Consider the following 288,358-nt stretch of genomic DNA (forward strand, 5'->3'; position numbering starts at 1 on the left):
CAGCATTATCTACAGTAGTCAAATTATGGAAAGAGTCTAAATGTTCATTGACTGGTGAATGGTTAAAGAAGTATTTCTATCTTTATCTCTATCTCTATCTATCTATCTATCTATCTATCATCTATCTATTTACCTATCATCTATCTATCTAGAATGGAATATTACTCGACCTAAAAAATGAAATCTTGCCATTTGTAATGACATAGATGGAGCTAGAGAGTATAATGTTAAGCAAAATATGTCAGTTAGAGAAAGACAAATACCATACAATTTCACTCATGTATGAAATTTAAGAAACAAAACAAATGAGCAAAAAGGAGAAAAAGAGAGAGGCAAACCAAGAAACAGAGTCCTAACTATAGAGAACAAACTGATGGTTACCAGTAGGGAGGTGGGTGGGTGGATAGGTAAAATAGGTGATGGGGATTAAGGAGTGTACTTGTGATGAGCACTGGGTGATATTTGGAAGTGTTGAATCACTATATTATACACATACAACTAATACTGCATGTCAACTAACTGGAATTTAAATAAAAACTTTAAAACATATCATATGATTTAAACATTTGATTAAATAGGATCACATATCATTATGATACATAATTACTATGTAATCAAAATGAGTTTAAACTTTTTTTTTTTTTAATTTTTTTTTTAATTTATTTTTGGGACAGAGAGAGAGACAGAGCATGAACGGGGGAGGGGCAGAGAGAGAGGGAGACACAGAATCGGAAACAGGCTCCAGGCTCCGAGCCATCAGCCCAGAGCCTGATGCGGGGCTCGAACTCACGGACCGCGAGATCGTGACCTGGCTGAAGTCGGACGCTTAACCGACTGCGCCACCCAGGCGCCCCGAGTTTAAACTTTTTTAAAGACAAATACAGAAAGTTACATATTTGTGAGTAAAACTTAGCTCTTTCAATATTAAGAAGACACAGTTTTTTGAAGTAATTATAGACCTGATGAAGAGAAAACACAGAATCTTTGTTTTTTGGGGCAGATTTTATTAAAGGAAAAAAAAACCCACCTTTGGTTACAATGTCCTATTAGAGCAGGCCAATAATCTAAGAGAGATTTGTTATTTTAACAGAGAGAAAACCAAATTTTAATTTTGCAAAAGTGTACTTTTGATATGAAATCTTATTTACTTAATGAAATTTATCCCAATCACAGACAGGTCTGACCATACATTAAATTCCTTTTTAAAGGTTTCTTTTCAATACCTCCTTTTTTTTTTTACATTAGATTTTGTACTATATTTTACTTCCTTCTAATAAGTAGCCTCACTTTATGTAAAATACTTTCTTTTTTCCCCCTTACAACCAAAAATATTTCATTCCTCATACCTTCTTTTACTGAAATCACATATCCTACTTTTTTGTTATAGGGAGTTTCATTATTATTTTTAGTAGCTTTAACCACATATAGAGTTTTTGAACCCTCAGAAACTTTAAATTCTAGAGAAAACTAAGTAATAAGCAATTGTTAACTGTGTGTTACACCCTCATTCTTTAGTTTGGCAAATCTATCAGTGTATAGTAAAACGTTGGTTTGTCAGCACAGTTCGTCCTGGAAATATGCTTGTAATCCAAAGCACTTGTATATCAAAGTGAATTTCAAGAACCATTGTCTCAGTTGTGATCATGTGACATTTGGTGTCATGTACTACTCATATTGCAACACGTTGCTCGTTTATCAGGTGAAAATTTGTTAGAAATGTTTGTTAATCTTGCAGAAAACATTATTTTCAATCCAAGGCTTTACTGTATTTCATAATTTCTACATATGTGTTTTTTACACTACAATCTTTCAATAAAGCACACAGACCCTGAACTGTCAGCACAGAGCCCGACACTGGGCTCAAAACCATGAACCCCGAGATCATGACCTGAGCTGAAGTCGGACGCTTAACTGACTGAGCCACCCAGGCACGCCTCAATGAATTTAACTTAATGCATCACTTAACAAACTTACTTAACGTTTTAGGTTACCAAAAAGATTTTAGAAACTATTTTCAAGTAGAGGTTTTATTATGTCAAATTATTGGTGGCAAATTTTGTAACAGGGATAACATGAGCTTATTTTAGTAAATTTATGTAGAATAAAACTTTTATATTTAATGTTGATAACTCTAAAGACATGTCAATTTTAATTAATCCAACAGACTTAAATAAGCTTTAATACCAGATCGTGTGAACCTGAAATCCCTTTAGATATGTTTCTTTTAGATTATTTTCTTAGATTATTTTATTTTTGAGAAATTTTATGAGTACTAAATTTATATATAAGCACTTAATTTTCTTTAAGCCAATTAAATAGAACTCTATTACAAAGGTAGAAAATGCCATATATTCACAGTAGACATATACAAACATACAGACAGATGCAGAGAGTTTCTGGTTATTAATTACTGTGGAGAAGATTTCATAGATTTGTATTTTTGCCTGTAAGAAATCTTAAGGAGGATAAAGTCCAGAGTTTGGGCAGGTAAGCCCTTCTAGCAGTTAATATTTGAAAAAGTCTTCTTTCTTTTTTTAAATCCTTAGTCTCAGGAGATTGTAGGCTGTGTTTACATTTCAAAAACATGGTAAGATTTATAACTTTAGGAAACAGAGAAAGAATGCAAGTTTCTTCAAGAAGGATTTGGTTTACAGGGTGCCTGAGTGGCTCAGTCAGTTAAGCATCCGACATCAGCTCAGGTCATGATCTCACGGTTCATGGGTTTGAACCCTATGTTGGGCTCTGTGCTGACAGTTCAGATTCTGTGTCTCCCTCTCTCTCTGCCCCTCCCCTCTTCAAGCTCTGTCTCTCTCTCAGTCTCTCAAAGACAAACATTAAAAAAAAATTGAAAAAAGAGAAGTATTTGGTTTACAAAGGTCAATAATTTACAAGCCATTTGAGATAAACAGAAGTTTTAGGATTGGTAAAGGAGTAGGTGAACTTTGAATTGCCTCTAGATCTGCATTCCTAGTTTAATAAAGATTTGTAAGATAAGGACTGTTACTTTAAATTCCTCAAAGCATTGAGTTGTAGGCTGGATGTTGAAGGATTGACATATCCATCCACCTATGTTGGATTTTTTTTTTTAATTTTAGTTTTTCCTCGGATGTTTAAGAAATAGCAGTTTAGGAGAAATCTCTGAGTCTTTCAAATCTGGGAGGAGCTCATAGGAACCCTTCTGCAAAGGTAGATATGGGGGTATCTCCAAGGTCATTAACTGGCAGCTTATTTATGGTCATGCAAAGGCAGTTCAGATGGAGGATAACTAGAATGAATATTCAAATAATGGAGACTCCACTGGTAGGTTATTTAAATGTATTAAAGCCTTGAACAGTACTTTAGTCCACCTGACAAAGATGGTTTTGCTTTACTATCCCATTTTACTTTGCTACTTTAATAGCCCATTTTTCCTTTCTACCAACCCTACTATGTGTGGATTATACAGGAGATGAAAACATCATTCAGTGTCATGTTCTTTTGCCCAGTCTTTCATGTCATGACTTTTGAAATGTGACCCTAAATGATTATTTGGTGGGGGTATCTATACATGGTATTAGGTTCTCTAATCCCTAATAATGGCAGCCTGGTTTGCACGGCAACAGGGAAAAACATGGATTAGGTTGTGATGCAGTGTTTACACAAACCTAGAAATACTTAGAACCCTCACTCAGAGGGAAAGGATCAATATAATCAATTTGCCAATCCCTCATCAACTAGGAACTCCAATGGATAGCCCCAGATTCTATTATCAGTTGCCTTGGGTATTGTTTAGAACACACAAGAAGTGCTGTTGATGGGGTTTTGGATTGGTGGGTGTCCAGAGCTGATGGCCAAGAAAGAATTCTTAAGATGTCTTTGGTGCAAAAAGGTGATTTTATTAAAGCACAGGGACAGGACCCATGGGTGTAAAGAGCTGCATTATAAGTATGAGGGGTGACTGATTATATACTATGGAGTTGGGGCAGTAAAGGCAAAAGGGAGGCCTACAGAAGGACTTTCATATGCTAAAGAGGGCTCATAAGAAACTGGAGGCCTTACTGTTGTCAAGCTAAAGTTGTTTTCCTCTAGTAAGGCATTACATTAAGATGAGGTGGGAGATGGTTCCTAGACAAATGTTATCCTCTGCATTGTCTCAGGTATTTGTCAGTGGGCTACAGGTTATAGAGAAATTTAGTTTTATCTATCATTTCCTTCTTGTATTTGTTCCCTACATCACTATGGAGGGGAAAGTGATGTTGGGAATCCAGGAAACTGAGTTTTTAGGTTTCTGGAGATTAGACTATTGATAAGATTGCCTTTTTCTTGTAATTTACTAAGAATATGTAAACTTGGTGAGGAAGCATAAGGCAAGCTGAGGGCAAAGTACAAGCTAGCACACACCCCCATGCCCCATGTGGGATATGTGTGATATTCCTCAGGCACTCCTAGATGCTCAAGAACAAAGGAAAGGGGAAAACAAATGGCTAACTGATAGAGATCACAGTCATGTAGGACATGAGTCTCCATCAGTTTACAAATATCTTAGTAAATTATAAGCAAAAGGCAATCTTATCATTAGCTTAATCTCTAGAAATCTATAAACTCAGTTTCCTGGAACCCCTAATATCACCCTCCCCTACATAGTGATGTAGGGAACAAAGGCAAGAAGGAAATGGTAGGTAAAATTAAATTCCCTTATAACCTGCAGCCCATTGATAAATACTTGAGGCAGGCAGAGTATAACAGTTCTCCAGGAACTCCCTACTGTCTTAATGTTAGTGCTTTGCTAGAAGGAAAAACAACATTAGCTTGACAATAGCTAGGCCTCCAGTATCCCTTGAGTCTTCTTTAGCATATGAAAATCTCTTTGGAAACTTCCCCTTGACTTTACCTGTCCCAACTCCATAGTATATAACCAGTCACTCTTCACAATCCCACTACAGCTCTTTCTGCCCACAGGTCCTGTCCCTGTGCTTTAATGAAATCACCATTTTGTACCAAAGATGTCTCCAAGAAGTTTTTCTTGGCCATCAGCTCTGAACTCCCCAACCCACCCCCCCCATCATTCCAAAACCTCATCAAACTGTTGGAGATTCATGTCCTGTATGACTGTGGTTTCTATCAGTTAACCATTCGTTTTCCCCTTTCTTTTGTTCTTTCTCAGCCAGAAATGCCTGAGGAATGTCACACATATCCCACTGGGGAGGAGGGGGTGGTAGTTGCTAGCCGTGCTTTTCCTTCAGCTTGCCTTATACTCCCTCATCACTCTTACTCCATTAAACAAGTCATTGTACTTCAAGGGCAATCCAGCATCCCTGGCAGTATGCCATGCTACTTGGGCACTGTGGTGGCCTCTCTTCCTGTGTACCCAATCTGCTGTATCTACTAAAGATTTAGTAGCTAGGGTTTGTATCTGAGCTAAGATATCAGCTTCCTGATTGCCAGAGGATGTCAGTGTTGCAGGATTTTTTTAACCTCCATACCCAGGGTTCCTTGTCTCTTTGCTTTGAAGAATGACGAGGTGGACACAGAATAAAATGAGCAGTAGGCAAAGTTTATTAGAGTATAAATTAGAAAGTAAAGATAGTATGAAAGCTCTCTTTGCAGAGAGGGGCCATTTGAAAGTGAATGCTTGCGACTGTAGGCAAGTGACTTTGTTTCTTGGGGTTTTGGTTGGCCCCCTTCCTTTCCTCCTTGTTGCTTCTCAGGTTCTTCCTTCAATGGCTAGGTAACTCTAAATGCCTAGTTGTTTCTTCTTCTTCTTCCTCTTCTCCTTCCCCTCCTCCTCCTCCTTTTTTTTTTAATTTACTTATTTAAATTCAAGTTAGTTAACATATGGTGTAGTATTGGTTTCAGGAGTAGAACCCAGTGATTCATCAATCACATATAACACCCAGTGCTCATCCCAACAAGTGCCCTCCCTAATTCCCAACACCCATTTAGCCCATTCCCCCCCACCACTTCCCCTCCAGCAACCCTCAGTTTGTTCTCTGTATTCACAAGTCTTTTATGGTTTGCTTCCCTCTCCATTTTTATCTTATTTTTCCTTCAGTTCCCCTATGTTCATTTGTTATGTTTCTTAAATTACACATATGAGCGAAATCATATATTTGTCTTTCTCTCACTGACTTCACTTTAGCATAATACACTCTAGTTCTATCCATGTTGCTGCAAATGGCAAGATATCATTCTGTTTGACTGCCAAGTAGTATTCATTGTGTATGTGTATATATATGTGTACACACACACACACACACACACACACCACATTTTATTTATCCATTCATCAGTCGATGGACATTTGGGCTTTTTCCATAATTTGGTTATTGTCGATAGTGCTGCTATAGCATTGAGGTACATGTGGCCCTTCAAATCAGCAGTTTTGTATCCTTTGGATAAATACCTAGTAGTGCATTTGCTGGATCATATGATACTTCTATTTTTAATTTTTTGAGGAACCTCCATACTGTTCTTCAGAGTGGCTGGCTGCACCAGTTTGCATTTCTACCAAAAGTGTAAAAGGGATCCCCATTATCCACATCCTTTCTGACAACTGCTGTTTCCTGAGTTGTTTATTTTTAATGTTTATTTAATTTTGAGAGAGACAGAGAGACAGAGTAGAGGAGGGGCAGAGAGAGACGGAGAAACAGAATCTGAAGCAGGATCCAGGCTTTGAGCTGTCAGCACAGAGCCTGATGCAGGGCTCACACTCACAACCCGTGGTATCATGACGTGAGCTGAAGTTGGAGGCTTAACTGGCTGAGCCATCTAGGTGCCCCTCATGATTTGTTCATTTTAGCCATTCTGGCAGGTGTGAGGTGGTTTCTCATTGTGATTTTGATTTGTATTTCCCTGATTATAAGTGATGTTGAGCATCTTTTCATGTGTCTGTTAGCAATCTGGATGTCTTCTTTGGGAAAGTGTCTATTCATGTCTTTAGTCCATTTCTTCACTGGATTATTTGTTTTTTAGGTGTTGAGTTTAATCAGTTCTTTATAGATTTTGGATACTAATCTGATATGTCATTTGCAAATATCTTCTCCCATTCCATTGGTTGCCTTTTAGTTTTGTTGATTGTTTCCTTTACTGTGCAGAAGATTTTATCTTGAGAAGGTCTCAGTAGTTCATTTTGCCTTTTTTTCCTTGACTTTGGATACATGTCAAGTAAGAAGTTGTTGCGGCCAAGGTCAAAGATATTTCTGCCTATTTTCTCCTGTAGGATTTTAGTGGTTTCCTGTCTCACATTTAGGCCTTTCATCCATTTTGCATTTATTCTTGTGTGTGGTGTAAGAAAGTGGTTCAGTTTTATTCTTCTGCATGTCACAGTCCAGTTTTCCAAGTACCATTTGCTGAAGCGACTGTCTTTTTTCCATTGCATACTCTTTCCTGCTTTGTTGAAGATTAGTTGGTCGTACATTCATGGGTCCATCTCTGGGGCTCTATTCTGTTTCATTGATTAATGTGTCTGTTTTTGTGCCAGCACCACACTGTCTTGATGATTATAACTCTGTAATACAGCTTAAAGTCTGGAATTATCATGCCTCTAGCTTTGGTTTTCTTTTTCATTACTTGGGCTGTTTGGGGTCTTTTGTGGTTCCATACACATTGTGGGATTGTTTGTTCTTGCTCTTTGAAGAATGATGGTATTATTTTAATGAGGGTTGCATCGAATGTGTAGATTGCTTTGGGTGACATCAACATTTTAACAATATTTGTTCTTCCAATCCATGAGCATGGATTTTTTTCCCCCATTTCTTTGTGTCTTCTTTAATTTATTTCATAAACTTTCTATAGTTTTCAGAATACAGATCTTTTACCCCTTTGGTTAGGTTTATTGCTAGGAATCTTATGGATTTTGGTGCAATTGTAAATGGGATCAATTCCTTGATTTCTCTTTCTGCTGCTTCATTATTAGTGTATAGAATTGCAGTTGGTTTCTATACATTGATTTCATATCCTGCAACTGTGCTGAATTCATGGATCAGTTTTAGCAGTTGTTTGTGGAGTCTTTCACATTTTCACTGTAGAGTATCATGTCATCTGCAAAGACTGAAAGTTTGAATTCTTCTTTGCCAATTTGGATGCCTTTTATTTCATTTTGTTTTCTGATTGCTGAGGCTAGAACTTCCAGTACTGTGTTGAACAACAGTGGTGAGAGTGGACAACCCTGTTGTTTTTCTGACCTTAAGGGGAAAGTTCTCAGTGTTTCCTCATTGAGGATGATATTAACTGTGGGCCTTTCATATATGGCTTTTATAATGTTGAGGTATGGGCCTTCTGTCCCTACTTTCTTGAGTTTTTTTTTTAATTAAGAAAGGATGCTGCATTTGTCAAATGCTTTTTCTGCATCTATGAACCGTGGCGTATGGTTCCTTTACTTTCTTTTATTAATGGTGTGTTACATTGATTGATTTGTGAATATTGAACCAGACCTGTAGCCCAGGAATAAATCCCACTTGATCATGGTGAATAATGCTTTTAGTGTATTATTGAATTTTATTTGCTAGTATCTCTTTGAGTATTTTTACATCCAAGTTCATCAGGGATATTGTCTGGTAATTCTCCTTTTTAAGGGGGTCTTTGGTTTTGGAATAAAGGTAATGCTGGCTTCATAGAATGAGTGTGGAAGCTTTCCTTCCATTTCTATTTTTTGGAAGAGTTTGAGAAGAATGGGTATTAACTCTTCTTTGAATGTCTGGTAGTCCCCTGCAAAGCCATCTGGCCAAGGACTCTTATCTGTTGGGAAATTTTTGATTATTGATTCAATCTCCTTACTGGTTATGGGTCTGTTCAAATTTTCTATTTCTTCCCGTTTGAGTTTTGGTAGTGTGTGTGTGTCTAGGAATTTGTTCATTTCTTCCAGATTGTCCAGTTTGTTGGCATATAATTTTTCATAGTATTTTATAATCATTACTTGTATTTCTGTAATGTTTGTGATCTCTCCTCTTTCATTCATGATTTTATCTATTTGGGTCCTCTCTCTTTTCTTTTTGAGGAGTCTGGCTAGGGGTTTATCAATTTTGTTTATTCTTAAAAAACAGCTTTTAGTTTCATGGATCCATTCTACTTTTTTTCTTGTTTGTTTCTATATAATTTATTTCTGCTCTAATACTTATTATTTCCCTTGTTCTGCTGGCTTTGGACTTTATTTGCTGATCATTTTCTAGTTCCTTTAGGTGTAACTTAGGTTGTGTATTTGGGACCTTTCTTGCTTCATGAGATGAACTTGAATTGCAATGTACTTTCCTCTTAGAACTGCCTTTGTTGCATAGCAAAGCGTTTATACTCTTGTGTTTTCAATTTCATTTGCTTCCAGTTTTTTAAATTTCTTTTTAAATTTCCTGGTTAACCCATTCATTCTTTAGTAAGATGTTCTTTAACCTTCATGTATTTGAGGGATTTCCACAATTTTTCTTGTAGTTGATTTTAAGCTTCATGGCATTGTGGTCTGAAAATATGCATGGTATGACCTCGATATTTTTGTAGCTGTTGAGGGCTGATTTGTGACCCAGTATGTGACCTATTCTGGAGAATGTTCTGTGTACACTTGAGAAGAATGTGTATTTTGCTGCTTTAGGATGAAATGTTCTGAATATATCTGTTAATTCTATCCAGTCCAGTGTGTCATTCAAAGCCATTGTTTCCTTGTTGATTTTCTGCTTAGGTGATCTGTACCTTGTTGTAAGTGGGGTATTAAAGTCCCCTAATATTATCATATTGTTACCAATGAGTTTTTTTATGTTTCTAATTAATTGGTTTATATATTTGAGTGCTCCCAAATTGGCATATTTACAATTGTTAGGTCTTGATGGCTCAACCCCTTAATTATGATATAATGCCTTTCTTAATCTCTTGTTGCACTCTTTGATTTAAAATCTCAATTGTCTGATATAAGTATGGCCACTCTGGCTTTCTTGTGATGTCTGTTAGCATGATAGATGGTTCTCTGTCTCCTCACTTTCAATATGCAGGTGTCCTTAGGTCTAACATGAATCTTTTGTAGGCAGCTTATAGATGGATCTTGTTTTTTTAGTCCATTCTTATATCTTATGTCTTTTGTTTAGAGCATTTAGTCCATTTACATTCAGAGTGATTATTAAAAGATATGAATTTAGTGCCATTGTGTTACCTATAGAGTTGGTGTTTCTGATGATGTCCTCCAGTCCTGTGTAGTCTTTGATGTTTTGGTCTTTTTTTTTTTTATTATTCCCCCTTCAGGGAGTCCCCTTTAAAATTTCTTGCAGGACTGGTTTAGTGGTCATGAACTCCTTTAGGTTTTGTTTGTTTGGGAAACTATCTCTCCTTCTATTCTGAATGACAGACTTGCTGGATAAAGGATTCTTGTATGCATATTTTCCCTATTTGTCACATTGAATATTTCCTGCCACTCCCTTCTGGTCTGCCAAGTTTCAGTGGACAGGTCTGCTACTAATCTTATGTCTCTACCCTTGTAGATTGGGACATTTTGTCCCTAGCTCCTTTTAGAATTCTCTCATTATCCTTGTATTTTGCAAGTTTCAGTATAATATATCATGGTGTTGACCTATTTTTGTTGATTTTGAAAGGAATTCTCTGTGCCTCTTGGACTTGGATGCCTGTTTCCTTTCCCAGATTAGGGAAGTTCTCAACTATAACTTGTTCAAATAAACCTTATGCCTCCCCCCCCCCCCCCCCCTTTTTCACTCTTCTTCATCTGGGACTCCTATGGTAGGGATATTAATTCATTTCATGGAATCACTTAGTTTTCTAGGTCTCCCCTTGTGATCTAGTAATTTCCTTCTTTTTTTCAGCTTCATTATTTTCTATAATTTTATTTTCTATTATACCTATTCTCTCCTCTTCTTCAATCCTCACTGTCACTGTATCTAGCTTATTTTGCATCTCACCTATAGCATTTTTAAATTCTTTCTGACTAGTTCTTAGGTCTTTGATCTCTGCAGCAAGGGATTCTCTGGTATCTTCTATGCTTTTTTCAAGCCCATCTAGTAGTCTCATGACTGCTGTTCTAAATTCTTGTTCAGATTTATTGCTTATATCTGTTTTGATCAAGTCCTTGGCTGTGATTTCTTCTTGACCTTTCTTCTGGGGAGAATTCCCCAATCTTGTCATTTTGGCTAAGTTTCTGTCTTTTGTGTGTTATAAAATCTTGCTGTATTTCCTGAACCTGAGAGTATTAAAAAGGGGTCATACACTGTTCAGGGCCTGGCACTACAGGAAGTGTTTCTGGTGTATGTTGTGTACACTCTGCTGTTGGTTTTGGCTGCTCTTTCCCACTGGTCAGACCTCTGCAGAGCTCCTCCTTGCTTGTGGTGGTGGAGTGCTTAGACCTTTAACTAGGTGTACTTTGATTTGTTTGTTGAAGTAACCCTGCGATAAAAGGGGTGGGGGTGGGGGAAGCCCGATACCAAAAAAGAGAAAAGGAAAGGGAACAAAAGAAAAACCAATCAGATAATTAAAAAACTATAAGGCTGATTTCAAAGAAAAAGAAAGGAAAAAATGGAGCAAAAAGCAGAAGAAAAGAAAAAAGAAGGGGAAAGAAAAAGAATAAAAAAGACTGATCCCAAAAGAAGAGAGAGAGAGAGAGAGAGAGAGAGAGAGAGAGAGAGAAAGAGAGAGAGAAGGAAATGAAAAAAAAAAATGAAAAAAAAAAACCCAAATAAGGAACTATGATCCTGATTCCAAAAGATAAAAAGGAGGAAGAAAAAAAGAGAGAGCGAGAGAGAGGGTGAGAGAGAGAGAGAGAGAGAGAGAGCTGTCTGTTCGTGCCTGGGTGGTGGTGGCTGTGTGTTGGTCTTCTTGAGGGGAGGCTAACTGCTTTGGCTCAGAGTCACTCTTGCCCCAGTCAATAAGCAGTTTCCAGGCACAGTGGGGCAGGGTTTGGTATAAGCGGTCCCACCTCCACTGGGGGATGCTATGCTGCTCTCTGAAGTTCCACCATGTTGGGAGGAAAAATGTTGCCACCCCAATCTCTCATTCTTGGATCAGGGATTTTAACCCCTGATGTTCAGGTAGCCCTCACAGAATAGAAAGGGAGGTTAGTTTACCCTATGCCAAAATTCTCTTGCATTTTTTTCTTCAGTGCGTGGCTGGGGATTTAAAACCCAAAGTCTTAAAGGACCCAGCATGGCATGGATCCACTCTCTTCCTCCAGAGTAGACCTTCTCTATCCTGCTGTTGAAAGGACTTTGGCTGGCCCCTGTAGGGTCTTTTGCCTTGGGGAGGCAATAAACCCTCTTCCAAAAGTACTCCAGGAAGGAGACTTTTCTCTCCCGGTGCATCCCAGAGATTGCTACACCATGCTATGCTCTCTAGCCCCCTTCTCCCAAGAAGCGTGCACACAGCTCTGCTCCAGAGAAACTCGCACACTCCAAACCTGAGTTTGAACTCCAAAAGCTGTTTGCAAAAAAGAATTGGGACCCTCAGCACTTCTTGCTCCCCAGTCTGTGGTTCAGAGAAGTTTTCCTCTTGTGCTAACTCAATGCTGCACTATCTCAACCCCTCTCTCTTTCTCTCTCTTTTGCCTCTCCACAAGAAAGGGTTCTTGTGGCACAAGGGTTCTTGTGGCACAAAAGTGGCACAGCCATTTTTCTCTCCCCCAATTCACATCCATGCACCTCGCACCTGCCAGGCTGTCTCCCTCTAACTGTGGAGATCCTTGTGCCACTCAGAAGACCGATTTCCTGGGTCCAAGTAATCTGACTTCAATACAGCTGTGTTTGAGGGATGAGGAAAGACCAGGGTCCCCCTACTTCTCCACCATCTTAACTCTTCTCCAAATGCCTAGTCATTTCTTTTTGATTGGCTCATTTCTATTGTATGAAGGGTGGTCTATGGTCATACTTTCCTTGTGGATCATATATTTTACGTTCTACTCATTTATAGTCAGGTCTTTTGTTTGTCAAATTCCTGAGGGAAACCTGAGGGGAAGTAGGTGGTGTCTGTCATATTTTCAAGAGGAACTTTATGCCTGAGTGAGTTTGCTTGAGGTCAGACTTTCCCACAAGAAATGTCTTAAAATAGTATTTTTCCTCACCCAAGGATCTCAGGTCCTAACCTTTCCCTTTCTGCCTATTTTATCCTACCTTTCCCTATCATATCAGTGCCTTATGAGCTGCAAAATGAAAACCAGTGAGGACTGCTTCAGTCTCTTTCAGATGGATCCAAGTGTTTTTCCACATATCCTGACTCCATACAAGCTTATCCATAATCATTCAGTCCTTAAAACAACCTAGCTAATCAGCGCAAAGGGTTAAAGTTTAGGGCTCATGAGTAATCACTAGCCAGACCACTCTGAGCTCAACCCACTGCTGCTCAACTGGCTACTATGTGAGAGGTTCTACCTGGAGGAGTGCTGTGTACACTGCTAGGAGCAGTTGCTCTGTAGAGGTATATCAGGCTTTTGTCCACTTCCAGAAATGGGACCAAAATCCTAGGGGCATTCTCATCTTCATTTTTCTGTGCTATATTGCATACTCCATTCCCTATGCCTTCTATAGTCACAGAAATATATAACTTTAATGGTAGTCCTGCTTGGGACATGCCCAGAACTTTAATCTGCTTTACTACTTTTTGCCTTCTCAAATGCCCCTTGCTGCTCTGATCCCCATTTTCATACATATCCTTTCTTTACCAGGCAGCATAAGAAACAGAGGCACTTTGCAAGTGGGGAATAAAAGTCCTCCCAGAACCCAAAATCCCCACAAGGGCTTGTAGCTCTTTCACATTTTTAGGGGTTGGGTAGGCTTGTACCTTATCAATTACAGCTTTGAGGACAACAAGTCTTACTTGTACAGATGACACCCAAAACCTCACTGTAGTGCTTGGGCCTTGAATTTTCTGTGGTTTTATTGCCCATCCTCTCTCTTATAAATGCTCCAGCAAAGCCTGCCTGGTGTTTTGCAGCAGAGGCAAATTGTTACATGTTAACATCATATAATAAATATAATGGGTCCATTTTACTGTTTGTGAGGAGGGTAAACAGGGACAAGTCCCCAGATACCATTCCATTACATATCATAGGACTATGCAGGTAGACTCAGGGGGAGCACTTGAAAGTTTCATCATGTCCCTTCCACACGAAGGTAAATTGATCTTAGTTGTCTGTACTTGTCAAAGTCTTTTCCATGAATCTCCTTGAAATGAAGACTTTTGCAGGAACATGTTTTTGGCAAAGCATCAGAGTAAAACAATAACATTTCAAATGACAAAAGATATATATGTCATATGATATGTCATATATGTCATATATATGTGACATATATGTCACATCTCTTTACAATGGCCATGGTTAAAGATCTGATGAGAGTTTATTATAATGCAATTGACAAGGGGATACCATTATAACAGAACATATAAGATTTTAGGAATTTCAGGGGTGCCTGGGTGACTCAGCCAGTTAAGTGTCCGACTTTGGCTCAAGTCATGATCTCATGGTTCAAGAGTTCTGGCCTCATGTCAGGCTTTGTGCTGATAGCTCAGAGCCTGGACCTACTTCAGATTCTGTTTCCCTCTCTCTCTGTCCCTCCCCTGCTTGCGCTCTGTCTCTTTCTCTTTCTGAAAAATAAATAAACATTAAAAAAAGATTTTAGGAATTTCATACAAATATATCCTAAAAGAAGTTTAGAATCACTTTTTATTTGACAATGCTTTCCATGAAATTTAACATATATAAAAAGTTACATTGTTGTAAAAAACTTAGCTCTTTAATAGAGGGGGCCCAATTTTCTCATGTAATCAAAAACATGATAAAGACAAAACACAGAATCTTTCTCTAGGCAAATTACATGAAAAGTAAGGAAAAACATTTGTTTACAATTTCTTATTAAGAGCAGACCAATAATGTAGGAAAACATTGCTCTTTTAACAGAGAGAAAACCATATTCTAATTTCACATCAGTGTACTTTTGATTTTAAAATTCTTTTTTTTCCTTTTTAACTTACATGAATCCATTCCAGTTGTAGCTTGATCACACATAAAATTCCTTTTTCAATATGTCTCTTCCACAAAACTTTTGCAACTTTCTATATACATTCAGCTTTCATTTCAAAACCCTAGTAATGAATCTGGTACCCACTCCTATGGCTAAAGATTTCACTGATATCTATGATCTTTGGAGGCTGTGATGTGAATTCTGGGCATGGGAACTCCTGCAGAAGTCTGTATTTTATTTTATTTTTAAAAATATTTTATTTTTTTAAAGTAATCTTTATAACCAACGTGGGGCTCAAACTCACAGCTCTCAGATAAAGAATCAAATGCTTTCTTGACTCAGCCACCCATGCACCCCTACAGCAGTGAAATAAGTCACTGAGAGAAAGACAGATATCATATGTTTTCCTCATATGTGGAACTTGAGAAACTTAACGGAAGACCATGGGGGAAGAAAAGGGGAAAAATAGTTTCAAACAGAGAGGGAGGCAAACCATAAGAGACTCTTAAATACAGAGAACCAACTGAGGGTTGATGGAGGGGTGGGGGAGAGGGGAAAATGGGTGATGGGCATTGAGGAGGTCATTTGTTGGGATGAGCACTGGGTGTTGTATGTAAGTGATGAATCACAGGAATCTACCCCCAAAACCAAGAGCACACTGTATATGCTGTATGTTAGCTAGCTTGACAACAAATTATATTAAAAAAAAAAAAAAAAGCTCTCCTCCTACCTTTTTTTTCCTGTCTCTGTGGGCAATGTTTTGGTTATCTCTTGGGGTGTTTACATTTCAAAGACATGATAAGAACAGAGAAAGAATGCAAAGTTTTTTCTTAGGAGTTTGGGGGTAATTGTTATTTAAAATTTTCCTATGTATTAGGGGTCAGAAGTCATGGAGCATTTTGTCTGTTTTCTCTCCAGTTACCTCTTCATTCTCATCATCTTCCCACAGATTTCACCTCTTAGAGTCCTAATCAGGCTTTGTCATAAGTGCCTGGATCTTAATCAGAGACATTTTTTGTCATTCTAGTTTTGCAAAATGGCATGAAGGTCTCCAGTTTATTACCCTGCTCTCCCACCTTGTCTGCCAACCCAAAGCTAGCATGGTAGTAGACATTCCCACATCCTTGTCTAATCTCAGCTTTTCTTCTAACTTTCTAATTTGAGCTCTAGTTGGGCATCAGTGGCCAGCCAAACCGCTCACGTTAGAGGGCCCACTGCAGCAGCCACTTATTTCCCTCCTATGCTATAGTGTGCTGTGCACAGTTTGTCAAATGTGCGCATCACAGCAGTCAGCAGTTTTGGAGTATCCCTGTATTTACTTGGAGCTCCACAAGCATCTGACATACAGTACACTCTTCCCTACAGATAGGTCAAGAGGTTGATGACCAACGAGGGATTTCCCCCATGAATGTCCCTTTCCCAAGGTTAGGGAACTTACCTAAGAGAATATGTAGGCTACCCCTCCCCACATAAAGGTTTGCTGGCCAACTTGGAATTTCCCCACAGATGCCTCATTTCCAAGGCCCATGTCTTATCTCCTGCCTGGCTCACAAATTGTTGGTTCACAGACCTCTTGAAGCATCCTGGGTATAATCTGAGACTGGCCCCTGTACTCAGAGGGCAGGGAGAGACTAAAGCAGGCGACTCCAGCTTGGGAGGTGGAGGTTTTAACAAGCAAAGGGGACTTGCATACTAGGCTTGTCATGGGCAACTGCAAGATGAATGGATCCCAGCACCCCCCTGCCAAATCTTAAAAGTTTATAAAGAGGACTTAACAGTGTTCAGTCACATAAACTGTGCAGGTGTTCTCAGGACCATATCACTATCTCAAGGCTATGTCTTTGGAGCAGACTCTGGAAGTGGGGAAGGCAAACAGAACCCACATTCCAAAGACAGGGGAGAGCATGCTGAGCTTCCAATTGCCCAGGTCCAGCTCACAGGTCAACCAGTGTTCATGTGTTTTTGATGCCCTTCCCAACAGAATCCCATTCTATTATCTGTTATTTATTTATTTATTTATTTATTTACTTACTTATTTATTATTTTTCTCTTAGCTTTGTATGCACGTTAATAGAAACCAGGTAGTCACTGAGAAATGGCGACTACACCCTGGATCTGGGGAAAGGGACTCCAAGGAACTCGGGAACTAAGGACTGAATTAAGTGCTAAGGACTAAGAACTCTGTTAGAGCCTCTGTCAGTCCAGATTGATCTGTTAACCCTGGATGGGAAAGCCAATTAGATATGGAGCTCAAATGGAAAAATCCCACACTGAGAGAGACTTACAACAGCCCTTAGAAATGTTGAGAAAGTGAACTCAGAGAGACTCAAGGGATGCCATGCTTGTGTCTCTCATTGTTCTTGGATTCTGTCAGAAGTTTTCTTTGAATTCTGGTGCTGCCACTAAATCTGTTAAGAGAAAATGCAACCAAGAAAATTTGAAGATCTAATTGGCTTTATTTTTATGTTTCATGAATTGGGCATCATCCCATCTAGCAAGTAGGGGCTCCACTGAGCCACAGGTTTTTAAAGCCAGAGAGAGAGGGCATTAAAAAAGGATTTTATTAGCAAAGACTTCATAGCAAGACCCTTCTAAGTTGGAAGGATCTCCCAGGGGATTGCCTCCAGGAAATTCCACTTTGGCTAATTAATGGTTACATTCCTGAGAGGGTTGCAACTACAGTTAGGTTAGGTATTAAATTCTTGGTTTAGTGACATGGGGCCTTAAGTGATTTCACTGGACATTTTTTTTTTCAGCACACTCTAAAGCTACTAGTTGGAAACCTCTGCTCTAAGTGGAAGCTAGGTGGAATTATATCTTCAAGACCAAAGCCTAATAAGGAGTCTTTCTAGACTTCTCTCTGAAGCTGACTTTAGCCTAGTTCCCATAGTCATGATGTTACTTCACTTAGCAAAAAGTACTGGTTTGTTTTTTCTGGGTCTAACTCTGCACTAGAGCTTGGTTGGCCTCCTTAAGAGTCTAGAAGTCTAGAAATTTCTAACCGGTATCCTCCTCAGTTCCTGTGGTAAACATGATTTATAGAAATTGTGAAAATGTACTTTAGGAAACAGACCCAAAAATGTGCATTCCAAAGCATTAAGAAGACATATTAATTTCTCTCTGTGGAGAGAGCAGGATATTGCCTTATACATCCCCTTCCTAGCATTTTAAAATAGATTACATGTGACAGTGTCTGTGGAAATTTCCAAGTCTCTATGGAAGAAGTCATTAGTAACACAGGACTCTGTTTCAAAAAATTTATATATGAAATTATAATTATTTATGCTACTTAATTTTAAAGCTAAGTGATAAGACAGAAAGCAAAAACTAAGAACGAGAGTTATAATTTATTGATTTTATGTCTCTCCATGAAAGCACCTGAAGGGCAGGGACTGTGTCTAATTTTTCCTTGATGTTCTGGCATCTACAACATTAAATGGGTAGATTGCTTTGGATAGTATAGACATTTTAACAACATTTGTTTTCCCAATCCAGGAGTATGGAATGCCTTTCCATTTATTTGTATCATCTTCAATTTCTTTCATCAGTTTTCATCTAAAAACTTTATAGTTTTCAGAATACAGATCTTTTACCTCTTTGGTTAGTTGTATTCCTTGGTATCTTATGATTTTTGGTGCAATTGTAAATGGGATTAATTCCTTAATTTTTCTTTCTACTCTTTCATCATTGGTATATAGAAATGCTACAGGTTACTACCTGTCAATTTTGTATCCTATGACCTTACTGATTCATTTATCAGTTCTAGCATATTTTAGTTGGAGTCTTTCAGGTTTTCTATATAGAGTATCATGTCTACAAATAGTGAAAGTTTTACTTCTTCCTTCCTGATTTGGATGGCTTTATATCTTTTGGTAGTCTGCTGTGGCTAGGACTCCCAGTACTATGTTGAATAAAAGTGGTGAGAGCATACATCATTGTCTTGTTCCCGACCTTAGGGGAAAAGCTCAGTTTTTCCCCATGGAGGATGATATTCGCTGTGGGTTTTTCATATATGGTCTTTATTATGTTGAGGTATGTTCTCTAAACCTACCTTGTTGAGTGTTTTTTATCATGAATAAATGTTGTACTGTGTCAAATGCTTTTTCTGCCTTTATTGAAAGGATCATATAGCTTTTATCCTTTTTTTTTTATTGATATAATGTATCACGTTGCTTGACTTGTGAATATTGAACCACACGTGCAACCCAGGAATAAATCTCTGACCGTAGTGAATTATTTTTTTAACGTATTGTTGAATTCGGTTTGCTAGTATTTTATTGAGAATTTTTTTAATTTTTTTTTATTTTTTAATATATGAAATTTACTGTCAAATTGGTTTCCATACAACACCCAGTGCTCATCCCAAAAGGTGCCCTCCTCAATACCCATCACCCACCCTGCCCTCCCTCCCACCCCCCATCAACCCTCAGTTTGTTCTCAGTTTTTAACAGTCTCTTATGCTTTGGCTCTCTCCCACTCTAACCTCTTTTTTTTTTTTCCTTCCCCTCCCCCATGGGTTTCTGTTACGTTTCTCAGGATCCACATAAGAGTGAAACCATATGGTATCTGTCTTTCTCTGTATGGCTTATTTCACTTAGCATCACACTCTCCAGTTCCATCCACGTTGCTACGAAAGGCCATATTTCATTTTTTCTCATTGCCACGTAGTATTCCATTGTGTATATAAACCACAATTTCTTTATCCATTCATCAGTTGATGGACATTTAGGCTCTTTCCATAATTTGGCTATTGTTGAGAGTGCCGCTATAAACATTGGGGTACAAGTGCCCCTATGCATCAGTACTCCTGTATCCCTTGGATAAATTCCTAGCAGTACTATTGCTGGGTCATAGGGTAGGTCTATTTTTAATTTTCTGAGGAACCTCCACACTGCTTTCCAGAGCGGCTGCACCAATTTGCATTCCCACCAACAGTGCAAGAGGGTTCCTGTTTCTCCACATCCTCTCCAGCATCTATAGTCTCCTGATTTGTTCATTTTGGCCACTCTGACTGGCGTGAGGGGATATCTGAGTGTGGTTTTGATTTGTATTTCCCTGATAAGGCGCGACGTTGAACATCTTTTCATGTGCCTGTTGGCCATCCGGATGTCTTCTTTAGAGAAGTGTCTATTCATGTTTTCTGCCCATTTCTTCACTGGGTTATTTGTTTTTCGGGTGTGGAGTTTGGTGAGCTCTTTATAGATTTCGGATACTAGCCCTTTGTCCGATATGTCATTTGCAAATATCTTTTCCCATTCTGTTGGTTGCCTTTTAGTTTTGTTGGTTGTTTCCTTTGCTGTGCAGAAGCTTTTTATCTTCATAAGGTCCCAGTAATTCACTTTTGCTTTTAATTCCCTTGCCTTTGGGGATGTGCCGTGTAAGAGATTGCTACGGCTGAGGTCAGAGAGGTCTTTTCCTGCTTTCTCCTCTAAGGTTTTGATGGTTTCCTGTCTCACATTCAGGTCCTTTATCCATTTTGAGTTTATTTTTGTGAATGGTGTGAGAAAGTGCTCTAGTTTCAACCTTCTGCATGTTGCTGTCCAGTTCTCCCAGCACCATTTGTTAAAGAGACTGTCTTTTTTCCATTGGATGTTCTTTCCTGCTTTGTCAAAGATGAGTTGGCCATACGTTTGTGGGTCTAGTTCTGGGGTTTCTATTCTATTCCATTGGTCTATGTGTCTGTTTTTATGCCAATACCATGCTGTCTTGAGGATGACAGCTTTGTAGTAGAGGCTAAAGTCTGGGATTGTGATGCCTCCTGCTTTGGTCTTCTTCTTCAAAATTACTTTGGCTATTCGGGGCCTTTTGTGGTTCCATATGAATTTTAGGATTGCTTGTTCTAGTTTCGAGAAGAATGCTGGTGCAATTTTGATTGGGATTGCATTGAATGTGTAGATAGCTTTGGGTAGTATTGACATTTTGACAATATTTATTCTTCCAATCCATGAGCAGGGAATGTCTTTCCATTTCTTTATATCTTCTTCAATTACCTGCATAAGCTTTCTATAGTTTTCAGCATACAGATCTTTTACATCTTTGGTTAGATTTATTCCTAGGTATTTTATGCTTCTTGGTGCAATTGTGAATGGGATCAGTTTCTTCATTTGTCTTTCTGTTGCTTCATTGTTAGTGTATTAGAATGCGACTGATTTCTGTACATTGATTTTGTATCCTGCAACTTTGCTGAATTCATGTATCAGTTCTAGCAGACTTTTGGTGGAGTCTATCGGATTTTCCATGTATAATATCATGTCCTCTGCAAAAAGCGAAAGCTTGACTTCATCTTTGCCAATTTTGATGCCTTTGATTTCCTTTTGTTGTCTGATTGCTGATGCTAGAACTTCCAGCACTATGTTAAACAACAGCGGTGAGAGTGGGCATCCCTGTCGTGTTCCTGATCTCAGGAAAAAAGCTCTCAGTTTTTCCCCGTTGAGGATGATGTTAGCTGTGGGCTTTTCATAAATGGCTTTTATGATCTTTAAGTATGTTCCTTCTATCCCGACTTTCTCAAGGGTTTTTATTAAGAAAGTGTGCTGGATTTTGTCAAAGGCCTTTTCTGCATTGATTGACAGGATCATATGGTTCTTCTCTTTTTTTTTTGTTAATGTGATGTATCACGTTGATCGATTTGCGAATGTTGAACCAGCCCTGCATCCCAGGAATGAATCCCACTTGATCATGGTGAATAATTCTTTTTATATGCTGTTGAATTCGATTTGCTAGTATCTTATTGAGAATTTTTGCATCCATATTCATCAGAGAGATTGGCCTGTAGTTCTCTTTTTTTACTGGGTCTCTGTCTGGTTTAGGAATCAAAGTAATACTGGCTTCATAGAATGAGTCTGGAAGTTTTCCTTCCCTTTCTATTTCTTGGAATAGCTTGAGAAGGATAGGTATTATCTCTGCTTTAAACGTCTGGTAGAACTCCCCTGGGAAGCCATCTGGTCCTGGACTCTTATTTGTTGGGAGATTTTTGATAACCGATTCAATTTCTTTGCTGGTTATGGGTCTGTTCAAGCTTTCTATTTCCTCCTGATTGAGTTTTGGAAGAGTGTGGGTGTTTAGGAATTTGTCCATTTCTTCCAGGTTGTCCAATTTGTTGGCATATAATTTTTCATAGTATTCCCTGATAATTGCTTGTATCTCTGAGGGATTGGTTATAATAATTCCATTTTCATTCATGATTTTATCTATTTGGGTCATCTCCCTTTTCTTTTTGAGAAGCCTGGCTAGAGGTTTGTCAATTTTGTTTATTTTTTCAAAAAACCAACTCTTGGTTTCGTTGATCTGCTCTACAGTTTTTTTAGATTCTATATTGTTTATTTCTGCTCTGATCTATATTATTTCTCTTCTTCTGCTGGGTTTAGACTACCTCTGCTGTTCTGCTTCTATTTCCTTTAGGTGTGCTGTTAGATTTTGTATTTGGGATTTTTCTTGTTTCTTGAGATAGGCCTGGATTGCAATGTATTTTCCTCTCAATACTGCCTTCGCTGCGTCCCAAAGCGTTTGGATTGTTGTATTTTCATTTTTGTTTGTTTCCATATATTTTCTAATTTCTTCTCTAATTGCCTGGTCGACCCACTCATTCGTCAGTAGGGTGTTCTTTAACCTCCATGCTTTTGGAGGTTTTCCAGACTTTTTCCTGTGGTTGATTTCAAGCTTCATAGCATTGTAGTCTGAAAGTATGCATGGTATAATTTCAATTCTTGTAAACTTATGATGGGCTGTTTTGTGACCCAGTATATGATCTATCTTGGAGAATGTTCCATGTGCACTCGAGAAGAAAGTATATTCTGTTGCTTTGGGATGCAGAGTTCTAAATATATCTGTCAAGTCCGTCTGATCCAATGTATCATTCAGGGCCCTTGTTTCTTTATTGACTGTGTGTCTAGATGATCTATCCATTTCTGTAAGTGGGGTGTTAAAGTCCCCTGCAATGACCACATTCTTATCAATAAGGTTGCTTATGTTTATGAGTAATTGTTTTATATATCTGGGGGCTCCGGTATTCGGCACATAGACACTTATAATTGTTAGCTCTTCCTGATGGATAGACCCTGTAATTATTATATAATGCCCTTCTTCATCTCTTGTTACAGCCTTTAATTTAAAGTCTAGTTTGTCTGATATAAGTATGGCTACTCCAGCTTTCTTTTGGCTTCCAGTAGCCTGATAAATAGTTCTCCATCCCCTCACTCTCAATCTAAAGGTGTCCTCAGATCTAAAATGAGTCTCTTGTAGACAGCAAATAGATGGGTCTTGTTTTTTTATTCATTCTGATAGCCCATGTCTTTTGGTTGGCACATTTAATCCATTTACATTCAGTGTTATTATAGAAAGATATGGGTTTAGAGTCATTGTGATGTCTGTATGTTTTATGCTTGTAGTGATGTCTCTGGTACTTTGTCTCACAGGATCCCCCTTAGGATCTCTTGTAGGGCTGGTTTCGTGGTGACAAATTCCTTCAGTTTTTGTTTGTTTGGGAAGACCTTTATCTCTCCTTCTATTCTAAATGACAGACTTGCTGGATAAAGGATTCTCGGCTGCATATTTTTTCTGTTTAGTACACTGAAGATATCGTGCCAAGCCTTTCTGGCCTGCCAAGTTTCAAAGGAGAGATCAGTCACGAGTCTTATAGGTCTCCCTTTATATGTGAGGGCACGTTTATCCCTTGCTGCTTTCAGAATTTTCTCTTTATCCTTGTATTTTGCCAGTTTCACTATGATATGTCGTGCAGAAGATCGATTCAAGTTACGTCTGAAGGGAGTTCTCTGTGCCTCTTGGATTTCAATGCCTTTTTCCTTCCCCAGTTCAGGGAAGTTCTCAGCTATAATTTCTTCAAGTACCCCTTCAGCACCTTTCCCTCTCTCTTCCTCCTCTGGGATACCAATTATGCGTATATTATTTCTTTTTAGTGTATCACTTAGTTCTCTAATTTTCCCCTCATACTCCTGGATTTTTTTATCTCTCTTTCTCTCAGCTTCCTCTTTTTCCATAACTTTATCTTCTAGTTCACCTATTCTCTCCTCTGCCTCTTCAATCCGAGCCGTGGTCGTTTCCATTTTGTTTTGCATTTCATTTAAAGCGCTTTTCAGCTCCTCGTGACTGTTCCTTAGTCCCTTGATCTCTGTGGCAAGAGATTCTCTGCTGTCCTGTATACTGTTTTCAAGCCCAGCGATTATTTTTATGACTATTATTCTAAATTCACTTTCTGTTATATTATTTAAATCCTTTTTGATCAGTTCATTAGCTGTTGTTATTTCCTGGAGATTCTTCTGAGGGGAATTCTTCCGTTTGGTCATTTTGGATAGTCCCTGGAGTGGTGAGGACCTGCAGGGCACTTCCCCTGTGCTGTGGTGTATAACTGGAGTTGGTGGGTGGGGCCACAGTCAGACCTGATGTCTGCCCCCAGCCCACCGCTGGGGCCACAGTCAGACTGGTGTGTGCCTTCTCTTCCCCTCTCCTAGGTGTGGGATTCACTGTGGGGTGGCGTGGCCCGTCTGGGCTACTTGCACATGCCAGGCTTGTGGTGCTGGGGATCTGGTGTATTAGCTGGGGTGGGTAGGCAAGGTGCACGGGGGCAGGAGGGGCAGGCTTAGCTCGCTTCTCCTTAGGTGATCCACTTCAGGAGGGGCCCTGTGGCAGCGGGAGGGAGTCAGATCCGCTGCCGGAGGTTTGGCTCTGCAGAAGCACAGAGTTGGGTGTTTGCGCGAGCAAGTTCCCTGGCAGGAACTGGTTGTCTTTGGGATTTTGGCTGGGGGATGGGCGGGGGAGATGGCGCTGGCGAGCGCCTTTGTTCCCCGCCAAGCTGAGCTCTGCCTTCCGGGGGCTCAGCAGCTCTCCCTCCCTTTGTCCTCCAGCCTTCCCGCTTTCTGAGCAGAGCTGTTAACTTATGACCTCCCAGACGCTAAGTCGCGCTTGCTGTCGGAACACAGTCCGTCCGGCCCCTCCGCTTTTGCCAGCCAGACTCGGGGGCTCTGCTTGGCCGGCGAGCCGCCCCTCCGCCCCGGCTCCCTCCCACCAGTCCGTGGAGCGCGCACCGCCTCGCCGCCCTTCCTACCCTCTTCCATGGGCCTCTCGTCTGCGCTTGGCTCTGGAGACTCCGTTCTGCTAGTCCTCTGGCGGTTTTCTGGGTTCTTTAGGCAGGTGTAGGTGGAATCTAAGTGATCAGCAGGACGCGCGGTGAGCCCAGTGTCCTCCTACGCCGCCATCTTCCCTCCCGGTGAGAATTTTTGCATCTATGCTCATCAGGGGTGTTGACCTATAGTTCTCTTTAAAAAAAATTTTTTTTTAAAGTTTATTTATTTTTGACAGAGAGAGAGAGACAGATTGTGAGTGGGGGATGGGCAGAGAGAGCAAGTGAGGGAGACGCAGAATCCAAAGTAGGCTCCAGGCTCTGAGCTGTCAGCACAGAGTCCGATGTGGGGCTACGAGATCATGACCAGAGCTGAAGTCAGATGCTTACCCGACTGAGCCACCCAGGTGCTCCAGACTTATAGTTCTCTTTTTTAGTGGTATGTTTAACTGTTTTTGGTGTCAAAATAATGCTGGCCTCATAGAATGAATTTGGAAGTTTTCTTTCCTTTTCTATTTTTTTTGGAGTTGTTTGAGAAGAATAAGTATCAATTCTTCTTTAAATGTTTGGTAGAATTCACCTGTAAAGCCATCTGGCCCTGGAGTTTTGTTTGTTGGGGAGTTTTTTGATTACTGACTCAATTTCTTTGCTGGTTATTGATATGTTCAAATTTTATATTTCTTCCTGTTTCAGTTTTTGTAGTTTGTATGTTTCTAGGAATTTGTCTATTTCTTCCATGTGGTCTAATTTGTTGGTGTATAGTTTTTCATAATATTCTCTTATGATTATTTGTATTTCTATGGTGTTGTTTGTTATTCTCCTCTCTCATTTGTGATTTTATTTATTTTAGTCTTTTCTATTTTTTCTTGACAAGTCTGGCTAGAGGTTTATCAATTTTCTCGATTTTTTTTAAAAGAACTAGCTCCTGTTTTCATTGACCTATTGATTTTTTTTAGTTTATATATCATTTATTTCTGCTCTAATCTTTATTATTTCCAGCTGTTTTTAGGTTTTGTTTATTTTTATTTTTCTAGCTCCTTTAGATGTAAGGTTAGGTTGTTTGAGATTTTTCTTGCATCTTGAAGTGGACCTGTATTGCTATAAACTTCTCTCTCAGAATTGTTTTGACTGGATCACAAAGGTTTTGGACCACTGTGTTTTTTTCTTTCATTTGTTTCCATGTACTTTTTAATTTCTTCTTTGATTTCCTGGTTGACTCATTCATTGTTTAGTAGCATGTTATTTAACCTCCTTATATTCATGGTCTTTACAGATTTTTCTTGTGGTTGTATTCTAGTAAGACTTCTGGTAAGAAAATATGCATGGCATGATTTTGATATTCATGAATTTGTTGAAGTTTGTTTTCTGGGCTAATATGCGATCTATTCTGGAGAATATTTCATGTGCACTTGAAAAGAATGTGTATTCTGCTATTTTAGGATAGAATGCTCTGAATAAATCTGTTAAATCCATCTGTTCCAGTGTATCATTCAAAGCCTTTATTTCTTTGTTTATTTTTTGTTTAGACGATCTGCCCATTGATGTAAGCAGGGTGTGAAAGTCCCCTACTATTATTGTATTATTATTGACTAGTTCCTTTTTGTTTGTTATTAACTTTTTAATGTATTTGAGTGCTTCTATGTTGGGTAAATAAATATTTACAATTGTTACATCTTTTTGTTGGATTGTCTCCTTTATTACTACGTAGTGTTCTTTATCTCTTGTTACAGGCTTTGTTTTAAAGTCTATTTTGTGTGATATGAGCATTGCTACTCCTGCTGTCTTTTGACATCCATTTGCATGATAAATGTTTCTCTATCCTCTCAATTTCAATCTGCAGGTGTCTTTAGGTCTAAAATGAGTCTATTGTAGGCAGCATACAGATGGGTCTTATTTTTTTAATCCATTATGTCACCCTATATCTTTTGATTTGAGTGTTTATTCCATTTACATTAAGAGTAATTATTAATAGATATGTATTTATTGCCATTTTATTCCTTGGTTTTTGGTTGTTTTTGAAGATTTTATCTCATTCTTTCTTGTCTTTCTCTCATGTTTTGCTGATTTTCTTTACTAATATATTTAAATTTCTTTCTCTTTATTCTTTGCATATTCATTAGTGATTTTTAATATGTGGTTACCATTAGGTTTGTATATAACCTCTTCTGCATATAGCAGTCTACATTAAGTTGATGGTCATTTAAGTATGAACCCATTCTTCTCTCCTCCCCACATTTTAGGTATATGTTATTATATTTTTTTTATCCTTTTTTTGAGAGTTCTTTGACTGATATTTTACAGAAATATTCATTTTTATTACTTTTGTGTTTCATACCTCTATACTGTCATGTTTGGTCTCTCCTTCCAGTCAAAGTGTCCCTTTTAGTATTCCTTGCAGAGCTGGTTTAGTGGTCATGAACTCCTTTAGTTTTTGTTTGTCTGGGAAACTCTTGATCTCTTTTTGTATTCTGAATTATAGCCTTGCTTGATAGAGTATTCTTGCCTGCAGATTTTTCCCATTAACACAGTGAATGTAAGATGCCACTCCCTTCTGGCTTGCAAAGTTTCTGTTGAAAAATCTCCAGTTAGCCTTATGGGTTTTCCCTTATAATTTATAGACTTCTTCTGTCTTGCTGTTTTTAGAATTTTTATCATTATATTTTGGAAATTTAATTACCAAGTGTCTTGGTGTGGGTCTGCTTTTGTTAATTTTATTGGGGGTTCTCTGTGCCTCCTGGATCTGGACATCAGTTTTCTTTCCCAGATTAGGGAAATTTTCAGCTATTATTTCTTCAAATCAATGTTCTTCTCCCTTTTCTCACTCCTTTTCTGGGACTTGTATAATATGAATGTTATTTTGTTTGATGGGGTCACTGGGTTGCCTAAGTCCATTCTCATTCTGTGTAATTCTTTTTTCTCTCTTTTTTTCATCTTGATTACTTTCCATTACTTTGTCCTCTAGGTCACTAATTTGTTCCTGTGTTTCTTCCATCCTGCTGTTCATTCCATCAAACATATTCCTCATTTCATTTATTGAGTCCTTTATCTGTGCTATGTTATTCCTTATCTCACTCATGTCTCACTCATGTCTTCCACACTTTTCTAAAGTCCAGTGAGTATCCTTATGAATATTGCTTTAAATTATCTATGAGACATGTTACTTATGTCTGTTCTGATTAGATCTCTGGCTATGGTCTTGTCCTATTCTTTCATTTGGGATAAATTTCTCTGTCTTCTCATTTTTTTGGTCTCTATGTGTTCTAAATAAGATTATATTGTATAGAACTTATGAAAGAAATGGTTTTTGTTTGTTTTTTAAAAAAATTTAATGTTTATTTATTTTTGAGAGAGAGCGAGAGAACGAGAGAGAGAGAGAGAGAGAGAGAGAAACAGAACATGAGTGGGGGAGGGGCAGAGAGAGGGAGACAGAATCTGAAGCAGGCTTCAGGCTCCTAGCTGTCAGCACACAGCTCAAGACAGAGCTTGAAGTAATGAACTGCAAGATCATGACCTGAGCTGAAATCAGGTGCTGCCTGACTGAGCCACCAAGGCTCCCTGAAAGAAATGGCTTTTGTTAAAGTTTATTTATTTATTTTGAGAGAGAGAGAGAGAGAGAGAGAGAGAGAAAGAAAGTTCATAAGAGCAGGGGAGGGGCAGAGAGAGAGAGGGAGAGAGAGAATCCCAAGCAGGCTCCATACTGTCAGCACAGAGCCTGATGTGGGGCTTGATCCCACGAACTGTGAGATCACGACCTGAGCTTAAATCAAGAGTTGGATGCTCAACCAACTGAGCCACCCAGGTGCCCCTAAAATGAATGTTTTAATTAAAAGAAAATATAATAGAAGATGGAAAGAGGATGTATATAAGAAACAGGAATGATTAAATGTGTAGCATGTTGGCATGTTGAAATTCACCTAAACGCTAAAAATCTACAGATAGAGAGTTAAGAAAAAACTTTAATATTGATACTAGATAGTTGAAGTCACATTGGGGTTAATCCAAAAAGAAAGATCAGAGGTGCTCTTGGGGGACTTACTTTGTTAAGCATTCCACTCTTGGTTTCAGTTCAGGTCATGATCATGGTTCATGGGATCAAACCCCTCATCAGCCTCTGTGCTCACAGTTCAGAGCCTGCTCGTGATTCTCTCTCCTTCTCTCTCTCTCTCTCTCCCACTCACACCCTTGCTCTCTCTCTGAAATAAATAAATAAATAAATACATACATACATAAATAAATGTTTAAAGAGTAAACACAAAAAACAAATCAGAAATTCAAGACTAAAAATGTCAGTAGCGTTATGCTTTGATTCCTTTCTCTTTTGCATATCTACTATAGGTTTTTACTTTTTCATCACCATGAGGCTTATATAAGACATCTTATAGATAGAATAGTCTATTTTAAGCTGATAACAACTTTTACATATAAGACTACCCTTTTACCCCTCCTCATTTTTAGTTTTTGATGTTACAATTTATATTTTTACATTGCATACATTAACAACTTATTGTAGCTATAGTTAATTTAAAATATTTCTTTTTATAACCTTTATGCTAGATTTAAAACTCATTTATATTCCACTATTATAGTTTTAGAATATTCTGAATTTGACTATATACTAAGCTTTATCAATAAATTTTTTTGCTTTCATATGTTTACATGTTACTATTTAATGTCTTCCGGTTTCAGCTTAAAGAACTTCCTTTAGCATTTCTTGTACAGCAGGTCTCTTGGTGATTGATTCCTTCAGCTCCTATTCATTTTCAAAAGTCTGTTCTCTCATTCTGAAAGACAGCTTTACCAAAAAAGTATTCTTGATTGACAGTTTGTTTTTTCCTTTTCTTTGTTTTTTCTTTTAGAACTTTGAGCATATCACCTCACTCTCTCCTTGCCTGCAAGGTGTGTGCTGAAAACTCTAGTGATAGCCTGTGGGGTTTTTTTTTTTTTTTTTTTTTGTATGTGAAAAGTCTCTCTTCTCTTTTTGTTTTCAAATTTCTCTGTCTTTGATTTTTGACAGTGTAATTACAATGTGTCTCATTGAGGACCTCTTTGGGTGAATCTGGGGACGTTTGAGCTTCAGGTCCCTGGATGTGTATAACTGTTTTCAGATTCAGGAATTTTTAGCCATTATCTTTTATTCAGTGTTTTTCTGCATATCCTTTATTTGTATAAATTATTGCAAAATATATACTACTATTTTGTGTGCATGTGTGAGGGCGTATAGCCCTCAATCTGCTTTATTTTTCCCTAAGTCTTTATTTAAATTCCAGATAGTTAACATACAGTATAATATTAGTTTCATCTGTACAATTTAGTGATTCATCACTTACATATAATACCCGGTGCTTATCACAACAAATGGCTTCCTTAATACCCATCACCTGTTTAACCCAGCCCTCCCCACCTCCACTCCTTTTCCACCCACCTCCCCTTCAGTAAACCATTAGTTTGTTCTCTATAGTTAAGAGTCTGTTTCTTGGTTTGCCCCTCTTTTTCCACCCTATGTTCATTTGTTTTCTTTCTTAGATTCCATCAGCCATTATATCTTTAAATAAGCTTTCTGCCTTTCTCTCTCTCTCTCTTTTCTCCTTTTGGTGTTCCCATGATTGTATACTGGTACTCTTGATGGTACCCTACAAATGCCACAGAATTTTTTAAATGTTTATTTTTGAGAGAGAGAGAGACAGAGTGTGAGTGGGGGAGAGACAGAGAGACAGAGGGAGACACAGAATCTGAAGCAGGCTCCAGGTTCCCTGCTGTCAGTACAGAGCCCGATGTAGGGCTTGAACCCACAAACCATGAGATCAACACAATTAAAATCACAAATCATACTAGATGTCTCTTTTTCCACTTCTTCCATAGCCAACCTTTGACCAAGCCCTATAGATTCTGTCAGTTCTGTATATTTGGAATGCATCTCTTAACTGCCTCTGCCTCACTTTGAGTTTTCCTAATGCTTTCCTGGACTGTTGCCATCATCTTCTCATTGACATCCTGCTTTCAGTCTTGCCCCATTCTGTTCACTCCTCCACACCACCATGCCCCAGGGAGCTGTCTAAAATTTAAACAGGTTCCTTTCACTTCCTTCTTCAAATTCTTCAGTGGGACCCAAGTAGCTTGCAGGACAAAGTCTAAACATTCTAACACAGCAATGAGGTTCTTCACCTGAGGCTCCTATCTACCGTCCAGGCCTCATTTCTGACCTTGCATGTATTCTCTTAAGTGCAAAGGTCTCAGCTTCTGCTCTGTTGTAAACAGGAATGCTCTTCCCTTCCTTATCACTTGGAAAATTCCTATTTACTCCTCATGACCCAATTCCTTTGTTACCCTTGTCAAACTTCCTTGTCAAGGAGTTACGTATTCCTACCTTTCTACTCCCAGAACACGGTACTCAGTTCTTCATTATGGTGCTCATCAGATTGCTGTTATAATTATTCTAATTTTACTGTTACCCCCAACCCAGGCCTGGCTCTGACTATACTAATAATATATTGTGTTTGTCTTCAGTCACTTTTTCTTTTCCCTGGACTCCAGATCTACAAAGAAAAACATACTAGGGTCAGCAAGGTAGAGTGATTAAGGGCCTGAATACACTCTGGAGAACCAGGAATGGTTTAAGATGCTGATCTTGACAAGAATGTCAAAGGGCACAAAAAACTGTCCCATGGACAGGGAAGGATAGTGGCTGTTTTGGCTTAGTTCCAAGGGCCCCTCTGCAGCCTTTCTCTGTAGGTGAGCACTTCTTTAGACCAGAAGGCAATAAATGGTCTCTTAAGGCTCTGAAAAAGTTGAAACAAATTCCTTAGTGACCAACTGAATATGTATGTGAAAAAGTGCACATTAGGTTTCAATATGGAAAGTAATTTTGATGTTTATAAAAGTTTGACAAAATAATATGGATTTCACCAAGTTTCAGAATGACCAGAACTTGTGTCATTAGATACTTGAAAGATAGTTTGGCTACAGTGAAATAAAGTAAGAGGATAGTAGAACACATGGTTTCTGAGATTTCTTTAATGCCATCTTCTGATCACTTAAATAAATACTCATGACCTCAAGGCCAGGAGCAGGCCAGCTGTGTGTGAGCTTAAGAAGACTGTTGTGGTTGTAGGAGGCATAGAGTAGGTCATTGCCTACCCCGTTTTGGGGTAGGGAAAGATCATGGACTGTCAGGTCAAGAAGATCTGGATTTGCAGCTCATCTCTTCTACCTTCAGGTGTTTATTATTGGACAAGTTGTGTAACATCTCTGAGCAGTAGTGTTCCCTTCTGTAACTTCCACTCATAACATTATTGAAGTGATGAAAGATGCTTAAAATGGAGCCTAAAAGATGTTGGTCCTCGCCCTCTTCTCAACATAGGTGTGTACTGAGACCATCTGTATCAATGAGAGATGAAGAACATTGAAGATGAACTTAAGTCCAATAATCTATTTATTCCTTTGCGCTCCTGGAAGATACAACATAGGCATAACTGGGCAATGGTTATGACACAAGATTCTTACAGGGAAAACCCATCTCTGAATATTTTCTGCTTCAAATTTACCTTACAGTTTTTCTCCCAGGAAGATAGAGGCAGAAGTTATGTGGGAAGATGAGTTTTCAGGGTCTTTAGGGAAGCCATTGCATTAGCTTGGTCACCTCCCGAAAAATTGTTCTTCTTATTCTTTAATGTTTAAAAAGTTTTATCTCTTATGTAATTGATTTTGTCAGTTTTTTCCCCCTGATTTCTGGCTTCTGGATTTTATGTCATGTTTAGCTCTTCTTCACTTCTAGAAGGTAAAAAAAAAAAAAATTCATTTTTGTTTTCTTTTAGTGCTTGGTATTTTATGTTTCATTTTGTATGTTAAGATCTTTGATATGTTGTTGTCCACTTGGTGTCTTATTCACTATTATGTACTCCTCCCCATTTCTCACCCTGTTAACCTTCGATAATTACACTAGTACCACTCAGTATCAAGGGATTGTTGACACAGATGCAAATGAAGACCCTAGGACCATGTGGCAGAAATTAGTGTATACACTGATCATTAGATGATCCAGAGCATGCCTTCACAGTATTTTTAAATTGCCATTCAAATAAAATAATAACTAAGAAATTGTTGTAGAGGTCGTGAGGACTCCCCAAAATGTGTCCATAGATGGTCTCTAAGATCAAACCCAAATTACTTAGTGTAGCCTAGAATATTCTTTGAGATATGTTCACAGTTATTTTTTACCCTCATTTTTACCACTTATATGTGACACTGACCAAGTGGTTTTGAAACATAGTGCATGTTTGGCTACTTCAGAGAGGGAGAGAGAGAAGAAAATAAAAGACAATAAACATTAGTTAAATTATTTTCCAAATAAGAGTTTATAATTAATTGTTTTTTCAGATTGGGTTAGAATGGATTCCTGTTGAAACAGTTATTAAATATGACCGGTTTCCCATGCTAGTCACCAGTCTCTTTAACTCCATCCTATACCTCAGTTACATATGCCAGGAGTATTCCAACAAGAGGTACACACATACACATGCACACACTATACCTTAGTAGTTCAGAGCATGGACTTTAGAAAAAGAATTCCCAAGTTCAAACCTTGGTTCTGTTACCTATTAGTTGTGAATCTTGAGAAAATCATACCCTCTCTGTTTCAGTATCTTCCTCTGTGACAGGGGTATAAAATAGTTACCTCACAATGTTGTTGTGAAAACTAAATACATTAATACATGGAAAGTGTTTAGAATAATGCCTGCACATGGGTAAATGCTACAAAAATATTAGCTATGACTGTACCATTTATTATTTTTTCATGGAAAGTACATTGTAAAATCTCACTAGACACTAGGGTTCTTGGTGCTAGCCTTCCTTGACGTTGGCACTGGGGTCCCACATGGGAAAGCAAGGACTCTATTGGGGGAGGACTAGGTAGATATTCTTTGGCACTTGTAACCCATTGATACTTCATTTAGTAGAGGGAAATTACCTCTCTATTTTTAAATAGTAGGGTTAAATAAACTTCTAAGTGAAGGGACCTATGTAGATTTGCATAAGAAAAGACAACTTTCATCCAGTATTTAGATAGCATTTTTTTAAATATGAAATTTATTGTCAAATTGGTTTCCATACAGCACCCAGTGGTCATCCTAACAGGTGCCCTCCTCAATACCCATCATCCACCCTCTACTCTCTCCCACCCCCATCAACCCTCAGTTTGTTCTCAGTTTTTAAGAGTCTCTTAAATTTTGGCTCCCTCCCTCTCTAACCTTTTTTTTTTTTTCCTTCCCCTTCCCCATGTTCTTCTGTTAAGTTTCTCAGGATCCACATAGGAATGAAAACATATGGTATCTGTCTTTCTCTGTATGACTTATTTCACTTAGCATAACACTCCCCAGTTCCATCCATGTTGCTACAAAGGCCATATTTCATTCTTTCTCATTGCCACGTAGTATTACATTGTGTATATAAATCAAAACCACGCTCAGATACCACCTCACGCCCGTCAGAGTGGCTAAAAGGAACAAATCAGGAGACTATAGATGCTGGAGAGGATGTGGAGAAACGGGAACCCTCTTGCACTGTTGGTGGGAATGCAAACTGGTGCAGCCACTCTGGAAAACAGTGTGGAGGTTCCTCAAAAATTAAAAATAGATCTACCCTATGACCCAGTAATAGCACTGCTAGGAATTTACCCAAGGGATACAGGAATGCTGATGCATAGGGGCACTTGTACTCCAAAGTTTATGGATAGCATTTTTAAAGTTTATTTTAGTTATTTTAAGAGAGAGAGAGATAGAGGGAGATAGAGGGAGAGAGAGAGAGAGAGAGAGAGAGAGAGAATCCCAAGCAGACTCCACTCTGTCAGTGCAGAGCTTGATGTGGAGCTCAATCCCACGAAGTGTGAGATCATGACCTGAGTTGAAACCAAGAGTAAGATGTTTAATTCACTGAGCCACCCAGGAGTCCCTCATCCAGAATTGAAACTATTAAGATTATTTTTTCCTCACCAGAAAGTTTAAGGGAAGAAATGCTACATTCATTTTTATATTCCAATGATGTAATTTTAAAAATCTGAATGTACACTGATATTTCTAGAAAATGATAATACAGATAATTATTATATGTAACAATGGGGTGAATTTGAAAAATATTACTATTCAAGGAAAATGACAGAAATTTCCACTTTTACCATTAAACCCTGACTGCTAATAAATAATCTTGTTCCTCAACCACGTTACCTTTTTTTGAACCATGAAGTTAATCCAATGCCAGCAATATGAAAAGGAAAGAAAAGTAAGAATTCCAAATAATCACAAACTGAAGAAATCTAGATTGAATGAATTTGTTATTAAAAGGCAAAGAAAGACTCAATGTAACAGTGACTCTTACAAAAAAGTTGAATTTTTTAAATTTTTTAGTTTTTTTAATTTTTGAGAGGGGAGAGGAGCAGAGGGAGAGGGAGAGAGAATGTTAAGTAGGCTCCATGCCCAGTGCAGAGGCTGATGTGGGGCATATCTCATAACCATGAGATCATGACCTGAACTGAAATAAAGAGTTAGATGCTTAACCAGCTGAGTCACCCAGGTGCCCCTTGAATTGATTTTAAACAGAAAAATAACCTTTGCTCTATTTGAGGGTATTATTTGTTTCTTTATAAGGCTTCATTGGCTATCTCCGCATGGATTCTGGGGAGCTCCTCTCAGCCCCGATTCCCCTTGGCCTGCCCAAAAAGTGTCTCCCTGTTTGGCTTCTGGGACACTTGGCAACCTGGTCTTGTATCTCTGGGAGGAAGCATGGTTTGGATGTGTGTAGGGCTGTCGAATTATATGGACTCCAAGCCTATCTCTGGGACATAGGAGTTGAGTGGTTTTGGATAGATTATGTAAAACCACTGGGAATCAAATATTCTTGTGTGTTTTTGAGAATTAGAAGAGAAAATAAGCAGAATCCAGCTTATGGTAGGGACTAAATAAACAATGTGCCCTAATCTTTTGACTGTGTTGATGCTAATATATTGGGAGGGCCAGAGCCAGGACATGTGAGACCATCTTGCTCAGGTAACCCCTGGAGAGAAAGATGTCATTATTGTAATGGTGCCCTCATGCCAGTTTCCCAAGATCCTGGTTCCCCTTTCCTTAGTACCTTGATGGTGATCTCTGGGTGCTGTCTTAAGTCTCCCCTTTTAGACTCTACTCTAGTACCATGTCTGCTCATCTCCTGGTTGGTTCCTATTCTGCAGTAAAACCAATTTCTCCTTCTCCACTTCCAAAATTAGAGTTAGACTCATCTGTGAAACTTTTGTTGCTTTCTTGTCAACATATTGTCCTGACTCCATACTGTTTGGTTCTGCCCAATCCAGGCTGCTTTGAGATCATCACAGAGCTCCTTCTCTACACAGACTGGCTCTGCTTCCTTTTCAGGACACTTGAGGGTGGCCAAGCCTCTCAAAGGAAGTTGTTTTTCCCTATATCTATAGATTCCACCTCTGGGCTTGGCTTTGATGTTGTAGGTGCTGTGAACATCTCAGAACACCTGGGTTCCCTCAGATGTTGGTCCAGGCCATCCAAGGGCTCCTGCAAGACTTCCTTGCCTCACACTCCAGACTTGCCTTGCAACACAGTCTATTGACAAAGACCCTTACACTATGATTTGAAGTCATCAGTAATTACCCCTTCTAGTCTCAGGAGAGCTGAATCCTACTAGCCCGTGCTCCTGGAGTCCTCAGTTTTGCCTTTCAGTGCAGTCTGATATCTTCCTTCCTTCCACGGACCCTAACTGCTAGCTGGAATCTTCCCAGAAATGAATGTTAACCTGAATGGAACCTCAGCAAACTGTGACATGGCTCAGGCAAGCTGTGGCTGGAGTTATGTCCTATACTCATATGTGGAAGGTTGTAAAGGGTGAGGGATAAGCCCCTTAGATTACTCTTCTGAACAAAACTGTTTATTCCAGTTACTAGGGGTGCTGCTGATAGACAGCTCTCAGGTATTCCTTCCTTTTTGGGACCAAGTTCATGCCCCTTTCCTAAGTCAACTTACATCTTGTGATTGGTTGGTACCTGGTCCTCTCACCCAAACTGGGATGGCACCAGCTGTGAAGGGCCATCCCAGCTTCAGAGCATTGGATGAGGCCCTTGCTGGGACTAAGTTGAAGCTTAGTTTCTCCCTTTGTTCAATCCAACCTCCTTCTCTACCTTCCAGAGGAAGTGATCCCAAGAGCACTCCCTTTAAACATAACACACAATTATTTCTGATTCAGAGTCTGCCTTCCATGGAACATGACCTATGACATGGACAGAAAGGGACTCATTTGGGAAAGAATATCATGAACTAGGATTACAGCAGGCTGACTCAGGTAAGTAGCAGATGGGGACCTAGAACCTTGTGTGACCCTATTTGGAGTTAGGGTCTTTACAGAAGTAATAAAGTTAAAATAATGTCATTAGGGTGGGTCCTAATCCAATATGACTAGTGTTCTTAAAAAAAGGGGGGTAAATTTGGAGATAGATGTGAATACAGGGTGAACACTATGTGAACATGAAGACAGTCATCTGTAAACCAAGGAGAGAGGCCTGGAACAGACTCTTCTCTCATAGCCCTCAGAAGGAACCAACCCCAATGACCTGTGATTTCAGAGCTCTAACCCCCAGAACTATGGGAATGACTTTCTGTTATTTCAGTGCCCCAGTGGCACTTGGTTACAGTAGCCCTGAGCAGACTAGTTCAGCTTCTTTTTTATACCTTCCTCTATCTAAATTAGGGCCCACTGATATTCTACCCTTTATTTTTCCTTCTTATCCCTTATTACATGCTGTAATCAAAGATCTGTGTAATGATTTGATTAATGGCTTGATGTCCTACAGACTGCACTGGTAATGCCAGCAGGGCAAAGATAATGAATATTTTATCTATCACTATGTCTGGTGCTGGTCGCTGGTGTTTAAAATATTCTTGATGAGTTGCTGTTGAATGAAAGGAAAACAAATGATTAGCATAGATATTTTGACCTACAGAATCTGTTTTATCTGGTTGTATATTTTCAATAAATCAACTATTCTATTTCTGAAAAAAAAAAAAAAAACCCTTGGGGAAGCAAGGTACACTCTAGCTCCCTTGTCTCCTTCACGTTTATGCTTGGCCATTCCTTCCAACTTGGTCTTAGGCACTAGCGGGGGAAAGTGAAAAGTAAATGGAAGTTAGGATTCACATAGGCTTTATATCCCCAGTGCCTATATCCACAGAGCTCTATTCATTTTTTCCAGGTATGTATGTTCAGGCAAACAAAGAGAGGTAATTTGCATGACTCTGCATCCTGAAAGAAACTGGAACAAAATCCTTAATGTTGTGCCAGAGTAGCCTTCCCTGACTCTTCCTTGTTGCTGTAAGAAGGAAGAGCAGTGGGAAGATAGGTCAGCTAGGGGGCTTGCCCAAATCCTGGAGGTCATTTCCTGGTCCCCACAAAGATGAGGAATTGAGAAATGTCACTGAAGGAATGTCCAGAGCAAGCCTCCAGGAACCACCCTTTCTTCCTCCCTCTCTTCACCCGCACTTAGTAATTCTTTGTTCTAGGCTTGGTCATCCATGAAGATTTGGAGAAAATATCTTCCCTAGACTGAAAAGAACTGAGTTTCTGTTAGCATGTCATATGTTAAAGGCACATGTTGATATTGCCAACTGGGAAAGTTCAGCTTGGAATTCCATCCCAACTTCCAAGGTTGAATTAGAGTTACTTAATTCTCAGGACTCTATTTTTTGTAAGCATGAAGTTAGATTGTAATTGAATTTTTAAAAATCAAGGCATAATATACAGTAAAATGCATAAACCACAAATTACATTCTGATGGATTTATTTATACATACACTCATGTAAATACCACTCAGATCAAGGTAAGGAATGTTTCCATCACCTCAGAAAGTTCCTTCCTGCCTCTCTTCAGTCAATGCCTCACTACCAACCAATGCCCAAGGCAAGCACTATTTTGACTTTGATCACCACAGATAAATATTACTTATTCTTTGTTTATTCAAGTATAATTAATATGCAGTGTTATATTAGGTTCAGGTGTACAATATAGTGATTCAACAATTCTATACATGTCTCAGTGCTCATCAAGATAAGTGTACTCTTAATCCCATTTATCTATGTCATCCCTCCACCTCCCCCTTGTAACATCCAGTCTGTTCTCTATATTTAATAGTCTGTTTTTTGGTTTGTGTCCTTTTTTTCTTTATTTATTCATTTGCTTTATTTCTTTAAAAATTTTTAAAAGTTTATTTATTTATTTTGAGAGAGAGAGAGAGAGAGAGCGCAAGCACGAATGGGAGAAAGGCAGAGAGAGAGAGGGAGAGACAGAATCCCAAGCAGGCTCTGCATTAACAGTGCAGGTTAGGGTTTGAACTCATGAACCATGAGATCATGCCCTGAGCCAAAACCAAAAGTCAGAGGCTTAACTGATTGAGCCACCCAGGTTCCCCTCGTTTGTTTTATTTCTTAAATTCCACATATGAATGAAATATATATATCTCCATTCATCTATCAATAGACACACTTGGGTTGCTTCCATATCTTGGTTATTGTTAAAAAATAATATATATGTATATTGCTAAAAATATATTTATAGTTAAAATATATATATATTGTTATATATATTTATATATATTGTTTATAAATATATATAATATATATATTTAATGGTCAACAGTTTAAAAATTGAAGTCTAGTTGACATAAAATATTATATTACTTTCAAATGTACAATACAGTTATTTGCTTATTCTTTTTTATTTTATTTATATATTTTTTTACACTCATTTTTGAGAGACAGAGTAAGGCAGAGAGCGAGCGGGGGAGTGGCAGAGACAGAAGGAGACACAGAATCCGAAGCAGGTTCCAGGCTCTGAGCAAGCATTCTGCACAGAGTCCAATGCAGGGCTTGAACCCATGAACCGTGAGATCCTGACCTGAGCCAAAGTCTGATGCTCAACCTACTGAGCCATCCAGGTGTCTTGCTTATTCTTTTTTTTTAAAAAGTTTTTATTTTAATTCCCATTAGTTAATGTACAGTGTTACATTAGTTTGAGATATACAATATAGTGATTCAATAATTCTGTATATCACCCAGTGCTCATCATGACAAGTAAGGTAGTGCTTATTCTTTAACTTTACATTAGTGGCATCATATATTGTACACTCTCTCCTGTCTTGCTTTGTTCTCTCAGCAGTTTTTGATTTGATTACAAGTGTCAGTAGTTCGTGTATTTCTATTGCTGTATACTGTACCATACTATTTGTTTATCCACTCTTCTTTTGATGGACATATGTGTTGATTACAACTTTTGGTGGTTATCAATAAAGCTTCTATGAGATTTTTGTATAATTTTATGAGATTTTGTACATTCTATGAGATTGTGTGTGTGTGTGTGTGTGTGGACATATATCTTATTTCTCTTGGGTATATGCCTAAGATCTGAACTGCTGAGTCATAGATATGCTTAGCTCAAGTAGAAACTGCCAGTTTCCCAGTGCACAGATAAGCACACAGATTAATGACTTAATGACGTCAAAGAGCCACATGACTACTTGTCCGAATGACTTCCAAAAGCTTCTAATTCTGAGATTCTTTCTAGTAGAGTAGGAGGAAGGGCAGCTTTTTGTTTATCTCAGTTGCTGGCTCAGGTGGGATCGGCCTGGTAGGATTGTAAGTTTCACTCACTTTGGAGTGAATCCAGCATGTCCCCATGTCACTCAGCGCCACTGTGTTGGACAGTCAGGCTTCTCTGGGAATCACCTCTGCTAGAATTTCTCTCAGCCTCAAGATTGACAACACTGGAAGGGGACTCTTCTCTATGTCACCTTAAAGGAATTTTAGAGCCCATACTTTTCATCTATTTTGTAGTATGTTTCCTTTGGCATGCTGGGCATTGGCTATAATCACAAATTTCAAGCAAGCCATTACATAGGCCATCCAGGAAACGTTCGTTTCTCAACTTCAGCCTCAGCTACTACTGCTGCTTCCTCTGAGAGCCCTCACATGTGCTGCAAGAGTTTTTCCAGAGAAGACCCACCACCTGGAATCCCGGAGTGAAGGTGCAAAGAAAGGAAGAGTGTGCTAACTGTATCAGAGCTGATTGCTTTATTTCCTTTAGATAAGTCTAGATATTTCCCCATTTATTTTACTCTATCATCTATCTATCTATCTATCTATCTATCTATCTATCATCTATCTATCTATCTAATTAGTTTGATCTATCTGAAGTTGCTTTTGAGATTAAAAATGTCAGACATTGGCTGGCCCAGCTTTAAATTATTGCCTCTCATGTCTGAGTCCACCAGTATGTGGTATTTCTTGAGATGCAGGGGCTGGAACAAGGCAGTCCAGGTTTCTGCTTGGCTGGCTGGCCCCTCTGAGTCTCTGCACCAGGGACACTGAGAGACAAGAGGAAGAACTTGGATTTGCTCCCTCTGTGAGCAGAACCCCAAGCCGTTTCTTCCTCCAGTGTGCAATTCCCTCCTGTAGCAGCAGCTGAACCCAGTGTGCAGGTTACCATCACTTACACGACCAGACTTTTATGGCCTCAGGGACATGAACAGGGCCAAGCAGTACTTCCTCCCCAGAGGTTGGGGTTTCCATTCCAGGTGCCCCATCCCCCAGCTTCTCAGTGTTAGTAATTTTAGTCATTCTGAAGTTGCTGCCTTTTTGATACTTGTTTTTTCTATTTTTTTTGTGGCCATTTTCAAATGATTCAACCTCATATTTACTTGCACATTTGAATTTAATAGTACAGGTCACTCTGACAAAAGGAAAATAATGTTCTCTTTTTCAGTGAGACGCAGACACTTGGCACATGAGAGATTTACTGAGGACAATGTGAAGGAAATCAGGAAGGGGGCTGTCAGAGCATGGTGCAGGACAAACCCCTGTGGAGGAGAGGGGGAAAGAAGAAAGACCAGGTGAGAAAACTCTTAGGCCGTGGTCAAGGTCTAAGAGTTTTAGCAAAGACACTGTGGAATTCTTGAGCCAAAGTTGCCTAGTAGAGAAGATACTCTTGCAGGGAAGGTCAGGGACAGGTGAAGGATGAACTTGGCCAGCAGACCTCAACAACTTCATACCTTGCTTTAGAGACATAACCACCATTTTCCTAAGTTCCATAGTTATTGTTACAACTATAAACTCTGTGCTTAAAGACCTGCAAAACCAGCACATTAGTTAACATAATGTTTTTATTTCCCAGGTGCATGCAAAAAGGAAAAAATGTACATAATTTCTAGTTCTTGCCTGAACAATTTGAACAGGTTCAGAAAGTCATTTCTAAATGGAAACTGATAAAGAAAATTAAAAAAAACCCACAAGATAAGGTAATAAAATTTCCCCTGAATATTCTAGATTTTGTCTTCCTCTCTGTAGAGTTCCGTGTGGAAGGTCAGAGAAGTGCCAGGCATCTTCCTCTCACAGTCTTCACTGAACCTCTCATTCTGTGCACTTTGAAGTAACTCTTCCAATCTCCCATTATCCCTGAAAGACAATGAAATCATACTTGAGAGATTGGGTAGGAAGTCTATTCTGAATGCTTTCCCCTTGAAGTGAAATTTTAGACATAAGTGAAAAGCACTAATTTCTGTTACTAATTTTATTGCACGTCACAAGCTATTTTCTTTCAAATAATGGTTTGAGAAAATCTCAGTTATTGGCAGCCTAGTGACAGTTAAAAATTTAATGAGCATATTCTTTCCCAAAATAATAGTTACACAAGAGCATTGTTCTCAATGAGCTTCTTGATGTCTGGAAAGTATCTTTTCTCATAAATGGGGAGATGTAGAGGTTCACAACTTTAGAAGACAAGGTTTTGTAGCTGGTCATTGGGTTTGTCTTCATAACTGTGAGTGAAGTGTGCCGAACAATCCTTTGACAGTTCTCTCCCTCTAGCTTCTTCCCCACAAATACTCCATCTTTTCATGTTCCTGATGGTGTGTGGGGGAAACAAGTGTTCATTAGGGGATTTTGGTAAGAAAATCAAGAAAAGCAAGGAAACAAAATTTGGGAGAGGTTTTTTCAATTCTCTTTATCTTAGTAATCATGCTCTTATTGGTCTTGCTCACCTGAAGAACATGAGGTGATCTTCATCTTGAATTCATTACATTATTTTGATTTATTTCTCTCTGTGTTTCTTCTGCTTTTCTCACCATTCAACAGTCTTCACTGTAGCTTCCCTGTCAGAAGATACATTACCTTTCAGTAAAGGACTGAACATATCTAGAGCTTCTACCCTACTCTGATGGGCCTGTGTCCCTGCTCTATTACCCTATCCCTAATCCCTGCCCCAGACATAGACCCTAATTATTTTCTTTGTAGTTTCACTGAGCAGCTCCTGCTCTGACCTTCCCCATTCCCATTTTTTTCTCTTACCTACAGAATTTTCTTTATTCTTGATTTTGTACTAGAAACCCCTTCATTAGAAAAATATTTGAGGGGTGTCTGTGTGGCTCAGTTGGTTGAGCACCTGACTTCAGTCACGATCTCGTGGTTTGGGGGTTCAAGCACCATGTTGGGCTCTGTGCTGACAACGCGGAGCATGCTTCAGATTCTCTGTCTCCCTTTCTCTCTGCCCCTGTCCTACTCACTCGCGCGGGTGCACGCGCTCTCTCTCTTTCTCTCTCTGTCAAAAATAAATAAATATTAAAAAAATAAAAAAAAATATATTTGACTAATATTCCACCTGGAGTACTCTCTTAGTATGAGAGTATTATGAGTATGTCTTTACATATTTATTTTACTTTCTAAGGAGCACGAATGCCATGAATAATATGAAACATGTAGGAAGATGACTTTCATTTCTGAATTTTTTAAATTAGAGAAATAAAGTAGTGTAATCACCCTGGTAGGTATTTTTCTAATCCAAGTATTAGGCAATATTTGCACCAAAGATTGACAGAACCTTTTCCCAGGGAGTTGAATAAACTAACTAATGGTTTCTGAGTCAAGTAGAACACGAGTTGGAGAAAAAAAAATGTTTTATGTGATTTATGGGTACTTTGAGGTAATAACCTTACATGGATCTGATAAAGAAAGAAGTAAATTATCTCTGAGAATAAAGTGAGAATACAGACAATTTGAGAACTAAGAAGTCTGTAGAAACCAGTTGCATAATTCTTGCCTTCCAAGAACCTCTTAGAGAGAGAAAACTATTTTGGATTTCCAAAGGCTACCATGGTTCGATCTGCTGTCCCAGACATAAAGGTCTAGGAATCTGGTTCCTGCCACATGGCACAAGGCAGTGTATGTGTATATTTTATCCTGGTAGTTTGCTTGCTTTGCTGATATGTGTGCAGTGAATGGAGGGGGTGTATTGCCTCCTCTCTTTCATTTCCTTGTGGAAACAGTGGTTTATTAAATTCCACCTTGTCTTTCTCTTTCCATCATCCTTTTACATGGTCATACCAGGAACCCCTGTGCACTGAAAGAAAGGAAGAAAATGCGGGCGTGGGTTGACTTGCCTAAATGCTAGTATGTGAAGGGTCCTTAGGCTGGGGCTGAGGTGTCAAAGGGAGGTGCTTAGTGAAGTTGGCTTCAGAGCTGGATTGTTTTTGTTTCCTTTCCTCTCACTGTAGAGTAGACATTACTAAGACTTCATAGGACCCCACAAGATCCACTCTCCCCTTTCACAGATGCTTCAGAGTACTGATTCCATGTTCCAGGGCCAGTGAGATGTGGTCATCCTGTGGAAGTAATAGCAGGACACTGTGTTGTCTTTGACATTCCTTGCCAAGTAGGTTATCTGTGATGATGGGTGAACCAGAGGTGAAAGAAAGAAAATTTTATTATTTGTGTTGTCACTTGTTTGTAAATCAAAGAATGTTCCCACAGGGAGTAGTAAATGCATGGGGTCTCTAGCAGAATTCAAGGAGCAATTTAGTTCAGGAAATATTTTAATGTTCTTTTTCTTAGTTTGTGAAAATTTAATGTTTTTCTTCTTTGTTCAGTGAATATAGTAATATTTTGTTTCTTTCAGGCTAATACTGAATCTTCTGAAAAGCTCCTAGGGCTCTTGCTCAGGCCTGGATACCCTTACTTCCTTTTTCTCTTTGTCATAGGATCCAAGGACTCAACGTGTTTGAGTTCTTTTTTAAATCTGACATTGCCCAAATTAACTCTCTGTGTTGGTAGTACTAATATGACTTTCCTAACTACTAATACTAATTACAGCAAAACAAAACAAATAAAACTTACTGAGCCCTTACTAGCAGGAGACTTTCCCAAGGGCTTTATATGCTCCAACTCATTTATCCTTCAAACTTTATAAGATAGATAAGAGTCTGACATGAATTCATGAGTGTTTTCCCAATACCACCAGGCAATTCTTCAGCCCCAACTGGGTGTCTTACAGTTCAACTCAATTCTGACACTATCTACATAGAGATAGTGTCAGATCCCACAGGTTAAGGGCTCAGACTGACAAGACTATCCTCCCTACACTCCTACTTGAGATATTAATTGCAAGTCCAGGTTGTTACCCAGGGTTTGGACCTACTGGCTATAGATCAGAGTTTCCCATGCCCCCCTTCTTGGGTTCAATTAATTTGTTAGAGTGGTTCACAGAACTCAGAAAAATATTTTCTTTGCTAGATTACCAGTTTATTATAAAAGGATACAACTCAGGGTCAGCTAGATAGAAGAGATGGGTAGGCAAGGTATGTAGGAAGAGGCATGGACTTCCACATTTCATGAGTGCATCACTCTTCCCAAATCACCACATGTTTACTAACGTGGAAGCTCTAAAAATCTAGTCCTTTTGAGTTTTTGTGAAGTCTAATTACATAGACAATTGATTAAATCATTGGCCACTAGTGGTTCAACTCAATCTCAAGCCCCTCTCTCATCCCCAGTGTTTGGAGTGGGGCTCAAAGTTCCAATCCAGCTCCCATTACTATGTGACCCAGGGGCTTTCCAGAAGTCACTTCATTAACGTAACAAAAACACTTTTGCTGCTCTCAGGACCTGGGAAATTCCAGGGTTTTAAGAGTTCTGTGCCAGGAATGAGATAAAGACCAAATATATATTTCTTATTATAAATCATAATATCACAGTTGGTATGATCATTGACCCCATTTTCCAGATGAGGAAACTAAAGCCAGAGAAGTGAGGTGACTAGTACAAGGATGCACATCTAATAATTGGCAGAATCAAGGCTCAACCCTTGCAGTGAGTTCCAGAACTTATTAGATTGCTTGTCTAGGTTGACAGAGTCATTAGCATGCCCCTTTCATGTGACCTTGAAAGCAGGACCCTCAAGCTAAGCATGAGGACACTTTTTGAGAGTTTTATGGCTGTTCACTGTGGGGAACTAGTCCTGGGACATCCTTAAAATAATTTTAAAAATTTAAGAATCTTAGCAAGTTCTGACAGTCTCTGTGACTAAAGTCGCAGATTCCCTTTCTTGATGTGGAGCTTGTGCAAGCCTCCCCTGCTTCAGCTCCAGCCCTTCACTAGGCATGATAATTTCATCAGTTTTTCCTGCACTGATCTGAGGGCAAGCATATCAGAAGCTTTAACACAGGAGTGAATTAGACTCCTAGCACCCACTCACTGTGAATTTATGGGGACCTTCAGAATGAGTGATGCCCATCTCCTTGCTAAGGAAACTTTTTTCTTTCTTCTCTCTTGTCCTTTCTATAAGTTGGCTACTATTGATCACTCCTTCCCTGATGTTCTCCCTTGCTCCTAGGTTCCTGCATTCATTTATTCATTCATCAAATACTTATCCAGCACCTGTTATACACCATCTAACAGACATGATCTCTTCTCCCAAAGGCACTTCAATACTAACAAGGAAGTCAAGGGTAAACAATTATTCATGTAATTAATTGAGTACATTGTGTTTTGTAAAAATGGGAGAATTTTTTTGAAAGTTTTTGGAGACACCCCTCCCTCCCAAGCCATCAGAGAAATGAGACAAGGGATCATTGAAATGACACCAAATAGACCAATGGAAGAGAATACAGACTCCAGAATTGGACCCACGAATGTATAGCCAACTAATCTTTGACAAAGCAAAAAAGAATATCCAATGGAAAAAGTCTCTTTAACAAATGGTGCTGGGAGAACTGGACAGCAACACACAGAAGGATGAAACTAGATCACTTTCTTACACCATTCACAAAAATAAACTCAAAATGGATGAAGGACCTGAATGTGAGACAGGAAACCATCAAAACCCTGGAGGAGAAAGCTGAGAAAAGACCTCTCTGACCTCAGCCGTAGCAATCTCTTACTCGACACATCCCCAAAGGCAAGGGAATTAAAAGCAAAAATGAATTACTGGGACCTCATGAAGATAAAAAGCTTCTGCACAGCAAAGGAAACAACCAACAAAACTTAAAGGCAACCAACGGAATGGGAAAAGATATTTGCAAATGACATATCGGACAAAGGGCTAGTATCCAAAATCTATACAGAGCTCACCAAACTCCACCACAAAAAAACAAATAATGCCTTGAAGAAACGGGCAGAAAACATGAATAGATACTTCTCTAAAGAAGACATCCAGATGGCCAACAGGCACATGAAAGGATGATCAACGTCACTCCTCACCAGGGAAATACAAATCAAAACCACATTCAGATATCACCTCATGTCAGTCAGAGTGGCCAAAATGAACAAATCAGGAGACTATAGATGCTGGAGAGGATGTGGAGAAACGGGAACCCTCTTGCACTGTTGGTGGGAATGCAAATTGGTGCAGCCACTCTGGAAAGCAGTGTGGAGGTTCCTCAGAAAATTAAAAATAGACCTACCCTATGACCCAGCAATAGCACTGCTAGGAATTTATCCAAGGGATACAGGAGTGCTGATGCATAGGGGCACTTGTACCCCAATGTTTATAGCAGCACTCTCAACAATAGCCAAATTATGGAAAGAGCCTAAATGTCCATCAACTGATGAGTGGATAAAGAAATTGTGGTTTATATCCACAATGGAATACTAGTTGGCAATGAGAAAGAATGAAATATGGCCTTTTGTAGCAATGTGGATGGAACTGGAGAGTGTTATGCTAAGTGAAATAAGTCATGCAGAGAAAGCAGATGCCATATGTTTTCACTGTTATGTGGATCCTGAGAAATTTAACAGAAGACCATGGGGGAGGGGGAGGAGAAAAAAAGTTGGAGAGGGAGGGAGTCAAACCATAAGAGACTCTTAAAAACTGAGAATAAACTGAGGGTTTTTGGGGAGCGGGGGGGGGGGTGGGTGATGGGCATTGAGCAGGGCACCTGTTGAGATGAGCACTGGGTGTTGTATGGAAATCAATTTGACAATAAATTTCATATTTAAAAAAAAGGTAATGACACCAAAGAAGTGATGGGGTGGATGAGAGCTGAAGCATCGATGGCATGGTCAGCCTTGGGTGGGAAGGGGGTTTTATCTGCCCCAGAGACAAGAGGGGGAGATTTAGATAGTCACTGGGAAACTTGGGGGGGGGCGGTTCAGGCTTTGAGAAGTCAGAGGAAATTTTGGCACAGAGACAGAAGGACATGGGGAGGAGAGACACCAGAATTTGCAGTGATTTCTGCAGCATTCTTACACAAGTTTTGTCAAACAGTTCTGTGGCTTGAAAGAGAGAAAGCTAAAAGGTGAATTGATCCAGACCTGGGCATTGCAAGTTGAAGACAACAATTAAAAAGCAGAATAATTGGAAGTAATGGAACCAGAAAGAAGGATTCCAATTCAGACAGGAGGCAATTGGTATTTAAGATGTCTGAGGCACAGCAGTTGGTTGTTTCTATTTAACCACCCATTAAAGGCAAAATGGGCTAGTTTCTTCATAAGACATGGAAGAATTTTCAAGGGCCATGAAAGCTACTGGGACTCAGATTCCTGAATGTTGTGAATTGACATTTGGGATCTTACAGTGGCCTGTTGTCCTAATGGTCAGGGTTTTTAAATTCTATTGCAAACTATGATTTGCTATGGTGTATAATTAGGCAGGAACATGGTACCCAAGGTAATTCTGGGGCTTCTTTAAAAGACCTGATAACAACTTTGAGTAACTCACAAATTTGAGCTAATGGAGAGGGAAGTTAAAGAACAAGCTTAATTTCAGAATTACTTCAAAGCAACAATAATGTATTACATTAAATTACATTTGATGATTTAGGACAATTGCTAATCAATGTTCCCAAGAAGAGGTCTTACCAATTTTACTTCAGAGAGTCTAAGTGTTCTCTATAATTAGCAGTAGGGTATTACTGTACACATCACAGGTTATCAGTGGAAACATTGATAACCACATAAACATATGGAAACGTTGATTTGTGTAGGAATAATGAACATATAAGAGTAGTTTGGTACCATTTAATCCTGTACTGGGTTATAACATTTCTTCTGAAATCTTGTTTATACAATTAATAGTTTAGCAAGACATTTTTCCTAGGTGTTACAAAAAGCAAACAAGTTCAGCCTAAATTTCCACAAATCCAAAATCTTTTAAATTAAGTGGCTGTTTAATTTTCATAAAATAGCACTTTTTTTTTTTGCTTCTTAACTTGCAATCCCCCCCCCCCCCCCACAATGGATGGTGACATCAATTGCAAAATGAGTTGTTTTAATGATTTGTTGGAAAGCATTACATCAGCCTTTTCTAAGCCTGTAAACTGATTTGATTTTATTTATGTCTGTTTAAGAAACTTAATTTGGGGGTGCCTAGGTGACACCATCAGTTAAGCATCCAACTTCAGCTCAGGTCATGATCTCAAGGTTCATGAGTTTGAGCCCCACATCAGGCTCTGTGCTAACAGTTCAGAACCTGGACCTGTTTCAGATTCTGTCTCCCTCTCTCTCTGCCCCTTCCCTATCAGCACTCTGTCTCTCAAAAATAAATAAAAACATTAGAAAAATTAAAAAAAGAAAATTAATTAGAAGATGTTTCTACATAGGTGATTTTGTTTGCTGGGTGATGAAGGAGAATGCTCTATCACTAAGTACTTTACCTGCTTCCTCCCCCATATCCTGGGAGCTATGGTCACAAAGAGATGTCTTCTCTAACAGCCTACCTTGCATAAGTTAGTGCTGTGGCCACAGTCGATCCCACTTTCCTCTCTTCATCCAAACACATCACTCACAACTCTCCCAATCTGTCCCTCCTTTCTGCCTTCACTGTGTCTATTGTCCTTCACTGCAGCTACTCTTGCCAGTGCTCTCAATGCCCTTGCTTTTTTGTCTTTCCTTTTCATTGGGAGTTTGGATAAATATTGATCAATGTTCTCTGCTTCCACAAGAGGGCCTTTTTCTCAATCTATATGCTCTCCATGGTTAATCCTAGTCCCTTGCTGGGCTTCACTTCCTGGCCATGGTCTGGTGACTCTCCTATTTACCTCTCCAGTCCAGTGGCCTCTCTCTCTCTTCTTAATTTTTTCTATTAAAAATTTTTTTTGAGTTTATTTATTTATTTTTAGAGAGAGAGAGAACAAGCAGGGGAGGGGCAGAGAGAGAGGGAGACACAGAATCTGAAGTAGGTTCCAGGCTCTGAGCTGTCAGTAAAGAGCCCAACACAGGCCTCAGACCCATGAACTGTTAAGTCATGAACTGAGCCGAAGTCAGATGCTTAATTGACTGAGCCATCCAAATGCCCCTCTAGTGGTCTCTTTGGAGTCCTATCTCCACTAACACATTTCATGGGCACCTCCTAATTCCCCAAAGAAAACTAAACCCACCATATTCCCAGGTGCTCAAGTTGGGGACTTGGTAACATGGGAGGCCCAGAGAAGTTAATTAACTTGTCCAAGATCACACAGCTTGTAAGTGGAAGAGTCTGAGGTTGAAGGATTTTCTCTTTCCACTGATCCACATAACAGCTTCTCTTTTATTTAGGGGTTAGGACTATTTTCCTATGCATCTTCAGGTCTCCAGTCATACATAGCACAGTGGCTAGCACACTGCAAAGTTCAGTAAATTTTTATTAAAACAAAGAATGCAAGTATATTCAAACATTTTCTTCTACTTTCTCACTATGCATGTAAGAAAATGAAAGCCAAAGGAGTTAGAGCATTTTCTCATGGGTGTGGTGCAGACTCACTCTTGGCACTTCATACACATCACCAACTGACTAGGAATTGGATTGATTTCTCTTCTGCTTCTTCCATCATCAATAGTTAATGGATCCAGTCAGTTAAGCGTATGACTTTGGCTCAGGTCATGATCTCATGGTTTGAGCCATGTGCTGGGCTCTGTGCTGACAGCTCAGAGCATGGAGCCTGCTTCAGATTCTGTATCTCCCTCTCTCTCTGCTCCTCTTCCCACTCATTCTCTCTCTCTCTCTCTCTCTCAAAGAAACATTATTAAAAAAAGAGCTAATGAAAGGAGAAGTAAGAGGATATGAGGAGAATATCTAAAATAAAATAGAATTATATGGAAACACTGCTGAGGGGATGCTCATGGTCAAGATGAAGCAGGTTTAGGAAAACTTACTTCCACCTGTATATATCTCACTCCTGGGCAGGGGTAGATGACAATGCTGCCTGATTCTGTATGTGTGTGTGTGTGTGTGTATGTGTGTGTGTGTGTGTGTGTGTGTGTATGTGTGTGTGTATGTGTGTGTGCATGTATGTGTATGCGTGCATGCATATGTGCCAGTACTTTGGTGTTTTGATGCATATTGCCTAGCACTATTCACACTGATGCTTGCTCTGCCAAGGGGAATAACCAGGAGATTGGAGGTGATGTGTGGGAGCACTAACCCTACGTTACCCATGAGGGTACACATGTGAGAAGCTTTTGCTCTTAGATGTGCTCTTTGGCTTCCCATAACCTGCCTTCCTATCTTCCTCAGCAATTTTGCACACCTGCTTTAGGATATGTAGCAATGAGATCATTAGGCCAGCCTGGAAGCACTGAATTTCATTCCAAAAGGCATACATGGCTTTGGTCAACAAAATTCCCTGCACATCTTCCATTTTGGGGTGCTGAATTTGGCCTTTCTGCTCTGGGCCATTGGGAAATGGTATTCTAAAATAAAACAAATAAAATAAAAAAGAGAGGGAAAAGTATTTTATTTTAGTTGATGTAGTTTGTCTCAGTAGAGATGTTCAGAAATGTACAAGCTTGTAGCAATGTGTAAGCTTGTCTTATTTGGGGACAGTTCTAGCTGCCAAGTGGTAGGGAAGGAAATGCTCCCCGGAAAGAGAGGATCAGGGTGTGATTTCACTTGCAGTGCTGTTGATTATAGCTGAGGCACTGTAATTTTTATTTTATCACATCATGACTAAGCACAATGGGAGATGTCAGCGTGTTAACTCTTGGCACACTCTGAAATGGTTCACCAGAAGACCTAAGAACACATCTCATTATGACTTGGTTGAGTGGTATTCTGACTGTCTCCACAACTGGATGAAGAGCCTGAAACAATTTAAACTGGTCATGTGGGGTTAGGTAGCTTGTTATCTTCTCTTTTTTCTTTTTGTTCTTTCTTTCCTTTTTCCTTCTCTTCCCACTTCTTCTTTATAAGTTAATATTCATTAGTATCCTGCACAGTTTTACCATGGCTTTATTTTGTTGAAAATTTCTATAAGTGTTCACTCATTGGAGTGGTGGGAGAGGCGGACAAGAAGAGCTTTGCCTAAACATGACCTACATTTCATGTGCCATTTGTTTACTAAATCATACCACTAATGTAATATTTCATTTTCTTGATTCATTCTTCATTCTGCTTGGTTACTACTAATCATTAGAGAGTAAATTTCCATTTTAAAGATATTATTCAAAATCAGTGGGGCACCTGGGTGGCTCAGTAGGTTAAGTGTTTGACTTTGGCTTAGGCCATTATCTCATGTTTCATGAGTTGGAGCCCCACATTGGGCTCTCCATTCTCAGTGCGGAGCTTGCTTCAGATCCTCTGTTGGCCTCTTTCTCTGCTCCTCCCCCATGCTCTCTCTCTCAAAAATAAATAAAAACTTAAAAAATTTAAAAATATCAGTGAGCTATTTCCTGTAACAACAAAACTTTGCACTTACTAAGCAAAAAATTAATACCTTTCTGTTTTCACTTCTTTAAAATTTTTTTAATGTTTATTTGTTTTTGAGAAAGCGTGTGAGTGGGAGAGTGGCAGAGAGAGAGGGAGACACAGAATCTGAAGCAGGCTCCAGGCTCTGAGCTGTAAGCACAGAGCCTGATATGGGGCTCGAGTCCACAAACTGTGAGATCATGTCCTGAGCTGAAGTCTGATGCTTAACCAACTGAACCACTCAGATGCCCTTATTTTCACTTATTTAAATTTCACTGAATTATGACTACAAAACCCCAAGCAGTCACATAGAATGACAGAATTGAAGAAACTAAAAATTTGCATCTTTGTTTTTATAATTACTGTGCTATCATTGTTCTGAATCTACTACTGTTGAAACAGGAATATTCATATACAACAGGGACACAAATTGTACTTGAAGTGAGTTTGAAGGATTCTGAACCGTTATGAACTTACCCTGAAAGGAAGCAGGCATCATTGCATCTGTGTGTCAGTTACAGAGGCTGGCTGTATACTTGGGTGTCCTCTGAATTAACTTCCATACAGAGGTAAGTAGACATGAAACCAAATCGCAAAAAATTAAAATCTAAAATTGCCAAATATGAGGGATATAAACAACTTTTTTTACACAGGAAAAAGATGCTAATTTGAACTTACATACATATGATTAAAATTTAGTAGTAACCAAGCAATTGTTTAGAATTTAGGGCTAATAGAAGATGGCCTTTTGCCCCCCACTGGAATATTTATCACTGATATTGTTTAGAACTGCCAGAGGAGGGTGATTATAAAAAACAGTCAATTTTAGTTGGCTTAAATCAAACTCTTATTGCCTTCTCGCCAGGTAAACTGCTCCTGTTGCCCTCAGCTTTGGAATGCCACTAGTTGGGACTAAAAGTTGGGAATCTGTGATATGAAATGTGCCCACCTTCCTATAGTCATTCATCTATGCATTCATTTGCTTATTCACTATATACTTGGTGGACACTTGTTATGTACCTTGCATTGCATTACGTATTGGGAGTAAAATGTTGAATAAGACGTGGAACCAAGTGCTAAAGAATTTATGATCAAGTACGAGATATAACAAGTAAATTGACAAATAAATGTGGAGCAAGAGGGCTACAGGTGGGGTAAAATATGGGAAACCAGTGAAAAGGTCTTGCATCTTGGTTATGCAAGCCCTCAGTGGCCACAGCATTGCGGTTGAGACTATCTCTAAATCTGACAACCATGCCTGGGCTGACTTTGCTGATGCTATCTCCCGTTTTCTGCTTTTAGCAGGATATGACTCAGGCTCCCAAGTGGACACCCTTCAACTTCCTGTTTCTGTAATTAAGCACGCTATGACTCCTAATTAGGTTTTGGTCATCTGGCATCCCCCTCCATGCCCTTCCCTTTTCTTTCTCACCAGATATATTCGCATTATGGACTACTGCACAGAAGTGAAAAGCAGTGAACTACTGATGCAAGCCAATGGAGGAATCTCAAATGTTACATTGAGTGATAGACACCAGACACAAGCAGGTACATACTGTACGATTTCATTTATATGAAGTCCAAGAATAGGCAAAGTCAATCTGTGCTGACAGAAATTAGAATGGTGGTTTTATCCAAGGGTAGAGATTAACTGACACTCTGGACATGTTTTCTCAGGGCTGGCTGCATCAAGACTACCCTCAAAGTGTCCCTTCCATGCTAATCAGGTGGAACCCCAGAACCTAGCACAGCTGGAGTTTCTTGAATGACTGGGAGAGATATCAGTGATTTCATATTTTCAACATAGATATAACCTAGTATTTGCATATTTACACCCAAGGTATTTTATATTACACACTAGAAAACTAGGATGCACTTTCCAGAATAATGGAGACCTAAAAAAAAATCTTTGCAGTATTCAAGTCTTTATTTTATATTTTATTTTATTTTATTTTATTTTATTTTATTTTATTTTATTTTACTTTATTTTGTTTTGTTTTGTTTTACTTTATTTTATTTTATTTTATTTTATTTTATTTATTAAGCCATTTTATTTCTTACTTTGGAAAGGATGGTTGAGAAAATAAGCATTAGACATAATCCTTTTGAAAAATGAGGTTGGTAATAATCACAGAGACAGTGGTACCACAATTGTATATTTTTACAATATGCTTTCAGAGATTCTTTGGGCTTGACTGAAGGATTGAAGATAGCTTCCCCATTCTTGTCATCTACCTTTCTATGTACATCTTGTTCAGAGTTCCATGCAGAAATTTATTGAGGTTCCTTCCATCTTTTGTCTGTAGATTTCATCAAATCTTTCACTCTGAACCACAGTGAAGTGGTTTTTCCAATCCCCCACAGTTCCTAGAAGAGGAAAACCAAGCTCGACAACACGTTTGCCTTTCTCCCCCTCCCCATCGATGCCTACACTTCCACCTGCAGCCCTCTGATCTAAGAAGGACCCTAGCATGCTCTGCACAGGGGGTGGACTCTTAGCTAGAGTGGATAATTGCCGCAAAGGTGCTGGTGCTTGGCCTCACTTGTGATATATTCACATAATGGACCACTGCACAGAAATGACACAGACCAATGGAGGAATCTCAGACGTTACACTGAGTGATAGACACAACACACAAGAAGGTACATACTGTATGATTTCATTTATATGCAGTCTAAGAACGGGCAAAATCAATCTGTAGTGATAGAAATTAGAACGGTGGTTGTATCTGAGGGTAGAGATTAACTGGGGTGCTGGTTATATGGGTGTATACATTTTTTAATATATTGAACTGCATATTTCAGAGTTTGAATTTTTTGGTAAGTTACTTCTCAATTAAAAAGAAATAACTTTTGGGAAAAATGTCATTGAGACACTGGATATGTATGAGCTTTTTCACCAACTAGTAACTACTAAAATAACGTTAAAAAGGGGAAATACTCTATATCTCCGCAGTGCCTCTTCTGAAAATTTGTGCAACAGAAATAAAAGCATCAGGACATAACGTGCATACAAAGATGTTTACTATAACATTATTCATAAAGATAAAATATTAAAAAAAACAAACTGTGGTATCTTTCACTAGGGGAATAGTTGAATGAGTTATGATGCATCCATGCTTCGGCATAACATGAGACCACTAAAAACAGTGAGCTATATGGACCTACATGCCTTGCTCTGGAGGGATGTCTTATATTCTGGCAAATGAAGGTGTGAAGTATGACCACATTTGGGTTTTAGCCTTCACCATGTTCTATATTTTTGTTTGCATATGTATGAGCCTGAGGGAAGGAAGGTGTATAGAAAGATAAGTTTGTCTGGATCTGAAGAAGGGCTACTTGCCAAATCTTCACCATTGATTATCTGAAGAGAAAAGGAATGGCATTTTTTGGTTTGCTGTACTAGCATGGGATGATGCTGTAAATTCAAAAATGCAACAAAATAAAGTAATAAATTAAAAAAAGAAGAAAAGTTGCAAAGCAGTAGTATACCATGGTTCCTCTGTTGTGCAAAAGAAGTCTGTGTTCTTAAATAGAAAGGGAGCCATACTACTGGTGGCTACTTCTGGGGGGCAGGGTTTTGGTGAAGAAAAAAATTTTTTTCATTAAAAATGCAATTCCATATTGATCTAATTTTTTTTAAAATGATATATATTACTTTTTAAATAAAAAATGATAAGGCTTTTTTTCCTCAAAAAATATTAGCTGGAGCCAATTAGAATTCCTGTTTTGGGAAGTAGAACTAAAAAATTAAGACAATGAAGCAGTGCTCAGTAGCAGTGATAGTTGGAAGTCATGATGGCCCATGTGTGGGCCATCATCAAGACCAAGCTATGAGCAGGGGTGCCTGGGTGGCTCAGTTGGTTAAGTGTCTGACTCTGGCTCAGGTCACAATCTCAAAGTCTGTGAGTTCAAGCCCTGTGTCGGGCTCTGTGCTGATAGCTCAGAGCCTGAAGTCTGCTTCAGATTCTGTGTCTCCCTCTCTCTCTGCCCCTCCGCCACTCTCCCTCTGTCTCTCTTACTCTCAAAAGTAAATCAACATAAAAAATAATTTAATAATAAATAAAGACCAACCTATGAGAAGAAGCCGAGTCAGCAGAAGCTATAAAGTAGAAGTGTAATGGGCAGAGTGACAGGAAGCTGGTCAGTGGAGGAAAGCACTCCTAGCAGATATGTGAAGGGCAGCTGAGTCCTGTAAGGGATGAAGCTTTCTAGCAAAAAGCTGTACCTTCCTGCTGCTGAGGCTCTTACTCTGAGATCCAGGGATCCCCACAAGGTCTAGACCAATGGTGGCTCTTGCTCTTAACTACCTGCAAGACTGCATTTCTCTTATACCTCTGCCTGACTTCTCCTAACAAACCCGTTTCTTACAACCAAATACCCCAGAGAGCTCTCTTCTGTAACAAGATTAAATCCCCACCTTATTAGTGGCATATTATTTTTAATAGGCTAAGTGTATTGTCTTGAAATTAATAAAACCTAACATCTTCTTGGGGCACTTGGGTGGCTCAGTTGGTTGAGCCAATGACTTTGGCTCAGGTCGTGATCTCGCAGTTTGTGAGTTGGAACTCCACATCGGGCTCTGTGCTGACAGCTCAGAGCCTGGAGCCTGCTTCGCATTCTGTGTCTCCCCCTCTCTCTACCCCCCCCCCCCACCACTCACACTCTGTGTCTGTCTCTCAATAAGAAATAAATTTTAAAGAAAAAAATTAAAAAAAAACCCCTAGGAGAGGTTCCGGAAGATGGCGGCGTAGGAGGACGCGGGGCTCACAGCGCGTCCTGCCGATCACTTAGATTCCACCTACACCTGCCTAAAGAACACAGAAAACCGCCAGAGGATTAGCAGAAGGGAGTCTCCGGAGTCAAGCGCAGACCAGAGGCCCACGGAAGAGGGTAGGAAGGGCGGCGAGGCGGTGCGCGCTCCACGGACTGGCGGGAGGGAGCCGGGGCGGAGGGGCGGCTCGCCGGCCAAGCAGAGCCCCCGAGTCTGGCTGGCAAAAGCGGAGGGGCCGGACGGACTGTGTTCCGACAGCAAGCGCGACTTAGCGTCTGGGAGGTCATAAGTTAACAGCTCTGCTCGGAAATCGGGAAGGCTGGAGGACAAAGGGAGGGAGAGCTGCTGAGCCCCCGGACGGCAGAGCTCAGCTTGGCGGGGAACAAAGGCGCCAGCGCCATCTCCCCCGCCCATCCCCCAGCCAAAATCCCAAAGGGAACCAGTTCCTGCCAGGGAACTTGCTCGCTCCGCGCAAACACCCAACTCTGTGCTTCTGCGGAGCCAAACCTCCGGCAGCGGATCTCCCTCCCGCTGCCACAGGGCTCCTCCTGAAGTGGATCACCTAAGGAGAAGCGAGCTAAGCCTGCCCCTCCAGCCCCCGTGCACCTTGCCTACCCACCCCAGCTAATACGCCAGATCCCCAGCAACACAAGCCTGGCAGTGTGCGAGTAGCCCAGACGGGACACGCCACCCCACAGTGAATCCCGCCCCTAGGAGAGGGGAAGAGAAGGCACACACCAGTCTGACTGTGGCCCCAGCAGTGGGCTGGGGGCAGACATCGGGTCGGACTGCGGCCCCGCCCACTAACTCCAGTTATACACCACAGCACAGGGGAAGTGCACTGCAGGTCCTCACCACGCCAGGGACTCTCCAAAATGACCAAACGGAAGAATTCCCCTCAGAAGAATCTCCAGGAAATAACAACAGCTAATGAACTGATCAAAAAGGATTTAAATAATATAACAGAAAGTGAATTTAGAATAATAGTCATAAAATTAATCGCTGGGCTTGAAAACAGTATACAGGACAGCAGAGAATCTCTTGCCACAAAGATCGAGGGACTAAGGAACAGTCACGAGGAGTTGAAAAACGCTTTAAACGAATTGCAAAACAAAATGGAATCCACGATGGCTCGGCTTGAAGAGGCAGAGGAGAGAATAGGTGAACTAGAAGATAAAGTTATGGAGAAAGAGGAAGCTGAAAGAAAGAGAGATAAAAAAATCCAGGAGTATGAGGGGAAAATTAGAGAACTAAGTGATACACTAAAAAAAAATAATATACGCATAATTGGTATCCCAGAGGAGGAAGAGAGAGGGAAGGGTGCTGAAGGGGTACTTGAACAAATTATAGCTGAGAACTTCCCTGAACTGGGGAAGGAAAAAGGCATTGAAATCCAAGAGGCACAGAGAACTCCCTTCAGACGTAACTTGAATCGATCTTCTGCACGACATATCATAGTGAAACTGGCAAAATACAAGGATAAAGAGAAAATTCTGAAAGCAGCAAGGGATAAACGTGCCCTCACATATAAAGGGAGACCTATAAGACTCGTGACTGATCTCTCCTTTGAAACTTGGCAGGCCAGAAAGGCTTGGCACGATATCTACAGTGTGCTAAACAGGAAAAATATGCAGCCGAGAATCCTTTATCCAGCAAGTCTGTCATTTAGAATAGAAGGAGAGATAAAGGTCTTCCCAAACAAACAAAAACTGAAGGAATTTGTCACCACGAAACCAGCCCTACAAGAGATCCTAAGGGGGATCCTGTGAGACAAAGTACCAGAGACATCACTACAAGCATAAAACATACAGACATCACAATGACTCTAAACCCGTATCTTTCTATAATAACACTGAATGTAAATGGATTAAATGCGCCAACTAAAAGACATAGGGTATCAGAATGGATAAAAAAACAAGACCCATCTATTTGCTGTCTACAAGAGACTCATTTTAGATCTGAGGACACCTTTAGATTGAGAGTGAGGGGATGGAGAACTATTTATCATGCTCCTGGAAGCCAAAAGAAAGCTGGAGTAGCCATACTTATATCAGACAAACTAGACTTTAAATTAAAGGCTGTAACAAGAGATGAAGAAGGGCATTATATAATAATCACAGGGTCTATCCACCAGGAAGAGCTAACTATTATAAATGTCTATGCGCCAAATACCCGAGCCCCCAGATATATAAAACAATTACTCATAAACATAAGCAACCTTATTGATAAGAATGTGGTCATTGCAGGGGACTTTAACACCCCACTTACAGAAATGGATAGATCATCTAGACACACAGTCAATAAAGAAACAAGGGCCCTGAATGATACATTGGATCAGATGGACTTGACAGATATATTTAGAACTCTGCATCCCAAAGCAACAGAATATACTTTCTTCTCGAGTGCACATGGAACATTCTCCAAGATAGATCATATACTGGGTCACAAAACAGCCCTTCATAAGTTTACAAGAATTGAAATTATACCATGCATACTTTCAGACCACAATGCTATGAAGCTTGAAATCAACCACAGGAAAAAGTCTGGAAAACCTCCAAAAGCATGGAGGTTAAAGAACACCCTACTAACGAATGAGTGGGTCAACCAGGCAATTAGAGAAGAAATTAAAACATATATGGAAACAAACGAAAATGAAAATACAACAATCCAAACGCTTTGGGATGCAGCGAAGGCAGTCCTGAGAGGAAAATACATTGCAATCCAGGCCTATCTCAAGAAACAAGAAAAATCCCAAATACAAAATCTAACAGCACACCTAAAGGAAATAGAAGCAGAACAGCAAAGGCAGCCTAAACCCAGCAGAAGAAGAGAAATAATAAAGATCAGGGCAGAAATAAACAATATAGAATCTAAAAAAACTGTAGAGCAGATCAACGAAACCAAGAGTTGGTTTTTTGAAAAAATAAACAAAATTGACAAACCTCTAGCCAGGCTTCTCAAAAAGAAAAGGGAGATGACCCAAATAGATAAAATCATGAATGAAAATGGAATGATTACAACCAATCCCTCAGAGATACAAACAATTATCAGGGAATACTATGAAAAATTATATGCCAGCAAATTGGACAACCTGGAAGAAATGGACAAATTTCTAAACACCCACACTCTTCCAAAACTCAATCAGGAGGAAATAGAAAGCTTGAACAGACCCATAACCAGCGAAGAAATTGAATCGGTTATCAAAAATCTCCCAACAAATAAGAGTCCAGGACCAGATGGCTTCCCAGGGGAGTTCTACCAGACATTTAAAGCAGAGATAATACCTATCCTTCTCAAGCTATTCCAAGAAATAGAAAGGGAAGGAAAACTTCCAGACTCATTCTATGAAGCCAGTATTACTTTGATTCCTAAACCAGACAGAGACCCAGTAAAAAAAGAGAACTACAGGCCAATATCCCTGATGAATATGGATGCAAAAATTCTTAATAAGATACTAGCAAATCGAATTCAACAGCATATAAAAAGAATTATTCACCATGATCAAGTGGGATTCATTCCTGGGATGCAGGGCTGGTTCAACATTCGCAAATCGATCAACGTGATACATCACATTAACAAAAAAAAAGAGAAGAACCATATGATCCTGTCAATCGATGCAGAAAAGGCCTTTGACAAAATCCAGCACCCTTTCTTAATAAAAACCCTTGAGAAAGTCGGGATAGAAGGAACATACTTAAAGATCATAAAGGCCATTTATGAAAAGCCCACAGCTAACATCATCCTCAACGGGGAAAAACTGAGAGCTTTTTCCCTGAGATCAGGAACACGACAGGGATGCCCACTGTCACCGCTGCTGTTTAATATAGTGCTGGAAGTTCTAGCATCAGCAATCAGACAACAAAAGGAAATCAAAGGCATCAAAATTGGCAAAGATGAAGTCAAGCTTTCGCTTTTTGCAGATGACATGATATTATACATGGAAAATCCGATAGACTCCACCAAAAGTCTGCTAGAACTGATACATGAATTCAGCAAAGTTGCAGGATACAAAATCAATGTGCAGAAATCAGTTGCATTCTTATACACTAACAATGAAGCAACAGAAAGACAAATGAAGAAACTGATCCCATTCACAATTGCACCAAGAAGCATAAAATACCTAGGAATCAATCTAACCAAAGATGTAAAAGATCTGCATGCTGAAAACTATAGAAAGCTTATGCAGGTAATTGAAGAAGATATAAAGAAATGGAAAGACATTCCCTGCTCATGGATTGGAAGAATAAATATTGTCAAAATGTCAATACTACCCAAAGCTATCTACACATTCAATGCAATCCCAATCAAAATTGCACCAGCATTCTTCTCGAAACTAGAACAAGCAATCCTAAAATTCATATGGAACCACAAAAGGCCCCGAATAGCCAAAGTAATTTTGAAGAAGAAGACCAAAGCAGGAGGCATCACAATCCCAGACTTTAGCCTCTACTACAAAGCTGTCATCATCAAGACAGCATGGTATTGGCATAAAAACAGACACATAGACCAATGGAATAGAATAGAAACCCCAGAACTAGACCCACAAACGTATGGCCAACTCATCTTTGACAAAGCAGGAAAGAACATCCAATGGAAAAAAGACAGTCTCTTTAACAAATGGTGCTGGGAGAACTGGACAGCAACATGCAGAAGGTTGAAACTAGACCACTTTCTCACACCATTCACAAAAATAAACTCAAAATGGATAAAGGACCTGAATGTGAGACAGGAAACCATCAAAACCTTAGAGGAGAAAGCAGGAAAAGACCTCTCTGACCTCAGCCGTAGCAATCTCTTACTCGGCACATCCCCAAAGGCAAGGGAATTAAAAGCAAAAGTGAATTACTGGGACCTTATGAAGATAAAAAGCTTCTGCACAGCAAAGGAAACAACCAACAAAACTAAAAGGCAACCAACGGAATGGGAAAAGATATTTGCAAATGACACATCGGACAAAGGGCTAGTATCCAAAATCTATAAAGAGCTCATCAAACTCCACACCCGAAAAACAAATAACCCAGTGAAGAAATGGGCAGAAAACATGAATAGACACTTCTCTAAAGAAGACATCCGGATGGCCAACAGGCACATGAAAAGATGTTCAACGTCGCTCCTTATCAGGGAAATACAAATCAAAACCACACTCAGATACCACCTCACGCCAGTCAGAGTGGCCAAAATGAAGAAATCAGGAGACTATAGATGCTGGAGAGGATGTGGAGAAACAGGAACCCTCTTGCACTGTTGGTGGGAATGCAAATTGGTGCAGCCGCTCTGGAAAGCAGTGTGGAGGTTCCTCAGAAAATTAAAAATAGACCTACCCTATGACCCAGCAATAGCACTGCTAGGAATTTATCCAAGGGATACAGGAGTACTGATGCATAGGGGCACCTGTACCCCAATGTTTATAGCGGCACTCTCAACAATAGCCAAATTATGGAAAGAGCCTAAATGTCCATCAACTGATGAATGGATAAAGAAATTGTGGTTTATATACACAATGGAATACTACGTGGCAATGAGAAAAAATGAAATATGGCCTTTTGTAGCAACATGGAGGGAACTGGAGAGTGTGATGCTAAGTGAAATAAGCCATACAGAGAAAGACAGATACCATATGGTTTCACTCTTATGTGGATCCTGAGAAACATAACAGAAACCCATGGGGGAGGGAAAGGAAAAAAAAAAAAAAAAAAAAAAAAAAGAGGTTAGAGTGGGAGAGAGCCAAAGCATAAGAGACTGTTAAAAACTGAGAACAAACTGAGGGTTGATGGGGGGTGGGAGGGAGGGCAGGGTGGGTGATGGGTATTGAGGAGGGCACCTTTTGGGATGAGCACTGGGTGTTGTATGGAAACCAATTTGACAGTAAATTTCATATATTAAAAAATAAAAAATAAAAAAATAAAATAAAATAAAAAAAAAAAAAAAAAAAAAAAAAAACCCCTAACATCTTCTTGATAAGAGGCAGACAGATATTACTAGACAAACTGAGTGTTTGGTTTATACTTATATTTATATAGTATTTGAGGCCACACACACCTTTTCTTATGAAGGGGGAAATGGACTGGTCCAGGATGGATTTGGGAACTGTAGATCGATTTGTCATGGGATTTTCTTTCATTTTCTCAAATGATGTCTCTTGGACAATTTTATCGAGCACTGTTTCATGCAAGCTCTTTCCCATGAACTGCATCACTTTCTGAATTTCTTGCTTTGGGTCCTGTGGTGAGGGTAACATTGCATTGGAATGCAAGATGGTATCAGGACACACATAAATTCTTCAGGGTGTCCCTCCCAGAGGTGCAGCCCTGAAAGAGCCTAGAATGATTTTTCTGAAGGACCATTACTCACCCGTTTTATGTCCTCAAAGAAGAGGAAGAGAATCTGGTAACTGTCTTTCATCTCCCACCATCCCTTTACATGGTCATACCAGGAACCCCAGCCCACTGCAACAGACACAAGAAACATAACACTCTACATAAGGATCACCCAAAGTCCCAGATATATGCTGAGTCCTGATCTGTTTGACTTAGAGGGTGATATTGTATGGTATAGCCCTGGGGTAATTTATCCCAACATGCTACCTAAAATGGATTCATATTTATTGTGTATAATCACATATGCCCTGATATTGGAACAAGGATACTCTTTGGAATGGGGATGACTCTATGCGTCAGGTAACCTGGGGTAAAGGCTTTCAAATTGGGTGAGAGATATTTGCTGGGACTATGGGTATTCACTCTGAGCTCAGGCAGCCTGCCCTTCTCAGTCCCAGTCTGAGGTAGGACACATATAAGGAGGAACACAACCTTCCAAGGAATCAAATGATTCCTAGATACCTGGATTGGGAACCCAAAGATGTGAAGGATTATCCTTTACCTTTCCCATTGATGAAGGTTTCAAAATACTCTTCCCAGGTGCCAGGGTCAGGAAGCATTTGATTCATCCTTTGAAAATGGTAGTAGGAAACCATGCAGTCTTTGGCATTTCAAGCTACATAAAGGAATTTTGGGGTGACAATAGAGGAGGGTAAAAGATGGTATGAAAAGTGAATTTTCACAGAATTCACTCAGTTTGAGCCATGCCAATGGTGGCCACACACACCTGCCTCACCTCTCCTGTGCTGACAGTTCAACTTGGCCATGACCTCTTCCTCCTCTGGCTGTCCCCTGCTTCTCTGCTGATTGTCCTCTTTATCCAAACTCAGTCCTGTTAAGTAGCCTGATTCTTGCTTGCCCCTTTAGTGTCAGAGTCCAATCATTCTCTAGCAACTATGACCTCCCGTCACACAGAAACTACCACATGCATGTGCTGATGATCCTCCCAACATCTCATCTCAGTTTCCCGGAGAAGCAGGATGACGTCTCGGTCTTATTTCTTTCCTGTTCTCATCAACTCTATTATTTTCATCTTGAATCACTTCAGGTCTTGCCCTACAAAGCATCCTGTTTAGGTTTCATTTTGACCACAACCTTGTCTCCTACCCTCCCAGCCTTTCACTTTAACCAAATATGACCTTTAATGATTGCTAAGTACTCAACTCACATTCTGACAGCATCAATCCTGAGCTGGTCTCATTGACTGGTCACCTTAGATCCATAACTAGTCATTTCAATGTTGTTTGTTTGTTTGTTTGTTTGTTTGTTTTTACCCTAAAACAGTTCTCAACTAGGAATGATTTTGCCTACTGGGGGACATTTGGCAATGTCTGGAGGTATTTTTTGTTGTCACAACAGGGGGTGGCAGTGCTACTGGCATCTAATGAGTAGAGGTTAGGGATGTTGCTCAACATTTTACAGTGTACAGGGCAGCCCCCTGCCTCTCCACCCAAAAGAATTATCTGGCCCAAAACGTCAGTAGTGCTACTTCCTATATTCTGATGCTTTGACATCCTGGGGCTTTGCTAACCTTGGATGGACTGCCCCTGCCAGGTTTAGCAGGTTACTAGAGATAGTAACAACTCACAAGCACGCTCACTTATCACTCCACCAGTCTGGAGCCTACATCTCAAACACCTCCCTTATTGGGCTCTCACACTCTGTGCCACTATCCATCTGCTCTAATCACCCCAGGGCCAGGACCACAAAAGCAGAAGCATCATCCCTTTTGCCCCAGAGACTGCAGAAATCATCCAAACTACCCAATCCTAAACCTGCTTACCTGCCTCACCCATTCCTTCCTTCGGAAACCAGAATAAAGGCTCTTGACCACATGTTACCCTTGCTCCCTCTGCCTCCTGACTGACCCTGGTGCTTCCTAGGCGTGAGAAGTTTAAAAAAAAAATCCACTTGAATTCTTAGGCTTTTTAATTTCTGGTTGGCTAATCATTTAATTAATCTTCCTATCTTATTTCTCACTTCCAGCCACAAGGCTCTCCCTTCCCTCCTCAAAACTTCATCCCATTTCCCCCACCAAGTTCATTTATTCTCTCTTTTGTGGTGTCCGTTCTGCACTTCACCTGTTGTTGAATTTGTGTGTGTGAGTGTATTATTAGCTTTTTTTAGTTCAGAAATTGAAAGGGCTAGAAAGAAAGGGACTAAGTAACAGTGTGAAATAGCCACAGGTAATTAATAACACATTTTTTGGAAGGTGCATGACAATAAGTGGCGACAAAAGCTATTTCTGTGGCAATCTCACATCCCACAAACACTGACAAGAAATTTGATTGTCAGGGCTTGGGTTCTACTTCCAGTTTTGGGGTCGTGGTTCAGGTCTGAGGAACACCATCTTTCTAACGCTGGTGGTTTTTATCCGAAAGCAGAGACCATGGTGATGGAGCTTAAGGCCACAAACCCGGAGACAGCGAGAGGGAGAGAGGAAGGCTTGGCTTGTGAGGGTCAGTCCTGCAGGCGCAGATTCGCGATGGGGTCCTAATGCACAGCAGGAGCGGATACCCTCCCGCAGGCAGAGGACCCAGAAGCAAGTGGGGAGATGAAGTGGGACGGGGCGCCTCCTCTCTCACCCACGGCGGTCTCTCTGTCCCCGTGGCCACCCTGCTGCAGCTAGCCCAGGCGCCCTGGCCCTTCCGGGGCCTCGGCGGCCCCTCGGAGGCACCACGTGCTGTGCCCTCCCAGGTCCATGTGAGAGAGCCACCGCAGATGTTGGCAAATCAGAGAGCTTTGGTTGGATTTTTATAGCAGATGCTTATATATTGTTTCAGTCACAGAAATCCTGATTATTTGTTTAACTTAATAAAAATTATGCTTTAAAAATAGCATCTTATTCCCTTCTTTGATTTTTGATTCAATCTTTCAATTTTCTTACACAACTTATATTTCTATATCTGGTCATTTTGATATCTGAAGTCCTTGAGGTCCAACCCTGCTGTTTGTTCTTTCTGCAGACTCTTTCTCTTGCTGGCTTGTTCCTTTTGTTGTTGTTGTTGTTGTTGTTCAGTTTATTTGTTTGGTTGGTTTTTAATATATTTTTAGCTTGTTCCTTTGTATATTTTGTAATGTGAGATGGTCGACTCAAGATGGAGCACTGCAAGCAGAAGGTATGCCCCCCTCCCCCCGACCATCCCATGTTTGTGTTTGCTGGTCATCCTGGGGATGCCACCAATGGAACCACCTTATACAGTTTCTCAGCATGGGGCTTCTTGGACAATGCAAGAAGTGCAGCTTGAATTTCCTCCTTTGAAGAGGAGACCTTCAAAATGTGGCCACACATTTTTAGGGAAGCTGAGAGCCCAGGTCAACACAGAGAGACTTCTGTCCATTGACAGTGAAGCCCTTCAGCTGTCCCAGCTTGGGCTCCTTACTTTTCTGGTTCCTTCTGCTCTGGGATTTGCCCCTGTGCAGCCATTGAAACTCACGCTGCTGCATTCTCCAGGTCATCAAATACCCACAGGACAGCTACGGTGTCAGTGACCTCTCTGAGTTCCAGTGCCCTCTTCATTGTGGGACTGAGGGATTTCCTCAACTGTATCTGGATCTCAGTTACACATTTACAAGGAAACCTGTCATTTGTTATGTGTAATTGCTAAGTGTTTTATACAAGAGGTTTCAGGGTGTTTAGTCTTAACATAATCCCAGAAATGGAGGTTCTTGTTCCCTTATATAACTTTACTGAAAGGACCCACATAATCGCTATTGTTCCCTAGAAATACACCCTTCCTAGCCCTTTGTTCCCTTCATTCCCACCTTTGAGAAAACTTCCTTAACATCGCTGGCTGACACCTTAGTTTCTTTCCTTGACCTAATTCATTTGTTATTCATTCAGCAAACACATTTTGAATGTCCTCTATGTGCCAGGAACTGATTAGACGCTGAATACAGAATAAATAAAGTCCCAGAAGCAGTAAAGCTAAGAGCCCAGAGTTTACTAGAGGTTAAGGCCAACTGCTCCCCTCAAGAAACACTGCTCCATCTATTTACCCTTTTAAACAATCATCAGGGTTTTTTTCTCCTCACTTTTTCTTCTGTCCTCTATTATGAGAATTCCATTGCCCACACCCTTGGATCAACTGTGGACACTCACTATCTCTTGTTCTCTCCAAAAATTCATCTGTACCTTCAAACAATCCACATCTTATTTGAAAACATTCAGGTGAATATCCTGCTGAGTATAGAACTTTACATTTTCTCTTATTGCTGATCAACAGCAATACTGCAGAGATAGCGGAGAAGTAAACATGATGGCAGTGTTGTGAGTTAGGGTCTGGCGGATTTGCTCTCAGGAGGGTTAGTCTTCCCGCCTGTCCCCAGGGAAGCTATTGCTGTCTTACCTTGCAGTTATTTTCCCAGAAAGATGGAGGCAAGAGCTGAACTGGAAGGTGAGTCCTTAGTATCCGTGGAGAGGGCATTGCTTTGGCTTTTTCCACCCCTTTGAAGTAAATCAAGAGGAAACATCTGTGTAATACAAGTACTGCATGGGGGAACTTATATTCTTGGCTCTGTCCAGAATGTCCCATCACCCCCCACCCCCATCTTTCTGCTTATCTCTTGACTTCCTTTGGGATTTCATAATAAGATTATTTATTTTACCATCACTTCTGTAGACTCAAACAGCTTGAGAGTTGGAAGGGAGCTTAGATTAATTTACTCTGTCACTTCTAGGATGTGGAGACAGAAGCTGAGAAGGGACAAGTGAGTTCTTATTGTAGCAGAGCCAGGGGGAACCAGAGTGCAGGCCTCTCTTGCCTCCCAGCCAGTGCCCACCCCTGCGTGTCTGCAACAGGCTGCCCATGTACTTGGCCCATGTGCTAGTCACTTGTTTCATCTCTAAAAACATATGTACTTGTCACATGAGTTGTGATTTCCACTCTGTCCTCTAAAACACTGACTAGACACTTGCTCTGTGCAATCATTGTGTTAGACTGACGTAGGGGATGTGAGATAATAGAAAATTTATATTTGTCTCTGCTTCTGCTTCTCGGCACAGAATTCCTGAAACCCCTATAATATCCTGGGTGATAAGGGTGCCCTTCTTTTTGAAAAAAGTTTTTTTAATGATTATTTATTTTTGAGAGAGACAGAGAGAGAGAGAGAGAGAGAGAGAGGAAGTGCATGAGCAAAGAAGGGGCAGAGAGAGAGATGAAGACACAGAATTGGAAGCAGGCCCCAGGCTCTGAGCTGTCAGCACAGAGCCCAATGCAGGGCTTGAACTCATGAGGTGTCAGATCATGACCTGAACTGAAGTTGGATGCTTAACCAACGGAACCACCCAAGCACCCCAGGGTGTCCTGTTCTAATGAGCTGACTCTAAGTGGGCTCCTGGATGGAGGCTGGTCACCAGCAAGACCAGCCATGATTAGAAGCTTGGAATTTTCAGCCCTATCCCCCATTCTCCAGAGAGGGAGGAAGGGCTGAAAATGGAGTAAGTGATAGATCATACCTGCACGATGAAGCCTCCATTAAGTCCCTAAAGTCTGGGGTTTGGAGAGCTTCTGGGTTGGTGAACACACGGAGACTGGGGAGAGTGCTGCTGCTTTTGAGCAGCTCAGACCATGTGCCTCTTCTGTTTGGAAACCTTCTATACTAACGGTGGTTTTTCACACTTGCTCCCCAAGCTATGTGTTTGAGGTAGGGGATTCAAGGTGGAGTTGAAAGGATGTGTTTCATTCTGGTCATCTTTGGTTTTGCTTATTTTATATGTTTTGAACCCCTAATAATTTTTTTTAAAACTTGTGGCAAGATACACGTAAAGTAAAATTTTCCATCTTAACTCTTTTAAAGAGAACAGTTCAGTAGTGCTAATTGCATTCATGTTGTTGTGCAACCAATCTGCTTAAACACTGTACCTTTTAAACACTAACTCCCCATTCCACCCTTCCCCAGCACTGGCAGCCACCATTCTTTCTGATTCTATGAATTTGACTCCTGTGGATACCTAATATAAGTGGAATCATACAGTGTTTGTCTTTTTTTGGTGACTGGCTTATTCCACTTAGCATAATGTCCTTAAGGTTCATCCTTGTTGTAGCAGGTATCAGAATTTCCTTCCTTTTTAAGACTGAATAATCTTTCATTGCATGTATGTATCACATTTTACTCATCCATTCATCTGTCCTGGACACTTGGGTTTCTTCCATCCTCGGCTATTGTGAATGATGCTTCTATGAATGATGCTTCTCTAGTCTCTGTCTTTAATTCTTTAGGGAATATACGCAGAGGTGGAATTATTGATTCATATGGTCCCAATAATTAAAAAAAATTCTGGTACTGAAAAGAAAAATTAGCAAGCTACTGGTCTATAGTTAAAGCCCATATTCCTTAGCAAGACTGTGAAATTGTCCTGCGTCTAGCTCCTTTCCTCAGCTTCCATCGTGTCTCCTGCTCACATGTTACCCTTCAGAGTTATTTACACTTGTTCTGCTTCTCCAGGTCTCTTGTCTTCCTTGCCTATATCTCTGGGCACCTGGTTCATCCCAGTCACTTTTTAGAGTCTCTCCAGACACTTCCACTGCTAGCAATATAGTGTTCCAGACACTATGAAGACCTCTTCTGTTGTAAAGCACCTGTAAAATCTGATTAAAACACCACAAACATCCTTTAAATGCATAACCAATCTCGCAAGAAACTAAGAAGGCTCCCCAGGGGCCCAAGTGTAGAGGGACTTGCAAGACAGGGAGGTGAGAAGGAAGAAGAAGATAAGGTTGTGATGACCTGAGAATGTTTGCCCCTCAGATCCTGGGCTCAATGACCCCTGTGTGGGAAGGGGGCTGGTAGTCTTGGGTTTTCATCCTCTTACATGCAACCTTCCCAGCAGGCTTGACCTAGCTCCAGCTTCAAACTTTGCTCCCAAAGAATCCTTACAATAGACAGAGATTCTGCAGGTTTAGGGCTTTACATGGAGCATTCCACCCATGTTTTATTTCACAGATTCAAGTAAATTATATGTTTTCTCCTTCTCTCTCTCTCTCTCTGTCTCTTATCAGTGCTTCAGGAGAGCTGGTTGGGGTGTTCTCATTTCCTGGGCACTCTGCCATGAGTGCTCAGCCTCAGGGGGTGAGAAGGGCAGGGGAGAGTGTCCATGAACACACACCTCAGGTCATAAAGTCATTCCCGAGCCTGCCCCGTGGAAGAAGAGGGCCAATGGAGTAATTTTTGGCCCTCATCATCTGCATGAGAAGCTTGCAGTCTGGCAGGAAAAACACAGCAACAGCAGCAGTAGCAGCTTGTCATTGCAGGTGTCAGCTTCTCCAGGCATTGGTTTTCAGGCACGTTCTTCACCCTGCTGATGGTGTCCTATGCTAACCTCTACCCAACATACCCACTCCTTGTCATCATATGGTCTGCCTTTGCCTCCTCCATTGGACCATGAACTATTGAAGGCAAGTGGAGGTATGGAGTCATATATGCAGCCCAGGGCCTGTAGTATAAGTTCTTGTTGAGCTGTAGGAGTTATTTCTAGATCTCACCTATATACAGTTCTCTCTCTCTCTCTCTCTCTCTCTCACACACACACACACACACACACACACACACGCACCTTTTCAAATTCTTCCCGGCCTTGCTTTTATTAGGTCATATATGCAATGCTTTAGATGTCAAACAGCTCTGTTGCTAGGAGTTGGTGGGAGAGTAGGAGGGCTCCTGGGAGGGAGACTGACCATGCGGGACACAAACTTCCATTACATCCAGGAGTGTCCGCTCACTCTTGAACCCTCTGAGGGTGGTTGGTATACTTGACCAACACCCATCAGTCTATTTCAGCAACCATATTACCCTCCTAATGGTAGCCCTCACCTCAGGTGGCAGGGACCATCTGCTCTTAAATAAAACTACTGCCTAGCTGAGTCTTCACCCAGCCTCTGTCTGTTTATAGCTGGAAAGACCATAACCCTTTTCAGTGTTTATCACATCTTTGGACATGGGGCACCTTGTTTTTTTTTAAATTATTTATTTATTGTTCAGAGAGACAGAGAGATTGAGAGAGAGAACAGGGGAGGGGCAGAGAGAGAGAGGGAAACACAGAATCCGAAGCAGGCTCCAGGGTCTGAGCTGTCAGCACAGAGCCTGATGTGGCGTTCAAACTCAAGAACTTGAGTCAAAGTCAGACGTTTAACTGACTGAGCCACCCAGGCACCCCAAGGGCACCTTGTTTTGTAAAGATCCATCTTGATTTCTGTATGATGTGCCATGCTGGGCTATTGGTTATTATCCTTTCTTGAATTCTGTAGCTACTGGCATTGCCTTGAGAGAAGCTCTATCCTGCTTTTTATGCTGACTTAACAATAGCATATGCTTATGCTGGATACTCTGCTCCCCCACTGCCAAGAATGCCTCACTAGAAATCATGTTTAGGATTTTTTTCCCTCTCCTTAATCTCCCAGATTGTCAGAGGTAAGATGATAGTGGCTGGGGTTGAATGTAGAAATAAGATAAAAAAATGGGCTTGGATGACCAGGGAACACATGCCGTTGTGGGGCAAGGGATTTAGCCTAAGAGGTGATCGGGAATACCTAACACTTAAATGGTATCTACTCTGTGCCAGGTGTTGTTCTAAGCTTTTGACACATATTAACTCATTTAATCCCTACAATGACTTTTTAAAGTAGGCACCAATTCTATTGACATTTTGCAGTGGAGACAATTGTAACACAGAGAAGGTAACTTGCTAAAGGTCACTGAGCTGAGTGAGTGATGGCATCAGGATCTAAACCCTTGTTGTCTTTATTCCTTATACCATCCTGCTGCTCAAGGGATCAAAGGACCAGACACCAACAAAAATGGAAGGCCCTGGCTACACACAGAGTGGGGTCACAGTTAAGCAGGCAGAGAGTACTCTGCGTGCAGTGTCAGAGACTCACAGGTAGTTCAGAGCAGCGATCAGACCAGGCACTGGATTGCTAAGCTAGTGAATAACCAGACAGACAGGAATTGAGGGTCAAAGGAGTCTGAGTGGCTAGGCAAGTAGAACCAGAAGGACAAGAAAGTACCTAAGGCTATTCTAACTTGGACACAAGTTTAAGGTTTGATGGGCATCAGATAAGGAACTTCTCTATCACAAGGCATTGGTAGCTCCGTCCACAATTGGTTCAACACTAGAGTTGTGCTGCTTATAATATTGCAGCTCTAGCTAGTTGTGTTTCCAGTTTTTCATTGTGCTGTCCTATGCAATACTGAAATAGCAAAGTAGGTCTTCCTCTTATCCTTGTTCTGTAACATGCTTTCAGCAGCTGCCAGTTACCTGGAATGGCTTCTTTTGCCTTCTGGTTGCCCTTTTTTTTTTTTTTTTTTTTTTTTTTTTTTAATTTCAAGAAGTGTATTGAATTCCAAGAAGTTCTGGTTGTCTTTTTGTCTTTTTTTTTTTTTTTGTGTGTGTGTTTTGAATACTCAATTCTAGGTTGAGTATTACCCTAAAAATCTCCCTACAGAACAGAAATAGTTGGCTGCAAACGCATTATTTTTGATGATTATCTGTCACTTTCTTGGCTGCTCTGGGATTTTGTATGGGTGGAGTAAGGAAAGGAGAGAGTGCAAATTGTTTCATAAATAGCTCTCTACCTTCTCTGTGTGTTCTATAGCGTGATGGTCAGAGGGAGCATTTAAGAAGAAAACAAGGCAACTCCTTTTTACTTAGATTCATTTTTGGCAAATAATTTTAGGTAATATGTAGAAAGAATCAGAGAGGGAGAAAGGAGGAAGAGAGAGGAAGAGAAAGGGATAAGGAGAGCCACTGGAATGCCCTTCAGTAGGTGAATGGATAAATTGTGGTACATCTAAGCAATGGAATATTAGCACTGAAAAGAAACGAGCTATCATGCCATGAAAATACATGGAGGAAACTTAAATGCACATTGCTGAGTGAGAGAAGCCTGTCTAAAAAGGCCACATACTGTATGATTCCAACTATATGATATTCTGGAAAAGGAAAAACTGGAAAGAGTAAACAGATTAGTGGTTGTCAGGGTTGGGGAGAGAGGGAGGGATGAACGAGTGGAGCACAGAATTTTTAGGGCAGTGGAGCTACTCTGTGTGGTATTACAGTGCTGGATCCAGGTCATTATACATTGGTCCAAACTCATAGAATGTACAACATCCAGAGCAAACACTGGGCTTTGGGTGATTATGATGTGTCAGTGTAGGTTCATCAATTGAAACAAATGCACCATCTGGGGGAGGGGGTAGATATTGATAATGGAGGAGGCTATGCATGTGCGGAAAATCTCTGTGAGTCTACTTTGTTGTAAATCTAACACTGCTCTAAAAAAAATCTTAAAAGAAGAGAAAGAATGGAATCATAGCAATAATGGGGGAACTCTCACCAGAAGGCTGGGGTGGCCGAGCCCACTCGATGAATGGATGGCGGTGTTGAATTACGGCTCTCTGACATTTCTCCACATCTCCATTCTGCTCAATCATGTCCACAATTTCCTGAATCCACGTGGTCCCTGGGGCCCAAATGGAAAGGGTGAGATATAGAAACTGGTTAGACAATCTGTCTTAAGTGTCCTGGGTGAAAAAGAGGACGTGGATATTGATGGTATTTGGTTCAACCTCCCCTCAGGTCAGGATCCTGTCCTGAACGTCCATGTGGGAAAACCCCACAAGGTCTCTATGGACAGAAGGAGCTGCATGACGTTGTCACCCAAGAGCAATCCATAATAGAGCACAACAGGCTGGGTCCTCTAAAGCCATTATGCTTGACCCTAATAAACCCAGGGACATTAGGCATCCCAAGATTGCCTCATCATGGAATAGCGAGAAGGAGCAGCTTTCCTTGAATGAGTGAGTGCACTGTATCAAGGGGGATTATAACTGACATGAGTAGCCCTTTCTTACTCCACAGGCTGAAGTTTGGTTGTACCCTAACCCCACAGTCACCTGATTTAGGGTAGGTACAGATGAGATCATCTGGCTTGGCCTCAAAGTTCTGGATCTGGCTCCAGTTGTCCACAGTGCTAGCCTGCAGGGGGATCCCTGCCACCTCTCTCAGTTGTAGCTGTGTCCTCAACTCTGTGGTCAGGGCCATACTGTCTTGCAATGGGAGGGGGAGTCCCTGTGGGCACAGGATAGAGGACTTTTAAAACAATTGCGGTAAAATACACATAACATAAAATTTACCATTTTAACCATTTTTAAGTATCCAGTTCAGTGGTATTAAGTACATTCTCATTGTTGTGCAGCCATCACCAACATCCATGTCTAGAACTTTTTAATCTTCCCAAAATGAAACTACACCATTAAACACTAACTCCCCATAGTTCTTTTCCCCTATCCCCTTCTACTTTTTCTATGAATTTGTCTACACTAGGTCCCTCATGTGAATGGAATCATACAATATTTGTCCTTTTGTGACTGGCTTATTTTACTTAGGATAATATCTCCAAAGTTTATCCATGTTGTACAATGTGTCAGAATTTCATTCCTTTTTGAGGCTAAAAAACATCCCACTGTGTGACAAAAACTACATTTTGCTTTTCATTCATCCATGTATGGACATTTAGATTGCTTCTAATGTTTGACTTTTGTGAATAATGCTGTTATGAACATGGGTATTTAAATATTTCTTCAAGATCCTACTTTCAATTCTTTGGGGTATATACCTAGAAATGGAATTGTTAGATCATATGGTAATTTTATGTTTAATTTTTTGAGAAATTGCCATGCTGTTTTCCACAGTACACAGTATACTATTTAACATTCTCACCAGAAAGGAACAAGGGTTCCAATTTCTTCACATCTTCAACAATATTTGTTATTTTCTGTTTATTTTATTTATTAAGTATATGTTTAAAATGTTTTTAATTTCTAGAATAGTCATTCTAATAGGTATGTGGTGATATTTCATGTAGTTTTGATTTTCATTTCCTTAATGATTAATGATGTTGAGCATCTTTTCATGTGCCTATTTGTCATTCATATATCTCTTTTGGAGAAATGTCCATTTAAATCTTTAGCCCATTTTTTGAATCAGGTTTTTTGTGTGTTTGGTTCTATTGAAAGAAATGTATGAAATGCACAAAATGAGAAAGCCAGGAGAATGGGCCACTATTACACTAGAATAATTGGCTACTGCGATCCCAGAAGACATTTATTGCTACTGCTAGTAATTAAATATTACTTAAAAGCTAACATTTATTGAACACTTCAATTTGCATGTGCTGGGATGAGTTCCTTGTGTACATAAATTTAACTATTGTATATAAATTCAGTGCCAGGACTTTAGAGTTGAAAGCATCCTTACAGGAAATGTTCCATACTTACTGGAAATTGAATAAGAGAATCTGGCCCAGCCTTTCCAGGCAGTGGGTGAGAGGGAGTTTGTGCTACCATAGTAAGGCTCATTTTCAAGGCTCTACTCTCAGAGTGAGGTAAATCTCTTAGAATGGAGACTATGTTTTAAGAAAATGAAAGATGAACTATTTCCAAAAAAAAAATTTCAAGTGTAAGAAACAGCTGGTTTGATGATATGTCAAAGAAGGTAGAGTTTGGATAATATCAAAATTACCATGTGATCAACATTAAGAGGGAGGTGGGAAGAGAACTAACATTTCTTTAAAAAAATATTTTAGTGTTTATTCATTTTTTGAGAGACAGTGAGAGACAGAGCATGAGTAGGAGAGGGGCAGAGACAGAGGGAGACACAGAATTGGAAGTAGGTTCCAAGCTCTGAGCTGTCAGCACAGAGTCCAATGAGGGGCTCTAACTCACCAACCATGAAAATCATGACCTGAGCTGAAGTTGGACATTTGACTGAGCCACCCAGGCATCTCAAGAGCTAACATTTCTTACAGGCCTTCTATGTTAGATCTTTTATATACTTTTCTTTTCTCTTTTAATTCATATCATGATTTTATAATTTATATTCATAAATGTGAGGAAGCTGGGAGTCACATGATCAATAAGTTGTCCAAGGTTGTAGCCAGTGTGTGTCTGCAAATTCCAGATTCCTTTAAAAAAGATTAGCTCTCTTGTTTTTTATTGTGAGTGTATATATGTACCAGAAAATTTGGAATAAGCCCAAATGTATGAAGAAAAATTATTATTTTTATGTTTTTATGTTTTTTTCAAATATATATTGATATGTCTATATTGAGGGGTGCACACAATTATAATCTACAATATAAACATATTCCAAAAAAGATTGGATTCAGAGAGCTTCTCAGCTGATGAACACGTGGAGGTGCTGGAAGCATGGTACCCCTGGAGAAAGCATGGAAACTCATGCCCCTTCCCACACACCTTTCCCTATACATCTTTCCCATCTGGCTGTTCCTGAGTTATATCCTTTTCTAGTAATCCAGTAATATATTAAGTGAAGTGTTTTCCCAAGTTCTATGAGCCATTCTAGCAAATGAATTAAATTCATGGAAGGGGTCATGGGGACCTTCAACCTAAAGGTAGTTGGTTAGTGGGGTGACTGGGTGGCTCAGCTGGTTAAGTGACCCACTCTTGATTTCACCTCAGGTTGTGATCTCATGGTCGTGAGATCGAGCCCCATGTGGAGCTCTGCTCTGAGTGTGAGCCTTCTTTAAGATTCTCTTTCTCCCTCTTCCTCTGCCTCTCCCCCTATTGTGTGCACACTTCCCCTTGTCAAAAATAAATAAAAAAAAAAAAAGTGGTTGGTTAGAAACACAGGCTGTAATATGAATTTGTGACTGGCATGTGAAGTCAGGGTTGAGGGGAGCAGTCTTGTGGGAACAAAGCCCTTAACCTGTGGGATCTGATGCTATCTCTAGGTAAAGAGTGTCTAAACTGCCAGTATCCAGAAAATCTGAGGATTGCTTGGTAAACCGCCCCAACCCTGCCCCATATCTGGTCCCAGAAGTATAAAGTATGTATGAAGTATGCTACTTAAGTAGCATAAAGGAGAGGCACAGAAAGAGTTCTTCCTTTACAGGCATAAAGGCATAAAATTTCCACTTGAGAAACCAGCTGGAAACTTTGTCATCCCTGCAGGTCAGGGGCCTCCTTTGTGAAGCTGTCTCTGACTCCATGGACAGAAAGAGTTGTCCCTTCTCATGGGATCTTGTAGCATTTTGTGTGTAGATTTTATAGCTCTTACTCCACTGTCCTACAATTACTTATTTTTATTTCTAGCCATCCCAAAGCTCAGGGACCTACCTGGTCTAGTCCCCTTTGTAGGCTCAGCATGTAGGGGAGAGATCCAGGTGGGAAGGAGAGATGATATTATGGGACAGGCATTTTGGAGATTTTTGACTCAGCTTCCTGAATTTCTAGACTTACATTGTTAAGCTGGTATTTGTTGGTTATAAATAACTTTTATTTTTTTAGGTTCCTTAAAATATTCTCTGGCTTTAGTTAAGCACTTCTATTTATAGCAATATAACAGCACCTACATAAAAATTTGAAAAATAAATCAGTGAGTTGAGGATTTCTTTTAAGCCATATTCTTACCTTCAAGTTCCAGCTGAAAATCGGCAGCCCAAAGTCCTGACCAAGGGTCAGTGGACACACAAAATGCATTCCAAGGAAGCAGGGTAGCATTCCCTGGGTATGGCAATTGCAGGGGCTCAAATTACCACTGTGTCTGAGGCATACGGGGCCTTCAGCAGGTAAAGGCCCTTTGGGGGCTCTTGGCATCCATGTGGTAAGTTGGAGCCATTCGTGGAAGAATTAGTCCTGAACAGGAACTAGCCCTGTGACCTGGCCTGATGTGGAAGAAATGTAAACAAGGTCAAATGTGGCTTTGACCACTCTGCAAATATCAGCTCCCTTGACTTGATGCAAACTTGAGGGTTGTGTGGATGTTCCTTCCTCTGAATTGGCTTCTCAGTATCTGTGCATGCTCGGTGGATAGCTGAGCTTGGCAGCAGAATCCAGATTTCGAGTTGCTGCAGTTTCTCTGCCTGGCAGAGAATCTAAAACACCTGGGCCTGTGGGAAAACAGGAAGTTGGCTTCAGGAGCAGATGCATCCAGCTCCAGGTAGACTCTTGCTCCTTTGGTGTTCTTTCGTTTGACTTCTTAGCCTGACTCACTGTGAGTGACAGTTCCTGTCTCCAACTGATGTTTTAAGATTAAAACCAGCAATATTAATGAAAACACCTTTCCTAGTACATAGTAAGTGCTTAAAATGCTGGTTCTTCCCAACCTGTATTTAGCCAAGCCTAAATGCAGAGAGGACAGAACCACAGTCTAGAGCTTGGTGTATATCTATTTATACCTTGCCTTGTCCTACATAGGGTGTACTTTTATGGAGGCAAATTATATTCCCTAGTATCCTTGGCTACCTGGAAATTTAATCCATTCTTGTGTTAAATAATCTCTGTTACTGCTATAGTTTTTGCCAACTCCCAACCTTGTTTATGACCCAGTGCTTTTCTTTCTTGGGTTCAAGTGTAACCAGGCATCCTAGCCTCCATTTCTGACAATGTCTTCTTGTATTCTTTGACCGCACCCTCGGATGCTTCTTCACTGACATCTCTGCCTCCTGTTTTCCAAAGGTTTTTTCTATAATCTCAACCCATTTTTCTTCATTCTGCTCTCTTCTCTTTGACAACCTCACTGATTTCAGTGCTGTTAACTCATGGAACCTTGGATAACTCATAAGTTCCCAGCACTAGCTCGCTATCTTTCTCTGTGAAGCCCTCATTACCAGCCACCTACTAATGTTCTTCCAATGTCAGAGACACCTGGCGTTGTGTACTTCACTTGCCCCACATTCTCTGCTGTCAAGGTAGCACCATTATCCACACCTGAAGCATCACCTTGGACTAAGGATGGGAAAGCCCCCCTACTTAGCAATGTCAGTTATTAACATATAGTTACTGAACACAAATGTAAGCAGTGAATAAACCCATGGCTCTCAAAGAATTTGCAGTTAAAACTACTGTACATGTCTGCTTCTTCCATATCCACAGCAGATGAAGTGTAACATCACAGAACTTTCTAGCATATCTGCTCACCTCTGGCCTCTTCTTTTCTGGTCTCTGGTGCACTTAGCGTATGAATTAAGTTTTATGAGTCCAGATCAAGTTATCCACTGATTGTTTATGGCCCAAAGCTTGAATGCTTTTAACTTAAAGTATCTGATATCAAGATTTGTTATAAAAGCACATTAATTAAGGAAGTGTGGTATTTGTGTAAGGACAGACAAGTAGTCTGATGAGACAGAAAGGAGAGTCCTCAAATGGAACCACACAGAGACAGCTATCGAGTTTAGAAGATGGAACTGCAATGGAGAAGAAGAAAGTGTGACCTTTCCAATAAATAGTGCTGGAAATTGGATATCCAGCTGAAAGAAGCTGAATCTTCACCTCATTGTATGCCATACATGAAAACCAGGCCTAGGTGGATTGTAGATCTAAATGTGAAAGGTAAAACAATAAAGGTCCTAGAAGGAAACATGAGAGAACATTTCTATGACCTTTGGAAAAGCCAAGCTTTATTAGATGGGCTAAAACAGACATCCACCATAACGGAAAACAATCACAAAATTGGATTAAATTAAAGTGAAGAACTATGTTCATCGAAAACACATTAAAAGAGTAAAAAACAATCTACACAGGAGGAGGAAGCATTTTTCAAAGACTCATATCCAGATTACATATAGAACTCCTTCAGATCTTTGAGAAAAAGATTAACAGCCCAATAGGAAAATGGGCAAAAGACTCGAATGGGTACTTCACAAATGATGACATGGCCAACAAATACATGAAAAAATACTAACGTCAATAATATCTAGAGAGATAGATTTAATCAATAAATTAATAAATTAAAATTAAAATTAATGAAATAAAAACTTACATCACAAATGCAACTACCCAACCACCAGAATGTGTAAAGATGAAGACCAGGTTTCCCAAGTTTGGGGAATGATGAGTAACTAGGCTCCAATTCCACTTGCCTTTTCTTTTATTTTCTTTCTGTTTTTCTGTATTTTCCAAATTTTCTACTGAATTTGTGTTCTTTTGTGATCAGAATATAATGATATTTTTCTCCAGAGCATATTTTATTTTTTTAAATCCTTCTCAGCTATGCATCTGAAAGCAAAGTTACCAGCAGAATGGAGGGATCTATCCAAATAAATCTGGTGGGTTTGCCCTGATTCCTCAGAGTGCATGGGAGGGTAAACTAAGGGGAACAACTTTTGAATTCTGAAGGAAGAACTTCAGGAACATGTTTTGGGTTCATGCCTCTCAACAAGTAGAGTACAGATGACTTTCATGGTAGCGGGTGATTGTCCCCCTGAGTCTAATAGTTTATGGGGTCAGTGACAGGTCACTGTTGCTCTTTCTTTGGCCTCAGTTCTTCCAGGACTTCCTACTCTGCCAGACTTCTCTGCAGAAATCATTACAGTTGTTGGCTGTCCAGGTACACAGCAGACTTACCTAGCCTGGTATTTTATCTCTGTGTACATCTCCATGATGTGGATGTCAGCCAATGTGAGTAGGATTTTCTTTCTTGACATTATAGTCATAATTCTTCAAGGTGTTTGTGTTCTGGTGAATAAACTTGAATAAACCACGTTAGTTCATTGTTTAGCAGCTTCCTTTCTTTAAATTAAAATCTCTCTTATGACATTAAGGATGATATAATAAGACTTACTATATAACTGGCACTGTTCCAAGAACTTCACAGTTTTTGGTATTTAATTTAGACCTCTAAATTATTGTGGGGTGGATGATACTTTTGTGTCATAGCAGAATGACACTGAAGCACTTGGGTAAATTCCCCACTCTGGGTCACAGCAGCAGAGCCACAATTTGAACCCTAGGAAGCTACATCCCTAACACAGGCTTTTAAACAGACTATACCATGTTTAAGTCCATCTACTTCTATAGCATTGTTTCCTGTTGAATGTAGAGTAGCAGCACTAGTACAAAATGAGGAATATTCCAGATTGGGTCATATTTTTTGAGGTCAGAGCTCCAGGCTCAATTTCAGGACACAAAAGTCCTCAGATACTTTCTCATAGCATAGCTTACTTCCGACTCCCTTCCCCATATGTTCCCTGGGCCACATCTCTAAATCACTTATAATTCACCTTCTCCTCCAAAGGAATTGTTTGTTCATCTTTGTGGTCTTGTATGTTAAGTATAAAGGGTGCTTTGATAGTTCAGAGTATGGAGAAATATAACTTTTTAAAAACATTTCTTTCCCAGAGGAACTGAAGAGAGATTTTTCCAAATAAGATGTGCAAATGGCCAACAGACACATGAAAAGATGCTGAAGATCACTCATCATCAGGGAAATACAAATCAAAACCACAATGAGATACCACCTCACACCTTAGAATGGCTATTATCAAATAGACAAGGAATAAAAAGTGTTGGCAAGGATGTGAAGAAAAGGGAACGCTTTTGCACTGTCAGTGGAAATGTAAATTGGTGCAGCTACTGTGGAAAACTGTATGGAGGATCCTGAAAACATTAAAGATAGAACTACCATATGATGCAACAATTCTGTTTCTGGATATATAAAGAAAATGGGGAAAAAAGGATATTGAAGATATATCTACACTCAATGTTTTTTTGAGCATTATTCTCAATAAGCCATGACATGGAATGACTTAAGTATCCATTAACAGATGAATGGATAAAGAAGATGAGGCATACACATACACACACACACACACACACACACACACACACACGAGTATTATTCAGTCATGAGAAAGAAGGAAATTCTGCCATTTGTGACAACATAGATTGAGCTAGAGGGCATTATGCTAAGTGAAATAAGTTAGATAAAGACAAACTACTGTATGATCTCACTTACATGTGGAAACTAAAAAGAAGCTGAACTCCTAGAAACAGATAGTAGAATGGTGGTTACCAGGGGCTAGAGGGTAGAGAAAATGTTGGTGAAAGGGTTATAAGATGAATAAGTTATAAGATGAATAAGTTCTGGGGATCTAATGTAAAGCATTGGGATTATAGTTAACAATATGCGTTATAAACTTGAAAGTTAAGAGAGTACACCTTAAATTTTCTCTCCTCCAAGAAGTAATGGTAGTTATGTCACATAATGGAGGTGTTAGCTAATGCTATGGTGGTAATCATTTCAAAATATTTAAGTGTATCAAATCAACACGCTGAACATTTTAAGCTTATACAATGTAATATGTCAATTATATGTCAATAAAGCTAGAAAAAAATAAAATGATAAAGAAGTAAATAAACCATTTTCAAGTTTCAAGTTCACCTGAAATTTAGTTTTTTCTTTTAAGAGGCTAACAATCCTATCCCCTTTCAAAATTAATAACATTTCATTTTCAATATTTTAATCCATTTCATTTAAAGGAGTAACTAAAGGCAGAGCTACAAATATATCCTCCCTCTGTTTCTTTTTTCTTTTTTTTTTTTTTAATTTTTAACGTTTATTTATTTTTGAGACAGAGAGAGACAGAGCATGAATGGGGGAGGGTCAGAGAGAGGGAGACACAGAATCCAAAACAGGCTCCGGGCTCTGAGCTGTCAGCACAGGGGCCCGATGCGGGGCTCGAACTCACGGACCGCGAGATCGTGACCTGAGCCGAAGTCGGCGCTCAACCGACTGAGCCACCCAGGCACCCCTCCTCCCTCTGTTTCTACTATTACTTACAGTTTGTGTTTAAAGGCAAGCAATGTATCTTCAGACGAGGAAGATCTAGGTTTTGCTTAGAGAGATTTTAACCAGGCTTCACTTTCAGGATGTTTGAACACCTTGACACAGGGAAAACTGGCAGCATGGAGGTCCAATCACCATTGGTCCCACCACTGAGGCATGTGGTCACATTCTTAGTGATGCTGTAGCCTGTACGTTGCTACAGCTTTCTTATCCAAGAATTCATTTTCTGTTATCACTGTATTAGAGCCCTGACCAAAGAGTTTACTTTTGATAGCATTCACCACACCTAGGTACAGAATCAGGGTCGGGTTTCTGTTCAAAGTGTAACACAGGGTGAATTCATTCGCAACCATGGGAGGAAATGATGGAATGAGCACCCTTCCATGAAAATAAGGCCACAGTGAGAGGACAGAGTACTCTCTTGAACTCAAACTACCACATGATCTAGCAATATTACTTCTGGGTATTTATCCAAAGGAAACAAAACACTAACTCAAAAAGATATATGCACCTTCATGTTTATTTTAGTATTATTTAAAATAGCCAAGTTATGGAAACAACCTAAGTGTCCATTAGTGGATAAATAGAGAAAATGTGATACATACATGCTGGATATTATTAAGCCATAAAAATGGACATACTGTCATTTGTGGCAACATGGATGGACCTTGAGGCTATTATGCTAAGTGAAATAAAATGGAGAAATACAAACACTGTATCTCCCTTATGTGTGGGATCTTAAAAAAAAACAAAAACCAACAAACTGAACTCACAGATACAGAGAACAAACTTGTGGTTGCCAGAGGTGGGGGGTTTGGGGTGGGCAAAATGGGTGAAGGTGAAAGTGGTCAAAAGGTACAAACTTCGAGTTATGAAATAAATAAGTCCTAGAATATAATGCACATCATGGTGACTATAGTTAATAATATTGTACTGCATATTTGAAAGTTGCTAAGAGAGTATATCTTAAAAATTCTCAACATAAGAAACAAATTTATAATTGTGGGTAGTGATGGTTGTTAACTAGACTTCTTGTGGTGATTATTTCACCATATATACGTATGGAATCATTATGTTGTACACCAGAAACTAATTTTATGTCAATTAGGTCTCAATTAAAACAACCAACCAAACAAATGAAAGGGCCTGTGTCCTTAGTATCAGGACAAATGGAAGTGGTGTTGGGCCATGCTTTCTATTGTATAGCCCTGAGCACAGAGATGAGCAGAGGTTCAAGCAGAGGGTGACAGCTTGCGGAAGAAGCGGTAGACAGAATTCTGGGGGTCTGTGTCTAGGACAATAAGGATCTACTTGTTCCTCCTCCATCAAATCTACTCTCTGAGCAGCAAGCAGAGTTATCTTCTCAAAAACTCTCACTTCCCCAGGCGCCTGGGTGGCTCAGTTGGTTGAGCGTCCAACTTCCGCTCAGGTCATGATCTCACAGTTCGTTGGTTCAAGCCCAGCGTCAGGCTCTGTGCTGACAGCCTGGAACCTGCTTTGGATTCTGTGTCTCCCTCTCTCTCTGTCCCTCCCCTGCTCATTCTCTGTCTCTCAAAAATAAATAAATGTTAAAAAAACTCTCACTGGCTTCACCCTGTATAATATCTATCAGGGGTTAGCAAACTTTTCCTGTAAAGGAGGAAGTAGTGAATATTTTAGAGTTTGCCAATCATACGGTGTCAGTTGCAACTACTCAGCTCCACCATTGCAGCATGAAAGCAGTTACAGACAATACTCAATGGGCCATAGTTGTGTTCCAATAAGATTTTCTTTACAAAAACAGGTGGTGCGTCATAGTTTGCTCACTCTGGTATATAGAATAAGGAGAAAAGTCTTGAATTTAGAATAAAAGCCACTTTTGGTAAATTCCTCCTACCTATAGCTCTGGGTTCTCTGCTGCCATTCTTCTTCACTACACAGTCGGCCAGCTATCACCTTCAAGGTGATGTCACTGTTCTTTTTGGTTCCTTTATGTAACAGTTTTGTTTAGATATAACTCACGTACCACAAATTTGCCGATTTAAAATGTATAATTTAGTGGCTTTAGTGTCCGCAGATTTGTGCCACCATCAATTTTAGAGCATTTTTTATCACCCCAAAGAGATCTTGTACCATTTAGATACCTCCTCCAGCCTAGGTAACCACTAATTTCCTTTATGTATCTGAAAATTTGCCTATTCTGGATATTTCATACAAATGGAATCATACACTATGTGGCTGTTAGTGGCTGAATTCTTTCATAATATTCTTAAACTTATAATTTCAATTTTGTGGTCTTTTCAAGGTTCAGCCATACTGTAAATAGCATTTCATTTTAGGTATACACCACATCTTTATTCATTTATCAGTTGATGGACATTTATCAGTTGATGGACATTTTGACTCTTATAAATAATGCTCCTATGAACATTCATATGCAAGTTCTTATGTGAACAAATCTTTTTCATTTATTTTGGATATATACCTAAATATATATGAGTAGGGAGGGGATAATACTAAACATTAAAATAAGGTAAGTATTTAAAAACAGTATAATAGTAATTTTTAAAATTCATGTATTTCCTTAAGAGAATTCACCACTACAAGCTGAATGTACTTTCTGAATTGTTCATATAATCAAGGCAGTGTTTCTTCTTTTAAAACATCAGAAAATGTACTAAGGCTTATAAATAGATGTAGCTGCCCTCAAGATTTCAGTATCAGTGGCTTTCTTTAAATTAAAACTCACAAAGTGCATAATTAAGGCATATCAAAAAACTAAATCTTTTACTCTAATGACAGGTTTCCATGCTTAATATTTAGTGGCTTATGTGACAAAATTAGGTCTTTTCAGGGAAAAAATATAAGCCACTGTAAAACATTTAGTTTGAAATGTATTTTAATATCTTCTTAGAAATAAAAATTTATTGGTGCCCAGGTGCCCAGTGCCAAGTGTCTGACTTGATTTCAGTTCAGGTCATGATCTCATGTTTCATGTGATCCAGCCCTGAGTCGGCCTCTGTGCTGATACTTCAGAGCCTGCTTGGGATTCTCCCTATCCCTCTCTTTCTTCCCATCCCCAGATGACACTCTCCTCTCTCAAAATAAATAAACATTAAAAAAAAAAAGATTTTCTCCCTCTTCCTCTGCTCCTCCCCTGCACACATGCTTGCATGGACATGCGTGTTCTTTTTCACTCTCTCTCTCTCTAAGGAAGAAAAAGAAAGAAAGAAAGAAAGAAAAAAAGAAAGAAAGAAAGAAAGAAAGAAAGAAGAAACAAAAGTTTATAGAGGAAAGGGGTCATCAAAAGGGAAAGACAAAACCCCTGTTCAGGACTCTTATCTCCTCCTGGATATTAGCCTTTCTTGTATTCAATTCTGCATCCTCTCTCTTGCTGGACAAGAGAGAACTGCACACTCAAAGTCTGTGACGTGTGTGTGTGTGTGTGTGTGTGTGTGTGTGTGTATTGAGGCAGAGGCCAGCTTACTAGAGTTATTTTTTCACAAATAATAGCAACTGACCATGCTTAAGTTAGACACAAAAATATTTTATTTGAAAGATACAGGGTATCCTACAAAACTGAAAGAAAAGAGGAAGAACCAGGGCAGTAAGTGAAGCAGCCCTAGGAATGTAGGAAGAGTACTCAACGGGCAATCTCTCTTCAAGGCACTTCTCTCAAGTTGAGTGAGCCCCAAATAAATTCAGTGTCTGCTCATAATTAAAATTCCAGGGCTAAGTATCTGACTGACCTAGTTTGGCTCATATTTTCACCCTTTGGCCAGAAAAAGGTGGGGTTCCTTTATGGCTAATTCCATGAAATTATATACATTTGGGGAGGAGAAGTTTGTCAAAGCAAAACTGAGATGGTAATAGTGGAAGGGGAAATTAGTGTTGGAAAGGTGAGAACAATGTATGTGTACAAGAAGAAATAAAATCAATACATAAACAGCAATAATGAAAGGGAAAATTCTATAAGTACCATAGAAGAGACATAAATAAAATACTCTGAAGAGTCTGCAGAAGGAAACTTACACACACACACAGATACGCACACACACAAATGGTGGTGGCCCATCATGAAAAATCTCACAAAGGAGATGACATGTAAGTTCCTCTTTCAAAGGAGAAGAAAAAGCCTTGTTATATAGATTAGAGTTAGTGGGGCAGATAGGACTCAGACTGAGGAAACAGCCTCATTAAAGATGAGGATCTTGGGTGTGTGTGTGAGATCTGTCTGGGGAACAGAGACTAGTCCTGTTTGACTTTAACAGTGAGCAGCAATTTCCCAACATGTGCTTTGGGAATCCATGTTGACCCCTGAGACTCTTTCAGGGGATCTTCAGGTCAAAAGTTTCCATAATAATAAACGATGTTTGCCTTTTACACACTCATTCTCTCAGGATTGTACAGTGGGGTTTTCCAGAGCTATATTATCTGTGAGAATGCCATTGTTTTGATGACAGATGGGATGATGGAATTAATATGAATTATTCTTGTGTTTTAAAAATTTCTGTTTTAATTTGTAATATGGAAAATATTGCTAGATATAAACCACATAAGTAAAATCTATTTGGGATTCTCAAAAATTTTTTAAGAGTGTGTAAGGATCCTGAGAACCACTGGTATAGACCAGATGGGTAGAGAAATGGAGATATACTATGGTGACTTTTTTAGTTTCTCATGACAAAGAGTGTATGATTAGTTTGACAGTCAGTGGATTACTGCTGAAGCAGTAGAATGACGTACTCAGAGCTGCCTTTTAAGAACCATATGAATTAGACTATAAAATGGGTTGAAGAAACAAGAGTAGAAGCTGGGAGCAAACTTACAAGGTTATTACTAGGTTGCTCTAGGAGCCTAGGCAAGGGGTATGTGCTACTGAAGCAGAAGGGAGAGTGGGAAAGAGAAGGTCAGCAGAAGTGGACATTACTGGACCCAGCATATGACTAACATGGGGATTACTAGAGAGTGAGATGTTAAGAATACATGACTTCAATGTTTAAACCTAGATGCTTATTATGATTAATTTTATGTGTCAACTTGACTGAACCATAAAGTGCTCAGATGTTCAGTCAAATATTATTTTCTGTGTTTTTGTGATGAGATTAACATTTAAGTTGGTAGACTGAGTACAGCAGATTGCCATCCACCATGTGAGTGGGCCTCATCCACTCAGTTGAAGGCCTGAATAGAACAAAAGACTGACTTCCCTTGATTAAGAAAGAATTCTCCTGCCTGAGGGGCTTGGAACTGGGACATTGGCTCTGCAAGTCTCCATAATTGTATGAGTCAATTCTTTAATACATATACTGGTTCTGTTTCTCTGGAGAATTCTAACAAGATTTTGGTACAAAGAGTGGTTCTGGAGGAATAGAATCTTAAGGATGAATTTTCCAAATTGGTTCTGGGAGTTCCTGGAATTGGCTCTCTAATATGATAAGATTTAAAGACACTAATGATACTATTTCCGGTAGTAAAGAGAACATCCTTTGGCATGATTTAGCAGTAGAGATATGTGAAATATCACCATTGGATACTCCTAATCAAGCACTTGGGAGAAGCAAAGATCTGGGTTATCATGCATGTGATATGTTCAAACATTTGTCATTATAAACTGGTGAGTGTAATTAGATTGGCTGGTTGCTTGCAACATCACTGGACACAGATATTGCTGGACAAAATGAGGAATGAAAATGACAAGCTCAGGAGCTTGAATTCCCTGCTAAAATGCCACATAAGTGATCTGAAAGCCTCTATGTCTTGCCTGAAAGAGATCCTCATCTCTTACATCTGCAGGGCTGAGATGTCAAAAACCAAACCCAGAAGCTATCCTGCAAGTGGCTGGATTACAATACAATGCAATTATTAGAACACAAATAGAATACCCAGCTCATTGGGTATCTACTGTTAAAGTGAGGTTATTGACTGGGAGGAGTGAGATACTGAAATTTAGAATGGGTGTGTGTATAGAAACCATTGTGGAGCTGGGTATTCAGTGCCCCCTGAATTCTGATGAATCTTCATTGCCAGTAGAATGGTCTTTCCACTTCCATTGGTGGGGATTGACCCTGCATTGCCTGAGGAGACTGTACTGGCTTCTCCTGAGACAACTGCCTTGTAAGAAACTGCTGATTCTTCTCAGGACTCACTCTAGCACCTTCTTTGATTCTAGACCAATACCTAGACTCAAGTCCCAGAAGATCCCTAAAGGTGAGGTACAGTGTGACTCATAAGAAGGTGCATTGCACTCCAAAGAACTACTTGAGTTTTTTAATTTATAAAACCAAATCCTGGGACTATGTGTAGGAACGTATATAAGGGTGAGGAGTAATGGTGGAAGGAATATAAAATTTAATTAAGCCAAATTCATGCATGAGGGCCCACTAAGCAGAGATTCTGCATTTACTGTTGCAACTCTGGGGGTTAGGGAGCATTGCACTGTGTGGGTGGTTGCCTGAAGCATGGCCCAAGAGATGGCCCACTCTAAGCCAATGAGAAATACTGTGCCTGAATTGGTTTAATGTAGAGGAAGACATTCAAAGGCTTAGGGAGACCAGAATATTAGAGTGGATTTGTCATTTAGGACCTATTCAGCCACACTGGGAGGGTCCAGAAGGCATCCTTTCCACCACGGCTGCGAGGAATAAATTTATGAGGGAAGCCTGGCATCCTTGTGGAGTTTGGTGACTGTAAGTCCCCACCTCACTGTGGGGCCTGCAGTCTGTGAACTGGGTAGCCTAATGCAAGGAGAGTAGTTAGATTCTGGGGTGGCAGGGCCAAGGGATGGCACTCAACCACCAGAGACAAAGTGGGTATGGTTGTTACCAATCCATCTATCACAGCCACTAATTCAGGAAACAAACAGGTGAGTCTTGGCATGCTGCCATGGCCAACTGCTTAAATCCCAATGGGGCTGGACAAATGGGAAGCATAGCACCTGACTGAGTTTGCCAACACTGTTGCTGAACAAACATGGATAAACTTGTAGCAAGAGAAGCCAATAACTCAGAAGGCAAGGGTTTGGAAAAGAGGAAGGGAAAAATTTATTTCAAGTGCCAGCAGTTGAGGGAGGTGGCAGGCTCAAGCCTTAACAACTGACCTCTCCACCTGCAAGATGGGCATCTAGAGTTTTATAAGGAGAGGCTGGGGGTAGGTGATGGGTGTGTGCAAGAGAGCAGGCAGAGAGTACGTGGTCACCAGTGGGGGTCAGTGTGTGTTAAGCATGTGATCACGTGCCAGATGTGGTCTTCTAGGCATTCTGTTGCTGTCAGGGCTTTTCTGATCCAGTCATTGTAAAATGTCCTTGTCACTGTCTCAAGAAAGTGAGATAAGGAATAAGCACAACGTGTTTCTGTTAGAGCCTTAGTTAAGCGGTATTGTCTATTTCTGGTTTTAACTGTTGGGGTCTATAGTTGAGCAAGAGGTCGCTGTAAAGGACAGCTGAGTCAAACCAGTGCTCAAGTACTCTGATGTGTACAGACCTACGGCATTGCCTCATTGATTGTGGTGTGCCTAGAAGTGAAATAGGAAGCCTGCTAAATTCTTACTTGATCTGTATAAGCAGAAAAGTTCTAGGTCAAGTGAACAAAGTCTAACCTCACTCATCAAAACAGATCGTTAAGGCTCCTCACTCAATTCTGAGACAGGAGTCAGTTTACAGACGTAGAATCTCATAGGATGAAGGAAGGCCAGGTCCTCTTGAGGAGAGACCCTGGTAAACTATCAAAAACATACTGTTAATCTTTCTCTCTCCCTCCCCAAAGGAACCTACAGCTATTTACCAGGATAACTGTGCACTTGGGAAAGGGAGATAATCAGACCTGTTAAGGACTACTGGACACTGGCTCTGAATGGACACTGGCTCCAGGAGACCCCAAATATCACCATGGTCCCTTAGTCAGAGTAGGGGCTTAGGTGATCAGTAGGTCAGGTGATCAATGGAGTTTTAGCTCAAGTCTGTCTTGTAGTGAGTCCAGTGGGTCCTCAAACCTATCCTGTGGTTATTTACCCAGCTCTGGAGTGCATAATAGAAATACACATATTCAGCAGCTGGCAGAATCCACCCTCATGGTTGTTCCTGACCTGTAGAGTGAGGGCTATTGTGATGGGAAAGGCTGAGTGGAAGCCACTGGAACTGCCTCCACCCAGGAAAATAGTAAACCTAAAACAATGCCACATTCCTGGAGACACTGTAGAGATTAATGTCACCATCAAGGACTGGAGGGATGCAGTCCCACTACATCCCCATTCAACTCTCCTATTTGGGTTGTGCTGAAGACAGATAGAGCTTGGAGAATGATGTGGATTATTGTAAGTTCAACCAGGTATTAACTCTAATTGCAGCCTCTGTACCAGATGTGGTCTCCTTGCTTGAGCAAATTAATGCATTGCTGGTACCTGGTATGCAGCTATTGACCATGCCAATGCTTTTTTTCTCCATATTTGTTCATAGAGACCACCAGCACTTTAGATTTCAGTGGGCAAGGCTGGCAATACACCTTCACTGTCCAACCTCTGAGGTACATCAGCTCTCCAGCTCTATGTCATAATTGATCACCTTTCCGTTCCACAAGATATCACGCTGATCAATTACGTTGTTGATATTATGCTGATTGGAACTATTGAGCACTAGGCTTATTGGACACTAGACATATTGGCATGTCACAGGGTGTGAAATAAATCCAACAAAAATTCAGTGGCCTCCTACCTCACTGAAATTCTTAGGGGCTCAGTGGTGCAGGGCATGTTGAGAAACCATTCTAAGGTGAAGAATAAGTTGTTGCACCTAGCCCTTCCCACAACCAAAAGTCCCAGTGCCTAGGATGCCTCTTTGGATTTGTTGGCAACATATTCCCCATTTGGGTGTGCTACTCTGACCCATTTACTGAGTGACCCGACAAATATGCTAGTTTTGAGTGGGGCCCAGAACAAGAGAAGGCTCTGCAGCAGGTCCAGACTACTGTGCAAGGTGCTCTGTCACTTGGGCCATGTGACCCAGCAGATCCAACAGTGCTTGGAATGGCAGTGGCAGAGAAGGATGCTGTTCAGAGCATCTGATGGACTCCTACAGGTGAAATGCAGCCCTTGGGATTTTGGATTAAAGCCTTGCCAAGCTCTTCAAATAACTACTCATCTTAAGAAACAACTCTTGGCCTATTACTGGGTCTTAGTAGAGACTGAACACTTAACCCTGAGCCGCCAAGTTGTCGTGTGGCCTGAGCTGCCCATCAGGAATTGGGTGTTACCTGACCCACCAAATTATAAAGCTGGGTGTGCACAGCAGCACTCCATAATCAGATGGAGGTGGTATATACATGATCAAACCCAAGCAGGCCCTTGGGCACAAGTAAGTTACATGAAGTGGCTCCAATACCCATGGTCCGGCTCCTGCTACATGGCCTTCTCTCTCCCAGCCTACACCTGTGGCCTCATAGGGAGTTTCTACCATCAGTCAACAGAGGAAGAGAAGACTCAGGCCTGCTTTACAGATGCTTCTGCAGGATGTGCAGGGTCCACGTGAACATAGAAGTTGCATGCTATAGCCCCTTTATGGGGCATCTTTGAAGTATGACTTCAAGCAATGAACCTCATTGTTCACTTTGATGCAGAAATGACCAGATGTGTAATTATATACTGATTTGTAGGCTATGGCCAATTGTTTGGCTGATGGTCAAGGACTTGGAAGGAATATGTTGGAAAATTGGTGACAAAGAAATTTGGGCATGGTATATGTGGATAGGCCTTTCTCAGTGGGCAAATAATGTGAAGATATCTGTATCTTGTGAGAATGCTCAGTGACCTCAGTGATAATCAAGTGAGTAGGATGACTTGTTCTGTGGATGTCAGTCAGCCTCTCTCCCCAGCCACCCTTGTCATTGCCCAGTAGGTTTGTGAACAAAGTGGCCATGGTAGCAGGGTGGAGGTTATATGTGGGATCACCAATATGGGCTTTCATTCCCCAAGTCTGGCTATGGGCACTGCTGAGTGTCCTATCTGCCAGCAGCAGAGACCAGTCCAGAGTCCTAGGTCTGCACCATTCCCCAGGGTGATGAATCAGGTATAGGTTAATTGCATTAGGCCACTTCCACCATGAAAGGGGCAGCATTTTGTTCCCACTGGAACAAACACTTACTCCAGATATTGTTGCAGGACAAAGGACCAGTTCTGAAATCAAGTTTGGCCTGCTTGCTGCTCCAAAGTCAATACTCAAGAGACAGGTGATGATGAAAAAGGAAAAGTTGCTTTATTCAGGAAGCTGGCAACCTGGGAAGATGGTGGACTCATGTCCCAAGACTGTCTTCCCTATCCAGAGGAACCAGTGGAAAAGAGAGAAAATGGGGGAGCGGGCTACATGCAGGAAAAACTGATGCTCAGGGGTTAATCATTTGTCCTTGCAAGGCCTCCAGAATCCTCTGTTCTGCCAGTAATCAAGGCTCCCAGGTGTCTCTCAGTAAAGGATGCCCCTGCAGCCAGCAAGCCATGTCCTGGCAAGGAAGTCCAGATTCCCACTGCCTGTACTAGGAATCAAGACACCCAGATGTCTCTTACTGAGGATACCATGGTCAGTGGTGGCTGTTTTCGAGTGCGGTAAGGCCTTATCTTCCAGAAAGTCTAGTCCTTCCTTCCTCAAGGCCAGGGGTCTGCAGGCTCTGAAGGGAAGTAGGTTGATTCTGCTATAAACTATGGGGTTTAGGTCAGCAAGCAAAGAGTGCCTACCTTGAAGCAAGTTAACATATAAGACCTGTTGGAGTGCTGTTACAATACGATTTGCCTTCCTTGGATGCAATGCTTCTGCCAAAACTATTATCCATGGTCTTACAGAATGCTTTATCCAGCACCAAGTTATAGTAAACAGCCTTGTTTCTGATCAAGGAATCATTTCATGGTAAGTGAAGTGAGCCAAGGGGCTTGTACTCACAGAATCAGTTCACTGGTCTTACCATTCCCACTGTCCTAAAACAGCTGGCTTGATAGAACTGTGGAATGTCCTTTTGAAGACTCAGTTACAGTGCAGGTGGGGTGGTAAGATATGTTAGGAGGCTCTATAGTCTCTGAATCAACATTCAATGTATGGTGTTGTTTCTCCCATAGCCAGGATTCATGAGTCCAGGAATGAGGTGTGGAAATAAGAATAATGGCACCAATTGCTATCAACACCCAGAGACCCACCAGCAAAAGTTTTGCTTCCTGTTCCTGTAAGCTTCTGCTCTACTGATCTAGAGGCCTTAGTTCCAAAGGGAAGGATGACTCCAGCAGGAGACTCATTGAATTGGAAATTAAGATTGCTGCCAGGCCATTTTGGGCTCCTCATGCCTCTGAATCAACAGGTAAAGAAAGTAGTTGTTTGCTACCAAGGGGACTATACTCCACAATGGAGGTGAGGAAGAGTATGTCTGGAATACAGGAAATCCTATAGGGCATCATTTAGTATTACCATGCCCTGTGATTAAGATCATTGAAAAACTACAACAACCCAATCCAGGCAGGATACTAATGGTCCAGATGCTTCAGGAATGAATATTTGGGTACCCCCACCAGGTAAAGAACCACAACCTGATGAGGTGCTTACTGAAGGCAAAGGGAATATGGAATAGAAGAAGCTAATTATGAATACCAGCTATGACCACATTACCAGTTACATTAATGAGAACAGTAACTACTATGAGAATTTCCTCCTTATTTTGTTATGAATACGTTTGTGTTTATGTACTGACTTTACATCATGTTATTTAAGTATTTACTTCATAACATCATAGTATTTAAGCTGTAGGACATCAAGGAGAAAAATTCCCAAGAAAATAGTGCTCCTATAAACAGCAACTGGAAATCAGGAGCAATTGTTTATGAGGGAGAGGGAACAGGGGAAGAGAAGGAGAATGAGTTAGGTTTTAAAAATTTCTGAGACTGAAGTGCCACAGGTACTGTAGGTGGGAATATCTATGAGGCAGTTGAAAATATAACAATCGTGGGGAGGGTTTGAGACTGGATATTTCAATGTGCGAGTGAATCACACAGGAGCACCATTTGGAGTTTTTGAAGGGGGCAGAATATATTCAGATCTGAATTTCAAATTCATAGACGCTAGACTTAAAGGAAACTTAGATGATTCTCTTGTTTCCACCTCCAACCCAGAGGGAAGCATGTAGTCTTCAGTCTCTTTCTTACAATGAACCCCCAATCTCCTAATAAGAAATATATGTACTATGAAATGCCCTTGGATTAGTTGACAGAGGTGCAAGCATGCTCTCCTATTTGAGTGAGAAGATGAGTCAGGTTCCTGAGGAATGGAGGACTTCTACTTCTGTTGATGAACGACTTACATTTTTCACAACATTCCAGAAAGAAGCTGAACTCCAAGGTCTTTTATCACTCACCTTGACAGGCTTGCTGTATGAAGCTTTGTATGCAGATTGCTTTATGATTTCAAAGTATTTTTTTCAGCTTTAGATCTTTTATTTTTTTAGATTTATTTATTTTTGAGAGAGAGAGTACAAGCAGGGAAGGGGCAGAGAGAAGGGGACAGAAGGTCCTAAGTGGGCTCTGTGCTGACAGCAACAAGTCTGATGTGGGGCTCAAACTCATGAACCATGAGATACCATGACCTGAGCTGAAGCTGGATGCTTACCCAACTGAGTCACCCAGGTGCCCCTAGATCTTCTTTGACGTAATATAATACCAGCTTGAATTCCTAAAGACTGTCTGAAAAGACAAATCTTTCATCTTGCTGGGGTTGATGTGCCAGGCAAACATTGTGCCAGGTGTTAAGACATGTGCACAAAATCAAATGCACTTTAAAACAGCTTCAATTTTTTTTCTCTAGGTCTATCATCTATCTATGTATGTATCTCAATAAGAGATTTTGTTGTAAAATTCAATGTCAAGCGGGAAAGTATAAAAGTTTTCAAATTTTCAACTTTCTCTCAGAAATAAAGTATTTAATAAATATTTATATCCAGAAAATAAGGCAGTATTTTGTCCCTTTTAGTGAAGTGGTGCTCACCTGGTTAGGAATTTTGCCATCATCTTACTTCAAGGGTCCAGTATTTACCCCCAAATCCTTTCTGATGCTCACTTTCCCCACCCATCTTGTCCTCTTTCCCATCCCTTTCTCCTTCAGCTTTGTGTCGCAGTCCTGACACACGCTCAGGCCCTCTCCAGGCCATCTTCTCTAGCCACCTTGTCTCTCAGTCCCCCAATTCAGACTTAATTCTTGACTCTGCTCTCTTGATCACAGTAGGACTTGTGTGACAGGGGACATGCTCTCTGGCACCCCTGCTGGCTGGGACCTCCTAATTTCTGCTCCATGGGAGGGGATTAGGGTATGCGCCTAAGGTTCCAGGTGGTTCCCACCTGAGTGGCTACACACCATGTGTCAGGGAACAGGGTGTGGTGGGATAAGAAGGGGGACTTGAGCTGGCAGGCCTATCCCACGTGCGCCCACACTGCCATTCCTCTCCCTTGCCAGTCCCCATCCTCACCCTGTGGTCTGACTACACAGGGCCTGGCCTCAGAATAAAGCATTCTAATTATGCAGAACTCATGGTTCTTGGTGGCACTACCACAGCGGTGTGCTTTTCACATGGGACTCAGGGTTGGGTTCCTCTTTAAAAGCTCTGGAATGGGGCAGCACTACTGGTGCCCTGCCCAGATTCCCGTGGATTGGCACCCCCAGCCTCCATCTCATGCCCCAGGAATGTGCGTCCTTCTTATAGGCCCTGGCCTGCTTCCTTCAGAGAAGGAAGTCTGCCCTTTGGCACTGAATGGCTTTGCCCAGAAGCTCTGACAGCACAGGAATCTGGGAGCTGACATCCCCCTGGGGCAGCCACATGGAGGGACTGAGGGCAGGAAAGGAAAGCCCAGCTCCCTGCCCTGCCTCTAGGAAGGACTCTCCCAGGAATGAGGGACTCCCTAGAGAATGAGACTGAGGCTGGGACTGTGCAGAATCCCTCCCCTTCCTGTTTCCCATTCTCTGATTATTCTCTCATGGGAACACTTTTATTTTTTATTTTATTTTATTTTTATTTTTTCAATATATGAAATTTATTGTCAAATTGGTTTCCATACAACACCCAGTGCTCATCCCAAAAGGTGCCCTCCTCAATACCCATCACCCACCCTCCCCTCCCTCCCACCCCCCATCAACCCTCAGTTTGTTCCCAGTTTTTAAGAGTCTCTTATGCTTTGGCTCTCTCCCACTCTAACCTCTTTTTTTTTTTTCCTTCCCCTCCTCCATGGGTTTCTGTTAAGTTTCTCAGGATCCACATAAGAGTGAAAACATATGGTATCTATCTTTCTCTGTATGGCTTATTTCACTTAGCATCACACTCTCCAGTTCCATCCACGTTGCTACAAAGGGCCATATTTCGTTCTTTCTCATTGCCATGTAGTACTCCATTGTGTATATAAACCACTATTGCTTTATCCATTCATCAGTTGATGGACATTTAGGCTCTTTCCATAATTTGGCTATTGTTGAGAGTGCTGCTATAAACATTGGGGTACAAGTGCCCCTATGCATCAGTACTCCTGTATCCCTTGGGTAAATTCCTGGAAGTGCTATTGCTGGGTCATAGGGTAGGTCTATTTTTAATTTTCTGAGGAAACTCCACACTGCTTTCCAGAGTGGCTGCACCAGTTTGCATTCCTACCAACAGTGCAAGAGGGTTCTCATGGGATCACTTTTAAAATAGGTTACTTGCAGAGGTGTCTGAGTGGCTCAGTAGGTTGAACGTCCAACTTCAGCTCAGGTCATGACTTCACGGCTTGTGAGTTCGAGCCCCTGCATCGGGCTCTGTGCTCACAGCTCAGAGTCTGGAGCCTGCTTTGGATTCTGTGTCTCCCTTTCTTTCTGCCCCTCCCCTACTCACACTGTGTCTCTCTCCCTCCCTTTCTCGAAAATAAATAAACATTAAAAAACAATAAAATAAAATAAGTTACTTGGAATCTTCATTCCAAGGTCTGCTTCTGGAAACCAATCGCAAACAGGGGATGCCATGGGCTTCTGGAGAGCCCTGAGAACTCTCTGCCTTGGGGGCAACCTGTGGCCAATTGCAGCTTCCTGCTGCTTCTAGAAGCAGGGTAGTGACCTGCCATTCCACCAAATCCCATCTCCCTAGGACCTGAGAGGGCAGAGCTGGGACATGCTCTGTGCTAGTGTCTTGTGTTCATAGCACATGGTGCTGGCAAGGATAGCTGAGCTTATATTTGGGTGTCACAGCCAACTCTGTAAAAAGAGCCTCATGTAGGAAGCTTGCCTGGCCTGCTTCTCTGCATACCCCGACAGTTCCCTACTCCACATTGCTAATCCTGGTGGTGGTCGGGGATGTTCTCCAGCTCCCAGGAACTCAGGGAGGCAGTCAGTGGTCTTCTGGTCAAGGCTATGATGGACTGTGGAATTTTAAGCATAGTGTGGACCAAGCCCTAGCCATTCAGTCCTGCTTTTCCTGCCAAACTTTGGACTTGAGCCTGACCCCACCAATGACTGCTCCTGGGGGACTGATTACCCACAGACCTTGGCAATACAGGGGTTCACAGGGGCTTCAGTTTGATCCCATCCAGGACTCCTGCTCTTGCATTCCAAATGTGGGAGTCTGAATCTTCACAAATATGGACCTTCAGGATGCCTCTAGACTCATTCACACCAAGTCCTGGTCCAGATAAAGCAGATCCAGAAACTCAGGTCTGAGACAGGATAGTAGATGATATTTCAGGCTTTAAGGATCCCTTCTTCTTTGTTTCTGGTGTTTTTGCAACAACCTTTTTAAAATAGAAAAATCCTCTTAGCTCCCATGCATACCAAATGAAATGAATTTGGCCCAGGAGCTATAGTTTTCCAGCCTGTGACCCCTAGACCAACAACAAAGTAGGGAGAGAGAAGGGCAGGGCAGTGATGATGAAGGAGGGTGGATGGTTTGCCACTGAAAAGTAAACTCAGAAGAAAGCTGGTCATCAGATTTCACTAGTATAAACTCTAATTTCTTCAAGCCAAAAAAAAAAAAAAAGTGGATACCTAGAAAGATTTAAGAGTTTTTATTCCCATGCCTTGCCTTCCTTTCTCCATCATTTTTTAAAGTTTATTTATTTATTTTGAGAAAGGGAGAGAGAGAGTACAGAGGAAGGGCAGAGAGTGAGAGAAAGAATCCCAAGGAGGCTCCACACTGTCAGTGCAGGGCTTTAACCCATAAACCGTGAGGTCCTGACCTGAGCTGGTATGAAGAGTCAGACACTTAACAGATTGAGCCACCCAGGTGCCCCTCTCCATCATTTGTTATTACCATTTCACATACTTGAATTCAGAATATTCCAGATTATGTGGACTAAGTTTGACGCAGATGGATGTTTTGAAGTTTCATTACCAGCAAACCCCACACAGGTTTATTATGAGTGAGATGGGTAAGGGACAGAAGACTGGTGGATGCAGGGTGGGGAATGAGATCCTCTTCTCCAAGGGTAGGCAATGGGCTTGGGTATGTTAGGATGGGAAACCCATAGAATACCAAAGAGCAAAAGAAGGGCCCAGGAGCCTGGGACAACAGATGGCTTGGAAGGACGGAGGGACCAAGAAGGCTACACTATTTTGGGAAAGGGGAGCTTCTGCTCAGGGCTACCTCACACTTACAGACTTTTCCATGACAAAGACACTCTGATCCCAGCATTCTACTAGGGAAAAACTGCCTTTCTAACCATATTTCCACTAAGCCTTGGTTTTCTTTTTCTAAACATGCCAGTTAGGAAGGTTTTGGTATTTGTTAGATAATCAGAAAGGATCCCCGGAACCCCAGGTTGTGATGGCAGTGTTCTGAGTGCCCAGATGAACCGAATTACAGCCTGGAGGAGGTGCAGGCAATATGCTCCAGCTCCAGGAATGTGCTAAAAAATGGGCCTGGCCAGGAGCAGGGACATGAGTTCACTTAGCTCTGCTGGGTCCCACCTGTTGATTCTTAGTCATCTCATCACCAGTGAAGTCTTTGGGCAGTGTGACCGGATTCCTCAACCTCTTATTCTGGTTTCAGGATTCCAAGCTCAGTTCCATTTCCCATTACTCTGTTTTTCTCTCCTAAGTGCATGGCTCCAAATCCCTTAGGCATGAATATTTACAATATCATCTTACACGACCACAGTATATAGAGGAATGTGTGTGTGTGTGTGTGTGTGTGTGTAAATATGTAATATGTGATTAGAAGGATATTATATTGCCCTGGATACGTGGATAGTCACCTTCTCCATCATCATCATTTTATAGAGCTGGGACTAAAGACTTAAAATTGAATGAAGCCTGGGACACCTGAGTGGCTCAGTCAGTTAAGCCTCAGACTCTTGATTTCAGATGTGATTCATGAGATAGAGCCCCACTTTGGGCTCTGCTGACAGCAGGGAGCCTGCTTGGGATTCTATCTCTCTCTCTCTGCCCTCCCTGCCCCCTTCTCAAAATAACTAACCAGGTAGCTAACTAACTAACTAAAATTGAATGAAGCCATTACTTCTTGTTAGTACTCCAAGTATTGTTTTAAAGCATATATCAGAACGTGAGAGAGAAATCCATGAATACTCTGCAACTGAAACTGATGGAGAATACAAGAATGGAATTTATTTTTATAATGAAAGTAAAAAGAATCTTACAATTCATAAAAGAATAGCTGCACATTTTCCCAATTTGTGAACTCCAGACGCATTACAGATATTCCCTTTATTTGCCCAGGTCATACTGTGTACAGAAAGGGAGTTTTAGCAGTCTGCTGTCTATATTTTTAGGTAGCTCTTAGAATGTGAGCTGGGAATGTGGTGTGGGTGTTCACTGATAAAAAATGTATTTACTATTCAATCATGCTGGTTCACTTCACCATGTATTTCCTCAGAGCAGCTTGGCACTGCACAAATACTGTACTGGATTATTTGCCATGTGGTTAATGATTTTCATGCTTAGAAAGTATGACGATGAAAGAATGCAAATGGGGCTTCTTTTGTTCCTGCACAGAGTTGATAATATTCTCTATATTATGATTTAGTGGCATAGGAATGCAGTACTCCCACAAACTGTACCTTCCTGACACCCTTTTAAAATAATACATTGATATTCACACTACTTGTGTAAATGATGCTAGACACTTTCTTGAGACAGGTTTTAATGAAAAAAAGAGGCAGAACATAATTACATGTGTAGCTGAATAATTTATCAATATTGACCATTTTGCTTAGAGCTTCTTTTTAAGAAGCATGAAAGATGATCCTTCCAGAGATGTGATACTCAAGATTTTCTTAAAATGCATGTGGTGCTGGTATTTTATTTTCTTTGAGGGAGGGGGGCTAATTTGAAGATTTTTCCTCCATTTCTCTCTAAAAAGCCCATCTGAAATATATATTGTTTTCTGCCTGTCTGCCTTGTGTTGGTCTCAAAAGTGAACTGCATCTGTTTCTGTTTCTTGTGCTGCTTATCACCCATTCCTTTCTGGCCTTTCTTCATGTCCAGCTTGAGACCTCCTGAGTCAGGCACAGTTCACTGGCTTCCCTTCTTTTTACCTTCTGCACCTCATAACCTAATACTTCCAAGAGCTGGGCCATCCTCTGTGTCTCGTTGTTGATGGTTAAGGATAAAACCTGGTTCCCTTTTCACATTCTCCATAGTGTTCACCTTCTCCTTCTCTGCTTCTCACTCACTTTATCTTATGTTGAAGTTCTACTCTACTCTATTTCTCTCTTTTAATGAATTTTGCATCCAGGGAGCCAGGCTATTGTGAGATAGTGATTGGGTTATATCACGGGTTTGCAGATAAGCACACCATCATGTGGTGGGTGTCTATGTGAATGATCATGTAATTTAATTTTAAATTTCTACCCAAGATTTGGTTGCATTTGGATGAAGTATATCACAGTGGCATAGAATTTCTGAGAGTGTAGGAAAGCTCAGGATTAAAGTTTAAGTATTCTTGATTATGAGGCTCAAGTGTCTAAAATCTAGGAAGGAGGTCCTTGACTGATGGGCTCCCCTGTTGCCCTCAGATCTCTGTGCGGAAGGTCAGGGTGCTCCCTGCCATCTTCTTCTGGTAGTCCTTGTCAAATTCTTCATTCTGGGTCACAGTGAAATGGCTCTTCCAGTCCCCAGGCATCCCTGAAATGGAGCAAAGTTTCAGTGATTACCACACAAGAGTACAGGGTGGAGTGAGCACACACCCTTGGAACCAGGATAAGAGTGGGAAAAAAAAGGAAGTTTGCCTCTGAAAAATTATGTAGTGTCACTGACAAGAATGCATAATGGGGCAAGAAACATTACTGGAAAATCTAAGCAGAGCATGGGGACCACAGCGTCCAATCTGGCATCTGAGAATATGAGTCTTAACGTACCTTTCCTCATAAAAGGGGAGATAGAGTGGTCCAGGAAGCTGATAGGGAAAGTGGTGTAGTTGGCCATTGGGTTGTGCTTCATTACATCAAAGGAGGTGTGATAGATGATTTTATTCAGAATTTCCTCTGGTATTTCTTTCTCCAAGAACTTCAAAATCTTCTGAATTTCCCGCTTTGGGTCCTGTATGTAGAATAGTTATACAAAGCAAATAATTTGAGTTTTCCATTAAGGATGACATTCTGTGTGGACAAACAGTGTTTGGGGAGAAATGAGTTAAGGGATCAGTTCAAATATATTCAATAAACATCCCTCAGGTGACGACTATGTGCAAAGGTGCTGCCAAGACACAAAAATGAGAGCTGTTCCTGCCCTCAGGAGGCTCATGTTGCAATAGGGAGATGAATGTAGACATAACTAACTGTAAGAACTGGCCCAGAAAACATGCTGTACACACACACACACACACACACACACACATACACAGAGAGAAAGATTGAGAGAGAGAGATCCATGAGATTTGTTGAAAGCAGCAATTATGTTTCCTGGTAGAGATGAGGAAAAGTTGTATAAAGGAGAAAAAATTTTGCAGGTGAGTCATGGTATGACCAAATTTAGTATTTGAGCTATAAAAGATGACAAAAAGTCTGTGAATTTAATAGAAGGTCAGTAAGGGGATGAATACAAAGGAATCTCAATTTGATACAGAAATGTGAGTTCTTGTGCACTGGTTCTTTGATCAAAGAGTTGCAGAAAAGGAGCTATAGCTTTTGATTAGATTTCTCACCATTGGCACAAGAAGTAGTTTAATTCTAGGACACTAACCCTGGGGTCCTGAGAGTGATTTTGTCATGCCTCTCATACACAATGATTTGAAATGGAAAAATCCGTCCTCTGTCCCAATATGTGAAGCCAGTCCTGCCAATGATTAAACTTCAGTTTGTGATGTGGGCCTGGGGTGTGGAAGAGGGAGAAGGAAACTCTCCCTGCATGTTCACTGAACACAACTAGGCACTTTGCATATGTGATCTTATAAATCCTTATAATAATTTCATGAGATACAAAATGAGATGATACCCACTTTGTAGGTGAAGACATGGTTCATGAGTGTCAGAATTAATTCAACTATAAAGACATGTGATATTTCCTGAGGAGGAAGGATCTTCCAGAAACTGTGAACTGAAGCAAAGAAAATTGAGAAGAGCAGAAAAGTAGTTAGAACTTTCAAGGGTAAAACTGAGTCAAGAAGAGTGTCATGGAGAGAAAGGACTTGCACTGAAGGCTCTCCTGTGGGCAAGCCCACAAACAGGATCACGACTGTGGTTTGCTGCCCTGGAGAATATGGTAGACTGCACTGCCCCTCACCTCCTTCATGTCCTCATAGAAGATGTAGAGAATACGGTGTTGGTCTTTTGCATCCCACCATCCCTTCACATGGTCATACCAGGAGCCCCATAGCACTGGAGGGAACAAGAGAGAAGTGGGGGGGCATCAATATCAACTTGAAACTTATAAAATGAGCATGGATGTCTCAAATAAAAGGGAAAAAGGCAAAGAAGACAAAGACCCTGGACAGAATTCTTATTTGCAGAAGACAGTTTTTTTTTAATATTTAAGGAGATGATAAGAAGTATTCTGGATTCCTTGGTTTTATATTTCTTCTCTGGAACTTAATAGCACATTAGATACTGTGTAGTTGCCAGGAGTCATAATCTTTCTTTCTTTTGCATCACTACATGATGCCTAGATTAGTGTTACACAATAAACATTGTATCCTAGTAGGCTGATTTTCATTCTGAAAAATCTATAATTACCAGATATTTGGGCACCTTTACTCTTTGTAATGGTGAATGAGAGGAAGAGAGGTGCACTGGGTGTCTTCTGTTGGCCCTGCCAAATCCACTCTGCACCCTCCTCCACCCTGTGAGGTTGACCTCTAGGGACTGCGTCGATGCCTCCTTTGTGCTCAGACTTCCACCTGGGCTTTGCCAGGAAAAGGTACTCAGAGGCTTTTGGGGGTAAAGGAGAGTAGGGAAGGTATGTTTATTTCCCTGATGCTCTTCCTGTTGGCTCACTGTTGTGGTCTGTTTCCCTTAATGAAGGCTTCAGCTCCTGTTAAGGGGCCCTGTCCTTTTTCCAGGGGGCAATGGCTCCCTGCTCGTACTCACCCAAGAGCACTGTATTATCACCTGTTTGTTTCTTTAAACTCTGCCCGTAGCTTTCTAAATAGTCTCTTGGTTAAATTCTCCCCAAATGATCCAGTTTGAATGTGCCATCACACCCTCCTATGACCTTGATGACTACAATCATTCACTGAAAACCCATCCTTTCTGAAGTCAGTAGTGAACAAGGAAACATGAATGAATAAGGACACATGCACCCACAATTTCCTTTCACTTACCTTTACCAGCTTTGAATGCCTCAACAAACTCCTCCCATGTACCAGGGGTAGGTAGTAATGCAGCCATTCTTGAGAAATGGTAGTAGGACACCACGGTGTCTTTTGCATTTCTAGCCACATAGATAATCTGAAATCAGCCAGCAAGTGATTGAGACAGAGAGAAAACAAAACACAGAAATATTATTGCTTGATGCAGAGGACCTTAGTATTAGAAGAATCTTAGACTATCCCATTTGAGTATCTGAACGTGTGTGCCTTTTCTGTGATCGGGATGACCACATTTTTCGGTTTGTCCAGAGTTCCAACATATATCTGTGGTTTCAGATAATGATTAGGAGCATCCCTCCTTTTCTTAAAGGTACCCTGGTTTGCCTGATAAATACTATGGTCACCCTAACTATGATATTCCTGGAGGCTAAAGAGGCCCCTGTGTTTTTTTCCAGTGTGTAAGGTCGGTCCTCCTTGGCTTGCACTAAGTGAGGACTCTAGGTTATTGTATGGGGGTAGCTAATGCAGTCAGCCATTTGGTCTCATCTGCACATGAACTGCAGCTTTATAGATTAATGTTATCACTCCTACTTTTCATTTGTGATAAGATTGCAGGACCTTTGACGGCAGTGCTAAGTCTCCCTTTGGAGCTGCTTGTGATGATTCTTTTCATTGGAAAAGCAGGGGTGTGGTTTGGCCGGGGAGATCTCACCTCTGCTTTGTGTCCTGTGGTTCCCTTTCTCCCACTCACTGTCCAGGCTTTAATGCCCACCTGTGCTGCTGTGTGCATTCTCAGCAGAGCCAGAGAGGAGGAGCACATTAATGGTGTCACAAGCATTTTCCCATGTCTCACTTACTGAACAGAATTTCTGTGTCCAACACAACCATTCACCCAGTGGTATTTCTCTCTCAGCCAATCTCCCCAGGCTCTTGCTTTCCCAGCTGCCTTTCCCCCACTGCTGTCTTAGAGGAGAACAGACCCAACATGTTTCTCTGCCTCTTTTCCTACTGCTTGATTTTTCTCTGATATTTGTGAAAGCATGTAGGGAACCAAAAAGTGTGACACAGCTGCACCATCTTATAATGTAAATACATTTCTTAATGCTGGTGTTGGTTACTGCCTTTTTGTAAACTTGAGTAATTGTGAAGGGGCAGTCTGTGCTGGATGGGGAACATATCCAGTGTGCTTGTGGCAGGAGTCTGATGACTGGATATGACCTAATGTCCAGGACATTTTCTGAGAGCCTGCTGACTTATCTGTGTGAATCCCTCATGGCTGCTGTAACAAATGTACTGGCTTAAACAATAAGAGATTTATTCTCTTATGGTTCTAGAGGCTAGATTTCACTGGGCTCAGGTCAAGCTGTGGGCAGGGCTGGTCCCTTTGGTGGCAGTAAGGGAGAATCCCTTCACTTGCTGTTGCTAGCCCTCAAAGGCCACTTGCATTCCTTGGCTCTTGACCCAATCCCTGGCTTCACTTTTCACATCTCCTACTTTTTACTTTGATCTTCTTGTCTCCCTCTTCTAAGAATCCTTTTGATGATATTTAGGGCCCACCTATTAATCTAGGATAATCTTCGAATCTCAAGATCCCCAACTTAATCAAATCTGCAAATCTCATTTTACCATATAAGGTAGCATTCACAGGTTCTGTTGATTAGGACATGGATATCTTTAGGGGATGGCTATTTAGCTTACCACTGCATCATAAAATGAAAATCTTGGCCTAAACTCTCTAATGTCACTTCCTGCTCAAGTAATCCACAATTCTAAACAAATAAAAGGAGGTGCCATCATTGAGATTTTTACATTTTTAGAAGGCCTGATTTTTATAAAAAGAAGGTGCTAGTATGATGACTAACAAAATGCTATTGTGTCTTCTCACATTGAATCTATAATACCATTTGGAAATAATATTGCTTGTTGAGCATCAAGAGTCACATGAGTTATCTACCTGTGGGAACAAAGCAGGAAGTTTTCACAAATCAAAATGACCTGGGTGTAATCTCAGAGAAGCAGGTAATGAATGGGATAGCATATTGGAATGTGGAATCTTATTCAATTGTATTGTACCTTGTTTGGAGATGGGAGATGGGCAAGATGAAGAGCTGGTGACTCATGGAAGCCCAGAAAAAAAAAAAAAAAGAGTCAAAAGCAATCACTTGCCCTGTGTATCTGAGCACCACACATAGGGGAAATTGTCTTGACTAAACAGACTTGACCCTTATGGTTTTCTTGGTAAGGGTTCAGTCTGGGTTTCTAAAGTAGCTTGCCTGCAAGGAGATGATGTTCTGGTCTAGTTGATACAAACATTTTGATTCTGCTGGATGGTTACACTTTTCACTGCAAATTTATAAGTCCGTATTTTGCTTATATTCCATATTTCATTGACTTTAAGACTCACTGATGAAGCATATATCAAAAAGCAACACTAGCATTTTGCTGTACATTACACATTGATCCTGAATTTGGAAGGTCAAAATAAATGAAAAATTTTGAAAACGGAGGACATAGTGTTATAATAGTTCCTGGGAGCTTGCTCCACAAGATATTCTGTAAGGGTTGTCAATGTAGTATCATGATCTTATGGTTGTTCATCCTTCTTTGTATTGCTCTACCTTTCCCTTCACAAGTTTTCCCTAAATAAATCACTTTTATGCCTTGGCTTTTGCTTCTTAGATGATTCAAACTAAGATAAAAGCCTTCTTCAGGAAATATGTGCTTTGTTTCACAACTTGTTGTCTTTGGATGTAGCTTCACTGGCAGCTAATCAGAATGATTTTGTATGAAAACTTCCTAGTATATACCCAGAAATAATATTTTGAAAGAAAGTTGGATTCAGGGTGGAGTATGTGGGAATGTGGAGGTAAGGACACCATCTGCTGTATACCTTCATTGGTTATTTATCTTTCAACATCTTTGATTGTTTCCACTTAGATAGAGATAGTGTTTGTCCATATGAACAAAACTGGGCTTGAAGAGTTGGATTTTCCTACCTTTGAATTTTCTTTCCAGAAGGAAGGTGGCAGCAACTGAACAGGAAGGTGAGTCTTCATAGTTCTAGGAGAAGGCATTTTTTCGGCCAGATCTAGACCTGGGAAAGAAGGCCACACCATTTCCTTGAACATTTTTCATCATCAGCCCCCTGAATTCAATATTATTGTTTTGTTAAATATCTAGAATGAGATTTACCAAATAGTTGTCTTTGCCTAAAATTATGGTTTTACATGTCTAAATGCTTCCCTCCTGGTGACACCTCTACCATCCATTCAGGTAGAGGAAATCACTGATGAGATACTGGAAACCACCAAGGGAGGCAACATTACTCTTCTTATTTGATGGATTGGTTGTACTTGTGTGGGAAGATGAAGATGCTTTGGGAGGTCTGAGGATGGTGATAACTATGACCCCAACAAGCACTTGGATATTTTGTCCTTTGGAGTTTTCTATTACTGCAATGGAGAGTAGATTAAAGCAGCTGGAGAAGAGCTGGTGTCCCTCTTGATGTAGGTGAATTACTGGCCAGCTCTACAACACAAGCAGTTCCATTGATCTTTCTTCCAACCTTTACTTTCCAGGCCAAGAACTGCAACAGCCACTATCTAAACACCACACTGGTCTCTGTGCTAGGATGTATTTTCAGATGAAAAATTGAGCCTTACAGTAGTCAAGTAATTTCAGTAATTTCTCCAAGTTAGTAACTATGACAGCCAGGGCTGGAAATCAGTTAGTCTTTGGTGTGGAAAGCCAATGGAGCGGGGGGAGGTGGGGCTCAAGAGACTTTGTGAAAAGCACCAGAGAGGCAAGGAACAATTAGATAAATCACAACCAAATCCTCCTTGGAAACAGAATGTCCAATCCTGAGTGTTAAAATACCAAATATAGGCTGGGATTTGGCCACACAGAGTACCAGTCTCAGGGAGGGGGCTTGTCACTGAGGCAGAGAGGCAGACTTGGTTGGAGAAGCACAGCTTCTAGTGGAGAATCAGAAGGAGGAGGCACCCCCTGGAGACCTGGCAGTGATGGGAAATAAGGAAGTAAAAGAAAGAAAAATAAAGATCCTGCAGAAATGAAAGAAACAGCATGCCAATTCTTCCTCCCCACCAACCACCAATGTTGTCCATGAACAAAACTGCACAGTAGAGGGCAGAATGGACAGAAGAGGGTGCTTTCAAACTAGAAATTATGACAATAAAATGAATACAAACATAAAAAAGCAGATCTCATGAATACAAAACTGCTATGAAAACCAGAAAAGGCAAATCAAAGCCTTTAACCTGATGAAAATTCTCCCCTCAAAACCAACTACAATCCTAAACAAAATTGTGATACAATACTCCAATCTTGATTAAATATCCAAAACAAACGTTTGGGAAAAGGAACAAACAACTCAGAAATATAAAAATTAGGAAATGAAATAGGCAAAATTTATTTATAAAAATAAATAAAATAAAATAAAATAAAATAAAATATATAAAAAAGAAAAGGGGATAAATGAGAAAAGATTTTATGGAACTGAGAAAAGAAAAAGCACAATAACATAAGAAGGGAAGATTAAATCATAAGGTTGACAATGAAGGATAGGTTTGAAAGGAAATTTAAAAAAGGATGTTGAAGAAAAGCAAGAAGGTAACCAAGAGATGGACGATGAGGTAAATAAACAAGTAAAAAGGGTCAGAGAGAAAGTGTCTGATTTGGAAGACAAGCCTGGCAGCTCTAACGTTGGTATAAACTGCAGTTCCTGAAAAGAAAATGAAAATGGTGGAATAGAACTAATATTTAAACTTATAATATGAACAAACTTTCTTGAAAAGAAGACTTGAATTTGTTGAGATTTTAGCTAAACTATTCCATAATGTCTCGTAATCCATTCTGGGTGGCCAAGCAGCCTACAGGGGCCTTGAGCATGCCAGTTCACGCCCCAGCTGCATAACAGTCTGCAGAGACTACCCAATGGCCCTGAGATCAACAGTGTCTGTTACCTCCCAAGGCCTTCCCTGGGAGCACCCCTTTAGATAAGACCCCTGTAGAGCCTACCAAAACCCTGCTCCTTTTGGTTTGGATTGACTGTTCTGGACTTAGCCCAGAATCCCCAAAGCTTTCCACTTATGGACCTTAATAAGGGCATGTGCCCCAGGTCCCATCTCTCTACCAGCATCCTGCCTTGACCTCTCATTTGGTCACTCAAGGCATGCCCTGCACTTCCTCCAGGACCAAGGAGTAGTGGACAGTGCTATTTTGATTACTTATGGTCTTTCCTTGAACTGAGGCTCACCAGACCACCAAATGTTAATTTAACAAAGTCACAATTAGGTTCACAAGTAGGATGGACTAAATCAGCTTGCTTTTGATAATAAGAAATGCATTTTAGTTTCAATGGCTTACTGATGGGCTTTATCATGTGCATAATTCCATGGGGGAGGAATCCACTGCCTACTGGAGTTTGGTTGCACTGCTTTGCCCTACTGCATACTGCCTTTTCAGAGAGCTGCCCCAAGTTTCCATCCCACAAGTGCAAGTTACAAAAAAAGCAATGATAATTCTCCCAAACCTTGAGAGTATTGCTAATCAGAGCTGGTTTGAGGGGCCATGGGTGTATTTCCCACTTATTAATGCCCAAGGGTTACCCTCAGTGGCTGTTAGACTTTGAGCATGTTTCTCAGCTTGTAGTACAGACCCAGATGCTGACTGTTAGGGGCAACTGGCTAAGATTTTAGCAATATCCTGTTGCCCTTAGTTAACAGAAGAGAATATGTGAGTTGCACACCCGGCTCACACATAGGGCCAGATAAATGTGCAGTGCCCCTAAGAGGAGAGGGACACTCCCTGTCTCTGATTGGCGGTGCTTATGGGATGTACTAGGACTCTAAGTTATAACTTGGATGATAGGGATGTCCTCACTGGGGAGGTAATGGCCCCTCAAAAAGGCAAGAGTGGCTGGGTCCCACAGTCCCTCTGTCACTGCATACCTTGTTGCTGTGGCAGTTTGTCCCTTGACCCTATGCGGTATCAGGGGTCCCACTCCTGGTGTATAGGGGCACAAAATCTAATAGCCAAGTACAAATGACTTGAGCACCTGGTGCCTGCATCAGCTAAAACTGTCTGAGGAAATTAGCAAGCTCTGTACTAAATGGAAAACACTCATAGAGGTGCTGTGGGCACTGCTCAGTGTTGTGGTGTACCAACAGACCAAGGGACTGGTTCTATACTCTAGGGACCTGGGGCCAGCCCTAATGAGTCTGCCACTGCTGGTCTGATGGAGACTGACACTAAACCCAGTGAAGTCAATTGGGACACCCTGGAGAGGGAAGCAGCAGGTATTGGCCACTGGGGACGTCTACCACAGATTTTTCCAGTGAGGATTCAGAAAGTCAAATCAGTGGTGGGTAATAGAGAATTAGAAACTGAAATTTGAAGCTTTACACATCTCAAGATTAAAAATATCTGAAAGGACTGTAGAGCAGGAGGAAGGAAAAGGGGCTGACTGGCTGTTGAGAGTGTTTAATACGGACTCTGAGCTATTATTACTCAACTCACAGACATGAGTCAACTAGTCAGTATTTACAAGAAGCCCCAAATGGATAACTTCTTAAAAGTCCAAATTCTGGACAGACACAGATGACCCAACCCCCAACCCATAAGAGACTACCCCAGGACTAATTCAACCAGAATTAAAGCAAAAATTGCAGCCACAGATTGTCTCCATGTCCTAACTGGGATTTCTAATAACAAGGGAGAATCCAAACCCAAAGACACAAGCCCCAAAGATATAGAGGGCAAATCCAACTCTCTGCTTACTTGGATTTTCAAGGTTTGTTGTGAAGTTTACCCTTTTATCATAGTTATTACTGCAAAGATTCAAAGCCAGTGGAAGATAGTCAATGAGGCCCAACTCCTTTCCTGTATGATTGATATGGTCCTGTGGGTATATCACTCCTTTGAATATAGCAACCTATCCAGATGACCTGGATTTCATCTCCAGTCTGAGGAAGTCCCAATTGATTATGAATCCAAAGAATTCTTCTTGCAGGGAGCCTCCACCAAATGACAGGACCAAACATCATTTTAAGAGGACCTCCCATAATATTCTGGAGGCCATGCTGGGAATAGACTTGACAGTTCTTCCTTCATGAGGGAGACACTCTGCCAGCTGGGGGTCCAGATCTCATATCTGGACAGTTATGGTGCAAGCTCCTCTCAGAAACTCATGTTCATTTTGAAAAAGACCCCAATCTCAATGGCCCAGATGACTTTAGGGGGTCTCAAAGCTCCCTCTGCCCCAAAGAACATCACTGACCTGTGGGCCTGACAAACCCCCAGAGCATTACCCTAGAACTGAATGGCTCATGGAACTTGTCACCTCCTGGGGATAATTGCCTATTCATGACTCAGTAGTCCACAGGGACTAAGGCAGTAACCTGACATTCTTTTCTTTGTCAAACACCATAGCCCAAGTCATAGAAATCCCAGGTAATCCTTCTAAATTTCTCAAATAATCTCCTACAGCCTACATGTCAGAGCCAATAAAACCACAAAGGGAGTACAAGGAAAGCTGGCTATGGCTTTCCAAACCAGTTGCCAGTGGTGGTGGCCTCCCTGGCTCTCTTTTTCCCTATTATAGGTTTGCATGCACTTACTTCATGACATGCCTAGTAGAATAAACCCAAATTCCTGGATTTCTCATAAAAGGTGCCAGACAATAACCTGCCCAATTTCCTCCTCCAGGAAAAAAACTAAATACACCACATTATTGACTGAGTACACAGGACTTAAGGTCTGTCATTAGAGATATACTTGAATTGGGGTCAGTAGGCCCCCCATCTCACACTTTAATAGCCTGGCCTGGTCAGTGTGAAAACTGGCTACCAGTTAATGGAGATTAACTATTGACTATTATTGGAGGGGGGGGGGGGTGCCTGGTGGCTCAATCAGTTAAGTGTCTGACTCTTGGTTTCAGCTCATGTCATTATCTCATAGTTTGTAAGACTGATCCCCACGTTGGGCTCTGTGCTGTGTGGAGCCCGCTTGGGAATCTCTTTCTCCCTCTATCTCTGTCCCCCTGACCCCCGTTCACCTCTCCCCTTCTCTCTCAAAATTAATAAACTTAAAAAAAAGAAATACTTAAAAAACCACAATTGACTATCAAAACTTAAATGCACAGGTTTCTGTCATTAAGTTTCCCATTCCCAGTATTATAGACATGGTAGATGACATCCAAAAGCATGCGGTCCTTACTTTGATGTCCTAGATCTAGCCAACGTGTTTCACTTGATCCTGATAATGGAAGACTCACAACTTCAATTTGCTTTCCATTTCAAGGGCATTTTGAACCTTTACTTGGGTGCCCATGGGTTATTTAAACATTTAAGCACCCTGCTTTTGCATATAACCAATGCAGACAAGATTTAAATTCACTCCAATTAACCCACTGTAGCCTTTGATATTATATAAGTGACATTGTCCCTTTGGAACCTTTTGAGGATGCCATCCAGGAGACTTACACTTAGTAATGTATTTATAGCAGAGAGGATGGGCCATTACCTTGTATAAGATCCAAGGACCAGCCACTTCTTTCAAGTTTCTAGACATAATGTGGCAGCTGTGGACTGTGAAGTTTCTCTCACTATAAATAATTAAGCCTCCTGTTACATTATAGCAGGCAAAACACATATCAGGTGTCTTCATTTTTTGGGGGCAACACATTCTACATTTACCATTTTACTAAAACCTATTTGTGTTGTTAGATGCAATCCAGCTTCTTTCCATTTGGGAGAACCTCACCAAACTGTCTTGCATCTGGCCCAGCAAGCCATAGAGCAGGTCCTGTCCTTAGTCTCTCTGGGCTCAGGCTTTTGAGTTGAATCAGTGGAGATATTTGATTAGGCCTTGTGGAGTCTTGGGACTAGGCATGGCTTTATCTGACTGTCCATGGGACCTGGATCAAAGATCTGCCCCAGACAGCAGCTTAGCACATGCCACTTGAGCATGAAATTTTGGAAGCCCACTGGGCCCTTTTGGGAAAAAAGGCATTCATAGCCCACCCTGATTTGCAAAAAGTCCCCATCCTTCATTGGGTTAGCAATTCAACCCAGCAAAGGTTCAGCATGGTCCTGAGACCTCATTGTTAAAGTGAAAATGGTACCTTTAAAAAAGCTCAATCTGATGTCAAGGGCCTTTCCAGATTACAGGAAGGTGTGGCTCCTCAAAGCTCAGCCTCTTGCCTACTATTAATGAAGGCAACTGGTGGCAACCCCAATGTTGGCCCCTATAGCATTTTGAGAAGCTCCCTGGGACCAGTTGTCTGGCATGGAAAGGGAGTGAGTGTTCTTCACATACAGCAGTGCTGCCATCATACACAATGCTGCCCACCAGCAGGCTGCAGTGGTCATCCCTAGTCAAGAAGGCCACTCCTGGCTTGGCCCAGATGGCAGGGTTGGTGGCAGTGTGCTTGGTTCCACAACAGACCACAAAGTGAGACTCCCAAGGGCATATATTTTTACTGACTCCTGAGCTCTTAGCCAGTGGGCTCTCAGTCTGGTCTGGATAATGGCAAAAGGATAATTCAATGTCTCTGGGTGTCTCCATTTGGAGAGGGACAGCCAATTCACATATGCCAATTATAGTCACTCATGTCTGCGTACAAATGCCAACAAACAGCAGAAGCACATTCTAATAACATTGCAGACTCCTTGTTCCAACATTCCAATAACATTCCAGACATAACCACCATATAACTATTCCTCCAGAGATGCCATGCCCACCAGAAGAGCAGACCCCTATTTCAGGCCACAGGGGAGCAACAACACTCACTGATTGGGGAAACAGGCGTGGAATCCTTTTCACCCTTGCTCTATCCAAACTGGTGGTAGATAATTGATTGCTCCTTTGTCCCCAAACAAAACTCTGGAAGATTATCAGGTCAGTGTGACAACTTGTGATGGCAAATTTGTTGTATCAGACTGCTGCTGCCCTCTGCTGGAGCTAGTGGGTATGTGAACACCATCATCAATACCTTCTCAGGATGCCTACAGGCTGTTCTCTCCAGAAACACTGCTTCCTATTGCTCAATATCCTCCTTAACCAGATATGTGCTTGTCCCCTTACACCCACCAGACATTACAGATTCAGATCAAGATAGCCTTCCACCTCCCAAGCAGTTCAATAATGGGCTCTGGAACATGGAATCTTGTGGAATTTCTGCCTAGCTCACTGACCCCAAGCAGGTGGACGTATGGAGAGGAACAATGGCCTTCAGAGACATGCTTCTCAGATTTTAAACAGAAGGGAGGCCCCAAGTGGACAGAAATTTTCCCCGTGGCTCTAATACTGCTTGATTCCTGGCTCTCAGCTCTTCCTACCCCCACACCAAATACATCTTCTCCAAAAACCCCTTTCTGGTACTGACAGGGAACCCTGACTCCTCTGACATCAAGGAGGATGTCATTCACTTCTGTTCACTGGATGAATGCTTCCCTCACCATTGTGATCTTTCCATTGTCTCACTGTCATCCATATGCTGGCAACCTCATCAGGGGTGGACTGTACAATATGACCCTCTTCTAATAGAGAGCTCAATGGAACAAACCCTACCAAATTGCTTAGAGATCATGATTATACCAATTTCTTTGGCATGGATGATGGTCCAGTATTAGCCACAAAGCTAAGAACACTGGCCTTGCTCAATATTCTGGTTTTAAGGCAGGTTAATTAAAGCAAATTCATAGAAAGTTTTGTGGGAGATTGAAATTATGGCTTCAGGGTCAACTAGTGGGATTGTGGATCTCAGAGAGAAGAAAAAGGTATTCTGCCCAGTGGATGCCAGTCACATTAAGAAATGAATCCCCAAAAGAACCATAGAATCCAATGGTGGGTCTCAGTGGATGCAGGCCAGGTCTCTACCCCACCTTAGATGAAGAGGTAAATGACCTCTTGCTCCTAAGCAAACATGCTCCTCCTTTTGTTGCTATCCAGATTGCTTTCCCTGAAGGACACCCCACAAGCTATTCAAATGCAAATGCTCTCTTTTACTGTGGCTACCTTGGATAATAGGGTTGTTGGTAGATCCCTCCAGCCTAACTCTATCTCAGGAGATGAGCTGGAACAAAATTAGCCAGGTATACAACTGTACTGAACGATGGCTGAGCACCAAGTGTTGCAGGCTCTATGTAGCAGGGGTCAATTCAGCAGGCACAAATTCTGACCCAGAGTTCATCTCTTCTATATTAAATGGTGCCAATGGAAGTGATGCTTAAAAGAGTCATTCCATCCTTACACCATGCCTCAAATTATATTTACCCCAGGCCAAATGGCCCTACTGTCATAACCAAATCAGACCCATCTTGGCTGGCAGGTTTGTGCTCTAACCACCCTCTCATAGTTTTCATGAGGTTATCTCTGGATTGTACATCTGCCATCCACAAAATATCCCTACTGTGAGCCTATCAATGTATCCAGAATCTATATGCATTATGGATGTGGTCCCCACAAAGTTCAGTCATGGATATTGCATGCTCCTTTGCAAATTGCACCCTGATGATCTAATGGAGCCCAATGAGGTCTGCCCATCTAGTACTAGAGTCCACACTTGTAGTCCCACCCCGAGCCAGGCCTCTAGGACATGTACTTGGTATTTAACACCAGCAGCCACTTCTACCCTTCATGGATCTTCATCTGGGAAACCACCCTCTCCTGGCCTCACCATCCCCAAGCACAGCAATGCCTCAGATAACACTGCCCCAGCCCAAGAGCTCTTGCTGCCATTAGAGTTGTGACTGCCTTACAGACAGCAATGCCACAACCCAAGGGAAAGATGAGAGACAATGTACTTCAACCTTACTTGACCTTGGGATTCCCACCCTGAGATCACCTCTGCCCCAGGAAGGAAATGACTGTGGTAACTGTCAGCACAGAGGCCTCCATTTGTAAAAATGCCTCCACTTGATGGAACCTGAAGACCTCATAGATTCTACTTTTCTGAAAGAGCTATCTGCTTCTCTGGAGAAACTTGCCTCCATCAAAACAATTGCAAAACCTCTGTTGACTGCCTGGTGGTGGTAGACATCATTTTACCTTTGTGGCAAGCCAAACAATGTATTCTTTTTTTTTTTTTAAACAAATTTTTTTTAAGTTTATTTATTTTTGACAGAGAGAGTGTGAGCATGAGTGGGGGAGGGGCAGAGAGAGAGGGAGACACAGAATCTGAAGCAGGCTCCAGGCTCCAAGCGGTCAGCACAGAGCCCGACGCGGGGCTCGAACTCACAAACTGCGAGATCATGACCTGGGCTGAAGTCAGATGCCTAACCGACTGAGCCACCCAGGCGCCCCCCAAACAATGTATTCTTAACCACGCTAGCCAAAATATAACACTTCTCTGCAACACTTTCTTAACCATGCATATCATAAAAAGTTGATTATTATTGATCAACTCTGAAACATACCAAACTAAAATTATTATATTTTAAGATAAAGAAAACAATTCTTACTCCAGGTAAAAGATGAAATGATTCATAAAGTCAAGAGAATTAAACTGGCATCAGACTATCAAAAACAGCATACAAAGCAAGTAAACAGTAGAACATTTTCAAGAAACTTAAGGAAAGAAAGTGTGAATGAAAGATATATCCAGGCAAGCTGTGCTTCAAGTATCAACACTATAGAAAACAGTTTAAAACATTCAAGAACACACACAGAATACAATATATATGTATTTTCCTGAACAATTCACTAGGGTAAGTTTGATTTAACCAAAAGGAAAACATTAGTACAAGGATTGATAGTGAGAATTTCACATTATTTAATACTAGAACTAAAACTTAAAAGGGATGAAGGGATAGGTGGAAGAACAATATGTAAACCTTATAGGCTCTAATAAAGTAGAAAGAATGCAACTTAAAATTTAGAGTAGGATTACTGGTGGTTGTATAAGTAACAGGGGGAATAAAAAATTCCTTTGAAACTGGCAGATCAGGTAGTAAAAGCTTAAGTAAGAAAAAAGAGGATTAAGTACTTATAAAAGGTGATAATAATACATAAGCAACCAATTGCTAGAAAAAACTTAAGAATTTCCTTAAGAAAAAAAAATGAAAAACTCCCACACAAAGCCATCCAAATTGGTAAGGAAGAAGTAAACCTTTAACTATTTGCAGATGACATGATACTATATATAAAAAAACCCTAAAAACTCCACCAAGAAACTATTAGAACTGATAAATAAATTCATCAGAGTCACAGGATACAAAATTAATGTACAGAAATCTATTGCATTTGTATACAATAATAACTAAGCACCAGAAAGAGGAATTGAGAAAGTGACCCCATTTATAATTGCATCAAAAATAATAATATACCTAGGAATACAGTTATCCAAGGAAGTGAAAGATCTGTACTCTGAAAACTATAAAACATTGATGACATAAATTGAAGATGACACACAAAAAATGGAAAGACATTCCATGCTCATGGATTGGAAGAACAAATATTGTTAAAATGTTCATACTACCCAAAGTAATCTACACATTTAATGCAATCCCTATCAAAATACCAACAGCACTTATTCCAACAAATAATCCTAAAATTTGTATAAAACCACAAAAGACCCCAAATAGAACAATCTTGAAGAAGAAAAACAAAGCTGGAGGTATCACAATTCTGGACTTCAAGTTATACTACAAAGTTGTAGCAATCAAAACACTATGGTACTGACACAAACATAGACACATAGAGCAATAGACCAGGATAGAAAGCCCAGAAACAAACCCAAAATTATGTGATCAGTTAATCTTCAACAAGCAGGAAAGAATATCCAATGGGAAAAAGACTCATTCTTCAACAAGTAGTGTTGGGAAATTTGGACAGCTACATGCAGAAGAATGAAGCTGGATCACTTTCTTACACCATACACAAATACACTTCAAACTGGATGAAAAAGGCACTTGGGTGACTCAGTCAGTTGAGCATTTGACTTCAGCTTAGGTTATGATCTTGCAGTTTGTGAGTTTGAGCTCCACATCAGGCTCGCTGCTGTCAGCTCCTTCAGATCCTCTGTCCTCCTCTCTCTCTGTTCCTCCCCTGTTTGTGTTCTCTTTCTCAAAAATAAATAAAAGTTAAAAAATGGGTGAAAGACCTAAATGTGAGACCTGAAACCATAAACATCCTAGAAGAGAGCACAGGCAGTAATTTCTCTGACATTGGCCATAGCAACATTTTTCTAGACATTACTCCTGAAACAAAGGAAATAAAAGCAAAAATAAACTATTGGAACCACATCAAAATAAAAATCTTCTGCTCAGAAAAGGAAACAATTAGCAAAACTAAAAAGACACCTTACTTAATGGGAGAAGATATTTGCAAATTATATATCTGATAAAGGGTTAGTATCTAAAATATATAATGAACATATATAATTTAATGCCACAAAAACCAAGGGCACTTGCCACTAAAGTGGGAAGTTTTGCCACTAAACTGGGCAGAAGACATGAATAGACATTTCTCCAGGAAGACTTACAGATGGCCAACAGACACATGAAAAGATGTTCAACATCACTCATCATCAGGGAAATGCAAATCAAAACTACAATAATGGGTGCCTGAGCGGTTCAGTCGATTGAGTGTTGGACTTTGGCTCAGGTCATGATCTTGCAGTTCATGGGCTTGAAACCTTCATAGCTCAGAGCCTGGAGCCTGCTTTGTATTCTGTGTCTCCCAATCTCTCTCTGCCCCCTTTTCATGCTCTCCCTGTCTCTTTCTCTCTCTCTCTCAAAAATAAACTTAAAAAATATATGTATATATTTTTAAAAAATATGAGATATCACCTCACACCTGTCAGAATAGCTAAAATCAAAAACACAAGAAATAACAAGTGTTGGTGAGGATGTGGAGAAAAAGGAACCCTTTTGCACTGTTGGTGGGAATACAAACTGGTGCAATCACTGTGGAAAACACTATAGAGCTTCCTCAAAAAATTAAAAACAGAGCTACTCTACAATATAGTAATCACAGTACTGGGCATTTACCCAAAGAATATAAAAACATTAATTCGAAAGGATATATGGACCCCTATATTTATTACATCAGTATTTACAATAGCCAAAATATGGAAGAAGCCAAATGTCCATCAATAGATGAATGGATAAAGAAGATGCAATATTACTGAGCCATAGAAAATAATGAATTCTTGCCATTTGCAATGAGGTAATGACATGGATGGAGCTAGAGTGTATTATGCTAAGTGAAATAAGTCAGCCAGAGAAAGACAAATACCATATAATTTCACTCATATGTGGAATTTAGGAAACAAAACAGATGAACAGAAGAAAAATTAAAAAAAAAAAAGAGAGAGACAAATCAAGAAAAGACTCTTAACTATGGAGAACAAACGGATGGTTACCAGAGGGGAACTAGATGAGGAGATGGGTCAAATAGGTGAAAGAGATTATAAATACACTTATTGTGATGAGCACAGAGTAACATATAGAATTGTTGAATCACTGTATGGTATACCTGAACTAATATAACACTGTATGTTTACTATAATTGGAATTAAAATAAAAAACTTAAAAAAATAAAAACTCCCACACATTTTTTTAAAAAAAAAAGAAAAACAAAAAGGATATAACAAATAGGGAAAGAAACTAAATATTTCTTATTGCACATGACAATATTGTCACTAGCTAGACACCAAGACCTGATCTTACTCACCTGCTTGTAACCACCAACATTTGTCTCACATTTTCCGTCAAGCTCTTCTTTTCAGTTTATCTCTTAACTCGGGCAAAAGACCCAATGGTCATGGCATCCTGTGATGGAAACCAAAACTATCCCTCAAGCAATAATGACTGCCCTGATGATGAGCTCCAACTGGCCCAGACCACCCAGACCAGTTTGAGCTCAACACTCAACTCACATCTGTGCAGATGGACCATGGAGTGACCTGTGGAGTGACCAACAGTTACCTTTACTTCATTATAATATTAAAATCTCCACCCAAGGAGGAGCACAGGCCTCAGTAACATAACATGCAATGTATGTATAGGCATGGTTCCTTAAGGCGCATGCATGACGTTATGCCTCCCCCTTAACATACATGACAAAACTCCCCTTTCTGAATATTTATCCTAACCCTAAATAAAATGAACCCATTTACCCTTGTTGTGAGAGTCATGGCTTTGGAAATTATTCCCCATGATCTCCTTATTTGCTGCAAATAAAGTTTCCTTTGTGTGACAGCTCTACCTGGTGTGGTTTTTATCTGTGACTCACTAAGGAGTAAACTCATGTTAGTTTGACATATGACATATGATATATGACATAATTGTGAACAAACATATCAGTCACATCAATAAATGTGAGTGGGATTAAATCATCTATTATAAATAGATGATTCAAGGGGTGCTTGGCTGGCTCAGTTGGAAGAGCACATGACTCTTGATCTTGGGGTTGTGAGTTTGAGCCCCATGTTGGATACAGAGATTACTTAAGTGAATAAAAATAGGTTCAAATTGGCTCATAAGAGAAAACCCAATCATATGAAGCATAGAAGACACACCTAAAACACAAGAAAGAGTAAAAATAAAAGGGTAGATAGATATACAAAATGCAAATGGAAACTACAAAAAAGCAAGGATTATGATATTATCAAATAAAGTAGTATTCAACCCCAAAAGCATTATATAAGAGAAGAAAGGAACTCTGGAGGTGCCTGGGTGGCTTGGTCAGTTAAGGGTCTGACTCTTAATTTTGGCTTAGGTCATGATCTCATGGTTCATGGGATTGAGCCCTGCATCAAGCTCTGTGTTAACAGTGCAGAGCCTCCTTGGAATTCTCTCTGACCTTCCTTGTGCATGTACTTGTATGTGCTCTCTCTCTGTCTCAGCATAAATAAATAAACTTAAAAAAAAAAAAGAACTTTATAATGCTAAAGTCTCCATTATAATAATACAATAGAAAAATCACGAATATTTATGTACCAAATAACAGAATAACCACTTATATAAAACAGAAACCACAGTAGATGTAAGGAAAAATAGAAATACACTAATAATAGGATGTTTAATTCTTAGTACATGACAAGTCAAGTGGACAAAAAGAAAAAGCATATATAAGATTTAAGCAACATACAGAATATATTAGATGTGGATAATAGAGAATGTATTTTCTCAAGTGCACACAGAATATTTATAAAAATTGATAATATAGTACAAATGAATAATTTTCAAAAAGGTGGAATACTACAAACAACACTCTTTGATCACAAGTGCAATAAAACTAGTAATTAAATACAAAGCCCCCCCCCCCAAAAAAAAAACCACCCTTCCATCTGGAAATTAAAAACTTCTACTAAGTGCCTCTGGTGTAAAATTACAGGAATTCTGAAAAATGTGGTAAAATGAAATGTAAAGAAAACACTACATATCAAAACCAAATATATTTAAAATAGCAATCGAGAAAAAATGTATAGTCATAAACAGAGAATGGCTGAAAATGAATGGATTAAATCCCCAGCTCAAAGAACACTGACAAAATTCAACAGTGATTTATGATTAAAGACTCTGAGAAAATAAAGAATTGAAGGGAGCTTCTTTGCCCTGATAAAGAATATCTACAAAAAAGCTTTAGCTAGCATCATACTTGATGGTAGGACCTGGATGCTTTTCCCTTAAGATCAGGAAGAAGACAAGGATGTTTGTTTTCATGATTTCTGTTTGACATTGCACTGGAGGTTCCAGGGAATGCAATAAAGCAAGGACAAGAAAATAACAGATATCCAGACTGGAAAGGAAGAAGAAAAATATTCATTATTCACAGAACACATGATGGTTCATGTAGAAAACCCAATAGAATATACAAAAAAGTTACTAGAGTCAATAAGCTAGGATGCAGGATACAAGGTCCAATATAAATAGCAATTATATTTCAGTATACCAGCAACAAATAAAGATTAAAATAGAAAAATGCCATTTATAATAGCATTAAATAAACATTTTTAGGGTTAAACTTGATTGAAGATGTGCCAGACATAAGTGATAGAAGGTACCAGACACCAGCAAGGGAAATTAAACAAAGCCTAAATAATTGAGATGAACCACATTCCCAGATCAGAAATCCTGATTTTGTTAGGGTAATACTTCTTCCCAAACAGATCAATAGATTCAATACAATCCCAAACAAATATTGGAAGATATTTTTTTCCTAGAAACTAACAGCCTGATTCTAGAATTTACAAAGATCCTAAAATAGCTAAAGCAACTTTGAAAAAGAAGAAATCTGAATTTATAATACCTAATTTCAAAGCTTATAAAGCTACAGCAAGCAGAAGGTGTAGTGTTGGCATAGAGATAGACACAAAATGGAGAGGAACAGAATAGAAAATCTAGAATATACCTATACATATATGGTTAGTTGATTTTGGAAAAGAGGCCAAGGTTATTCAATGGGAAAAAAAGATATATTTTTTTCAACTAATGGTGCTAGAATAGTTGACCCAATCAATAATGGGTTTTCAATAGGTATTATTTTAAAAATAAAAAAATAATTTGGGCTTGAGAGTTAATAATTTGCTCAATGTCACCCAGATAAACATTTGAAGCTGGATTATTTGATTCCAAAGTCTATGGCTTTTCATCATTGGGTTGTCATCTATTACAAAAGCTAGTATTTGCCACTATTTACTTTATAAAAACATGTCCTTTATTCTTAACTGATTTCTAGCTCTTCAAGGGTGCTGTCTGTGACTGTGTGCTGTTTCCTTTTTTTTTTTTTTTTTAATTTGTAAGTTTAATTTTGTGGTTTTTTTTCAAACTTTTACTTACATTCTAGTTAGTTAACATATAGAGTAATAATGGTTTCGGGAGTGGAATTTAGTGATTCATCACTTACATATAACACCCAGTGCTCAACACAGCAAGTGCCCTCTTTAATATCCATCACCCATTTAGCCCATCTCCCACCCACCTCACCTCCATCAACCCTCAGTTTGTTCTCTATGGTTGAGTCTCATATGGTTTGTTTCCCTTTCTTTTTTTCCCTTCCCCTATGTTCATCTGTTTTGTTTCTTAAATCCTACATTTGATATCTGTGTATGTGTGCTGTTTCTTAGTATCTTTGGTGTGAAGTGTAATTGTTTGTTAATGATAATGATGCTATATATAATTTTGTTGGATTCTGTGGTTGACGGGTTATAGATGAAATATATTTGAAGATAATCCTCTATGCCAAAGGAGCACAATCACAGAGGAATATGGTTCTTTTTTTTTTTTTTAATGTTTATTTATTTTTGACAGAGAGAGAGAGACAGGGCATGAGTGGGGGGAGGGGCAGAGAGAGAGGGAGACACAGAATCTGAAACAGGCTCCAGGCTCTGAGCTGTCAGCACAGAGCCCGACGCGGGGCTCGAACTCACAGACCACGAGATCATGACCTGAGCTGAAGTCGGACACTCAACCGACTGAGCCACCCAGGTGCCCTGGAATATGGTTCTTAATCACTGGATGCTAGGAGTCCTCACCCTGCCTTCTCTGTGTTATACATTAATGATCACTCTTGAATTCCCAATCACCAGTAGGAAGTAAGCTGTCTGATGTTACCCAATTGCATGTTTTATTTTATTTTATTTTATTTTATTTTATTTTATTTTATTTTATTTTATTTTATTTTATTTTTAGATTTTCTGTTAACAAAATTTCTTTTTTTTTAATTTCTTTTTAAAAATTTACATCCAAGTTAGTTAGCATATAGTGCATCAATGATCTCAGGAGTAGATTCTTTAATGCCCTTTACCCATTTAGCCCAATCCCCCTCCCATCTGGTAACCCTCTGTTTGTTCTCCACATTTAAGAGTCTCTTATGTTTTGTCCCCCTCCCCGTTTTTATATTATTTTTGCTTCCCTTCCCTTATGTTTATCTGTTTTGTATCTTAAAGTCCTCACATTAGTGAAGTCATATGATATTTATCTTTCTCTGACTGACTAATTTCTCTTAGCATTATACCCTCTAGTTCCATCCATTTAGTTGCAAATGGATTTCATTCTTTTTGAATCTTATGGGAGTCCTCTGTGCTTCCTGGATTTTGATGTCTGTGTCTTTCCCAGGTTAGGAAAGTTTTTCTTTTTTTTTGAAAAGTTTTGTTTGCTATGATTTGCTCACATAACCTTCTACCCCTTTTTCTGTCTCTTCATCTTCTGGGACTATGATTCTGATGTTTTTCCTTTTTAATGAGTCACTGATTTCTCTAATTCTTAAATCGTGACCTTTTGCCTAGTCTCCCTCTTTTTTTCTGCTTCATTATTCTCCATGTTTGTCCTCTATATCACTGATTCACTCTTCTGCCTTACCCATTCTTGCCACCGTGGCATCCATTCGACATTGCACCTCAGTTATAGCATTTTATTTCATCTTGACTAGCTTTTACTTCTTTTATCTCCATAGAAAGGGATTCTAATCTATTTTTGACCCCAGCTAGTATTCTTATTATCGTGATTCTAAATTCTGGTTCAGACATCTTGCTTGTATCTGTGTTGATTAAGTTCCTGGCTGTCATTTCTTCCTGCTCTTTCTTTTGGGGTGAATTCCCTCGTTTCATCGTTTTGAAGGAAGAAAAGGAATTAATAAGGTAAAAATTTTTTTTAGTTAAAAAATTAAAAACAACACACACACACACACACACACACACATAGACACACAAATCAAATAAATGATGTTAGGCCCTAGGTGTGTTTTGGTCTGGTTGTTGAAAGAAGCTTGATAGATTAGAGAAAAGAGAGGGGGAAAAAAAAGAAAAACATTTGAAAATTTGAAAAAATGAGTAGAATGAAATATAATAAAATGAAATGATGGAATAGAATTTGAAAAATTTTACAAAAAAGTAAAAAAAATATAGTAGAAAAAAGTTAAAGAAAAATATTTTTAATAAAACTGGAAAATAAAAATAATTTTTTTCTCTTTCTGTTTACAAGAAAAAGAAAAGAAAGGAAAAAGGAAAAAAAAGAAAATTGAATAGATGGACCAGTGAACGACTGAAATACGACTGAAATTACATCATTTTCTCCTAGATGTCAAACTATGAAGCACTTTATAGTCCATAAACTAAGCAGGCAGAGAGAGTTGTGGTGTTCCTGAAGAGCGAGATTGACCCAATTGGGCTAGGCTTAGTGTAATGGTTCCATTCTCCAGTAGGTGGTGCTGCTTAGCTTACTGGGGTGGATTGTTGTGGCACTTGTAGATGTGTACACACATGCACGGGAGGGGTGAAAATGATGCCACCCAGCTACCTAGTCTCTAGTATCAGAACTCTGTTCTCCCCAATCAGCAATTGTGCACCCATCCTTTGTCTCTGGCTTCCATCTACTGCCTGCTTTTACACTGTCTGTGACCACGCCATCAGGTTGCCATGTGGCACCTCTCTCCTGAGTTCTATCTCAGATGTGGCTGTGTTTCCTGACCCCTTGCTTCTGAGGGACTGCAGCTTTGACCCTCTGGAGGAGGGTCTCACCAAGCAATGGCCGGATGCTGGCTGCACCCAGGAACGTTTGTGGGACCGAGCTGCTGCCAGTGCCCAGAGACTGGGGCTGGGTGTCAGCCTTCCCCAGAAAAAGTTCACATGATCATGTAGCAGCAGCATTTCAGGGATTATGGAAAGTCACAACACACATCTGGCACCAGGCTTCACCCTTAATGACCTTGTTCCAGCAGTAGCAAATGTGGTTGTTCTCTAGGGTCTGCTGGGACCAGGTGGCCACACAGCCTCTTCCAAATGTCCTTCCAGCAGGAGAACCACCTTTCCTCATGTGGCCTGACGATCCCCAGACCTCACTCTGCTCCTGGGAATTTGCCCTTCCCACCAAAGCACTGCCAGGTATTGAGCTGCAGAGTTTCAGACTCTGCACTCCCCCTGTTTATAGAGTCTCAATGGAATTTAAACCCTCTCCTTTCTCCTTTCTCCCTTTTTAGTTCAGTTCCTGCAGCTGTTTCCACTTTTCCACTTTCTCTCCAGCTGCTTGGGGGGGGGGTGCCTTTCCTGTACTCTCCCCCCATTTCTGTCCTCTCTCCTCAAGCAAAAACAGCTCCCTGCTCTCCATGGCTTCTCTCTCCCCAGTTCACCGCTCCACACCATATACCTGCTGAGTTCTCTGGTTCAGGTTGTGCAGATTGTTGTGTTAATTCTCAAATAAGTTTTCTAGGTGTTCAGGATGGTTTAGTATTGATCTGGCTGTATTTCATGGACATGAGGTGCAAAATAAAACTTCCATGCTGTTCTGCCATCTTGGCTCCTCCCCAATCATATATTTTAGAAGAAGAATTTAAGAGTATTATTTCTCAATTGAAGTGAGTACTTTGATTGTAACCTTTTCCCCAGTAACCTTGAAATATTTTCCAGAAGGTTGATTGTAGAAATAATTCTATTCTCGGATGCAAACTCACCTAACACAGTAGTCATGGGTCTTAGCTACAACATCATAGGCCTTATTTGGGCACTTACCTGAGTTGAAGGGTGGGGGTAGAGTCCACTCAATGAAAGGATGCCGGTCAAAGGTGTTGGCCCGTTGGCACTTCTGCACATCTCCATCATTTTGGATCATGTCCACAATCTCCTGTGTCCAGGTTGTACCTAGAGGCAATACTGATTGTCAGTTCCATCCACTCACTGCACAGTTCAATTCATTTCCTTGATTATTTATGTATTCAGTAAAATTTACATTTGCTGAGTGTTAAACAGAATCAGCTTACTTACCTTATTCTCTTTAATTCCCAGTGCCTTGCATAGGGCTTTGCACCTGGTAAATGTAGTCTGAGTGAATGAATACTGAATTAAGTGAATGTAGGGACATACAGAGATGAATTAGCCACCCTCCCTGTCCTATGACATTTACAATCTTTTTGGAGGTGATAAGATAGGACAATGACTGCTTTTTGCCTAGCTTATATCCATTCTTCCTTTCTTTCTCAAGTTAATAGATCCTTAATTTTTAGCTGGGCATATAGCTACTTGCCTCAAAGGTAATATTTTTCTTGCATGATGTGGCCATGTCATTTTGGGAAGTTGTCTTTAAAGGGAAGGGACATGGCCTTACTCCTCCCTTCTTACCTTCTTGCTGCTTTTTGGAATGCGCATGTGATAGCTAGAGCTCCAGGAGTCAGATTGGACAATAAAACCAAAAGCTACACCTGGAGATGGTGCAGCAGAAAGTTAGAAAAAGCCCAGGTCTTTGATGATCAAGGCAGCCACCATTTCATAACTGACTACTAATTCTCCAGACTGCTTTTTCTTTTGTGTTATTTTGGGTTTTTGACACTTCTGGCCAAATTGAATCCAAATAGACACAGAAGAGGAGTGGACATAGACATATAGATAGGCAAAGAGGCAGACTGTGCTCATTGTCCATCAGATACCCATTTTCCTCTTTACATAAGAAGTATTTGTGTCGGGGCACCTGGGTGGCTCAGTCGGTTAAGCGGCCGACTTCGGCTCAGGTCACGATCTCGCGGTCCGTGAGTTCGAGCCCCGCGTCGGGCTCTGTGCTGACAGCTCAGAGCCTGGAGCCTGTTTCGGATTCTGTGTGTCTCCCTCTCTCTCTGCCCCTCCCCTGTTCATGCTCTGTCTCTCTGTCTCAAAAATAAATAAACGTTAAAAAAAATTAAAAAAAAAAAAAAAAAAAAGAAGTATTTGTGTCTTTCTGGCTTTTAGCAAAACCTGCTCCTTACTGATACATATGACATATACACAGATAACTAGAAGATGAACAGTATATAGTAAAAGCCAGAAAGGATGTGCAAAGGGCTAGAGGACTGGTCTACAGAGGAGAAGATCCAACTTGCTGTGGAAGAGGTCAGTAAGTCTCAGCTGAGATGGCTTTGGAGTGTAGAGTCAAGCAGGACTGAAGGTCCATTCACATTAAGAAGCCAGGGCATCCCAGGCAGGGAGCCTCAGGAGCAAGATAGAGTCACATTTCCTCACTGGGAAGTATAAGCAGGCTCACAGTGGGTAGGAGGTGGTAGGGAAGGTGAGGGAATAAGGCTGGAGACTTGGGGACTGTCTTATGAGGGGCTTTGGGACTGACTGCATAATTTCAAAGGTGAGCTGAAAAACATTTCTGCTCTGAGGTGCAATGCAAATTCAAATTCAGTTCTGGGCAGGAGAAATGTCCTGTGCAAATCAGACAGAGAAGGAGATTCTTGAAACAACTGAACCCTGATGACAGGAAGACCCTTCTCTAGTTTAAGTAATGCTTAATCATGAGAACAGAGTGAGGTTAAGGAGGGAATTCCCAGCCAGAGAGGACAGGAACAGTCTAATGAAGGTTTGAAGAACTGTAGTGACCAGACTATTTTCTGAGTTCTTTCTGGTTATGAATACCTAGAGTCCCTCTTGGTGAGTCAAATGGTCACTGAGACTTTCCCAAACTGGCTACAGCTTCAACTTCCATGCCTCACTCCGTCACTTGACATTATAAGCACAGGTAATGCAGGGGGATCATCAGTCATTCCTGGAGCTTCCCCAGTTAGGATTCTTCCACCCCTGTACAAGCCTGGGAACCCTTGCCTTTTCAGACCTTCACTTTTGTCACAACCCCCTCTTCATTTTATGAGGTCCTGGTAAGTATCATCTCCCCTCCTCCAGATTCTTCCCAATGTGCTTGGGGTTTGGACCCAGTACTATCAGAACATTTCATATTGGGGTGAAAGCCCTCATTTCCACATCAGTGTCCCCCACTAAGAGATGTTTTTTATGGGCAACGGGTGCAGTCACTCCAGGATTTCCTCGTGGATGGGAACCAGGAGTGGCTGGGTTGGCAAGATGACTGTCATAACTTCTGTGCAATTTCTCAGACTCTGCTTTTAAATAATTCATTCAGTCCTTTGAAGATTTGGGATTCTGGCAATCTCTTTCTCCATCAGAGACCTAAGAAAACAGGAGAACCTTGGATCCTAGGGGATTGGAGCCCAGAAACAAGTCTGGTTTCATTTTTCCTGGGGCCAGGCCTGGAGAAAATCTGCATTTTTGAAAATCGGGAGGCCCCTGCTCCTCTATAGCTGGCCTCCCCACTTCCAGTTTTGCAAACCTACCTGCCTTGGCATAGGATGCAATGAGGAGATCATCAGGTCTTGCTTGGAAATTCCAGATGTTGTCCCAATTTTCACTCATCGTCTTGGTCACAAGGATTCCATTCACTTCCTTGGTTTCTGGTTGTATGTATTTTTCCCCCAGCTGAAGATCTTTCATTTCCTCCAGGGACATCTTTCTACATAGACTTATGAGACAGATGCATAAAAGAAAAGTGTGCTTGTGTCAGCTTAGAACAGTCATTCCTGTCAAGAAAATATTCTCTGAGAAAGTTAGGAGAAGGGCACTTGGGTGCCTCAGTCAGTTAAGGGTCTGACTTTGGCTCAGTTCATAACCTCTCGGTCTGTGAGTTTGAGCCCCCATCGGGCTCTGTGCTGACAGCTCAGAGCCTGGAGCCTGCTTCAGATTCTGTGTCTCCCTCTCTCTCTGCCCCTACCCACATGTACTCTCTCTCTCAAAAGTAAAATAAACGTAAAAAAAAAGAAAGAAAGAAAGGAGAGACATGGTGGGCATTCATTACTATGCTTAATGTTAACTTAAGTAAGAGAAGTCATGGTGGAGCCAGAAAGCATTTTCAATAGCTTTGTTTTAGAGCATCAGGATGGTGAAGACAGGAACATATTTCAGAGGAAAGCACACTGGGAAATCAGCTAGACTGCATGGGTTTCAAGGAGCTCATCAGAGATGGCTTGTCTGAGGCCTGAGTGACAAGAGGGGACCAGGGCAGAAGGCCACTGGGTTCACAGGCCCTTGTCAAGTTTGAGCAACAAGAGAGGGCAAGAACAGAATCAGCACTTGGGCTAATTGGGTCGGTGAAATCACGTCTGACCTAGACAGCTCTAGATCTGACCAGAGTCATAGAGCGGGTGGGGCAGAAAGGGATCTCAGTGTGTCAGGTCTGCATTACACGAAAGTCTCCCTGCGGGTCTACAGCTCCAGGTATCACTCCCTGCCCCAAATCTCTGGCTGAAGAGCAACATTTGCCAGCTGAGAAGGTAACCTCAGTTTGCTTGGGGGAGTAACCCCCACTGGCTTGGGATGCCACAGCTGTTCCCTTTGCAGATAACTTATTTCAGTTTCTTGAAATCCTACATCTATTATAGAAATGTAGCACACTAAATCAAACCACAGCATTACTAGTTTTAAGTTTAAGAATAATCTTGGCACGCTTAGTAAGTACTTATTATGTAGAAGAAACTTTGACATACTGGAATATCCAAGAGATAAGCCTTGCAATTAGAAGTTAAAATGTTATTGGGGTGTCTGGGTGGCCTAGTCGGTTAAGTGCCCAACTTCGGCTCGGGTCATGATCTCACAGTTTGTGAGTTCGAGCCCCGTGTTGGGCTCTGTGCTGACAGCTCAGAGCCTTGAGCCTGCTTTGGATTCTGCATCTTCCTGTCTCTCTGCTTGCACTCTCTCTCTCTCTCTCTCTCTCACAAATAAATAAAATGTTAAAAAAATTAAAAAAAGAAGTTAATATGTTATTATTTTAATGTTTAGACTTGGGATTTTAGGCTGAAAGTTTAGGCAATTTTACTTTGTTTACGAGAAATGTTTAAGAGAATTTAAGAGTCAATTCAAAGCTTAATTTTGCTAGATTTGTGAGATTTAATGAAGTAATTAGGATTTCTTCCTATTTTGTTATTGTCAGACAACAAAAGAACTTAAAAAGAATAAATGTAATTTAAAATATTTAGTGGAATCTTATTAACTAGGTTGAAGAAGCCTTTGTAAGTGGAAAACATTTACACATATGCCCTTGATATTCTGTGATCTACTGTTTTAATCTTAATTCTTAGTTTTGCTTTCTCATCTGTAGCATGAGGGGATCAGGCTATAACTCCAAGTTGCCTCTGACTTAACTGCATATCTAATTTAACATTTTCTTTAGCTGAAAGTCAGATAAAATCATGACCACTCCATTCACAAGGTTTTTGCTTCCTGAGATCTCTTCCCTCAATCCTAAAATTTAAAGTGATCAAGCAGAATATGCAATTGCGCTCTTGACAGAGCTTGACTGTGGCATTTCCCTTCACCTGTTCTCTACCTTGGGGGTCTTCATGCAGGCATGGCACACCACATCCAGGTCTGTCATTCCAACTGGTCTGTCCCTCCTCCATCCCTCTCCTAGCTATTTTCAGGCAGCAATAGATGCTTCTGGATCACTTGGGATGCCTTTGTGACTGCAGGGGAGGCCTGGGAGCTTGTGGTTCTCCAGCAGATGGGCTCTGGGTCTTGTTCTTCCATTTGGATGGGGCAGGTTTGCATTTACCTATCTTCTATTTTGGGTTTCCAGATACATTTTGTTTTGAAGAAAGGGCTCTGGGATGCCTAGAACAAGTGTGACAACCACCTTTTTAGGACACTGCTCTCCACTTCTAAAGCAGCAATTACAGTACTTTTCCAGGAATTAATGTCCCTAAAGTCAGAGGAGATGAATATTGGGGGTGGAGGAGAAGAGACAGGTGGAAGTGTACCCTAAAGCATACTGAAGCAAATGAAACAATTTTGGAGAACTTTCTTTTGTCTTAATGATTAAATGAGTTGCAGTGGAATATTGTTCATAACTAAAAAGATGTGAGCTATTAAGCCATGAAAAGACATGGCAGAAACTTAAGTGCATACTACTAAGTGAAAGAAGTCAATCTGAAAAGACTTTATACTGTATGATTACAACCACCTGCCATTCTGGAAAAGGTAAAACCATGGAGACAGCAAAAAGATCAGTGGTTGCCAGGGGTTGGGGGGAGGGAGGGAAGAATAAGTGCAGCAGAGACTGTCTTTAGATACTCTGTATAATACTATAATGATGGACACATGTCATTATACATTTGTCCAAACCCATAGATAAGACAGCACCAAGAGAGAAACCTAATGTAAACTATGAATTTGGGATGATTATGACGTACTGATGCAGGTTCATCAATAGTAACAAATGTGACACTCTGGTGGGGGATTTTTCAAAAAAATTTTTTTAGTGTTATTCATGAGTGGTATTTTAAAAAATTCAATTTCTGATTGTTCCTGGTAAATGGAAATACAATTGATTTTTGTGTATTGATCTGTATTCTGCAATCCTGCTAAATTCACTTAATTAGTTCTACAGGGTTACTTATTGGTTCCTTCAGAAAAACAATATTACTTGTTTTCTTCCCATTGCCTTATTGCATTAGCTATGACTTCTAGTAAAATGTTGAACAGAAGTGGTAAAAACAAACCCCCTGGTCTTGTTCCAATTTTGGGAGTAAAGCATTCCATCTTTCGTCTTCAAGTATGACATTAGCTATAGGTTTTCTGTAATGCCCTTTATTAGTTAAATGAAGTTCCCTTCTATTCCTAGTTTGATGAGAGTTTTAGCATAAATGGATATAGAATTTTGTCAAATTATTATTCTGCATTTACTGAGACCATTACACAAATTTTTCTTTTTAAGTCTATAAAAAATTGTGAACTACATTGTTTGATTTTCAAATGTTAAACCAACTTTGCATCCTTGGGATAAATCCTACTTGGTCATGACATATTACCATTTTTGTCAATTGTTGGGTTGGATTTGGTAGAATATTTGAATCCATGTTTGCAAGGAATATTGGTGTGTAGACTGTAGTTGTTATTCTTTAATTGAAATGTCTTCATCTGGTTTTGGTGTTAGGTTAATGCTTGCCTTTGACTATTTATGCCTTTAAATTGTGTGTTTAGATCATTTTCATTTGCTGTGATTATTGATATGGTTGAGTTTAAATGTACCACTTTTCTATGTGTTTTCTATTTGTCTCATCTGTTCTTTGCTGTTTTTCTTGTCCTACCCTCTTTTGGATTAATTAGAATACTTTTTATAATTTTATTTTATCTTCTTTATCTGCTTATTAGTGATATATAGTTGTTTTTGTTTTTAAATGATTGCTCTAGAGTTCACAGTATACATGTTTTAATTCATCACATTCTACCCTAGGTAACATTATACTAATTCATATATAGTATAAAGATGGTAATAGCACATACTTCTTTTTGTTTCCACTCAGCCTTTGTGCTTGGTTGCCATTCATATTTACCTCCACGTACATTATAGACCCTACAATACCTTGTTGTTATCTTTTGCTTTCAACAGACATCTTTATTTTAAATATTTTTTAAATTATGAGAAATGCCTTTTATATTTACCCACATATTTACCATTTCTAGTGCTCCTCATTCTTTGTGGAGACCTACATTTCTGACCGGTTATCATTTACCAGAAGAACTTCGTTTTCTGTTTCTCCATTTCTTCGACTGGTCTGCTGGTAATTCTCTCAGCTTTTCTATGTCAACAAGTGTTTTTATTTTGACTTCATTTTTGGAAGCTTTTTGCTGGGTCTGGAATTGTAGGTGCATGTTTTTGTCTTTCAGTACTTTCAGGATGTTGTTCCATGTACTCTGGCTCATCTCTGTTTCTCTGTACTGCATCTTGTTTCTTGGATGGCTCTTAATATGTTCTTTTTGTTTCTGGCCCTCAACAATTTCATTTTATTGTGCATTCATGTGTTTTACCTCATGTTTCTTTTGCTTGAGATTTATTTGGGCTTCTTGGATCTGTGAGTTTATACTTTTCATCCAATTATGAAAATTTTGGTTATTACTTCAAGTTTATTCCATTCCTCATCTTTCTCCTCCCATTTTGAGACTCACACTACACATTTGTTAGACTGCACAATGTCTCACAGTTTTTTTATTTTTATTTTTAAATGTTTATTTATTTTTGAAGGAGTGACAGAGTGTGAGTGGGGGAAGGGCAGAGAGGTAGGGAGACACAGAATCTGAAAAAGGCTCCAGGCTCTATGCTGTCAGCACAGAGCCTGATGCGGGGCTTGAACTCATGAGCTGTGAGATCATGACCTGAGCCGAAGTCAGATGCTTAACCGACTGAGCCACTCAGGCACCCCCACAATGTCCCATAGTTTAATGATGCTTCATTCTATTTTTCCCCTAATCTTCTGTGTTTCATTTTGAATAATTTCTATTTTGTTACACCTCCAAGTTTACTAATCTTTTCTTTAGCACTGTCCAGTCTGTTGCTTATCCTGTTCATAGTGTTGTCCATATTTGATGTTGTTTCTTTTTTTCATCTCTGGAAGTTTAATTGGGTCTTTTATATATCTTACATATCTCTGCCACCATGATCACACTTTCCTCTACCTTTTTGAAGATATGGAGTATTTTTAAAATAGCTGTTTTATTTTATTTCTTTTTGGGGGGAGGATATTTTTTAAAAATTTATTTTATGTAACCAAAACAGTTCACCCATTTCTCATAACACTTTCTCCTCACCTCTCCTCACTTCTGACAACCACCAATCTGTTTTCTGTATCTATGAACTTACTTTAAATAATACATGTATATTTTTTTCTGGATTTCACATAGAAGAGAGATCATACAGTATTTGTCTTTCTCTGTCAGATTTATTTCAGTTAGAATAATGCCTTTGAGGTCCATCCATATGGTTGCAAATGGCAATATTTCATTATTTTTTTAAGTAATCTCTACACCCAATGTGGGGCTTGAACTCCTAACCTCGTGAACTTCAAACGCTCTACCAACTGAGCCAGACAGGTGCCCCTTATTCTTTTTTTGTTTATGTTTTGTTTTTAATGTTTATTATTTTTGACACAGAGGGAGAGAGAGAGACAACACATATGTGTGGGCACATGTGTGTGAGGGGGGAAGGGCAGAGAGGGGGGACATAGGATCTGAAGCAGGCTCCACACTGACAGCAGTGAGCCCGATGTGGGACTCGAACTCATGAACCATTAGATCTTGACCTGAGCCAAAGTCAGACATTAAACCTACTGAGTTGCCCAGGCACCCCCCCTTTTTTAATGGCTGAATAATATTCCATTGTATATGTACACCACAAATCCCTTGTCAATTTATTCATTGAAGAACACTTAGGTTGTTTCCATATCTTGGCTATTGTAAATAATGCTGCAGTGACATTGGGGGTGCATGTATTTTTTTTTAATTAGTGTTTTCATGTTCTTCATTAAATACACAAAAGTAGAATTGTTGGATCATATAGTAGATGGATTTTTAATTTTGTGAGAAATTTCCATACTGTTTTCATAATGGCTGCACCAATTTACCTTCCCATCAACAGTGCACAATCCTCACCATCACTTGCTATTTGGTGTCATTAAACAGGTGAGCCTCCTTCACTTTAAGTCTGGGAGTGGTCAGCTGCCTCTGTGTTGAGCCCTGGGGCGGGGAGTCTGAGCACATGAGCCCCTTAAGAGCTGTTTCTCGGTTTGCTATATATAGTCTTAGGGGTCTTGGGACATGAGCTTCCTTGGTTTTCAAAGTTAGATGTTTTAGAGACCCATTTCTCAGGTGTATACCTTAAAAGTTGGGGTGCTCGATGTGGGCTCTTCAGGGAGAAACTGTGGGTTTTGATTTTCCTCCCAGCTGTGAGTTGCAGCACCAAAGGTAGGATTTTTGGTGAGATTTTCTCCCAGTCTCTCTACCTACTTCAATGTGGTCTTCCCATTTGCCCAATCCATAGCTGTTGCTCAGTCAGCCTTTAGGTTTTTTATTCAGGAAATTGTTCCATATGTGGCTATAGACTCAGTGAGTTTGTGAGAGGAGGTTGAGTTCAGGATCTTCCTACATTGTAATCTTGAACTGGAATTCAGTCTTTGGTGGGAAATATCCATGATGCGGAAGCTAGGCATACACTGGGAGGGGATATACAAAGAATCTCTATACAATCCTCTCAATTTTTCTGTGAACCTAAAATCACTTTAGAAAATAAATTCTTGAAAGATTGGAGGAAGATGGCGGCGTAGGAGGACGGCTGGGCTCACCGCAAATCCTGCTGATCACTTAGATTCCACCCACACCTGCCTAAATAACCCAGAAAACCGCCAGAGGATTAGCAGAACGGAGCCTCCGGAGCCAAGCGCAGACGAGAGGCCCACGGAAGAGGGTAGTAAGGGTGGCGAGGCGGTGCGCGCTCCACGGACTGGCGGGAGGGAGCTGGGGCGGAGGGGCGGCTCACTGGCCAAGCAGAGCCTGAGTCTGGCTGGCAAAAGTGGAGGGGCCTGATGGACTGTGTTCCGACATCAAGCGCAACTTAGCGTCTGGGAGGTCATAAGTTAACAGCTCTGCTCAGAAAGCGGGAAGGCTGGATGACAAAGGGAGGGAGAGCTGCTGAGCCCCCAGACGGCAGAGCTCAGCTTGGCGGGGAACAAAGGCGCTCGCCAGCGCCATCTCCCCCGCCCATCCCCCAGCCAAAATCCCAAAGACAACCAGTTCCTGCCAGGGAACTTGCTCGCGCAAACACCCAACTCTGTGCTTCTGCAGAGCCAAACCTCCGGCAGCGGATCTGACTCCCTCCCGCTGCCACAGGGCCCCTCCTGAAGTGGATCACCTAAGGAGAAGCGAGCTAAGCCTGCCCCTCCTGCCCCCGTGCACCTTGCCTACCCACCCCAGCTAATACGCCAGATCCCTAGCACCACAAGCCTGGCAGTGTGCAAGTAGCCCAGATGGGCCACGCCACCCCACAGTGAATCCCACACCTAGGAGAGGGGAAGAGAAGGCACACACCAGTCTGACTGTGGCCCCAGCAGTGGGCTGGGGGCAGACATCAGGTCGGACTGCGGCCCCGCCCACCAACTCCAGTTATACACCACAGCACAGGGGAAGTGCCCTGCAGGTCCTCACCACTCCAGGGACTATCCAAAATGACCAAACGGAAGAATTCCCCTCAGAAGAATCTCCAGGAAATAACAACAGCTAATGAACTGATCAAAAGGATTTAAATAATATAACAGAAAGTGAATTTAGAATAATAGTCATAAAATTAATCACTGGGCTTGAAAACTGTATAGAGGACAGCAGAGAATCTCTTGCCACAGAGATCAAGGGACTAAGGAACAGTCACGAGGAACTGAAAAGCACTTTAAACGAAATGCAAAACAAAATGGAAACGATGACAGCTCGGATTGAAGAGGCAGAGGAGAGAATAGGTGAACTAGAAGATAAAGTTATGGAAAAAGAGGAAGCTGAGAGAAAGAGAGATAAAAAAATCCAGGAGTATGAGGGGAAAATTAGAGAACTAAGTGATACACTAAAAAGAAATAATATACGCATAATTGGTATCCCAGAGGAGGAAGAGAGAGGGAAAGGTGCTGAAGGGGTACTTGAAGAAATTATAGCTGAGAACTTCCCTGAACTGGGGAAGGAAAAAGGCATTGAAATCCAAGAGGCACAGAGAACTCCCTTCAGACGTAACTTGAATCGATCTTCTGCACGACATATCGTAGTGAAACTGGCAAAATACAAGGGTAAAGAGAAAATTCTGAAAGCAGCAAGGGATAAACGTGCCCTCACATATAAAGGGAGACCTATAAGACTCGTGACTGATCTCTCTTTTGAAACTTGGCAGGCCAGAAAGGCTTGGCACGATATCTTCAGTGTGCTAAACAGAAAAAATATGCAGCCGAGAATCCTTTATCCAGCAAGTCTGTCATTTAGAATAGAAGGAGAGATAAAGGTATTCCCAAACAAACAAAAACTGAAGGAATTTGTCACCACTAAGCCAGCCCTACAAGAGATCCTAAGGGGGATCCTGTGAGACAAAGCACCAGAGACATCACTACAAGCATAAAACATACAGATATCACAATGACTCTAAACCCGTATCTTTCTATAATAACACTGAATGTAAATGGATTAAATGCGCCAACCAAAAGACATAGGGTATCAGAATGGATAAAAAAACAAGACCCATCTATTTGCTGTCTACAAGAGACTCATTTTAGATCTGAGGACACCTTTAGATTGAGAGTGAGGGGATGGAGAACTATTTATCATGCTACTGGAAGCGAAAAGAAAGCTGGAGTAGCCATACTTATATCAGACAAACTAGACTTTAAATTAAAGGCTGTCACAAGAGATGAAGAAGGGCATTATATAATAATCACAGGGTCTATCCATCAGGAAGAGCTAACAATTATAAATGTCTATGCGCCGAATACCGGAGCCCCCAGATATATAAAACAATTACTCATAAACATAAGCAACCTTATTGATAAGAATGTGGTCATTGCAGGGGACTTTAACACCCCACTTACAGAAATGGATAGATCATCTAGACACACAGTCAATAAAGAAACAAGGGCCCTGAATGATACATTGGATCAGATGGACTTGACAGATATATTTAGAACTCTGCATCCCAAAGCAACAGAATATACTTTCTCTCGAGTGCACATGGAACATTCTCCAAGATAGATCATATACTGGGTCACAAAACAGCCCTTCATAAGTTTACAAGAATTGAAATTATACCATGCATACTTTCAGACTACAATGCTATGAAGCTTGAAATCAACCACAGGAAAAAGTCTGGAAAACCTCCAAAAGCATGGAGGTTAAAGAACACCCTACTAACGAATGAGTGGGTCGACCAGGCAATTAGAGAAGAAATTAAAAAATATATGAAAACAAATGAAAATGAAAATACAAGAATCCAAACGCTTTGGGACGCAGCGAAGGCAGTCCTGAGAGGAAAATACATTGCAATCCAGGCCTCTCTCAAGAAACAAGAAAAATCCAAAATACAAAATCTAACAGCACACCTAAAGGAAATAGAAGCAGAACAGCAAAGGCAGCCTAAACCCAGCAGAAGAAGAGAAATAATAAAGATCAGAGCAGAAATAAACAATATAGATCTAAAAAAAATGTAGAGCAGATCAACGAAACCAAGAGTTGGTTTTTTGAAAAAATAAACAAAATTGACAAACCTCTAGCCAGGCTTCTCAAAAAGAAAAGGGAGATGACCCAAATAGATAAAATCATGAATGAAAATGGAATGATTACAACCAATCCTTCAGAGATACAAACAATTATCAGGGAATACTATGAAAAATTATATGCCAGCAAATTGGACAACCTGGAAGAAATGGACAAATTCCTAAACACCCACACTCTTCCAAAACTCAATCAGGAGGAAATAGAAAGCTTGAACAGACCCACAACCAGCGAAGAAATTGAATCGGTTATCAAAAATCTCCCAACAAATAAGAGTCCAGGACCAGATGGCTTCCCAGGGGAGTTCTACCAGACGTTTAAAGCAGAGATAATACCTATCCTTCTCAAGCTATTCCAAGAAATAGAAAGGGAGGGAAAACTTCCAGACTCATCCTATGAAGCCAGTATTACTTTGATTCCTAAACCAGACAGAGACCCAGTAAAAAAAGAGAACTACAGGCCAATATCCCTGATGAATATGGATGCAAAAATTCTCAATAAGATACTAGCAAATCGAATTCAACAGCATATAAGAAGAATTATTCACCATGATCAAGTGGGATTCATTCCTGGGATGCAGGGCTGGTTCAACATTCGCAAATCGATCAACGTGATACATCACATTAACAACAAAAAAAAAGAGAAGAACCATATGATCCTGTCAATCGATGCAGAAAAGGCCTTTGACAAAATCCAGCACCCTTTCTTAATAAAAACCCTTGAGAAAGTCGGGATAGAAGGAACATACTTAAAGATCATAAAAGCCATTTATGAAAAGCCCACAGCTAACATCATCCTCAACGGGGAAAAACTGAGAGCTTTTTCCCTGAGATCAGGAACACGACAAGGATGCCCACTCTCACCGCTGTTGTTTAACATAGTGCTGGAAGTTCTAGCATCAGCAATCAGACAACAAAAGGAAATCAAAGGCATCAAAATTGGCAAAGATGAAGTCAAGCTTTCGCTTTTTGCAGATGACATGATATTATACATGGAAAATCCGATAGACTCCACCAAAAGTCTGCTAGAACTGATACATGAATTCAGCAAAGTTGCAGGATACAAAATCAATGTACAGAAATCAGTTGCATTCTTATACACTAACAATGAAGCAACAGAAAGACAAATGAAGAAACTGATCCCATTCACAATTGCACCAAGAAGCATAAAATACCTAGGAATAAATCTAACCAAAGATGTAAAAGATCTGTATGCTGAAAACTATAGAAAGCTTATGCAGGTAATTGAAGAAGATATAAAGAAATGGAAAGACATTCCCTGCTCATGGATTGGAAGAATAAATATTGTCAAAATGTCAATACTACCCAAAGCTATCTACACATTCAATGCAATCCCAATCAAAATTGCACCAGCATTCTTCTCGAAACTAGAACAAGCAATCCTAAAATTCATATGGAACCACAAAAGGCCCCGAATAGCCAAAGTAATTTTGAAGAAGAAGACCAAAGCAGGAGGCATCACAATCCCAGACTTTAGCCTCTACTACAAAGCTGTCATCCTCAAGACAGCATGGTATTGGCATAAAAACAGACACATAGACCAATGGAATAGAATAGAAACCCCAGAACTAGACCCACAAACGTATGGCCAACTCATCTTTGACAAAGCAGGAAAGAACATCCAATGGAAAAAAGACAGTCTCTTTAACAAATGGTGCTGGGAGAACTGGACAGCAACATGCAGAAGGTTGAAACTAGGGCACTTTCTCACACCATTCACAAAAATAAACTCAAAATGGATAAAGGACCTGAATGTGAGACAGGAAACCATCAAAACCTTAGAGGAGAAAGCAGGAAAAGACCTCTCTGACCTCAGCCGTAGCAATCTCTTACACGGCACATCCCCAAAGGCAAGGGAATTAAAAGCAAAAGTGAATTACTGGGACCTTATGAAGATAAAAAGCTTCTGCACAGCAAAGGAAACAATGAACAAAACTAAAAGGCAACCAACGGAATGGGAAAAGATATTTGCAAATGACATATCGGACAAAGGGCTAGTATCCAAAATCTATAAAGAGCTCATCAAACTCCACACCCGAAAAACAAATAACCCAGTGAAGAAATGGGCAGAAAACATGAATAGACACTTCTCTAAAGAAGACATCCGGATGGCCAACAGGCACATGAAAAGATGTTCAACGTCGCTCCTTATCAGGGAAATAAAAATCAAAACCACACTCAGATACCACCTCACGCCAGTCAGAGTGGCCAAAATGAAGAAATCCGGAGACTATAGATGCTGGAGAGGATGTGGAGAAACGGGAACCCTCTTGCACTGTTGGTGGGAATGCAAATTGGTGCAGCCACTCTGGAAAGCAGTGTGGAGGTTCCTCAGAAAATTAAAAATAGACCTACCCTATGACCCAGCAATAGCACTGCTAGGAATTTATCCAAGGGATACAGGAGTACTGATGCATAGGGGCACTTGTACCCCAATGTTTATAGCAGCACTCTCAACAATAGCCAAATTATGGAAAGAGCCTAAATGTCCATCAACTGATGAATGGATAAAGAAATTGTGGTTTATATACACAATGGAATACTACGTGGCAATGAGAAAAAATGAAATATGGCCTTTTGTAGCAACGTGGATGGAACTGGAGAGTGTGATGCTAAGTGAAATAAGCCATACAGAGAAAGACAGATACCATATGGTTTCACTCTTATGTGGCTCCTGAGAAACGTAACAGAAACCCATGGGGGAGGGGAAGGAAAAAAAAAAAAGAGGTTAGAGTGGGAGAGAGCCAAAGCATAAGAGACTGTTAAAAACTGAGAACAAACTGAGGGTTGATGGGGGGTGGGAGGGAGGGTAGGGTGGGTGATGGGTATTGAGGAGGGCACCTTTTGGGATGAGCACTGGGTGTTGTATGGAAAGCAATTTGACAGTAAATTTCATATATTAAAAAAATAAAAAAAAAAGAAAATAAATTCGTATAAAAAATTAAAATGAGTTTTCCATTCTTCCTTGTGATATAGCTATTAATGTTTCATATAACAATATTTTGTCTCCACCCAGAATGTTCAAGTAAACTTGATTCTTCAGAGATATGTAGTCTGTTTCATGCACACCCAGAGCCACTACACATATTTTCTTTAGCATTTGTAGATTCGTAGATGCTATTTAAAAACAAAATTAACAGGGGCGCCTGGGTGGCGCAGTCGGTTCAGCGTCCGACTTCAGCCAGGTCACGATCTCGCGGTCCGTGAGTTCGAGCCCCGCGTCGGGCTCTGGGCTGATGGCTCGGAGCCTGGAGCCTGTTTCTGATTCTGTGTCTCCCTCTCTCTCTGCCCCTCCCCCGTTCATGCTCTGTCTCTCTCTGTCCCAAAAATAAATAAAAAAAAAAAGTTGAAAAAAAACCAAACCAAAACAAAACAAAATTAACAGGTTACCAGTCTGACAGGATGGCTTTAATAGGGCCATGGAGACATAGTCATAACTTTAAGAAGTGACTCTAATGGTAGAAAATCCTGACAGGCCAGTGAAGCCAACTTTGGCAGGTGTTGCCCGCCATACCTGTTGGTGCTACCTCTTCTTCCTAAATGGGATGTATGTTTTGCCTGGGTTCTTTTAGAAATTGTTCTAGGTTCGGGTAGAAGTATGAGATATTTAAAAAACGGCATTTTTTCCAAATGTAGAGAAATATGATTCTACCAGTGATTCCAAAGACAGCTTCAAGGAAGAGAGAATCTGGTCCATGATGGAAATCCCTTTTCATCTACTATCATCTTCCTCTCCACCATGCCTGTGCTGTACCCATACTGGACTTATTTCCATTTTATGAACCAGTCACAGTTAAGATTACTCCCATTTCAGCACATACAAATGACCATACCAGAGGCTGTATTTAACCACAAGGTGGATGCCTCTCCCCTAATACAGGTCACCAACCATTTGGGGCTTTCAACTTTTGACTCTACCAACAACTCTACAGCCTCCACTTTCCATCATAAAACCAAAGCTCCCACCCCCACGCCCCCGTCATTCTCTAGGTCTCACCTCCACCATTTTGGCCTTTCTTACTTACCTCTCCCTCACTACTTACTCTTCCCGTGTCTCTTCAGGTCGCGGGGGAGCTGCTGCCACACTGGTCTGGGCCCACTGTAGGGCAGTTGACAGCCCTTGCAAAATGCATTGTTCTGAATTGCAAACTATACTCTCAAGCCAAACACTGGAAATTTTCAGGTCATGCTTCAGTTCAGGGAGGGGACTGCCTTTTCAGCCACTGGCAGTTTGATTTCATAGGACCACTTCCTCTGTTAGTGGGCACTACCCACTTCACTATTACCTGTGTGGATACTTTTACCAGCCTACTGCTTGCTACACCCACAAGGAACATTTTCATAGAGCAGATAATATTTCTTTTCTAAGTATGTCCTGCCCCCATTCAGCCCTCTTGATACCACTGACTCAGTTCAAGGATCTCATTTTACTGCCCTGGGCCCTCCTGCAGGACATCCAATGGAAATTTCACATCCCATACCACCACAGTCCTCTGGCATTATTGAATGTCACAGTGGTCTTTTAAAGTCTTTGCTCCTTAAGTGACAGGGCAACACACAGACTCCTAAATGAATTTCATTGCTGCAGGGACACTTTAAACTCTTGGCCATATGGCCACCACTCTCCTCACACCAATGGGCTTGTCTGGCCCTGCTGCCTGATTCTTATCACAAGAATCTAATGCCTTCACCTTATGGGAGATATTATTTACATGTTTTCCAACATTTTTGAGTCCCCTTCCTGATTTCAAACGTCAAACATCTTGCTTTCCAATATTCACTGGTGACCCAATGGGGGACAGGTGGTTAGTGATGATCCCCTGGTTGTAGGTAGTCCTGGCCCATTAGAAAAACAAAGACCCCCTCTACTGCTGCTGGGCCACACTTACCCACTTGATATGCAAATTCCAGCTGAAATTCCGAAGTTTAGTGGCTTCAGTGGATAGCTCATTTTTCCTAACCACACCTCCCCACAAGAAGTGAGACCCTAAAAGCCAATAAGGAGCTCAGGATGCCTGACACCAGAAATGTTAGATGATGGTGTGTTGTGACAGTCACAACACTTTGTCCTATCCCACTTTGGAAGAGGTTACCAGCAAGCAGCTGACCCACAATGGTCCCATAGTAAATCACTACGAGGAGCAGTCAGTGCACAGGCATGAGATTATAGCATACAGATGTTTGCTGCTGCTGGTCTTACTCTGTGCCTCATGTGCCATGCCATCTGGGTCATGGGGCTTTGCCTGGATCCCAGAGAGGCAACACTAGAGAGTTGCTGAAACTGCCTGGCCACTCACCTGAAATTGCACCCAGAGTCAGGGGAAGGCTAGTGTTGGAAGTCAGTTCTGGAGGGGCTACACCTGAAAGGACGCCACATGTGGATACTAGCCGGCAATTCAAGCCCTCTCTCTTAAATGGGACCAATGGCACAAATGCTTAAAGGCCACCAGCCCTGCCCAAAGATCACCAGCATCCTCACCTCTGGAAACAGGCCATTACACTGCCATAATTTCAATCCTAATTGGCTGATAGGTGTATGCAGTTCACACCAATCTCTGGCAAGACAAGGCCAAACATCAAACTGCCAAGCGCATATCACTAAATTTTCTTAAAACCACGGCTATACGTGTGCCTCCAGCTGTTCTGTTCAATGATGGAGACTCATGCCTTGGAGAAGAGCACCACCCAATCATTTGTGAGGTGCATCTCTGAGGACCCCCCAAATTTATTGAGAATTTGTGATAAATTCTCCTGGCAGGGCAAGCAAACCTTAATCAGGGTGTTTTAAATCCATGAGACCCTGTTAGACCTCTTGGCCCCTCAGTCCCCCTCCTAAGTGGCTTCCTAGAAGAGCCACTCTACTATGGCATGGCTCCCTTTGACTGTGGCTATGCTGGAGATGGCAATGCCCATGTCCACAATGGCATGAAATCTGAGACATGACCATACCAACAGCATGGGACTTGAGGATTCTGGACATGATAGAACCCTAGCCCATGACACCCCAGGACACAGCCTCATCCTGAATGCTATCTCTGTGACCTTCTCCTGTAGCAGAGATGACATCCAGGAACACATGGCAGTTGATGATGGTGAATACTCCTCGGGACTTGGTTGTGAACTGAACAGAATTTATTTATCAGAATCCCCTGCTGTTGATCCCCATTTGGCATAGTTAGCTATGTTTATCCCAGGCCCCCTTGCTTGCTACTTGACTGTGAGGCAGGCTGCTCTCTGCTGTGCCTTTAAGCTTTGGGAAGCCAAGGTATGTGTCCAGTCTTACCACTTTGTGGGGCCCCTTTAAACACATCACTCAATTGCTTGCTGTCATCCCACCTGTTAGATTGGTCCATATCATGCATCCTACTAGGAGTTAGTGATTTTAATTTCTGTTGAGAGGACCCTTCCCTGGCTGGAGGTGCACCTGGCATAGCACTCCCCACTTCAAGAATAAAGCCACAGGGTTACCTTCCCACACCACCCTTCCCCATAGTCACTGCTCAGGGCTCCATAATCTCCCTGTTAAGCCCTCTAATAGTCTTGTTTGTTAGTGCATTTCTTACTGATTTCTTAATACAGATGGTTTTAGATAACGATGTGGCTTTAGATTACTTATTGGCCCAGCAAGGAGGTGTATGTCCTATAAAGGCCACCTCCTGATGCATATGTATTAATAATTCTGGACAAGTTCAGACAGCCCAACAGGTACAACTATCTTATCCAAGGGCTTTATTTTCTTGGCTGGACTGCAACAAATGAGGGGAAAGATTTGACAGGATTTCGAACTGTTGTTCGTTGAATTATATTGTTGTTTGGCATTTATGCTTTGTTCATATGTTTCACGTGCTGGGTGACCAATCCATGTCAGCAGCTTTTATTATCTCTGCTGTCTGGACAGTGCCCATGAGTTTCCCTAAAGACTAAAGTCTAGGCATTGAGGGGTCACTTGTGATGTGAAAACAGCTATTTTGAGTTGCTGCCCAGGGATTTCACAGTATGACAACTTGCTCACACCCAGGGTCTGAAATTCAGTTTAGGATGCCCACCATAAGTTCCTGCTTGACTTTTACCAGGGCACCTTCTAAAATGACCACTTAGGGTTAGGCCCATGAAAAGTCAGTGACGACCATCCTGATCACCTTGTAAGAGATGCTTGCTACCCCACTCTTGATCTCCTGCTTACTGGTGACCTGGGACTGAAGACAGCCCTTCCCTGGGCTCATTGCATCACCTCCCTTCTGGGATCTCTAAATAATAAATCTTGTGGCTGTACTTCGTTTGTGTGGGTATACTGAAATTGCATCTTCAATCAAAATGACTCCCGGGTTTTCATGGCCCCAGACTGGGAGGTCAGATGTTGAGAGAGCTACCTGTTGCCCCTGAGCTTGTGCCTCTTCATTAAGCAGGTCAGTCCTGCATATTCATACTTCAGCACATTTGCTCTGGCTTCTCAGCACAATTTATGGTCAGGAACACTTGATATGTGGAACTTCTTTAGTTCTATTTTGAAGGTAGGATCCTGCAGACAACATTTTTGTTTGCTCTGCTGGGCTCTGTGACTGCTTTTAAAGCATTTCAGCTGATCTTCTTTATGGATGAATACAGCTAATAAGTGTAAAAGGAACGGTAGATATAAAAACAATACCAGTGGATGCTAACCACCATTGGATACAGTGTTGAGAGAAATAGGATATTCACACAAAGTATCCACTCGCAGCAGATTATAGAGGGGAAAATGTACTTTCTAATTAAGAGATGGGGAGGTGATGACCTCCACCAAGTGTAAATTAGCATTCCTGATAGCAGAATGACCTGGATTGTGTGCCAGCTGCAATGCAGCCAGATATCAGAGGCATCACCTGGGGCATTTTCTAGTAACAATGTCTAACCTGAATTTCATCATCAAGAACAAATTGGATGCAACCAGAATGTGGGCTGTTCTGTGAAATAACTGGCTTGAATTTTTCAAAAGAATCAATATCAGGGAAATAGACAACAAAAGAGAACAAAATGGTTTGGGCCACGGGTACTGATCCAGATTTATAAGAGACAAAAGAGACATAACAAAAGGCAACGCAAGGATCTTTACTGAGTTCTTAACAGGAAAAAAAGCAGCTTTACAGGACATTATTGGGCAAGTTGGGGAAGTCTGAACATAGATTGCCTGCCTAGTGGTGTTCTAATAAGAGAAGAGAATGTCCTTACTTTTAGGAAATATCAACTGCAGTATGTAGGAGGTGAAGTGTCACAGTGACCTCAATTTACATTCTGATGTTCCTTTAAAATATTATACATTTATTTGTAAATAGAGGGAAAGGGTGGGGAATAGATGCAGCAAAATCTTATTCCTTGTTGAATCTAGGAGAATGTTTATAGGTGTTCTTCACACTATTTAAACAAAAATTCACGTAGGGGCACCTGGGTTGTTCAGTTGGTTAAGCATCCGACCCTTGATTTTGGCTCAGGTTGTGATCTCAAGGTTGGTGGGTTCCAGCCTCGCATGGGTTCCAGTACCACATCAAATACAAGATATATTTGAAAAATATTTTGTCTAGTTTTTTAAAAGGACGTTCTATAACTATTGGCTTGTTCAGGGTATTTGTTTCTCTAAACATACAATTCTGTCTCTGGCTATGCCTAATATAAACTTTAAAATATTGATGGCTTCATAGTCATATTACCTAAAGTTCTAAGAAGTCTTCATATGCTGTTTGACCTTTCTGCTGGTTCTTTATAAATGAGGTTTTAATTTTGGAGTTGTGAGTTTGTTTTCTGTGGGGACACATGTCAGAGTCCTATGTGGTCTGGTTGCGGGCTTGTCTGTCTGAGGTTTGGATGTGCCCCTGTGAGGTGGACCAGAGCTATTTCTAATTTGTGACTTATTTTTATGTTAATTTATTGTTTTGCGGTTGCTGGGCCCAGTGGGTTGTAGAATTTGATCTGTAGCACAGACTCAAGCTCACAAATCTTTAGGGGACACTTGTTTCCATCCATAACCCACGAAAACATAGTCAAGCTTCCTCACTGTCTCCTGGTACAGAGAGACAAGTTTTCTTCAGAACACTTCTTTTTTCAGAATATTTTAAAGAATCCAAGTTCACAACAGGGCTGTTTATCTTCAGTTCCCTCAGGTCCCCTCTTCTGACCTTCACAGGCGAGGAGATGGGCATTTTCCCCACCACACCCAGCAGTGGTCGGTGCCCTGCTACACCAAGCCTTTTTTCCCCTGGGTACCTTTAAATGTCCTTTTTTCTTCCTCCATGCTCAGCTTCACATTTAGGTGGATGGGGAAGCAAGATACATCCCTGGCCCAAAAGTATGCTTGTTGTATGTAATAGAATTTCTTTGCATTGGCAGGATTTTCAAGCAATTTTGTTTGTTTTGTTATTGGAACCAGTTTATTAATCTATTATTTTTGGCTTAAGGGAAGAAACTATTATTCTGTACACCAGCAGAAAGGACTCCCCTGGGTTTTAAACTTTTAAAACTTCTTACATTGATTGAAAAATTAAATAACATTTATTTAAAAACCAAATCCTTCTTAAAAGATCATCTAAACATAATAAGTTCGGCGAAAACAATTTCCATGACACAGGAAAATAGTGGTGCCCTGGAAATCTATAAACAAACTAGTTTCAGCTTCTTGATCTCAGGAACCACATTCCATTTATCTCAGGGCCTCCACAGTGCTGGTCTGATAACTGGCACAGAGTGGGATCCTGATTTTTGTTATTGTCATTAACTGACTTTAAATGTGCTTATCTATCAAATCAATTAGGAAGACACATCTTTTTCTTCCTGAATCACAGCTTGCCTTCTGTGCGACCTTAACCCCAACAGCATATCATCATTGATACTACTTACAGACAAAGCCCCAGCCTGTGTATTTCGTTGTGGGAAAATGGAATTGGCATGTGGTCAGCTCTCCTGTGCACTGTGAAGGTGGGAGTTTCCTCCTGATTTCAAGCCCTCTGGGTCCAACCTCAATCACAGCTAAGCCAGTGGAGGCATGCATGAAATAGGACTTGCCCAGGACACTAGCCCATGAGTGCCCCCCTGCAGGCCCCTAGTTCCAGTCCCCTGTCTTGGTGGAATGTGAATGTGTCCCTTTGGGCCAGGGATGTATCTTGCTTCCCCATCCACCTATTTACTGCATTCTGACACGACTTTGTTGGGCTCCCAGGCAAGGTGAAGGGCCCAGGAGCCCACACTGCCCTGTAGAGCAGCTTTCAGGAGGTTACTGGGGGTAGTAGTTAACACTACTAGTGCCCACCTGAGGGGAGAACTTCAGCTCTGGAATGTCACAGAATTGACCTGATGCAGTTCACTCACTTGATCGTGCTGGCCACACAGGGACTGTCTCCACCACCCAAGTTCTGGCATCTCGGGAAGGGGTGGAGATTTCAGTAACGGGACAACCTGTTACTGAGGTAAAGGGTGAAGCTTTCAGAGAACCTCTGAGCCTCATTTATGCAAGATGTGGGTTATGCAAGATGCCCTGCACTACCTCAGGCTCCCGTTTCTCCTGTGGCTTTGGAATGTCACAACTCAATGTCACAGCTCCCTGGCCTGAGGCTCCAGAGAGCCTGCACATTGCCCTTCCACTCCCAGAACTAAATGTCTATGGTTGCCTAGCCTGAACCTTTTCTGAAGATAGTAAGTTAGGAGGAGAGAATTCTTTCTGTAGCCACAGAAAGGCAAAGAAGGCCTATGGTCATCCCTGTAGGCTGCTTGCCTGGGCTCCTGAATCTGCTGCCACTGTGCCCTTCAACTTTTTCAAAACAACGTCCATTGAACAGGCAGGGAAATCTGGCTCAGTCATGACACCCTTGGCAGAGAACCTGAGACCTAAGTGTCTTGGTTCGTCTGAACCCTGTTTTAGGATGGTCTCCGTTATTTGACAGACACAGATTGGGAGCCTTACTCTGTGCAGGTAGACCAGCAGTGTCTCCCACTTGCAGGGAGGGGAAAGACCTGGCAATAGTGTGCTCAGAGAGAATTTAAGTTAATTCTGAGGAAAGAGTTATACTTTAATCCAGTAAGGCCACCATAGGAGCAATGGACAGAGGCCTTGGGAAATTTGGGACTAGGGGCAGAAAAGTATCTTTTTTCTCCTTCAGATCTTTGAAAAACAGATTTCTCCTTTATGAGCTGTAGAAAGTAATCGGCTTTCATTCCATCTTCCTGACCTTGCTTTATGTTCTCCTTGAAGGAAACTAATCTGGTGATTCCATATAAGGACTTTTGGGTAATACTCACAAGATTCCAGGCAAGTGGTTTTATGAGACCTTGATCGTTGCTTTCTATTTGTTGACACTCGATGACTCTGCTTATTTTAGGCTTTTCTTGCAGGATTCTTTGTGATTCTGAAGCCTCAGATGTGTGTCACAAACAAGGACAGGATGTACACTGATCCTGTCCCTCAGTTCCCTTGATATAGGACCCGCTAAGGTAAGTCGAGCATCAGGCTACATCTAAATGCTTAACAATGGAAAGAGGAGGTGAAAGAAGTAGCCAATGAAAGCCCTGGTCATTATCTCCAGCAGATCTCACTGACAACACAGACAGACCTTTGGTTCCAAACTGTTTGCTATATGGCTGTCTATTTTCTGGCACTGGTAAACTATTTTGGAATTACAAATTTGGAATTACAAGGAAGAGTAATTCTATGGCATGTGCAGCATCACTTTCCCTGTATATCTGTAGTGTGTGCTAATAATTGATCAGGAAACTCTTTCCAATGAACTGAAATGTGTCCTCAGAATCCTTCTTAACATTTTTCAAAGAGTTCCAATTGATAATAGTTGGCTAAAAGATGAAACCTTTTGCCATTCCTGGTTTATGATGTTCATAATGCTCTGATAGAATATAAGTCAAAGGTTAAAAATGCAATGGATCTTTAAAATTTGTTTAGGATTCCATTTATTGGTAATTGCAAAGTAAACATTTTTTGTTTTGTTTTGTTTGTTTAATTGAACTACCTGGGTGCCTTACACAATTCTATTATCATAAAATGTCCTTACACATGGTTATCTTGCATTTTCAAAATCTGTTTGTTTTAATTTATTTCACAAAGTGATAGCTACATTTGCTTATGAGTTTATGCTACTCACAGTTTAAACTGCCTTTTTTCTTTCTCTGATATTTTCAAGGCTTACATGTTAATATTTGCCCTCTTATGGAAATTACCATGCAAGGAAACCATGGGCCCCCAAATGAATTAAGTCAAACAATAAGCAGCTAACACTCATTAAAGGCTCAAATATATTGGGCTCAATTTCTAAGTGCTTTACTTGTGTTACTATAATTTTAAAGTTCTTACCATAGCCATGCCGGAGAGATAGTATCATTTTTTTCCTATATTACAGATAAGGAATTTTGGGGAATCAAATAGCTATGTCCTGGGTTAGGAAACCATAGGGAACACATTGCAAAGCAGAACACTGCTTTCTGGCCTTGCTGAAAACAGCAGACCATGCTTCCTTACCTAGTTAATGTATATCTAGGGGGCTCTCACCTCACTTTTCTATATGTGTTGGAATGTCACTTAGATCATGATGGATTTCTGTCTTTATTGTTTTCTATCAATGTCCCCTACCAACTACCTACATTACAAAATTGGGTAATTCCCCCTTGCAAAGCTTTTCCAGTGTTTTCCATGGGTTGAAACGGCAGTTTCTTCTTGGCCTTCTCAGCAAGGCCTCTCTCAAGGAGGAATATGGAAGCTTGTCTTCGGTCTCCAAGGACTCTCCCTTGGGATGCCTTTTTAACCCACTGGAAACAATTCAGACTGAAAAATTTGGGAAGGAAATGATCTCCTGTAACACTACATGACCTTATTAAACAGGGCAAATGGACAGAGGTACCCTAGGTCTAGGCCTTCATGGCTCTAAATCAGGACCTGGACCCACGGGCCTCTTGCAGAGTGTGTTTGGTCAGGAACAAGGCCAGTAAACTCCCTCCTGATATATTGGATAATAATTATCTAAATATGCCACCTCCTAATAGAACCCAGTTGCTGGAGGAAACACAGGCCATCCATAATGAAGGGGATGCTGACTTTCTCCTACTGTTTTTAATAAAGGTGAGGGCCTGTCCCTCATTCATTTCCCAGGTTAATGGCTATGATAATTGGAGCCAACTGTGGTTAGTCCACCTCAGGATGGCAACTTTAAAGAATATTCCCAAGCAGCTGCTGAAACTCCCTTTGTTTCAGGAAATTCCCTGTCTTCTCTAGCCTGACATGGACTGCCTAATTCCACTAGTTGGTGGAAAACAAACAAAACAAAAACCTGGTGCCTGCTCCTCTGTCTGAGCTGACAAGGTTTAGAACCAGGAGTCCTCTTTCTCTGCCTTCTATTAGCACCTCACATCTTCTGCCTTCCCCTCCCCCTCCTCCTGTTTCTGTACCACCTGGGGTGCTCCCTGCATACTGGCTCCTCAGTGCCTCAGGCACCATACGTTCCTCCTCCTATCCTCAATGTCATGTAGCAGAGAGCACCCCCTTGGACCAACTACTTCAGATTCCCCCACTGGTGTCCCAGGTAAAAACTTACAATGGGAACAACAAATTATCTTTTAATGTGTTATTTTATTTTTGAGAGCAAGAGACAGAGTGTGAGTGGGGGAAGAGCAAAGAGAGAGAGGCACATAATCTGAAGCAGGCTTCAGGCTCTGAGCTGTCAGCACATAGCCCAACACAGGGCTCAAACTTGGGACTGATGAGATCATGACCTAGGCCAAAGTCAGATGCTTAACCAACTGAGCCACCCAGGTGCCCCTAACAAATTAACTTTTTAGTGGATACAGAATGTATTGGATGTTTAAGCTAATCTAAGTTTGTTGGTTTGATACAGACTTGTTTATCAGCATTAAATAAAAAACTTTTTATTCTATCTTGGTTTGCTAAAGGCCAAATAATCTCATGTTATCTCTGTTGTAATTTGTTAGCAAAAGGATGACTTAGAATAATAGTTAATTCTGTCTCAAATTTTTCATGGGTAATTGAGATAGCTTTCAAAGTCTTTGGTAACCTGAAACTTTAAAGTTTTATTTGCACCATAAATGGGATTGAATTCTTTGGATATCTAATAAGATAAAAAGCTAAGGCACTGATTAGTAGATGTAGGTTTGTGCTTATTGCAGAACAACCAAGTCTATTTGGGTCTGGTAAACATGCTTCATGCTTTTTTAAGATTTTACTATGGAAAACCTTCTTTGTGCTTACTTGATAAATTTACCTTCTAAAAACTGTTGTAACGGTTCTCAATTGGTTACTAAGTTTTCATTGGAGGCTAAGGTTTCTAAGAGTTAAAATTCTGCTAAGTGTACTTAAGACTGATGGAAATAAGGAAAGCAACTCTGTATGTAGGCAAGTAGGAGGTATGTAAGAAAGATATAAGGAATGAAATACATTTTTTACTAAAGGTAAAAGAATGTAATTTTGTCCTAAATGAGACTGGTTGTTTGGAGAGAAATGACGTGGGGCAAAATCTGAATGCAAGGAAAGTTATAGAAGGTTCATGAAAGGAAATCTTTGAAAATAAATTTTATGTGTGGTCAGGATGGACCAAGGTTGGAATGAATGAATTTTAAAAGTACACTGGTATAAAATTGGAATTCTGTTTTCCCCTCTATTCAAATTACAAAGTTTTCTTGGACTGTGATCTGCTCTTAATAAGAAAATGTAAACAAGGTGTTTTCTTTTTTCCTTTTTTTGTCTGCCAGGAAAACCAAAGCTTATGTTTTGTGTTTTTCAGGTCTTTGATGACTTATTTAAAACTTCTCAGTGTTGAAGGAGCTAAATTTTGCTAACAACTAAATGACCTTACTGGAAAAGCTATTATAGAATGTACACATGCCAGTTTAAAAGAAATGCTTCATAAACAAAAAAGGGGAAACCCACAGAATTCCTCCCCTTGGAATTCACTACGTAAAGCCTTATACACTCTAATTTTTTAAAATTGTGTTTTCCAAGGACTCACAGCTGCCAAACAGCATTTTAAACCATCTCCTGGCTCGACTCCATGAACCAAGGTTTTACTCAAAGACATACAAGGCAATAATTCTTGGAAAGAACCTTATGAACTGATAACACGGGGAAGGCAATATGCACATGTTCTTCTCCCATCAGGACCACACAGGGTGCCTGCCCATCTGATTATAACCATATCATGAGTTGGAAGGATCAGCCCTTCACCTCTCTTTCTCCCATGGCTAATTTATCCTTACAAGGACAATAGAGGAGACCATGCCTACGAACGACCAAGGCAAATGATGTCACCTGGGGACAACTTAAGAAGCTTGATCAAAATGCCACTGAAGTCATGCACCATGTTGGAGCACCACCAACCCCAGAAAACAGGTTTTTAGCATATTTAGCTGTGGTTTCTCAAAACTTGGCTAAGGTAATGTTTTTCTTAATATTTCTCTTTATCCAGACCTCTATTGCTTTTTCATCATTTCATTGGGCTAATATCATAGACCCCCCCCTTTCTTTAAGTTGGTTACATTACTGGTTAGTCGTGGCTCTGCATCCCACCACTAACCATTAATGATTCTTTTTGGACTGGAGACATCTGGCTTCCGCCAAAAGGCCCTCTTACTGAATGGAGAGATTGCTTAAAGCTGAATACTTCTGTTCCTTTTGTGTCACCTTTCCCTCCTATTTGTATAACCACTATGAACACTTCTGAATGTTTAAAAATCACAGCACAGATATATCTTTACTACATGCCTAAACAAAAACTATAAAACAAATTTGACATTCATTTCAGTAGCCTCTTTTGCTACATACACCTCCACCAATGATTCTTATCCACCTGCCCACCCCCCATTGATCATTGCCAGATAAACAAGATATGGTCCCCTAGTAGTTCTTCAGTTATCTGGCAGCCCCTGCCAGACCTCACTTGCCAATAAAAAGGAATTTTTTCAAAATCTTACTCTCATTAACTGGGGTCCTAAAGGACACTTAACCTCAGCAGGCAAATCTATTAGGTTTTCAGAACCTAGCAAATCTTCCATCCTTTGGGCTGATGGCAGACTTTAAGTCCAATATTAAGAATTGAAAACAAAGTTTCACATAGCCCAATGCATAAGACAAGTTATGGTGTCTTAGCCTCCCCCCACCTTTTTTTTTAAACATTTTTTTTAACGTTTATTTATTTTTGAGACAGAGAGAGACAGAGCATGAATGGGGGAGGGTCAGAGAGAGGGAGACACAGAATCTGAAACAGGCTCCAGGCTCCGAGCTGTCAGCACAGAGCCCGACGCGGGCCTCGAACTCATGAACCGCGAGATCATGACCTGAGCCGAAGTCGGCCGCTTAACCGACTGAGCCACCCAGGTGCCCCCCCCCCCTTTTTAATACACTCTCTCCCATAGGCATTATGCTAATAATAACAGTACCTATTATATGAATTTCACACAGAATGTCTCAGACAGCGTCATGATCTGTATATCTCATCCCTATGTTTTCATAATTTCCACTAAGCTTGTTAATATAACATTTGCCAACCCATATTATGTTTTTGAAATACCTCCTCTGGCTTGGTACACAGCCTGTATCAGCCATTATAATACCAAACTTCCTGTCTCACATATGTGTATCTTAATAAGACATCCTCAAATTTGGCTGCCAGTAAATTTAACAAGGCCCCGGGAAGTTTCCAATGGCTTCACTGAATTAGCCCAAGCCATTTCTAAGTGGAGACCTAAAAGATTTGTTGGATGGCTCATTGCCTTCCTTATCTCATTGGTTATCATCTTAGCCACAGCCTCTGTTGCAGTGGTCTCCCTGACAGTCTATCCATACTGCTAAAGTAGTCAATCACGAATGACTAATATCACCAAAGCAATGATTACTCAAACACAGATTGATAACAGTATCATGCAGAAACTGCAAGCTGCAAGAACAGCACTCAAGCGTATGGGGGACCACCAACAGACACTTGTTGATCAAAATATACAATGTGACCAGCAACACGACAAAATTTGTGTCACTTCCTTATAATATAATACGTCTTATACTCCTGGGATTTAGTAAAAAAAAAAACACCTACAAGGATCTTTTTCCACCAATTTACAGTCTGAGATGAATGCTCTGTCTTCCCAGCTGCACCAACAACTATTAGATATTCAACAGAAAGCACAGATACAAGTTGAACAGGAGTTATCTGAAAATGTGGAATGGTTGAATCCAACCAACTGGTTCCATGGCCTCAATTTATGTATTTGGATTTTTGGAGCTCTCTGCTTGTTAATCTTTTTTTAAATTTCTCATAGCCCTTTGAATGATCTACACTGTAGTGGCCTCCTTAAGATGTCATCAACAACAACTTATTGCCCTCCTCAGCTCCCATGAACAAGAATATTCTTCAACCAAAAAAAGGGGGATATGTGGGAAATCAAAGAGCTATGTCCTGGGTTAGGAGATTATAGGGAACACATTGCAAAGCAGAACACTGCTTTCTGGCCTTGCAGAAAACAGTGGCCATGCTTCACTTCTCTAGTTAATGTATATTGAGGGTTTATGTCCTGCCTATGCTCATAAATTCCTTAGAGCATGTTATCGCATGGAATATTTTATCTTGTTTTAACTTGTTTTTCTGCACGTTTTCAATATGTTCTTATTTGCACATAGACCACTGACTTATTGTTTCCCTAAATGTATGCTTAATGAATATGGGAGCTTGAGAGAAGCTTGGGGAAACTTCCCTTAGCCTCCCTCTCACCTCTCTTGTCTTGAATGGAGTCTTGAGTAATCCTTTCTGCCATCCTCAGCTTTGCTGGTCAAAGACAAAAGCTGAGCCCACAAGGAATCCAAGTCCTAGAGAGCTTAAATAACCTCCCAAAGTCACATTGTTGGTCAGGGATTTCCTGTCAGCCAAGGTTGGAAGCCTCTTAACCACAATACCGTTCTTTCCACAGAAGAAAGAGAGGTTGCAGCTCTAAAGGAGATTAGTTCAGTGCCAGAATACTCACTTTGAATAGACAGAAACAGATATATTAGATCTATTGGATTCCCCGTACTTTTGTTTTTATTTTTATTTTTATTTTTTTTGAGGGAGAGAGAGAAAGAGAGAGAGAGAGAGAGAGAGAGAGAGAGAGAGAGAATGTGCACATGCACACACCTGCACACGAGTGAGCAAGCAAGTGGGGGTGGGGCAGAAGGAGAGGGAAAGAGAATCTCAAGCAGGCTCCACACCCAGCTCAGAGCCCAACTTGGGGCTCGATCTCATGACCCTACGATCATGACTGAGCCAAAATTAAGAGTCAAATGCTTAACCGAATGATGCACCCAGGCAACCCCAATTCTCCATATTTTGAAAGAATGACTTTAGATTATGAAATTAGAGTAGTAAACATAACTTTTTTTAATGTTTATTTTTGAGAGAGAGAGTGTGAGTAGGAGAGGGGCAGAGAGAGAGGGAGGTACTATGGAGTTTTTTGTCTGAACTCTATAGGTAGATAGATGATCTTTATTTGTCCATCCATGCATCCATCCATCGTCCAGCAGATAGTTACTGAGCACCTTCCGTGTGCCAGGCACTTCCTGAGTGTTGGTGTGGTGGGATGAAGCTTCTCATCTGGTGCAGGGAGACACATAATAGCAACATGATGAATAAAATTGTAGCAGGTGGTATGCTATGAAGAAATAAGGAGAGTTAGTGATGGAAAGCAAAGAGGTCATGGCCAAGAAGCCAAGAGTCATAACAGATGCTCTCTGAGTTGGAATTCAGGCCTGAAGGGGTCAAGTCAGTGAAAAACCTTGACAGGGGAATGCCAGACAGACAGAACTGTGGGTTCTAAGACTCAGGGCTTTATCTGCCCTTGGAGCCAATAGAAGGCCTGAGCCTCCAAGTGTGCTGACCGGGAGCAAGATCAGAAAGGTAGGTGGGATCAGCTTAAGTAGGCTTTGAGACCTAAAGTGAGTATGGGTTTTATTCTACATTAAGATGGCCTTTTGAAGGGCTTGACTCCCTTGCTTACAATCAGGGCTCTGATTTACACCAGACAGGCTTTGATTTACCCTGGCTGCTGTTGGAAAATAGTTGGTAGGGGACAGGCACGCCAACAGCAAGAGCATCTCAGAAACTGTTCTGCAGTCAAATAATTACTGGAATTTGTTCAGCCTTGGAGTAATGCTACAAAGGCATTAGTTTTATAGACTTGTTCTAGAGTCCAAGGTTCAACAATGTACTCTGGCTAATGCTGTTACAGACCTGTGGTGTCCATGGGGGAGTGAACCAGTCACAGATCCCAGCTGCCTTACCTTTTGGCCCCTTTTCAGTGGATACACCTGTTGGGAGTATTGACTTACCATTTGGATACCTGCAGGGATCATTTCTTTCTCTCCACAATAGAAGTATTTTCAAGGAAAGCCAGACTCACTACTCGGTTACATGCGCGGGACTTCACACGATTTCATCATTGGTGAAAATAAACTCAATTGTGTGCGACCACAAAAGGATTAAAAAATTGTTTACCTGATCATGAAGAAGTAGAGGGCATGTGTAAGTGAGCCTGTGAACAGATACACAGGCTATAGGGAGTGGGCTGCAGGGGCTGCCTGCTGACTTTATTTTTCCTTACTGGTAAAGAGGAAAAACATAGTTGAGTAAAACTCATCTCTCAGAAAGGGAGAGGACTATAATTTTAGTAAGTTTGTATTTGAAAACAAAACAAAACAAACCAAAAAACTTTCTAGAGGAGAAAAGTAAACTTTTCTGAGAGATGGAGTTGCATTCCCAGGAAACTTATTACCCCAACTTGGATTTCCTAAATAGATTCTTCTGTAATTACTGAACTTCTGAGATCAGGGCTATGTCCCATCTGCACTTCCCCAGTACCTATTATTTGTTCTAGTTTGGAGAGGAGGTTATAGGACAGTGTATAAGAGAGGGAGTTAGCAGAGGTGGATCCTAGAGGTGTTCTAAAGGAAACTTGGGATTTCAGAAAGGGTTCATTTCCCTTCAAGGGGGGACTCATGATTGCCAAGTTCAGAGGCTGGGTTGGGCAAAAGCACCTGGATATGGCTCCAGAGTTGAACTGGAACCAAAACGGCCTTGGCTGGTTAGACACTCATAGTCGCAACATGGAGACATTTCCCAGGAATGCTATAGTTAGGACTCTTTCCTAACCAGGCAGGAAAATGAGCTCAATGTCTCTCCTGGGTGGCTTAGAAGTGCCTGGCCTTCAGCTCTTGGTGTGTGCAGCTGAGAACCAGTCAGCTCAAAAGAGTATAGAAATAAATTCAGACACATTTGTTAAAGGTGAAGAGAAAACATTGCTTCTGTTGCAATCATTAGCAAGATACTGTTGCATCTGTCCGGACCACCCCCAACTTAGTTTCTGGCCAGGATCTTGTTATGGATTGAATTGTGCCCCCCTAAATTCACATGTTGAAGTCCTAACTTTCAGTACTTCAGAATGTGACTGTATTTGGAAATGGGGCCTTTAGTTAAAATGAAGTCATTAGGGTGGACTCTACTCCAATCTGACTTGTGTCCTTAAAGAAGAGGAGATTAGGGTGGAGGCACACACAGAGGAAAAACCATGTGAGGACACAGCAAGATGGAGGCCATCTGCAAGCCAAGGAGAGAGGCCTCAGGAGAAACCAAACCTGGTGACACCTTGATCTTGAATTTCTAAGCTCTAGAACTGTGGGACAATAAATTTCTGTTGTTTGAGTCACTCAGTCTATGGTATTTTGTATGCCAGCCCTAGAAAGCTATAGACATTCTTTAAGACCCAGCTGAAGCTTCCCTTTCTTTGGTAGTCTTCCTTGACCTGTGTTTCCTGATTTAGTCTGTTTTGTGCCTCTCTCCTCAGGTGACTGTATAATTTACACCTAATGGAGTGAAAGGAGCTACTTTTAGCAACTCTCACAGGACAAGTAGATTTAAACTTGTTATTTACTGGGCAAATGGAGGATATGGGGTCATCTCTCCCTCCCCCATGCCCCCATGACACTTTGTGATTTCATCTATGAAGCATGCTGTCAGTAAGTCTCCTAATGAACATCTATCTCTCCCTCACCAATAGGACGATAAGCTTCTCAAGAGCTGGATTGTGACTTGCTGACTCTGTGCCAGTCACTGGAACAGTGGCTGGCACATTGGTAAATTTGTTAACATTAATTGAAAATTGAAAGCAAGAAAAAAAATGGGCATTGACTTTTGAATGTTCCCTCTCTGTAAAGAGAGATTTCCTACCATTCTTACTTTTTGTTTTTTAATATTTATTTTTGGGAGAGTGCAAGCAGGGGGGAAGGGCAGAGAATGGGGACAGAGGATCTGAAGCAGGCTCTGCACTGACAGGCTGACAGCAGTGAGTCGGATGTGGGGATCAAACTCGCGAATTGTGAGATCATGACCTGACCTAAGTGGGACACTGGACCCACTGAGCCACTCAGGTGTCCTACTTCTTTTCTAATTTCATACTCTAATAAACTTTTCCCTGCAGTTCAAAAAAAAAAAAGGAAGAAAAAATTTAAAAGCACAAAGGCAATATAGGATGGAAAGTAGCCTTTCTCTCTTCTGTTTCTACTCTCAGCTCTTTTCTCAGAAGGTAAACAATTGTCAATGGTTTCTAGTGCATCTGTCCATTAAAAAGTTATGCATGTATGTCTGTAAGTCTGTCTACATCTATCTCTCTATCATCTATCATCTCTATATGATCTATCATTTCTCTGTTTTATTTGGTTTATCCAGAAAAGATCATCTTAAAAACACTGCTTAGTACCTTGCCTTTTAAAAACTTAATACAGCTCATATATCTTTTGATATGAGTGCTTACAAATATTTATTCTCATCCATTATTTTGCACAAATACTCTTTATTCCATTGCACAGATGCATAGTTTATTTAAGCAGTCCCCTAGGCTATAGAGGACTTTTTTGGATATATGTTTTGAAAATTTTCATGATCAGATCTGCACTGCAAATTGTAGGGCAGGGGAATGTACATTTAAATTTTTGATAGACACAAATTTCCTCCCAAAACAGGACTAGGATGAGCATGTGTCTCCTTCCCCATATCCCTTCTGGCACTTGGTGTTCTCTAACTTTGTGATATTTATCAATCCGTGAGGAGAAACATACCTCATTTGAATAGAAGCCTTTTATATCCAAGAAAGAGCAAATATCCTGCACATAAATTTCAATATTGTTTCCCCAGTTTGTCATTTGTCTTTTAGCTGTGACATTTCTCTCCTGAAAGTAAAATATATAAATATTTACATATTTAAATTTGTCAATATTTTCCTTTATGGCTTCTGGGTTTTGTGTGCCATGCTTTGCAAGATCTTCTTTATTCTGAGATTCTAAATAGATTAACTCTTCAATTCCTTGATTTTTTAAAAATGTTTAAGTCATTTACTCATTAGGAATCATTAGGAATTGGTTCACTTTAATAAGAAGACTGTGGTAGGATGTTAGCTTTATTTGGTTCAAGGGTGAGCCCCTGATTTGAATACAGTTATTGAAAAATGTATCTTTTCTCCACTGGTTTAAAATGCTACCTTTATCATTATCTAAATTTCAACATGAATTTGGAATTTTCTCTTTTATTCTAAAGGTATATTTCTTCTTTATTGTAGAAGAAACTTTTTTATATATTATCATGATATATTTTATTTCATTAGACCTACCTCTTTCTTATCACTTTTATTTTTTAGCATTTCCCAAGCTATTCTTACAGGTTTATTAATATTTTTTTGGTCAAATTCTCAGAAAAAAAAGGAAATGTAAAGGAAAAGGAATCCCCCCAAAAGAAATTGCGATAATATTTAAAATTGTAAAACTGCATCAAACTTTTGGTTAATTTATGGAGAATTGACAGACAGATTTCAAAATTGAGTCTTTCTATCCAAGGGCATGGTGTGCTTTAAACATTATTTCAATCTTATTTAATGTCTAGAGATATTTAATACAAATTACATCAGTCATGAATATTTATAATATTAAAAATCATTGCATTAAATTCTACAAAGTGAAAATTAAGAAATTTTCTGTTTCATGGTAGAATTGATCACATCTTTCTCTGAATTTGGGAAATCACATAGATAAAAATAAACAAAAGTATATAGCAAGAATAAACTTGGGTTCTTCAAGCACAGGGTGGTAAATTTATTTGGGGAGGGGAATGGATATAGTAGGGCCTGTTGTGAAGTGCAGAGTCTGTATACAATCTCAAGGCATTCAAAGTAAAAAATACTTTTTTTTAGGAGAAAAATAGATTGTTTTTCTGAGCAAGTAAATAATATATGTTTGTAGTTGTCTCAAAAATTTGTAGTATATTATGACATAAGGAAGAAATGGTAATCACTCAAAATAACACCACCTTCATACATTTCCATATCCTTATGTACAATCAAATGTAAGTATTCTGTATCTATAATTACATATATATAATGTATCTATCCATATTTATATTTACATATGCATATATATTTCTTTATATATACATGATATAGAGTTTTATATAGGCATCCTTTTAGAAATGCAGTTAAAATTTTTTTTTAATGTTTATTTTCTGAGAGGGAGAGACAGAGTGTGAGTGGGTAGAGGCAGAGAGAGAGAGGGAGACACAGACTGTGAAGCAGGCTCCAGGCTCTGGGCTGTCAGCACAGAGCCTGATGCAAGGCTTTAACCCATGAACCTTGAGATCATGACCTGAGCTGAAATTGGATGCTTAACCGAATGAGCCACCCAGGTGCCCCTTAAAAATGCAGTTGTGTGTGTGTGTGTGTGTGTGTGTGCTTCATTCTTCTATTATATACCATACCTCTTAATGAATTAAAAACCTGATATGTGTCTTTTCTTCATGCTTAAACACTTTTGTATAATGTGTACCTCTGCATGCTTATTGTTTACTTTTTTAAATGAGATCCCATTTTACGCATTACTCTATGTTTAATTGCCATGTGAATACTGCTAACCTTGTTGATTAAAAACAGCCCAAACTCATTCTTTTCAGTGGCTGAATAACATCCTATGATGTGGATGTTGGGGAAATAAAACTTCCCTGAATTTCTCAGTTCTCCTATAAAAATCCCTAATATCCTGAGAATTCTGCACATTAATAAGAATTAGATCTCTAGTCGTTGGTCTAGTTAGTTAATCTGACTCAGAAGGATAAAAACACTGCTCTTCATCTCTTCCTAGAGGGCCAAAAGTTTAGGGCCTGGTTTAAGTTCCTGAGGTAAGCCCCAAGAAGCCCAAGAAGACAGGGCATTTTTCCCTAATCCCTGGCCTATGTTGTGTCTGGATGCTTTTGTGGGAATTTTTCCATCTGGAACACTGCAGGAAGAGCACCTCCAAGTGGGCATTAAGGTCCACCAACCACTCATCTTTCTTTTGTTTGCATGTTTGAGTACTAGACCAATCAGTATGGTCAGGGAAGACTCTAGGAATGGTTTTTAAAGGATTAGCTGCTATTTTGCAAGCTTTCTCCGGTCCAAAGAAGACTATGTTGGAGACTGAGGATCTCAGATATCATCCTAGAGATTATATCATTCTTTTTCCAACATCCATTCTTCCTCTCCTACTAATAGGTGCACAAGCTGATAAGTTATCTTTTAGTCTTGGGTCATAGATCCTGATAAAGAATTTAAACTCTTTAAAAAACCATTGGGGAACCTCCCCTGGTTTAAGAAATTCTTTAACTATGGCCCTTAGTTCAGTCTTTGACCAAGGAGTACAAGATATCCGAGGAGGACTCCCTACAACCTCAGGAAGTTTTAGTTTAAAAAGTAACTGCTTCATTTTCTCTTCAGAGTGAAAAATTGTAGACCATGAGTACTCAGGTAAAAAAGGACAGAAGGAGGCACATCAGTCCTGTAATCTTTTGTCTTAAGTACTGTCAGCAACTAGACCCCAAGACCTGACCTTTCCTGACAAGCTTCTTGTACCCACCAACCTTTGTCCCACATTTTTTTCCCTTAAGTTCCTCTATCCAGCTTATCTATTAATTCAGACAAAGGTCTCTACAGGCATAACATCCCAGGACAGAAACCAAAGCTACCCATCAGGTAATAATGATTGTCTGGAAGAAAATCACTGGTGGTCTAGACCACCCATATCAGTTTAAGCCTAACCCTCAATTCACATCTGTACAAATGGACCATGAAGTGTCTTCTAGAATGACCGACAATGACCTTCACCTCATTATAATACTAAACTCTCCACCCAAGGAGGAGCACAAGCCTCATTTACATAATATACAATGTATGTATAGCCATGTTTTAAAGCACATGTATGGCCTTCTGGTTGCCTCTACACACAGTCCTAAGCCTTCCTTATCTAAATATTCATCCTAACTCTAACCCTAAATAAAAAAAAGCCATTCACCCTTGCTCATGGAGTCACAGCTTTGGAAGTTATTCCCTGTGATCTCCTAATTTCTGCAAATAAAGTTTACTTTGTGTAATGACTGCACCTGGTGTATCTGTGAAGCACCAAGGAGTAAACTCACATTGGTTTGGTGACAGTACCTCTTAGGTTTTTAATTTTTCACCGGCCTTCTGTAATGAGTTTTTCAATGAGGCTATTTTAGAATCTTGACTTTTGGAGTCTTCTACATACCAATTAAAGTATGCATCCCATTCTATTTGTTTAATTTGGGAACCCTTATTTTCAAGTCCACTTTTTTTTCTTTTTCTTTTTCTTTTTTTTTAAATTTTTTTTACGTTTATTTATTTTTGAGACAGAGAGAGACAGAGCATGAACAGGGGAGTGGCAGAGAGAGAGGAAGACGCAGAATCTGAAACAGGCTCCAGGCTCTGAGTGGTCAGCACAGAGCCCAACATGGGGCTCGAACTCACGGACCATGAGATCATGACCTGAGCCGAAGTTGGACGTTTAACCGACCAAGCCACCCAGGCGCCCCACAAGTCCACTTTTTAAATGAATAATCTTATCTAACTGGAATGTTCCCCATGATGGCCACTGTAATTCTAGGTTATTTTTTGTAAATTTTTTCCATCTTGCAGGATATCTGCAACTTCCAGGACTGTAGTTCTTAGACATAAAATAAACAGGTGTGCCTGAAGTGTCATGCATGACTCTAGAATTTAAGGATCTCATTAGCTAAGTCTTTGGATTTCTTGGAGCTGAACCAATACTGTAAGGGGATGTGCTGTAGGTTTGGGGGTTGTGTATGTTATACAACATATCTCATTTTCTTGAGCCTGGCAGGTGACCTAGTATCCATCTAACCCATTCTATGACCAACTTACCCTATCATGGGAGTCTTCTTGAGGTGAGCATTCACTTTTAAATGCTTGGCCCATGCCCACCATTTTTTTGTGACTTTTTGGCTTCCAAGATGCCCATACATTGGACCAGAGAAGGCTCGAAAAATAGCAGCTAAGCTTTTAAAAGACATTCCTAGAGTCTTCCCTTCCCATACTTATTGGTCTATTACTTAAATATGCAAACAAAAGAAAGATGAGTGGTTGTCAGACTTTAGTGCTCACTTGGAGGTGCTCTTTCTGCAGAGTTCCAGATTCCATATAATAAAAGAGGTGAGGAAATCTGCTCAGATGCCCTGTTTGTAAGTGGGTTAATAAAAAGGCACAAAATATGATGAGAGGCCACAGGCCTAACCTAATTCACTGATATAGCTGAGTATTTTGAAAGGACCTAGGGGAAAGATTGTAAACAAAAGCCTGCCACATGGTTGGCTTTCTAGTTACAATGGCTCCAAGGCCAGAGACCTAAAGTAACACCTGGTCTTCCCACATTTCACCTTTCTAGCTGTCCACCATCAAAATCATGGTCTTAAGATGGATGTTTCATTTGTAATAAAATGAAGCATTAGCAAAAAGATTGTCCTCAAAGACCTTAGGCAAATTCTTCAGTTTGAGTGCCCCTCAAGGGAGGGCTCACACACAGGCCCCTCCCAGAGTTGATGGGACTCTATAGGATTCTCCAGGAAACTGCTATCAATAATTCCCTTAGAGCTCAAGGGAAAACCAAAAGTAAATAAATAAATAAATAAATAAATAAATAAATACATATTTAAAAAATGAAAAAAAATGAAAAACCTTGCCAAATTATAGTTGATACCAGAACCATGCTGTCTGCTTTAAACCCCCATTTTGGACAAAACAAAACAAAACAAAACAAAACAAAAAACCTCAGTGAAAAGTAGGTTTCCATACTGGGGGTATCTAACTTTATTTACGATCAGAAACTTGGCCAAATTGAAGGGTGATATTCAGAGCCTGATAGGAATTTTTCTTGGCCTTCTCCCTTAGCTAAATGTACCCAGAGGAAAACAAGACATTCCCATAGATGAATGGGTGTGTCAATCCTTTGGTATGATTTAGGTTGCAAACCAATTCTTTGAGAAATGAAAAACAGCTATCCTTGTTTAACAAATCCAGTTTTTACCAGGCCAGAGAAACAATTCAGAAACAGGTTCAGAAACAATTCACAGACCACCAATCGTTTTTACCAACCTCCCAAACTCCCCCATTTATCTCAAAAGGCTTATAAGTATTGTACAAAAATCTGGCCTTAAGGGAACAAAGGCCTTTCTAGAAGGTGCCTACATTTTTTCCCCTTGTGCCTTTGAAATATAAATTTACTGTGTTCTACCTGGTCTTCTCCAGAAACTTCTTATCTAGTCCATCTCTTTAAAATGTTATGGAACCAGGCTGGAATGCTGGAGGAAAAACCAAGCAGCACTCGGAGATCTTGGTGGATTGGAGATTTATTTAACACCGGTGGGCTTAGAGGAGACCGTTTTCTCCAAAGATCTGAGCCCTGAATGCAAGTGGGAAGGGTAATTTATAGTTGTCAGCTTCCATATCTGTGGCAGGTTTTTGGGCGCATGGCAAACAGGGCAAGAAGAACCCAGAAGAGGAGTCTCTAAGCTAGAGACCAGAGTTTGTTTTAGTCCCCTTGGCCATCTTTGGTGAAGTACTTTATTCATTTCTCCAACAAAAACACAAATTCCAAGGGCACTTGGGTGGCTGAGTTGATTAAGTGATTCTTGGTTTTGGCTCAGGTTATGATCTCATCGTTGGTGAGTTTGAACCCCACCTGTCTCTGCACTGATGGTGCAAAACCTGCTTGCTATTCTCTTTCTCTCTCCCTCTCTCTCTACCACTCCGGTCCTCTCTCCTTCTCCCCCTCCCCTTGAAATAAATAAATAAACTTAAAAAAATAAAATGCAAATTCTAGGGAGATAATCTCACCAAGAAAAAAAAATTAGGCAGAAGTTCATTTAGAAGTTGACTTGTCAAAGACAAATAAAATTGTTAAGTGTCTTCCTCACAAATATTAAAAGAAAGTTTTAGCCATCCAGATAAATAACCTTAACTTATTCCATCTACCAGGAAAACAAACTCACATCCAACTTTTATAACTAGTCAATTCTGTACTTACTACATGGTGGTACTTTTTTCTTTTTAAGGCATGGTGGTAATTTTAAAACAGAAGCTACAGGGTCTCTGCATGTCTCTGTATGTTCACATCTCTCTCTCTCTCTCTCTCTCTATATATATATATATACACACACACACACATATATGTTGTAAATATATATATACACATATGTTATATATATATAATATACGTAAATATATATATACATATATGTTATATATATATAATATACATATGTGTGTGTGTGTGTGTGTGTGTGTGTGTGTGTGTGTTGTAAATGTGTTTCTACCTCTGGATGGTATTACTAAAATTAATTTGTAAAAAAGCTCCATCTAATGCTTGTAAGGACTGGGTATTCTAAAATTGAGACAGATAGAAACTAACCCAAATGTTTTTCAAGTTCATGTGATCTGGAAAAATATTTGTCTTAAAAGCTAGTTGAAGGTTAATGGTTTAATTAATACAGACATGTCTTTAGAGTTAGCAACACTAAATATAAAACTTTTATTCTACCTAAGTTCACTAGCCAACTAAATTCATGTTATCTCTTATAAGATCTGTAAACAAAAAAATAATGGCTTAGGATAATAACTGACTTTGTCTAATGTTTAATAAAGTTTTTATAGGTAATCAGAACATAAGTGTTAAGAGCAACTAGATTAATTTTTTTTAACTTTTATTTATTATTGAAAGTCAGAGACAGAGCAAGGGCATGAGGGGGGCAGAGAGCAGAGGGGGAGACACAGAATCTGCAGCAAGCTCCAGGCTCTGAGCTGTCAGCACAGAGCCTGATGCAGGGCTGGAACTGACAAACTGCGAGATCATGACCTGAACCAAAGTTACACACTTAACTGACTAAGCCACCCAGGCACCCCAAGAACAAGTAGATTAAATAAAAAGTTTTGGGTAAAATTTTAAAATAGCTTTCTCAAGTCTTTTTGTTAACTTAAAACCTTAAAGTTTTGTTAAGTTAAATGATGAGTTATAGCCTTTAAATATCTAAATCAATTCCAACTGAGACAAAATACTAAAATATTTACTAAACATAGGTTTACCTATTGTAGCAGGATTCTTGCACAGAGAGTTGCGACACCAAAGCTTTTCTTTCCAGGAGGCAACTTTATGTCTCATGCTGGCATGGGCTCAGTGGGTTTGTATCCAAAAACAGCCCCAAGTGCAGCGGGGTGTAGCCTTTTATACAATTTCTACTTCTTTGTCTCCCATATATGGTGACATATAGTTTGATTGGACACAGTCCAAGTTACAGAGTTGTGTCAGAGGTACATATATCCGGATATAGGAGTTGATTGGACCACGCTGCCTTTTTTTGTTTTGAGGAGGCCTCCACCGCATTCCTTAGGGAGGGGTTCTGCCACACTATGTTTGGCTCCTTATTACAGAAAAACGAAAGATATGTGGATATATTAATGCTCCAGTGGAAAGTTAAAAATGCATATGCTTCTAAAAATTTTAAGATGTATTTATGAATTTGCAAATTTAAAGAATACTAGTATGATAGATAGTTCATGATTACCTGCTCCTTGGTTTTCACTAGAAATGAAGATTTCTAAGGGTTAAGAATTCTAATATATGTAATTAAAACTATTAGAATTAAAAAGGAAAACATCTCCATATGCCAGGAAAGTAGGATGTGTTTTCAGTAATTACAAAAAAGGATGAGAAATAGAGGTACATTTTTTTGTTGAGTTAAAAAAAAGTAATTTTGCCTTAAAATAAGGCTGGTTTAAGGAGGAAAATCATGTGGCAAAATCAGAATGTAGAAAAAAATAGTTGTAGAAGTTTTGAGAAAAAGGAATCTTGAAAAAAATTGTCATGTGTGGTCAAGTTGGCTAAGATTAAAATAGATTTATTTTAAAACGAGTTTTAAAGGCAAAATTAAGCTGGTGCAAAATTAAAATGTGTATCTCTTTCTTAAAAGGACAGAATTTTCTTGGACTTTTGGTCTGCTTTTAATAAGATTATAAAAGATTTTTTATCTTTTAAATATTAACTTTATAATGATCTTATTTAGTTAAGTGCTTTAAAACTTTTAATATTTTGACAAACTTCCCCCAAATTCTAAACTAAAGCTTTTTGACCTGGAATATTCCAAAAGATTTTTCAAACTAATTAGACATATTTGATATGTAAATTACACAGAAAGCATTGTCAAATAAATAATACTAAGCCTTGCTTGCATTATATTTGTGAGACTATGGTTCATATAAAGTCCATTCTGCTTCCACTAAAGTGGTCCCTCATTGTCAGACTTTTTCCATTCTGCTGTCCTTGTGATATGTCAACAGTGCTCCTGAATCAGAAAAACTAGGGTAGGCAGGGGCACCTGGGTGTCTCAGTCACTTGAGCATCTGACTGTTGATTTTGGCTCAGGTCACGATCCCAGGGTTATGGGATCGAGCCCCACTTCGGGCTCCAAGCTAAGCATGGAGCCTGCTTAAGATTCTCTCTCTCTCTCTCTCTCTCTCTCTCTCTCTCTCTGTCTCTCTCTCTGTCTCTCTCTCTCTCTCCTGTAACTCTTTCCCTCCACTCTATCTCTGTAAAATAAAAAAATAAAAATAAAAAATAGAGGCTATATTTGAAAGAAAAACTAAGATGGGAAAACAACAATTGTAAATTCAATGAACAGGGCTATAGGAAGTTCAAGAGAGCCAATGGGCTCCTCCCGGCTCCCTGAATCTATTTTTTTGATATTTACATTCTTCCGCCCACCATGGTACATTTAAGATGACTCAAATTATGAATAGACATTGATGTGGAGACTTCTATCAAATGACAAAAACAGTCTATGGCAATGTCTGACCTGTTCATTCCATAATCCTGGAAAAACTTTCTGTTTGTTCCCCAAGGCTTCAGACCTCCTTCTGGACTCTTTGAATATTTGCAGCTGGATTTCATTCAACAAGAATAACATGTTCTTGTTATTGTGTGTGTTTTCTGGATGGGTTAATGCTCTTCCCTTCTGTAGCTGGGGTGGAGGGGTGCAAGAGCACCTGGCTCCCAAACAGACAGGGGTCCCAAACAGACCAGGCTCTGCCACTTACCAATGATAAAATCCAAAGGCAGAGGGAGGAGTGGTGGTGACACAAGAAAAGAATTTATTTCAGTGAGCCCAACACCAGGAAGACAGCAGACTAGCATCTCAAAGACTGTCTCTAAATGCTGAAAGTACTTCTAGGTTTATGTATGAAAGTGTGGGACAAAGTTTGGAGGATATGTGCAGGTGGGAAGTAAAGGTCAGGTCCATCGTTGTCTTGGGGTCAATCATGCAGCCGAGGAGGAGGTGTCTTCCTGGATCAGAACAGTCCTTATTGTTTGAGGGGGTAGTTTTGGTCCCCATTAGGGGGTGCTTTGCCTTCAGGGTCATTTGCCTGAGTTAAGAGATACACTGGAAAGAACTTAATTAGAAACTTTAAGGTCAAAATAGAGGTAGCTGAAGTCCTCTTTCACTGCCACAAGACTGATGACCTAACAGTTAAAAACAGGAGTGCCTGGGTGGCTAAGTTGGTTAAGCATCAGACTTTGGCTCAGGTCATGATCTCACAGGTTTGTGGGTTTGAGCCCGACCTTGGGCTCTGTGCTGACAGTTTAGAGCCTGGAGTCTGCTTCTGATTCTGTGTTTCCCTCTTTCTCTGTCCCTTGCCCACTTGCTTTCTCTCTCTCTTTCTCAAAAATAAATAAACATTAAAAAAACACAAAGAAACCCATTAAAAATACATTTTCCACTTGGAGTGTACTTTCTACTATCTCCAGTGACTAAGGCATTCACTTCATTGGACAAATTATACAAGCCTTAGCAAAAACCTTACAAACTCCCTGAAATTCTATCAGTCTACAACCTTCTGCTGATTCCTTTTTGCACTATGCTAGTATGGCAACTACTGTAAGTCTCTAATGTCTTATGCTCCAGCCTGTCACCTACAGGTTAAAGAAGCTTTCTGGATCCTAATTCAGAGGAAACCGCTGGTCACAGTGTAGAGCCTGGGTGACTGGGTTTTCTAAAATGTCATCAGAGGAAGACAGCCCTCAAGCTCCATTGAGAGGGACCTTACCGATTGCTCCTGAACACTGACAGTGCTGCAAAATGTATTAAGTTTTGATTATGCATCACACAGCTAAAGATGGCTTCATCTGACACCTGGTCCAGTCCAGATGCTGGAGGCTCTAAACCAAACTGATGAGGAAGAGAAGTAGCAGACACAGAGGCACATTAAGACAACAGATCAAGACTTCATACTTTAACTGAATGTAAAACTCTTTCTCCTTTTCTTTTCCTTTCCTCTGGCATTGGCCTGGAAAGGTAATGTCCTCAGTCTATATTCCCCAGGCTGTTGGGAAGGGGGGACAATCTGTTTTATTCTGGGCCAGCAGAAAATCTAACTGTGCCTCTAACTTTTCACAAACAAAATAAGACATCTCATTAGTTGAATCCCCTAAATTTATATTGTTGAGTTAAACAGGACCTAGAAGGCTTTTGTGATTCAGAATTCACTGCTTTTGGCAGGTCCCTACTTCTCTGACTAGGGATAAATGTAAATGAGGCTATGATCAAGAACTCCTTAATTTCTAAAATAATTACAAAATCTGCTGCTAAAGCAATAGGTACCCAATAAAGATCCTTAGATTCTCTGGCCAAAGTTGTCTTTGATAATAGAATAACTCTTGATTATCTTTTAGCGGGCAAAGGGGTGTCTGCGTTGTGTCCCACACAGTGTATCTCTGTTGCAATTTGTTAGCAAAAAGATGGCTTGAAATGATGCTTAATTCTGTCTCAAAGTTTTCATGGGTAATTAAGATAGCTTTCAAAGTCTTTGGTAACCTGAAACTTTAAAGTTTGGCTTGCATGACAAATGGGATTGAATTCATTGGATATCTAATGAGATAAAATGCTAAAGCATTGAATACTAAACATAGGTTTGTGCTTTTAATTTCTTGCAGAGAAACTAAGGATATTTGTGTCTATTGGAAACATACTTTGTGCTTAACTGATTCATAAATTTACCATCTAAAGATTTCTGGTGTAACTGTTTACAATTGGCTACTACTTAGCTTTCACTGGAGACTAAGATTTCTAAGAGTTAAAATTCTGCTAAATGTAATTAAGATTGATAGAAATAAGGAAGACAACTCTGTATGTAGAAAAGTAGGAGATCTGTAAGAAAGATACAAGGAATGGAAATACATTTTTTGTTGAAGGTAAAAGAAAATAATTTTGTCCTAAGTGAGACTGGTTGTGTGGAAATGGCTTGGAACAAAATCTGAATGCAAAGAGAAGTTGTAGAAGGTTCATGGAAGGAAATCTTTGGAAAGGAATTTTATGTGTGATCAGCAGCCTTGTCTTTTATAACTTTCTAAGGCTTTAACAAACTTCCCAAGATTTAAATTGTAAATTAAGCCTTTTTGAACAATTATGCCTCTTTTATTTGGTATGTTGTTACTCTGGAAAGCCCTGTCAAATAATAGTAAACCTCAGGTTGTTGCTGGGTAAATGCTATAACTGTTCATATGTATAAATGCAATTCCAGCAGTTTTAATATGTTTTGGTAATAAGGTCATCATGATATACTGATTATTGAAATATTATGTGTCACAGAAATAACTGGATTACCTTGTCAACTACATAATAATGAACCCTCAGATTAACCATGTCCATTTTTGAGTCTTTTGTCATTTATAGTTATTGTTCTGATGCTCTTACAAAGAACATCTTCAAGGAGATTTATAAAAAGGACCTTTAAAACAAATAGAGGTATTTGACATCTTTAAAATCCTAAAAATTAAAATGGGTAAGAATTTCCAGAACTAAAAAGCTGCATTTGAACTGAACAAGAATTAAGAACATGGAAATAAATGAACTGAGGAAGATTATAGTTTTTGTGACTCTTGTGTTAAAGTATTGCTGGTTTTCTATATGTTTGCGCTCCCAGATTAAGGAAAGTTTCTCTTAAGATATCCATGATATACAAAAATCAGATAAAGTATTCCTCTGTGAACAAATTGAAGCATTTAGCTTTTCACTCTACATGAACCCCCTGAAATTCACAAAATCTCAATGAGTGTTCTCTCTTCCATTACAATCATATTTATTTGCATAAGTTCAATAAGAATCTGCTCTCCTTATAACAGGACACCATTAGAAATACTGGTTATTTTACCAAGGCTTTGACTGGAATGTCATATTTGAGAGATATGCATAGACTCAGATATGACCAAACAGCTTTAAGGAACAAAGACCTGACTTTATGAAACATGGAGCCATAAAGCCTTTTGGAAATGTTGGCCTGATACCTTGGTTGCCATGTTCCCAGCAGCCTTACCAGGTGAGTAAAGAATGTCACTTCCCAGCAGGTGCAGGAACCTCAGGATATCTTGGGGACCTCATGAAGAGAAATTTGCCCAAATCTACAGGCAGCATGTCTGATGTCAAGTACTTGGCTTGGCTTCTAGTCTGGAGAGGCTACTAAAAGTTTTCTTATAAAAAGTTCTAGCAAAGCAAATTTTAAAAGATTTATATGATCAATCACCATTCTTGCTGAACTTATGTAAATAATTAGGCTAATTTTATTAAAACTGACCCTGTTTTACAAACAAATTAGTCTTGATTTGGCTATCTCTGGAAATGAGGGTTATTAGAAAAAATTATGTTTCAATAGCACCTATATAGATGTTAAATTCTAGTTCTGATTGTCTTTAAATGTTTGTTGTTAGCCTAAACTGGACAACTTAAGGTAAACTTCTGAGAAATTGTCATAATAGCATAGGTATGGGCAATCTTCTTGCTTGTTATTCTATGGGAATAGTAACAGGACCCCCTGGGTATATGATTATTTGAACAACTGAAAAAGGGGATGGATTCCTCCAACAATTGTATATGGAAAGCTTTTTCTCACTGTAGACCTATCAGTAGATAAAGACTATATTGCTTTATTAAATTATTCACTCAAGGCTGGGTTAATTCATAAATCACTAAATATACACACCATATCCTCCTGCAACCTGATCTGACAGTTACTAGAAACCCACCCCATATAAACCCAAAGTACCTGGTTTATTTTAAAAAAAAAAGAAAAAAAAGTTAAAGTTTAATACAGCAGGGGATTTAATTCCAAAATAGAAGGGCCCCTACTCAGTCAAATTATGTATTCCCACTGTAGTAAACTTAGAAGGGAACTTTTCATGGGCTCATATATCTAGAATAAAACCTGTACTTCCTTTGCAGGGAGCCAGTGAGCAAACTAATGTGTCTTCTTATTCCTGTTAACCTGTGGAAGACCTCAAATTTATCTTCAAATGACAATAAAGGACTTGAGGAAAATTCTGATTAACTATCAAAGGTCTTTTATTTAGGCTTCTCTTTCTCATAATATTAACCTTATTTTGTTGTCTTTTCTGGTGTCTCCTTGCCTGGTTCCAAGACTCCTTCCCTGCCATAACTTCCAGCTGACAGATGATCCTTTCTTCTCAAAGAGGTTCATATATGTTAGACAACATATTGTCTAGACAACATATTGGATTGGCTGCCTCTGCCTTTGTAACTCCTATATATAAATTCACCAAATGGCAATGTCAGCCCTATGTATGGGCATCTCTATGGCCCTATTCAGCAGGAAGAAGCTACAGAAGAGAAGACCTTCCACTCTCAACAACCTTAAATATTTAAGGGTCAAAATTGTTCATGGGGGGACAGACAAAAGCAGAAGGAAATGGCAGATAAAATTAAATTTCCTTATAACCTGCAGCCCATTGACAAATACTTGAGGCAGGCAGAATATAACAGTTCTCCAGGAACTCCTTATTATCTTAATGTTAATGCTTTGCCAGAGGGAAAAATAACCTTAGCTTGACAATAACTAGGCCTCCAGTATCCTATGAATCTTCTTTAGCATATGAAAATCACTTTGGAAACTTCCTCTTGTCTTTACCTCCCTGAACTCCATAGTATATAACCAGTCACTCTTCACAATCCCAGTGCAGCTCTTCTTGCCCAGGGGTCCTGTCCCCATGCTTTAATAAAATCACCTTTTTGCACCAAAGACATCTTGAGAATTCTTTCTTGGCCATCACCTCCAGACCCCATCATCACTCTCACACCTCATCATAAGGACTGTGGGGTTAGTTGGGTGTTGTTAAATGACAATGATGTGATGAAGGAATAGAGTGAAGGCTCAAATTTGCCAGCTGCCAATTCAGGGCCTGCTATGGTGTGAGAAGTCCTCCTTGGCAGCATTCAAAACGAGTCTCATCTCCCTCTGCTAGAAAGAGCACTAGAAAAGTACACTCAGGATTTAATTGTGAATGTGGCAGAACAGTAGGGCAATTTAATGTGCAGCTGTTGATGTGATTTGATGTGATTTGATGTGGGATTTGGGAGCAAAAATGAGGCATTTTTGTGCAAAAAAAGGTGGTTTTATTAAAGCACAGAGACAGCACCCATGGGCAGAGAGACCTGCAATGGGATTGTAAGGAACAATTGATTATATATTTTTTTAAACTGGGGGAACTGTAGAGATAAAGGAAATTGTAATGCCTGAAGTCCCTAAACCTCCCACAAAAGACCACCAGAGTCGTAAGTCAAAGCCAAGCGGCAAGGGTCGTTTATTGCAGGTTCGAACCTGGTCCTCTGCGCACTCGTCACCGGTGACGCAAGAGGCCACGATCAGGGTTGGTATAGCGTTTTTATAGACAGAGACAAATAGCACAGGGGAGGTTTCAAATTATGAGGGGCCCGATTAGTTGATTTTAAAGTAAGGACATTTGTTGTTCTCTGATTGGGTGTCCTTTGTCTGTCCTTTGGCGGGAAGGCTTTGTCCGTTACTTGTGGCGGGAGGAAGAAAGGGGGAAGGGGGTAGGTGAGGAATGTGCTAAGCAAGCAGGTTTACAGAAGCGAGAAATGCCGGTTAGTTTATGTACAATCACTCATTCCATTACATATCAGACTACATTTAGGAAGTTTTACAGCCCATTCTACTACACAGCGGGTTACAATCAGGAAAGGCCTCACAATGCTCATAGCAAACAGCAAGCAAAACTGACTTCTCAGCAATTGTATTTCTTATCCATAATAAGCAGAAAAGAGAACCTAGCTTTAAACTAAGGCAGGGCTGTCATTTGGATTCAAAGCTGTTCCTTTCAAATTTCTAAAAAGATTTTCATATGGTAAGAATACTTCTAGGATCCTAAAGTCCTGGCTGTTGTCAGGCTAAGGTTGTTTTTTGCCTCTAGTGAAAAAACACATTAAGGAAAAAAAAAACTTTAAGACAGTTGGGAGTTCCTGGAGGAATGTCACACTGACTGTCTCAAATATTTGTCAATGGGCTGCAAATAGTAAGGAAATTTAATTTTATCTACATTTACTTTTGCCCTTGTTCTTCACATCAGCTGTGACAAGTCTTTGCTAACACCAAAGCTCTGGTAGAAAGCATGAGAACTGAGGCCTGGGACAGCCGGAGAACCTCAAGCCCCTGTGCTCCCCTGAAACACTCTGGGTCTATAAAATTGGTCTTATTATGGCTCAAATGGGAAAGGTACATCCTGTTTCTGGGGAAAAAGGATTATTCACCAGAAGTATTGCTGGACCAGGTCAGTTTACAGGCAGGAAGTGGTAGATGATACTTGGGAGTGGACATTGTGTTTGACTTGGGACAGAGTGGGCAGGCTATAGAACTAGAAAAGAGAGTTCATTCATGGGGACACTCCCATGTTTCCAAATTTAACATCCTAGCAAGGTGATCTGGAGTCAGTCTTACTCTGTTCTGCTGGAATGGCCTCTCACGGTTTGTATAAAATGATGTACGGCAGAGTTTCTGAATCCTATCACTATGATATTTTAAGCCTACTTTTTTGTTGGAGGTGAGCACTGTTTCACACATTGTAGGATGTTTAACACCATCTCTGGCCTCAGCCCACTAGATGCCAGTAGCATCTCCCCAGTTGTGATAATCAAAAATATCTCCAGACATTATCAAATGTCCCCTAGGAGAAGGGAAACTTACTCCCAGTTAAGAACCATTGTTTCAGAGGAAGAGAAAGATGTTATTTCTTTTCATGGAAGATGCTTTGTGGAGCTTCTGGAAAGTCCCATTAAGAGATCCACAGTGCAGACTCCTAAGTCTCTGGAGCATAGTGTTGTAATAGAGAACTGCTAACTATCTGAAGACCAGCCCCTGGCACAGTACTCAGTTGTAGCAGAGATTAAGCACCAAATCTTGAGATGTCAAGAGACTATGAAGGCAGAGCTGCCCACCATGAACTAGGTATTGCTAGGCCTGCCAAATCATAAAATTGCATAAGCAGCAATCCATTGTTTATTAGAAATGGACATTTATGATCAGACCAGAGCATATCCAGAAGGCATCAGCTTCATGAATAGATTCTCAACACTTCTCTGTCGTCTCAACATCTCTCCTGCTCACTCATCATTTTCTCTGATCCTTTCCTTCCTATTTTTCAAACCTGCCTGGACATCCTTCTTCAGACCCCTCTCTTACCTGACCATGCTCTTCTTGGCCCGTCTCCCTCTGGCAGCTTTCCCTTATTGTCAGACCTCCAGAACCTTCTGATAAGATCAGTTCAGCTTTTTTCTTTCAGTTCTCCTCTCTGCCTGCCCATGACCAGCTGATAGGAGTGAAGATGTGAGTTAGAATAGATTTGCCGTCAGCGTGTTTTATATGTTGATGAGATCCAATAATAGGCTGTTTCCACATTACTGGAATGGTGCAAGATCATGGTAAGGTTAAGAACTCTCTCTCAGGGGTTCCTGGGTGGCTCAGTTGGTTAAGTGGCCAACTTCGGCTCAGGTCATGATCTCACAGCTTGTGAGTTCAAGACCTGTGTTGGGCTCTGTGCTGACAGCTCAGAGCCTTGAGCCTCTTCAGATTCTGTGTCTTTCTCTCTCTCTCTCTGCCCCTCCCCTGCTTACACTCTGTTTCTCTCTGTCTCTCAAAAATAAATAGACATTAAAAAAAAATAAAAAAAAAAAACTCTCAGTGAGTAGAGCTTTGAGCAGTACATCTAGTCATCATCTCTTTTCTGAGGCAAAAGTTGCCCAAGTTGAGGATATACATGGACTTTTGGGCAGGAGAAAATGGGCCACTGATTGACCAGTGTCCTGAAAAGTTAGGAGATGTCTAAGGAAAGACAGAGGAAAGAGATGGTGAACATACATTAAGGCCTCTGGACCAATTACAGCAGTGGGGACTGTGGTTTGTCCTATTAACACTCCTGTTGTAAGATTTTCTTTTTTATGTTTTAGAAATTGCCACCAACATTGAAGAAATTAAAAGACAGGATAGATTTAACTTGGATGACACATGGAGCTGAGTGGGGCAATGGGGGCTGTAGTGGACACTGGTGGCCTCCATATGCCATGTGCTTCTGAAATCACCCCAATACCAGGATCTGCATTGTGGGTCTAAGCAGGAAGTCTGTTCTGCAGGCACTAGTGGCAAGCTGGGAGTGCTGGAATTTATACTTCCTTTGGCAACCCTCAACTAGTGATTAGCAGGAGTATAAACATCCTGCCTCTGGTAGCACTCCAATGTGAACATCCCAAAGCATGTACTTATTGGTTTGTAACCTGGGGAGCTTTTTGGGTGTAATCTGAAACTGGCCTCTAGACAAAAGGCAAGGACGCAGCAGGGACACACCGAGTCAGGCTACTCCATGTTGGTAAGGGGCAGGTTTAATAAGCAAGGGAATTTACATATGAGACTTGTCAAGGGTGATAGCAAGATGATTAGATCCATGCACCTACCAGCCAAATCTTAAAAGTTTATATACAGGCCTTAAGTGGGTTCAGTCACTATGCTTTCTATATGTCAAAGCTGTGTCCTTGGGCAGCCTTTGTTGACCAGGGAAAGGCAAAGAGAACTCATGTTCCAAGGACAGGGGCAGGGATGAGGAGCTTCTGATTGTCAGTGTCCAGCTCATGGATCAATGTGCAGTCACATCTCGCTGACCTCCTTCAACAGGGCTTTGAAGGATTTCTTAGAGATTCTTTGTGGGATGCTCATTTAGTTGTCTTCTGTGAAGCTTGTTTAGCTTACACTGTCTCCCTCTTCCTCCCTGAATTACACCCACTTTTCTGCTGGAGGTCCCCTCATCTACCAGAGAAACCACTTACATTCAAATTCTTGCCTCAGATTTGCTTCTGGGAGTGCCCAGAGGATATTAACATACAAAGAAAACCTAAGAAAACTAACTGATAACTGTTAGAACTAATGAAAATTTGGTAATGTGATCACTATATGTGCACATACACATGTATAAAATACACACATATAATACAATGACTTTTTTTGATGGTAGCACTAAAGAAAAAAGTTTAAAAATGTAAAAAAGGAAAGAAGATCCTTTTCATTAAAGCAATGAAAATTAAAACTTAAATATTAAAAAACAAAAATTGAATGTGTTTACAAAATATGTGAAAAAATTATTAAAGGAAGAAAATTTTACAAAATATAAATATGGACAATTATAATCCATGTTTCTGGGAGTGAAGATTTAATATAAATAATCAAGGATATAAAAATTATTCTGTATACTATAATACAATCTCAGTGAAATTGTGATTTCTTTAATTTCAAAAAATATTCTAAAATTCATATGAAAAAATAATTTTTTAAACTAAATACAAATCAACTTATAAAAGAAAAGGGAAATGGGGATCTTATTCTTATCGGAAGGTTGGCATTGCCATAGATAAATAGCTTAGTGGAAGAGAATGTATGCATTCATAGTTTCAGAAAGAATGAAAGTAGAATCTCAAATTGGTGGGAAATAAAGTGTTATTTAGTGTTTGGAGAATTGGAAAGAAATTGAGCTCGTTCCCTACTTCATACTATATATGATTATGGATGCATTTAAGATTTACACCTTAAATGTCCTCAGAGATGGATGAATGCCTTCTTAGTCTTGAATATCAAAACCCATAAAACCATAAAAGGAAACAAGAATTTGATTACAGATCCTACAAATTTGACAAAAGAGAAAATCATCTGCATGATAAAATATAGCATAAACAAAGTTAATATAAACAAAGATTGGTGGAAATTAAATATATAAATACACATACATATATATAAATATATTCATACCTTACAAACTGGTAAGAAAAAATATGAAAACATCAAAAAAGTAGTTTTTTGAAAACAAAAAAAAGTAGAGGCAACAGCTATGGACAGAAAAGTCAGTCACACACACACACACACACACACACACACACCCATATGCACACAGACTCTAAAGCATGAATGGTATATAATTACAAAAACAAATCAAAACGCACAAAATAAAAATGAGCAAAATCTGTTGTTTATCAGATTAACAAAAATTAAGTAGCCATGATAAGGCCCATTGGTAGGAAAGATGTGGGAAAACTGGTATTCTCATCCACTCCTAGTGGGAAGATCTCCTGGGGAAGCTTCTGTGAGAAGTGATCTGGCATATCTGTATATCTATCAACTCTATTAAGTCTCCCCAGCCTGCAGCTAAGGCATGGTGCTGAAGGATGAAGAGTAACTTAAAACCTCAATGTAGAAATACAAGGCAGCTTTATTCCTACCCTCATCAAGGGATTTCATCAAGGATTCTCAGTCCTTTTCAAATTCTTGGAACCATATAACCAAGATATTTTGTTCCAAATACATCAGCTCTATATACCTAAATCTCAGTATTGCACCCCTTAATACCTGCAGAGCCATGCAGTTATAGTCCATTCCTTGAAGAAAGCAACTTTTGTAGTAGTTGGTCGTGAGCACTCAAGGAGTTCAAAGGGTGATGCAGGAAATGTTTTTATTTACATCATTCAATTGATTTTCAATCAGGAGAGAATGATTACCAAGTAGGAAAACTGGATTCACTTTTTCTTCAGTCTCTCTTCTTTTTTCATGTTGACTTTAGATGTGGACCTTACCTTGGTCCCCAGAGCTCTTTATCCATTATGTCTTCTTTTTTTAGGTTTATTTATTTATTTATTTAGAGGGATAAAGGGCACACATGACGAGGGAGGGGGAGAGAGAGAGAGAGAGAGAGAGAGAGAGAATCCCCAGAAGGCCCCGTGCTGTCAGCACAGAGCCTGACTCAGGGCTTGAGCCCACAAACCATGAGATCATGACCTGAGCCAAAATCAAGAGTTGACTATTTAACTGGCAGAGCCACCCAGGTGCCACTCATTATGTCTTCTTCTTGGATTTCAAAGTTTAGTTGTCCTGGGAATCAGCCTTTAAGTCTATTGTCAATTCAGGAATGATAGATGAATCTCTTTTGTTCTTACTCTATCTTTAAGTGGAAATTCTCTTTCTGAGAGTGGTATTTCAGGGGGTTGGATTATAGGACTGATAGAGGCAGTGGAGGGATGCCTGATTGGGCAACTTCACCCAGGCCACTCTCCATCCTCTCTTTTTAAAACATTTTCTGGGGATTAGCTGCTTTCCTTACTTAAAGGTGTCCTCAAAGTTGGCTAGAGAATGAGCCTCCTCTTAGTTTTCTTTTGCTTGGGGTGGGGAGCATAGCACGGTTTCATTACTACAAGCAGTGGGAACAAGAATCACAAACACACAGGGATTACTTTGTTCTGTGCATTAAAGTCTCTGTATATTGTTCCTGATTACCTTTTGAGATGGTAATTGAAGTCTTTTAGGATTTCTCTAATTTTATTTCTGAGTTTAAAACTCTCCAAATTCCTCCCCTCTTGATACTTTCCTTGCACTTGGAGGATAGTTGTAGCTTGTGTCTCTCTGAGGCCTTCTGCCCAGACAGCAGCTCTTGGTCAATAAAGCTTCTTAGTGGCTTCTCCTCAAATAGGACAGTTTTACTTGGTCATATGGAAAGTCAGCTCTTAACTGAAACATAGTTGAAATACCAAATGTATAATGAATCTGAGATTCTTCTTATTATTGTAACACAAAATAAACTAATTATTACAAGAAATGTTACTGCATGGTGCTTTCATCCCAAATCTCCATCTACAGATCAGATACATTAGGTAATTGTTATTTAAAATTGTGCTTCTCAGGGGATCCTGGGTGGCGCAGTCAGTTAAGGGTCTGACTTCAGCTCAGGTCATGATCTCATGGTTTGTGAGTTCGAGCCCCACAAACCATGGGGTCTGTGCCGACAGCTAGGAGCCTGGAGCCTGCTTCGGATTCTGTGTCTCCCTCTCTCTCTGCCCCTACCCCTCATGATCTGTCTCTCTCGAAAAATAAACATTAAAAATTAAAAAAAAAATTGTGCTTCTCAGTCAGAGATAGACAAATACCATATGATTTCACTCATATGTGGAATTTAAGAAACAAAACAGATGAACATAGGGGAAAGGAAGGGAAAATAAAACAAGACAAATATCGAAAGGGAGGCAAACTATAAGAGACTCATAACTATAGAGAACAAACAGAGTTGATGGAGGGGAGGTGGATGGGGACATGGGCTAAATGGGCAATGGGCATTAAGGAGGGCACTTGTGATGAGCACTGGGTGTTATAAATAAATGATGACTCACTAAATTATACTCCTGAAACCAACAATACAGTATATGTTAACTAACTTGAATTCAAATAAACTCTTGGAAAGAAAAAAAAGTGATTCTAAAACCTATTTATCAACTCTTCTCTTTTGTGAGTTATTTATACACAAACATATCAGTGGTGCAAAAGCACTGTGCCTACACATTGTCCTTTCTCTTAATAAAGGGACTCTTCTTTTGTTTGTGAAATTCACACTAGGTTACATGTATAAATGCACGGTATGATGTTCTTCCTTTATCTGTTATGTATATTACAACACACGTATATTTAAAAAAATTCTCATGATGCTCTGCCATTGCTCCCTTTCCCTCTTCTTCTTCCCCTTCTCCTCCTCCCCCTCTCCCTCCTCCTTCTCCTTCTTCTTCTTCCTCTTTTTATTTTTCATTTTTTTGCTGGAGAAGGTCTATCAATATTTTAAGTTATGTTTTAGCTTTATGCCCAACTAGACAACCCCCTGGGGGGAAAGAGACTAAATGCTGATATATGCTTCACTTTCCATCCACACCTCCTTGCTCAATATATTAAAAATCAGTGTATTTTCCATAGTCTCTTATTTTTTTCTTCTTCCCAGATCTCTGTGCAGAAGGTCAATGTGTTCCCTGCCATTTTACAATACATGCCAAATGAGGTCCTGTATCCCATTTTGAAGAGAAGAAAAGAGTCCTTTCAGAATAAGTCTTATATTCGCTGACAGAAAACAACCTATGTATTGAAATGAAAAAAGGCAACAGAAATATTTCGGGTAAGGATGACATATTAAATGCAAAAATATGTGAGCTCACAATGTACAATGTCTTTCATATAGGAAACTGAAGAAATGTTAGTTTTCTCTTTCTTAGTTCTCTCTTTCTAAACATATGGCAAAATATCTAGGGGAATATATTTCCATAGCTTGATAACCAGTGTTATGGGAGAAATGGATCTTATGATGATATAAATTTGAGGAATTTCTGAGATATACAGAGTGAAGCAGCTTTCCTCCTGCACAACATCTCAGAGACTTGAATTTATTAAAGAGGGTCTTGAATCCCTAAGAGAAGATTCTAGTTTGCAGCACTTTCCAATCCTTAAAGACTTTTTTAAAAATAAATTCTCATACAATTTGCATTTTAAAAATAATACCATGGGAAATTCTGACCTTGGCATATAGAAAAGCACTAGATGGCTCTAGTGTTTTGATGGCCACCTGGGCTCACTCTCAACCTTTGCTTTTGTGTCAAATCCAAATAAGTACTCAAGATTTCATTTGTTTGGGGCACAGAACCAGATCCAATCGCCTTTTATTGGTTTCATTTAAACATTTAACATATACAATGTCCCACGCCCCTGCCTGCTCCAAATGTGGTTTGTGCAATGCCTAGTTGTATTGGAAACAGGATAAAATGTTATTTTTTTGCTTCCATACATGTCATACTCATTAAAACACATAAATTTAAATATATGTAATATGTTTAAATAAATTGCAGTTACATTTATTGATACCCAAATTAACCCATCTTTGGTAGTGGAAGCCTCTTCAAGTCAGCTCCTGAGTCCATCGACATGCTGTGTCATGACAAGAAGTTCTAGGCTCATTTGGAATGTTCTCATCCCAGACTAAGAATCAGTCTTATGTTCAAGGAGCCCTCACTTCTCTTTAGCAGGAAAGAAATAGAGATAGAAAACCTCAAAATGTATACTAAGCATTCCCATTGCCAGTATGTTCATTGGTTTCTAGGCTTTTTCAGAGGTTGTGGTTAAGAATATGCACTTTTTGAGGAGAAAATACTTCATGAGTTCACACTGGTGTTTCCATTTTGAATTCAGGTCTACAGGGTTTTATTTAACCACCTCAAAGTTATATTTGTGTCACCTTACTTTCATGCCAGAAGTTTTCTATCAGGCAAACTTTATTCCCAAATTAGCACAAATTTACTGACAAACCGAAACATGGAAATCCTAAAGAACATATTAGTTAGTCAAATCTAATAGGATACTAAAAATTTAGGACTCATTTAAGAATAATTCAACATCAGATAAATCTATCAAAGGAATTACCACAATCATGAATTAAATAACTCTATTATGGCAAAAAGTTTAGCACTTCTTTATGCTTAAGCAACAAAAATAACAATAATGATAACAACAAAAACCTTACAGAAACTAAGTTTAGAAGAAAATTTCAACTTTACATAGGCTACTTGCCAAAAAACTACAGAAAATATCCACTTAGGGAAGAATTTGAAAACTGAAGCAAGAGAGATAACACTTTTTAGTTTTGGAAGATGAGAAAACCTACAGGGAAAACAAAATAACTCATAAATCAAAAGAACCAAACCAATAAGTTATTTCTGCAAAGTTTTTGATACATTATGAGCACCCCAATAAATATTACTCTTCATAGAAATAATAAATCTTTAAATATAATCAAAATCAAATAATATAGATAAAGAATGCATAGATAATTATAGAGAAAAATGTAAACTTCATGACTTAAAAAAAAGCACTGGATAAAACTGCCAAATTTCCCTGAGTTAACCCACAGATTGCAGCAGGTAGCCTCAATAAAAATCTCAAAAAGATTTTGAGGTAAACTTGAAAAGCTGATTTAAAATTTATGTAGAACAATAAAGGGATGTGAACAGATAAAATAGTTTGGGAAAGAAAAACAAATCAGAGATCAATCTTTTTTACCAGATATTAAGAATATTTTAAAATCAAGGGTGCCTATAAAATCAATGTGCTTATAGTTTTGTCAGTTCACTCTCCCATTCAACCAATATTTTTTTGTCCTTCTATTAATTTATTTTTTTAAATTTACATCCAAGTTAGTTAGCATATAGTGCAATGATAATTTCAAGAGTAGGATCCAGAAATTCATCCCCTATATATAACACCCAGTGCTCATCCCAACAAGTGTCCTCCTTAATGGTCCTTGCCCATTTAGCCCATCGCTACACCCACAACGCCTCCAGTGACCCTCAGTTTGTTCTCTACATTTAAGTTTCTTATGTTTTGTCCCCCTACCTGTTTTTATATTATTTTTGCTTCCCTTCCCTTACGTTCATCTGTTTTGTATCTTAAATTCCACAAAGGAGTGAAGTCATATGATATTTGTCTTTCTCTGACTGACTAATTTTGTTTAGCATAATAGATTCTAGTTCCATCTGCATTGTTGCAAATGGCATGATTTCATTCTTTTTGATTGCTGAAAACATTCCATTATATACATATATAGATAGATATAGATATAGATATAGATATATAGATATATAGATATAGTCATCAACTGATGAATGGATAAAGAAGACCTGGTGTATATACCAGGGCTCTTTCCATACATTGGCTATTGTTGATAGTGCTGCTATAAGCATTGGCGTGCATGTGCCCCTTCAAAACAGCACACCCACATCCTTTGGATGAATACTGACTAGTATAATTTCTGGGTCATAGGGTAGTTCTATTTCTAATTTTTTGACGAAGCTTCATCCTGTTTCCCAGAGGGGCTTCACCAGTTGGCATTCCCACAAACAGTACAAAAGGGTTCCTCTTTCTCCACATCCTTAACAATATCTGTCGTTGCTTAAGTTGTTAATTTTAGCCATTCTGACTGGTGTGAGGTGGTATCTTATTGTGGTTTTGATTTGTACTTCCCTGATGATGAGTGACGTTGAGAATTTTTTCATGTGTCTGTTAGCCATTTGGATGTCTTCTTTGGAGAAGTGTCTATTCATGTCTTTTGCCCATTTCTTCACTGGATTATTTGTTTTTTGGGTGTTGTGTTTGATAAGTTCTTTATAGATTTTGGATACTAACCCTTTGTCTGATGTGTCATTTGCAAACATCTCCCATTCTGTTGATTGCCTTTTAGTTTTGCTGATTGTTTCCTTCACCATGCAGAAGATTTTTATATTGAGGAGGTCCCAATAGTTCATTTTTGCTTTTGTTTCCCTTGCCTCTGGAGACATGCTGAGTAAGAAGTTGCTGTGACTGAGGTCAAAGAGGTTTTTGCCTGCTTTCTCCTCTAGGACTTTTATGGCTTCCTGTCTTATGTTTAGGTCTTTCATCCATTTTTAGTTTATTTTTGGGTATGGTGTAAGAAAGTGGTCCGGGTTCATTCTTCTGCATGTTTCTGTCCAGTTTTCCCAACACCATTTGCTGAAGAGACTGTCTTTATTCCATTAGATATCCTTTCCTGATTTGTTGAAGATTAGTTGGCCATATGTTTGTGGGTCCATTTCTGGGTTCTCTATTCTGTTCCATTGATCTAAGTGTCTGTTTTTGTGCCAATACCATACTGTCTTAATGATTACAGCTTTGTAATACATCTTGAAGTCTGGAATTGTCATGCCTCCAGCTTTGGTTTTCTTTTTCAGGATTGCTTTGGCCATTTGGGATCTTCTCTGGCTCCACACAAATTTTAATATTATTTATTCCAGCTCTGTGATTATTATTAAGATTATTATTCCAGCTCTGTGAAGAATGCTGGTGTTATTTGATAATGATTGCATCAAACATGTAGACTGCTTTGGGTAGTATCAACATTTTAACAATATTTGTTCTTCCAATCCATTAGTATAGACTATTTTTTCCTTTTTTCGTGTGTCCTTTAATTTCTTTCATAAGCTTTCTATAGTTTCAGAGTATAGATTTTTCATCTCTTTGGTTAGATTTATTCCGAGGTATTTTATAATTTTTGGTGCAATTGTAAATGAGATCGATTCCCTGATTTCTCTTTCTGCTGCATCATTGTCAGTGCATAGAAATGCAACCGATTTCTGTGCATTGATTTTATATCCTGCTACTTTGCTGAATTCATGGATTAGTTCTAACAGTTTTTTTTTTTTTTGTGGAATCTTTTGGGTTTTCCATATACATCATGTCATCTGTGAAGAGTGAAAGTTTGACTTCCTCCTTGCCAATTTGGATACCTTTTATTTCATTTTGTTTGATTGCTGAGGCTAGGGTTTCTAATACTATGTTGAATAATGGTGGCAAGAGTGGACATCCCTGTCATGTTCCTGACCTTAGCGGGAAAGCTCTCAGTTTTTTCCCACTGAGGATGATATTAGCAGTGGGATTTTCATATATGGCTTTTATGATCTTGAGGTATGATCCTTCTATCCCTACTTTCTTGAGGGTTTTTAGCAAGAAAGGATGCTTTATTTTGTCAAATGCTTTCTTTGCATCATGTGATTCTTGTCCTTTATTTTATTAATGTGGTGTATCACATTGATCAGTTTATGGATATTGGAATAGTCCTGCATCACAGGTGTAAATACCACTTTATTGTCCATTCAACCAATATTTTTAAGGACTTTGTGAAAACTTAGGTGTACAGTAGTCCTATGAAAGCCACTGGGGATGAATGGGTAAGCAAGATGCATATGGTCATTGCCTTCATAGAATATATAGTCTGACTGTGGAGACAGATGATGAATAAGTAATTGCATAAAGTGAGAGGAATATCATGAAGATCGGAGCACAATATGTTGGGAAAGCTTATAGTAGGGACACAAGGTAGTGAGGGTGGGGTCAGGGTAGTTTTGCTGGAGGAAGCAACATTTGGGCTGAAACCTGAAGGATGAATTTGTTTTATGGAGATGAGAGAGAAACAGTTTCCAGGAGTGAAGTGTGCCAGGTTCATGCAATTGTCAAGAAATAAACGTTTGTTCAGTTGGGATGAAGCATTATCTAGAGAGGGGTCAGAGAAGAACATGATAGAACACTAGCAAGTGTATCTTGGTAAAATTACTAAATGCTAAAAATGAAGAATGAACTAAGTTAATCCAGCCAGGAAAAAGAAATATTTGGGGAGAAGGACAAATTGGGCTCATCTTATATTTTCTCATTCTAATACTTAGTTCCAGAAAACAGTGGAACAATGTCTACAAAACTTTAAAAGGGTGAAGGTAGAGATACCTTTTTTTAATGTTTATTTATTAATTTTTAAGAGAGAGAGAAAGAGAGAGAGAAGGGGAGAGGTGGAGAGAAAGAGAGAGAGAGAGAGAGAGAGAGAGAGAGAGAGAAAGAGAATCCCAAGCAGGCTCTGCACTGCCAGCGCAGAGCCTGACACAGGGTTCAAACTCAGGAACTGTGAGATCATGACCTGAGCTGAAACCAAGAGTCAGACGTTTAAGTGACTGAGCCACCCAAGTGCCCCTAAAAATTGTTTTTGAAGCCATCTTGCATTTATTTTTGTTTGTTTCAACTTTTTATTTAAATTCTACTTAACATATAATATGTAATATTAGTTTCAGGAATAGAATTTAGTGATTCATCACTTACATATAACATCCAGTGCTCATTACAAGTGCCCTCCTTAATACCCATCACCCATATACCCCATCCCCTGTCCACCTCCCTCCTTCAACCCTGACTTTGTTCTCTATGGTTAAGAGTCTCTTATGGTTTGCCTCATCCCACCTCTTTTTTTTCCCTTTTCTATGTTCATCTGTTTTGTTTCTTAAATTCCACATATGAGTGAGATCATATTTGTATCTGACTGAATTATTTCACTTAGCATAATACTCTCTAGCTCAATCTGCATCATTGCAAATGGCAAGATTTCATTCTTTTTGATAGTGAAACCACCTTGCATTTTAAATATAAAGGAAACAAATAAAATGATTAAACATATAAGAACTCAGAAATTTAATGTCTTGTCTTTCTTAAAAAATGAAAACAGAAAACAAATAAACCAAACTCTTAAATGATTAAATTCAGCAAATCCCCAATTTAATTTGCATATGGTGGCTCAATGGCCAAAGAATAGGTATTGATAATTATTTCATTTACATATAGACTCAAGACTAAGTCACTGTAAGAACTATGGTTAAAAGTAAAGAAGTAGTATCTTTTATGTTAGAAAATCATTAAAATAACCAAAAGTTGACTTACAAAAATGAATATGTACTTAACCAAGAAAGAGACTCCAACAGCTCAATGTTTGTTGTAATCTTGGTTCTTGACTTTCCTAGCTGTCTTCAGAGTAACTGTGCTCACAGTGAAGAACATCTTCAAGATCAACAAGCCCTCTAGTTTCACTTCAGCTTAACAATGAAAATGGACAGTGCATTTGTGCGTGCAGTATAATCCCATTTTTGTGACATTTCATCTATTCTCACCATTCTTTTCAAGTATTGTGTATGACCTCATCTAGCAATTTCTAGTGGTTAGCTCTTGGCCATTATCTTCCTCAAACTATCAGCAGTATTTAATAGAGGTAATCTCAGATAAATCTCCTTAATGCATCTCATCTTTAGGTCTTCGGCAACATTGTCTCCTGCTTTTATATCTCTCTCCAAGGCCATTCCTTTCTAGTTTCTGTGGTGATTTATTTTCTTCTTCTTTACCTTTAAATATTAAAGTGCCAAACACTCAGTATGAAATACCTTCTGTCTTCTGAATTTCATATTCATATATCCAGTGCTCCTACTAGGTAACTCTACTAGGGTGTCTCAAGTTTAACACATCTGTATATGAACTCATAATTTATTTGCATGCTTTGCTTCCCCTACTCCTCTTGTATCTTTTTTGTTTTTATCAATGTCAACGTTGTACTTCATTTGCTCATGCCTAAAACCTTGGAGCTATTCTTTATTTTTTTTTTAAGTTTATACTTAAATTCCAGTTAGTTATCATACAGTGTAATATAAATTTCAGGTGTACAATATAGTGATTCAACAATTACATACATTACCTGGTGCTCATCACAACAAGTGCACTCCTTAATCCCCATCACCTATTTAATCCATCCCTCCCCCTACTCACCTCCCCTCTGGTAACCATCAGTTTGTTCTCTACAGGTAAGAGTCTGTTTCTGGTTTGCCTCTCCCTCTCTTTCCCCTTTGCTCATTTGTTTTGTGTCTGAAATTCCACAAATGAGTGAAATTATACGGTATTTGTCTTTCTCTGAGTGACTTATTTCACTTCTCATTATACTTTTTAGCTCCATCCATATTGTTGCAAATGGCAAGATTTCATTCCTTTTTATGGCTGAGTCATATTCCAATGTATGTATACCACATCTTCTTTATCCACTCATCAGTCAATGGACATTTGGGCTGTTTCCATAATTTGGCTATTGTTGATAATGTTGTTGTAAACACTGGGGTGCATGTAACCCTTTGAATTAGTATTTTTGTATTCTTTGGGTAAACACTTAGTGGTGCAATACTGGATTATAGGGTAGTTCTATTTTTAACTTTTTGAGGAACCTCCATACTGTTTTCTACAATGGCTGTACCAGTTTGAGTTCACACCAACAATATAAGAGGGTTCCTTTTTCTCCACACCCTTGCCAATACCTGTTGATTCTTGTGTTGTTGATTTTAGCCATTCTGACAGGTGTGAGGTGATATGTCACTGTAATTTTGATTTGTATTTCCCTGATGATAAGTGATGTTGAACATCTTTTCATGTGTCTGTTGACCATCTGTATGTCCTCTTTGGGAAAATTTCTATTCAAGTCTTCAGCCCATTTTTTTAATGGATTATTCGCTCTTTCAGTGTTGAGTTTTATAAGATCTTTATATATTTTGAATACTAACCTTTTATCAGATATGTCATTTTCAAATATCTTCTCCCATTCCATAGGTAGACATTTAGTTTTGTTGATTATTTCTTTTGCTGTGCAAAAGCTTTTTATTTTGATGAAGTCTCAATGGTTTATTTTTGCTTTTGTTTCTCTTGCCTCAGGAGACATATATAGAAAGTTGCTATGGCCAATGTCAAAGAACTACTGTCTGTGTTCTCCTCTAAGATCTTTGTGATTTCATGTCTCACATTTAGGTTTTTCATCCATTTTGAATTTGTTTTTGTGTATGGTGTAAGAAAGTAGTACAGTTTCCCTCTTTTACATGTTGCTGTCCAGTTTTCCTAACACCATTTGTTGAAGAGACCTTTTCCCATTGGATATTTTTTCATACTTTGTTGAATATTAATTGACCATATAGTTGTGGTTTCATTTCTGGGTTTTCTGTTCTGTTCCATTGATCTATGTGTCTGCTTTTGCACAAGTACTATACTGTTTTGATCACTACAGCTTTATAATTTAACTTGAAGTCTGGAACTGTGAGGCCTTCAGCTTTTTCTTTTTCAAGGTTGCTTTGGCTATTCAGGGTCTTTTGTGGTTCCATATACATTTTAGTATTGTTTCTTCTAGCTCCGTAAAAAACGCTGTTGATATTTTGATAGGGATTGCATTAAATGTGTAGATTGATTTGGGTAGTATAGACATTTTAACAGTATTTATTCTTCCACTCCATGAGCATGAAATGTCTTTCCATTTCTTTGTGTCATTTTCAGTTTTTTTCATCAGTGTTTTATAGTTTTCAGAGTACAGGTCTTTTACCTTTTTTATTAGGTCTATTCTTAGGTTTATTTGGTTAGGCTTAGTCTTTAGGTGCAATAGGATTGGTTCCTTCATTTATTTTTTTATTGGTGTATAAGAATGCAACAGATTTCTGTATCTTGATTTTGTATCCTGAAATTTTACTGAATTCATGTATCAGTTCTAGCACATTTTAGGGGTAGTTTTTATGGTTTTCCAATACAGAGTACCATGTCATCTGTAAATAGTGAAAGTCTGACTTCTTCCTTGATGATTTGGATGCCTTTTATTTCTTTTTGTTGTCTATTTGCTGTGGTGAGTAATTCCAGTGCTATGTTAAATAACAGTGGTGAGAGTGGAAATCCCAAATTCTTCTGTTCTTGACCATAGAGGAAAAGCTCTCAGCTTTTCCCCATTGAGGATGCTATTAGCTATAGGTTTTTCATATATGGCTTTTATTATGTTGAGGTATGTTCCCTCTAAACCTACTTTCTTGAGGATTTTTATCATGAATGGATGTTATACTTTGCCAAATGCATTTTTTGCATCTATTGAGAAGATCACATGGTTTTTATCCTTTCTTTTATTAATGAGGTGTATCATGTTGACTGATTTGTGGATATTGAACCACACTTGCAACCCAGGAATAAATCTCCCTTGTTCATGGTGAATAATTTTTTAAATGTATTTTTGGATTAGGTTTGTTGTGTTTTATTGAGAATTTTTACTTTCATGTTCATCAGGGATATTGGCCTGTAGTTCTCTTTTTTTAGTAGTTTTGGTATTATGTAAAGCTGGCCTCATAGAATGAATTTGGAAGTTTTCCTTCCTTTTCTATTTTTTGGAATAGTTTGAGAATAGGTATTTTTAAATTTTTTTTATTTTGAGAGAGAAAAGAGAGAGAGAGAGAGAGACAGAAAGAGAGAGAGAGACAGATGGAGAGGGAGAGAAAGAGTCCCAAGCAGACTCCATGCTTAGTGCAGACTCTGGCACAGGACTTGAACTCATGAACTGTGAGATCATGACCTGACTCAAAATCAAGAGTTGGATGTTCAACCAACTGAGCCACCCAGGCTCTCCGAGAAGAATAGGTATTAAGTCTTCTTTAAATGTTTAGTAGAATTCACCTGTAAAGCCATGTGGCCCTGGGACTTTTGTTTATTGGAAGTTTTTGTTACGGATTAAATTTCTTTGTTGGTTATTGATATGTTCAAGTATTCCTGTTCCTTCCTGTTTCAGGTTTGGAAGTTCATATGTTTCAAGGAATTTACCCATTTCCCCCAATCTGTCTAATTTGTTGGCATATAGTTTTTAATAATATTCTTCTATAATTGTTTGTATTTTTGTGGTGTTGGTTGTTATTTCTCCTCTATAATTTGTGATTTTATTTATTTGGGTCTTTTTATTTTTGATAAGTTGGCTAGAATTTTATCAATTTTATTTATTTTTTTCCAAAGAACCAGCTCCTGGTTTCATTGATCCTATCTATTGGGTTTTTAGTTTTTATATAATTTCTCCAATAATCTTTATTTCCTTCCTTCTTGTGACTTTAGGCTTCATTTGTTATTCTTTATCTAACTTCTTTAGGTGTAAGGTTAGGTTGTTTATTTGAGATTTTTCCTACTTCTTGAGGTAGGCCTGAATTGCTATATTCTCTCTTAGGACTGCTCTCTTAGGACCACTGTGTTTTCATTTGCATTTGTTTCCATGTATTTTTAAAAATTTTCTTCTTTGGGGGCACCTGGGTATCTCAGTCAGTTAAGTGTCCAACTTTGGCTCAGGTCATGATCTATTTGTGAGTTCAAGCCCTGTGTTGGGCTCTCTGCTGACAGCTCAGAGCCTGGAGTCTGCTTCGGATTCTGTGTCTCACCCTTTCTCTGCCCCTCTCATGCTCATGCTCTGTCTCTCTCTGTCTCTCAATAATAAATAAATGTTAAAAAAAAATTAAAAATTTTCTCCTTTGATTTTTTGATTGACTCATTCATCGTTTAGTAGCTTGTTTTTTTACCTCCATGTATTTGTTGTCTTTTTAGATTTTTTCTGTGGTTAACTTCTAGTTTCAAAGTGTGGTATTCAGAGAAGATGTGTGGTATGATTTCAGTCTTCCTGTACTTTTTTAGGCATGTTTTGTGACCTACTATGTGATCTATTCTGGATAATATCCCGTGTGCACTTGAAAATAATGCATATTCTGCAATTTTAGGATGTAACGTTCTGATTATATTTAAGTCTATCTGTTCCAGTGTGTTATTCAAAGCCGTTGTTTCCTTGTTGATTTTATGTTTAGATAATCTGTCCATTGATGTAAGTAGGGTATTAAAGTCTCCTACTATTTTTGTATTATTATCAATCTGTTCCTTTCTGTTTGTTATCATGTTATGTATTTGGGTGCTACCATGTTGGGTGCCTAAATATTTACAATTGTTATATCTTCCTGCTGGATTGCCCCCCTCCTTTTTTATTGCTTCCTTGACTTCCTTTTGACATCTACTTGAGTGATAAATGTTTCTCTATCCTGGATTCATTCTTGACTCCTCTTTTGCTCATATCCTATACTCAATCCATCATCGAACTGTCACCTCTACCTACAAAACCAAAGAAGGTCTGATTCAGGTTGAGAAACTCACAAGACACAAAAGACTTTCCAAACACTAGGTTTTCTTAGCTTTGAGAAACAACACAAGACAGACAGAGCATACACAGATGCCACATAGTAGAGGTCTTATGATTTCCTGGGGAAGTTTCCAAGGATCCCAGTCATTATGCATGGGCACGTGTATATCATGAGAAATGAGACTGAGTAAGTAGAGATGTTCCTCCTCAGCTCAGTGAAGCCATCAGTTCTGGGATTCCTTACTGTCAATACTTTGTGAGCCATTTATGCCCATTAATCAGTGTAACTGCATCTCATGAATTATCAGTTACACAATTAACAATTCTGAAGCCAGTACAATGTGCTCTGATAGGATTCTCAGTACACAGTGACCTCAGAAAAATCCTCATTTGTCTGGGATCTGGTATACTTCTTAACATTCTTAAAGGGTTATGAAGAACGTAACTGTTAGACAAATCCTCAGATGTCTCTGAGGCTGAAGGTAGGTTAGTGTCCCCTTGTACACTCTTTCCTTCCCAAAATATAGTCAGTATATTTTTACATATAATCACACGGTCGCTTCCCATCAAACCTCCATGATCTCTCCCCTGTGTTGGAATAGCCTCAATACTTATCCTGCTCTCACCCTTGCTCCCTATACCTGTTCTTCATACAACAACCAGAATAATCATGAAAGTATATGCTAGTTTATGTCCTCCTTCCTTTGCTTAAAACCTTATGATGACTTCACTTTCACTCTGAATAAAGCCAAGGTCCGCAGGGTGACCTACTGCCCTTGCTTTTTCCAAGAAAGTATGATGCATGCTTTCTTGCATGCATGATTTCCATGACGCATCTTTGTGTGCATCTTTTCTCAGAACAGCAAGAGCTGTGTGTAGGTGGCTATTATGACTTTTTTACAAAAATGTTAGGTTTGGGTCAAAAGAATCTTTGTGCCTCATCCAAATACCATGAGGATTTTGAAAGTATAGTCTGAGCCAATATTGACTTACCATTTTCTTGTAACAAGGAAAGTGGTGTGAATGTATGCATATTCCCTAAAAGAGCTTAAAATTATTTCAAAAGAAATTATGGAAAACAGGGAAAAAGGCTGAATTTCACAAAGCTGACAGAGAGGTTTTTAAGACACCACAATAGGACTTGTGGTAAAGAAATATATGCTTAAAGCCATAAAATTCCTTTAGTTCAGTTCCTCTTCTTTTTATTCTATTAATTGGATTTCTTCTGTATTTTTCACACAGTGGAAGGAGGGCTTGGAAGCCTTTTCACACACATTGTCAGGATAGATGCTGGCTTCCCCTGATTCTATCAGGGCACTGAGAGGGTAAAACAGGTTCTCTGTGGATCCCCAGAGAGATGTTTTACCACAATAGTCAGATACAGGAGGCCACTGAGGCTAGGTCTAGGGGCACTTGGCTTTGGTTCTGGAGGGCATCTTCCACACCAATGAACTGAACTTTTCACTTCACATCTGAGGAAAGAAAAAAAACCCAAATCTGGTTGATTTCTGTGCATAAGATTTGAGCCATCAGAAACAGATAACTAAGGTATATGGCATTCAGCATAAATTTTATTAGACTGTGAAATTGAAGAAATGAAGGACTTAAAATGATAAATTCTAAGTCATAGCAGCCTGTGAACGTATCAAGAGTGGGGTCCTTCAGTTGTTCTTCACTGTGTCATCTCTTCAGCTGCTAGCAGATGGAGCATCCTTCACTTAAACTTTTAAAAGAGTTAGACTCTAGAATTTGATGGTTATGGTTTTATGTTTTTCTTTATAGTTAGCCAGATCTGTGTTCAAATGTCTGGTGGACTTCTTTTAGCCATCCCTCTTTAATTTTGCATTTCTAGCTTTTGATTCTTTCTTTCCACCATTTTCCATCTCTCTGCTTACATTGCCAATTTGTTCTTGCATGTTATGCATTTTTTCCATTAGGGTTATTAGTATATTATCCATAGTTATTTTAAATTCCCAGTCTGATAATTCCAACATTTTTGCTATATTTGAGTCTGGTTCTAAAACTTGCTTTGTCTCTTCAGACTGTGGTTTTTGTCTTTTGCATGCCTTGCAACTTTTTGTTGAAAGTTGGACACGATGTATTAGGTAAAAGGAACTGTTGTAAATAGGACGTTAAGGCGAACTTTTATGTTTATCTGGATCGAAGTGTGGCTGAGTTTAATGTTTGCTGTAGCTCCAGCTGTCAGAGGCTTCAGTATCCTCTAGTGTCCTCATTTTTATCTTTTCTGTTGTCTTTTGTTTCCGTAGAGACTCCTGGGATAGAGAATGAGGCTTGTAATGTTTTTAGCTGCAATTTCCTGTTATTATTATACAAGAACTGACTGAGGTGGTGGTGAAATTTTGGAAGAGGGGAATGTTCTATATCCCTGTGATAGGGTCTCAGTCTTTTGGTGAGTCCTCCAGTGACCTTCACAAATGCTTTTCAGCTTCTTCCCTTCCTCCCTTAGGTCAGACAGGAAGGCTAGAGAGGCTGGAGCGAAGGATTTCCCTGATCCTTGTGGATGGCTAGAAGGTCTGGCCGGGGTATTTTCAATTTTCCATCTTGAGTAGACTCTGGAAAATTAGTTTTCTTTGCGAGCAGTCCTTTGTAAAGGAGAACAGGGAATTTTGGGCACATTTCAGAAATACTTTTACCCCAGTCTGCTAGAAATATGGGAGATTTTTCTCCAATGTTCACTGTGAAAACCCTGGAAAGTTGGTTCCTGGAGGTAAAATCCATATGAGTGTAGGGAGTTCCTCTAAGCCTGGGCCTCTCTGGAGGTTTTTAACTCTTGTTGTCCACACTGAGCCTATAGCAATTCATGAGTTACTGTTTGGGTTTTCCCACTTCAGTAATCGCTCCAGTGGCAGTTCCTTCTCCTGAGGCTCTACCATCATTAAGCTGTAGCTCTCTGTATTGACCTGTCTGTCTGGTTTTGATGTAGCACTTCTTCCTCTGATCTCAATTCTCTGATGACTGTAAGAATAGTTGTAGATTTGTTCAGCTTTGTCCTTGTGACGATGGAAGTGATGATTTCCAACCTCTTACCATGTGGGACAGGGCACCAATGTCCTCCATATTTTTCTGAGGCTACATTTTCTTATTTGTAAATGGAACTAATATTTACTGTTTTTCATATGATTGTTAAAAATGAGTAAACGATGTAAAGAAATTAGCACAATGCCAACACATAGCAAATGTTAAACAAATGTCATCATTTGCTAAATAACTGTTATTGTTGATGATACTAACTTTAAAGAAAATGAAGAGACAAAAAGTGATGGGTGTAAAGAAACTTCAATTAGCAAACAACTTAGAACATTAAGAGAGAAAAAATAGTTGATAGATATTATATCACTGGGGTAGAGATCAAGGGGAGCACTTATAAGAATTTCAGAACCTAATTATTGAGGAATGACATCAAATTTGAAGTTGAGAAGGTCAAGAAACTGAAGAAGTTAAAGACACAGCAAAAAATCTACAGTTTGCCATCTCTTTGGACTGGCAAAACTTTTCCCCCCTAGTTCACACATCCACTGAGCATGCACATTTCAAAAGAATTCTAGCACTATGTAGGGGTTTCAATTCCAAGAACTGAACTGTTTGGACCTAAGGCCCCATCTCCTTTGTCTATGTAGTCATTAAAACCCAAGCTTTTAGCCTTGCTACTCAAAGAAAGTCACTTGGGAGATTTGTTGGGAAATGTAGAATCTTGGCCTGTCTCATCAGAACCCAGATTTTAATGAGATTTTTTGTTTTTGGATTCAACAGACCTTAAAGTTGGGGAATGCTGGTCTTGATGATGAAAACAAGTAGCAGCTCTGAATCTTCACCCCACATCCTTTCCAGTCCCAACAGGGGAAGATTCAGAAGACTTATATACTTATCATTGTGGTTTTTGTTTTTTTCTTTGTTATGGGACTTTTATATCTTCCCTGCCCCCTACCTTTTGAGCTTAGCTATTCATTTTTCAGTTTTTCTTCCCTCTAAAGTGGGACCTAGTGGCCAGACTAGACTGGATATTGGTATTTCCTTTCCTCATGTAGGTTAGTCTCTGGTGTAACCCTAGTGGGTTAGGCTCTGGTTAACTAGTTTCCCCTGAGGCAGAAATTTTTAAGAGGAACAGAATATTCTGGAGTTTTTAAAAATGTTTCCATTTCCACTTCCCCTGCTGAAAGCACAAAGAAATTTTTTTTCTGATATTTACTGTGAGAACTTGGTTGAGCTCCTGGAGACAAATCTCACAATAATCTGCACCCCACCTCCTCTTTGGGTCTTTCTGGATTTTTTAACTCTCAGACTTGTCCATACTGAGCCTCCAGTAACTTGTCAGTTTCAGTTCTGGTTTTCCTACTTTGGCAAGGGTTCCCACGGTGGTTACTGCCTGTGAGTCTCTCCTTCAGGAAGGTGTGACTCCCTATATTCACCTGTTTCTCCAATCTTGGAGCAGAGTTTTCCCCTGTGTCCTTGCCTCTCTAATGGATTCAAGAAGAGTTGTTGATTTTTCAGTCTGTTCAGGTTTCTATTAAGGGAGTGTCAAGTTCCAAGCTCCTTATAGGCATAACTGAAAACCAGGAGTCTAGCTATTTATTTACAGAGATATTTGTTATAAATTTCCCTGTGTTTATAGGTATTTACCATGGATGGCTTATCAAAAAATCTAGATTGTCAAATTCTAGGATCCAAAAGTCAATCTTACTTTTTCCTAAGGATTTATTTTCCATCATTTATCTAATTATTTATTGGACATCTAGGCTTTTTCAGTCACTAGGTTAAAGTTTGAGGATGTAAAGAAAGGATTATTATGATAAAAAGATTAGTGAGGAAGGAGGTTGTTATGGGAAACCTGGGTAAGAATCCCAGGATCCACTGCCATTGTATATAATTATCTTACCATTTCTCACAGGAAAGATATGAAGGTAATAGACTGCAAGAACTGTTGTTAAACAAACAAGGTACACTGCCATCTCTATGCCTTTCTTATATGCCATGTATTGCAGCACAAGCAGAGAATGTACTGTTTGTCAATTTCTGTTAAAGATTTTGTTTGAGAGATGCTTCTGTTTAGTAAACAGAGTAGTGATTAGGGCTTCATGTACCAATAATTTCTGCTCTGGACAAGCAACTCAAGAAGCAAGAACCTTTCAAGCTCCCTTTCTTGGAAACAGTTGTTAAAATTCACGCATAAGCATTCTACCTGTGTCACTAAGATAACAACATAGTTTGTTCTTGATGTCACTCTCCCTCATGAGAAGAAAAACTAATAACTATCCATGGACAAGACACCATTGGGAGAATACTAGAACACGAAGACGATGATGAAACATCCCCTGCACCACAGAGACAAGGACAGACTGCATCAGAAGAGTAAGAAGAATGTTACATGCTGACCACATTGTCCCTCCTCCAGGCTGGCACAGTACAATGGGGAGAGATCTTCCCTGAGCCTATTGTTCCACCAGTGGGAAAAGATTGGCCAGGGTGGATATTCAGCACCCCCAGCATTGTGGGTCACTTCTTGGGAGCCCCTACTCTGGTCTTGCCCCACAGGGCTTACAGGAGAATATGTAGGGCTTGACCATTGGGATATGTTATTATGAAAAAGTGAGGAGAGGCTTACAACAACTAGCACTCAGATCTTGGTAGACCAAAGAGTCCACATAATGTCAACCACTTACTTTGGCTCATCTGCAGAATCAAATCAGTGGCTCAGTCTGACCAGGGAACTTGGGAAGTGTTCAGGTCTGCCTGCTTTAGGTGTTCAAAGAGAGTCTTACTGGCTCTAAAGCATGATATATTCCACACAAGGAAAGAAGGTGAATCATAGCTCAGCCTATTACTGAGTATAGCTCCTGGCCACATCCAACCAGAAAGGCTGGCAAGAATGCCGGAAAGCTATGTAGCCCAGCAATTCTCAAGCATTTAGTATGGCAGACACAACTGATTGCCTTTGAACAAAGCTCGTACTTGGATTAGAGAATTCTCCTTCTCTGCCCAAGCAGAGGAGCTGGGTCATAACCCTGCTCACCGCTAAGTAGAGCTCCCAGCCCCTCCCAACCACAAAACATAGACAGAACACCTGGAAAGCCATACAGCCTAGCAATACTTGAGCAGACTATACAGCAGAAAGGGATGATAATGTGAAGAGCAAAGGCAGTGGCCCTGTTTATCCAGGGAACTTGGAACACAGGTTGGCCTGAGTAAAGACCACAAAAATTTACTGGCCTTGCAGCTGGTTCTTCCACTTTGCATGGGCAGGGAAACTAATTCATAGCTCCACTCATTGCTGAATGCAACCTTCAGTATGCCTGACAAAGGAACATAACCAGAGGACACAGGAAGCCATGTAGCCCATCCAACAGCCCTGCTGTGATGAGAAAACAGCTCTTTTGAGTTGCTGCCCAGGTATTTCACAGTATGACACCCTGCTTACTCCCGAGTTGTGGAATTCAGATAAAGACCTGAGCCTAGGATGCCTACCATAAGTTTTTGCTTTACTTTTCCCAGGGCATTTAAAATAAAAGCTTAGAGTTAAGCTGACAAAAAGTCAGTGACCTCTACCCTGACCACCTTGTAAATAATAGGAACTTGCTACCCTGCTCTCAATCTCCTGCTTGCTGGTGAACTGGCATGGAGGACTGCCTTTCCTTGGCTCATTATACCCCCTTGTTTCTGGGATCTCTAAATAATAAATGTTATGGTCTTCCTTTGTGAGGGTGTACTGGAACTTCACCTTCAATCAAAATGACTCTGGGATTTGCATTTCCCCAAAGTGGAAACTCAAATGCTAAAGGAGCTACCTGCCAACTATATGTGGGTTGTTTGTGCCTTCTCATTCATCAGGTCATAATCTGTATATTTTAATTTTTTTTTAACGTTTATTTTTGAGACAGAGAGAGACAGAGCATGAATGGGGGAGGGTCAGAGAGAGGGAGACACAGAATCTGAAAGAGGCTCCAGGCTCTGAGCTGTCAGCACAGAGCCCGACGCGGGGCTCGAACTCACAGACCACAAGATCATGACCTGAGCTGAGGTCGGCCGCTCAACCGACTGAGCCACCCAGGCACCCCCATAATCTGTATATTTTAAATGAATACACTTGCTCTGGGTCTTCCTGCACACCTGCTTACAATGGCACTTGAACAGAGAGCACAGACCATGACTTCCCTCTCAGCAGGCCAAAAATGGTGACCCTGTCTAGCTAGGTAATTCAGTGGAGAGTCCCACCTGATTTGGGTACTCAAACAATGAGCCATGCTGGCCTTCAGATCTATTCTACTGCTCTGATTGTACAGAAACTAATTCATAGCCCCTACTGAGTGTAGTACTCCGTCCTGACCATGTAGTAAACTTAGCAGAAAACCCAGGCAACTGCAGAGCCCACCCTTCAGCTTTGCTCGGGCAGGGAACAAGACAGCAGTCCTATCCAACAGTTCTCAGCCAGAAGCACCCATTCTTGACCTAAGAGCTTGGGGAGCTCACCCAAAAATAGACCCTGGTATCAGACTCCAACTTTCCTAGATGCTACTACCTGATACATCCTAAACCTCAAACTGAGCTGACTGGTGAAGAACTGTCTCTGCCATAGTAAACCTGTAAAGTCTGGAAGAGAAGACTACTTACTCAAATGAACAAACACTAACATAAGCAATTGAGGATCAAAAAAAAAATCAAGCAAACACAACAGCATCAAAGGAAACTAATAAAACTCTAATAACTGACCCTAAGGAAATGATATGAGCTATCAGACAAATAATTCAGAATTATCCTCCTAAAGGAGTTCAGTGAATTACAGGAATACACAGGCAACTAAACTAAACTAGGAAAACAATGCATGAACACAATGAGATGTTCTCAAAGAAATAGAAACCATTAAAAAAAGAAAACAGGAGTCTTAGAGCTGAAAATACAATGAGTGAACTGAAGAATTCAATAGAGAGCACCAAGAGCCAGACTCAACCATGGAGAAGAAAGAATCAGTGCATTTGAAATTTTCAGTCAGAGTAGCAAAAAGAAAAAAGAATGAAAAAGAGTAAAGAAAGTCTGTGGACCTTATGTGATACAATTGAAAGAAACAATATATGCAGTATGGGAATTTCAAAGGAGAAAGAAAAAGGGATAGAAAGTACATTTAAAGCAATACTGGCTGAAAACTTCCCAAACCTGGGGAAAGAATGCACATCCAGATGTATGAAGTCCAAAGAACTCCGAATAGTCCTCCAAAGAGGACTACACTGGGACACATCAGGGTGAAATCCTCGAAAGTCTGAAAGAATGAATTTTGAAAGAAACAAGAGAAAAGAGAGAAATTAAATACAAGAGAACGCCCATAAGACTCTTGGTAGATTTCTCAACAAACACTTCAGGTCAGGAGAGAAGGGGAGCTTATATTCAAGATATTTTTAAAAGTCCAAAACAACCTGCCAACCAAGAATCCTACACGGGGCAAAAGCATTCTTCCACAACAAAGGAGAGATAAAGACTTTCCTGAAGGAACAGACAGTAGCTGTGGGAGTTCTTAACTACTAGATCTGCCTTACAAGAAATGCTTGAAGGCATTATGCTAACTGAAACAAGTCACACAGGGAAATACAGTTACATGTCATCTCACTGATACCTGGAACCTCAAAAAACAACAACCAAACTCATAGAAAAAGAAATCAGATTTGTGGTCACTAGAGACAGGTGGTGAATTACACATCAATATTACCATATTACAGAATCTAACTTTGACTACATACTTAACCATTAGCAGAGAGTTTTACCCTGTCTTCTTATGTTTTTAGGATGTTAATTAGCACTCTTTTACTTGCACTCAAAGAACTCCTGTTAGCATGAGGTGAAGGTGGTGACAAGGTACAAACTTCCAATTAAAAGATAAAAAGTACTAGGAAAATAACGTACAGTATGGTGATTATAGTTAACACCAAGGTATGGTATTTATGAAAGTTGTTAAAAGAGTGAATCCTAAAAGTTCTCATCACAAGGACAAAATATTTTTTCCCCTTTCCTTCCTTCCTTCCTTCCTTCCTTCCTTCCTTCCTATTTCCTTCCTTCCTTATTTCCTTCCTTCTCTTTCTCTCTCTCTTTCTTACTTTCTCTCTTTTTTCTGTATCCATGAGTTGATGGGTGTTAACTAAACTTCTTGTGGTAATCATTTCATGATAGATGTATGTCAAAACATTATGCTGTATGTCAATTTTACCTCAGTAAAACAAAAAATTCAAAAACAAATGTGCATAAAAATCTAAAAATACTTCTCTATTAACATGTTAAATAAGATCTAGACATAGGCCTATGACCACTACCATCATTTAGAAGTAGTCATGAACATAAATGATATGTTATAACTGTAAAATGATAAGAAAAATCTGTGCCTTCTGTTCAAGACAAAGTCACAGATACTGCTAATATTACATTCATAATGAACAGAAATGTATGTTTTGGTGAGGCATTAGCACAAGTAAAGAAATAATTTTTTCCTACGTATCTTGATAGATTTCCCTGGATTCTATTCCTGGTCCTTTAACACAAGAGTGGAGTGAATACTTGACAACATTGTATAAAAGCAACATATAGGATGATAGAATGACATGATGGGATAAATCATGAGGCAGTTAGAGCTGACTTGATGGATGTCTGCTAGAGGTGGCAATTTTCACTAGAGAGAATGAGCATGTATCAACCAAGTTTAGAAAGTAGGAGACAGTGGTCCAGATGGAGAGGCTCCATGAAGCACTCAGGTGAGCAAGGGGGACATGTTGGGGACATGTCACCATGGAAGAGCTTGAAGAACAAGTGGACACCTAAAGAGGGCATTTTCTGTATGTTAGGAAGGTGCCTTGTTCTTGGGACACTGATTTGTAAGTGTTGAGTGGGAGTGATGGACGTGGCAATCTCTGGGGATTCAAGAAAGAACATGTGTAAGGAGCAGAGAAGATGCTCAGAGAGGACACTGATAGGGACCATCAGGGAGAGGAAGGACAAGGATGAGGGGAATATCATGGAGGCCATGTCAGGAAGAGGTGCAAGTCACCTGCGCATTCTGAAGAGTCCAGAGTGTTAGTGTCCAGTAGATGGAGATGCTGACCTGTCAGGGACACTCTCTGGGCTGAGGTGAGGATTCATGAGCTCCTGTGTGAGGAAGCACCTGTAAGTATGGGTAACCAGATGGACAATACGTAGAGATGTGTGGGGTCTCTTGTGCTTGGTGGCTGTAGTAATAATTAATCATGCTTCATAGTTCATATTTTCTAGCATTCTTGTCTTATTTGATTTGAAATTCAAAACAGATGCTGTGTTACACCTGTTTGAGTGATTTTAAAATAAAGCTAGTGTCAGGATAGATGACCCATCAAAATCACAGTTAAGATTAGACGTGGGGCTCAGGAGCTCCTAAAGCACTGACTCACAATGTTTCAACTGAGGAAGATCCTCCAAGACTCAAAACCCCTGGGCTCTGGCAAGCAGAGTCCTGCTCTGCCTTGGGTCAGATCCACCTGTTGGCAGGCCCAGACTCTTTGAATAAGGCTTTCTCCTCAGGAATGCTTTTCCTCCAAGGTGTTCCAAGGCATCCCCAGAGAGTTTCATGGTAGAATGGGTCAGCCCAGCAGGGTGAACCTGAGCTCCCAGGATCAAAGCCCTCCTGAATGAGAGCTTGCCTAGGTACATTAGTTTCTGGTCCTTGTCCAGGGTTGTTTGGTGGCCTGGACTCCTCCTGGCTTGTCTTGAGCCAGTGCTCAGGAACTACCCTTCCAGCTGGACACCAGGAAAATGTTATACAGAATAAAAACCAAAATTTGTTAGTTTGTTTGAATATATAGAATCTATATGACACTGAAACTTGTTCTTGAATTAAAAAATAGCCATTCAGGGGACACCTGGGTGGCTCTGTCAGTTAAGCATCTGATTGGCTCAGGTCATGATCTCATGGTTCATGAGTTTGAGCCCCGTGTAAGGCTCTGTGCTGACCACTCACAGCCTGGAGCCTGCCTGAGATTCTGTGTCTCCCTCTCTCTCTGCCCCTCCCCACTCGTACTCTGTCTCTCTCTCTCTCTCAAAAATAAAGACATTAAAAAATTTTAAAAATAGCCATTCAATACAATTACAGTGCAAAGTTAATATGCATCTGTGCTCTGTGGGAATTTACCTGCTCTGATCTTTCCTTTGTGAATTTTCTAATGCTGCTGCAAAGGGAATGGCGTGATTCACAGTAGCCTTGCTGATTGCTGAGAGTTTTCAGACACTTCTAGTTAGCGCTACCTTTACTGCTATCAGGTGTCCCATCTGCCCTGACACTAAGATTTTGTAATTGGATGTTTTCACTAAACAATGGAAATTTCTTCTCCAAATCAGGCTGTTTTGGTGCTTATTAACAATGCAGTAGGCATCATTCATTAATGGTATAATCTGCACTAAATGGTTTATAGAAATTCTTGTTTTGATTCTTACAATAGCTAATGTATAAGATACCAGTTTTACAGAATGAATCTGAGACTCAGAGAGCTTAAGTCATTCACCTAAGAGACAAGACTAAGATTTGAACGTGGGTCTGTCACCCTACTGAGGTCAAGCTCTCAATACTGATAGTAGCTCTAGTCTGCTGCCACAGCAAAATAGTACTGTAGAACACAACTATTCTTCAAACATCTTTCATTCCACTAGGAAAAGACTTCAACAAGGTTAGATTTTATTGATGGACTTGTGAAGGTGAACAACCTATTCCAGAAAATGTCTCACCTGGGTTTCTACTCTGTGAAATAATTGTTTATTTACAGATCCCAATCTGAAGACCCCAAACACTAAGCCATTTTGCGTGTGTGTATGTAATGATTAATGTGGTAAGGCTTACTTGATGAGTCAGCGACCGGAAGAAGCAGCACATTGGTTTCAGTCAAAATCAATTCAGGAAAACCCAGAGCCATGTTCTGGGGATACTGTACAAGGTCACAGCACGTACACACTAGGTGGAGCTTTAGGTGCAGAACCAAAGAATACTACTTGGACACATGTGTGTGAATGGCTGGTGGGTGGGAACAGGGGAGGGATGCTCCTGATTATCCAGGGCTTTTGTAGCTAGATGGAGGCTGTGGAAGATGGGAGGTGTCTCAGTCTGGCTTACAGTCCTGAGGTAGGTGGAGAGGAGCACGTTGCACCCACTGGCTTTGTTCTGCCTCTACCAGATGCCAATATTTGTCCCCAGCTGTAAATCCAGGCACAGCTCTGCTGTGGTCTCCTGCTTAGGGCAACCACAAAGTTTAGTTGTCCTTGTTTCTCCATGTGGCTTCTGCAAATAACCAGTAAGAGTGTGAATGAGCAGGTGTAAATGGATGAATAAATGATCCATTAATCATTGCAGTGACAACCTTTGATGGGAGTCTCACGGGTTGTACTAAAGGACTTCAAAGACCAGATCCCTGGACATGAACTTACAACTATTTCAGCCCACCCCCTCTGTCCCCTGTAGAAGAAACATCCATCTTTTTCTTCCCCAAACGAGTTGAGGAGAAAGTCCATTTTAGGGAATCAGAAGGCTTGTACCAAAACACAGGTTCCCCTTTTCCAGTGCATGTGTGTGTGTGTGTGTGTGTGTGTGTGTGTTTTCAGGGTAAGAATGTTGTAGTCAGTGGACTGCATGGCTGTCATTGGGGGTGAGGAAGGTAGAAGTAGTCTTCAGAGCTTCAGGTCTTGTACATCTCACATAGTTCTTAATTAAATTTCTATTTACTTTATCTAATTGCTGAGTTTACACTTCTCTTTACACACAATACTACCCAGTATCCTCTATTGAAAAAAATAACTTGTAGAGAATTTATTATCAAAATTCCATTTGATTGCATCAGGCAGTCATCCATTTTGCAAGACTTCTGGCTACCCTCCCAAGCCACAACTTCAATTATACTTTTGGGGCAGAGTCACGACTTCTTTATCTCTTTCTAAAGTTTAGTTCTTGATTAAGAAGCAGTAGATCAAAGCCTGTCACAGAACCATCTGTGAAGCCAAGTGCTCCAATACACAGATTGCTCTTCCATTTATTAGCTAAGACCTTGGGGAGGTTTCTTGATCTTTTATGCTTCAGTATCTTCTTAAGTTATTGTCTGTTGGAGAGGAATCAGCATGGTGGAGAAGTAGGGGGGCCTGAAGTTCCCTCATTCCTCAAATGTAGCAGTATTGAGGCCAGAAGACTTGGAATTCCAGGAATCATGGCTACAGAGTGACAGAAACATCTCCAGGAGCCTATGGGCACAACTCAGAGGGCCACAGGTATGTGATTATGAATTGGGAGAGATCAAACAGGTAGCATATGCATGGAGGGGAGGGATCCCCTTCTGTGGAGAGACAAAAGGAAGAGAAAAAGAGGCTGTGGAAATGTACGATTGTATTTGGACAAGAGAAAAACCATGGACCAGGAACAGAAAAAATGGAGAAGAAACCAATTTCTAACACAATCCAGGGTTGTGGGACTTTCTCCAGATTAGTACCAGCCACGCTGTACATGTGCTGAGAAGGAGGGGAGTTAGCCCCGGGATGGGTAGTGAGTGCAGAGGCACGGCCAGAGAGAGCAGTCCCCTCCCTCCAGTGCTGTGGGAAGAAGGCATATAGCCACTTCAAGGACAAAAGACCCTGCAAGTGTCTACCAGCCAGAGGCCTTTTGTCGGCTGGGTGGAGTAGTACTACCCTGGAATCAGGGCACGTGGAGTGGGATCCTTTAAGACATCAGGGTTTTAATCTCAGCTGACTGCCTTGAAGGCACAGGAGACTGTGGAGCGGGGCAAACCGGCCGCTTGCACCCACACAGCACTGTGAGGATGGCCTGAACAGAGTGGTTTGGGACACCCAGTCTGGGGAGAAGAGACTGTACTGTCACCATTTTTATCCCCATCATCAACAACGTGGGGATTTGGGGAACAGGACAGTGGGCCCACATAGGAGGGGGTAACCCATCTACACCAAACCACGCCCCTCTCCCTCTGATAACTGCTTATCTAACAGAGCTAGAGTGATACTGACCAAACGAGACAGCTCCTCCTCCAGACCAGCACAGCCACAAGTTCCAAAGCATTATCAGGTATTGGTCCAACAGTTTTGCATTTTCTGATTTGATTCTTGGTCAATTCTTATATATATATCATTTATCTATATGAGATACATATATATGTATATATGTGTATATATCAGATATATATATATATGTGTGTGTGTGTGTGTATACACACATATATATATGTATATATATGTGTGTATACACACACACACACACATATATATACATATATATATATATATATATATATATATATATATGTATATATATTCCTTTTCTTGCTCTTCCCGTCTCTATTTTGATTGTTGGTTTGTTTAAGCAGAAATTTCTAATCTATTCTTTTTAAACCTCTTTTGTATCTCCTTCTTTATTTTCCTCTCTCTCTTTCTCTGGATTAAGCTGTATAGTTTCTCTGAATCTCTGCCTGGTCAATTTTTTTTTTTTCATTTCTTTTTCCTTGCCCCTGTCATTTCTCTCTTTGTATGGGGTAAAGATTCCTCAACCACTCCCCCTTCCCCTTTTAAAATTTTTTCCAGGGTTACTTCAACAAACATATCAAAGCACACCTGGTGGAAGGTTCAAAACACTTCTATGAGTAGGGAGATAAATTAATTAGAGTCACCACAACAGAGAGCATGCAATGCACTCCATAAACATCCCTTGAAGGGCCAGGCTCTGGAAAGTGTATGACCCCTTTTAAATATAGTAGTGTTTACAGGCACAGGACAAATAACAAGCTATTAAAACATGTAAAGGACAGAAAACTAGCCAAAATGACAAAACAGAAGAATTCTCTTCAAAAGAAATTACAGGAAGAAATGACAACCTGAGAATAGCTCACCACAGATATAAACAATATATCTGATCAAGAATTTAGAATAATAGTCATAAGATTAAGATCTAGGCTTGAAAAAAGCATACAAGACAGCAAAGAATCAATTACTGTGTAGATCAAGGAAATAAGAAAGAGTAATGATGAATTAAGAAATGTTGTAAATGAGGTGCAAAATAAACTAGGTGCACTGACAGCAAGGATGGAGGAAGCAGAGGGAAGGATAAGTGAAATAGAAGATAAAATTATGGAAAATGATGAAGCCGAGAAAAAGAGAGATAAGAAAATGCTAGATTACGAGGAGAGAATTAGAGAACTAAATGATTCAATGAGGCATAATAATATCTGTATCATAGGAGTTCCAGAAGAAGAGAGAGAGAAGGTGGCAGAAGATTTACTTGAACAAATTATAGCTGAGTACTTCCCTAATCTGGGGAAGGAAGCAGTAATCCAAACCTAGGAGGCACAGAGAGACCCTTTATGATTCAACCAGAATAGGTCTTCACCATGGCATATCATAGTGAAACTGGCAAAATACAAAGATAAAGAGAGAATTCTGAAGGCAGCTAGGGACAAACAGGGGTTAACCTACAAGGGTAGACACATAAGTAGCAGACCTGTCCACTGAAACTTGTCAGGCCAGAATGGAGTGGCAAGAAATAATCAATGTGATGAATAGAAAAAATATGCAGCTAAGAATCCTTTATCTTGCAGGGTGTCATTCAGAATAGAAGGAGAGATAAAGGCTTTCCCAGACAAACAAAAACTGAAGGACTTCATGACCACTAAACCAGCCCTGTAAGAGATCTTAAGGAGGACTCTGTGAGTGGAATGCTGCAAAGACTACAAACGACCAGCATCGTTGTGTTGTGACATCACCACAAGCATGAAACCTACAGATAACACAATGACATAAAATCCATATCTTTCAATAATAACTCTGAATGTAAATAGACTAAATTCCCTAATCAAAAGATATAGGGTATCAGTATGGATAAAAAAACAAGATCCATCTATATGCTGTCTACAAGAAACCATTTTAGACCCGAGGACACCTTCCGATTGAAAGTGAGGGGGTGAGGAACCACCTATCATGCTACTGGAAGTCAAAAGAAAACTGGAATGGCCATACTTATATCAGACAAGCTGTATTTTAAACTAAAGACTGTAACAAGAGATGAAGAGCATTATATTATAATTATGGGGTTTGTCCATCAAGAAGAGCTAACGATGGTAAATGTTTATGCCCCAGCTTGAAAGAACCTGAATATATAAATCCATTAATCACAAACATAATATTACTGATTAGAATACAGTAAATGTTGGGGACTTTAATACTCTACTTATAGCAATGGCCAGATCAACTAGGCAGAAAATCAATAAAGGAACAATGGCATTGAATGATACTCTGGACCAGATGGACTTGACAGATATATTCAGAACATTTCATCCAAAAGAAGCAGAATACACATTCTTGAGTGCACATAGAATATTCTCCGAGATTATCATATACTGGGTCACAAAACAGCACTCGATAAATTGAGGTCATATCATGCATGTTTTCAGATCATAATGCTATGAAAATTGAAATCAACCGCAAGAAAAAGTTTGGAAAGCCTCCAAATGCATGGAGGTTAAAGAACATCTTATTAAAGTATGAGTGGGTCAAGAGGCAATTAAAGAAGAAATTGAAAAATATGTGGAATCAAATGAAAATGAAAACATAACAGTCCAAACCCTTTGGGATTCAGCAAAGGCAGTCATAAGAGGAAAATACATTGCAGTCCACGCCTATCTCAAGAAACAAGAAAAAATCCAAATACAAAACCTAACCTCACACCTAAAGGAACAAGAAGCAGATCAGCAAAGAAACCCCCAAGCCAGCAGAATAAAGATTAGAGCAGAAATAAAAAAAAAATATATAGAATAAAAAAAAAAAACACCAGTATAACAGATCAATGAATTTAAGAGTTGGTTTTTTGAAAGAATAAACAAAATTGATAACCCCCTAGCCAGTCTTCTCAAAAAGAAAAGAGAGAGAACGCAAATAGGTAAAATCATTAATGAAAGAGGAGAGATCACAACCAACACCACAGAAATACAATTATTAGAGAATACTATGAAAAATTATATGCTAACAAACAGGACAACCTAGAAGAAATGGAGAAATTCTGAGATACACACACTTTACCAAAACTCAAATGGGAAGAAATAGAAAATTTGAACAGACCCATAACCAGAAAAGAAATTGAATCAATTATCAAAAATCTCCCAACAAATAAGAGTCCTGGGCCAGATGGCTTCCCAGGGGAATTCTACTAGACTTTTAAAGCAGAGTTAATACCTATCCTTCTCAAGCTGATCCAAATTACAGAAATGGAAGGAAAGCTTCTTGACTCAAATGTGAAGCCAGCGTTACCTTGATTCCCAAACCAGACAGGAACCCCACACAAAAGGAGAATTATAGGCCAATATCCCTGATGAACATGGATGCAAAAATTCTCAACCAGATACTAGCAAATTGAATCCATTAAAAGAATTTTTTCACCATTATCAAATGGGGTTCATTCCTGGGCTGCAGGGACTGGTTCAATATTCACAAATCAATCAATGTGATACATCACATTAGTAGAAGAGAATATAAGAAACATATGATTCTGACAATAGATGCAGAAAAAGCATTTGACAAAATACAGCATCCTTTCTTAATAAAAAACCCTCAAGAAAGTCAAGGTAGAAAGAACACACCTTAATATCATAAAAGCCATATATGAAAAGCCCACAGCTAATACCATCCTCAATGCAGAAAAATGGAGAGCTTTCCCCTGGAGATCAGGAATACGACAGCGATGTCCACTCTCACCACTGTTGTTTAACATAGTGTTGGAAGTCCAAACCTCAGCAATCGGACAATGAAATGAAATAAAAGGCATCAAAATTGGCAAAGAAGAAGTCAAACTTTCACTTTTCACAAATGACATGATGCTCTACATGGAAAACCTGAAAAACTTCACCAAAAATCTGCTAGAACTGATACATGAATTCAGCAAAGTTTCAGGATATAAAATCAATGTACAGAAATTGGTTGCATTTTTATACACCAATAGTGAAGCAGCAGAAAGAGGAATCAAGAAATGGATCCCATTTACAATTGCACCAAGAACCATAAAATACCTAGGAATAAACCTATCCAAAGATGTAAAAGATCAGTATGCTGAAAACTATAGAAAACTTATGAAAGAAGTTGAAAAAGACACAAAGAAATAGAAAAACATTCCATGCTCATGGATTGGAAGAACAAATATTGTTAAAATATCAATACTACTCAAAGTAATGTACACATTCAATTCAATCCCAATCAAAATTGCACTGGCATTCTGCTCAGAGCTAGAAAAAACAATCCTGAAATTTGTATGGAACCATCAAAGACCTCAAATAGCCAAAGTAATGTTGAAAAAGAAAACCAAAGTGGAAGGCATTACAATCCCGGACTTTAGCCTTTACCAGAATGCTGTAATCACGAAGACAGTATGGTATTGGCACAAAAACAGACACATAGAACAATTGCATAGAATATAGAACCCAGAACAAATGCATGGCCAACTAATCTGTGAGAAAGCAAGAAAGAGTATCCAATGGAATAAAGACAGTCTCTTTAGCAAATGGTGCTGGGAGAACTGGATAGCAAAATACAAAAGAATGAAACTGGACCACTTTCTTACACCATACACAAAAATAAACTCAAAATGGATGAAAGACCTAGACATGAGACAGGAAACCATCAAAACTCTAGAGGGGAAAACAGGCAACAACCTCTGACCTCAGCCACAGCAACTTCTTATGTGATATGTCTCTGGAGGCAAGGGAAATAAAAGCAAAAATGAACTATTGGGACCTCATTGAGAAAAAAACTTTCTGCAATGCAAAAGAAACAATGAACAGAACTAAAAGGCAACCAAGAGTATTGGAGAAGACATTTGTAAATGACATATTGGATAAAAGATTAGTATCCAAAATCTATAAAGAACTTACCAAACTCAACACACAAAAAACAAATAATCCAGTGAAGAAATGGGCAGAAGACATGAATATACACTTTTCCAAAGAAGACATGCAGATGACCAACAGATACATGAAAAGATGCTCAACATCACTCAGCATCAGGGAAATAGAAATCAAAATAACATTGATATACCACCTCACACTGGTCAGAGCAGCTAAAATTAACAACTCAGGCAACAACAGATGTTGGGGAGGATGTGGAGAAACGAGAATCCTCTTGCAGTTTTGGTGGGAATGCAAACTGGTACAGTGGCTCTGGAAAACAGTGTGGAGATTCCTCAAAAAAATTAAAAATAGAATTACCCTATGACCCAGCAATAGCACTACTAGGAATTTATCCAAAAGATACAGGAGTGCTGATTCATAGGGACACACGTACCCCAATGTTTATAACAATGCTTTCACCAATAACCAAATTATGGAAAGAGTCCAAATGTCCATCATCTGATGAATGGATAAAGACGATGTGGTTTATATATACAATGGAATACTACCTGACAGTGAAAAAGAATGAAATCTTGTCTTTTGCAAAAACGTGGATGGGAACTTGAGGGTATTATGCTAAATAAAATAAGTCAGTCAGATAAAAACAGATATCATATGTTTTCACTCATGTGGAATTTGAGAAACTTATCAGAAGACCATGGGGAAAGAGAAGGGAAAAAAATAGTTTCAAACACAGAGAGAGGCAAACCATAAGAGACTCTTAAATACAGAGAACAAACTGAGGGTGGATGGGGGTGGTGAGGGAGGCTGGAAAATGGATGATGGATATTGAGGAGGGCACTTGCTGGGATGAGCACTGGGTGTTGTATGTAAACAATGAATCATGGGAATCTACTCCTGAAGTCAAGAGAACACTGTATACATTGTATGTTAGCTAACTTGACAATAAATTATATTAATAAAAAGTTATTGTCTGTTAGGTTTACAGTAACTTTTGGTTAAGTTGGTTCAGAGGGTTGGATGACTTATATAAACCACTTACAGCAGTGTTCAGAACAGAGTAAGCCATGTGCATATATATAATAATATATATAATCAGTATATATATCATCAAATACACACACACACACACACACACACACACACACACACACACACTACCTTGAGTGGGTAAAAACTAATGGCTTTGAATTCCCAAAGTTCAAGAAGTGATATCTGACTCATATAATTCATAATGAACTGTCCAGGAGACCCATAGATGCTGTGTCCTGTGCTCCCTCCCCTGTTCTAGGCACATTGTAATCATGATCTGTTTCAGGGACATTACAAGACTTTCAATAAAGGCTGAAAATCCTATTTCTATTGTTTTTTGTATTATCCAGTAAATTGTTAAAGGCTAACTCAGGTTAATCCTATTGACAGAGGGGCTTTAACTTACAAACACTGAACTGGCTATTAACTTACTATAGAGAAAGAGAAAAGCATTATGTAAGTGTTAAAGCAAGTGTTAAAATCTGTATACTTATTCTGTATTTTGTCATTATAAAGTTCATTTCTGCCCAAGTCTGTTTGTTGAAGAGGTAAAAAAAGCTTTCCCCAGTTAATTTTGCTATTAGACCTGCTTTTTCTTTCTTTGTTTGGAGAGAGGTTATGAGTCAGTATACTTGCTTTTGAGTATTTGTCATAAAAACTTTATCAAGATATTTTTATTACAGGGGACTGCATTTGTTAAATTATTACTTGTATAAAACTGCATATTCACTTAAAGTTGTGAACTATATCTTAAGGTGTTGATATTATCCATCAACCAAGTGTTAAGTAGTTCTTGTGTGCTTTAGCTCTAAATCAACTTGGCTAAAAAAATTATACAGATTTTAAACATTAAAATAAAGCAAAAGAGTTTAACTTTTAGACTCCTTTAAAAATACAAAGTAATTAACTCCACCAGATTAACCTTAAAACACAATGAGAATTGGTTTGTGCTCAGTTAGTGGTCTAATGACAGGGTTAAGTTATGAAAGACTTTAAGACAGGAGGAGAGAATGAAATCTCTTCCTGAAGACAATGAAAATAGTGCCTTCAAATAACATTAATTAGCTTTGGAAACTTCTAATTTACTGCATCTCTGATCTGACTGCGGTATTGAAAACTTGGTTAGTTTTCTTGGATTCCTAAAGCTTTAGTCTTAGTAGTCATAAAATGTGTTGGAGAAATAATTTATTATTCTCTCAATGTATTCAATTAAATAAATTTTATAGATAATGTTAATTTTGTTAATTTAACTCAAGTGTTAATTTTATTAGGACTTTTGTCAATCTGACACTTAGAGATGTACAGTTTTATGGTTTTGTTAAGTATATAGATTTATGATTATAATATGCAGAAATATACAAATAATTGAGAAAGAGACCATTTCAAATAAACTTTCTTTCTAGTTCCAAATGTATAACATCATATGCAAAGTTGATCCTGATGAGGGTGGTGTCACCTGATTCATTTTTTAGTCCTTAGAAATTCATGGAAGCAAAACAGGATACAAATATGTACATAGGCTCCAAGCATACTTGCTAATTGAGCACTGACCACATTCTGTACCTTAATTATGCCAAATAATAAATATATTTTCCTTTTTTTGTCAACTGAAGTGTAGTATCTTTATTCCATATCAGTGACTTTATTTCTCTTCTAAATATTGGAAATAAATTTAGAGGTCAATTGAGTTTTAGAAGAAAATATGTATCTGATTGAATTCTTCTGATGGAATGCATTTCTGGGAAGAGTATATTTTTTTCAATAAAACTGGGATTTTGTCACTTGTGTTACCCCTTCCTCACCCTGCAAGCTCCAAAATGCCCTTCCTTTTGTGCTCTTTACAAATTATTACTTTGAATTAACAACACTGGTTAAAAACATAAAAGCATGGGATTGATATTGGGTTGTTTATTTTTTAAAACTTTTCAAAAAGGTTAAGATTATAGTAATTTAGGACAAACTATGTGGGGAAAAAGATATAGATCGTGGTGTTGATATGCCCCGATTTGAGAGACCCCTCCCCGAAAACAAACCACCAGAGTCCAGAGTCAAAGCCAAGTGGCAAGGGTCGTTTATTGCAGGTTCGAACCCAGTCCTCCGTGCACTCATTGCTGGTGGCGCTAAGAGGCCCCGAGTAAGGATCTTACAGCTTCTTTTATAGCCCTGCACAAACAAGTTAGGGACCTTTTTTAGAGGTTACAGAGCTGTTGTTGGTTAACATTTAAATTTGAACGCTCAGCAGAACTCGATTGGTTCCCGCCTTTATTTTAAACCATTCAGTAGAACTTGATTGGTTCCCGCCTTTATGTCAGACTACAACCGGGCACGCCCTGGCTGGTTTCGGGAACGGTGGGGGGCGGGGGGGATCTTTTCTTTGCAGTTGTGAGTACACCTGGTAATTTTTCTCTTAGTCTCTCATTCCCCTCTCTCTTTGGTGCCTTAAGAGCCAATCTTGGATCTTATGTGTCTGACTCAAATGTTTCAGTAATGACGGGTTGGTATTGGGTCCTAAGGACCATCAGTTGGATCGTGTTAACTCGGTCTCTGATAAAGGCAACTAGTTTATTAATAATATAAGGCCCGAGGGTGAGGAGGAGAAGGAGGAGTATAAGGGGTCCAGCTAGAGCAGAAAGCAGGGTGGCTAGCCATGGGGACTGATTGAACCAAGACTCAAACCAGCCTTGTTGTTGTTCTCGTTCACGCTTCCGTTTGGCCAGGCCTTCTCTAACTTTAGCCATGGACTCTCGGACTACTCTGGTGTGGTCAGCATAAAAACAACATTCTTCTCTTAAGGCTGCACATATACCTCCCTGTTGGAGGAAGACTAGATCTAGCCTCCTTCGGTTCTGTAGGACCACTTCAGAAAGGAGGTCAGAGATTTTTCGAGGTGCGAGATTGAGTCCTCAAGTCTGGCTATATCCTCATCAATGGCTGCCCTTAGGCTATTGAACCCCCGGTGCTGGATGGCTAGTGATGAGATCCCTGTTCCTGCCCCTATAGCACGGAGGCCAAAAAAGGTGGCCAAGGTTATGGCTGTAAAGGGTTCCCGTTTTGTTCTTATTGACTCTCTTGCTTCTGTCCCTTCTGTCCACAGATCATATATAACATTTTCTCGGTGGTAAATTACCCTTGGAAATATTAATATCATGATACAATATTAAAACATTAAAACATGACAAATTAAAAACATCCCTGTTAACACATGGGGTGAGCCCTGTCTTAGAACAAATCCACCAGCTGTCAGGAGCTGGAATCATCCATTTAGATTCACCTATAGGGTGACTAGTCTGGGCACAGAGCTGGATATGGCTAGAGGGGACCTTTCCTATACAAGTCCCATTGCCAGTGACTTGCAGTGTGAGGCGGGGGCCCTTTCGATTCCACTTGCAAGCTGCTGGCGAATCTTCATCTGACTTTGAAAAAGGGGCAGCTAGACCTACGGCTTCGTAGAAGGGGGGTTTTATATCATAACATAGCCAGCAGGCCCTTGTTGCCTCAGGGTCCAATCGGTTTAAGGCCTCATACGCTGCTGTTAGCAATTTCCATAGGAAGTCTATACCTTCTGGGATAGACTTGTCTCTTTTTTTTTTTTTTTCTAATACCTGATTTGGCCCTACCGGTTGTACACGAGGGGAGACTTTTAATTTTATTTGAATGGCAGTCCCAAAGAGGGGATATTGATATAAGTAGAGTCCCCAAGTGAGTCCTAAGACCCACCGCCTGTCCTTTTTCCCCTCCTCTGTAAATCTCACACGAATAAGGTTACAGTTTTCATCATACCTGGTGCGCGTACATGGTTGGACATAGGACATTTCAATAAATTGGGGTTTTACGTCCCACTTCCATTCCCCATCATTGGAGGTGACACAACTCCAGGCTGCGCAATAGAGGTTTTCAAACTCTCCACATGTGTGTTTCATTGCCCCTGTCCTAAATCCTGGACATGCATAAAATCCATTTCTACTTATTGATACCCTCCTTTGCAGTTGCCTCCATTTACCTCCTCCCATTTCTTTTAATGGACTAATTTTTTCTAAATTAAAATATAAATCTGGCCACCAGGTATTTAATGGGGCAGTTCCTAGGGTTTTGTTGTAGACTTCATGAGTCTCTAAATTAGTAATTTCCCATGTCAAATTATAGGGGTCCTGGGAGTTTGAATTTACAGACAGAATTTGCAGAACAATCAAGAGAAGGGCAAGTACCATAGTTACAGCTCAGTCTGTTGGCAGCGTAGGGTCAATTTTAAAGGATTGTCCTTAGTCTGATCAACAGTCCAGGTTGTCTTTGAAGGTCTGATGAGGTCTGAGAACGGGTCCACTGGTTTGGCGTGGGTGAAATGGATCCAGGTGGCGATTCCGTCTACTTTGATGGCAGTAGGTGTTGTCAGGATGACCTGGAAGGGTCCTTTCCACCTGGGTTCCAGAGTTCCCTGCCGATGACATTTGACGAGGACCCAATCACCTGGTCAGAATTGATGTGGGATAGGCGGGGGTCCAGTCTCATAGAGTTCCTTTAATTTGGGCCATACATCTTCATGGACCCTCTGCAAGGCTTGTAGGGAGAACAAGAATTCAAGACTATTATCGTTCTCAGCTTTGATAAGGTTATCTTTTAGGTTAGGGATGATGGGGGGTGGTCTATCATGTATTATTTCATAGGGTGTGAGTCCCAGTTTGTATGGGGAATTATGCACCCTGAACAGAGCGTAGGGGAGAAGGACTACCCAGTTAGTGCCAGTGTCCATGGTCAATTTGGTTAGGGTCTCTTTTAATGTTCTGTTCATTCTCTCTACCTGTCCTGAGCTTTGGGGTCGGTATGCACAATGTAATTTCCAATCAGCCCCAAGTATGGAAGCCAGTCCCTGACTTACCTTAGAGACGAATGCAGGTCCATTGTCTGACCCTATCATTACTGGAAAACCATACCTGGGCAGGATTTCTTCTAGAATTTTTTGGCTACAATCTGCGCCCTTTCATTCTTGGGTGGAAAGGCTTCAGTCCATCCTGAAAAGGTATCTACAAAAACTAGCAAATACTTATATCCATATTTTCCTGGTTTTACCTCAGTGAAATCTACTTCCCAATAGGTCCCCGGTCTGCTCCCTCTTTGTCTTACCCCTGTTGTCTGAGGATTGCTACTCGCATTGTTGAGTTGGCACACTGTACATTTAGTAACTACTTGATCGACCTTATCAGAGACATTTCTGATTTTTAGTCCAGTCTGTCTCAGTAAGTCCAACATTCGCCGGGAACCTAAGTGGGTGCTGCGATGGATCCGCTCTAGAACTTGCCATCCTAGTTTATCTGGGAGTATAATGCTGCTTTTGGAGTCTCTCCACCAGCCATCTTTGATTCGGGTCATAGGAAGTTTACTCATCCATTGAATGTCGCTTTCTGAATACTCAGGGCTGGGGGGCAATTCCCGGGGTCCGGGGTCTGGCAGCTGTAGGGTCAGTAATTGCACTGGGGGCCGAGCTATGTTTTTTGCAGTCTGATCAGCCAAATTGTTGCCCCGGGAAACTGGGTCGGTTGTCTTCTGGTGTCCTGGGCAATGCACAATCGCTAGCTTTTTGGGTTCCCATAAGGCTGCTAGCAGGGCTAGAATCTCTTCTTTATTTTTGATGTCTTTCCCTTCAGCTGTGAGGAGCTCCCGTTTTCTGTATATCGCCCCATGTACATGAGCGGTGGCAAAGGCATATCGGCTATCAGTGTACACGGTTAGCTTGCGGTCTCTTCCTAATTTTAGGGTCTGGGTTAAGGCTATTAGTTCAGCCTTCTGGGCCGAGGTTCCGGGGGGTAGGGCTTCTGCCCAAACCACCTCGGTTTCTGAAGTTACGGCCGCCCCTGCATACCTTTGTCTTTGGTGAACAAAGCTGCTTCCATCGGTGAATCAGATGGCGTTTGCATCTGATAATGGTTGGTCCCTTTGCCCTGTCGGGGCGGCTCGCGCAGAGGCCAAGTCGCACGCCGGCCTGTGCCCCGGGGATGCGTGCCCCAGTGGCGGCCCGCGGGACGCCCCGGCGTTGCCCGCTGCTGCGCGAGCGGCGGCCCCGCCCCCGCTCCCCGCTGGCGATCCCCCTGGTTGGAAATGAATTTGGGCCCCCATTTTGGTAAGCAAATCCCTCCCCAACAGGGGGCAGGGGCTGTCAGGAATGACCAGGAAGGAGTGGGTTACCTTCCCAGTTCCTAAATCCACAGTCCTCTGAGTTGTCCAGGGGTACTTCTTTATTCCGGTGGCCCCTTGTACCCAGGATGATTTTTCAGATACTTTTCCATGGGGCTTGACCAGAACTGAGTGCTGTGCCCCGGTATCAACTAGGAACTGGACCGGGGTCCCCTCCACTTGCAATGTTACCCTAGGTTCGGGGAGGGGGTCCGAACCCCGTCCTCCCTATTCTGTATCTTGGGTAAACAGTATGGGGGCTATTTTAGGCTGCCATTGCCCCTGGCTGGGGCGGGGTTGTTTCTTCTTGGGGCATTCTCGTATCCAATGGCCTTTTTCTTTACAATAGGCGCATTGATCTTTATCTAAGTGCCACCTGGGAGGGCGTATTGTTTGAATGCCTTCTGGGGGTGGCTGTTCTTTCTGGACTATAGCGGCCAGGACTTTAGTCATTTTCTCTGTGGCTCTGATCTGTCTCTCTTCTGGGGCTTCCCTGTTGTTGTAGACCCGTTGTGCTATACGGAGTAGATCCTGGATCTGTTTACCTTATAAATCCTCTAGCCTTTGGAGTTTTTTTTTTTTTTTTTTAATGTCAGGAGCTGCTTGATTTACAAAGGACATAACGACTGCAGCCTGGTTTTCAGGGACTTCTGGATCCATGGGAGTAAACTGCCTAAAGGCTACCATTAATCTCTCTAAGTAAGCAGCTGGACTCTCTGCCTTTCCCTGTACAACCGAATATACCTTAGCCAAATTGGTGGGCTTGCGAGCTGCAGCCCGGAGACCCGCCATCAGAGTCTGGCAATAAATGAGTAGCCTTCCCCTACCTTCTGCCGTGTTGTAGTCCCATTCGTCCTGTGGAGGTCTGGTTAGGGGGAAAGCCGCATTAATGAGGTCAGGGTTAGATGTCAGCCGACTGTCATCTCTGGGAACCAGCTTTCTTGCTTCTAATTGGATCCTCTCTCACTCCTGCTGGGTGCGCCCGCGGGTTCGGCTGGCTGGCCCCTCGCGGTTGGTTTCGTTTTCAATGGGGCCTGGCGCGGCTGCTGCTTCCTGTCCTCCCGGTTCTGGTGCAGCTGCCACTTCCTGTCCTCCTGGTTCCCCTAGGCGGGCAACTAGCGGGGCAACTGGTGGGGCGGCTGCTGCGGGCAGGGCCTGGGGTGCGAGGGGAGGGGGATGATAGGATGGAGGGTCTAGGGATAGTAGGTCCTGACTATCGGGCAATATGGGATACAAGGGCGCGGCTGGCGTCCTTGATTTTGGGGGACCTGCAGGCTGCATGGCAAGGACCTTACACATTCCCGAGGATAGGAAGGGGGCCAACCAAGGGGGTGGATTTTCCACAAAACTCCGCCATACAAGAAAGTAGGGAATCTGATCCGGATGCCCCTTGCGACCCGGTAGAAAAAATCTTTGATTTCACCTTAGCAATTATAGGGAGGCAGAAAGTTCCTTCGGTTGGCCATCCAATGCCGAAGGTTGGCCATTCAGAGCGGCAGAGGGTTATTAATTTTCCCCGCCGGATGTCTAAACTCAAATTCTGTCCTCTGGTTATAACATCCCTGAGGTTAGCAACGAGGAGAGAAAGAGGAGTGCTTTGAGATTGGCCCATCTGTATCCTGGAGGTGGAGGAAAGGATTAAAAGGAGAAACAGTAAAGTTATGAGGATTTCTGGCTGGGCCAGACCAGGTCACCTGTGAAAGAGAAGGAGTTTAACACTTAAAGGTTATAGAATAGAGAACACAACACTTAACACAACACTTAATCGCTAGCGCATTTCGGGTGTCTGCCACCCGAACAGAAAAATTCCAATGGGCCCAAAAAGGTGCCCCAGATGGGTGCCAGTGGACGTCTTCTACTGGACCCAACCGACTGCCCTATAGCGCTTCCGCCAGGGCTGTGTCAGTCACCGATACAGATCCCGCGCGGGAGAGCCAGAAACGAACAGAAAAACAGAAACGGACAGAGCCAGAAACAAACAGACAAACAGAAACGGACAGAGCCGGCTCACTCACTGATCGGCCTCAGGGACGACCCATTGACTTGGGGTCTGGTGGGTTTGGGGGGGATCCCGGACGAGCCCCCAAATGATATGCCCCGATTCGAGAGACCCCCCAAAAACAAACCACCAGAGTCCAGAGTCAAAGCCAAGTGGCAAGGGTCATTTATTGCAGGTTCGAACCCGGTCCTCCGCGCACTCGGCCCCAAGTAAGGATCTTACAACTTCTTTCATAGCCCCACACAAACAAGTTAGGGACCTTTTTTAGAGGTTACAGAGCTGTTGTTGGTTAACATTTAAATTTGAACGCTCAGCAGAACTCGATTGGTTCCCGCCTTTATGTCAGACTACAACCGGGCACGCCCTGGCTGGTTTCAGGAACAGCGGCGGGGGGGTTTCAGGAATGGCTACGCAAAACGCGCTAGCGATTAAGTGTTGTGTTAAGTGTTGTGTTCTCTATTCTATAACCTTTAAGTGTTAAACTCCTTCTCTTTCACAGGTGACCTGGCCTGGCCCAGCCAGAAATCCTCATAACTTTACTGTTTCTCCTTTTAATCCTTTCCTCCACCTCCAGGATACGGGGGGGGGGGGGGGGGGGGGGGGGGGGGGGGGGTCTTTTCTTTGCAGTTGTGAGTACACCTGGTAATTTTTCTCTTAGTCTCTCAGTGTCACAAAGGACAGCATATTCTTTTGTTGGGAAGCATGTTTGCCTTTCACAGGATATATTATATCATCTTTTCTCTATCAATTAAAAAATTTTTGAAATAAATTAAAAAATTATGAACATGGTATATCTTTTTATTTGTATCATCTTCAATTTCTTTCTTCAATATCTTGTGGTTTTCAGAGTACAAGATCTTTTACCTCTTTGGTTAAATTTAAGAAATTGAAAAAAATTATTTTTTAATTGAAATAAAAAATTTTTTAATTGAAATTCACATAAAATTAACCATTTTAAGGTGAACGATTTAGTGGCATTTAGTAGATTCCACAATGTTGGGCAACTGTTTTGGAAACTGGTCTGGATCACCTGGCAGAAGAACCAAGAGGCACTCAGAGATCTTGGAAGGAAGGAGGTTTATTTTACACCGGTGGGCCCAGAGGAGATCATTCTCCAGAGATCTGAGCCCAGAGCATCTACAGAGGGGACAATTTATAGGTTGTTACTTCCGCATTCCTCATTAGTAGTAATTTGGCACCTGAGGCAAGCAGGTTGGGGACAAGAACCCAGAAAGGAAGTCTTCAGGCAGGGACTAAAATTCCCTTATCAGTCCTGTCGGCCATTATGTAACAGATTTTTCCTTAACACAACCATCACTATCATCTAGTTCCAGAACATCTTTGTCACCCTAAAAGGAAACTATGTATCCATTAAGCTGTTGGTTCCCAACAGTCTCAGCAGCTACCTGAGTTTAATCTGAAACTGGACCCATGCCCAGGGAGAGACCAAAGAAAGGCACACCACTCCAGATTGATAGGTGGCAGTTTTAATAGGCAAAGGGGACTTATAGGAGAGGCTTGTATCGGGTAGCAGCAAGACAAATGGATCCCCTTCCTGGGGTTTTGGAATGGTGGGTGTCTGGAGTTGATGGCCAAAAAAGAATTCTTGAGATGTCTTTGGTGCAAAAAGGGTGATTTTATTAAAGCATGTGACAGGACCCCTGGGCAGGAATTGCTGCGGTGAGATTGTGAAAAGTGACTAGTAATATACTATGGAGTTGGGGGGGAAGTAAAGGCAAAAAGGAGGCCTCCAGAAGGACTTTCATTTGCTAAAGAGGACTCATAAGATCCTGGAGGCCTTGCTGTTGTCAAGCTAAGGTTTTTCCTCTAGTAAGGAAAGTAGTAGGGAGGGAGGATAGTAGGGAGTCCCTGGAGAAATGTCTTACTCTGTATTTGCCTCAAGTATTTGTCAATGGGCTGCAGGTTATAAGAAAATTTAATTTTATTTACATTTCCTTCTTTCATTTGTTTCCCACATTGCTATGGAGGGGAGGATGATGTCAGTGCTCCAAGAAACTGAGTCTATAGGTTTCTGGAGATTAGGCTATTGGTAAGATTATCTTTTTCTTGTAATTTACTAAGATGTATATAAATTTATGGAGACTCATGACCTGCATGACTGTGATCTCCATCAGTTAACCATCTGTTTTCCCCTTTCCTTTGTTCTTGGGCAGTCTGGAGTGCCTAGGAAATATCACACATATCCCACCTTGGTGTGGGGGTTGCAGGGTGGTCAGCTTGCCTTATGCTCCCTCACCACCCTCTCCTGCCTGCCCACTGAATCTTACAATTTATATAGAAGCCTTAACTGGGTTCAATCATGTATAGGGTGCAGGTGTTCTCAACACAACATCACTATCTCAAAGCTGTGTCCTGGGAGCAGCCTCTAGGAGTGGGGAAAGCAAGCATAACCCTCGTCCCAAGGACCAGGGAAAAGGTGAGGAAGTCTGAGGTCCACCTCATTGGTAAATCTGTGGTCACGTCTTTTCAATGACCTCCCCCAACATAAGCTGCCATTCCCCATTCCCTCCTTCCAGCACCTCCTGGTAACCACCAAGTTGCCTTTATAGATTTGACTATTTGGGGTATTTCATACAAATAAAATCATACAAGTCTATGTGACCTTTTGTGTCTGGCTTTTTTTGCTTAGCATAATGTTTTGAGGTTCATTTACATTGTAACATGTATCAGTACTCCATTTCTTTTTGTGGATGAAAAATACTCCATTGTGTGTGTATGCCATATTTGTTTATTCATTCACCCACTGATGGTCATTTGTTGTTTCCACCTTTTGGTTAATGTGACTAGTTTTTCTATGAACATTTGTGAAGAAGATTTGTCAGAGTACCTGTTTTCAAGTATTTCAGGTATATGCCTAGGAGGGGAATTGCTAGATCATAAGGTAATTTTGTGTTTAACTTTTTGAGGAACCATCAAATCATTTTCCATAGTGGCTGCACATTTCACTTTCCTACCAGCAAAGTAGAAGAGTCCCAATCTCTCCACATCTCTCCAGGGAGAGACCAAAGAAAGGGCACGCCACTCCAGGTTGATAGGTGGAGTGTTCTTTTCCACTTGTTCTTCCATTTGTTCTTTTCCATTTTAAAAATCATAGCTATTCTAGTGAGTGTGAAGTGCTATATCATTGTGGTTTTGATTTGCATTTCCCTAGTAACTAATGATGTCAAATATTGCACTTTTCAATTGAATATATTATGAATCAACCAAATATTTTAAATATGCTTTGCTTTTAATCCTTTTTTTAGGACATACAATGTAAAATGATATTTGGTAATTACTTCTGTTTGAGTTTTAATTTTTTAATTGGGGAACTTGCAAAGTTAAATATTTTTATATAGTGTCTACAACATGCATATTTAATACTATATACAATATATGTATTTTCATAAGAATCTGTTTAATTTAGACCACTTTGTGTCAGGGAAGAGAGGTAAAATAACTTCAGAATTATCTTAGAGTTTTATCAATATATACAATCCACTTGTAGTTGTATTTTCAAAAGTTCCTCTGCTTTAATCCAAGGAAGATAGGAATTGTAGAAATTCAGATACTATATGGAAGAAATGCTCCAGAATAGATTTTTCTAAAGTGAGTTCAGCATATTTTTAAAGTATGCTAAAGGCAAATAGGCAAATAGGCAAATTTAAGTAAGGATGGGAAACATGGTATTTCAGGTGGTCAAAGATATATATATGTATAATATGCATAATATATATGTATAATATGTGTATAACATATATATTTCTAAAATACTTTTAAACTTCTAATACATGTGTATATTCTTTAATAATTTCCCTTAAATTGCTGAAAGAAAATTGAATTATTAGCTACCAGAAAAGAATGAGATACTCTTAAATACTAGAAAATACTTAAAAAAAAGCAACTAAATACTGATGAAGATGCAGTTAAATGGTCACAACTCAAACAGTGCTGATGGAAGGGAAAATTGGTGTATTATTTTTGAGAACAATTGAGCAGTATGAGACTTAATGAGTTTATGCTCATTGAGCCAGTAGTTACACGTCTGGAAATACACCTTGATTCACTTAGAGGCAAAGGCTTATGTACACAGGTATTTACTGCACTGTTAAAATGACAAAGCTGCAAAATTACCTAATTATTAGGAATTGTTGAGTGAATAGTAGTGCCTCTTTAAGATAAAATCTTAATCAGTCACTAAAAATTATGTGTACAAATAATTATTGATAAAAGAAGAAAATGTATGACAGCAAGTCATTATGAGTGTTTTCATGTCACCATCACTAGATAAACATTGTTTCTGATAAGTCTCTCAAGCAGTCTTTGATATTGGTGCTATTCTTGCATGTATTTTGTTGGTGAGGAAACAGGCACATTGGTGTTCAGTAATTTACAACTAACAAGAGATGGGGTTGGATTTAAATCCAGATATTGTCATTGAAGTGTTGGACTCAAACTCTGTACCATTTTTCTTTTCTCTAGTTTAGGGAGCTCAAGGGTCTTGTCCAAAGTAACAATAATTAGTAAAAGCTGGCACTACACCTGAACAACAGCAAATTCAGAGACCAGGCTTGTAACTGCTTTGTTTATGGTGTCCAAAATCTCCAATGAAGGGGGTCAGGTGGGGAACATAGTATCTTCAAAAATTTGAAGAACTGAAACATGGAGGATGATGAAGTGGACAGGCATGAATATCTCCAAAGAACAGAATTATCACATGCAGATTGAAATTTCAACAAACTGCGTGTAATTCAGATATTTAAACAGTTAAAGCCATCTGGCTATTAGTCAGGAAGTCTTAAAAGAAAGTAACATTTTGACCAGAAGCTAACAGACCCTATTTTAGGAATATTGTACTAAGAATTTCTGCACGGAGACAGAGGCTTTTCTAAATTTTAGGAACCTACCAAAATTCTATGGTTCTTCAGAATGCTAACCTAAACATAAACATTATAAACTAATATTTGTAAAGCATTTGATGTTATAAGTATTTACCTTTAAAGACAAACTGTATCAATGTTATAGGCATATGTACTAGCATATGTGTATGTATATATATATATATATATATACCATATATAATAAATAAGTTAAATAATATTAATTATAAATAGATATAAAAATAAAAATAAAAATAAAATATAAATCTTAAAAAATTTTTTCATGTTCATTTGTTTATTTTGAAGGAGAGAGAGAAAGTGAAAGAGAGCAAGTGGGAGAGGGGCAGAGAGAGAGGGAGAGGGAATCCCAAGCAGGATCCATGCTCTCAGCACAGAGCCTGATGCAGGGCTCAATCTCATGAACCGTGTGATCATAACCTGAACAGAAATAGAGCCGGACGTTTAACCAACTGAATCACTCAGGACCCTGAATCTTTTAATAATAGTTGGTATTCTTTCTGGGGACAAACAAACTGTAATCTGAGTCTGGTCCATTTCTGTGTGTGTGTGTGTGTGTGTGTGTGTGTGTGTGTGTGTGTGTGTTTTGTTTTGTTTTTGAGAGAGAGAGAGAGCAAAAGTGCATGAGTGTGTGAGCAGGGAGAAGGGGAGAGGGGCAGAGGAGAGAGAGAGACTCTTAAGCAGGCTCCATGCTCAGCATAGAGCCTGATGCAGGGCTTGATCCCACAACCCTGGGATGATGACTTGAGCAAAATCAAGAGTCAGCCACTCAACCAACCAAGCCACCCAGGTGCCCCAGGGGTTTGGTATTTTTAAATCACTGTTAAAACAAAGCAAAACAGTATCAAAAAAAAAAAAAAAACAAAACACAAACACACAAAGAAAACTATGTAACAGAGACTGTAAGTTCTCTGAAATACCCAAAATATTTACCATCTGTTCTTTACCTAAAATGTTTGCTGACCCCTGCCTTCCATTAAGCAATGCATTATCACATAACAACTTAGAATATTTTTTTCTCTAGAATGTTAAACAGTATTTTGCCATCAGAATTTACTTTTTCACTTAACATCTGGCAGAACTGTAAAATAACTGTTTGGACACTAGAGGGAGACATGAAATTTTTTTTAATTAAAAAAAATTTTCATACACTGACAAAGAATGTTCAACTGAAGACCTGTTCGAAACTTGAGATAAATGCAGATTGATGTGTTATTACATTTCCTAGGACATGATTATACTTCTAATAACATAATAGTTTATACACTGTCTACTTTAGGCTCAGCTTTTTGAGAAACCTGGCTAAGAGAGGAAATGAAGAAAAAAAATCAGCTTTTTTGCTCTGGAATCAGTCTGGTTGCTTAGATTTTGGTGTTAGAGCACTTAAAAAACCTATACTAATTTTCCATATACCTAGGAAGAGTGCAACATGCTTCAAAATATTGAATAGTTTTACCATAATCATGAGGTCAATTAATAAAGAAATCAAGGTAACATCAGTTAAATGGTGTTGACTATACAGTCACTAACTCCTGATTTCTTCTAGGAGTTGCTTTGCTTGTGTTTCCCACACATTTCCAGAAGAAACAGCAGTGATTATAAAACATGATCCTGCTCCCTGGCCAAAGGCATCTTATGAAAGGTGAACCAATCAGGTGAATCAGGAATGTGGATTTGAGATTAGAGACTAGGGCTCAGCTGGCACCTAGTCTGTGTGGCTCAGATGCAAACCCACTCTGTCTGCCTTCAAGTCAGAGCTTCCTTAATATAGTGCAGCCTACCCTTTTTTTATAAACAGTTGAACAGCTGACATTATGTTTTGTTTCTAGGATGGAAGTCATACATTTTGCTGCCTTTTTACTAACCTTTCATTTAAAAATATTTCCTTGAGGGGTGCATGGGTGGCTTAGTCAGTTAAGTGCCCAACTCTTGACTTCAGCTCAGGTCATGATCTCACAGCTCCTGGGATCAAGCCCGGCATCTGACTCTGCACTGACAGCATGGAGCCTGCTTGGGATTCTCTCTTTCCTCTCTCTGTGCTGCTCCCCTGATTGCATGCATGTGCTCTCTCTCAAAATAAATAAACTTATAAAAAAACTTTAAAAAGAAAATAAAAATATTTCCTTGAAAATTGTGTCCATGTTTGTTACTAATTTTAAAGACATTTTATAGAAATCTTCTTCTATAAAGACTTCTTTATATAGATATCCTTCTATATTCTTTATAGAAGGATAGCATACAAACAGAAAAGTATCCTAGTTATAAGTACACAGCTTGATTAAATTTTACAAAGTAAACACACAACTGTAACCATCACTCTGATTAACAATGAACATTACTGTCTTGTTGAACTCTCCTTCCTGTTATGTCCCCTTCCTGACATGACTCTCTTCTGCTGCCCCCACCATCAAGGAGGGCCACTATTGTAATTTTTAACCATAGATATCAATGTTATCTTTTTAAAAATAGTTTTTATTGAGATATAATTGCCAGCCATACAGTACTATATAAGTTTAAGATATTCAGCATAATGATTTCACTTAAATAAATTATGAAATGATTACAAGTTCAATTAACACATATCGTCTCATATAGAAACAAAAAATGCATTCTTCCTTGTGATGAGAACTCTTTGGATTTATTCTCTTAACAAGTTTCTTTTTTTAGATGTTTTTAAAATTTATTTTCTTTATTTATTTTGAGGGAAGGTGAGGGGCAGAGAGAGAGAGAGGGAGAGAGAGAATCCCAAGCAAGCTCCACGCTCAGCACGGAGCCTGATGGGGCTCAATTGTGAGATCATGACCTGAGCCAAAATAGAGTCAGAGGTTCAACTGACTGAGCCACCCAGGTGCCCCTCTCTTAAAAGTTTTCATATATATTTTCATATATAGTTAGCAGTGCTAACTGTAGTCATCATGTTGCACATTACATCCCCAGGACTTCTTTATAACAGGGTGCTTGTAGCTTTTGACCACCTCATCTAATTCTCCTCCTCCTTTTTCTTAGTAACCACAAATCTGATCTCTTTTTCTGAGTGTGTTTAGATTCCAGATATAAGTGAGATCGTACGGTATTCGTCTTTCTCTATCTGACTTATTTCACGTAGCATAATGCCTTCAAAGTCCACCCATAATGTAAAAAATGGCACAATTTTTTATGCCTGGATACTATTCCATGAATATATTCATCACATCTTCTTAATCCATTCATCTGTTGATGGATAATTAGGTTGTTTCCATGTCTTGGTTGTTGTCAATAATGCTGCTAAGAATGTGGGGGTGCACATAGGATTTCAACATAATGTTTTTATTTCCTTTGGGTATATACCTAGAAGTAGAATTGCTGGATCATATGATAGTTCTATTTTTAATTTTTTGAGGAATCTCCACATTGTTTTCCACAGTAGCTGCATCAGTTTATACCCCCACCAACAAAGGTTCCCTTTTCTCCACATACTCACCAACATTTGTTCTCTTATCTTTTTGATAATAGCCATTCTAACAGGTGTAATGTGACATCTCATTGTGGTTTTAATTTTCATTCCCCTGAGGATTAATGATATTGAGCATCATCATTTCATGTACCTGTTGGTCATCTGTGTCTCTTCTTTGGAAAAATGTCTATTGAGGTTCTTTGCCCATTTTAATTGGATAATTTTTTTCCCATTGAATTGTAGAAGTTCTTTACATATTTTGGATATTAAATCCTTATTATACATATGATTTGTCTATATTTTTTCTATTCTGTAGGGTTTTTTTTCATTTTGTATATTGTTTCTTTTTGTGTGTAGAAGATTTTAGTTTGATATAGTACCACTTATTTATTTTTTATTTTGTTCATGCTTTAGGTGTCATATCTCAGAAATCATTACCAAAACTCATGTCAAGAAACTTTTTTCCTTTGCTTTCTTCTGGGAGTTTTGTATCTCTGATCTTACATTTAGGTCTTACATTTGAGTCTTTAACCCATTTGAAGTTAATTTTCATGAACAGTGAAAGATAGGGGTCTAATTTCATTCCTTTACAAGTAAGTATCCAATTATCTTGGCACCATTTATTGAAAAGACTGTCTTTTCTTTATTGAGTATTCTGGTCTCTGTTGCCAAATATTAGTAGACTGTATATGCATGGGTTTATTTCTGGGCTCTCCATTCTATTCCATTGATCTATGCATCTGTTTTTATGACAGCACCATACCATTTTGATTACTAAAATCAAGGAGTGTGATGCTTCCCACTTTGTTCTTTCTCAGGATTGCTTTGACTATTCAGGATCATTTGTAGTTCCACATAAATTTTAAGATTTTTCATTCCATTTCTATAAAAATGCTATTGGAATATAGATGGGGTTGAATAGTATGGACATTGGAAGATTATTAATTCTTCCAGTCTAAGAATATGAGTCTTTCCATTTATTTATGTTTTCTTTGATTTCTTTCATCAATGTCTTGTAGTTTTCAGTATAGAGATCTTTTATCTCCTTTAGTTAAATTCATTCCTAAGACTATTGGTTTTGATGGTATTACAAATGGGATCATTTAAACATTTTTTTCAAATATTTCATTGTTAGTGTATAGTGTATACTACTGATTTTTTAGGTTAATTTTGTATCTTGCAACTTTACTGAATTAATTGATTAGTTCTAACCATTTTATGGTGGAATCTTTAGGATTTTCTATATATAAAATCATGTAATCTGCAAATAGAGTCTACTTCATTTCTAATTTTAATGTCTTTTATTTCCTCCCTTGCCTTACTGTTTACGTGAGGATTTCCAGTCTTATGTTGAATAGCAGTGGTAAGAGTGGGCACCCTTATTTTTTTCCTGATCTTAGAGGAAGAGTTTTCAATCTTTCAAAATTGATTATGATGTTAGCTGTGGGCTCACCATATATGACCTTTATTATGTTGAGGGGTATTTCTTTTATACCTAATTTGTTAAGAGTTTTTGTCATGAATGGATGTTAAATTTTGTCAAATGCTTTTTTTTTTGCACCTACTGAGATGATATGATGTTTTTTCTTTCATTTTATTAACATAGTGTATCACATTGATTGATTTGCATATATTAAACTGTCTTTGCATTCCAGGGATAAATCCCATTTGATCAGAGTGAATGATTCTCTAAGTGTGCTGTTGAATTTTGTTTGCTAGTATTTTATTGATAATTTTTGCATCTATTTTTATTAGGGGTTTGTTTTGGTCTGTTGTTTTCTTTTCTGGTAGTGTCCTTTTCTAGCTCTGGTATCAGGATAGTGCTGGCCTTGTAAAATGAGTTTGGAAGTGATCCTTCCTCTTCCATTTTTTTTTTTTTTGTGGAAAAATGTGAGAAAGATTGGGATTACTCCTTTTAATATTTGGTAGAATTCACCAATGCATTCTAGACCTTTCTTTGTTGGGAAGTTTTTGATTACCAATTCAAAACATTTTTAAAAATATTTATTTATTTTTGAGAGAGAGAGAGAGAGAGAGAGAGAGAGTGTGTGTGTGTGTGTGTGTGTGTGTGTGTGTGGAGGAGGGACAGAGAGAGATGGAGACAGAATCTAAAGCAGGCTCCAGGCTCTGAGCTGTCAGCACAGAGCCCAATGGGAGGCTCCAACTCAGGAGCTGGGAATCATGACATGAGCCAAAGTCAGATGCTTAACTGACTGAACCACCCAGGTGCCTCTGATTACTAATTTTTAAATACAAGATTTTCCTTTTATGAATGCTGCTTACCACTGATTTTTGGCAGTATCCTTTATAAAGTTAGCAATCTCCCTTTATTCCTAAAAAATATTTTTATTTTATTTTATTTATTTATGTATGTATGTATGTATGTATGTATTTATTTATTTATTTTAACTTGTTTTGTTTTTTATTTTTTAAAATGTATATCCAAATTAGTTAGCATATAGTACAACAATGATTTCAGGAGTAGATTCCTTAGTGCCCCTTACCCATTTAACCCATCCCTCTTCCCACATCCCTTCCTGTAACCCTCAGTTTGTTCTCCATATTTATGAGTCTCTTCTGTTTTGTCCCCCTCACTGTTTTTATATTATTTTTGTTTTCCTTCCCTTATGTTCATCTGTTTTGTCTCTTAAAGTCCTCATATGAGTGAAGTCATATGACTTTTGTCTTTTTCTGACTGACTAATTTCACTTAGCATAATACCCTCCAGTTCCATCCACGTAGTTGCAAAGGGCAAGATTTCATTCTTTTTGATTGCCGAGTAATATTCCATTGTATACATATATACCACATCTTCTCTATCCATTCATCCATCAATGGACATTTGGGCTCTTTCCATACTTTGGCTATTGTTGCTAGTGCTGCTATAAACATTGGGGTGCATGTGTCCCTTTGAAACAGCACACCTGTATCCCTTGGATAAATGCCTACTAGTGCAATTGCTGGGTCATAGGGTAGTTCTATTTTTAGTTTTTGAGGAACCTCCATCCTGTTTTCCAGAGTAGCTGCACCAGCTTGCATTCCCCCCAAAATATTTTTATTTTAAATTTTGAATTTCATCACATTATTTTTATGCAGCTGTGGGGATGATCATAATTTTCTCCTTTATTCTGTTAATGGGATTAAATTATTTGGTGTGGAATGCTGGTGGTATGAGGGATAGTGTGGTATGGCCACTGGAGTGGCACAGAGAGCAGAGTTTTCAGCAGATGGTCCTTATGAATAACTTAGTCTATTTTCTGTGCCTGGTTCTTTGTCCCTCCCATCATTTCTGTGAGCCATCAGACAGCCCCACAACAAATTCCTCTTATACTTAAACATTTTTTCCTGTATTTCGTTAATACAATTTTTGAAAGCTGGATAACTGATTAAGATTATTCCTCCAAACTAAGGATGCAGAGCTAGATGCTCCTGAGTGATTCCCATGGAAGGAGGAAACTGCAACTTTTTTCTCTGGAAATCAAAGAAAGAGTTGCAAGGTTTTTAAAACTTGGCTGTTTCAGGCCCCACTAAATGGAAGGGCGATGCAGTCATGAAAAAGGTGTCATACTGACTCCTGGAACAATAGCCAGGGTAAATTTTAAAGGGGGTAAGGCAGGGAAGGAGAGATGCTTAAGCATTCAGGGGCAGGGAGTCCCAAGAAAGTAGGCATACAGGTGCACTTGACTGAACATACTTCTTCATGCATAGTATGTCTCATTTGCATGTTAAGTCTCCACCTCTGGGCATGTATTTTAGCACTAAAATAAGGAGAAAAGTCCATGAAAAGTCAAATTTGGTTGCAGCCATTCTGTCTCCCATTAGTCTGAACTGGTCTGTGCTTGCTCCTTGGTCAGTACTCTGCTCTGCAAGATTGGCTTTAACAGCCAGCAGGTCATGCACCAGGTGCACAGGGGCTTATTCCCAGGGTCCCTCACTGTCTCAGCAGGCTATTTTTTTTTTTAAATCCCAAACAAGTCTCTGTTAATACATTGGTGGGATTTCCTAGCTGGGTGATTCCAGGGAGACTGTTGGGAGATGCTATATGATAGATTCTTATCTAAAGAAGTGTTATCAGAACTACTTGATTTGATCATATTGCTTAAACTTGTAATTTATGACTGCATAGGGTGTAGCTGTACTGGACAATGAAGCATAGTCATGAGTGCCCTCTGGATGTGCAATCAATGAGGTATAAGAACCTGGAGACCCTGAAATTGAACACTTTCCCTGAGCTGGTTTGTGCTGCACAGAAAGTGCTTGTCTTTTGCTCTCAAACAGAAGGGGACTTTTAGGATATTGCTTTTGATTGTTAAGAGAAGGGCTGGCCATTTGAAACCAAAGCCTACAGTATATTTTCTTTCTGCTAAGCATTCAAAGAACAGTTAAAAGAGTTGCAAAGCATTTTGTTTTTTAGAAATAAGAAATAGAAATAAATATATTTAATTGCTCTTGTTCCTTCTGACAACCTTTGCAAACCACTGCTGGATACTGATCTGAAGAAAAAATTCCTGAATGTGTTGGAGGAGCAGCTCCCCAGTAGAGTGTGGAAACTTCCTTGGGGGAGAGGTCACATTAAAAGCATAAAATTCATGGATCACTGATGTTGGAAGAGATCTCGAGGTCCATCTAATGCAAACTCATAATTTTACTATTGAGAAACTGTGATCCAGAGATATTAAATACTGCACCTTGAGTCACACATGAAAGCTGAGACCAGGACCCTGATTCCACGACTCCAAGTAAGATTGGTGATCACTCTTCTACATCACTGGTTCTCAAATTGTGATGCCTTGACCAGCATCATCAGCATTACTTGGAAACTGGTTAGAGATGCAAATTCTCAGGTTTTAATGCAGACCTGCTGAATAAGAAACTTTTGGAGTCACGTGCGGGAATCCATGTTAAATAACTTTTTTCCCCAAGACATTCTAATGCATGATTAATTTTGAGAACCACTGCTATTATGTTGGCTCATCATGTTTCTAACATGATTATGTATATTTCTGCACAGCAAGGCAGGGATGTAAGAAAAACCTGACTATAAGGAAGCATACAAAACGAAGAGAAAAACAGGGATCTTTTGATAATAACTAAGACAAATACACATACACACTACACACACAGACACACACACACACACACACACACCTATTTTTTTTCCTCAGAAAACAAATATATATATTTTCATTTTGAGGTACCACAACTAACAAAGCTTATCTTGTGATTTATTAAAAGATACAAGTACTTTCTTGGTTTCAGCATTATTGGCTGGGTGCAGTATTGGACTATGAGCTCTTCCAAGCATGTCATGTAAATATAAATGCAGTAGAGAAGGCAGGAAGGTGTGTGTATGTGTATGAAATATTATTGTCTAGTCAAACTGTTTTTGTTATTTTTCTCTGAAAGTTTTCCAACATGAAAAACTAATACTAAAGTGCCAAGAAATTTATGTTTCATGGCAAAGCCAAAAGTCTCTGGAATGCTTAAATCATGTTACATAGAGCTGTCAATTTCTTCCCCCCATGGGGTCTGAGGGTGAGGTAGGAACGATATTGAGTTTAGTATAATAATTATTTTTCATGGGTCTGTCTGCGCAGATCTTTCTTACTTGTCATCAAACTGTGTAGAAGTGCCTGGTAATATTTTAGCTTCTGGAGTGTTTTGATTAGTTAGGGCAGAACTTTTAGTAAAAGTACTGAATGGGCTTCTAACAATCTCAAAACAAGAGAACAAAATAGTTGGATATTTTGGAAAAATTTGAGATGAATTGGTTCAAGGCATTGATGAACCCTGAGAAAATGTAAACAAGTCAGATTATCTTAGATTCTGGCTAGACTTGAAGGGGCTATAGTTTCTATATGAATGTCTTTACAATTTTGTTGATATGGGCTGCCATTTTAGTTTAAATTGGAATCTTAATCTTAAAGGGGTTTGAGGATGTGGATCATTGGATTATGGGAAAGGTTACACATGTAGGGAGCCTCTCCTATGTTCTGAGCAACTGCATAGTCCTTACTTTTGTCTTTGTTCATTATCATGGTTATTTATATCATCATAGCTGACATTTATTGAATATCAGTGATATGTGAGGCATTGTAATCAGATTTCTTATGGGCCAACTCATGTAATCCTCACTAGAACTTTGAAGGTAAATACTATCACTGCCTGTTTTACAGATGAAGGAGTTTAAGCGAGAGATCTTCCCAGAATTGCACAGCTAGTAAGAGATAGAGTCAAGAGAGAAATCCAGGTATGTTAGTTCCAGAGGCCACCCTCTTACCCTCTATATGATGCTGCTTTTCCATTCCATTGAATGCTGACATCACTGTTAAATTATATGTGTTTTTATTCTCTGCAGATAGTAGAGGATAACTTGGTTCAGAGAAAGGAGAAAACTTACTAAGGTCACAGGGCCAGCCAGTGGCCAGACAGTTCTGTGTGTATCATTTGCACTTCTCACATTGTCTTCCACAGTGCCTCACACACATTTTTGGGTGTCTTGTGTTTTTTTGCATTGTGCTTTTTGTGCCAGCGTGTGATGCTTTGCACATTTGTTTTAGAACCAGACAGGCTTCTGATATTCTCTTTTTCAAGTTCAGAAATACACACCTTGTTCATGGGTTTCCTCTTTCTCATTCTTGCAGCATGGTAACTAGGCTACTGACACTGTTTCCTGTTGTTCATATACTTTAATCAGCATGCTAGATCATGTGATCAGGGTCTCTGTCAACTATATAATGGCAGAGGAGGAGAGTTGTCATAACCAGTGGGCCCAGTTAGTCAATAAGGGTGTACTGCTCTCTTTACCAGGTGAAGGCAAGCTGCTTCTAATTTATTCTGACTAACTGGAACCGAATGTGCATGACAAAATATCTGCATAACAGGTGCCAGAGTTTTTTGGTTTCCTTAATAAACACATAACATTTGTAACCACAGTGATTAAATTTGTAATAACTCATAACCATTCTGGAATTGCCTTTGGGATTTGCCATTTTTGCATCTTAAATGTCTTTTATAATAACACTAAACTGTGCTATTTCTTCAGAAATGAAGTATAACTTTTGGTTTATCATTTTGTCCAGAGGTGGAACAGATGATTCCAGGGGATTTACACTTGGTCTTTCTTACCATACTAGTCCTTATGCCATAGATCAGGGCATCAGTGTGGGAGCTATGCCAGTTCTAAGTATGTTTATTCTAATTACATGCTCAGAAACCAGGGAAATAAGCACGGGGTAGGTCTGTGAGACCACAGAGCATTCTGTGAGACAAATTTAGGTCAAGACTCTATTTCCATAAGCCATAGTCTAATCATTTGATCGCTGTGGCATTTGTATCACCTGAGACTAGTATCTCTTCAGAGCTAATACCTAAAACCTAACACACTGATGATTTCAGCATCTCTCTTCCCACAGTCACCTTTTTAAATGGCTGCAGGTTTCTCTAGGAAAGAACTGGGGAATATTTTCAGTATGTTTTGGGTCCATCCCTAATGACTCCCTGACTTTCTATTCATTCAAGGAGCTAAGGATATGTGAACTTGCTTAGGTCTAGAATCTGGGTGTGGATTCATACTAGTCCCTCAGTTTTCTGTTTTTTTTTTCTCTTGGTCATCAGACAGGATGTTTGTGGATTATATTAATCAAGGAATACCTTAAGAGGTAATGCATTTATTTCATTAATAGAGAACCAGTAGTAAATCTGTACACATTTCCAAGGGTCAGTGTACCCTCATTACTACTACATTTCTGTGGTGTATTATGCTAATTGGGTCAACTTTGTCTCTGATAGTTTAGCCATACAACTGAGTCCCTGCTACCCTGAGCTGACATTATTCCCATTGAAATTAGAATACCCTAGTCAATCACAAAATCTCTCATCATTATCTCAAGGTTGCATAAGAGCCACAGAGAGAAGTTTGGAGATCCTGAGGCCCCTTATCAATGTGTTTCCTTTCTCTATGTCATGGGATAAGATTGAGAAGTAGCTAGGAGTCTTGCACATGAGAAGTAACTCCCACATTTTCATCTACTTTAGCTTCCAGTTTCCTCTAATTACAATATGCCAGAGAAGTTTCCATATCTCAATTCACTGCTTACAGGACACTATTAGAACTAGGCTTCAACTAATCAAACAAACAGAACCACTCCCTGCTATGTGTGCTAACATGGTAAATCCAAAATAGTGCTGTCCTTGATCTAGCACTGTTAGAATGTATTCCACAATGCTTTTTATATTTATATGAGAATATATATGTTAAACGAGATTTATATAGTATTTATTTATATATTAATACATTAATATATATTAATTATATATTAACATATAATATACATTGTATATTATAAAAATAATTAAAATATATGCATATATTATTATGTATACTATCTATTGATATAAATTAATGAGACCTTCCACTTCCAGGGGGCAGAGTGATTAGATCCTCAGAAATTAGCACTGGAATAAAACTATTGACAACCCTAGGGCAAAGGGACAGAGAATTGCTGCAAGAGCTGAAGCCATGGAAGGGCCACCTAGCAGCAGCTGTAGTTGTGAAATAACATAGCTACTTCCAGAGTACAGGAGGGACAGGGAATAAGAACCGTGTTCTGTCTCTCTGTCTTCTCACCTTTGGGTGATACCATTCACTGGCTGAAATCACCTGGAAACAAGCCAGCAAGGGAGTCCTGATGATGTCTTATGTGGGTTACTCTCAGAGTACAGAGCAGGATAGAAAAGGTTGGATAATGTTTTAGAAAGGGAGTATGTTGCGGTGCCTGGGTAGCTCAATCAGTTAAGTGTCTGACTCTTGGTTTTGGCTCAGAGGGTCTTGATCCCACTGTTCATGAGTTTGAGCTATGCATTGTGCTCCACACTGATAGTATGGAGCCTGCTTGGGATTCTCTGTATCCCTCTTTCTCTCTGCCCCTCTCCTGCTTGTGCTCTCTCTCTGTCTCTCAAAATAAATAAATAAACTTTAAAAAAGGGGGAGTATGCAAATGGAGAGTAACTAGCAATTCTTAAAAAAAATCTGAAGTCAATATAAAACATCCTGAGTTTAAATTTTAGAAGCTCATATAATTCCTATTGGTAAAACATGAAAAATGTTTGGGATTTGTCAAAAACTTGTAAAGTTACTCTCAGACCAAGGAAAATCTTTATTGCTTCATGGCCATAACTGAAGGTAAGACAAGTTATCCTGCTGCTTTAAATTTTCTAATCTACCTCCTAATATATCAGGAAGATGAAGATATTAATCTGACATTTTCATCCATTTCTGTTTCTGACATACCCACTGGGATGGGGGAATAAAGAGTGGTGTGCCAAGAGAATAATATCTACCTGCACACTTTCATTATTTATTCTTCTATTTCTTTAAATCTATGCCTGCTGAAAATCATATTCCTGGAAGCTGCCAATTTTCATCCTTCATCAATTTTGATTAAGAGTTATCTGCTTGTTAATGGTAATTGAAAGTTTAAATTTATTTTAATACTGTAATGTTCATAAACCCTCTCAGCCTAAGGAACTTCTAAGCTTAATAAAAAACATTGCTTGTGTCCTCCCTTATCTTCTCTGTAACCCCAGGCAGACCTCTGCTAATGCTTCATCCATGCAAGGCCTTTACCCCACAGCCCTTTGGAGCTTAGGCCATCCCAGATGTGAAAAATGTTTTGTTATAGTAAGACATGCGCTTCATTACAGCGTTAAGGATCACTACAATTGAGTATTTCTTAAAAAATTTTTTTAAAGGTTTATTTATTTTTGAGAGAGAGAGCAAGAGAGCATGAGCAGGGGAGGGGCAGAGAGAGAGGGAGACACAGAATCTGAAGAAGGCTCCAGGCTCTGAGCTGTCACTACAGAGCCTGATATGGGGCTCGAACTCATGAACCACAAGATCATGGCCTGAGCTTAAGTCAGACGCTCAACCCACTGAGCCACCCAGGAACCCCAACAATTGAGTATTTCTTAAACTTTAGTAGAAGATGCTAACACTCAATAAACAGAGGTATATATTGAGATAGAAACTCATGGAGACTATACATGAATATTTTTCTTATATAAACTTTACATATTACTTCAGGAATTTGGGGGAAAATATAGAAACATGTAAGAGAACTAACAAAACCACCATAATTCTACGATTATTTTCATGGTAGAATTATAGTGTTTTCTTTGTATCTGTTTCTGTCTGTATCCATTTTCATGGTAGAATTATAGTGTTTTTTCTGTAGCTGTTTCTGTCTGTATCCATAGTGTTATTAAATCTATAGATCATATCTATACTGATACATATATTTGATAGGAAATTGGGATCATACAAATTGGAAAAACCTTTTTTCATGTGATATATTACTCATATATATTTTATTTATTTATTTATTTTAATATTTATTTATTTTTGGGAGTGCACAAGTAGAGGAGGGGCAGAGAGAGGGGCACATTGGATTGGAAGCAGGCTCTGCACTGATAGGTTGATAGCAGTGAGCTTGATGTGGGGCTTGAACTCACAAATCCAGAGGTCATGACCTAAGTCAAAGTTGACATGACCTAAGTCAGTCAACTGACTGAGCCACCCAGGTGCCCCTGGATATATTTTAAATAATCTAAAATGTGATTTTTAGTGACTCTATTTTGGCATTGATTTCAGTGTTTCATTCTTTTCATTAGTTATAATTTATTAATCAATTCTATATTTTTAAAGATTGTAAGCAACATTGCAACAAGTCCCTTAATTTTAGAATACAGTTCTATGTATTTAGAATATATTCTGAAGTGTAATTAGTGAGTTAAAAAGATTCCCTGGATTATTAATTTTTTTATGTTGTATATTTTGATATAAAGGAAATATCATCAGTTGTTTTATCTGCATTTATCACAGATACTTTTGTATGCACTGGGAATACAGCATGTCAGAGGTTTGAACATCTGAAGGATTAGTCTGAGCAGAACATCTTCTTTTTCTGACAGGAATGGTTGACTTCCCAGTCCTGTCTCTCTGCTTCATTGAACGGGAGCGCCTGTTATGTTTGCCTGCATCCATTTTGAAGTTTCAAATTGTCACAGCCTATAAGGCAGAGTGACAAAAGGCCATCAATCAACATAAATGGGTGCTCATCCCATGGGTCTGGTCTTAGGTTGGTGAGATCATCAGAATGTAAATCTGTCTTTCATATTTAGATGACTAGTCCAGAAACAGCTGGTCATCATACACAATAGGGTATCTGACATAAAGCTCATTTTTTAAAACTGAAATACATGTATGCAAATTGAATTTTCAGGTTATTCTATTTCCTCCTAGCAATGCCATTCACTAGTTAGCAGGTCAATATCATTCTTGAAAGTATTGATTTTCAGTGGCCATAGAACATTCTCCATGTGCCAGAACTCCATTATTAATTCTGTTTTTTTTAAATTATTACCTTTGAGCATCTGAATGCTGACCTGAATCAGCTTTAAAATCAATGCCAAAAAAGAGTCGTCAGCTGGACCTTAGGTTAGGCAATATCAGGAGACTATTACACAGCTTTTGTCTTGAATGAATGTGAGGGAAAAAATGACCTTTAATGCATGCAATACTACCTATTCCTGCTAGGGGAAAATGTCTTTAGTAAGGGGTATAGGAGAGGGCATGCATGATCCTGTTAGTTCCTTACTGAGCTTTCCTAGATGCTTCCTCCAAGCTATCTGACAAAAGGGCTTTTATCCTGGCTGACATACTTTTCTAAAGGGAGTAGCTCTGAGACAGTAGTTCTCTCTCCCTCCATCCCTTTCTCTGTTTCTCTCCCCTCCCTCATTATTTTCTCTCTACTTCTTCCTTTCTTTTTCTTATTCTACAGAAAATTTGCAAAATATAGAAAACCATAAATATTGATATTATCAAAATCATCTAGAATCACATTTCACAGAAATAATACTTTATGTTTGCAGTGCAAATGAGTGAACATATGTGTGCATGCAGAGTCATGCTGCACACACATACAACTACCTACATGCATATGTATACAATACACAATTAACCAAAATGGCCAGCATTAACCTTTGGAGTCCTAAGTACAATTATGCAGGTTATTTTTAACTAATAATTCCATTTTAAGATGTAGCCAATGGCAGGTGCTAGTGTCATTTACAAAATTGGCTGATACCTCTTCTGAAAATACATTTCCATAGAGTATCATGGTTTCTATTCCATTTGATGTATTCTTTTCAGGGGATGAGTGGGTAGGTTCTCAAAATTTCTCCATCAATGAATTGTTTTGTATCATCTTTGATGTCCCTTTTCCTCTGTTTCCTCCACCCAGCAGTGGGCAGTTGCCGCTAGCTGTGGAAAAAGGCTTTGATAGGGTGATTGGGGAACTTGGGGGTAAAATTGAGATGTTTAAAATGTGCTCAAGGGTAAAAATTGATTCAGAGACTTCACTTGGAAGCATTTAAAATGTCTTTAGGCACAAAGGCAAGCTCTGAGCACTGTAATGCCCCAAAGGAGCATCTGTGAAGACAGGGAAGGTCCCACAATAAACAGCGCCTCCTGGGGCGCCTGGGTGGCTCAGTCGGTTAAGTGTCTGACTTTGACTCAGATCATGATCTCATGTCTCCTGGGTTTGAGCCCCGCATAGCTCAGAGCTTGGAGTCTGCTTTGGATTCTGTGTCTCCCTCTCTCCATCTCCCCCACTCACGCTGTGTGTGTGTGCGTCTCTCTCAAAAATAAATATACTAAATTTTTTTAAAGTTTAAAAGAAAAAAAAAACAATGCCTCCTATGGGAAATGCTCTGTTACCACCATCTACCCCCTCATCCTCAGTGGACACTCAGCCGAAAGAGGGGAAAGAAGCCAGTTGAATATATGGAGCATCAGAGGTTAAAATGCAGTAGTTCTTATCCTGCTCTTACTCTGGGTGCACTACATGTTTGTTTCACTGTAAATATATATGAGCCCGAGAGACCCTAGCTGTGCCAGGACTCACATAGTGAAATCACTTCCAGAGCTGTTATTGTTTTCTCTCAGTAGATGGCACTGTTTTGAATAAATAAGATTTGGTTGAGTTAGTTTGGAAAAGTGGAATATAGTTGGCTTTTTTAGATGAAGATTTTGTTGTCATAAATTGAAAAGCTTTGTTATCAAAGATGGAAATAGTATCATAGCAAAAGAATGTTTATTAGCTTCTAGATCATCACTATCCTATGGAAATATAATGCAAATCATGGGTATTTCTAAAGTTTCTAATTAAAGAAATAAAAAGTGAGATTAAGTTTAATAAAATATTTAACCCAATATATACAACATATTAAAATTTTAAAATGTAATAAATATAAAGATTATTTATTTGTTTTATCCTTTTATTCTTCCAGAAATGGGTGATTTTCCAGAACAACTGGCCTGTACTGAACTTTCCTCACTTTGTTTAGGGTAAATTTTAGCATTGAATTTGATCCTTGCGAAAGCAGTCTTCATTCACGCAAAAGATGTGTGTGTGCATATGTGTGCATGTGTGTGCATGTGTGTGCGTGTTTGTGTGAAAATACCAGTTCTTCTTCCTTCCAAGAAGAGGACAATGCTAGCATCCAGGATACTATTAGAAAGTACTCTGTCATCCACTAAACAAATACCTATTGAGTTCCTACTATGTAGCAGGCACTGCTCTAAGAGATGAGAACCATCCTGTAGTCTGACACCAGCATTAAGGAAAGCATTTGAATAAACACAGTGTGACTTGTACTTTTTCTCATCATTGCTCTCCATTCAGTTCATCCAATTAACATGGGTTCCTACCTTCCTGCAGGAAGTTTTCTGGGTGCCAAGGGTGCACACATGAATAAGGTGGCTGCCCAGAAGATCATGGTCCAGTGGGGGGTGGACAAGAAAGCAGACAAGTTCATAGGATGGCACACATGTTATGATTAAAACATGTTCAGGATGTTATGAGAACTTGGAAGAGGGGTCTAAATCCGGATTGGGGATGCTAGAGGTGGAAGATGGGAAGGGGCGAAGTTTCTGGAAGGGTTTGATGTCTGAGATGAATCATAAAAAGATGGGTGGAGCTAGAAGAGTTGGAGGATGGCATCATCAGTGGGCTGAGGGTGCATCTGGCAGGGGGGCAGCACCAGCATTTGCTCAGATGTGCAGGACAGTACAATGTGGTTGGGGGGCTACAAGTAGGTGAGGCTGTCTGGTGTGTAGGGCTGAGGATGGGGCACTGAGTGGAAGGGAGGAACCATGCTCAGATCATTAGAATGTCCAATTCAACCTCCTTCTTGTTAACATGATGAAACTGAAATCCAGAGAGGGCAAGCATATACCAATCGCCTCTCTTATGTTGGTCTCTCAAGTGGCAGCTAAATACTCTAGACATAGGTCTAGACTCAGACATAGGTCTAAGGCTGCTGAAAAGAATATAGTCATTCGTTCACCATTTATTTTCATGAGAATATAATTCTAGTGGCTCTGATATAGGAGTTTAGAGTCTTGGAGATGATGTAGGACACATCTTAGGCAATTACAAAGCAAGAGGTTGGAACAGAATTCTTAATTCCAGGATGGTCATGAAGCTACTGACCCTGATCTGAGCTGATGGAAGATTGGTGAACATTTCTGTCCTGTTAGTTCAGACAGGCCCAGAGCTCAGCTGTGCTGCACATTGATATTAAACTGGTGTTTAGGTATTTGCACAGCCTGTATTTGCTGAAGAGTGGAAAAAACTGTTTTCACTGAGGCCCTACGCCACCTTCTATCATGGCTCTGTCTCCAGAAGGTTGTAGAAAGTGAATGTCAAGTGCAGATCTCCAGTGAAGACTCAGCAGGGGGACAGCCCACACAGCAGGACCAAGCTGCCCACTTCTGACTTGACTTTTGAACATTGTCAGTCCTGGCCCCAGTATAACCAGAGTGGAGTGATGGGCATACTATTTATTGGCCTTGGATGTCTAGGAAGGAATCTTTAAAAAAATGCTGTAATATTTATATTTAATGTTTATACTTAAGGAGTTTTTGCTGACCACTTCTCATGTTTTCCTGTCAAAGCCCACTCTTCTTTAAAGATCTAAAAATAATTGTACTGTTTCTAATAAAATGACTATTTCTATTTTGGGGTACAAAGTCAGAATTTTCTGTACATTTTAATCTTTCTATCTGACTTTTAATGAAGCTGGTGCCTTCTTGAGAGATAAAATGATCTTTTTGGTGTTTCTGAAATTCACTGCTTCACCCTTCTTGTTCTCTTTAATTCCAGAGCAGAAGGAATAAGATCAAGACAGAATTTCCTGCTGCCTTTTCCAATAAGAAAATCAGTTTACTAAAACCCTAAAAGCCAGAAACAAGGTATGATTTTTCTTGCCAGTAAGGCTTGCATGTTTAACCTACCAGGTGTTGGATTATTGATGCTGTTCTTTTTTCTTGTTTTTGTAATACTTCCTGTAAACTTGACTTCACTGTAGGCTTTCACCCTGATTTCACATTTTATTTTAGCCCATGTCAACCATTAATAATTTAACATCCAAAGTTACATGTTATCAATATCCTTCAGAGATTTTCAAGGCAACATTGACTGAAATGAAATTTTCTCTGTACTGCTGGATGTTTGTTGTGGAAAGACACAGTTACACTATTTGTCTGAAGCACAAGCACATGACCATAAATCAATATGGTTACCCAGCGTGCACATATGTTAAGGTAGAGATTTAGTGGAAGTTGTTTTTACCTATTGAGTTTAGTAAGTTTATTACGATAGATATGGCCAAAGGGATTAGTGATAAAGCTTCTTAGGAGACTCCCAAGGTTAGACATTGCCAAGATATACACACTCCAAAATCTAAAAGAAATTGGTTTCAGAGAATTATGTTCATGATTATCTCAAAGAGGTAGATATGGCTGACAGAAATAATTGAACATTTGTGTCTCTTCCAACAGCCAGAGTGGGTAATGGGTAATGGGGATGGGGAATTGGGAGTGGGTTTGTTTTTTGTTTTTTGTTTTCACTGTAGGAGACCCCAGGAAAACAGATTTCCCTTTTATTTTGGAAAGGGAATTAAAGTTGCAAATTTGAGGTAGCTCAACCTGACAGTTCTGCAAGTAAACATCTTAAAGTATTAAAATTTCTTGTGTTGAATTCATAGATGTCAAGTAGCCACTGATAATTCCTTTCTTCTCTTTAACATTTAGTCGAGTGGCCTTTATGTAGTTCTGAAAATAAGAACAGAATCACAAGCATCTGTGATTGTTCCAAGTAAGTTCGTACACTGGAAGATTCTAATGCTGGAAAGCTAAGCTGACAGAGTTAGGGAGGCTTGTTTTTTGTGGGAAAGCCTGTTAGGCATACTCATGAATGAATTCATCCCAGTCACAGCTAACTACACTGCCATAATAATTTTTACCTTTCTACCCCACAGAGTATCACCAAATACAAGGAGGATGCCTTTCCATTCATTTTTTTCCTATATGTTGGTAATAATGTCCTTATAGATTTCAGTCAGTAAAGGCTCCCCATGGTTGTGTAATCCTTAGCATTTCATTGAGGTCTTTTCAAAAGTGCAGAGACATCATTAGGGAACATGTGACTCCATTGTTCCTGGATCATGAACAATGCTGGGCACATAGTGACCACTGAATACATGATATCATTTGTTTAATGAGTAAACAAGTTCAAGACACTTAAAATTCCACGCTATGAGTTGCATTATATTGGTGGCATCTCACACTAGTCCCCTTTGTACTACAAGTATTTTCTTTAGGCTGGGTCTCAGAGCTTTTCCACATAGTCCATCTCTTACACTTTCTATACCTCATATTTAGTTTTAAATTCTTTACCAACCTTAGTCGTGTTTCCTGAATTTCCTGAAATTGGAAGGAAGCCAAACTGTTTCTAACTGCCTGCTTTCTCTCTGGGTCTTTGGCCTTCCTTCTGTCTTAACACCTCTTTTTCTCGAAGCTTGTGTTTTAGGTTCTACTCCACCCTTCTCCGCCTCCATTTCTAGCCCTTCATCTTCACAAGGATGATGAAGTATCAAACTTTACTTGGCCCTAGGAACTCCAGCATGAACGTTAGGTTTCTGCATCACAAAGAACTTCTGGTCTTAGAAGCACTGGACCTTGAGATGTTAAAAACAACTGGAAGATGTGTTTGAGATTCTCCTGTTAAATCGCTTTGGTGTTCAAATGACTAAATCTCTAAGTGGGCAAAGGGCAGTGATGGAATGAAAAGTTCTCTCACTTAACTGTGCTTCCTTTGAGAGAAATTTAACAGAATCGGGCTAGGTAATGCAGTGCTAGCATTTGGTCATCTGTTGGACTTACATCCCAAGGAAAACCTTAGTTCCCCTGTGGAGGAAGGACTTGGAGCTGAAGACAGAAAGAGAAAAGAAAGGAGTGGAGGTGGGAAGAGGGAAGAGAAAGAGATGGAAAGTTATGTTAAAAAAAGAAGTCTGTCGCATCACCTGGGTGGCTCAGTCAGTTAGGCGTCCAATTTCATCTCAGGTCATGATCTCACAGTTCGTGGGTTCGAGTCCCGTGTAGGCTCTGTGCTGACAGTTCAGAGCCTGGAGCCTGCTTCAGAGTCTGTGTCTCCCTCTCTCTCTGCCCCTCCCCTACTCACACTCTGTCTCTCTCTCAAAAATAAATAAACATTAACAAATTTTTTTAAAAAAGGAAGTTTGCAACTGGCTTATTTCACTTAGCATAATATCCTCAAGGTTCATCCATGTTGTCACATAGTACAGGATTTTCCTCTACTTTAAAATTGAATAATAATATATTTTATGTATATACCACATTTTCTTTATCTATTCAATTGCTTAGATGGACATTAAGTTGTTTCCTCATATTGGCTGTTGTGAGTAATGCCGCAATGAACATGGGAGTGTTAATATCTCTTTGAGATCTTGATTTTAATTCTTTTGGACAGATACCTAGAAGTGGGATTCTTGGATCATATGTTAGTTCTGTTTTTGTTTTTCTGAGGAACCCATACTGTTTTCCATGGCAGCCATACCATTTTGTACTCCCACCAACAGTGTACAGGGTTCTTCCAATTTCTGATTCCACTTTATGATATGTCTAAAATAGTCAGACTCAGGACACCTGGGTGACTCAGTTGGTTAAGCATCTGACTTTGGCTCAGGTCATGATCTCATGGTTCATGGGTTCAAGCCCCACGTTGGGCTCTGTGCTGACAGCATGGAGCCTTCCTGGGATTCTCGCTCCTTCTTTCTCTGCCCCTCCTCTGCTCGTGCTCTCTCTGTCTCTTTGTCTCTCAAAACTAAATTAATGTTAAAATAATAAAATAGGCTCATAAAAGCAAAGAAAAGAATGGTGATTTCCAAGGGCTGCAGTAAGGGGGAAATGGGCTTGTTTAATGCATGTAAAGTTTAGTTATGTACAATTAAGAAGTACCAGAGATCTGGGGCGCCTGGGTGGCGCAGTCGGTTAAGCGTCCGACTTCAGCCAGGTCACGATCTCGCGGTCCGTGAGTTCGAGCCCCGCGTCAGGCTCTGGGCTGATGGCTCGGAGCCTGGAGCCTGTTTCCGATTCTGTGTCTCCCCCTCTCTCTGCCCCTCCCCCGTTCATGCTCTGTCTCTCTCTGTCCCAAAAATAAATAAAAAACGTTGAAAAAAAAAAAAAATTTAAGAAGTACCAGAGATCTGATATACAACATTGTGCCTATAGATAACAATAATGTATACTTAAACATCTGTTAAAAAAGTAGATCTTATGTTAAGAGTTCTTATAAAAACCAAATCAAACCAAACCAAAAAAAGGAAAGAAGCCTAAAAGCACAAATACATCCTCACATTGAAATTGCTAGTATTTTCTAGTTATAAATGGTGTGATGATGTGTTAATGATGGCAAAATAATTCCCAGGCTCCTAACACTGTCTCCATTGTTGTTTAGAATAAACTACAAAAAAGTCTTGGATGCTATTCCATATGATCTGTTATCTAAACCATATTTTCTTTCTTCATTGTTTTTAACTTAAAAATATATACATTTAGCAGGGAGATAATGGCTTCAGCTAAGCTGGTATTTAGTATTTTCAAATGTGTGAAAAAGATTTTTGGAACTAGATAAGATCTGTGCTTTCTCTTCTTTATATTTTGAGTCAATTATACAGTTGAGTTTCTATTACACAATGTGCTCCTGAGGTTTTTTTAGGCATTGGAAAATAAAAAGTCAAAGTAAACATTAAATGCCTAGAAATAACTGTACTGTTGAAATGTTAGTATTACAGAGAAAGATTCTGCTGGTTAATGCCATGTGCCTCAAACTTAATTTTCTAATACTTTTAATTAAATAAATCAAATAATTCAATCGAAAGCAAATTCTTTTCAGGTTTCTATAGTTGTTTTTTTTTTCTAATCTAGGTATCCAGCATGTACTATATTTAGGTCTGCCTTGTTCACTAAGGTTTTCCTTAAAATTTTAACTGTTTTTATGAGAAGAAATCATAAAAGCAAGTTGAATAAACCTTGACACTATGGCAATGCCCTATGTGTTTATAATGATGTCTGTTTATTTCAGTTTCTACTCATTTACCTATCTTATATATGAAATGATTTATCTCTGTTTTTGAGCAGATGTTGCCACTCAGGGAAAAAGACATTTGTGCTTGCATAGCAAGTATACCCTGGAGTACTTTAACTGATCTGGGTCTCAGATCTCAGAAAAAACCACACATTATTCCCATTATAAATATAAAAGTTTATTGGCTAAAAGATGTTGACATTCTGACTTGCTGAGAGCATTTTAGATGTCAATCTGTCTGGAAATGAGTAATTCCAGGGTTCCTAATGACTGGCTTATATCAGGTATATTCAATTTTTCTCTCTCATCTAGGGCCAACAAATGGCTTTATTTTTTAAAAATTTTGAGGGTTTAATTTTTTCCAGTTTTATTGAGATATAATTGACATATAACATTGCTCAAGTCTAAGATGTTATAAAGTATTGAACAGATACACATATAAATCATGAGATGATTACCACAATAAGGTTAGTTAACATATCTGCCACCTCCCATTGCATTTTGCATGTGTGTGTGTGTGTGTGTGTGTGTGTGTGTGTGTGTTGAGAACCTTTAAGATCTACTGTCTTAGCAACTTTCGAATATATAATCCAATATGTTAACTATAGTAACCAATATATACATTAGATTCCTAAACTTATTCATCTTATAACTGGATTTGTATTCTTTGACTACCTTCACCTATTTGCCTCACTGTCTCACCCTCTTGCCCCTGGCAATCACCAATCTACTGTGTTTCTGCCAGTGTTTTTTTTTTCCTCCACATATAAGTGAGATCATGCATTATTTGTCTTTCTTTCTGGTTTATTTCACTTTGTATAATACCCTTAAAGTTCATTCATCTTGTTGAAAATGGCAGGATTTCCTTCTTTTCTATGGGTGAATACTATCCCACTATCTATATATATCATATATTCATGATCTATTTATCTGTTGATGGACACTTAAGCTTTTTTTCATGACTTGACTATCCCACTATCTATATATGTCATATATTCATGATCTATTTATCTGTTGATGGACACTTAGGTTGTTTCCATGTCTTGACTATTGTGAATTATGCTGCAATGCACATAAGGTTGCAGATACCTCTTCCAGAGAGTGATTTCATTTCCTGTAAATCTATACCCAAAGTGGAATTGCCGGATCATATGGTAGTTCTATTTTTAATTTCATGAGAAACCTCCTTACTGCTTTGCACTGTGGCCATACCAATTTACATTCTCATCAACAGTGTACAAAGGTTCCCATTTCACAAAATCGATACCAGCACTTGGTATGTCTTGTCTATATAATATCCATTTTTTATGTATTTTAAATGTTTATTTATTTTTGAGAGAGAGAGAGAGAGAGAGAGAGAGAGAGAGAGAGAGAGAATGTGAGTGGGGGAGGGGCAGAGAGAGAGGGAGACACAGAATCTGAAGCAGGCTCCAGGCTCTGAGCTGTCAGCACAGCTTGAACCCACAGACTGCGAGATCGTGACCTGATCATGAGCCAAAGTCAGATTGAACCACCCAGGCACCCCTATAAAATAGCCATCTAATAGGAATGTGGTGATATCTTGTGTTTTGATTGCATTTCCTGCTGATTATTGGTGCTCAGTGCCTTTTTATGTACTTGTTGGCCATTTGTATATTTTCTTGTGAAAAATATCTATACAGGTTTTTGGCCTATTTTCTAACTGGATTATTTACTTTTTGCTATTTTGCATGCATTTCTTATATATTTTGTGAATATTAACATCTTCTTGGCTATATGGCTTGCAAATATTTTCTCCCATTCTGTAGGTTGTCTTTTTCATTTATTGATTCCTTCTTTGCCTGAGAGAAAGCTTTCACATTTGAGGTAGTCCCACTTTTGTTGATCATTGCTTTCGTTGCTTGTGCTTTTGATATTATATACAAGAGCTTATTACCAAGACCATTGTCAAGGAGCTTATTCCTTATGTTTTTTTTTTTTTTTCTTTTCTAGGAGTTTTACAGTTTCAGGTCTTACATTTAAGTTTTTAAACTATTTTGAGTTAATTTTTACAAGTGGTATAAGATAGGGGCCCAGTTTCATTCTTTTGCATGTGAATATCCAGTTTTTCCAGCACCATTAATCAAAGAGACTATCTTTTCTGTATCGAGAATTCTTGGTTCTTTGCAAAAAATCATTGACATATAAATTTGGTTTTATTTATGTGTTCTTGATTCTATTCCAGTGGTCTATGTGTCTGTTTTTATGCTAGTACTATACTGTTTTGATTACTATAGCACTATAATATAGTTTGAAATTAGGAAGTGTGATGTCCCAGCTTTGTTCATCTTTCTCAAGATTTCTTTGACTATTCAATGTCTTTTGTGGTTATAAATTTTAGAATTTGTAAATTTATAAATTTTAGAATTATTCTGTATTTGTGAAAAATACCATTGGAATTTTGATAAGAATTACATGAAACTAAGGCTTTGGGTGGCATGGATATTTTAATACTATTAAATCTTCTGACCTAGGAACATGAGGTGTACATTTACTTGTTTGATTTCTTCCATCAATGTCTTATAGCTTTCAGTGTGAAGATCTTTCACTGTCTTGGTTAAGTATTTTATTCTTTTTGATACTATTGTTAATGGGATTGTATTCTTTATCACTTTTTCAGATATTTCATTGTTTGTATATAGAAAAATAACTGATTTTTGTATATTGATTTCATATCCTGCAATTTTACTAAAAAATATTTGATTAGTTCTAACAGGTTTTGGTGGTGTCTTTAGGGTGTTCTATGCAAACAGACACAAGTTTACTGCTTCTTTCATATTTGGATGCCTTTTATTTATTTTTCCTGCATGATTGCTCTGGCTAAGACTTCCAGCACTATGTTGAATAGGAGTGGTGAAAATGGACACCTCTGTTATGTTCTTAACCTTAGAGAGAAAGCTTTCAACCTTTCACTGTTGAGATGATGTTAGCAGTGTATTGTCATATACAGCCTTTATTATTTTGAAGTATGTTTCTTCCACACCCACTTTGTTGAGAATTTTTTATCATGAAACAATGTTGAATTTTGTCAAATGCTTTTTCTGCATCTATTGAGATTATCATATGGTGGCTATCTTTCTATTAATGTAATGTAGCACATTAACTTATTTGCATATGTTGAACCATCCTTACATCCCAGGGATGAATCCCATTTGATCCTGTTGATTGGGGTGTATGGTCTTTTTTTTTTTTTTTTTTATTACTTATTACTGAAGTGTAGTTGGCATACAAATAATCATAAGAGTGCTGGTAAAAGAAAACAAAGTTGGAAGGTTATCTCTATGTGATTTCAATAATTATTCTAAATCTACAATAATCACGACTGTGAGGTATTGACATCAAAATAGATAATTTTATCAATAGAACATAATAGTATATCCAAAAATAGACATATATAAATGGAATACTCAGTTTTGACAAATGTACAAAAGTTATTCCTTAGAGAAAATAAAGTATTTTCTAAACAATTTTTGAAAGTTTTGACCTTCCTTAATTCTTAATAGGTTTTATTGAAGTATAAATACCATATGAGAAGATGCACTTTTTTAAAGTGTGTAAAATGGTACAAAATTATTTGTATCATTTTGTAATCTCTCCATCCTTCCCATAATATTCTCCCTCACTCCTCAGCCAACAATGAAGTTTATTTCTGTCACGATCAATAAATTTGCATTTATTTTCCATAGTTTTTGCCAATGGAATCAAGATTCATTTACTTTGTTGCACGAATTGTTTTTCCTTTTCCTGATTAGTACTTCAGGTTTAGAATTTATAAATTTATCAATTTATGTTGATAGATATTTGGGCTGCTCCAGATTTGGTTATTATAAATAAAATTACTCTGAAAATTTATGTCAAACATATGTTTCTTCTTCTCTTGGGTGAGTTCCTTGGGGGTGGAATGATGCGATAATATAATAGCTGTACATTTAACTTTTTAGAAAATGACCAAACTTTAAAAAAAAAAATGGTTGTACCATTTTACATTCCCAGCAGAATAGTATGAATGTTCTAGTTCTTCCACATGCTTGATATCACTTGGTATGATCAGTCACTTAAATTTTAGCCATTCTAATGGGACCCTTATAGTATCTGATCATGGTTTTAATTTTCATTTCCCTAATGACTAATGATATTAAGCATGTTTTCATACCATTCATATATCTTTTTTGATGAAATTTCTTTTCAAATATTTGCTCATTTAAAAAAATTGACTTTCATGATCTCGAGGTCTGTGAGTTTGAGCCCCGCATCCGGCTCTGTGCTGTCTGCTCAGAGCCTGGAGCCTGTTTTGGATTCTGGGTACCCCCCACCCCCTCTGCTCCCCACCCTCTTGTGCTGTCTCACTCTGTCTTTCAAAAATAAATAAATGTTAAAAAATAATTTAAAAATTGATTTTTTTTCTTATTAGTGAATTTTCAACATTCTTTATAATCTGGATACAAGTCTTTCACATGATATAAAAATTGAAAATATTTTCTCCCAGTGCAATAAATTTTCTTTCACTATTGAAACAGTGTTTTCAAGGGGCAGACACTTCACTTTGTCAAAATTTTCTTTTTTATGGGATGTGTTTTTAGTATCATATATAAGAAATATTTACTTAACCAAATATTACAAAAATATTATCTTATGTTTTTCTTTAGAAATTCTTTGGTTTAGGTTTCACATTAGGTCCATTTTCCCTTTTGTTTAATTGTTTTTAATAAAATGTGATATGTGAGTCAAATTTCATTTCTTTTGCTTTTTGAATACTATTTTTTTCTGGCACAATTTGTTGAAAGATCTGCAAGACTTGTACACTGAAAACTAAAACAATTTTGTAAGAAAATTAAGAAATGTAAGTGCATGGATTTAATTTCATTTAATTTTTGAATACGTAGAACAAATACACTCCTTCAACTGTTAAAATTATGCAAGTTATACACAGATACATGTAATTCCTTTCCATATCTCTTTTACCTAATTCCCCTCTATCCTTTGTAGTAACCACTTTCAAGGTTTGCTGGTTTATTCTTCTTTTGTTTCTTTTTGCAAAGATAAACAGATATGTGTCTGATATCTTATATTCTATTTTTTCTTATACAATATGTAGCATAATATAAATCCACTTTTGTACTTTGCTTTTTCTTAATAAATTTCCTAGAAGCCACATTATACAAGTTCATAGAATTCTTTCATTCTTACACACAGCTGTGTAGTATTCCATAGTGTGTACATACCCATAGTTTATTCAACAAATGTCCCATGCTTGGAAATTTAGGAAGTTTCTTATAGTTTGTAATTACAAATATATTTCTGTATATGCAATATTTTTGTTTTAATATTTTATTTATTTGTTTATTTTTATTTAATTTGAAGTGTAATTAACATACAGTGTTATATTAGTTTCAGGTGAACAATATAATGAGTCAACAATTCTATATTACTCAGTGCTTATCATGATAAGTGCACTCTTATTCCCCTTTCTCTATTTCACCCATTCCTCCCATCCACCTCCCTTCTGACAACCAGCAGTTTGTTCTCTGTATTTATGAGTCTGTTTTTTTGTTTGTGTCCTTTGTCTTTTGTTCATTTGTTTTGTTTCTTAAGTTCCACATATAAGCAAAATTATATGGTATTTGTCTTTCTCTATCTGACTTATTTCACTTAGTGTTATTCTCTCCATTGTGTAAAACAGTATAGACATTGCTCAAAAAACTAAAAAATAGAGCTACCATATGATCCAGTAATTCCACTACTGGGTATTTGCCCAAAGAAAACAGAAACACAAATTCAAAAAGCTAAACACACTCATATGTTTACCGCAGCATTATTTACAATAGGCAAAATATGAGAGCAACCTAAATGGTATTGCTCTCTAATTTCATTTTCTAGTTTTTTTTGAAAGCATTTAGGAATACAATTAATTTCTGTATGTTAAGGCTGAATCCTGAACACTGATTTAAAAAAAATCACTTAATGATTCTATCAGGGTATTCATAGTTTCTATTGGGTTTTCTAAATAGTTGATAAGGTCATCTGTGAATAAAGACAATTTTACTTCTTTCTGTTGATCTAGATTTAAAGACCTGGATTTACTTTTATTAACTGTCTTATTGCCCTTTCTAGAACTACTAACACAGTGAAAAGAAGTGGTGAGAGTGGGCATCTTTTCTTTGTTCTTTTGTCTACTTTATCTATTAACTTTGTCACTTAACCTTTCTTTTGACTAGTGTTAGCATGACATATCTTTTCATCTTTTCACTCGTAACCTATTGTGTCTTTATATTTAAAGTCCATTTCTTGTAGGCATGGGTCTTGTTTTTATCCTACCTGACAATCTCTGTCTTTTAATTGGGATGTTTAGAACATTTATGTTCAGTGTGATTATTGATATGGTTAGGATTATGTCTTGTTATTTCTTGAATACTGTCTCATTTGTTCTTTATTACTCTTCTCCTCTTTGTGTTTTATGCTTAAATTAAATATTTTTAAGTGATTCCACTTTATGTCCTTTGTCAGCTTATGAACAATAGCTATTTTATTATTTTAATAATTGTTTTAGTGTTTTCAGTACATATTTTTAACTTACCATATTTAACTACCATTAAGTGATATCATACCTTTAAATGATATGAATAATACCTTACAATTGCATATTTCCATTTCTTCCCTCTTGGCTCTTAAGGTATTATTTTCTTGTATTTTACTTACATATATGGCATAAATCCCGTGATGTATTGTTATTTTCGTTTTGTCATTTATCTTCTTTTATTTAAGTTTATTTATTCATTTTGAGAGAGAGTACGAGCAGGAGGGGCAGAGAGAGGGAGAAAGAAAATCCCAAGCAGCCTCTACACTGTCAGTGCAGAGTCCCATGTGGGACTTGGTCGCATAAACTGTAAAATTATGACCTGAGCTAAGATCAAGGGTCTGATGCTCAACTGACTGAGCCATCCAGGCACCCTTGTCATGTATCTTCTATGGAGATATGAATGTCTCATATATTTACCCTTGTGGTTACCATTTCCAGTGCTTTTCACTCCTTTAAAGAGATATTTTTGTCAATTATAGAATTCTAGTTTGATGGGTGTTTTCTTTTTTCTTAGTACTTTAAGCATGTTGCTCCAATGTCTTCTCACTTGAATTGTTTGTGTTGGGAAATTTGATATTTTCTTCATTTCTTTGCATGTAACATATCTGTTTAATCTGATTGCTTTAAAATTTTTCTCTTTGTAACTGGTTTTATGTAATTTGGTATGTTGTGCCTTGGGTTTTTTTCATAGTTCTTGTTTATTTAATTTCTTGGATCTATGGGTTTATGGTTTTCATCAATGCTGGATAGGTTTTGGCCATTCTTCTTCATAGATCCTTTTTCGTTTTCACTAATCTATGGTGTCTCCAATTAACCACATACTAAACCTCTTGAAGCTGTTCTTCAGATCACTAATGTATTTTTAATGTTTTTAAAATTCCTTTTTTCTCACTGAGTTTTGTTTTTGATAGTTTGTAATGCTACACTTTTACCATCATTGATTATGCCAATCCACCTCTTATATTGATTGCCTATTAATTCCATTCAGTACATTTTTCATATTAGAATTTGTCATTTTCATCTTGAAAAGTTTTATTTGGGTCTTTTTTCTACCCTTCACATCTATACTCAATAGTTTGAACATACAGGATACACTTACTATAACCATTTTAACGTTCTGCTTGCTAATTCTAACATCTATAATGGCTCTGGCTTGATTGCAGTCAACTGATTTTTCTCCTATAGAGGTCATCTTCTCCTGATTTTTGCATTTTTGATAATCTTTGATTCGATGCCAAACATTGTACATCTTACCTGGCTGTTTTACCTGGTTGGGTGGTGGATATATCTGTTTTTCAATAAATCTTGAGGTTTTTATCTTTCATGATTCAGTGATACAATGAAGTTACTTTGAAACACTTTGGTCTTCTTGCTTTTGCTTGTATGATTTGCTAGGTAGGTGTGGAGCAGTGCTCATTCTAGTGCTCACTATTCTCCCACTACTGAGGCAACACCTTCTTGAGTACTTTAATCAAAGCCCTATAAATTATAAGATTATTTAGTCTAGCTGGTGGGAGTAGACACTATTTCTGGCCCTCTATGAGTGTCAATACTGCTCTTTCTAGTCCTCGTGTGTGATTCTCTAGGTGGTCTTGTATAGTTCCCTAACAGGCATATGCTGGCCACTATTACTGAATACTTGAAGGGGAAGTTCTGCAGATCTTCAAAATTGTTTGATGTAGCTCTCCAGTCTCAGTACTCAGCCCTAGAAATTGTTGATGTCTTGATCCCTGATTCTCAGCTCCATGTGTTCAATGCTGGAAGTCACCAACTCCATTAGTGTTTCCTCTCCTTGTGCCATATCCTGGAAACTCTCTTAAGGTTGTGAACTGGGATGATCATATGGCTTACCTCATTTTTTTCTCATATATCAGGAATCGCTACAGTTTGTTGCTTGATGGCCATGTCTTAAAAACTTTTTTGGGGGGTGCCTGGGTGGCTCAGTTGGTTAAGCATCTGACTTCGGCTCAGGTCGTGATCTCGCCATCTGTGAGTTCGAGCCCTGCATCGGGCTTTGTGCTGACAGCTCAGAACCTGGAGCCTGCCTCTGATTCTGTGTCTCCCTCTCTCTCTGACCCTCCCCTCGTTCATGCTATGTCTCTCTCTATCTCAAAAATAAATAAACGTCAAAAAAATTAAAAAACAAACTTTTTTTTTCTCACATACCTTTTATGCTTTTTCAAAATTGTTTCAGGGGAAGATAAATTCACGCCTAGGAGTGGATGTATTTGTTTTTAAACTTCTTTGTAAATTAGGGACACTAGTCTCTTATCTGTAATATTATGTTGCTAATATTTTCTCTCTGTTATGTCTTTTGTGTATGATTATGGCATATTTTTACTATGCAATTTTTTCACTTTTATGTAGTTTAATTTATCAATGTTTTCTTTTATTGAATCTGGAATTTTAGTAATAGTTAGAAAGGCTTTTCTAAATGTTTCTATTAGTACCCTAGTATATTTCCAATTTTTGTAAACATTCCATGTGGATTTGAAAAGAAATAATATGCTTTATTGTCAGTAAATAGCATTTAGCATATTTCCAAAGGTAAATCTTATTGATTATTTTGTTTAAACAATTTATATTGTTTCTTATTTTTTATCTACTTGATTTGTCTCCAATTGAGTGATATGTTAAAATCTTTATTATTATTGTGTTTCTATTTCTTTTTGCAATACTTAAAGTTTGTTGTGTTATTTCGTGCATAGTTATTCATAAATATCAGGTCTTTATATAGAACATGTCTTTTAATGTTATAAAGTGTCCTTTGTCTCTTTTAATGCTCTTTGCTTTGAAGTCCTCTTTGTCTGGTATTAGAATTGCAGCTCTTGGTTTCTCATTACTTCTATTTGCCTAGTACATATTTTTAAATGCCTTTATTTTTAGCCTACTTGAATCACTGCATGTTAAGTGTTTCTCATATATAGAAGAGAGTTGCATCTTGTTTTATTGCCCAATTTGAAATTTTTTCTTTTCATAAGCATATTAATCTTGTTCATATTTATTGATATGACTATATGTGTGGTCTCAATTTTGTCTATTGTCCTGTGCAGACATTTATTTGCATATTATGTTATATATACTGTTTGTATTTCTTTATTTGTTGTGCTCATTTTGCTTGTTAAATTTTTTCTTTTGGTATTTAAGAAGGCAAAAATATTACAGTGCTTACCTTTGGATTGATACTTATTATAGGGCCCTTAATTTTTTTTTACTTAAGTGTTCACATCTGTCAGCTTTAAATGGTATCCTTTCACTCCTATTGACAACTATCAGTTATCTCATCTTACTTTTTCACTTTTCTTTTCTTTCTTGTTTTTAGTTGCTGTTTTCTACTTTGCCCAAACATAATATTTACATATTATCTTTAATTCATGATCATGTTCTTTTGCTGTTGTTAGTGCTTCAATTAAACATACAGAATATTTACTATAAGTCCTTTTGTGTAGTTTTGGGGCCATCCTTTGGCTGAAAGAAAGCCATTCTCTGTTAGATTTCTCTGGAAGTGCTCATGTATTCTGATTCTGGCATATGACAAACTCTTTGTCTATGGCCTTATTACTTTTAGGAACTTTAGCTGAATAAATAGTTAAATTCTTTAATTCTTTAAGTTTCTTGAAAATTTTACTCTCCTGTTGCTTTTCTTTGTTTATCATTTTGAAATACAGTATCTCAGTTTGAATCCTCTGCCTCTGTAATTTTTTTCTTTTCCTTTCTCTTTCTTTCCTCCTTTATTCTCTCCCTCCTCCTTCTTCTGCTCATCCTCTTCCTCCTATTTCCCTTCCTCCTCTTCTCCCCTCTCCTCCTCCTCTTTGTTGTTCTTCCTCTCCTTCTTTGCCTGGAGATGATGGAAATTATTTTTTTTTCTTTATCTCTAAAGTAATAGTTTTATTAGAATATGTGTTGGGACACTTTTTTTTTCTGGAAGATTCTCCTGAATTTATAGTTTTTAAATATTAGTTGTGTTCAATTGTCTTGATTTCATTTTTTAAGAACACCTTATATATAGGTTCAACTTTTGGGAGGTGCCAAGATGGCAGAGCAGCATGGAACTTGTTTTTTGCCTCTCACCCCTGAAGTGCAGCTAGATCAATGCCAAACCATCTTGCACACCTAGAACACTGATTTAAGGATTAACAAAACGATCTGTACAAGTTGAACCATAGAACATAGCAGGTATGTGGCATGGAGAGGTGAACTGGGGGAGAGAGAAGCTGCAGAGGCTAGGGAGCTGTTTCTTCTTGCAGAAAGAGGACAGAGACGGGGGGGGGGGAGAGTACAGAAAAAGCACTCCTCCCCCCAAAACAGCTGGAGAGAAAGAGAAAGAGTGGATTTAACAAAAAAGGGAGAAAGGAGAAAGGGACTGCGAGGGACTGAACAAAAAAAGGGAGAAAGGAGAAAGGAGAGGGTTTAAATTCCATTAAGATGCTTTAAACAGGGGAACACAGAGTCGGAAACTCCACAGCTTGATATCTGGTGGAGCTCTGGTGAGAAGGACAAATCCTCAAGAGTAGATAGTGAGGTGTGAGGGATACTCAGGCCACATGGATAGTGGCTGTTACCCTGCAGGGAAGACATTTGGTAGAGGCTGTGTGGCCTCCCCACAGGCAAAGGTCCCAGCATACCCTGGAGAACAGCCACATTCACTGGTGTTGGAACAAGGACATTAAGGGTGAAGCCTGGTGCCAGATGGGTGTTATGATTTACTGTGATCCCTGAAATGCTGTTGCTACAGGATCGCATGAACTTTTTCTGGGGCAGGCTGACACCTGGCAGCAGTCTCTGGGCATCTGCAGCAGCACGGTCATGCAAATGTACCAGTGGTCTGCAAGACCCTCCCTCAGAGGGTCTGAGCAGGTCAAAGATGCAGGGCCTTCAGAAGTGAGGAATTTGGAAACACAGCCCCATCTGAGATAAAACTTGGAAGGGAGGTGCTGCCTGGCAGGCTGATGGCTTGGTCACAGACAGTGTAGAAGCAGGGAGTGGATGGAAGCCAGAGACAAAGGAGAGGTGTTTGATTGCCAGTGTGTGAGAGCACAGAGTTCTGATACTACAGACTGGGTAGCTGGGTGAGGCCATTTTCACCCCTTCCATTCATGCACATACATACCTACATGCACCACAATGACCCACCCCAGTAATCAAACCCTTGGCATCTAGTGGATGCCCAATGTTTATAGCAGCACTATCAACAGTAGCCAAAACAGCCCAAATGTCCATTGACAGATGAATGCATAAAGAATATATGGTATATATATTCAATGGAGTGTTACTTGGCAATCAAAAAGAATAAAGCCTTGCCATTTGCAACTGCATGGATGGAAGTAAAGACTATTATGCTAAGCAAAATTAGCCAGTCAGAGAAAGACAAATATCATATGACTTCACTCATATGAGGAATTTAAGATACTAAACAGACGAACATAAGGGAAGGCAAGCAAAAATAATATAAAAACAAGGAGGGGGACAAAACATAAGAGACTCTTAAGAGAACAAATTGAGGGTTGCTGGAAGGGTTGTGGGTGGGGGATGGGCTGAATGGGTAAGGGGCATTAGGGAGGACACTTGTTGAGATGAACACTGGGTGTTATACACAGGAGATGAATCACTGGAATCTACTGAAATCCTTATAGCACCATATGCTAACTAACTTGGTATGTAAATTAAAAAATAAATAAGTAAAAAATATATATATATATTTAGGTTCAACTTTTTGCCTAACTTCCATTTTTATCACTTTATTTCTGACACTTTTATTCCTTTCTTTACCTCATATTTCTTCTACTGTTTAAAAAATTTTCTTAATGCTCACTATTAAGTTTTTATTTCAATCAGTCCTCCACTGAGTACCTTGTAATTTAGTCTTAATTTTATGTTTTATGTTTTATTTCTTTCCTGAGTTCAACTTTCCATATCATTTCTTTCTGAGTTTCTATACATTTTGCTCTTTGCCTTTGTATTTCTGATTCAACGCATTTTACCATATCCCCATATTCTTGATTGAGGATATTCAATATAGTTTGAAGTTTTGTACTACAGTTTTCTTCAATTTAATGTTTAGTGAGTCAAGTGTTTTCTTCAGCAGAAAAGGCTTTCCGTTTATGTATGTATTTATTTCCCCACATCTTCTGACACATGGCAGTCATTTTATATGAAGGTGATCTGCTATATTTTACTCCTACTCATTTCATGAACAGGATTTTTAGTTTGTTCCCCATCAGTGCAGTTTATTTTATGGATGGGTGTGTTGTTGGTAGGTAAGGGAGAAAGGGTTGGCATGTCTTTCATTTCTGCAAAATTCTTAATTTACCCTCTCATTTCCTCCTTTTCCCCACTGAGTTGTCGTCAGGGTTTACCACTTCTTTTTATGTCTAGTTCTTCCTAAAAGCCGTAGTTCTTCTAAGTTGCCCCCTCTGGTCCTTTCCCCCTTATCCAAGGCTATAAACTATGAAGTCCTGGTCTGGATTCCTTATTTGGGCAATTTATTGTTGCAATTTCTCTTTCTAGAGGCAGTCTTCTTTTTTTCACATGGAATCTTTTAAACCTTCCATTCTCCATGCTTCACACCTAGAGGATTGCTGTCATAAGAGTTCTGGGTTTTATTTTCCTTTCTTTTTGGTCCTCTCTAGTTATAGGTAGTTTGAAGTTTGTATTTTATTAGTGTCTAGAAATGATGAGTTTGTTCTCCTTCTTGATGTCATGTCTTTTGGGGGGGGGGGTGTGAGTAAATGGGAGGCAAAAAGTCAAGCTTTGCCATTGTTCTCTGGACCTGAAATCCCTCATGCATCTGTTATCTTTTATCTAATTTCTTTAAATGTTTCTTCTACTTTTACTTTTATTACCTTAGGCCTTTCCTGACTTCCAATAATTGGATTCTAAGGATATCTATATATAACTTTGCTCTTTCTAATATTATAATTGAATCTCTAATGGCCTTTAACTTTTAACCCGCTTTCTTTTTTTTATCTCACTTTTTCTGTTTAATTATCTTGATTTGGAAATTTTCAAGTTTTACCGAGTTTGCATTCTTAAATTCTTCTACAGCTGAAAGCATTTATAGGTTTATTTCATCTCTTGGGTAATTTTCTTCCAGAATGAGTTTTTAGTTCCCTATTTTTCTTTTGTTATCTCTCCCTTTTATCCTTGCTTCCTTCTGCCTTCCTTTACTATTGTTCTTTCATTTGTTTACCTAGTTATGCTATTTATCTTGTTCATGTTATAATTGGCAGCTCTCTCTAGACCTTTACTCTTCAGTGTTATAGAATAGGTAAATACTTCTCAGCACCCTTATTGTCCATTCTAGGGTGGCTTATTTAATTTTTGTTGAGTATGTTAGATGTTGTCCATTGATAGCTAATACCATCTCAAGTATTCTAAACTCTAACTTGTATCCCAGTTACTAGAAACCTGAAAACAATATTTTCCACATTCCTTTGACATTTATGGCCTACATTTTACCAATAAGAGTCAGCTGAATGACATTTGGAGGGTAGAAAGAAACAGGGAGCCATTTTTCTCTTTTGGCAGCAACTGATAGACCCATAACGGAGATGGGAATACAAAGTGTTTGCAGTGACTTCCAAATAAGTTCCTGTGAATCACCTTCTTTGATACTGTAAGTAGTTAAAATATTCAAGTTTGGTTTCTATTTTCCTGTCTAAACAATAATTGACACAGCTCCATTTTGAGGGCTAAAGGAGTTTTCTATCTACTTTCATGAAACCTACAGTATGAGGATATGGTGTAGGGATGGCAGATAATATTAAGTGTACTATCTTTGCTGTGCAAACTGGGCTTCCTCCTCAGAGAAACCACTAACGATTCTAAGCTTGAGACCACTCCCTTTAACCAGGAATGTGCGCAACTCCTATGAACATCAGTTATGCTGATTTTGATTGCAGAGATAACTGTCTGCTAAGTCCCAGGATCGCTGTGTATAATGACAATGCAAAAACATTCAAGATAACAGATTCATTGCTTGCTGTTAATAAAAAGTATGGGTCTTCTCTGTATCATTATTTCATTGTAAACATTTGACTGAGAATCTGAACAAATTTGGAAATCCCAAGCCTTTTTGGCTCTCTCTTGTTCCTGGTAAAATAAGGCTAGTTCAGAGTTAACAGGAATACCAAGTTTATCCAGGATTTCCAAGTCAACTTTTGGGCTAACTTAAATGACAACACTGAGTCAATAAGGGTCATTTAGGTCCCTCAGATGTTACCATGACCAAAGGAAAGCTGGTCAATAGCACTTTAATAATTAAGGGTCCAACCTAACTGGCAGCCAAACTCAAAAAGATGCAATAGGTATAATCTAGTACAGCACATAGTTTATAGAAGTGTATGACAGGAAACAAAGTTCACATAGCATCCTGATCTCATTGGGTTGCACAGTATTAGTGAGTACCCTGGATTTTTAGTGACCTCACACTTATGGGGCATGTGCATGCTGTAGATGAAAGCCAGTGTGTGTGCCATCTTGACAGAGAAGCTGTGGCTAGGTTTCCCATCATTTTTACATTTTCCCATCATTTATGTTTACACTCTATAACATAGGCCCAAGGCTCACCTTCCAACTTACAGATTCCCAAACTCAGGTGCCATCCCACAGAAAAATAATGTTCACAGCAAACAAGACAGACATAGTATTCCATAATTTTCTGAACTCCATTTTCAAGTATTACTGTGAAAAGAGGTGATCCACACCTGATATTAACCCCTTTCCCAGAATTGGATTGGTTATCCAGGAATAAACAAAATTAGGTGAGAATTCAGGAGGCACTGTGCCCTCTCTGTCTTCTAATTATAATCCTGTGGCTGCAGTGAATCTGGGATGTTCCTAGGAAGAGCTGAGTTGGCACAATCTTGGACAATTCTTGAGTTTTATAGTTATAAATGTAGGTTGTACTCTAGGATTGCTCACAAACAAGTGACAACGGTTTAAACTGGCTTTGTTTCAAAAGGAAACAAAGTGTATTTATAATTAACAGAGTTAGAATTTTGCTTTTTGTTTCTGACTCTCATCAAAAAGAGCAACATGAATAAAAAATACAAAACCTGTTTGACTTTCTCTTATAACACACCACTGGTAAATTAATCAGGAGAAATATTCTTCAGCTGTCTATCTCCTGGTTCGTTAGTCCACGCCTGGCTGGGCTCTCTGCTGATCTTTCATTAGCGTTGATGAGCCCGCGGTGGAAAGGCACTTTTCTTTGCTCCTGAGAGAATCTCCGCTAGGTAGTCTCACAGTTTTAATCACTGCTAATAGCTATTTTGGCACACATTCAGAGTAGACTCAGTGAGGGGCAGAGGAAATATTTTGCATTAACTGGATTATTTTAAGTTTTCAGTCCTGCAATGTTGCTTCAGGACAAAATGGATGGTGCTGGGAAAGACAGCTTGCTTTCCCCAGAGCCTGCAAGGAAATGGCTCCTGCAATGCTAAACCAGGTTGGATTCCTCTTGGCTATCCACTGGATACTGTGCTTATGAAGCCTTCAGGCAGTGGAAATGGCAGTTATGATTGGGATGTGCTTGCTATCTGGTGGTGGGTATGGTGGTCTACTGGTGACTGATTGCAGGGGCTGGAAAAATAAAGGAAAAGGCCATAAAAGCATGTTTTGGTTCCTCCTTTCAGATGTAATGTATTAGACTTACATGCTTCTGGGCTACCTTCCCTGCAGGACATTCAGAAGAATTTATGTTATTGGTGAATATTAAAAAGACTAAGAACATATAGAGGTTGGGTTTGAAACTTCCTCCATAATCTGATTTAAGGATCTTACCTCCTCTCAATGCCAAACATATGACTGACATGAATGTATCAGGGATTGAAAAGGATCTGGGGTCAAGCTGTTTCTGACTGGTTTGAAGGCATATAGTACAATATACTTTCTGAAATATGTAATGCCAAAGATGTACCCTTTGCCTAGATTCAGTAAACCATAATGGTTGAAAGAATAGGATTTGGGGACCTGGCTTCAAATCTTGGATCTACCACTTGTCCATATTTTGACAAACTGATCAACATTTATGAAACTCATTTTCATCAGTCAATAGAATGGGGGAAATAATATCAATCTGATAGGACCACTTGGAGCATATAATGAGATTGTATGTGTGCATTATGTGTGTTTGCATGGTTTCATGTGTGTCTGTGTGTATGTGTGTGTAAATCAGAGTATCTGGCTTTAATCAATAAATGACAGTTAACATTTCCTGTCATGTTGGGACACTTTTAAAAATGCTTCAGCTTTCTCCAGGGCTGCTTCAAGTTTCATGGTAGACTCTTACCTTTTTTACTGACAAAATCCTTGTTGAATGCTGTCTTAGTTCAGGCTGCCATAACAAAATAGCATAGACTGGGTGACTTAAACAACAGAAATTTATTTTCTCACCCTTCTGGAGGCTAGAAAGTCCCAGATCCAGGTTCTAGCAGGGTTCAGTTCCTGGTGAGGGCCCTTTTCTTGGCCTGTATAAGCTCCCTTTTGTCTATTTCTTTACATGGTGGAGAGAGAGATCTCCTCTTCTCATAAGGCCACAGGCCTATTGGATTAGGGCTTCAACATCATGACCTATTTTAGCCTTAATTAACATATGGGCTTCAACATACACATTTTGGAGGGACACAATTCAGTCAATAGAAAAAGCCAATCTCTTCTGGGAAAGGGCACTTGATAAGGGCAGCGGGTCATCCCAGATACACAGAGAACTTTTTTTTTTAAAGTTCATTTATTTTGAAAGAAAGAGAGAGCATGTATGTGTGAGAGTGGGGAGGGGCAGAGAGAGAGGAAGAGAGAGAATCCCAAGCAGACATGGATTCCAGATGGGACTTGAACCCATGAACCATGAGATTATTACCTGAGCCACTCGGGTACCCCAGACAGTCTCAGAGACCAATTCATAAGTGTTTGAGGTGAAATGTCATGGTGCAGGTGTCAGTTGCCAGGGGCCTTACCAAGAGTTGCTACAGGTAAATTAAGCATTCAAAATTTTTTTTACTCAACCCTGAATTTGAACTATCTTACCAATGAACTAATTTTAATTTTGAAATGTAATTGTTATAAACTGATGTTAATAATTAGATTTGTAATTTTATATACCTGAAGCAAAGGATCCTTTGTTTTCCCAGGTTTTACCCCTTTACTTTTGAGATTTCATGTTTTTTTATGGCTCTGAGGATAAGATGCCCACTGCTATAAACTTCCTATATTCATTTTTTTATACCTCAGTGTCTTCTGAAATACATGTGTGTTTTCTATAATTTGGAAAGTAGACACAAGTAATGCTTTTGTTTGTTCTCAGTAACTTTTATTCAACTGAAGAGAAAGGAGAGATATTTGATGCAACTAATTCTGAGGAAATGGAGTGATCTTACTTGATTGTTGTCTGTCATCTGCTCATGATGGGCACGGGGAGGAATGAACAATGTACACCAGCATGGGAACCAACACCTATGTTAATGTACTGCTTTTTGTTTCCTTGATGGAAAGTCTGTCCAATCAAGAGTCCTGAATAATATACAATCTACAGATGTCAGTAACGCAAGACTGAAAATGACACACATAAACATTTCACCTGCTTAAAATCTGAATGAAGCATGTCTTGAGTGAATGATTTTAGTTTCCCTTGACAGTGACTAGATAGCAGTGTGTGGAGATAAGAAGCATTCTGGCTCTTGATGGGGAGAGAACCAACTTTGAGTACCAGCCTTGCCACTTGGGCAGATTTTAGAGCTTCTCTTTCTTAAAGTATAATAGAGAATGATAATATCTAGTTCATACAAATTTAACAAAAATGAATCATGATAAAGGTAATGTGTGGAACAGATTCTGGCTCTTAGTAAGTGCTCATTAAATGTTTCGCCTACCTAATTTTGCTAATGATCTTTTGAGCTAGACTAAACTCCCAACCTCCATGCCTACTCTCCTCCCAATGGAGGGAGAAGTGAATTATCCACAACTTATTCTAAATTAGTGAGTTTAGGTAAACAGGTTGAGTTGCTGTTCTCAGCTTCTGCTTCTTTTCTGTAATCAATCTGCCTGCAAGGAGGGTTCGTTTACATTCTTACCTTGCCTATATTTTGGGGACATACATTTAATGCAGTCCATTGTGGCTGCACACCAATACCACATTTCTGTTCTAGGTTTCATAAGTAGTAAACTTACTATTTTGACTTCTTTTGTCTAACATTCATGTGCAGCACTCAATTGGTCCAAGCCAAGTGGAGAATAATGTATTGTTGAGCCTCTTCAAATGTCATCATACATAAATAGCAGGACTGGTTTATGATACTTTATTGACTTAGCAAAATGGACCATCTTGGAAGAATAACAGTAAGTGTCCTTGAATGATGATTTGAGAATTACTGGAAAAGTTGCAGAAAAAAATTTTGTTCATGGCCAGACCTTTCACTTTCACCATCAAAGTTTTTATTTTATTGGAGTCCTCTCTTCTAGTTTTTTGTTTGTTTGTTTGTTTGTTTTTGCTTTAGAAATGCAAGTATTATGAAACAGGATTAACATCTTAAATCACACAGGCTTCTAAGTATCATTTATGTTCTTTCTCACTTGGAACAGTGCAGGAAGAGGGAATACTTCTAGAATTCAGAGAGGTAGAAAAAAGAGGGGTGAGGAATTTTAAAACCGAGTATTACCTAATACCTAATATTGCCCCTGGTCAGTCTCATGGACTTTTGTTCACCATAACATTGGCACACAACAAACGTTTGTGGGATGAATCAATGAACACTCTTACAGATATGCTTAGTAGAAATACAAATACCTACTCACACAGTTGTGACATTATGAGGAGTGACTGGCCTGAGATGATGCTATTTCATTTATCCTTTTGCATGTGAAAAGAGAAGATGACCGATGTATATAATGTCTCACTGTGAAATCTTTACTCAGTTTTATTATAACATCTGTAAATAGTATGCACAAATTGAATTAAGATTGAGATGACTGTAACTTTGCAATAATGAAATACTAAGGTATCTTTTTATACTTCAAATAGTTATTTCCAGTGGTAAAATAAAGTATATCCTATATAAGCTCCTTGAATTATGGAATAAAAAGTTCAGTCAAGAACAATCTTATATCTATATAAATTTAGTGTTAAAGGTGATCTTAATTAGTGACCTTACTTGTGAGACCCAGTGTGAATAAGCTCAGTTTCCTTCATAAATAAAAAGTGTATTTAATGTGTATGTGTGGTTTTGAATGATGCCCTGATACGAGATGGGGCTTGCGTCCAGTGGAACTAAATTGCGTGGAAGTGCCAAACCATTGAAGCAAAGCTCTTTTAACAAGATGATCTGTCATCCTATCAGTTTTTGTTTTGACAGTTACAGACCATGATAATGTTGTGTCTGGCATCAAAACATTCTATTTTGATCTGTAAATGAATTCTCCTATTTGTTACCCATAAAAAATGAGTTGTATAAAAAGGCAGAACTTCAATCAAAATTTCCAAAGTCTGCAGCATAGCCTGCCCCTGCCCAGAGAGGAAGAAGTCAGGAAGTTCATGTCAGGATTAACATGGGTCCTATGTGATGAATTGGTCTGGAGTGGGCAGGAGAAGCAATGATAAATGCTAGTTTTTCCTTTGATAATAATATTAAGTTATAGTTCATACTATGGAAACTATCCCAATTGACTCTGGTTGCAACTCCTGAGAAAACTTTATCATTCTGACTCAATATGCAGAGCCTGGCACATTTAGCAAGAGGTAAATATTTTTAAATTTCTAAATGGATTTTCTGGCAGCAAAATGCTCTTTTAATATAACTTACACCATGCACTAGCTTAATTAAGGTCAATTTATCACAAAAGTATTCTGCCCCAGGAGCCAGACTAGAGTTTTGGGAAAATTAAAGAAGGAAAGTAATGATGCAAAAATAGGTGGGACGCTATTTTCCAGACCAGCCAGCAATTCCCCGAATTCCAGGTTGGGATAAAGAGCTTTCCAGCAAGGGGACTTCTATGGCTTCCTCCAGAATGTACTAAAGGGCATTTAACCATAGTCATCACCCAGTATCAATTTATGTCCTGGAGAGACTGGTCTTATTCAACCCTGCAGATGTTTATTGAGGACTTACTGTCACCTAGCAATTTCTTGTTTCTTATCTGCATGACAGTCAAGAACAGTCAAAAACAATAGTTGCATAATTATAACTTGCCCTACTCATCAGAAACTTAAAAAATCACATCAAATTTGTGGGAAATGGTAAAGTCCTGGATTTTTCAAAAAGGAAATAGGATATTTCTTGGATTAGATTATAAGAAGGTTACCTGCTGGACAGGAGAAGCATTTTGGTTAACTTCAATTTAATTTATTCCAACTTTTATTGTAAGTTTCACCAAAAATAAAAGTCAGACATCTTATTCACTATAGCATTTGCCATAAAAATGTTTCTGTGGACTTCACCATGAGAAATTCCCTTTAAAATTTTGCTTTTCTTGAGAAATTTGTGTGTTAATTAGCTGGTACTGATTCATGCTGCCTTCTGTCTCTGAGATGTTTCTAGAACTCAGAGTGGCCAGTATGATTTTACCTCATTATTTAACAATTAACTTCTATGTAGCCTGGAAAAAGCCAAAACCCTACCAACGTGTTTAATCATTCATGACCCTGGCATGCCCTGGCTAAATGGAGACTAAAACCCAATATCTGCATGGTTTACACAGCAACTGGGCATATAGGTCTTGGATTGATATAATCTGATTCCTTTATTTCAGCAAAGGTGTATGTTTTACCAAAGCAGTTGTATAAAATGAGAAGTGGAAGAGATTTTCTTGAAGATAAAGTTCAGTGTTTCCAGACAAATATCAGTAAACAAAACCTCTTTGTTTCATTCCCTTAAGAACACAGGAATCAAAGAATCCTTGATTAATGTAGATAGTGTCTGTTTGGTTAAGGCATAACAAAATCTTCCATCAGACAAATGATGTCTGGAGCAGGCTTCCCACCAGATTTATCATTTATACTCAGGGCAAATGACCAATTCTTATAATATGCCCCTTTCAGCATGGATCTATATCCAGTGTTTCACTTAGAGTCCCCACAGCTGCTGCCCAACACAGTTGTTTTCTACTGCAGCTGGGGCCAGATGAGGCCAAATGTTATACATTCTAATTAGTCAGGTAAGTTAGCTAGTATTTAATGTGTTAAAGATATATTTGCAAAGTGAAAAACCAACAACTATGAGTGCCATGAGACCAAGATGCCTTTGCTATGAGGACAAATCTGTACACTACAATGACTCTGCAGACAGGAGCCTGAGATGCATAATTTGGATCTATATCCATTAAATACTCCTCTACTCTGTCCCATAATGTAATTAACATTGCAGGTCTCAAGGCTCCTTTTAAGAGAATTAGAAGCCATGAGTCATTTGGGCTTCATCGGAACAAGCTTTCCTAATGCAAAATGACTTAATCGCAGAGATTGCTACCTGGCAGCATTCCGAGATATCAGGACCTGAAAGTCAGCACTTAATCTGATTTAGGGCCTCTTAAAATATTTTTCCAACTTGGCTAAACATTGCTCTGGTGAAAAAGATTGGGAATTATTTTAGGAACCAACCAATGGCCTGAACTGTCTTAGCTGCGATATTATTCCTTTTAAGTAATTGCATTTAATTTGGAAACCTATGCAAAAACAAACTAATGAAGAAAGCTGACTATGCTAACTAATTCAGACTAAATGTGTAGAGCAAAGATAATATAAAAATAGAAATATTTAAATAGATGTACGTTGTTCTACTTTCCTGTTCTTAATGTCAGGACTTATTCATCTATGTAAGGGCATTTTTATTGTGATTTTAGTAACACTGAAAATAAAATCTTAACAAGTATCCTAATAGTGTTTAAAGGGCTTGTGAAAGTTAGCCCATCAAAGTGGTAGCCTATTAGATTGAAGAGTTGGTGTAGATTGACCAATACTTAATGGTATTTAATACTTAAAATGTCTTTAGTGTGATGTTGCACTTATTGTGTTGTTTTGGGTCATAACACTCATATTTATTTATTTATTTATTTATTTATTTATTTATTTTTCTGAAACTGGGACAATTTTATTGGTTGATTGATTTAGTCACTTTGTTTCTATGTTTTTATTTTTTAAGTTCATAATTTTATTTTTTTATTTTTTTATTTTTTAATATGAAATTTATTGTCAATTGGTTTCCATACAACACCCAGGGCTCATCCCAACAGGTGCCTTCCTCAATGCCCATCACCCACCCTCCCCTCCCTCCCACCCCCCATCAACCCTCAGTTTATTCTCAATTTTAAGAGTCTCTTATGGTTTGGCTCCCTCCCTCTCTAACTTTTTTTTTCCTTCCCTTCCCCCATTGTCTTCTATTAAGTTTCTCAGGATCCACATAAGAGTGAAAACATATGGTATCTGCCTTTCTCTGTATGACTTATTTCACTTAGCATAACACTCTCCAATTCAATCCATGTTGCTACAAAAGGCCATATTTCATTCATTCTCATTGCCTAATTGCCTGGTTGACCCATTTATTCTTTATTAGGGCATTCTTTAACCTCCATGCTTTTGGAGGGTTTCCAGACTTTTTCCTGTGGTTGATTTCAAGCTTCATAGCATTGTGGTCTGAAAGTGTGCATGGTATGATCTCAATTCTTTTACACTTATTAAGGGCTGTTTTGTGACCCAGTATGTGATCGATCTTGGAGAATGTTCCATGTGCACTCGAGAAGAAAGTATATTCTATTGCTTTGGGATGCAGAGTTCTAAATATATCTGTCAAGTCCATCTGATCCAATGTATCATTCAGGGCCCTTGTTTCTTTATTGATTCTCTGTCTAGATGATCTATCCATTGTTGTAAGTGGAGTATTAAAGTCCCCTGCAATTACCACATAAGTTTGCTTATGTTTGTGATTAATTGTTTTATATATTTAGGGGCTCCCATATTCAGCACATAGACATTTATAATTGTTACCTCTTCCTGATGGATAGTCCTTGTAATTATTATATAATGCTCTTCTTCATCTCTTGTTACAGCCTTTAATTTAAAATCTAGTTTGTCTGATATAAGTATGGCTACTCCAGCTTTCTTTTGACTTCCAGTAGCATGATAGATAGTTCTCCCTCCCCTCACTTTCAATCTGAAGGTGTCCTCAGGTCTAAAATGACTATCTTGTAGACAGCTAATAGATGGGTCTTTTTTTTTTTTATCCATTCTGATACCCTATGTCTTTTGGTTGGAGCATTTAGTCCATTCACATTCAGTGTTATTATTGAAAGATATGGGTTTAGAGTCATTGTGATGTCTGTGGGTTTCATACTTGTAGTGATGTCTCTGGTACTTTGTGGTCCCTGCAACATTTCACTCACAGAATCCCCCCTTAGGATTGCTTGTAGGGCTGGTTTAGTCGTTATGAATTCCTTCAGTTTTTGTTTGGGAAGACTTTTATCTCTCCTTCTATTCTGAATGACAGACTTGCTGGATAAAGGATTCTCAGCTGCACATTTTCCCTGCTCATCACATTGAAGATTTCCTGCCATTCCTTTCTGTCCTGCCAAGTTTCAGTATATAGGTCTGCCACTAGTCTTATGGGTCTCCCTTTGTAGGTTAGAACCTGTTTATCCCTAGCTGCTTTCAGAATTTTCTCTTTATGCTTGTATTTTGCCAGTTTCACTATGATATGTCGTGCAGAAGATCGATTCAAGTTACATATGAAGGGAGTTCTCTGTGCCTCTTGGATTTTAATGCCTTTTTCTTTCCCCAGATCAGGAAGTTCTCAGCTATGATTTGTTCAAGTACACCTTCAGCCCCTTTCTTTCTCTCTTGCTCTTCTGGAATTCCTATTATAGGGATATTGTTCCATTTGATTGCATCACTTAGTTCTCTAATTCTGCCCTCATACTCCTGAATTTTTTTTATCTCTCTTTTTCTCAGTTTCCTCTTTTTCCATAATTTTATCTTCTAATTCACGTATTCTCTCCTTTGCCTCTTCAATCCTTGCTGTGGTCACCTCCATTTTATTTCGCACCTAATTTATAGCATTTTTTAGCTCCTCATAACTACTTCTTAGTCCCTTGATATCTGTAGCAATAGATTCTCTGCTGTCATCTATACTTTTTTCAAGCCCAGTGATTAATTTTATGACTATTATTCTAAATTCCTCTTCCGTTATATTACTTAAATCGTTTTTGATCAATTTGTTAGCTGTCCCTACTTTCTGGAGTTTCTTTTGAGGAGAATTCTTCTGTTTTGTCATTTTGGGTATTCCCTGGGGTAGCTCCAAACTGCAGGAGCTTCCCCTGTACTGTCCAGAGTAACTTGTGTTGGTGGGCGGGGCCGCAGTCAGACCTGATGTCTGCCTCCAGCTCACTGATGGGGCCACAGTCAGACTGGTATGTACCTTATCTTCCCTCTTCCAGGGGCAGGACTCACTGTGGAGTGGTGTGGCCCCTGTCTGAGCTATTTGCACACTGTCAGGCTTGTGGTGCTGCTTCAATGGGATCTGGTGTATTAGAGGTGGTGGATCTGCAAGGTGCACAGGGGTGGGCAGGGCAGGCTTAGCTTGCTTTGCCATTGGTGGCTCCCTGTGAGGAGGGGCCCTGCAGCACTGAGTGGGAGGCAGACCTGTCAGAGGGATGGATCCACAGAAGCACAGTGTTGGGTGTTTGTACGGTGCAAGCAAGCTCAGTCACTGGAACTGTCCTTTTGGAATTTCAGCTGGGGGATGGGCGATGGAGATGGCACTTGCCAGTGCCTTTGTTCCCCTGACGAGGTGAGCTCTGTCTCCCAGGGCTCAACAACTCTCCCTCCCGGTGTTCTCTTGCTCTCCCCGCTCTGCTAGAGCAGAGCTGTTGACTTTTAACATTCCAGATGTTAAGTCCCACTCGCTGTGGGAACTCACACAGTCCGGCCCCTCCGCTTTTGCAAGCCAGACTCAGGGGCTCTGCCTTACCGGGTGGGCTGCCCCTCCACTGTCCCAGCTCCCTCCCACCAGTCCATGTAGTGTGCACCACGTCTCAGCCCTTCCTATCCTCTTCCTTGGGCCTCTTGCTTATGCTTGGTTCTGGAGAGTCTGTTCTGCTAGTCTTCTGGAAGTTTTCTGGGTTATTTAGGCAGATGTGGGTGGAATCAAAGTGATTAGCAGGATGCAGTGAGCCCAGGGTCCTCCTACCACTCCATCTTTTCTCAATTCATCTCATTCTTTCTCATTGCCACGTAGTATTCCATTGTGTATATAAACCACAATTTCTTTATCCATTCATCAGTTGATGGACATTTAGGCTCTTTCCATAATTTGGCTCTTGTTGAAAGTGCTGCTATAAACATTGGGGTACAAGTGCCCCTATGCATCAGCACTCCTGTATCCCTTGGGTTAATTCCTAGCTGTGCTATTGCTGGGTCATAAGGTAGATCTATTTCTAATTTTTTTCAGGAACCTCCGCACTGTTTTGCAGAGTGGCTGCACCAGTTTGCATTCCCACCAACAGTGCAAGAGGGTTCCTGTTTCTCCACATCCTCTCCAACACCTATAACCTCCTGATTTGTCCATTTTAGCCACTCTGACTGGCACGAGGTGGTATCTCAGTGTGGTTTTGATTTGTATTTCCCTGTTGAGGAGTGACGTTAAGTATCTTTTCATGTGCCTGTTGGCCATCTGCATGTCTTCTTTAGAGAAGTGTCTATTCATGTTTTCTGCCCATTTCTTCACTGGATTATTTGTTTTTTGGGTGTGGAGTTTGGTTAGCTCTTTATAGATTTTGGATACTAGCCCTTTGTCCAATATGTCATTTGCAAATATCTTTTCCCATTCCATCAGTTGACTTTCAGTTTTGTTGATTGTTTCCTTTGCAGTGCAGAAGCTTTTTATCTTCATGAAGTCCCAATAGTTCATTTTTGCTTTTAATTCTCTTGCCTTTGGGGACGTGTCAAGTAAGAAATTGCTGTGGCTGAGGTCAGAGAGGTTTTTCCTGCTTTCTCCTTTAGGGTTTTGATTGTTTCCTGTATCACATTCAGGTCCTTTATCCATTTTGAGTTTATTTTTGTGAGTGGCATAAGAAAGTGGTCTAGTTTCCTTCTTCTGCATGTTGCTGTCCAGTTCTCCAGCACCATTTGTTAAAGAGACTGTCTTTTTTCCATTGGGTATTCTTTCCTGCTTTGTCAAAGATTACTTGGCATGATAGACTCCACCAAAAGTCTGCTAGAACTGATACATGAATGCAGCAAAGTCGTAGGATACAAAATTAATGTACAGAAATTAGTTGCATTCTTATACACTAATAATGAAGCAACAGAAAGACAAATAAACTTATCCCATTCACAATTGCACCAAGAATCATAAAATACCTAGGAATAAACCTAACCAAAGATGTAAAAGATCTGTATGCTAAAAACTATAGAAAGGTTATGAAAGAAATTGAAGAAGATATAAAGAAATGGAAAAACATTCCATGCTCATGGATTGGAAGAATAAATATTGTTAAAATGTCAATACTACCCAAAGCTATCTACACATTCAATGCAATTCCAATCAAAATTGCACCAGCATTCTTCTCAAAGCTAGAGCAAGAAATGCTAAAATTTGTATGGAACCACCAAAGACCCTGTATAGTCAAAGTAATATTGAAGAAGAAGGTCAAAGCAGGAGGCATCACAATCCCAGACTTTAGCCTCTACTACAAAGCTGTAATCATCAAGACAGCATGGTATTGGCTCAAAAACAGACACATAGACCAATGGAATAGAATAGAGACTCCAGAATTGGGCCCACAAAAGTATAACACCCATTTTTAACTTATCCTCAAGTTGAAGAAACATAATGTGAAATCAGTATGGCTCATGATTAGTTTTGGCAGAACAGGACATGGGCAAATTTACAAAACAACTGAGCAAGGATGAAAATGAACAAAATGAAAAAACTTCCAAGTTTCATTAGGAAATGACAATGAGAGTTTGGATATCTGGGTCTAATAACGTTCACCAAGATTCTTAGTAGAGCCTGTAAATGAATATCTTTGCCCATGAAATTATGTTATCAATTTGAGTAGGATTTCGTAGCTCCACAGCCATTTACTGAAGACCCACTATGTGCAAATTCCCCATCCATTCCCCTCAAGCAGACCCCTCCCCTGGGTTCTACAACATCAGCTCTGACTCCCCCAGATTCTCAGTGGGAAAACCTTTTTCACCTGCCTGTGGAAACCACAGTAAGAGCTTAGGTTAAAAGTGCTGTATGGCATAGCAAACTCCTTCTAGGCATTCATAAGGGAGAGGGGCAATATTGTCTATCTCCAGATGTCTTATCTGTTGCTCCAGTTAATTTTTTTTTGAGAAAACAACAATGGAGTTCACATGCCAAACCAAAGAAGTCATTTCCACTGGCTTTGGGCAATAGCCTCACAGATCTGACCTGATACCAGATAAATATTGTAAGATTAAAGCTTTTAAAAATGTGATGGATATTTTTGTTTTGGGGAGTTTTATCTCTAACTGTGTCTGGTCTGTCCAACTTTTTACTTTTTTTAGTTTTTTACTGGTCTAATCCTTAGGTTGAACACAAAAATGTCTTTCCTCCCTTTCTGTTTATAGGAGTTATTAACTGGGACAAGGTTTTTATTATAGGAAATGGAACTATCCAAATTGAAAATTTCATGACAATAATTCACATTAAAATTGGAACATTAGACTAGCTAGCTACAGGACACTGGAATGTTGCTGAACTCCAGTTGATGGTACAATCATTTGAAACTATGAGTGTGATTAATTTTTAGATGATTTATTTGGCTACCATAATATAGACACATACATAACCACCAATTTTCACTCAGAAACTTAATGAAAACATCCCATCTCAAGAGGCCCAAGGAATTAAGTGACTTGCCAAGGCCACATCGCTATTTACTATCAGTTTCAAGATCAAAACTCCAAACTTCTTTTCACTGTCCATTGTTCTTTGTTTGACATCCATTTTCTTTTGCCTTAACAGATAAAAATATGTGACCAGTAGCTATGCTTGGAATTAAAATCAACCAGAATCTATTGACAAGAAACTTGGGAGAGTGGTGAGTTTCAGAAGCTCCTGTGGCACTTCTAAAAACATGGTTGGCCCCCAGGAGTCAATCTTAAAGTTCTGGCCCAACTTGGCTGATTCTATTCTATAACCACTATTTTTAAGCAGTTTAATGTGAGGCTAAGATTGAGAATCAGTGGGCCACAGCATGCAAAGTTCCTATTGTCCCATTAGTGTTCCAGTAATTACAAATTTGAGCATTTGTATATGGAATATATGTACACATTTCCTTACATAAAGCAAGTTATGACTAAAGAGGTCATAGAGAGAATTCAATTATTTTGAAAGGAAATAATACTGCCCTCAAAAGGTATTTTTTTAAACAAGTTAATGTGATTTGTTAGATACTGAACTTTCTCACACTACTGATCTGTTGCCTGAACATATGCTTCATTATAAGGATCCCTGAATGTAGTGAAGTAAGGGTTAAATGATTTTTAAGAAGAATTTTTAAGGAAAAATGAAGAAGAATTTTTAGGGAAATGGCAGATGGCAGTTTTGTAAATATCCTTTCACCCACTCTGGACAACTGTCTATGGTGTTGAAAACACTTGGTGCATAGATAGTCTCTTCTTACACTTTCTTCCTTTACCTCCTTTCCCTTCAAAGCAATATCCTGGAACAGTTAGACACTGAAGCTGGGGTAAATAACAAAATTAATTCCTGAACCCAGATCAGAAGGCACTTGGTTTATATCCAGGAAATATTTAGGAAGGCTCTTCTGATTTCTTGTCTGGAATAAGAATGGTTGGTGCTGTTATTTGTACAAAAGGAAAGGGAGTTAGGACGTGTAAGTCTGTCTTCATGTGTGGTGTTGATTTCAATTTCAGTAGACAAAGGCCTTGATAGGTTCCATGAGCCAGAGAAAAAGTCCTGGTCATGTTTACAAACAGTCAGTATGTGATTGAGAGCTGTGAATTTCTTTGAAGAATATTTGAAGAACCATTGGGATTTTATGATGGGAGCAGTGACATTCCTAAGTAGCTCACAATTCTTCATTCACAGTAATAGATCCATGTCATAGGTGCCTTTCTCACACTCCCCATTGCTTTCCTCTTTTATCCCTCATCTACCAATCCCCATCCCATCTTCCCACCACCACTATTTGGGCCTCTCTACTTGAGTATGATTTAAAGAGCTTTCAACATTATATCCTCCTTTGGTGGTTAAGATTTTCTTCACAATCATGTGAATTCTAATTCAGGGCCAGATCATGACATTGTGGCCTCTACCCTACATCAGAGCCAGACAAATGTAGAAGGCAGACTGCCAAACTCTACTTTGATGTGTGCTCAGTGAGACCACGTCATTAGGAAATTATAACATAACTGTAGGTGTGAACTCATTAAGGTAAAGTGAAGGCATATTCTCCTTTTGGGAATCATTGTAACAGTCCAAACCTCAAAAAGATTTCAAATAAAATATGATTTTCTACCTGGTAGAGAATAACAAAATTTGATTGGGCACCCGTTGCCCATGGGCTCTGAGGCTATGAGGTGTCTGCTTCAGCTCCTGTAACAGATGCTTTTCTGAACAATTTGAAGCAGTCTAGTTACTGCTCTTTCTTCTGCAAAAATAATTGTCAGTGGAGATTCAGAATATGAAATGGCTATAAGATTATACCCAAAGGAAATCTTGTGACTTCAAGATCAGCATGAAATAGCAATTGCTACAAATGGTGTCTTAAGGAGTTGTGAATTTGTTTTCTAGTAGATGTTCTTGATTCAGGGGATTTTGAGACAGGAAACAGTCTAGTTTGTGGTAACAGAGATTTGTTTGAAAATACGATAATTTCCTGAATGTTTAGTCAGCAATTAGTTAATTTTAATGCATCATTTCTTCTGATAGATGTTGTTGGTCTGTGAGGGCAAAGAAACTGATGAAAATAGTAAAGTCAGGAACCATTTTTATGTGAATGTTTTAATGAAGTAGTTTAAGGCTGGAAGGATGGAACCAAATGTGCCTGCCCTTCCTAGGCAGAGCGCAGAGAGTGGTAATGACTTGGTCTAGGTCATTTGCATGTGGGCCCACCCACACTGTATTTAGAATAACAGTGGTGATCAAGTAACATGTCTACTCACTTTCCTATTCATTTCAGTATGTATTTAATCAAGCACTGGCTTGTTTCTAGCACAGATCAAACCATCTTCAACAGAGGGAAAAGGTTCTTCTGTGTTTTCTTTGAGGTAAGGATATTATAAAATGAACAGATACAAATAACTGGAAACAAATCCCAAAGCATCAAATGGGAGTGAATGGGTTGAATATGGTACATTAATACAATTCAAAGTAAAGAAAAATGAGTATACTTGATCTTACTATATTAAGTATTTAATGTATTAATAATCCCAAGAAAACTGGTGCCTAGCAAAGATGGTATAAATAAGAATTTATAACCACCAGCCTGTCATGGAATAAGATGAGGGACAGTGACAGTATAACAAATAAATGACTCAGACCTCTTGTATTTCACATTTGGTATAGGTATTGGCTATTACCTTTTTTACTCTCCTTCTCCTCCCTTCCCATTTAGCATTCAATACTTATTAGGTTGATCTGAATTAAACTAAAGTATGTGGTATTTCTCATGTGTACAGGGATGAAACAATTACTTTAGATAAGAAAACTTTCTTCTCTTTGGTGTTTATTACTGGAAATTAAGCTAATATTGCTCTAGTGTCTTCCTTTTATTTGGGAATTGTATATCTAACTGAGAAGTAGTAATTACTCAATTTCAGTATAACCTAATGGTGTGCTTGAGCATGACACAAGATACATAAAATTTAATGTGCACATCAGAGACCCAGAAAGTAAACACTGAACATCCATAAATCCTGCCTTGCTCATTAAAAAAAGTAAAACTAGCAGCAATATTTACTTATAATCTATTATACTGCTTATTTATTTATTGATTGATTTAAAAGTTTATTTATTTATTTTTCAGGGGGCAGAGAGAGGGAGAGAGAGAATCCCAAGAATCCCAAGCTGACTCCACACTGTCAGTGCAGAGCCTGATGCCGGACTCAAACCCATGATCATGACCTGGTATTTGTCTTTCTCTGACTGACCTATTTTGCTTAGCATAATACATTCTAGTTCGATCTACAGTGTTGCAAATGGCAAGATTTCATTCTTTTTGATCACTGAGTAATATTCCATTGTGTATATATACTCATCTTCTTTATCCATTTATCAGTTGGTGGGCATTTGGGCTCTTTCCATACTTTGGCTTCTGTTGATAGCACTGCTATAAACATTGGGGTGCATGTCCTCTTTCAAATCAGCAGTTTTTTAATCCTTTGGATTAGTAGTGCAATTGCTGGGTCATAGGATAACACTATTTTTAATTTTTTGAGTAACCTCCATAGAGTACTCCACAGTAGCTACATCAGTTTGCATTCCCACCAACAGTGCAAAAGGGTTCCCCTTTCTCTGCATCCTCATGAACATCTGTTGTTTCCTGAGTTGTTAATTTTAGCCATTCTGACAGGTGTGAGGTGGTATCTCATTGTGGTTTTGATTTGTACTTCCCTGATGATGAGTGATCTTTTCATGTGTCTGTTAGCCACCTGGATGTCTTTGGAAACGTGTCTGTTCATGTCTTTTGCCAATTTCTTCACTGGATTATAAGCTTTCCGGGTGTTGAGTTTGATAACTTCTGTATAGATCTTGAATACTAAGTCTTTATCTGATATGTCATTTGCAAATATCTTCTCCTATTCTGTTGGTTGCCTTTTAGTTTTGTTGATTGTTTCCTTTGCTGTGCAAAAGTTGTTTTTTTTTTTTTTTCTTGATGAAGTCCCAATAGTTCATTTTTTCTTTTGTTTCCTTTGCCATTGGGGCATGTCTAGTAAGAATTTGATGGATCTTGCTGGTTTTTATGTTGAAATATAATAATTTGAGTAAGTGTGCTTCTACATTTGGTGGGGGATACTCTTACTACTTTTGGAATATGTGTTACCTCATAACGTTCCCTTAGTAACAAATCCTAACACCCTGGGAGTTAAAAATGATGTAAAATAATTTATTCTATTATTTTTACCCTTAGTTTGCTTTACTGTTTGTAAATTCCTGTCCTAGACTGTTGGAATGGAGATGGGATTTTTAAGCCTCAAGTAGTGTATTTTTTTTTCCCCAAACATAGTCCTATGCTTTTGGTGAATGAACCATTCTTCTAACAATGAAAAGCAGAAGTATCTTGCATTGTAGTCTTTTGCCATTGGTTCCCTCTTTTTTTCCCTGCTTCATTAGTTTCTATAATTTTATCTTCTATATCACTGATTTGCTGCTCTTCTTTGTCCATCCTAGCAATCACGGCATTGATTCAAGATTACATCTCAGTCATAGCATTTTTAATTTTGGCCTGACTAGATTTTAGTTCTTTTACCTATGAAAAAAGGGATTCTCTAGTGTCTTATATGGTCTTTTCAACCTTAGCTAGTATTCTTATATTAGTGGTTTTAAATTTGGGGCACCTGGGTGGTTCAGTCGGTTGAGTGTCTGACTTCTGCTTGGGTCATGATCTCGCAGTCTTTGAGTTTGAGCCCCGCATCCGGCTCTGTGCTGACAGCCCAGAGCCTGGAGCCTGCTTTGGATTCTGTGTCTCTCTCTCTCTGCCCCTCCCCTGCTCATGCTCTGTCTCTCTCTCTCTCTCTGTCAAAAATAAATAAACATTAAGAAAATTTTTTAAAAAGTGGTTTTAAATTCTAGTTCAGACATCTTACTTATGTCTGTGTTGATTAAACCTCTAGGCATCATTTCTATCTGTTCTTTCTTTTGGGATGAATTCCTCCATCTTGTCATTTTGGAGAAAGAAAAATAATTAATAAAATAAAAATTGAAAAATTAAAAACAAGGGGAGTCTGGGTGGCTCAGTCAGTTAAGCATCCAACTTTGGCTCAGGTCATGATCTTAGGGTTTGTGGGTTCAAGCTCTGCATCAGGCTCTGTGCTGACAGTTCAGAGCCTGGAGCCTGCTTCAGATTCTGTGTCTCCCTCTCTCTCTGCCCCTCCCCCACTCATGCTCTGTCTCTAGCTCTCAAAAATAAAAATGTTAAAAAATTTAAAAACAAAACAACAAAAATGATCAAATAACAGAAGCTAGGCGCTAGGTATGTTTCAGTCTGCTTGTTGAGAGAAGCCTGATAGAAAAAAGAAAACAGAGAAAGGAAAAAAAAAAGGCAAAAAATTAAAAATAAAAAATCATATAATTAAAAAGAATAAAACTATAAAAAGTAAAATATGAATGATGAAAATTCATATTTTCACAAAAATGAAAAAAAATCTGTTCTTTCTGTATCCAAGAAAGAGAAAGAAGAGTAAGAAAAAAGAAAACAACATAAGAAAAACAGAAGCAAGGAAAATGAACAAACAAGCAAACAGAATAAAACCTGAATGCAGTTACATCCTGTTTCTCCTAAACTGAAACTTTGCAGCACACTGTAATTCATAGACTTAACAGGTGGAAGGGATTTGGGCTGGTCTTGATATGCCTGGAGGGCACAGGTGGACAGGGCTTGGCGCAATGGCCCCATTCTCCACTTGGTGGCGCTGCTTAGCTCACTGGGGTCAATCTGTGTGTGTGCGCACATGCACGCCTGGGCTTTAGAGGTGAAAATGGCTTCACCTGTCTCTCTAGTTTCTGGCACAGAAATTTTGTAGCCTCACACACTTGTAATCCTCCTTTTTCCCAGACTTCCATTCACTCCCTGCTTCCACCCTGTCCGTGTCCAAGCTGTCTGCCTGCCAGGCAGTGTCTCCCTCCAGAGTTTTATCTCAGATGGGGCTGTGTCTCAAAACCCCACACTTCAGAGACCCCCCCCCCCCCCCCACAGCCTGGACCCATGCCAATTATCTGGGGCAGGGTCTAGCCTAGCATTGGCCAGGTCCTGGCTTGTCCACGAAAACATTCCTGCAATTGCACAGTGGCAAAATTTCAGTTATGGCAAATCACAACACACAGCTGGCAATAGGTTTCATGGCATTGTGGTGACTTTCTCCCAATACCAGCAAATGTGGCAGCTCTATGGGGTCTGTTGGGACCTTTGCCCATGGGAAGGCCATATGGCCTCTACCAAATGCACTCTAAGCAGGGGAACTGCTTCTCCTGTGTGGACAATGGACCCCTCAGACCCTGCTGGCTGCTCCTGGGGATTCACCCTGCATCCTCACCAGAAGGCTGCCAGGCACTGAACTCTGAAACTTTAAACCTTACATTCCACTGTTTATAGAATCCTGGTGGTATTGAAACCCTCACCTCTCTCCCCATTAATGATTTTGGGCAACAGATATTTTGTCCAGGCCCCTGAAAGTGTTTTCACTCTTTCTCTCCAGCTACTTTTTGAGGGGGAGTGCTTTTCTTGCACAATCCCAATGTGCCACACTCTCCCCCTTTCTCTTTCTCTTCTCTCCATGAAAATGGCTCCCTACCCTCCACAGCTTTTCTCTCTGCCAATTCACCTCTCTGCACTACATACTTGCCAAGTTCTCTGGTTCAGATTATGCATATCGTTTAGTCCTCAGATAAATTTCCTAGGTATTCACAATAGTTTGATGCTGACCTAGCTATGCTTTAGGGACAAGACAAGCTCAGGGGCACCATACCAGCCTGTCATTTTAACTCTCTGAAGCTTGTTTCTTTATATCGTGAATCTGGGATGACTTTGTGAGTTGCGTTTGCAAAAAGAATGTCAGAATACAAAATGCCAGTTTCTAGCCTAGACCTCAGTAGGTTTTACGTGTTTTTACTCTCTTGGAACCTTTCTATCACCATATCAATCACCTGAGTTAACCTGCTAAATGATGAAAGACTTGTGACTCAATCACCACCACTGTCTGGAGCAGGCCCCTGTCGGATGTGTAAGGCTGTCCTAGACCTGCCAATTTTTTAGATGGTCCACCAGCTGTCCATGAATGCACAAGCAAGCCCTTGTATGACCAGCCAAACCTGGCACAAATCAGTACAACCCAGCTGACCCATAAACTCATGAAAAAATATAAATTCTCGTTGTTTTAAACCAGTAGGTTTGGGTTTTTTTAAAAAATCAAAAATAGTTAATTGATATAATCACATCCAGCATCTAGCAGGGCACAGAGTAGGGACTGACTATTGAGTGAATCATGGAGCTCTCTAAGTTGCATGTAATAGAACTAATAAACTCTCTTATTGGAGAGGTGAACATTTATACAAACACACAGAATGTTACATATTATATCAGGAAGTTATTGACCACCTGCCTGTGGATTCCAGTGAATTCTCATAGACAATGCCAAGCCATCTGACTGCCTGGATGACTTTTGTGACATTTGACCCCACAACATGAAACCAATAATATACAGATTTTACATTTTATTTTATTATTTTTTAAAAATTTACATCCAAGTCAGTTACCTTATAGTGCAACAATGATTTCATGGGTAGATTCCTTAATGTCCCTTACCCATTTAGCCCATCCCCCCCCCACAACCCCTCCAGTAACTCTCTGTTTGTTCTCCATATATAAGAATCTCTTACGTTTTGTGCCCCCTCTCTGTTTTTTATATTATTTTTGCTTCATTCCCTTGTGTTAATCTGTTCTGTGTCTTAAAGTTCTCATATGAGTGAAGTCATATATTTGTCTTTCTATGACTGACTAATTTCACTTAGCATAATACCCTCTAGTTCCATCCACGC

At 39.5% G+C, this 288,358-nt stretch overlaps 2 protein-coding genes and 1 pseudogene across 2 annotated transcripts; 1 reads left to right on the forward strand and 2 right to left on the reverse strand.

The window, feature by feature from the left end:
- Positions 1-55,202: 55,202 nt before the first annotated feature.
- LOC122214989 (sulfotransferase 1C2-like) lies at positions 55,203-75,140 on the reverse strand. The gene is given in 7 exon segments (XM_042930191.1): positions 55,203-55,315; positions 63,762-63,942; positions 64,074-64,168; positions 64,602-64,731; positions 68,452-68,546; positions 74,434-74,559; positions 74,993-75,140. Coding segments are annotated over 7 exon segments (888 nt in total).
- Positions 75,141-91,424: 16,284 nt separating this feature from the next.
- On the forward strand, positions 91,425-95,257 carry LOC122215218 (annotated as a pseudogene).
- A 6,071-nt stretch (positions 95,258-101,328) lies between these two features.
- On the reverse strand, positions 101,329-151,551 carry LOC122214990 (sulfotransferase 1C1-like). The gene is made up of 8 exons (XM_042930192.1): positions 151,505-151,551; positions 130,445-130,629; positions 127,860-127,988; positions 108,385-108,482; positions 105,401-105,527; positions 104,365-104,459; positions 103,002-103,182; positions 101,329-102,768 (listed from the first exon to the last, which is right to left on the reverse strand). The coding sequence occupies exons 2-8, from the start codon at positions 130,614-130,616 to the stop codon at positions 102,656-102,658; spliced, it is 915 nt and encodes a 304-aa protein (XP_042786126.1). The 5' UTR covers positions 130,617-130,629; positions 151,505-151,551; the 3' UTR covers positions 101,329-102,655.
- Positions 151,552-288,358: the final 136,807 nt, after the last annotated feature.

The sequence above is a fragment of the Panthera leo genome, chromosome A3 (assembly GCF_018350215.1).
Source record: "Panthera leo isolate Ple1 chromosome A3, P.leo_Ple1_pat1.1, whole genome shotgun sequence".
In the NCBI taxonomy this organism is placed as follows: domain Eukaryota; kingdom Metazoa; phylum Chordata; class Mammalia; order Carnivora; family Felidae; genus Panthera; species Panthera leo.

Bases quoted from the DNA above. Each gene is read 5' to 3' on its own strand.
- LOC122214990 (XM_042930192.1), bottom strand. From the start codon at position 130,616: ATGTCCCTGGAGGAAATGAAAGATCTTCAGCTGGGGGAAAAATACATA. The intron at 127,989-130,444 runs GTAGGTTTGCAA...TATTGCCTCTAG, and splicing joins TGCATCCTATGCCAAGGCAG to GTACAACCTGGACACAGGAG. The intron at 104,460-105,400 runs GTAAGTGAAAGG...TGTTCCCTCCAG, and splicing joins GGCATTCAAAGCTGGTAAAG to TGCTATGGGGCTCCTGGTAT.